Below are 288,358 nucleotides of genomic sequence, written 5' to 3'. Positions count from 1 at the left end.
AGTTTTAGAGTTCCATATAAAGAGTTACATCTTTGTATTTGTTCATAACTACTACAACAATATAACATTTTCATTTTTTTTTTTTTATAAGGAGCTGTTTTTGTTTATACAGTATGCTGCTAAGAAAACACCATAGAATATGGGTAAAGAATAGCTCCATCATTTTTCAATCTAAAAAATAAAAAAACATACTTTGTTAGTTTTAATAAATAAAACATTTTTTAAAAATCAAGGAAATTTATCTGCCAATTTTTTTCTTTTTGCTGTATCTAAAACGTACCGAACCGTACCGAACCGAACCGTGACACCAGTGAATTGTATCGAACCGAACCGTGAATTTTGTGAACCGTTACACCCCTACCTTGTATCTAAATATACGATATGAAAACAGTCCATCAACAGAGTTTCTCTTTTTTTCACTGGCAAATTTTGATTTCCTGAATATTTTTAAACCCAAATTTTTATAATATGCACCTAAATATAGTTTAAGCAGAATCCACCGCAATGCATATGCTAACTATATGTTGTTTTGTAATTATGAGACAGCTACATGTACCAAACTGCTTCTAATTACAAACTCTGAGTACCGGAGTGCTATGTTGGGAGTTCTAATTACATGGTATTTGAAAAGTACATGCATTATATTCTTTACATCAAAACTCAAGCAAACACTTGCATATCAGTGACAGCTGGAGAAAAACCTGGTTATATAACACAAAAATATGAGATTGTCTTATAACAACAATAGTTCCACAAATACATCTACAACCTGAAGATGACTGTGTTTCGGTTTTATATGAAATGATCCAGGCCTGCTGATACATGTGCAGTGCCCTTCACATCAAAAAGTCACCAAACTCGTAATGTGGCTTAACAAAGCATTCAATCAGAAACAACTTTAATCTCTATGGTGTTATATCCCTATAGCTTTATTCCCTAAAAGGTTCATTTCTTATTACTTTAAGCCTGACTACAGCTGTACTACTATTGCATTGATGTGACACTTACCACAAATATCTGTCAACTAGGTACCACTAACAAAAATATATTTTATTTTGTGTGAAAGAAAGTGTTTCTAAATGTTACAGATAATTGGTGTGAGCGATTTTTATTAACTTCTCACATCTGTTATCTGTTGTTCGATATTGAGTCCAACAATAATGACCATAACAATGAGCAAAACAAATAATATAAAACTTAATTATTAGAATAGACTATATATATATATATTATTGTGTCAAAGAGCAAAAGAAAATATTACAATCAGTACTGAATATACTTTTTTTTAGACACTCATAAAAATTATTTGCTTCTTATATGTCATACAAAAAGCAGTCCATCTCTACCAAATGTTGGAGCAAATTACATTACATTGGATGAAACATTAATGCCCATTTTGGGACATTATTGCGTTTTAAAAATTAAACAACTCATTATGATAGCCAGAACTCAAAAGACATCCAACACTGACCATTCAAAGTAAAAGACATGTAGTGGCTATTAACAATGACCAATAACATAACCACAGGCTAGCATGACTACAAGCACAAACCTGATTTCTGGATGTAAGTTAACACCCCAAATGTCAGGTGACACCTAAATCTCCTTTAAAAATGCATATGACTCGGTTTATTCATCACAATCCTTTGCAGATATCATCAGTGCTGACAGCAATAAATGTAGCTATGCAAAATCACTCCTGTCTTGTACACTCGTTGTGAATGATCTACCTGCATGAATGCTGAAGTACAGACTTATCTCACACACGCCACTCCCATTCCTCCTGCTTCAGACAACATGCCGTTTTTGAAGAGTTAAAACTGGATGTATCTGTCATGTATGTTCGACAGCAGCACTGCACCACAACAACCGAAAGTGCAGTGACAACTATGATGCTCATCTGACATAAGACACAAAATGCAAAAGACGAAGCTCGAGTTGCAGATGCACATTTGCTTGTGTTGCATTATAAAAGTAATCAAACCGTGACACTTACTTGCCAATGACCTCGCACAGCTCGTAAACATCTTCAAAGAGCACGTCGTCGTCGGCCATGGTCCAACAAGACCGGGGAATTTACACTCCACCAGAAAAATCCGTCCAAATGGTAAATATATCAGAGGATTACAGCGTAGATACTTCAGAGTACCAGGAACCTGCGGCGCCAAGAAACGCTGACAGCCGACGTTACCGCTCTCCAAATTCCGACAAACAGGAAATTATTGATTCCTGTCGGTTTTAATGAAAGGAAAAATATCCGTTGGTGGTTCGATTGAAGCGGGCGGACAGTAGTGAGCGCAAGGTCCGTTTGACTCACTGTGCCCCACCTTCTCCTCCCTCTCTCCAGGCCCCCTTAACGTTAATCCCGCTTCCACTCGAGGCTGGGGGAATTCAAACGTTAAAAACAACTCCAAAATAATCGCTGTTGAAGTCACAGAACCGAGTGGGTTAAGTCGACTAAACGCTAAACTAACTAACTCGATTCTGTCGAGCCCAAAAAAGAACTACACGCCGTTTCTGGGATAAAAATGTAGGCTGTTATTAAAAGTGCGCAGTTCAGTTGATTCTACTCATTCTACCCACGCGCAGGGCTTCGCTGAGACGCGCGAGGCTTTTCCCTGCTCGCCGCCGTTGCTCTAGTTCCCCGCACAACTCCAGCCAAGGGTTGCCAGGTCCTAGAGAAATTTCCAGCCAACGCTTTCTCAAAACCCGACCAAAAGGAACGAAAACTAGCCCAATTTTTGCCCTGTCCAATCACAGCTGAGAGCTGCTTTATTCCATAAATACCCTTTAAATAAACTTTTAGATTTTATTTATTCTATGTTTTGAATCTTAGCGAGACTTTGACATATAATATGTAGTATGTGCATATTATTTAATTTGTATTGTATTATTATTTTTATTTTAACCTTTCTTTCATTTTAATTCCCAGCACATTCATGATAAAATTTAAAATTAGGGCTGGGTGATATGGCCAGAAATATTATGACAATATTTTTTTTCATATTAAAATTTATTATCACACTATTCATTTACCATTATTATGGAAGGAAATGCTTTGAGAATGCATATAGGCATAACTTTTTTTAAAATAAAATATATAACAATTAATTAATTTACAACAAAAACATTGCAACTTTATTTTCAAATAAGATGCACGAAAAAACGGTAGCCTATGTTTGATATTAAAGCATGGATGAAAACTATTTTGATTGAATTATATTTCTTACAAATAATAGTAATAGTATTAGCCTATTATTTTGAAAAGTACTATATCATGGTAGCATATTTCTGTAAAAAAAATTGCACGTTTGTCGGGAAGATACGGTGAGCAGCTCTCTCGCAGAGGCTTTGGACATGAAGTTCATGAAGTGCGAGGCAAATGCTGAAATAACTGTGAGCTTCACGTGTGTTTAGTTTGTAGACAAAACTATAACTTATAAGCAGACTTATAAGCGACATGTTTTGACTGGTTGTTGTCGTGTTTAATTCTGATGTGTAAAAAAGAAAACTTAACATCTGCTGTGCTCTGGGTGAAACTCAAGTTGTGATATGGCATCCTCTCCATTCTTAAGTTGCCAGGTATATATTCCAAGTATAATACACATTAGTAGGATCTATTTTAATGTTTATTTGTATATAGATACACTTTAGGCAGTCGCGGTAAATGATAAAAGTAGCCCAAAAATACGCAACCTGCGGCTCTGCAATTTTCCCTGCGACTGCATTTTCAAAATAGTCCAAATGTGCGGGAAAACCGCGACCCTGGCAACATTGACTTCAGCGCTGCTGCTCCCAGTTTCCCGAAAACCCAAACTCCTCCCACTCAAGGTTATGAAACTGGATTCCCTCACGCCGTAATGGCTCCTGCAGGACTTTTGTATTCCGGAACTCATGCATAACCCAGCACTACGGCTTGAGCCAAAATGACGAACAGGCGTCTTAGAAATTGTCTGCCAAACTGACCGTTTCTTAATACAGTGTGTGTACATTGATAGATGCGAAGCGTTTATCAAATTAAACCACTTTTGAAAACCTTATATTTACTAGCTATACGTCAATACAGAAAATGTGCAGTATATGAATATAATATAATCTTTAAAAAGTATCTTTAAAAGTAATTGGAAGAGTGAAATTTTATTTTTATCTAAAATAAATTAATTCGAATTTAAAGTAGGCTAGCCTACTAATAACTATTAATAATAATGTTTAGATATATTGGAACCATACTAATCCAAATCTAATCAGTTAGTAGGCTATACTGTGTCATTTTATTTTTAATAATGGCCAAATTAAATAAAATGAATGGTTCTAATACACAGGTGAATAAAGATTACAAATATAAATTCATGGTATACCAAGGTGTATTTGTAGTCCAATTCAAGGAGGCTGACTTAAAGTTGGCAAAGGCAGCAGATTGAAATGCATTACTCTGGGTTTTGTCTGCACTTTTTACATTAGTGCCTTTGAATTATTGCATTGATTTCTGTAGCTGATGATTGGTGGGATACACTTGAGCTAATTGGATTTTCTACATTGAGTCCATTCATTCAGTCTAGAAATCATTCAGTCACTTCTCATTGTAAATTTATAGTCCGAGTCCTTAAAAAAACAGTTGAATCATAGCCTCATTGATGCTGGCATAAAGCTGACTCAGCTGAAGTGATTTTCAAAGATTAAACTACTAACTCACACACAGTCATACACACACGCACACAATGACCACATGACTGCATGTATTTAAAATGCTAAATAGAATACTGATTTATTAAATGTACACTGAGTTTGAGATTAATATACAACACTGAAAAGGCAGCTGATTTTCAAACAATGTGTTTCAGGCACTGAGTGTGATGGACAGAGGAAATTTGGTATCCTCCAGTGCATTTGATATCCTTTTCCTGGCCAATGGTGGCAGGTGAATGGCAGAAATAGCGAAATTGTATGTGTGCGCCAGAGGCTGGTTTTGTCTGAGCTCCTGGATGACTTTGCTCCAGTGGTGCAGGGTCTAAACGACATTGCTTGGGGGGGGGGGGGGGTCTCCCTCTGTAGAATTATATGGTTATTTGGATTTAGCACAATTTTTTAAGGTTTGAGATTTACATGATCCTCTTAAGCCTAAAGACTGCCTATACCTTATAATTCAACTGTCTCTCTGCTCTTGTCTCAGTGTTTCTCTGTTATTTCTCTCTGACAGCTGAACAGATTCGTTCTAGACAATTATCACTTGAAACCACAGTGAATGATCAGCAATTTGTGATGAAAGACATTTTGTGACATGCAAAGATGTCAATAGAAAGACTGACTTAGTTAACTTAATAATTACGTTGATATTGCAATTGGCAGTGAAAAACGCAAACTCTACTAGTCTTCTGTTTGGCACATTTGAGGCTAATTGTATTGTTGTAATTGGGAACACTGAATTGAAATTCAATCCGACTGAAGAAGCAATGGTACTGCGGGCCATGATAGGGTGGCTGATTCTTACAGCAATGGGAATGGCACTCCTGGCGATGGCAAAGATGTTGTTTATCCAACTGAAGAGAGAATGGCAGTCCTGGCCATGTAGGACTCAGATCATTGGGAGGAGTCTGTACTGTACAGTCTGCTTTGGACACCTGTCGGGGGCTTAAGCTGACACTTGACTCTAGTTAGGGACTAACCCTAACGAAAGGAAAATATATTTACCAATATATTTCTTAAAATATATTGTGATATATTGCAATATATTATTTTCCCTTTTTATTTTCTAATATTTTATATATTTGAATACATTTAATAATATATTGATGATACATATATTATATAATATATTGCAAAATATACAAATGATTGCCACTTTCAATATATTGCAATATATTGTAAAAAAAAAAATATATATATATATATATAAGAATATATGCCTAATATATTACATGATATTTTCCAATATACTGCAATATATTTTTCTTTCATAAGGGAAAGCCGACATTAAACCTTGTTCTGAGGCTGAGGCCGACAGTGAACTCTGGTCGAGGGCTGGAGAATGCTCTGATTTCTGGTTAGGGGCATGAGCCTTTACTGAGAACTGATTGGGGCCGGGAGCCCACGCTCGAATCTGGACAGGAGCTCAGGAGCTTGAACTGATCTGGAGCTGCGCACTGAGACGGGTGTATTGTCTGGATGCGATTCTCTTACAGGCTTTTGGACTGAAAGTAAACTTGGCGTTTACTCACTGGTATGAATGGGCTCTGGTGCAGATTCAAGGGTTAGGTTAGAGCGGGCTCTTTACTAAATTCTGGGGTAGGAATGGACTCTAAAATTATTTCTGGGGTAGGAACGGACTCTGAAATTATTTTGACTGTGGTGTTTTCTAGACTGAACTTGATCAAATGAGCGGACTCATGGACTGGAGCTGACACTGTTGCAAATTCATTTCTGGATTCTGGGACTGGAACGAACCCACGGGCTGGACTGGACACTGGAAAGGCTCTAGAATGGTAGCCATTTTGAATTCTGACTTGGTACTAGTGGCCTTAACAGGTAAGGCTAGTCTTCTGTCACACTACAGAAGGAGACCATGGAGAAACAGACAGCTTGGTGCGGACTAGAGGCATACAGTAATGAAGCATTTTTACTCTGCTGTAAAAGTACTTTAAGTTCTTTATCAGAGTGGGTTTTTTTTTTTTTAGAAAACTTTACTTCATAACATTCCAAAAAATAATATTGTACTTTCTACTGCACTACGTTTCATATTAAATATCGTTTAATTCTTAAATCTATTATTCTTACTCAAAAGTAATTCAAAGATTTACTTGAGCACAAGAAAGTACTAAATTTATGTTTTTAAGTATTAAAGGTAAAACTAACAAAAACTTTTATTGTCGCAGACAGCGAAGACAGGCAGGGGAATCAGGTAAGGAGTAGTAACATTTCTTTTCCACTTGACAAGATGTCAAGACATGAGAATGCAGGTGAGTAGGAAAGGAATAAGGCAGTGGCATCCACAGACCTCCAGAGGGACAGGGGCTAAGTAACATCCTGGGAGATCCCCCTTAGTAGAAATCACTGTCCGAGGGCACAGACTGGACCGAAAAAGGCACTGGCAATTAAAGATGCTGTGCACACCACTAGAATAAGGTATGGGTAAACCTTGACAAGACCAGACAATGAGGGTGTGAAAAGTGAATGTTTATATATAGTAGAGGGTGATGAGGTGAATGGTGGCAGGTGTGGTGATTGGGGATCTGATGCAGGTGTGGGTAATGCAGTTCTTAATGAAGTAAGATGACTGACTGAGGTGTGACTCAGTCATCTAACTAACTAACAAACTTTTTATTTCAATTTTATTGACTTTAATAATTTTGTTGTGTCATTTTTATTAATATTTTATATTTCTATTTAGCTTTATTTTATGTTAGTTTTATCAAATTTTTAGTTTTCAGCTTTTAACTGCAAAAAGATTTTTTTAAATAGATCTAAAGTGGGGAAAATATTTATTTGATCCCCTGCTGATTTTGTAAGTTTGCCCAATTGCAAAGAAATGGATAAAAGAATAAAAGGATAAAAGGAGACAAAATACCAACCAAAATATCCAGAAAAAAAACATATTGTTTTACATTACAAACAAATATTGATTTGCATTTCAGAAAGTAAAATAAGTATTTGATCCCCTACCAATCAGCAAGAATTCTGGTTGGTTGGTTATGTGGTTATGTGCCCATGTGGAACACAGATTAGTCCTGTCACTTTAAGAAGTTACTCCTAATGTCAGGTCATAAGGTGTACAAGAGACTTGTCCACACAAACTGTATCTTCCATTTCAACTTCTCCCACCATAATGGGCGAGACCAAAGAGCTGTCAAAGTATATCAGAGACAAGACTGTAGATCCGCGCAAGGCTGGAATGGGCTACAAGACCATCAGCTAGAAACTTGGTGAGAAGGAGAAAACAGTTGGTGATTTTAATCGAAAATGGAAGAAATACAAAATAACCATCAATCGGCCTTGGTCTGGAGCTCTGTGAAAGATCTTGCCTCACAGGGTAAGGATGATCATGAGAAAGTTGAGGGATTAGCCAAGAACTACACAGAAGGAGCTTGTTAATGATCTTAAGGCAGTTGGGACCACAGTCACCAAGCAAATCATTGGTAACACTAAAAAACACTAAAAAAGTGAGAAAAAAAAAGTGACATGACATACAGCCAAGTATGGTGACCCATACTCATTCTGTGCTCTGCATTTAACCCATCCAAAGTGCACACACACAGAGCAGAGAACACACACACACACACACACACACACTGTGAACACACACCCAGAGCAGTGGGCAGCCATTTATGCTGCGGCACCCAGGGAGCAGTTGGGGGTTCAATGCCTTTCTCAAGGGCACCTAAGTCATGGTATTGAGGGTGTAGAGAGCACTGTACCTGCACTCCCCCCGTCAACAATTCCTGCTGGCCCCAAGACTCGAACTCACAACCCTTTGATTGTGAGTCCGATTCTCTAACCACTAGGCCACGACTTCCCCCACTATGCTGCAATGGACTTAAATCCTGCAGTGACCGCAAGGTCCCGCACTGTACAGGCCCGTTTAAAGTTTGCAATGAACATCTTAAGGATTCAGAGAAGGCTTGGGAGAAAGAGCTGTGTTCAGATGAGACCAAAATTGAGCTCTTTGGCATTAACTCAACTCGCCGTGTTTGGAGGGTGAGAAATGCAGGCTATGACCCCAAGAACACCGTCCCTACAGTCAAGCACAGAGGTGGAAACATTATGCTTTACGGCTATTTTTCTGCTAAGGCTACAGGACCACTTCACTGAACTGAAGGGCAGATGTACAGGGCCATGTACTGAAAAATCATGGACGTGAATCTTCTTCCCTCAGCCAGAAAATTTAAGATGGGTCATGGATGGGTCTTTTACTCTAGCCATTCTCCAGACCTCAATTCTTCAGAAAATCTGTGGAAGGAGCTGAAACTTTGAGTTGCCAAACGACCTTAAGAAACCTTAAGGGTTTAGAGAGGATCTGGAACAAGGAGTGGACCAAAATCCCTCCTGAGGTGTGTGCAAACCTGGTGACCAAATACAAGAAACGTCTTAGCTCTGTGCTTGCCAACAAGAGTTTCTGAACCAAGTACTAAATCATGTTTTGCTTGGGGATCAAATACTTATTTCACTCACTGAAATACCAATCAATTCTAACCCTTATGTAATGTGTTTTTTCAGGATTTTTTGGTTGGTATTCCGTCTCTATACATTAAAATAAACCTACCATAAAAATTACAGACCCTTCATTTCTTTGTAAGTGGGCAAACTTGAAAAATCAGCAGAGGATCAAATAAATGTATTCCCCACAGTATTTAACAATTACACTTGTGATGTAATGGTTCATTGCTATTTTAAATATTCACTGGGTAACAGTGTTTTTGAGGCCTAAAAGATTCATCAACAGGGAAAACAGGTCCTCAGTCACCACAGGGAAGATTTACTGACCCCTCTATTGTTGTTACACCTCCCCTGAGAAATGTCCCACAATGGAATCCTCTGAATTAAAACTTAAATCACTCAGACATATTTCAACATGTTCAGCCAACTGTGGCAACAAAAGTGGTCATGTATCCAGCAATTCTCATTACGTGGAAACACCTCTTCAAAAGGCATGTTTGGTCAGTCTAGCTAGAATTACCATAGCAGAAAAAATTTGTTGGTGTTTATAACAGTACGTGTCTACACATACAGAAAGCTCAAATTAGTCTCCAGAGGCAGGGATGACCTCTTTTTCTGGTGCTTTGTATATCACTGGGCGAGTAGCAAGGCCTTGGTAATGTTTTATTGTCACAAGGGATTGTTTCACACTGTGGAGTGCCCTAGGTGTAGTCTTTGTGCTGCTCTCTACTATCACTCAAGGAGATCATTACAATCTGATTAAACCACCTCCAGTCTCAAAAGACAGGGGATTGTGGGAAAAAGCACACCTTCTTAATATGCTCAATTTCAGCTGCCCCGAAGAACAACACTGGGATAGCCAATTTATAAGACAGGCGTTTGGTTTTTTTCAGACTTGATTTTGATGGACCACTGCACACGGTTGAAGGGAGAAAATGGAAAACAAACCCTCAAAGCCCATTATGCCCTCTGGCATGTATAATGAAGACACTGCAACAATTATTAGTAAGCAGAGTATTTCTAATTGCATTGCTATGGAAATTCTGTAGCCTCTTGCCTGATGTGCTCAATAATGTTTCATTCTCATTTAGCCAAATGAACTTGGGGAGAAACATTGCTGCTCATCATCATTCTCTAATCTTTTCAACCCTCACAGCCTTTACCCAAGTGTCTAATGTTAGAAAGCATCAGGGATAAATGTGTCTGAAATCTGTGCCTGCAACATCAGACTTCCTTGAGTTGAATATAGAAAAGACTACCACAAAATATTTAAATTCAGTTAACGTTACAGGCTTGATTATCAGTTTTGATTAAATAGGTTCAGTCTCAAATATATTACCTTGGTTTTCAACATTTTTATCGCAAGGAGAAGACACTGCAGTTGCTAACTTTCATTTGGAACAACCATTCGAGTAACGTCAACTTACCGCAAAAATCGAATTTCAATTGAATTTAAATTTGCCCTTTGTTGGAGAAAACTTTTGCACCAGATACCACCTTGTAAGAGTGCGCTGAAGTGATTTCCAAACACAGCACAAGCCGTGATATCTGATTCACGAAGAAATGATTCTTAAGACCCAGCTCTTTTAGTGTGTCAGTCTAACTGATTCACAAATCAGGCATGATTGTTTTTGTTGTTTTTCAATTATGTCAGATTCCAAATAAACCAACTTTTTACTCTGTTGTGTTAAAGATGTCATTATGTTTACTAATCGGTTGTTTACATGACACTGTGTAAATAAAGATACACGTTCACACGAGTTCTGTGGCAATGACTTTACTAAAAATAATTGGTAGCCTTCCTAATACAAAGTAATAAAAACAGACCTATCACAGCATTTGGTTTAGCCTTTAGAGTGTGGATATGGAGGGGAAAAAAAAATTACAGATAAAAATATATGAATAAGACTCATCCTGTGATGTTTTATTGAATAATAGAGGATAGTTCTTGCATCACGTTACCTTCCTCTGTGATGCAAAGTAGTCCTGTGGCTTGTAACCTAAAGGGTTAATAATAATAAATTCATTAGACTTGCTGTAAAAAGCTTATCACCACTTTTGATGCTCAGGGTCTCAGGAGAGACTGGCCTGACATGTGCTAGCGCCTTCTTGAATATACGGTAGATTAAACAACATATACCCCCCTGAAAATGCAATCGTTTCACTTTACAGGTTATAATGTGGTTCCTGTGGCTCGGTGGCAGAGCACTGTGTTACCAGCACAAAAGATTGAGGGTTCAATTGCCAGAGAACACACAAATTAGTAAGAAAAAAAATCTATAGCCTGAATGCACTGTAAGTTGCTTTGTATAAAAGTGTCTGTTAAATGTAAGTAATATTGTTAAAATCTTGCAGCAGTTGAAAGGCTATGCACAATACAAAACTCTATGGCACAATAAATAGGCCTGAAAAAGTGGGGATTAACTATGAGAACCTAAATCAGTGACCCAAAGGTTGAATTAATGGAGCGTCATATGGGTGCTGCCCCCATGTGGTTATTGCTAAATTACATACTGTATACTATGCTTCCATCACAATATCCTTTACAATTCTTATTCGCATTGAGGAATGCATTGTAATACTTTTTAAAAGTTCCACAAACAGGAGACACTTTTATATAGATTTTTTTTAACTAAGCAATGCATTGAATGAACAACCAATATGAGATTTTAAAGTGTAGATTTAAAAATTCTCAAAAATTAAATCATAAAAATTTGTGTATGTTTGTGTAAATATACACAGCAAGTTTAGGTGGGGAAATTGAATAAATATAACTTCCAGTTCTATACATCAAAAGTGTATTGCATAAATATCACAGATGGTTTCCAAACAATCTGGTGTACAAGACATTAAGAAGATTCTGAACCCCATGGCTCTATATGTATATCTCATAGAAAATGGCTAAAAAATGCTGTGGGAATCATCCAGTGTTTAGACATTAATCTGTGAGGAAAGACTTTGGTAAATTTACATTGTAGCCTTGATCTACTCCAGTGAGAATTTGTACATTATAAGGTATTCATTGCTCCCCAGAATCTGTCAGTAGACTGAAGAGCTCAATCAAATCACATCAATTACAAGAATGTCAGAAAACTACCAGCACATCATTCCTGTTTTAGAAGCACTGGCTGTGGATAATTAAAGTGTAGCATAATCAATGAATCACTGACCTCTATTTCAGTGGCTTAAGAAATAGTACATTAGTAGAATAGCCATTCATGATTTGCCACATTTTTCTTTCAAATATGCTGCTCTGATAATAATGGTGATTAATTTGCCATAAGCTCTATGTGAAGTTACTGAGGGAGTCACACCACAGTCTGAACTCAGACTGAAGGTTTTAACATTAAACTGTTTAAAACAAGTCTTGGTGTCTGGCATGTCTATGTTTGGCCCACAGGTGATACTCCCACTGCAAGAACATCTGGAGCAGTGCGTAACAGATCTCATCTGTAATGCCTCTGTGAAGCTCCAACTCAACAGAAGACCGTCAAAAAAAGAATACATCAGAGGCTGGGAGTTCCTTCAGTACTGCAAACCAATTAAAAATATATTTGACCAGTTACAGCATATCCAACATTGATATTTAACCTACATTGATATTTGAAAGACAGATCTACCAGAGCTGGGGACCTTATGAACAGTGCAGTTGAAAAAAAGAAGAAGAAAAAAGACCTACTTCTACTTCTGGATCAAGAAAAAGAAATATTCTGGATATGACTGAAAGTGTGTTAGTGCTAATGTGTAGTTTTTAGGTTACCATTTAGGGGTATATGTATTAAAAACACAAAATAGTCTAAAGAAACAGATATAAACTCCCTCTATTTAAAGGGGGGGTGAAATGCTCGTTTTCACTCAATATCATGTTAATCTTGAGTACCTATAGAGTAGTACTGCATCCTTCATAACTCCAAAAAGTCTTTAGTTTTATTATATTCATAAGAGAAAGATAGTCTGTACCGATTTTTCCCGGAAAAACACGACCGACTGGAGGCGTGACGTGTGGGCGGAGCTAAAGAATCACGAGCGCCAGTAGGCTTTTGCGTTGAGAGCGTTTGGAAGCTGTGACATTATCGTGAGGACAAAACCATCATCCAAAACAAACCATGGCTAACAGTCAGATTCAGCCATTTATTTATGATCCAGAATCAGATCCCGAGGCTGAAACTGAACAAGAGCAGCAGCAGCAACGACTCGCTCCTCCGAGCGGGGCTCGAACCCGGGTCTCCAGCATTGGAGGGGACGCACTAACAAGGAGGCAGAGATATTTTAAGCAGTTTTACTCACCGCCTGCGGTTCCAACACACGATTGTGACCCTTTTTCGTTGGGATTGCATCATCCTTAAGAAATAAACGATACGCAAATCCGGCGTCAAACTGGGCCTTGTTTGTAAAACAAGCATCTTCGAAATGCAGGGAACAAACACAAACACTTGCACAACTCCGTTGATGCTCTGTAAAAAATAAAATCCGTCCACTGGTCCCTTAATGCTGTTTTTTCTTTGGTAATCTGTGCAGGGTTGTCTTGCCCTGGCAACCAAAAACACACCCCTTTTGTGACATTTCGCGACGCTCTCGCTCTGATCAGTGAACATCTGTTGTGCTCTCAGTGCTCTGCTATACGGGAGCGCACGCTCTTCCGGCAGAAGTGCCCTAGGACCCATATAAGGAAATTCCGCTCCATCTAACGTCACACAGAGCCATACTCAAAAAAAACTTTCCGAAACTTGTGGCAAACCGGAAGGAGTATTTTTGGAACAGAAATACTCCTTCAAACGTACAACTTAATTTTTGAAACTTTGTCCATGTTTAGCATGGGAATCCAACTCTTTAACAGTGTAAAAAACTCATTATGCATGAAATAGCATTTCACCCCCCCCCCCCCTTTAAGTTCTCTTAATATTCAACATCAGACACTGAGTGTAATTCTGTGCATCTTTTTGATATCTCAAAGTCTAAAGACCACATAATGTTTTGCAACAAAACAGTGTAATAGATTAAAATGACAGAGCAGCTTTTGTGCAAAATTATGGTGCAGTGAAGAGCCCATGTCACAATGATGCTTCATTAAATTACACACCTCATATCTCCTCACTATTAAAATACAGTACAGACCCTGTAAGTTATTATATAGGTAAGAGAAATTAGTAAAATGCATATGAGGGAGCATCTAAAAGCAGAAAATATAGTATATACTTGCAGCCATACAAGAATTACACTACTACTTAAAAAAAAAAGTTCCTACATAATTTAAAAGGTTTTAAATAGATAAATAAAATAATGATGAATACATTTTGCACAGGTTAGCTAAGCTACATGCATCCAACTTTTTGCTATTTTTTCTACTGAATTTATATAGAATATTATATTCTATTAAAATTACTAGAACAATGTTTACTCATGAGAGAACCTTTCCAGAACATTCCCTGTTAGAGGGGTATATTGCACATTTATTAAAATCAACTTAAGCTATAGATAAATATTTGTTAAGAGCACAATTTATTATGTGACCCACAGAGAAACATGAGGTCATTTGGACACCAGTCTGAAAGTAACTGAACGTCCAACAAAAAGACACGTTTGGATCAAGTCCTTATTAGGTTGCAAATATTAATATTCTTTTCTTCAGTGTGTTTCAAGAACAAATTAGGAAAAATACAAAAGCTTCATCAACAGCTTAATTCACTCAGCATGATCTAAACCCATAACTGTAAGTTCATGTTTCTTGTTGAGAATTTTTTTTTTTTTTTTGGTTTTGTTTTTGCCATTTTCCTTGAGTTTGTGGTTCAGGAAGTTCAGGTACACTATAATCGTGCTTATTCCCTCAGGTCTGCCTTTAGAGTCAGAGTTTACTTGCTCATCAAGATAAACCTATGCTGCCAAACTGGTCTCAGTCCAAATCTCCTGTGGCCTGACTATCACAGCACATTTCACAGTTGAGTGTTGAGAATCTGTCTATCACAAAACTATAGTGTTTTCAAAACCTGACACTTCCTGCTGAGAAAGGGCAGAAATCAAGATTAGATGAAAAGAGTAATGAAAGACAAGAGGGTGTTTAAATGGACGTCCACTGAACATTTTTTAATTAAATAAGAGGGACTGAGCAGTGAGCGAACAGACAAGCATAAGAAATGATCTCATGGGAAAGCCGGTGATGTTTTAATGAATTCTACTGGGCATCAGTCCAAGCTGTATTTCATGCGTTGGGACTTTGAACAGGTGAACTTTTTGCCTTACCTCACAGATGCCCTAAAAACTGCTTTGCACCCCTCAATTGATTTGGAATATACTCTAAGTGAAATAGTACAAAAGCTGTCCCTGGGCCAGAATTCTTTTAAAAGAATTTGCTACTTTGCTACTTTATTTACACCTAAAGGGGTAAAATATTAGGCCTAAATTAAAGATACATTTTAGTACCTAAATATTTCAGTTCTTTTTATCTTAGGAACTCAACCCAGTCACCATCATTTTTTTAAATGTCCAATAAAAGAACTGACTCCCTGACATGCAATTGCAAAGTTACTACAGTCAACAGAATGTCTAAAGTGGAATGTCTAAATAAGTGTCATTTTTGTTTGTGAATCGGGTCACAGTGCATGTTTCTGATTCACTAAATCTACCTCATAACAGTTATTTGTTCATGAACCAGTCTATGGTGTCATGCTTCATATTTTTGATTTACAAAAAAGAATTCACTCACAACTAATCCAGTTACAACAGTCATCTGTTCATGAAGAGAACATCAGTAAGGGAAACCTTTGAAGGAATAGTTCACCCAAAAATATTAGCTGTTGATTTACTCACCCTCAGGCCATCCAAGATGTAGGTTACTTTCTTTCTTTGGTACAACACTAAAATATGATTTTTAGCTGAACCTGTGGTCCTTGGTGATTCATAATGTGAAAGTCAGCAGGTGCTGTGTCTCTGAGGGAAAAAAGCAGGAACAAGAAATCTCGAGGATATCTGTGGTTTACAGGTAATAATGCTGTAAATAATGTTCAATTATTAATGTTCAATTATTCAATTATTACGATTTGCACACTTTAAAGAAAGTGAAAAGAGTTTTTCATGTTTTTCCACTGATTATGACTATACATCATAAACCACAAACAGTCACATACTATACATTTTACAGACTCTCCCCCAAAGCAGCAGGCTCCTGAGGGAGTAATTAAGGTAGTGTCCTTAATTTAGGACGGTACAAAGTGTTTTTATTCCCACAGCATTGTACATGAACTGTCATTCATCAGATCACTCACAATAAGCTTAAATACATTTGTAAATGTTTTAAGTGTCATTAAAAATCATGCTAAAACAGACTGTTCGAAGAGACATTTATGTATTTATCATGCAGTATGATTTTGTGTTCGATGGTTGAGGCACATGTAAAACAGCCTCAGGTACACCGGCGTATGGTGCACGATTCAACTGAGACTCAATTCCCACTCATGCTTCTTATAATAAAACACTTGGTCGTTCTCATCGTTATAGCTTCATTTTCAAGGAGTGCTAATTAACGGAAATTGCCTGTGTCTGCTTGGCAGTGACTACTGTATACGTTAATGGGGCACTCTGACTGCTTTCTTATTTGGTATAATGTGCTATTAGCATAGATTTGAATATGACAAAGGAACATGTGGGGAATTTACTGCAGAGAGGGAAAAACCCAGTTTTGAAGTCTGAATTGGCAGCTTAACTGATTATAATACAATTAAAACATGAGGCAACAGGCCTTGTGTCGTCCTTCAAAGGAATAATTCTCTGTAGTGTTGGATCATGTTCTATTTGCATAATGTCATGTATAGAGAATGTCCTAATATACAGTAGGGCAAAAAAGTCTTAGATTACCCATAAAATCACAGATTCAAACTCAAATTGAAATCCTGGAAATTATAAGACTGGGGTTTAGAACAACAACTACAACAACAACAAAAACATCAGCTTTTAAACAAATTTGTGGAGTTCATGCAGCTTGAGTACTGCTGTCATTAAACACATCAAATGCAAAGAAATACATTAATAATTAGAACAGTAGCACTATTGATCACAGACTTTTGAATCCCTCTTTAAATAGATTTTCAGTGATTATGAATTATACAATTTTACAATCGTTTTTATATAATGGAATATAAGAAATGAAAGAGAAAATAGTCACATAGAGAGAGAGAGAGAGAGAGAGAGAGAGAATATCCATTGTTATGATAAAGGCAGGTTCATTGCTATCATGAAGTTGACGTCATTCTCTCTTACCTTGAAAAGAAAGTGTGCTTATATATAGGTGTTTCATGACTTGATGTCATATTTCTTTTCTTGAGAAGGAAAAGGCTATATCAAAAAATTTGCATTTAAAGGGGTCATTGGATGTCATTTTTCCACAAGTTGATATGATTCTTTAGGGTCTTTATGAAAAGTCTATAATATACTTAAAATTTCTCAGTGGTAGTGTAGAAACACCCCTTTTACCTTGTCAAAATCAGCTGTGTTCATAGCAAGCCAATTCCTTGCATGTCTCTTTAAATGCTAATGAGCTCTGCTCACCCCTCCCTTCTCTTTTTCATGGGGTGCTGAGCAGACTGTAAACTTTAGCGGCATTTAGCCATGAAACTTGCAAACTAGCACATTAGGAATAGCACATTATTAGGAAAGGCGATTTGCAAAGATTCATAAAAAAACCTTAGAACTTACAGTACATTTTGTATATCTGCGTTTATCTCGGATATCTTTGCTTCAGTTTCTCCTTTCAAATGACGAATATATACTGTTGATAGCTGCTGATATAGACAGTTAATTCCTCTCATGCATGTGCAGAACGCACGTGCTAGTTTGCTGTCGGCTGTAGTTTGTGTTCGAGTGCAGTTTTTTGGTCTGACACTGCCGACGTGAGGCGACAACGCCATCATCTTTCATCACCACTAGTTTTTTGAAGTCGGCTTGGTGAGGGCCTTGTCAATCAACCATCATGGGAGGGGCCTGTGCAGAATTACGTCATTCTGACAGGACTCTCAGAACAGCCCGATTTGAGAAAGGGGATTTGACAATAGGGATAAAAAAAAACACTGGGTGGTTTTTTATCATTATTGGGTGTATGTACACACACCTCCAACACATTTATGTTTAACATGTAAAGTGAATTTACCCCTTTAAAAATGAGATATGACAACATTTGCTTTCTTATTCCATCAAAACAACCTAACAAGTTCACTTTTTCACTAAATACTGCAAATATTTTCAAAGCGAGTGGTGTAACAGATGGTGCTGTGGAACATTATCACACACTACCTTACCACCTTACCCATGAGATCTTATTTCAGTAACAAATCCCCTGTTAATGAAGAAAGATGTTGAAAATGCACAGAGACTATGTCATGCTGTAAAATAAGTAACACATTATTTTATTTACTATAGGTGTATCCCACATGCTGTTAAAGTTCTTAAAATATGAGCAGTAAAAAGAGAAAACTTCTGTACTTCATCATAATATAACCTGCATGATGAATCACTTATACTTCTGCCCTACCACGATTCCATTTTGCTGTAGGTGCGATACATGAAATAACTTATCGTTCTTTACATTAACCTTAAGCAGAAAACCCTTCCTAAACGCTTCAGTTGAACTCAGGACAGGAAAAATCCAATCATAATACAATAAACACACTTGAATTAGATAATCAAGGTCAGGATTACTAGAAATTTCAAGGCAAGTGTGTTTTTGGCAGGTTGGCACCAAAATCTGCCTCACACAGATTTTATGCATAACAAAATGCAAGGTGACAACAGACCACTTGTATTCTGACTCTCTTTGTCATTTTAACTCCCATTGAGAACTGCATCGCTGGGTCTTGTTGAACTGACTTTTGATAGATTATGCAGAACGTAAATACAAAATGTCAAGAGCTTTCCATTGTGTGGGTTTGAAGGGACATTTCCAGCGCTAGAAATGTCAGAGCTCCCCAAGTGGTTTTCACCTCGTCAGTGACAACAACGGCTTCTGGAGAATGGAGACAAGATCAGCTCAGAACAGCCAGGCCAGTGACGTGGCCGTTGGAGCAGGCAGTATAGAGATAGATTCCACTCTTCCTGTTCTGTACACAGCCTGTGCCACCAATCCCACCCAGTTTTCTTGGAAGTGGAAGATGTGGGTAAAAAGAAGGTAAGAGGGATAGAAAAGGGGATAAGAGAGAAGAGCAGTTTCCATAGCAACTCAGAGAGCAGTTGAGTAGGAGAACGGTGCTGGCAGTCGGCCAACAGAAAGTTTCAACTCAAATTTAATTGCTACTCCTGCGATTCAGCCTAATTTGAAAAAAAAGTATAAATAAGTCACATATACAATGTTTTGGCAAACTCACAGTTAATGAACAGCTGGGATGAACTATGTACTCTTTGCTACTTCACACATACAGCACTATACATTTCCCATAATATCTGAATATCTTTTAAGTCAAAAGATGACTAAAAATGCATATGAATAAGTGTATCCATATGCAGTATACATGATGCGGTAAGCAATAATCCCAAATGATGTAATGCTTTTGCTGAGAATCTAAAAGCAGCAGCAGGGATGGCACTTTTCCATCCCATAATGCCAAAGGAGCTAAAGAGCCATCAGATTCTAAAAATGAAAAATTACACACCTTCAAACCTAAAGAAAACAGTTAATCAAAGGCTGTGAAGTGAGATTATCATCACATACACAATTTTGAACTCTTACTTATTTCTTTTTTTTTTCAAACTGCAAAAACTGCTTTTTTCCTCAAACAACAAATGCCTGGGGGGGGGGGGGGGGGGGGGGGAGCTGTCCATACCACTTGTGCTTTCTATTCCAAGTGTTCTCCAGCCATTCAATAGCTTTGTGTGAGGAACAGACTTTTTTGCTTTCAAATGTTATTTGTGATTCTGGATATTCAAATCCAACAAACTTGTTACAACACATGTGAGAACCAAAAGACATTCAATGGAGTGAAGCATCTTAAGTGCCAGTATGAATGTAAGCAAACTGCTTAATTTGAAAATGATTACATTTATAATCTCACTCGGTTAGTAAAGAAACACTGCATATGTATCTCTCTTTATCTGGTCTTAATATTTAGGACATTTAATTAAACATCACTGAGACAGAATGCTCAGTCAACGACAGTCATCCACTGAACACGGCTAACAGATGAACTGTTCAGCAAACCATTCCCCTCCAGTCTGGAAAAACAGGTGTATCCCAGTAAAAGACCTTGTCACAGTAAACAGCATCATGAGTTAAAGGTGAGGATTTAAGACTTTAAGAAGCACTCAGGGATGTGTTTAGAGCTCTTAATAGTCTTCACACAGCAGACCCACACTCATGCATTTCACACCTGCTACTGCACAATGGCACCAGCAAAAAAAACATACTTATACTTATACTCCCCATAATAATCATTCTATACTTAACTGCAAACACTGAAGATCGCTGTATTAGACAGGTGCAGTTTGTCTTCTTATTTTAATTGGCTGGAGCAGTAATGTGTTATTAGTGAATATATTTAAGTAAAGGGAGATTAATTGTTTAAGGTAGAGATTTTATAGTTCTATTGTTCACCTAGTTGGAAACATAAGTAAGATTGATTTTCCTAATGCAGATACAATTATCACAATGCCTCCATTGTGATATGACTGAATCTGACTAGTTATGATCAGCTGTGATTGGTTCATGCGATAAAATTTGCCTATTTTGTTCGTGAGCTTTTGCAAATCAGTCTAAATGAACAATATAATGATGTTAAAGGAAAGATTAATTTTAAAAATAAGGAAACAACTCACACACTTAGATGTACAAATTTTGTTGCTTCAAAATAATACTTTAAATGGCCTGAAAAAAAAAACAGCTTAAAAGTTAACTATTAAAATGAATAGCTGAACATAAGTTCACAAATAGAATTTATTATTCAAGTTGTTAATGCCTTGAGTTATTATATTGGAATAAATGTAAAATGTTTAAAAACAGTAATTGGACGAGATTCATACTTGGCTTTAATAACAAATGGGTGGAATGAATTTCACTTACTCAATCTTTAATGCAGGCAATTATTACAAACTTGCTGACAAATCCATGTAACTTACAATAAGAGTCACTCAATACACAGAGCAAGAAAAAACAATAGCCTATTATGTATTATAAGAATAAAAATAACCAAATGATGAATGAATTGTATAAACTTGTTAAATCATCTAAACTTACAACATGTATGTTAGACCCTATACCATCTAAGCTCTTAAAAGAGGTGCTTCCAGAAGTCATAGGTCCTCTTCTGACTATTATTAATTCCTCATTGTCATTAGGATATGTCCCCAAAACCTTCAAACTGGCTGTTATTAAGCCTCTCATAAAAAAGCCACAACTTGACCCCAGAGAACTAGTTAATTATAGACCAATCTCGAATCTCCCTTTTCTGTCCAAGATACTAGAAAAGGTGGTATCCTCACAATTATATTCCTTCTTAGAGAAAAATGGTATATGTGAGGATTTCCAGTCAGGATTTAGACCGTATCATAGTACTGAAACTGCTCTCCTTAGAGTTACAAATGATCTGCTCTTATCATCTGATCGTGGGTGTATCTCTCTATTAGTTTTATTGGATCTTAGTGCTGCTTTTGACAAAATTGACCACAACATTCTTTTGCATAGACTTGAACACTTTGTTGGCATCAGTGGAAGTGCATTAGCATGGTTTAAATCGTACTTATATGACCGCCATCAGTTCGTAGCAGTGAATGAAGATGTATCATATCGATCACAAGTGCAGTATGGAGTACCTCAAGGCTCAGTTCTAGGGCCGCTACTCTTCACGCTTTATATGTTACCCTTGGGAGATATCATCAGGAAACATGGTGTTAGCTTTCACTGTTATGCTGATGATACGCAGCTCTATATTTCTTCGCGGCCCGGTGAAACACACCAATTTGAAAAACTAATGGAATGCATAGTCGATATAAAAAATTGGATGACGAGTAATTTCTTACTGCTAAATTCAGAAAAAACAGAGGTGTTAATCATAGGGCCTAAAAACTCTACTTGTAATAACCTAGAACACTGTCTAAGACTTGATGGTTGCTCTGTCAATTCTTCGTCATCAGTTAGGAACCTAGGTGTGCTACTTGATCGCAATCTTTCCTTAGAAAGCCACGTTTCTAGCATTTGTAAAACTGCATTTTTCCATCTCAAAAATATATCTAAATTACGGCCTATGCTCTCAATGTCAAATGCAGAAATGTTAATCCATGCATTTATGACTTCAAGGTTAGACTATTGTAATGCTTTATTGGGTGGTTGTTCTGCACGCTTGGTAAACAAACTACAGCTAGTCCAAAATGCAGCAGCAAGAGTTCTTACTAGAACCAGGAAGTATGACCATATTAGCCCGGTCCTGTCCACACTGCACTGGCTCCCTATCAAACATCGTATAGATTTTAAAATATTGCTTATTACTTATAAAGCCCTGAATGGTTTAGCACCTCAGTATTTGAATGAGCTCCTTTTACATTATACTCCTCTACGTCCGCTACGTTCTCAAAACTCAGGCAATTTGATAATACCTAGAATATCAAAATCAACTGCGGGTGGGCAGATCCTTTTCCTATTTGGCGCCTAAACTCTGGAATAACCTACCTAACATTGTTCGGGAGGCAGACACACTCTTGCAGTTTAAATCTAGATTAAAGACCCATCTCTTTAACCTGGCATACACATAACATACTAATATGCTTTTAATATCCAAATCCGTTAAAGGATTTTTAGGCTGCATTAATTAGGTAAACTGGAACCGGAACACTTCACATAACACCGTACTTTCTACATCATTAGAAAAATGGCATCTACGCTAATATTTGTCTGTTTCTCTCTTGTTCCGAGGTCACCGTGGCCACCAGATCCAGTCTGTGTCCAGATCAGAGGGTCACTGCAGTCGCCCGGATCCAGTACGTATCCAGACCAGATGGTGGATCAGCACCTAGAAAGGACCTCTACTGCCCTGAAAGACAGCGGAGACCAGGACAACTAGAGCCCCAGATACAGATCCCCTGTAAAGACCTTGTCTCAGAGGAGCACCAGGACAAGACCACAGGAAACAGATGATTCTTCTGCACAATCTGACTTTGCTGCAGCCTGGAATTGAACTACTGGTTCCGTCTGGTCAGAGGAGAACTGGCCCCCCAACTGAGCCTGGTTTCTCCCAAGGTTTTTTTCTCCATTCTGTCACCGATGGAGTTTCGGTTCCTTGCCGCTGTCGCCTCTGGCTTGCTTAGTTGGGGTCACTTCATCTACAGCGATATCATTGACTTGATTGCAAATTAAAACAGACACTATTTCAACTGAACAGAGATGACATAACTGAATTCAATGATGAACTGCCTTTAACTATCATTTTGCATTATTGAGACACTGTTTTCCAAATGAATGTTGTTCAGTGCTTTGGCGCAATGTATTTTGTTTAAAGCACTATATAAATAAAATAAAAGGTGATCCCATGGGCATTCAAAAATAGTGATGGGGCATAACAATGTTTGTGTGTGTGTGTGTGTGTGTGTATGTGTGTGTGCTCTTGTATTTGTGACATATCAGGACACAACTTTGTATAATGACATGGGTATGACACAGGTATTACAAGGAGAGGGTGACTTATGAGGACATAACCCATGTCCCCATTTTTAAAAATGCTTATAAATCATACAGAATGAGGTTGTTTGAGAAAGTAAAAATGCACAAAGTTTCCTGTGAGGGTTAGGTTTAGGGGTAGGGTTGGTGTAGGGCGATAGAATATACAGTTTCTACAGTCTAAAAACCATTATGCCTATGGGATGTCCCCACTTTTCACAAAAACAAACGTGTGTGTCTGTATCTGCTTCACAAGTACTTGTCTTTTCAAATGTTCATTTTATTTGCACATTCACTTACAACTATAAACCTCAGATCTTTGACTGCAGAGCAGGAGAACAGTTGGTGAGGCTGCAGAGATTTCCTCTAGTCGCTGAGCTGTGACTGAACTCAAGATTCAGAACCCAGCATGAAGACACCAACTGTTCTGGAACTGTGTGAACTGCAGAGCTGTAGTCGACAATCTTTTGGGTTTATTTCATGACATTATAAAACTGCTCTTCTTGGTCATGGTTTTTCAGTATTCATAACAGATACCTTTACATTATTGACAATTATGTGGGAAGAAAACTAAATTAAGTCTTTAATAATACACTCTCTATAGATCATCCTTTTAAAAGTATGTATGTATATATGTGTGTGTGTATGTGCGTGTGTATATATATATATATATATATATATATATATATATATATATATATATACCGTATATAAAGGGTTACATATATGGAATATATATATTCATTCAACCCCCTCACAAAAACTGATTTAGTATTCATTACAATTTATTTTAAAAAATGCAGACTCAGAATATGACGCAATAATAAAATGTTAAATAACACAAATGTAACTAATCCCATCTTATTAACCAATGTCTTTGCTGCCGATGTTTGATGATCCAGTTCAACCATAATAAGCAAAAAATTATTTTAGATAAACTTAATAATTGTGCTTCATTGTTTTTTTTTTATTGCTGATGAATGTTGAACCTTCCTCACTTGCGTTGTATTATACAGACATGAATTTACTTTTCCTTCATCCTGAGGTTTATTCATTAAATTTTTTTTATGTGAAAAGGCTTTTACATCTGCTATAAATAAAACTTCTTATGGAAAGTAATGTAATGCATTACCTTCCATAAAAAGTAACTAAGTAACATAATTAGATACTTTTTTAGGGAGTAACGCAATATTGTAATGCATTATTTCTAAAAGTAACTTTCACCAACACTGGAATGGGGAAGAAATGGGATTTAAGTGACTTTGAACATGGAATGGTTGTTGGTGCCAGACGGGCTGGTCTGAGTATTTCAAAAACTGCTGATCTACTGGGATTTTCATGCACAGCCATCTCTAGGGTTTACAGAGAATGGATCTGAAAAAGAGAAAATATCCAGTGAGCGGCAGTTGTGTGGACAAAAATGCCTTGTTGATTTCAGAGGTCAGAGGAGAATGGGCAGACTGGTAAGAGATGATAGAGAGGCAACAGTAACTCAAATAACCACTCGTTACAATTTATGTAATACACAAGTTTGCTGAATTGAATTGCTGAAATATATGAACTTTTACATTCTAATTTTTTGAGATGCACCTGTATATTTCCTTATATGCATTTTAATTAATTATATTTATTTTGAAGGGGAAAGGTTCAATTTGCACCTTCTTCATGATCCACTTAAAATAAATGAATAAGCTATCACAAACTGTTTCAAGGCTCATCCCACATATGTTTGAATCACATTTGACAGTTTACACACACTTTTCCTCATAAGCCTGGTTTTCTGTGATAAGCTGATGGGCGAGGGAGAAATAGACATGCTACGCTGTTTATGTGGGAGATGGATTTAATAACATGTCCATGTTTATCTTTCTGAGGTAATTATGATATGTTCTGAATCTAAACTTCCATCGGAAACAGGCTGTGATTAGAGTTACTGCTATAGGTGTCAAACATTTACCCACTTGTCCTACTAAATACAAGACAGCTGTAATCATGTTCTCTGGCACTCCAGAGAATGATTTACAATTATAACATATCAACATGAGATGAAGTGCTGGCCTGGGTAATGCAAAGTGATTATTTCTATGTATGTAAATATAGGCCTACATAAATACACAGATGATTCACTAGGATGCAGTAACCATGGACTCATAATGATGTGTTTTCACTGCAGAATGAATATTAAAATAAATGGTTATTGAAACTCTTGATTGTAACCATTTCTTAATACAAAGCATTAAAGGTCTCAACTACCTGACAGACATCACTGAAATAGATAAACTAAGAAATCAGGCCTGTTTCTCTGACAGACGCTTCATCCTAACAAGGTCTGCAACACAACCCATCACAAAGCACAGCCAAACCTCGTATTTTCTTGCCTTTTGTGATCCTTTGCCATGTTTATGTTTTGCCTTATGGAACCTGTGAAAATTTTCATTCAACATACTATTTTTAACGTTTACAATCAGTCCCTTCTCATCCATGTTTTTATGTTTAATCTGCATGAATAGCGCTTTTCGGTACAGTGGGTTTTCTGTGTGGGCGGGGCTAACAGACAAGGGCCAGAAAGCCAGGGCCAGAGTTGACAAAATGTAGTTAGGAGATAAGCAATTAAGTTTTAGTGAAATTTTGTAGTTTTCATGCGAACACTCTACTCTAAACAAAGTTAATAAGAAAAAAATCCCACTTAAAGGGTTACTCCACCCCAAAATGAAAATGTTGTCATTAATCCCTCACCAACCATGTCATTCCAAACCCATAAAAGCTTTGTCCGTCTTTGGAACACAAAGAAAACCAAATAAATGACTTTATTCAACAATTTGTCTCCCCTGTGTCCCTCTGTATCACTGTAGCGCCATTTTGGAGAAAACTTGAAATCACATCATACGACCCCCTTAAGAAATCATTATTTTTCCGACAACAGCCAACTCAATATGAGTAAGAAAAACATGATCTTTGTTGCATTATTTATTGCAGTAAACATTCTTGTCTTTATCTCTTATGTAAATTCAACTAGCTAAACTAGTTGAGACCGCAGCTGGAGCTGACATAGAGACATATCCATAAACTTTTGGTTTTGTTTCATGACAAGCTGCCATTGAGAATAATGCAAATGCTAACAGATGGTGTTCTCCAGGAATTACAAGGCCTCCTTGAAAATCAGTTTCATTGGTTATCGTGCACATCTCTTAATATGAAATGAATTCTTTGACTTGAATGAAGTCAGGACTGCTGTCTCTGCAGTATTTTAATCCCCACTCTGAACATTTTTAAACAATCAGCTATTGATTGCTCTGCAAATATTACTCAAGTATTATTCCCCACTCTAAAATCCAAAACGCTGTTAGACTCTGTAATCTCATATTGCTCAGACATTGTCAGCATGTTCAGCTGGTGAACTATAGGCAGGCATGCTTTTATGCACTCTTGCTCTCTACTGACTTATTTTCATTGCTTATCTCTTACAGAGTTCAGAGTGAGAGTTTGAAAGCTCAGTGCTCTATTTACCAAAGGAATATTCTTTGGAATATTTCACCTGTCATAAATAGATGCAAGCAAACAAGTGTCACAGTTGCTAGAGGGCTTGGAAAAAGTAGGATAAACTGCTGTGGCATAGCAAATCATAACAAATATAAGAAAACCGAATAAGTCAATAACTTAACAAATGAGATAAACCTGATAAGATTACCCTGTGAAAACTGTATTTACATGAAATCAATTATCAGGCATTTAAAATTCCTTTAAAACAGCTCAAATTATTTTAAAAATAGTCAGTCCCCGTATAGTCATTGTATAATTGGTACACTAACAGCACACCTAGAGAATTAGTAACCTGAACTGCTCAAAAAAACTGAAAAATGCATTTTCTTGTGGCATGTTGAAAATGAACATCCCTCTCTAATATCAATGAATTGTACACTTCTGTTTGTCCTTTGACATAAAAACCCATCAACAGAAAACCAATTATCCACCCACTGATATGCTGATGCTAATGACTGAGAAATAAATGAGTCTGACATGTAACTCATCCTGATTGATGTTGATCATTTTTCTCTGATGATCAGGGGGGTCTCACCTACTGCTAGATCTAATTCAGGCTAAAAACATCTAACTAATGGAGCGGGACGTAATTGCTTCCAAATGAAAAGCAGTGCAACCACAGGCCATTCACATTATGAGTCAAAAGACTTGAATGTGTTTATTAAGACATCTTTTATGCCTAAAGATATGCATTTATACAATGTGGTATTTGCATGGTTCTTCCGTTTGCAGCAGTGGATGTTGTTTTAAGTAGGCTTTTCACTGCTCTGCTCTTTTATTTTCAATGTTTTGGCCTGCATTACACTGCTTTATTGTTTGTTTGAGATTGTCGTTGTCCTCGTGAGCAAATCTGTTCCTCCAGCTTCTTTTTTTTCTCTTTGATTACTTCTGTTTCCTTGTGAATCTGCATTGTTCAGACCAATCCAATCCCCAGGGCAATGTCATGCATTGTTAATTTAGATTCACCCACTCTATTTCAGTAATGTTCTTTTGTTCAGGAGGTTTTACCCTTTGAGAGTATTCTATCTGATGTTGCAGCAAACATTTGTTTCAGTTCATCATGTGGATATCCCTAGAATGGTTTTACAGAAAGTACAAATCACTCTTTTTCCTGAGGGTGCACAGCGCATTTACAATGAGATTTGTTCACTTGGGTTACTCTCAAAAAGTCCTCAAACTCCTGATGAAAAACAATCCAACGTTTCTAATGAGAGGAGCATTTAGCATGAAATTGCTACTGTTGTCAGAAAGCAGTGGACAGAAAGTGATGTGCTGGTGCTGTCACTTCTTGTATGAGTCCTGACTGGAGCTTGATGCTTGATGCTTGAAACTAATAATTGTAATGACTGATTAAGAAATAAATGATCAATGTTATGTTTAATGGGAGGGTAAATGGCCAAATATAGGCTAGATATAAATATATATACTGTAGACTAAATATAGTATAGTAAATATAGTATATAGTAATATATTAATGGTATATTAGAATTATACAGAATAATATATTGTTTAAATATATTACAATATATAAAATTGCTGCTTTTCATATATTTAAATATATTTGACAAAATATTTACTTATATATCAATATATATATATATATATATATATATATGAGGATGTGATAAAATATGGAACGTGTATATATGGCATGTGTAAAAATACATTGACCATATATTCATGCAGTATATACACACACATATTGAAATAGATATCGCTTATATTTAACAATCATTTATGGTATTGTAGCGTATCAGACCCGAACCAGACAAATTAAAGAGTCGATCAGGACCGTGGTTGAAACACGAGCCGAATTTCTCAGAAAGGCAACAGGATGTTGTAAATCATTCCTAGTGCCACAAGTCAGAAGCAAGATAACCAACCAACCAACTCTTTCACATAACAGCTTTCAACATTAACACCACTAGAACAATTATTTAAATTCGGGGGAAGAGATTGTCAAATTTGGGGCAAGTAATCAAGATTGGTGGTCAAAGAGACGCACATCAGACCACCACATGTGAACTCATGAGAGTAAACAAGGTCATTGGATTGAGCACCTAGCAGAACCAGACTGAAATTCCTAAGGGGACCTTTTAACCACTGGTCTCCACAGAACATCCTTATGTTGTCAGAGAATGGCACAGGAACTGTCTTTTATAGATGTAGATAGACCAAAATGAACTTAAAATTACCTATAAATGAATATCAGTCCTTTGCTTAACTCCATATTTATTTATATTTAACCCACACATTTGACTTTCATGTTTATAATCACTTATTGTGTATGTCTTTTAATAACTATTGAATAACTTAAAGATTCATATTCATGTTTAGTATGTATGTGTTTGAATCTGGTTGCTTGAAAACGTTTCTGACCATCAGTTATTTGTCAAATGTATCATATTCTTGTTATAGGAATCATGTCCAAAATTATACCGTGCAAGAGCAGGAAAATTCAGCTCATGTGCTTGATAAGATAACATCTGATTTATGATACCCCGAAAAAAGACAATATCTAATTGGTCAAGACAACATTTGAGGTGTGGCCAAAGGCCAGTTTAAATACTCAGGACACCATCAACTTCGGCTTTTAGCTTTTAGCATTTGCTTTTCAGCTGCTGCTTTTAGTCATGACTTTTAGCGTTCTCTGAGCGCGGTTCCAGTGTGCTTCGCCTGCACGCCTGCTGCTACTTAGCCACGATGAATAGAAACACCACCTAGTCTCGTCAAACTTTACTTCTGTTCTTTTACTTTAGTTTCTTTTCTTTTCCATTTGAGAGTTTCGTGTTCTGAGTTAAGTTTTGTATCACCATGTCTCAGAGTCTGATCTCGAGTGCCCGTTCAACTACAACCAGCCCACAGCTCTGAGAGCCCCTGTTACACAGGCAACGCAAGTACCTCCAGACTTTGATCTATACTGGTGTATCTAATATAATTTTAACCTCATTGAGGAACTCAATGCAAGGATAAATTAAAGGTACAGGTTGTATGACCTGCCACTAGAGGGCGCACTACCAAACAATAACAATCGCGTGGTTTGATGAAGCTAAGAAGGAGCGTGGAATAATGGGATTTGTTGTCTTCTACCCAACCGCTGACGGCCATCAATCAGCCGGAAAGATAAATCATGGATTTAACGCGAGTTCAACAATTTGCGCGAGTAGATTACATACAAAGTCAATGCAAAGACAGGATCAGACTATGGATCAGACGCGTCCTCGTGCGGGTCTAGAGATGCGATGCCCCGCGTTTGGCGTCTATGCCCCATAATACTAATCTTGTAGATCGTTATAATAGCATACGTTTTCTGTAAAGATACGAATCAAAACAACTCACCTGTCGAGTAAAACACAAGCGAGATCGGCATCTCTTTCTAGTTGAAGTTTGTCGCAAAGCTACTTCCGCATTAGTCCATAATACAAATATCATGGTGGTCATGTGGTTTCTACGTCAGTAAAGGCGGAAACAAAGGGTAACTAACGTCATTGACAGGCGACTGCACTGCCCCGTGTCACTGTTTAGAATGGGAATTTTCTCATGATTTACAAGTAGTTGAAAACATTAGAGATATTGTTAGTAATCAGCTGGACAAAATATATAACACTAGCCTTGTGATTTTTTGGATATTTTACTTCAAATATCTTACAAAGTGTACATATATAAATGTATATTGAAAAATATAAACTCTAGTTTCCAATATATGGAAATGTATTATGTAATATATTGCATTTTGCAGTATATTACCATATATATTTTTTCATTAGGATGTTTCCGTTGTGTTGCGACTTGTTTCTTTGTGTTGTGCACTGAGCCACCTTAGCAAACACTAAAATCAACTTACTGTGCATAAGTAAAAAACTGAAATACCATTGTTCTACTTGCTAGCTCTAAGCTTTACTCACTAATTCGACATCAAACAAATTATTGCAGATGGCAGACAGGTGCATATGTGACACATTAGCAGCCACAAGAGTTCTGATGCATTTGAGAAAGTTTAAACTGTGGGGACACATGTTTCAATGAAATGCATTCCAATAATGAAAGCTAATCATAGCCTATTGTGCAGTATGTCACGCATAGATGATTACTACTAAATATGAGAATTCACAGATGATACTTTTTTCTATTCTGAGCACAAATGCAGAATGGTTGAAACAGCAAGTAGCTACAGTATGTTTACCCATTTGAAAAAAAAAATGTATGCAGAAAAAAAAAACCTTTGCTCTTTCTTACCATGAAAAGCATTTTTAAAGAACATTATATGTATATATTACATATACATTATATTACTTTCTTCTTTCAGACAATCAGAGTTTTATAAACCCAATTCGAAAAAAGTTGGGACACTGTACAAATTGTGAATAAAAACAATGCAATGATGTGGAAGTTTAAAATTTCAATATTTTATTCAGAATACAACATAGATGAAATAATAAATGTTTAAACTGATGTATTTTTAGAAAGTTTGCATGGTTGAAATTCCCAGCTATGATGAGAAAAGCATCAGGGTGGGCGGTCTGCTGCTCACTGATGTGCTGGTAAAGTTCATTTAGTGCATTGTTCCTGTTGCTGTTGTTGTTGTTCGGGGCAATGTAAACAGAAATGGCTGGTACTTAATAATCATAAACTCCACCAGGGGTGAGCATTGTTTGCAGATCACGACAGCATCGCAGCACCGTGCATCATTGATGTAAACACAAAGCTGCTTTTCCTCCCGCAACGAGAACTCTGTCCGCTCGATAGCATGTCACGCTTACCCCTCTTCTGCTTCCTCTCACACCGCTTGTGGCACCTCTGCTGTGGGCGAGATGCAGTAGTAGGGGTTGGTGATGATGTAGGCCTCTGGAGCAGACCGAGGCCCTGCAGCTCTTCGGCGTGCACAGAGTTTAACTCTAAAAATTTGGTTCTGCTGACATCCAGCAGAAACTCACAGCTGTGTGTGCACTTAAATACAAGTAAACGCGACTCACAAGACAAAAACATGAAAACACCGTTCTGTCAGGAGCGAGAGAAGCCGCCATCGTTTGTAACTGGGGACTGAGGAGACAAGTTGCTCAAGTTTAGGAATAGGAATGTTGTCCCATTCTTATCTAACACAGGCTTCTAGTTGCTCAACTGTCTTATGTCTTCTTTGTCATAACTTGCTTTTTATGATACACCAAATATTTTCTATGGGTGAAAGATCTGGACTGCAGGCTGGCCATTTCAGTACCTGAATCCTTCTTCAACGCAGCCATGATGTTGTAATTGATGCAGTATGTGGTCTGGCGTTGTCATGTTGGAAAATGCAAGGTCTTCCATGAAAGAGACAATGTCTGGATGGGAGCATATGTTGTACTGGAACTTGAATATACCTTTCAGCATTGATGGTGCCTTTACAGATGTGTAAGTTGCCCATGCCACACTCACTCATGCAACCCCATACCATCAGAGATGCAGGCTTCTGAACTGAGCGCTGATAACAACTTGGGTTGTCCTTGTCCTCTTTAGTCCGGATGACATGGCATCCCAGTTTTCCAAAAAGAACTTCAAATTTTGATTTGTCTGACCACAGAACAGTTTTCAACTTTGCCACAGTCCATTTAAAATGAGCCTTGGCCCAGAGAAAATTCCTGCACTTCTGGATCATGTTTAGATATGGCTTCTTTTTTGACATATAGAGTTTAAGCCAGCAACGGCGAATGGCATGGTGGATTGTGTTCACCGACAATGCTCTCTGGAAGTATCCCTGAGCCCATGTTGTGATTTCCATTACAGTAGAATTCATGTACGTGATGCAGTGCCTTCCAAGGGCCTGAAGATCACGGGCATCCAGTATGGTTTACCAGCCTTGACCCTTACACACAGAGATTGTTCCAGGATGATATTATGCACTGTAGATGATAACTTCAAACTCTTTGCAATTTTTGTCTGAGAGACTCCTTTCTGATATTGCTCCACTATTTTTCGCCGCAGCATTGTGGGAATTGGTGATCCTCTGCCCATCTTGACTTCTGAGAGACACTGCCACTCTGAGAGGCTATTTTTATACCCAATCATGTTGCCAATTGACCTAATAAGTTGCAAATTGGTCCTCCATCTGTTCTTTATATGTACATTTAACTTTTCTGGCCTCTTATTGCTACCTGTCCCAACTTTTTGGAATGTGTAGCTCTCATGAAAACCAAAATTAGCCAATATTTGGCATGACATTTCATGTCTCACTTTCAACATTTAATATGTTATCTATATTCTATTCTGAATAACATATAAGTTTATGAGATTTGTAAATTATTCCATTCCTTTTTTACTCACAATTTGTACAGTGTTCCAACTTATTTGGAATCGGGTGTGTATTATAAAGTACCCTTGCTCTTCCAAGCATTAGAATAGGAGTAAGCAGGTGTTTTTTGTTCAACAGTCCAAAAGTATTCAAATAAAGCATGCACATTCATAATAAAATGTGCCTTACATGGTACTTTGGATGCTTTGAGGGTCAGTAAAACTTTTTTTTGGAACTAACCCTTTGTTTTCTCATGTAGATTATAAATATTATTTGATTTCTGTCTTTGCATTCAGTGTTTGTATGTGAACATGATTTCTTGTGTGTATGGTCATGTTGCTATGGCCTGCTGTTCTGACAGATTCTGGCAACATCTCTGTTATATAGATGCAGACTCATGATAGCAAGTCCAGGGAAGAAGTGAGGATCCCCCCTGCAGCCGCTGGCCAATGTTCAGCTGTCTGAACTCACACTGTGCTTGTGATTAACTCCTCACTGGTGCTGCCTTCACACATCTCTATCTGTCTTGTCACTTCTAAACTCCCACTCACTGCTCTCATCTGTCAGTGAGCCGCTTAAGACTTGCTCAGACATATGTGTAACGGATACACAATGAATTGCTGCCCCAGTTTTAACTTGTGGACACATTCAAATCAAGAAACTATAGCGAATTTAATTTGTAAATGACCCAGAACAATAATTTAAAATAAAACTAGAAAACAGTGGGAAAAACAATGACAGAACATTATGAATTAATGTTGTCTATAAGAGTCTTCTGGTTAATATGATAACATATAAGTCATATATATAAAAATGAATGAGCAGGTACCTTCCTAGTGCTAGCTTCTTTTGACACACTTTATTTTAAGCAGCACCTCAGTTTGTCTGTGGAACTGCTGACCCTTTCTCCAGTGGGTTCGTCCAGTGCCTGAGCTTCTGTTTTCTTTATTATAGAACTCACATTTTCATTATGGGCCAAATTATTTGCACGTAACATTCGACCTCCTTTGTTTGCCTCTTTCATTCAGAATCACTCTGGAGACACCAAATATGAAAGACTTAATTAGCCCAGCAATAATGTGACTTAAAGCATGCCTTCAGTGTATCTCCAGCAGAATGGACTGTACAGTATCCAACCATGAACTGTGTTTTCCAAACCAGGGATAAAGCGTATTTGCCGTACGATTTATTTAGTTATTTAATTATTGAATTAATTAAGTATGGCAAAATGTGTTTCATTGAAAAATCCCTATTGATTTATTTATTATAGTATGACAAACAGGTGGTTTGATTTTTCTTTATGTATATACAGTATGTACGCACATACATGATTCTGCATTTTACTGTAAAGATTAAATTAAATCCAAATTTCAGTCAATTTCTAAATGTTGCGGCTTTTACTCCATATCTATGGGTTAAAACCACTGATTGACTAATACTAAGCCCTGTTCCTCAAAAAGTCCTAAAATACTCTTGTTACATTTCAGAACAAAAATTGTACAAGCATAGATCAAGAAGAAAATGGAGCTGAAAGAGAATTTGAAGTCTACCAAATACCTCTTTAAGACTTTTTAGTTTAAAGTTGGATTGGATTTACGACACAAGTTTGATCGTATCGCTTGAACGAATGAAAACAGTGTCAGGCTGTGTGAAGGAAAGGCACAGGAAATTATACTAGATATTTATAGATGACATTTACGGTCTCTTTCACTCCATACTTGATGAAAATAATTCATACTCAGATGGCGTCATATACAGTATGTTGTGGGGCATGTATGGATAATCTAGGAGCCATTGAAATGATGAACTGAAACACAACATTTAGTGTGATATCATCCATTTATCTCGGCAACCAGCACACGATTTGATCCAACAGCAGATGGTAAATGTCCTAATGTTCAGCAGTGGGACATTTAGACAGCACTCTTAAGGCTCTAAATATTCACATGTGCCTAACCCACACATGCATACATACGCACACAAACAAACAGAAGATTCATCCTCAAAGAGACTCACCTAGCTGGGAGATCTTATTCCAGCACAAAAGATTAGTACATCATTTGAATGCTAGAGGGAAGTTTTTCATTCCCCGGTCAATCAGGACATGAGATGCATTAAAAATGAACAGTCTCAATTCAATCAGACGCTGGTTTGTGGTCTCTCACGGTCCTAAATTAAATCCACTGCCTAAATAAAATCAATCCACTGAACATACAATTGAACTTTAATAGACCTTGAATGGCTGACATTTGCCTACTTGGAGCTGAAAGAGAATTTGAAGTCTACCAAATACCTCTTTAAGACTTTTTAGTTTAAAGTTTACTTATTCAGCAAATAAATAATGCATGACTAAATTGTGAATGCTGTTAAAAAGATGGTGGCAGAATTCAGAGCATTTCCACTGATATGAACTCTCGAAGATCACTCTAATTCTAAGGTTTTCAAACTTTAGAAGCCCTCCAAGACATCAAGAGAACAAATCAGCATCTCAGCATCAGTTCATTTAGTACTGATCAAATAGTATGTCAAATAGTTGCATTAATCATTAATAATAATAATAAAAACTGTTATTCCAACAGCAAATAATAAATTAGCTGAACAGTAGGCTTTGCAGTACATCAATTTATACAAAGTCGGTCACAGAACATTTCCCATCCAATCAGAGTCAGAAGAACTATGGTATTTATTTAATTATATATCTATGAGATATAGGCTGCAAGACTCAAAATGCTTCAATGATGCTCGTGCTTTTGTATAACATCCTTTAAAGGGTTAGTTCACCCAAATATTACAATTATGTCATTAATGATTCACCCTCATGTCGTTCAGAGCCCGTGAGACCTCCGTTCATCTTCTGAACACAGTTTAAGATATTTTAGATTTAGTCCGAGAGCTCTCAGTCCCTCCATTAACAATGTATGCACGGTATACTGTCCATGTCCAGAAAGGTAAGAAAAAGATCTTCAAGGTAGTCTGTGTTCAGAAGATTAACGGAGGTCATTAATGACATAATTTTATGTCTTTGTCTGGTCATTTTTTAATGCATCTTGCTTATAATTTCCCACAATCCCGAATAGACACACAATAGTCACAGCTGAAGGGGTTTCAGGCTTTTCTCTGAAGAAATTATACAGCGCCTCGTACCTTATTCCTTAATACAGTGGCACATAACAGTTTAGCATGAAGGCTAAATTCTTATAAGGACCCCAGGTCATCTCTAAATTGTGTCTTCCGGGAAATTTTCTTACTCCTTTTATGTGGGATTTGCTCTCCCCCGTTTGATGATGTTTGGTGTTGCAGCTTCTGTTTCACTCTCTCCTCTCCACTCTGGAGGAGAGACTTATCCAGTGCTTTATCGCACAAATATATTCATCCCCTCCACCCCCCCTCTGCACTTCAACCCATTTTCAGCATTCACAACTTCAAAGTATCATGAGGCGCAGCAGCATCCCTTATCGCTACACAACAACTGATGCTTCGCTCCTTTTGAACTTTCTTAGCTATGATGGTGAGAGACATTGTAGGGAGTGACGACGAAGCGATAACATTTGGCAGATTGGCGAGGCGAATATCTCGTTTCCTAATTTCTCGCTTATCAGTGTTTTCATAGAGCAAATATTATTCGATTTTCTATTCATATGGCCATTGATAATCTGCATTTCCTTGCCGAAACGAGACAAAGGACACACTCGAATGAAGGCAATTTTCAGCACGTGCTCAATAAAGTTTTTTGCCTGAAGAAAACAACAAATATTTTATTTTTAAGCATTTTTAACAAGTCATAATATAAAAGAAAGACAGAAACACACACAGATGGGGGGTAGGTACAATTATAGTTATGACTGTGAGACATTGGCACCCTCTAAGGGTCAAAATAAGTGGTGAAGATTCTATCTATCTATCTATCTGTCTATCTATCTATCTATCTATCTATCTATCTATCTATCTATCGCAAACGTTGTAACAGTTTGTTAGATGTTAAAAAAGGAAGTGCATTGCCTATTAACTTGTATTTCCATGTAACCCAAGGAACTTAAATCAGTGGATAAGTTCATGTCCTGCTGTGGTGGAAATGAGCTCATCTCTGCTGGAAGAGCCTCATCTGCTTTTTTCCTTGAAGGATGACATCACACTAATCAAGAAGCTTGTGACTTTAAAGGGGAGTAATTCAGATGAGAACATAGCAATTATCCCAATAACAAAAGAACGGCATATGCATGGTCTGGTGGTAAATCACACACTTTTATTATCAGTTGTGGAATTTATACAAAGAGATCAAATAATGCAATTACAAGACTGGACCATTGGACATTGTGATACTTACACAGACAAAAGGGGCTTGATCGAAGCAGGGCAGCTATGCAAACTGAAGCAGGCAACGACATATTTTAGGGAAACAGGGCCATGTTATGTGGTTTCGGAAAAGCATTATCAGAACACACACAGAGGCACAATTCACTAGCACACCAGGTGGAGGAGTTACAGCAAATACAACATGTCAGGACAAAAGTGTCACCACATCATTACAAGTTCACAGTGGACCAGATTCTAACCAAAGATGTAGGTCACAGATAGAAAGCTTTCTTATCAAACATTACAGTCAACAGTCAGGAGCCTCTGATTCTGTCAGTCCTGGATCATCTGTGGCTTCTTCAGGAAGCAGTTGTGAAAGCTTTCCATTGTATGCTGATGACTGTGGGTTTTTTGAATGGTGCTTCAATGCAGATTTATCAGTCAAAGAGCTTCACAAAGCTCTGACTTGTGAAAGGAGCTCGTTTTTAGAAAGCATCACCTAAAGCAGCCAGTGACTGACCCAGAGACAATGTTCAAGACTGGAGAAGCTCATCAGCACAGAGGCACTTGAGAAATGAGGAATACTACATCAGATTAAGGCACCACAAACAACAGTTACAATGCATCTTTGGAACAACAAAATGTACACACTTCAGGTTTACACACATAATACATTTTATTTTCTAATCTGTATGGGGCTGCATGACCTTTTCAATTAATTGCAATTATATATATAAGAGTGTAAGAATGGCATATACTTTAATAAATCATCATACATGATGGTATAATTACTCTGTAAATAATATTGCACAGGTTACTGCTATGAAGGTGAGGGACACTTCTCTATCTATCTATCTATCTATCTATCTATCTATCTATCTATCTATCTATCTATCTATCTATCTATCTATCTATCTATCTATCTCAAGATTGATAGATGAGGGGAAAAAAGAAAAAGACAAACCATTGAGATAAACAGGTTTTACATTTCTCTCCAAATTAACATTTAATTACGTTTTATCATTTTTATTTTACTATTAATAATATACTATGGAATTGGAGAACTATTAAACAATGGATGGTTGAAAACAAATTTATATTTCAAGTATACATGAAAAACATTGACGATGTAAAAGTACATTCAAATGCTTTCATATATGATTCAATCACACAGCAGCTTTTAGAAATTATATAAAACACTGGGACAACCTTCAAATCAGGTCTCTACGACTGATAGACTTCACTTTGTACTACCAGACACATAAAGCCAGTATGTACTAATTGTTGTGTAACACTGTATGTTGAGAATCAATAATGAATGTGATATGAACAGCCTCTGCTTCTCTCACAAATGATATAGTGAATTGTGCTGAAGCTAATACAGCTTCTGTGTTGTGTTGTGTAGTGATCTAGAGAAGATATTCTCAAAGTATCTGTTATAGAGTACCATAAAATGCATTGCTAAATGCTAATCTAATCTCTGTAATGTTAACTTCAATATTTCGGAAGGTTAATTAACGAGTTCCTGAGAACAGCACCTGAAATTAGCAGAGGTAATCAATAAGACTGGTGAAAAACACACACGCTCTCACAAACATAATGAATGGTTGTGGAATGTCACACGTTCGGTTCCTTTAATGTGGCTAATGAACTCTTTGACAGGGCAAAAATTCCCACATTAACAATTAGTAGCTACTCATTATTCCATAATAATCACTTGGTTCATTTTTAACTATGACTGAGCAATTGTATGTCAATTCTCATCTAAGTAACCATGCCACACACCCAGGCAGCGTTATGACCGTGATCAGGTGAGTAAACGCCACAATCACAAGGCCAGCTCAGAGAACAGGTGGAGAAAGTGGGAGGAGCCCCTTCTTGTAGGCGACCAATCCTGCTGCTGTGGCCAGACCCAGGAAGGAGGACACGCCCATCAATTTAAAGAATCCCCCAACCGATGGCAAGTTTCTTTCCCAGAATGTGGTGACAAATGGCCGGGCCGGGACATCCTGAGGAAAAGTGTTCAGTGTAGAATTTGTTTGAGATCCAAAACGGAATTATATTTAACTTTCTTAAGTGCATTCAAAAGTGCAATTTTTTTTTACCAATGATTCAGGCTCTGACTGCCAGATCTGACTCGCATGGAGTTTTCCCATTGTACACAAAATCTGGAAAAGAAAAGCATACGGCATTTTGAGTTTTTCCTTTAAGTAACAGATGGCAATATTTAAAATCAGAAATTAACATTTACATGAAAAGCATTTAGAGCAAATGACAAAAAGTGACCCCTACACCTTTGTACAAACAAGAGCTAAATTAGGACAAGCTAATACAGATACAAGAAACACTTGTGGTAATAAAACAATCCAACACAATTATGCATAAGAATCCAAGTACTGACAGATGTGTTGGAAATAGAAAATGAAGCATGAATATATGCAAAAAATGAAGTAGAACTAAACAGATTGTGACACATTGTTAAATAGATGGTTTAGATAGATCCTATTGAACATGCAAATAATGGAATTCAATGACAGATTTTCAAACCCGAGAGCTTTTTGTTTCCTGCATTGATATATTTCCTGTTGAAACAGCAAGTTTGGGCAGAAATTGTTTTTTTCTTGGATCTTAGCATCACCTCTCTACTGGCTCTCTCTCCAGCTTGCACGGCCCCCTCCATGTAACCGCTCCACTCTGTGGCCGTTTCAGTTCCTGCAAAGTACAGCCTGCCCACCGGCTCCCTCAGAACCCTGAAACAGAGACAAACGGTCACTTCTCGTGTCAATCCATCAGGCTAGCATACTGTCGAACCATCTGGAGGTGCACTAACCTGCCATACTGTGTCATGATACCAGGGGGGAAGTAGGCCGTGTAGCAGCCACCAGAGTACTCTTCCTCACACCAATTTTTCTCCTCATAGTGCACAGGCTAAAGAAGACACCACCACAAAAACAAAGCATGAAAAGTTATTAAAATGATAAGACTAGAGGATAACAGAGATCTGTGACTGGTCATGAAGACTCACATTTAATGCTTCTTCTGAGCCAAGCACACGAGCATAAATCTCACAGATCCTTCTCTTTCTGAAATGATTGACAATATTCTGGTAAGAATAATCATTTCAGCACAAAGTGTGCACAGGTGCAGTGACAGTTTACATATATACCTTTCCTCTTTCGTCAGGCCGGCTAATTTCCTGCATTTTCGTGCCAGGATGAAACTGTAAAGAGAAGGATCTCATTTATATTTTTAGTCATTTATGTTCATCCTATGATAGAAAGCTCAGTGCTTTATTTACCCCATTATAGCAGGCACAGACCCATCGGGCTTAGTGTCGTCAAGAGTGAGACCAATAGGTGCTTCCTCCTCCTCAATCACCATGGTGCCACAGTACCCTGAAAAAAACAAAATAGCCTGGGTTAGCAAACACACGTCATAGCCAGTGTTAGCATTGTTTACATACATAGTTTTTAATAATATTTTGAATGAGCTTTTATTTCTATATCTTCAGTTTTCATTTTATTCTTTTCATTTGTATGAATCATTGAATGTTCTTTTATATTATTTTGATATCATATTTGATATCATATTTATCTATTAAGCTTGTTTCAGAATTATTTCAATAGTCAATGCCACTTCAGTCCCAAGATTCTTTTGTAATTGGCTTTCAAGTGATTTATGTAATGGAAAGTGGACAAGTGATACAGACCCTTCTTCCTCCAGAAGTTCTCTTTGTAGTACACCATGCACTTGATGACGGAGCCCATGGGGACTCTGTGAATGAGCTGGTTCCTCAGAGGCGGTAGCTCAGGGTTGAAATGGATTTTTAAGTTCAGGCTTGGTGGTATGGCAAGTATAACATATTTGGCCTACAAGAAGAGAGAAAAAGAAAATCCATAAAAAAGACCTATTTTGCTAATTCATCATCATTTCAGATAGTTAAGTGTTAAAAGGACTCTTTCGGTAAGTTATATGAGGCATGATCAAACCCTAGAAATCATCAGCACTGTGCCCATTAACAACGTATTTAAAGTGATTTTTTTGGGAATGCCACACATTAAAAGGTCCCTTCTATCTGATGGATTTCACTGAAATCACATCAGTCTCTGTTACCTTTGTATATAACAAAAAGAGTTTTAATGGATTCACAAGATCAAAACCTCTCTGAAATTGCATGGAACCAATTTGCTTTGCCATAACAGGAATACATTTCATGGTAAAATATTAATAATACACAGAGTATTGGTCTGTCTAAGCGAATTCTTACAAACCCACAATTTTGAACAGTAGTGTGTATATATATATATATATATATATATATATATATATAAAGTTGAATATAGTGGTTCCAGTGTCGTCCCCACTGTTCCTCCCCAGAGGTTTAAGCAGCTCTACAGCAGCCTTTAATAAGCTTTCAGCACAGGAAAGAGGATGTGGCCAGGACAGTGGGATGAAGAGTGGCTTACTGATTACAATCCACCAAGCTTATACACATATATGGTGATACATACTCCAAAAGTGGGACATTTGTTTTAGCATGAAATAATCTAAAGTGCTACTTACTCAGAAGGAGCTCTGTCACTAGCACACTACCATATTACCATTTATGTGGTATGTATATTGTGTGCATATTATGAATAATTCTGTACTTGCACATAATATGGGGTATGATTTGCTACTTACAGAGTGGAAAAACGTGCAATTTGTTTCTTAGCTTTGCATTCTTTTCCATGCTATGTTTTGATTATTAGTATGCATTATAAACTTTGTAATGTGCTGGAAGCAGTATGTTAATAGTCCATGCCTAATAGGACATAGCTATGGAGAGATTTGTGCACATTCTCACCTTGTATATCTCCTCATTAACGGTCCTGACCTCCACCAGGTCTCCAGTCTGGTCAATGCTGTAGACAGCTCTGCCCAGCTTCACACGGTCACCCAGCTCTCTCGCCATCGCCTCACTGATCTGATTGGCACCTCCGGCAAACTTGCGCTCCTGTCATATTGGACAGTTTTCCAGACTTTAAAATGTAACAGAAATGATCAGTTTAACACAAATGAACACTCACATTTCAACAAGGACTGCAATTCATTAATTCGCCAATAGGGGTCTCTGTCTCTCAGAGGTAGAATCATGACAGAGTTGTATAATGCTGCCCACCGTGCACATTTCTTACCAGACACATTAAGAATATAAAACAGGCTAAAGAGCAGTAACAGGCAGATCAGAACAGTTTATTGACAATGTCATTCCATAGGAAATTAAAGATAAAAGACGTAACATGTTGTTATCAATTTAATAAAACAGAACTCGTATTTGCTTTATTTGTGTCCCATCACATTTGCTAGAAATATCCTGCTATAAATGTGACCCAGATACAGTGGCCACTATTTTGGTTTGTTACATAATCAGTTCAGTGACACAGGAATGAATGGGTATGACACAAGGCAGCCTCTCTTGAGATGTGTATACTATAATTATATACTATAATCAAATAAATTGAAAAAAAAAAGTATCATGGATTAATAAACAAATTGAATATACTCCCCTATAAGGAGTATTGCAGTGGCTTAACTGAAAAATTACAGTGAATACTTTACACATTATGACTGGGAGAAACAGTGATAGTTTGTTTTAAGGTCAATACTGTTTTACCATTATTCTCACTTTTTGTTACTGGTTGTTTAATGTGAGGTCTACCAGTAGATGGCACCAAGTGATATTTTCTTTAATTATAATAAATAGTAATATTAATATACTAAAATATTAAATAAAATCTTGTATAATGATCTAGTTATTGTGTCACAAAGCAAAAAAAAAAAAAAAAAAAAAAAAAAGAAAAATTAAACAAAAATATCATAAACAAACACACACACAAAAAACCTACACTGTATTGTATCTGTCATAAAGTATTGGTTGAGAACAAAAAGCTACAATCTATCACAGACATCAAACCTGGCATGACATGTCTGACATGAATATATATAAATATGCAGTTTGAATATTTCTAAGTGAATGCTTCCTTTAATCCTATGTGACCCTTCCTCTCTACCTGTAACAGCAAAACATTTCTCTTTCTTCCACAGAAAGTCCATTATTTGCCTTTCAACATACCCATTTTGAGAGCTGTGGTTAACTAAATTAGGAGTACAGACTGACAATGACTGTTGGACTTGGCAGGACCACTGGATTGAACATCTACAGCTTGATTTATATCACTATTTCTATCACCTGATTTCCTGGCCTGCCAATATTTCAAAAAAAAGACGCTGTTGAGTGAGGACACTAAACCCCCCCCCCCATCTCTAACTCCCTCGGCCTGCCAATCTCTCACTCTCCCACAGATGTTAATTATACTGTAAACACAAGCACTGGTGCAGTAAAAAAGCCATAGAGATATGCACAAACATGCTGCGAAAACATTAATGTCGTGGAGTTGGCATATAATTAACTCTGGTCTTCGACAGAGAAATAACCAACCGAGATAACAATATACAAACATTACACAACAGGTCTACAGTTTCTTGAAGCTAATCTGTTGTTTAAAGGCTTACCTGGCCCCCATTTGTGGTAGAGAAGATCCTCATGGTGCCTCCACACTGCTTGATGTACCAAAGGAACCACAGAGCAGACACCTCATGGGGCTCGGAGGTCACGTTCACATTGACGAACAGAGTGGCAAAGCGACGAGCAGAGCTGCAAGTAACCCGTGGATGAAGAGCTATGCCATCAACAGCCAATATGCCACAACAATACCTGATATTAATTGGTCCATTCTCTGTACCTGGTCCAACAAATTTTGTCAAAGAGTTGCTGCATGGTCATCTTGTCCCACTCTTCTGCGTGAGGGGCCCTCCATGGAGCTTCTTTAGGAATCTAAAGTGCACATTTGTGATCAGGGACTCAGTCTGTTTATTCACTTGTATTAATTCTGCTTCCAGTTCCAATAACGATTATTTTTAAGAAACAACTAAATTATATTGCCAAAAATAAATATAAAAACAATTCTGGTAAAAGGTGTTCATTTTTTATTTTTTGCCCCTATTGTGGATTTTTAAAAATTACCTTGCTATGCAGTGTGTGTAACACAGCTTAAAGCGAATGAAAACATCCTGCAAATTTTTGCGCCAATATTGCGTCTCGTCAGCCGCGTGACAGCGCCAGACTTTAGATCAGGTTTGAGTAGATCTATGGTGCAGGTCATTTTTAGTTCCTCAAAATAGCAACGTGCCAACACACCTCTTTTTTAGACCAGCAAGCCCATGGGCACACAAATGCATTTGTCATTTAAACAGTGCAGTGCAGGATGGGAAAATGAGAACTGTGAAACTAGCAAAAACACTTGCGCCGCACATTGCGCCATGTATGATAAGACCCATTGTCTCTCAAAAGAAAGAGTCCACTCTGAATCATTGAAATTATTTGTTTTTAAAACTAATCCCAAGCCATTTCATGTTGATGTCAACATGAGACATTAGCATACTTGCCTTCCCACTTGTTGTTTTTTTCTGTCGATATGAATGAAAATGCAAATTTATTTTTTGCCACTAGGTGCTGCTTTTGGAGCAGTAAAAATAGCAGTTTCCCTGGTAACACTGTACACAAAGCAGCACTGCACTCAGAAACTCAGCTTTATCAGGCATTACAGGCATGATGAAATTACAATGAGACCAATCGGACCAATCACTGCAGATTAGTGTCACGCAAAGGGGGATTTTGGAAAAATGTGTCGTTGAAGAAGTATGGTAAAAATAAATGCATATTATAAGAGAATGAAAGTGTTTTTTGACCTTGCATGCATGTCACCCTGTTGTTCAGGGACTCAAATAAACAAAATATGAACATTTCATTACCCATAATAGGGGCACTTTATTAAACAATATAGAACTCAATGTAGTAACATATTTCATCCATAATTTATAAAATACTGCTGACAAAGTGCATACTTGTATTAACAACTTCCCAGATTTACTTCTCAGTTGCTTCTAAGCTGTATGTATTTTATTTACTAGGATGCATTAGAATCATTTATTCATAAATTGGACTACATTGTTTTAATTCAATTAACTAAAGAGCTAACTAACCACAGTATTTCATTCAGAAATCTTGTCGCACTGTATGCATTTGATTCAATAAAAATAAGTGTTGTATTAGGGTATTTCGTTCAGTGATAAAACTACACTGGTTACACAGTATGTTTTTGATTTACTTAAAAAAAAATTGTGGGAAGTCGTGGCCTAGTGGTTAGAGAGTTTGACTCCTAACACTAGGGTTGTGGGTTTGAGTCTCGGGCCAGCAATACTATGACTGAAGTGCCCTTGAGCAAGGCACTGAACCCCCAACTGCTCCCCGGGTGCTGCAGCATAAATGGGGGCCCACTGCTCCGGGTGTGTGATCACTGCTGTGTGTGTGCACTTTGGATGGGTTAAATGCAGAGCAAGAATTACAGATGTTGCACTGCATTTGATTCACAAAAAATACAGACTTTACAGACACTTGTTGTGTTGTCTGTGTTCAATTCACTAGAGAGTCATTTATTCAGGAAATCAGACTATACTGGTAACACTGTATGTGTTTGATTCACTACAATGAATCGACTCATGAGTCATTCATTTGGGAATCAGATTACATGTGTTGCATTGTATGGTTGAGTGTTTGTTTTGTGATGTGCTGTATATATAACAGCAGTGTTATGGCTGCATTCAATAAGTACTGCAAGGTAAGTATCGTGTATACAGGAGAACAGTAAAAGGACTTTTTTAGATTGAGTCTGAATTAAAATGGCCTTTACCTCCATTCCCATCTTGTCCATTGTCCTCCAGAGGTTGTTGTAGTCCAGGTAGGCAAGAGGGTTCCACATTGGAGGGAACGACCCTTTGAATGGATATGATTTGCCCTTGGAAACAAGAAACAGTGTCCGTAAGAAATCGACTACCTTAGCGCCAAATAATGCAAATTGTCATTATTATTTTGTCATTGTTGACGTAATGTCTTTATCATAGCCATCATGACCTCATTATCATTAGAAGTGTAACCAGTCTGGAATGGAAAATGGTTTTTGCTGCCTAAAATATACGTAACTGCATCTCGCCTGGCTTGGTAACAAATCAGTTAATGGAGGGCCTCTGTTCACAGCCTTTACAGTTTACGTTAATACAACCAGAAGATCAGAAACAACTCGACCTTATCAAATCTCAGTAAGATTTTATGAATTTCACATAAAAATTTGACAATCTTCTTCATTAGGACCAGGAAAAATATGTATATGCTCATTAGGGGGTAAATAGACATTAATGATAATGCTAATTCAGTGAAATTCATAATCACAGATAATGACAATATTAGCCTTTGGCAAACAGCAGCTATATGACACAAGCTGTTCACACATCGCTTGTTTCCCACAGTAGTGGAAACGCTTAGTCAGTATGATCATTCTCTGCGGCTGGCCAATGGCGTAACTATATGCAGACATTACTTCATACCTGGATTGCTCTGTAGCTGTGGGGCTCTTAAATAAGCACCACTGGGCTGATTGATTAATGTTTAACTACACATCAAAGAGGAAGCACTGCGTTTCAATATGTTGTTCTTCAACATAAAGCCACTAAAGATTGCTAACCCATAATGATAATAAAAATGAAATCTCTGATAAAGAAGACTTGAGATGGACAGTTGAAAATGTGCTAAAGGTTATTACTTTAGCACTGAATCAGGCAACCTAGTCAAAAACTGCTGACAAAATCAAAAACCTGTCACCTAGAACAGTTCACACGCAACCCTGGGTTTGATGTCCAGCGTTCACTTCCGAGCAATTTGTCATGTCATAGTGATTTGTGCATTTTCAACACAACGTTTCACAAAACCCTGTTATTTTATTGCTCGCAGAAATTGATTTGATGGGAACCAAAGTGGTTTCTGAGTAGGACTAGAATGCACTTAGTAGGACAGATAAATGATTGAAGACTTCAAATGGCAGACCACCGCACAACAACTAAGGGACACCATGCTCCTTTTTGAGTGGGCACTAAGGCAGTTCTGGCTCTCCTGGAGCTCTAAACAAGATGAAACATGATCAAAATCAAAGAAAGACATCGCAACTTAGCAGTCCAGTATTACAAGGTTCAAATCTAGCCTATTATATTAACAATAACAAAAGGAAATTGAACTTGACATATTTATAAACTATAATAACCATGCTTTATTATACATTTACATTTATCCATTAGCTTGCGCTTTTATGCGACGTGCCTTCCATTGCATTCAAGGTTTACATTCATACAGTTCATGCGTTCCCTGGCAATCAAACCCATGAACCCATGACCTTTTCAGTTCAAAATTTACATTACACTTTTGATGGGAAACATGCATGAGATTTCTCCAGAAATGTCAGTTGAACCGGTATATCTTACAGAAATGGTCTCCCTGGCCTAAGTTGGGTTTTCGAAGAAGCATACAGTATGTATAATTCATGTGACTTAGCCATCTGCATCTGCAAACCAACTAACACCAGGAAAACATGTTCAGCTAAATAAGGGACTGTGACATTTCCATATCATTTGGCAGCCTGCCAGACCAATGCAGGAGAGGACACTGGATCGCTCAGCATCTAGCAACAGGTCTGTTCCCATGGCAACAGAATTGAGGTGGAGCTGGGAGTGCATCTCTTATGATATCTTTTCACCCAGAGTAGACCCTAAGCCTCTCTATCACTAACCTCATACTGCTCTAACTGCCCTCCTCGGTTACAAAGCAATGAAATGAGACCACATCCTGTCTAACGCAAATGTATCATCCTCACTTTTTACAGAATGAACATATATTCTTTTGAAGAAATAGAAGTCATTATAAGCAGCTGTGCACAATGTTTTGCATTTTTTTGCACCGATATTAACCGATACACATACAGCTTACAATTGTTTTTTTTGTTATGGTGATAATTTTGGCTGATTTAAAAAATACTACACTACTTTGTCTAAATAATTAAAATAATATATAAATAATATTAAGCACCTTTATATAAGGTATATAAGGCAAAATTTAAGCTAAATCTACCGATAAAATATCTAATACCAACATCCAAAACATTTCCTATATATTGTTCATTTCTAGAAAAATGCCTATTTTTGCAAATTTTTTTAGTATTAGAATTGTTTAGTATTTTTACATTTGAAAATACTAAGGTATTAACAGTAAAACTATACACATATTACATATCATTATAATTAATTGCAATAATGTGGTTTATTAGTATTGCTCAGAAACCACTACTGTAAACGCACAGTAATGCAAACACTGTACAATAGGCTGTATTAATTTTTAACAACACTGCCTTTGCACAACTGTTCAATCATAATCATACTGATATGCTAAGACTGCCAGAAAGAGCAGAGCAGGGGAAACTGGGTCTGGCCTTTAGGATTACAGCTATAGAAAAGCTGATTACACGGGCGCCTTGGCCGCACGCTCACCTTAATTATAAAATGGTCTGCTCATTGTATGGCCCTTACTGGCTAATACTGGCTCAAGGCCAATACGTGATTGCGGAGTAACAGGTGATACTGTAAAAGCAGTTGTAAAACTTTCAACAAAGCGTGCAGGAGCAGATTGGACTGACTACGTGAGGGGCTGATAAAACTACCATATGAGCCTCTTTTATAAAACTATGCAGAAAAATGGACAAAGTTCAGCGAAACAATGATAATATCCAGCACAAACTCAAAAGGTGAATTGCACCTCTGTTGTTAAGTCAACAGACTAGCTCAATAGAGATTCATTCATTCATTCCTCAGTGACAAAACATAATTGTATTAGTGACCTATAACAATTAAAGTGCAAAAATTTCTTTCTGTTGCTCACAACCTTTGCGAAAATCTTTCACACTGACACTTAATTACAGACTGCATGGCTTCCTTATTTAAAATGACTGGATTTCTCCTCTCAAAATTCGCTGAACAATCCGCAGTTTTGATTGGAAATTGTACACTAGCTTTATTAATTAGTGGGTTGTCACCAGACATTGCATGTGTGCCTCTGTGGACTGAAACGATTTGGTTATGAAGGAAACGCCCTTGATAAAAAAGACGAGCCAGACATCATGGTGTGAGAAAACGTGTGAGAGAGAGAGAGACAGAGAGTGTCTATCCCGATAGCGACTGTCTTTTGATGAGGAGTGCTGCCATGGTAACCCACAGGGATGCTCCGATCAGGAGATAATGGTGAGGAGAGAGGGGACCGCTCCTTCAGAACACACACTAACACAAACACACACATCATTAATCATTAGGACAGACACATTCACATTCATTCCATTTAAACCACAACAAGTAGCCTTTAGCAAGACAGACCATTACAGTCTCGGTTGACATGAAGAAGCCAAATGAAAGTGTGATGCTAGCACAACACTCTCCTTTATTTTCAAGCAGTATCCTTGAGCCTCTGAACAGCATATTTCTTACAGATGTCTGAATCCATGCTGATGCATTCTTCCACAAATAAAGCCTTGAAATCAAAGAGATATGCGTACGTGCGTTCATAGCCTCCTACTGGTGTCTACCTCATTCTGCATTACTGCCTTTGTGTTTATTCTGACAAAACCTGAAAAAAAGGAAGTGCTGGTTTGATGTTGACTCTGACAATGACCCTTGTTGAAAAATTAGATATATGTTTTGAAGGATGGCTGCTGCTTTAAGCTGGTCCTTAGCTGATCAAGTGCTGGTCTCGTGCTAGTCCTGAACAGGAGCTACAGTAGTTGCTTAGGACCATTTTAGGACTAGCACTTGACCAGCTTAAACCAGCTCAAAGCAGCAGCTATGCTTCAAAACATATCTAACCAGCATATGCTGTTTTTTTTTCAACAGGGCATTGTGCTGTTAAACTGCACAAACCAAGGAAAGGGAACCAAGGATTGTTTTTCAAAGGGTTTGCATTTTTTCAGAAATGACTCCAGCAGGAATATGAGGCACTGAATTGTAACTCAAAAGATCAAAAACATGCTGGCAAACTAAAATATGTAGCCTATATATACGGTACAATAACATTAGAGGATTAATAAAAAAAAAAATTGCTCATCCTTACGTTGTTCTTTGGAATAGAAAAAGTGAATTTCTGAAACCTACACTACAGTGTAAATTTGGGGTCTGTAAGATTTTTAAAAAGATATGAATACTTTTATTCAAGAAACATGCATTAAACTGATCAAAACTGACAGTAAAGGCACTTATAATCTGAAGTGTTCTGTTTATGAGTTATGATAACAGCTCTGTGTCAAAGTTATTAGCAGGAAATATTGAGCAAAAAACCTATGTCTGATTCATAATTGAATGGTTTACTCATTAGGTTCAAGTACACAAAATCGGTTCAGAAAGTCTATATAACTTATTCACTGATCACAAATTCAACTCACTGACTCAGCGAGGTCACCAAATTTAAAAGACCACTGAAACAACAAGCTATCATGTTTCATTACACAACAGTCATTTGGACCACTTTTATAATATGTTTTTGCAGCTTTTTAAAGCTAGAAAGCACTATTCATTGTAACTGCACAGAAAAGCACAACCAACACATTCTGCAAAATTTCTCTCTTTGTGTTCAAAGGACAAAATAAAGTCATAAAGGTTTGGAACAACTATTTTGTAATTGTTTTGGGTGAACTTTCTCATTAACAAGATTCTAGTACTTTCACATTCATGATTTTAAAATATTCAGACGATTTAGGATATTGATCCGGAAAGCAAAGTTAAAGTTTCAGATCTTATAAATATTTCGCATCAAGCAACTATTTAGATAGATAATGTCCAGATTTGATGGTATGGTGTAACACAGTTGACTATTCTACTGGGAAAAATCGAAAGATCATGGGAAACATGCCAAAGGGTCTTTTCCACGGCAACTGAAATCCAGTTTCATCCTGACACAATCTACAATGAACACTCCAATGAATCTCCACCATGACCTTCCCCTTCGTGCACACCGCCTTCTGGAGTATGAGTCAGCTAGTTGTTTTCCTGGTCTCCATCTCAAGAACCCCTTTGATTTACCATGATAACTTCAAAACAACCTGCATTTTTCTCATGAAATATGACCACAGAAAGCAGTAAAGCCCACGTGATACAGAGCAGTACTAAGAATCCAGTGATTTATACCTGTAATAGCAGGGCCAGAGCGAAGAAGACACTGAGTATACAGCCAAATCTAATAAGGTCATGCAGCGTGCATGTGCTAGGGGCAGCAATGTGTCTACTCAAAGGCAGAATGAAGAGAAGACTGGTTTCTTGAGTTCCGCCCTTCTTACCCACTCCTAACATCTGAAACCATATTACAGACTTCCTTCAGGCAGCGATTAGCATCTCCTGGCTTGAGCGCAGCACACTAATGTGAAGGAGGGACTCTGTATTCAGCCCTGTTCAGCTGAGCAAACCGGGGCTAGCTCTGACTTCCTGTGCATTAAGACATGAGTGTGCTCAAACAAAAGGCCATATTATTAGTCGAAGCTCTTGCTTGAGGCTGTGAAGAGAGCTGGGTTTTAAGGCAGGGGAAAAATCTTGTTTGAATTCCGCAGGTGTTTTGCTTTTGATTCGGTAAGAAGTCTAAGCTGCTACATGTGTAGGCCTTCACTGAGGTTTACCTTCACATAGTGAACCAGAGACTCCTCCTCGTTGACTTTGTATGTTTTCACGCCGTACTGTTTGGCTATCCTCAGGATGCGGTTTTGAGTGGGCCCAATGTACGCTCCTCCCAGATCCACCCATTTGGCCTCCTTATTCTGAAAGCACACAGATTCACAATGACATAGTAACAACAATTTCTACAAGCCACAATGAGACCAAAAACTAAAAAGGAAAAACAAAAAGGAAGTGTTAGAATATGTGTGCAAAGACAGCAGATTCCCTTCCATGTGAAGACAGCCTCCCACTTGGCAACTTGAAACTCAGTTTTGACTTTCCCCTTTCTTTCGACATACTCGCTGTGGTTGTGAACAACTGACTTGAGCCAAATTATTTTAAAAACAGTGTATTTAACTTTAGGGGCATTTTTTCCCCTAATTTCATTAGATGTATACATCACATTTTGTCAAAAATTCTTTCATTTAATCAATAAATATGTTACTAATCCAATATGCCAGATAAACTAGTATTAACTATATACATTTTTGCAGTGCAAAAGTGGCACAGAAACTGCATCTTAAGTGGCATTTACATGTATTTACATAGATTGTTGAATGCAGACGTTGCATAAATGCATTTACACTGCAATTATAATCAGTTAAAGGTGCACTAGGGCTGTCACTTTTTATTTGATATTCGAATATGCATTCGAACATGACGTGAAATATCCGTAATCAAACTATAAATAAACTACCCAGTTTTTAAAATGCCATGTTTAGCGCATTTTTTACAGTCTATGATTAGACCGTTTGTTTTTTATTTTATTCTTTTGCATCTTACCCAGTAGAGGGCACTCTAGACGTATTGTAGCGTAGCCCCATGATCAAATCAAGCGAATAATATCTAGTAGACAGGCACGTCTGTGCGCTCCGAACGTGTGAACATTGTAAATACATTGCATGATATTCGATATCCATTCGATTTAGATTTTTCTCAAAAGTGACAGCCCTAAGGTGCACTGTGTAATTTCTAGCTGCAACCAGTGGTGAGGTTGGGAACTGCAGCCAACGTCTCAGTCCCCCGCTCACCCCTCCCTTCAGAGAAGCTACGGTGGCCGACACAGAACGTGTGTCATGCAATGAAGTAATTTAATTTGCTTCAGATGTTTTCAGATATCTCACCTGAACAGTGTAGGTTCTTCCACCAACACGGTTTCTGGCTTCCAGGAGCACAGGATTCAGGCCGCTCTCCACCAACAGCTTGGCGGCACTCAGACCTGTGAATTGGGAATATAAAAATGCAGACTGTAATATTCTGTAGACATAGTATATGCAAAAATATCTGCTAGACTGGTCTTTGTCAAAACATGTTTATTCAGAAGATGACAGGAAGTGATGAAGAGAGACAGGGAAAAGAATTTGGACTTGTGTCAAAAGCAGCACAGCTCGGTACTTTGGATAACTGCTAAGACAGAGATTTAGAGTACATATGAGATGCCAGCAGTCTGTGGTCTAAAAATAATTTATTTTTCTTTCAAACTGTTCCTGTCCCTGATAATATTAAAGGTTGTTCCTGTCTTGACAACTTACTTCCTGTCTGAATGTGTAGAGTAGTTACCAATGACAGTGCTGTTGTTGGCTTTCTATTGTGTGTGATATCATGACTGACCAGCTAAAAATAACATCAACATATTTAAACCTCTTTTGTGTAAACTATTTGTGGCATATGTCTTCCATTCACCTCAACTTATAAATTAATGATGCAGAATTCTGGCTTGGTAAAATTAGTCAAACTGTATATTCATATTAGGAACTGAAAATATAAATCAAATTAGCCAAAACACGTAATGAACATGCAAGAAGTAGATGATGTATCTAACTTTTTGAATAGTGGGCGTTTCCAATTCTGTGGAAATCTGCAGAGTTAACCAACAAGTTTTTTTTTTTTAATACAAGACCTTGTTTGGCCTGTACTTCTCACTTGCCCTGCAAACTTTTCGCAGGAACTGCCACAAAACAGTTAGGAAAACAAAAACTAAAGTAGTGTGAAGTGTGGCATGATATAGGCTACCTCTGTAAATAAATACAATAAAAATTCACGTCTAGAGCACTTTAATGCTCTTTGAATATCATGTGTATGTTCCCTTGAAACTTGAATCGTGGCAGAATTTCATGTGAAGTCCACATCGCAGGGCATTACGGTCAAATAAGACAACACTTAAATGTTGCCTGAACATAGTATTGACTGGCGACACTATCTCGCAAATGCGCTGTGCAGATCTTCACCAAATTCTGAGGATCCCTTCAGCACGAGAAGCCCTCCTGAATGTCACCCTCTGTGCATTGGTAACCCCCTGAGATCACTAGATCGGTTGGCGCCAGACCCTGAATTTAACCACCCGCAAATCTCGAACCCTGGGGGCTATCAGTGCAGTGGTGGTCTCATTTGTAAGAGAGCCTCAAGACATACAATTGATTGCATTCGAGAGGGGTCCTCGAGCTGAAGGGATCCCCTGAATTTGGTGCGGATTCGCCATGCAGTTACAGAGATATGGTTCAGTTTTAATGGTTTTCCATAGATTTAAGCTTTAAAAGGTTTCATCCAGCTCGCCAGTAGTAAACAATGGAGCGTAATTATTAAATAATTATATGATTTCAAGTATTTTATCTGTCTTATATGCTCTGTAAAAAATAGTGTTTATGCCAATACCGATATATCGTCGACAGGCACTTTTTAATTAATCAAAAATACAGCTAAAATCATAATTTTGTAAAATACTTTTTACAACTTAAAACAGCTATTTTCTATTTGAATGTATTTTAAAATGTCATTTGATGGGAGAGCTACATTTTCATAAGCTATTACTTCAGTCTCATATGATGTTTCCTAAGCTATAGTATCACAAGTCATTCTCGAAATTCAACAACACCTTATCTGACAGCCTGCTAGATGAATACATAATTAGTCCAATATCACAACAGCAAGGTTTAGTCTATCATAGAAAGCCAAATGCTGAAGTTTCAAGACATAAAAACCCATGTACCTGTCTGATCAACACATGTAAAATATTTGTGTGACTACACAGCACTGAACCAATAATACAATGACATCTCCATTAATCAGCCTGAAAGTCTCTCAGAGTCTATTGTTGAAGCCTTGTGTCATTCGTAAAAAAAAAAAAAAAAAAAACTTCTTTTTCATATTTTTCAATAAATCTTTGCATCTTTCAGTGAGATTACATTAAACCCCTGAGGCTGCACAGTGATTATGGTGTCAGAGCAATAAATCAACAGTTTTCTCCAATGCATTGCTCAAAACTACTGTAGAAGCCACAAGTGAGAACTAGGTTCCCTACAAGAAGAAATCGCAAGTCAAACACCAACTCTCAGGAGTTTCCTGTCTGAACACACAAACATAATCACTTCCTCTCCTTACAGAGGAATCAAAACTACTGCTCCTGTGAAGTTTATATGGCATAATGACTTTTCACCATGCTGGAAATATAAACCATATATATATATATATATATATATATATATATATATATATATATATATATATATATATATATATATATATATATATATATATATACACACACACACATCTAATAAACACATCTAATATATATATATATACACACACACATCTAATAAAAAATATATAATAATTTGCCTTTTGCCCTTATGGCAATTAATGTGATTAAAATTTGATCTGAAAAATTGGATAGTGCTGACACTACTGAAAATGGCCTGTCAAACAAAAAAAAAAAAGATAAAACTGTTTTCTGTTACAGCCACAGTGAAGTGACAATGCAGCAAAGAACATCTGAGGTCAAAGCATGACCTTTGAAGCTTATGTAATACTATAAACTGTCTTTGATAAACAGAGAAAGTGGCAGACTCCCAGACAAACAGCTTACCCAAACACACAGGCCGAATATCTGAAATGCTCTCCATCATTTGGGTTCTGTGGCCAACAGTGATCTACATCACACACACACACTTTATTCTCTCAGCAACAGCACAGATACAAAAGAAACTGCAGAGGCTTGCAAACCATGGCCACAGCTATGAAGTCTGATATCTGACAGGTCTGAAGTGATTGTTTTACTAAATGATGTTTTGGCCGAGCCACAGAGCTAGAAAGAAATCCAATGTAAACCGCTAAGGATTTGTACACACTGCGCACAAAGGCAATTTGATTTTCATATCCAATATTTAGGACTGACTGTCCATTTAGCAAGTGATGAAATCGGATCTGTTTGTTCAGACAGCATAGCCAATATTACATGTATAAATCAGTTATTATAGAAATGTGTCAGCACAATGTGGCTGTTAGTGTTGAAATAGAAGATGAAACCTTCCCATTTGGTTTACACATGTCCATTATGGCATTTCACCACAAAGTTTTACACCTTCATGCATATACAGTCTTCAAAAACACCACATAAGAACAAGGTGTGCAAAATGCAAATATTTGGAAAAACACACAAATTTCCACCATTCAGACAGAGACGCATTTCGAAGAATGTACTTTTCATCAGGTTTGTAAATATTGGAAATGAATGTGTTTTTAGTGCTCAGACTAAAAAAATTACTAAAAAACTGATGCCTGTCTGAACAAGGCAGTGAATGATAAATGAGCTCACTGTCGTACACGCTGCAGTGAAACCTGATTATTTAACCCGGTGGCATGAGTAGGAGGTATTCAATCTCACCCCAAAGAGATAAAGAATAGAAATACTCCAAGAACCAATTCAGTACAACCTCATATTTCACACGTGTATGCAATTACCAGCTAATCTGATGCTACCATGTTAAGGACAGTGCAAAGTCCTACTCGCTAACACACATATTTGAGGGTTGTCTATATGATGCCTATAAAATATTATATGATCTATATGATCTATTTGTCACTGCTCAGTTGAATTGAAAATATTTCTTTAAAATAAAAAGCTCTTATGAGAGAAAGTTTGGTCTTACATGTTTGGCTGGCTCAGAAATATATTTTCTTCTTTCCGAGACATTAAATGGTCAGGAAAGGAAGAAAAAAATCTTGAAGTGGGCAGAAACGTAGCTGTGGTCTTTGTCACTCAAGTGCAGCACTGACTGAACTCAGCCAAGTAAACACGCACAAACACATGTGGAACCGAATACAAAAAGCTTGCAGTTTGCTGAAAACAACTTTTACAATAAACTCTTGCGACACAGTAACAGTAAAAGCACAGTAAACATCCCAAAGTGTGGTCAAGCTTAAGAAAGATTTGTGCTTGACTTTTATAAGATCACAGTTATAGACTTGGTGCTGTTCACACAGGTCACACTCTCGTGTTCAGACTGCAAAATATTTTGATTGTTGGTCTAAGTACACATATATCCGGTTACATTCATGTTTTTCTCAGTAGGGACCCTCATCTGTGCATCAGTCATTCAACTGTGTCTCTTAGTTGGACATCCTGCCAGTTGATTCAAGTATTTTAGTATTAAACTTGCTCTGTTTTCAGCCTTTTTGTGCAGAAGATTTCTAAGAATAAAAGTAAATGTACTTTATTGATCTTAGTGTGAACAATTCATCCATACATAAGATTTTTTAAAATAAAAAACTGATGACCTCATAATTTTTCACTTAAATATTATCTCGAACTTCAAGTGAAATTACATACTTCTCCGATCATTTAGTCTGCTTTATGCTTACTTTTTCTTATTTTTACTTGGATGTAGGTCATAATACAGAAAGCTGTTCTGCTGCTGATCTGCTGTTACTTTAATTTTATTGCAACTTTAACCAAAATGAAACACACTGCAAACCTTTTAGATAACACAAATAATTGTTCTATAGTTTCTACAAACACCAGGAAATAACAGACAAGTATAATGCAAAGACATACATGTGAGTAAAAAAATGGCAAAATGCTTTCAGACTAAGAAACAAAGAGGCCATTACTCATGCTCATTCAAGCAAAAAAATTAAGTTTGGTCAAAGATTCGGTGGAGACATTAAAGATGACATTTCAAGAAAATCTGACTTTTTCAATGTTTAAGGTCTGCAGTACATCTACCACCCCAGAAACATGAAAAAGAACAAAACAGTAAATTTTCTTTTGGCAAGCCTTTCTCTACAAGCTTCTGAAAAATTGAATTTCTCAGCTCAGATTTCACTCCCACCATGATGTCGAAAGTTATTATAATATTACCACCCTTTAATCTGCATGTTTCTACCCACGGCAACTGTGTTTTTCGCAAATGACAATTGGTGTACCAGTTCTAACACCATGGGTAAAGTTCATTCAAAGCATGCTAACTGTTCAGTCTTTGGCTGCACAGATGAGAACAGAATACTATTTAAAGTCCCAGCCTCAGAGGACACAAGAGAGCAGTGGATTTATTGATTTATTTACTGTATATTAGTGTTCTCACACAGATCTACTATAATTTATTTCCCATCTGTTTACCTTCACAGACATAACCAACTGTTTTTGTAACTCATGTGTGTTTTTAACATAACCTTGTGTGTATCTAACAGTTTATCTGCACTGTTTGTTTACTTCATTGGTTTTGACTCTATCTGCCATGTGCCTTGTGTGCTGCTTAATTTAACTGTATTTAATTTTTTTAACACACCCTTATTTGTATAGTTGTATTTTACATTTAATCTGTATCTGTCTGTATTTTCTCTTCTGTTAGTGTTATCTGTATGCACCAAGGGTCTGAGAGTAACGCAATTTCAATTATCTGTGTGTATGTGCTGTAGATGTGGAAGAACTGACAATAAAGCAGACTTGACTTGATAAGACATGAAAAAGAACTTAGTTCTTTATTACTAACAAAATGCATAGGCCTATCAGAAGTTATTATAATATGGTTTAAAATGCATGATTTCAGCATGATAGACGTGATAATCAGAACTTTCACAACTTTCCTTTCTTTTTGATCTCCCAGAATCAAAGATAAAGTAACGTTTGACTCTTATTTCTTCATTTAAGGTGTTGAATATGAACTAAACAACACGTTAAGCAGCATGAAACTAAAATAAGAGTGGCATTTATACATGAATAAAATCAAACAAAATACATCTTTTCTAATGATTATATTTCACAAGCAGTGCTTTATTATTATACTATATCTGAGGAGGTAAGGAATAACATGCAATGTGTTGTGCTTTGGTCTAAAAACTTCATCTGATTACATACAATTTTATAGAGACTTAACTGATCATGATAAAACAACATATTTAGGATTCACTCCTTTGGTTGGTGCCGGTTCAGAGGGCCATTTACTGGGAAACACGAGTCTGAGGGTGGATGGGGTTTCCGTAGCAACAGTACATATAAAGATGCAGTCGCTTGGCATGGTAAATCTATACCAATTACCTCTCTGGGAACAAGAATCGGCTGTGCACTCTTGCTCTAATTGACATGACATAACAAGATTAGGCTTTTCAATAAGACATCAAACTAAAGGTAAAGACGGTAAATCCGACAACATACTAGCTTATAGGCCTGAACTGGATCTTACGAAGCATCAGTTTGTCCTGTAAGAACAGGGTTATGCACTTTTCTCTTGTTGCACAAATACTATGTGCTGCAGCTGACCACCAAACCTTCTACATTTAACTAAAATGAGCATTAAAAGTAGTTTTTATAAAGAAAAGTCTACCGTTTGCTTCCATGCTGAAATCCACAACTAATAATGCATGCATATTTTACATATTAATGCATGCAATTGTTGAAAATGCAAACAAGTAATATAAAAAAGACTGATGTTATTTACATTTTTGTTCTCAGGACATTGGCAAAAGCAATGTTATCTTATAACAACTTACCTCAAATCAGGAATATTGATTTATACCAATGCATACACCTTTGCTCTGCATCAGTATGTCTTTCCAAAATAGTCCCGGATTAGTTTACAACTCTGTTCCTTTGAAAGGTCAGGTCTAGAACTCTATCAAATTACAATTTGCCATTTGTATTAATACCACAATCTAAACTTAATTGCTTTGTTTGCACTCTCAAGGACCCTGATAAAACCTACAATTACAGGCCAAGAAGAATCACATTTAAGAGGCTATGTCTGTCAGCTGCAGTGGTAATTGCACAATCACATTATCACAACAGATTATCAGTCAACAAGCCATAGATTAGATGTGACACACGCCACCTTTAGGTCTGTGGTTCATCCCTCAAGGAATTTCTCAATTAAAATACTAATGTCAGCTTTAACAAGCAGCTCATTCATCGTTAAATCGCACAAGCCAGAGTATCCAGAACTTTGAGAGAGTATTGTTGACTAGATAGAAATGGACAGACATAATAATTTACATCAAAACCGAAAAAATTATCTTATTATAATCTTAACATTAATTTAGGTATTATAATGCACAGTATAAAAATGATAGAGATTATGCTAGATTAAACAGAATTATTACAATTATTAGTGTTTTTAAAGATTCACTTTAACATTGGATAACATAAGACATCTAATCTATGTAAGAAATATTGTTAACAATTAAAAATACAATAGCAGCCAATATATAAATTATTAATAAAAAAATACATTATTAAATAAAAACCAATGGTATTAATTTGTAGTGCATTACCATTGTTAAGTGCATTAAAAGCATTAAATATAATGAAAGAATGTACATCTCCATACTTTAGATATCATACACTACATAGTCGCATGTTGACTACACATGGTTGTAACAATATCTAAGTTTTCATAAATCAGGGGAAATAAAACTAGAGAAGCAAAATTTGTGGTTAGTTTTTTTTAGCAGTATTATAATAAAGTTTGCTCTCTAACCTCAGCTGTGCAGCTGCAACATGCTTGGGCCTATGACCTGAAAACACAGCAAACAAGAACTTTAATCCATTTTCCTGTTAACATTAAAGCATGCTTAATTCCTTTACGTGGTTTAAATATGCACCAAGTCAATCTAACACAAAGGAAAGGAAAGCCATTCTTAAACTGAATGCAGCAAATAATCACTTGGAAAAACATGTATGTGACAGAGTGCACAGTTCCTAATGCTTCATGCTCATCTAGAAGCAATTACTTTCTCCAACAGGCTGCAACATCGATGTTTAGATGCATTATTGAAAAGCAATTACAGAGAGATCAGTGAAATGGCATGTTCTCCTGGCAACCCCAAGGACAGCTGTTCGTCTAAGAGAGGAACAGAGCAGTATTATCTTAAGTTGCATAACGAAGCCAGTCTCTGCATGGCTCGGAGAGGGAAAAAAAACAGGCCAATGACATTTGTTTACACAAGCTTAGAGGACACTGCAAAAAGGCATTTGTGTATTTCCCTGGCTCTCTAGGACTATGTAGACATGTTTATACAAGTTCAGATGTTTGGTTTATCACGGTGTATTAAAAAAAGGACCATAAAGAGAGTGACTGGAGATATAAAAAAAATGATTACAAATTCATCAAAATGTTCCGAGCTCTAAAAATCAATGTTTGCAATGTCTGTTTACACCGACTTTCAGAGATCCACAGCTGTATTTATTACTAGAATAAACATTGTTTCCTATATTTTGAAGAGGTGTTGACACACTTTTGAACTGAAAAAGCAACCCGAAGTCTTGTCTAAGAGAGATGGCAGGTTCCAGGAACATGAGTGTCTGCACTCACTTCCAATGTGGCTGGGTCTAAGTAGAGAAAAGTTTAACTTCATGGAAATGAAGCAGCATCAAGTCTGGTTTATTTTACAGCTCATTCTGTGCAATGTCTGACTGTATTTTCATTTTGTACACTATGATTCAAAGGTTGGGGTTTGGTTAGGTTTTAATGTTTTCTAAAGAAGTCTCTTCTGCTTAGAAAGGCTGCATTTATTTGATCAAAAATACATTCAAAACTGTTCAATTGTTCAAAACTTATAACATTGCTGTATAATATTGTGCAATGTTGTTGACAACTGTTTTCTATCTTAAGGTATTGTAAAATGTCATTCATTCCTGTGATGGTCTGAAGACTCCCTGAAAATATCCTAAAACATTTCTTACATTATCAGTGTGTAAAAGAGTTCGCTGCTTAATATTTTTTGTGGAAACTGTGATACATTTTTTTATATTGTGTGATGATGAACAGATTCCCCAAAAAATGATTAGACACTTTTGTAACCTCATGTCCTTACTGTCACTTTTAATCAATGCAATGCATCCTTGCTAAATAAAAGCATGTATTTCTTTCTTTTTTTTTCTAAATAAACAAATAAAAACAAGCTGACCCTAAATATTTGAATGGTAGTATACAGTATGTGACCCTGGACCACAAAACTAGTCTGAAGTGTCTTTTTCGAAATTGAATACATAAGCTTACCATTGTGTATGGTTTATTAGGATCGGACAATATTTGGCCGAGATACAACTATTTGCAAAAAAATCTAAATACTGAGAATATCGCCTTTAAGGTTGTCCAAATGAATTCTAAGCAATGCATATTATTAAACAAAAATTAAGTTTCATATATTTACGGTAGGAAATTTACAAAATATCTTCATGGAACATGATCTTTAATTAATATACTTATGATTTTTGGCATAAAAGAAAAATCTATAATTTTGACCCATACAATGTTTTTTGGCTATTGCTAAAAATATACCTCAGTGACTTAAGACTGGTTTAGTGGACTAGGGTCACATATATCTTTGTAAAGCCATCAATACACAAACACACAATGCACAATAAGCACAAAACCCCAATGTAAAGTCACGCATTCTGACACTCCACGGAAATGGCCTGTGACTATCCATGCTTCCGGCCTTTCCTGGCTGTCTTCCAAAACAGGAATGCCAAAGTTCTTTAGCAAGGGCAGGACACTCTCCAGGAAGTGTCAGCGTCAACAGCCTCCACAATTAGATGTGGAATTCCTGCCCTCCACTTGCACAACTCACGAGAGCTCAACTCCTTCTAGAATTCTGAGCAAAACAACTTCCCAATGCTTATGTTTCTGACAGCTATTTCTACATGTAAGCACAAAGAGACATAAATTAACTTTGTGAAAAAAAATACTTTCCCCATTCCTAGCTTGATATGCACATTCAACTATCATTAAGGTTTATTTTCACATAGTGTTTACCTAAAATGTACCAGAAAGGGAACCAGCTGAAAGTGACCTCAGTCCTTTTTGTGTTCACAATATAGTGGACTCAGAAGAGAACCAGGGGTTTTTCTTTGTTTGTTTGTTTGTAATCTTCAGCAGGGAAGTGATCATTTCAGACCCTTCCTTGTTCACACCACAACTAAATAAGAACTCAGAGCCCAGCTTATACGCAGCAGAGGAATACAAAGTGGACTTGAAGGAGGAAAGCTGGCAATCCCTGATCATGTCCCCGGTAAAGACATTTGCAGAGCTTTAACAATGTCTTTCAGTCAAGTTTCAAATACGTACATTCTGCATTAGGTTAATTCAACTTCCTTTAATTCTCAGACAAGTTTGAAGATAAGTTGTACATTTTGTTGCTTCTTAACTAAAAAAACAAAAAAAAACATTAGCTGTATGTCATAATTGTTGTGTTTTAGTGATTTTCGAAAGAATTATATAATATTACAATATGGTTTATCTGAAAACTTGATTCTAATTGGCTGGCAGGTGTGCATTAAAACTGTACAAGTCAGTTTAATCATCATATTAATACGTCGCTTTTATTGATGCATGCAAACACACACACACACAAACACAGAGTGAGCAAGAGAAATTGCAGATCACACACACAGTAACATACAGGATCATGGACACTTATTGTCAGTGATGCTTGCAACTTTTAAAATAATAGCTTTGATACTGAACTGTTACATTATTTCTTTCATCGATGGGGAGCTAATTGCTGTTTTTGAAGTAACTAAACTCACAGTTTTATTGTTTGCAGAGAGAGACGCACAGATGCAGGTAATTCATAAACACAACATACATCTCTCTCTCTCTCTCTCACTGTGGATAATTAATTCAAATCAAGGCTAGAATTTATGCATTCAAATTATCTTACAACTATTTTATCTGTGTCTGATTTAAAGCGTCTGATCTCCACTGTGCATTAGTTGGTTCTTTGTCATTTAATGCTAGACTTGGTAGATTACATAAATGACAATAGAATTGTTTTATAATGTTAGAGTTAAGAGTTGGTCGATTTATTTATTAATTTTTTTATCTTTAAATATGTTTTAATCTAACAAGAGGAACATATGGAAATTACCTCCATAAAAACCAAAAGTGTATTGGGACATCATTGCACCTCCGGAAGTGGACTGAGTATGGTTCTCTTTTGGGTCCTCTTAGGGGGGGTCTGAGATCACTTGTTTTTTGCAGATATACAAGCTGAACCATAAACAACCCTAAATGATTTGCAGGCTGATTTCTCAGATGGGTTGAAACAGAGAGTGGTTCTGTGGTGCTATCAAGGACCAGTCCAGCACTGGTTCAGTCTATGCCAGGACTATCTGTTTTTCTGACCAGTGACAGCCAAGCAATTTGTGCTATGGACCTTGGATGGTAACTCAAACTGCCTGGCTTACTGAAAATAGGTGTGCTCATTTTTATTTTAAGATGAGCAAAAAAACAAAAAAGAATCACATTATATATAGCTTGAGACTCCTTTAGAAACCAACTGCAAAACAGACTTTTGTTTTGGGCAAGTAAGGCACACCAAACATTGCCCTTGTAACCAGAACATCCAAAAAACTACATTGTAACATGCTGACAACTATATAAAACATCTTAGGATCTTGACAGCAACGTTTGCACAGGAAAGAGCAACTAATATTTCAGAAAATATAGTTCATTTTCCATTTTTGTTTGGTAACACTAGTGGTGCAGAAATGGCTTAAATGTATGACATTTATGTATTAAGCAAACCCTTCTATCCAAAGCAACTAAAACACGGTATTCAAGTTTTATCTGTTCCTAGGAAATAGAACCCATGACCTTGGTGTTGCTAGCACTCTACTGTTTGAATGACACACTTCGACTCTAAACATGGGAATAAAATGTAAACTGCAACAATTTAATTCAGTCAATGACATGAAACAATAAGGTCACAAGAGTAAAGATGTCATTTCCATTGTTTAGCTGAAAGGCTTTGGTTGTCTCTCATCTATGTCAAGCACAACCCCATGTGGCGCTTGACAACAGACACAAATACACATTTGCTGTCAGGTGTTCTTGGATCCCAGAGAGCATAAAAATGAGTTGTCAGTTTTGTTTACCACCTCTGCCAACATGCTGTCTCTCTGAGCACCTCCAGTGGCTTTGCAAAGAGTAAATGGATTTGCTGGGAGTGCCGGGTCTTTATTAAAAGGTCCCTGAAGCAATGTTAAATTTCTTTTCAACCCACTTTATGAGGTTTTGGTTAGAATAAGAAGAAACTGTGATTTTCTTCAAAGGCCAACAGGTGAAAAACCTCCACGTATTCAGTGGGTGTACGATGACAGCCAATTTGTGAAAAAAAAAATAAAAAAAAATATTTCTATCTACTCCATGTGTCAAAGGAAGACAGTCCTGGATCATATTTACTTAAACTGAAACATTTTATTGCATTACTGCACAAATCAGATCATAAGACATAACTTACGGGGAAGTCGTGGCCTAATGGTTAGAGGGTTGGACTCCCAATCGAAGGGTTGTGAGTTCTAGTCTCGGGCCGGATGGAATTGTGGGTGGGGGTAGTACATGAACATCTCTCTCTCCACCTTCAATACCACGACTTAGGTGCCCTTGAGCAAGGCATCGAACCCCCAACTGCTCCCCGGGCGCCGCAGCATAAATGGCTGCCCACTGCTCCGGGTGTGTGCTCACAGTGTGTGTGTGTGTTCACTGCTCTGTGTGTGTGCATTTCGGATGGGTTAAATGCAGAGCACAAATTCTGAGTATGGGTCACCATACTTGGCTGAATGTCACTTCACTTTTTTTTTTTTTTTTTACGTGTCATTGCATTAATTAAACTGCACCTTTGGCCAGAGAGTGAATGTGTAACTAGTTTCACACTACCGATGACAAGCAATATTGCACACATGCATTAAAGTCAAATGTTTTACAGACTCAAAAGTGCAGTCTGTTAAGCACTGACTCCTAGAAACTTGGCAGGGAATCAAAGTTCTGAGGTTGAAAAGGTTCTACATCGATGGATTGGGTCCATGGTGCACCATGTGTGGCCTTGTTACATAACAGTGACTGATTACATTCATTAGCTTTTTTTCAAGCAGAGTAGTATGATTGGTTCAGTGCACAGCAAACACCTTTATTTTCTGAAACAAAGTCTGAGTTTGATTAATCAGTAGCTTATTAAAATGAAGAGTTAATAAACTGTGAGCTACATACATACAGCATATAGTCTAAAACATCTGATTTGATTTTGAGGTCTTCTTGCATATCATATAAAATCAAAACTATCAATTCGGTCTGTATGCATAGAGATAAAGTTTCCATCGGTTATCGGTAGGACATCTTGATACATTTTTTCTCAGTTCTGTTTTCAAGAATGCTGTTCTTACACAAGCAATATTTCATCCGGTGTGCACTTCCTCTGAGCTGGGTTTAAATTGTCATGCCTGTATATAATAATGAATATTCACTGTGGGAACAAGTCAGTTTGCACAAAGTAAATGCAATTTCCTGTCAGGTCATTACCGTAAGGACATTATGCTGCACTTTTATGCTACTCTACACAAAATTGGTCACATTCTAGGACTGACTGAAACAGAATCCTTATAACATAAGAATTTTCTAATGAATACTTCATCCTATTGTAGTGCAATATATTCATAAATCTCTCTGCAATCTATGTAAAATAAACTTCCTAGGGATAACACCAAAATTTCCACCAGGGACAAAGCACACTACTTTTCTCACACTACACTTATTTCATCTTATTTAACTCTGAGTTGCATACACATTCTTCAAAGCAATGTTTCACACTGATTTTGTATGGGTTGAGACTATGAGCACCAGAGCATTGCAAGTATGTGCATGCAAGGACTGCAGCATATGTGTGTAGCTGATGCATGTTCAAGTTATTTTCTTTACGTTAACATTTATATAAATATATAAAGAAAAATTTATATTCTGGGTTACCCACATTCTTAATTTTTAAACATTATTTGGGCATTTTCTAGTTCCTTTTAAACAGTCTTGTTCTACATTTTTTAAAGAAATATCTGAATATAAGGTGATTAAAACTGTTTGTATAACAATTATTAAATAATAAAGGATAAAAAATAGTTAAGAAAAAAAAAATTGAGTATACAACGTCACACATGAAATAACCTTAAACATAGTTTTAGGTGTGAAATGCCCATGTCTTCAGAAAAAGTTGTATATAACAAGATTTTCTAAAGATTTTTTTCAAATAAATAAGTGGACATGAAATATTTGTTGAGCTCAAACGCACAGTTAAAATGATTAGAGACATAAAACAAGATCACAAGGATAAATTATCAGTTATGCAAGATTGCTGGTCATTATGATGAAATATTTGATGAATGCAGTGATTGACCAATCAGAATCAAGTATTGCAGAGCAAGTGTAGTAAGGATGGGTAGTTTACATTAAAATATTAGCAACTAATGATATCTAGATTAACCTATTATAAACAAAAATACATATTTTTTATAATTATTATACATGCAGAGTATGCTAGATGCTAGCCTAACAGTAGAAATTATGAAATAATAGTTCTTTCAAAAAATTATTTGTCATATTGCAGGACTTTTCTAAATGAGCTAGTGAAGGTAAACAAGGGATTTATAAAAATATACACTTGTTCTTACACACATACGTGCATGTTATAGATAACTAGAAGCTTACACTGTTGCATGCCACTTAACTGCCTCTGCCTCTGGCGTTATGAATATGAAATAATCATGTCACGGAAGTGGAAGAGCAAGCTCAGGTGACACCGCGAACTAACCCTGTCCTCTTGACAAACTAACACAGTCCTATTTAAAACGTAAATATACATAATTATTTTAAACGCAGCAATGGTACAGTGTTGTTATAAGGTGTCTAAGCTTCCTAGGAAATGGAATAGTGGTTCTGCACGGGTCTGTCGCGCGCCTCGTTTTACTCAATAACCAAGATCATAACTCAGGATTACTACCAGGAGCCTGTAATATTCAGTGATATAAAGTTACTTGAACAGTGGGTTAATTGCAATGAGATTATCTTAAGTTATATGCGCTATTTTGATGACACTAACCTGAGATGCCTCCGCCAATCACAATCACGTCGTATGCGTTCGCAGTCATGGTTCTGTTCGTCTCACTGGCGCTCCGCTCACAGCAGAAGAGCCGCTCCGCATCTGTGTTCAAAGCATTCTCAGCCCCGCCCCCGCCTCCTATCATGATTGACACTGGGGTAAATGCACCGAGGCTCCCATCTGCGTGCTATGTAAAGAGTGCCAGCAGGAGGAGCTCATATTTCTATTTTAACAGTACAACATTACTGTACAAATAGATATTTAAAAATGTATTTACATTCGATTACACAATTTTAATAAAATATTAAAAATATTAAAACAAATGTTATATATATATATATATATATATATATATATATATATATATATATATATATATATATATATATAATAGTGTTATTTCATGGCCCTCGAATTTGATTGGTCAGCCGGAGTTCCAGAACTCAACATTCGTTTTGCAGCGTCTGAAATTGCTCACTAGTTTAGACTACTCATTGTAGCCCCGCCCCGTTTCAGCAGATAATTTAAGACTGAAGATCATTAATAAAAAAAAATAATAATAAAAAAAAACCTGTGTTGCATTTTTGTACGGTAGATTTATCAGTACAATCATGATCTCCATGGCTGCCATGAGAAAATTCACTGGAGGAAAAAGTTCGCGCGGGCGGCCGTCATCCATGCCGTCATCAGCATTTGGAAGCTCGTTCGCGGTTGTGGCTTCAGTCGAATTCAATGAGGCGCGGTGGTTTATGGGATGAGTAGTTCCTGCGCTCGAAATGAAAATATGTACACAGTCTTGTACCTTTGACTTTTTTTGGGATTTTCTCTTAATTTTTTCACTCGAAATGATATGTTATATGCTTATGAGTTCAGCTGTAGCTGGTTTTCCTCACACATGCTCTAAAACTCTTTAGATACAGATTTTTCCGAAAGTCAATGGGAGAAATGAATGGGAAATTTACTTCCGGCACCAGAGCTCTCTCGGGCTGTGGGTGGGACTGTGATACTCAATAGCTTCACTATTGCTTTAGGATATATCAATCTGAGCCGAATTCAGACCCCGAGAATATTGAACAAGAGGATTGCACAGAACTTATACACATACGGATATTGCAAGACATATTAGAGTGGCAGCATTACTATAATTATTATTATTTGGCTAAATCACGTTTTAGATAGGATGTCAACAACCACTTGAATAACTTCATTTACTATGTATAGATAAGTGTAACGGCAATATGTATTATATTTATTGTGCTTTAATTCTAACATGAATTGCCTTGAAACTGTTATACAGTTGAATTTATTAGTGACCATAGTTCAGTGGTGGCATGTACCGATGTACGTATATATTCAGATTCATTCTCTGCCAGCAGGAGGTGCTGTTGGAGTGGTAGAGATCGAGGTTTTCGCTGCTCACAATCACTGCTTTATATTTTGTTGCAAGATGAATTTACGCAAGAAATAATGCAAGATGAAATTAAAATGACATCCAACATTTTCTGAATACAGCCGGTTTCCTTTAGAAAACAGTGAAATAAAAACACCCGCACAGATTTTGATTTTGTGGCGGTCAGTTTTGATATTGTGGCTGGCGCCACAAATAAATTAATGTATGTGAAAGACTGTAGTCTCATAATTGAAGTGTAAATTCTGCAAATTACATCATTGTCCAGTATTGTACCCAGATAGCAAATGACATGTGGCCCAGTTCTGGCCCACATCTCCCATATTCTTCTGGCCCACATACCGCGCGGAATGACGGCGATGACTCAACCTGAGTCTGGCTGACATATCTCAGCCACAACTGAACCAGATCTGGGCCACATCTCAGAAATGGTGTGGGTGACATCTGGGCCAGATCTGGCCCAGTTTTGTCTGACAGAAGTCAGCCACAACTGTACCAGATCCATGCCGCATCTCCCAAATGGCATGGGCGACACCTGGCCCAGATGTCAACCACGCCATTTCTGGGATGTGGCCCAGATCTGTTCCAGTTGTGGCTGACTTCTGGGTTAGATATGGCCCATATTTACCCTTTCTAGACACAAAAGAATATGTAATTCATCCAGAATAAATAAAACACTCATGTAGTCTAAACTGCTTTATTAAAATATAAAAATTAGACAAATTAATATATATACATGAATACAACTGCATGTATAGATATAAAACACATACATTTACATTATTACAAAATAAAAAATACAGATAAATATTTAAAAATATAGTTAAATACACATTAACATTACATTTACATTTAGCAGACACTTTTATCCAAAGCAACTTACAAATGAGGACAATGGAAGCAATCAAAATCAACAAAAGAGCAATGATATACAGGTGCTGGTCATATAATTAGAATATCATCAAAAAGTTGATTTATTTCACTAATTCCATTCAAAAAGTGAAACTTGTATATTATATTTATTCATTCCACACAGACTGATATATTTCAAATGTTTATTTCTTTTAATTTTGACGTTTATAACTGACAGCTAAGGAAAATCCCAAATTCAGACGCGGCAGAGAGGAGTGAGTATGAGAAACATTCAGATACACAGGCTGATTCAGTCTTCTGAATTGGGAGTAACATGCATTATAAACTTCTTTCAAATTAGAATCTGCTGGGGAGATAAAATGTGCAAGATAACGTATATGTACTAATAAAAACATCAAACAAAAAAACAATGTATCTGTTACTCTCCAGGACTGAAAGCAGAACTGATAAAGGAGCCCTTGATACTGTGACACAGCTCTTTCAAATTAACATTACCTTTTTTGCAGTGGCGGTAGTTTTTATGTCCATCTATAGTTGCCATCATCTAAGGTCTTTTGAGTACTGGTATCATCTGAAGTCCTCACAAGTCCTGCAAGTCCTGTGCTGTGCAGTTTCTAATAACCCTGGGATGGACATTTGCAGAAACAGGAAGGCAAAGGGAGAAAGATTAGCATAGCTGCTGTTCATATCATTTCAGGCAATGTGCACTTTTTACTATTTCATCAATGGAGTACATTGAGTACTATTTTTAATCTAGTAGGTTTAAACTGAAATAATTTTTCTAGATCCCTTAATAAACATATTATTTGTTGTCTGTTTTTGGGGAACAGACACAGTCTCTATAGAATTGACTGCATATGCCAGAGTAACATTTAATACATTTTAATAAAATTTAACTGGGAGGAACATCATAACTGTAATTTACACAACCATTCAAGAGTTTGGGGTCTGTAAGATATTTTATGCCTTTATAAAAAATATCTTATGCTCACCACGGCTCCATTTATTGAATCAAATTACAGTAAAATAGTAACACTGTGACTATTACAATTCAAAACAACTCTTTCATTCCTTTGATCAAAGCTGAATTTTCAGCATCATTACTCCAGTCTTCAGTGTCACATCTTCAGAAATCATTCTAATATGATGATTTACTGCTCAAGAAACATTTCTGATTATGATCAATGTTAAAATACAGACGTGCTGAAATTTTTTTGGATTCGTTGTTACAGACTCCAAACATTTAATGTTAGTGTTACATGCATCAAATTGTTCGAAATCATCTGTTTGAAACAAATGCAGGTCTTTTGAACTTTGTATTCATCTGTGAATCCTGAAAAATAAAATGCATCACGGTTTCCACAAAAAAAAAAAAAATGAAGCAGCACAACTGTTTCAACGCTGATAATAAGTTTCTTGAGCAGCAAATCAGCATTTCTGAGGGATCCATGTGACACTGAAGACTGGAGAAATGATGCTGAAAATACAGCTGCACATCACAGGAATAAATTAGTTTATAATGTATTCACATAGAAAACAGCTATTTTAAATTGTAATAATATTTCACAATATTACTCTTTTTACATATTTTAATCAAATAATTACTACAGAGGTGAGCAGAAGATAATTATTACAAATTGTATCAACTTCAATCTTTTGAACACTAGTGTAGTGTATATTTGAGGTTTGACTTACTGTTAGGGGTGTAACGATACGCGTATTCGTATTGAACCGTTCGGTACGACGCTTTCGGTTCGGTACGCGGTACGCATTATGTATACCGAACGGTTCGTTGGAGTAATTAATTATATTTGAAAAAAAAAAAAAAAGAGAGAGAAAGAAATATAATGATATGCGTTCAACAAGGTAGCCCAATAACCCAAACAACGTAACAGGCAACGCCCCTGACACTCCCGAAGAAGAAAAAAACACCATCTTATATGTTTATGTTAGGCTACTCAGCAGGCGCTCGCTCACTCAGCACGTGCTGAAGGCTCGTTGCAAAATAGCCAATGCGTTTAACAGACTAGAAATGAGAAGATCCTCCAATAACCAACAGGTCTGGTGTTTGGGTGCACTTTGGATTCCCTTTAAGCTATAATGGTGATGGCAAGAGAGTGGTGGATAAAAAAACAACGGTATGTCGCATCTGCAACATGACAGGGTACACCAGCGGGATTACAAAAAAAAAAAAAAAACACCAGCGGGAATATCTGGGATATATGCGTCAGTACTATCTGGGAAAAGACGAAAAAAAGGAGAAACATGCACGCAGCAAACTATCCCTGCAGCATTTAGACACTATAGCTTACAGGGAATCCAACCCAAACACCAGACCTGTTGGTTATTTTAGGATCTTATATTTCTGGTCTGTTAAATGCATTAGACATTTTGCAACAAGCCTTCAGCGCGTGCTGAGTGAGCGAGCGCCTTAGGGGCCGTTCACATATCGTGCCTAAAAACGCATGGAAAACGCTAAGCGCGTCTTTCTCCTGAGGCGTCTGTCTTTGCTAAGCAACAATGACGTGCTCTCTCCATGAGACGCGGAAATTTCAGCGAAGGATAAATGGATTTGCATCTCTAAAAATCGCTTGCAGTAGCTCTGCTACTGAATTTATTTCAAAATTGCAATCCATATACAACTATGATCAGCTGTTCCTTCATCTTGGCTGAGCTCTCAACGTTGTTACGGGAAAGGATGAAGCTCATTGGTTGGTTCTTGTCACATGACCCGCGGTGCGCTTGCGGCATTCTGAAAAGTTGAGATGTTTTTACATTTTGCTGTATCTAAAACGTATCGAACCGAACCGAACCGAACCGTGACATCAGTGTATCGTATCGAACCGAACCGTGAATTTTGTGAACCGTTACACCCCTACTTACTGTACTAGTCTTGTGGTCAATAGCATCTTGGAGATGTTGTCTTACAGTAGGTTCACTCCGACTCTGCTGGATGCAGCAGGCCATCAGCACTGAAGAATCTAGGAACAAAACAAGCAATTTGACACAGAGCCAACAATATTTAGTCTGCAGTTCCAGGTTTATTAGATGGAAACAAGCTAGAGCAGGTGACATGCAAAAAATAAATAAATAAAGTAACAGATTCATTGCGATATATGTTGTGAAAAAAATGCATATTAGGTTACTTAACCTTTTCAGCGCTTCCTACATCTCTGTCAGCAGCTCCCTTCAGAAATATTGAAATCTTGGAAACTCCCTCCTGTTGTAGAAGGTTTATTTTGTCACTCTTGAAATCGCAGAACAGTTTTATGTTTCCCATAGAAGATCAAAACAACTTAAGTTTTTTGCCAATTTTCGCGCTCCTTGATAACGTGACGTCATCGATAAACACTAAAGTGTAAATGTTAAGATTAAATAAATTAAGCAATTTCCAATCATCCATTGAAAGATTACCAACAAAACAGTCAAAAGCTATCATCTACAGATGAAGCTTTGATTAAAAGCCCAAACTTTCATAAATAAGAGCACAATAGAGTTATCATACCTGACCATACGTCGTCTGAAAACGGTAGAAATGCTAACAGACTTTTTCGAAGACATTAAACCATTCCTATAAAGTAAATAAACAACAGAATCGAGTCAAATACAAGTAAGAGAAGTGTCAACAACAGTTATAAGTAATATTTGTGTGATTTTATGGACTTCACTCACCTGAAAACAGTGAAATCAGCGAGAAACGGGGTGTTTCCTCGTGACATTTGCAGTGTTGCGCTCCGTTTCCATGGCAACTCCATCCGGTCCGCGCGCACGCCCATGAAAGCACGTCACGAATTAAAAGTCACACGCTTACTTTACATAAATAAAAATATGAATAAACATATATGCCCCTTATTTTTTTTCTGTAAGAGGGGGCGCGGCCATTTGTAAATTTAATGTGTCTGGCTTTCGGTGTCATTCCAGCTATATTAGCTGTACAAACAGCTTGTTTTGCTGTTTACTGTTGCAAACTGCTGTATCTCACCATGTTATTTTTAATGTATTGTCTTAATTATGAACGTACTGGTTTGTAGTGCAAACAGTTTTACCGTTTACTGCACTTTGTTCTTCATTATTTCCCTATAACCATGACCATAAGTCTCACACATTCACATACAATTGTTTGGTGAATAGAATTAGATCACTACATAATTCAAAATGTCATTCAGTTATGATATTGCTAATTTAAAATTAATTTTGTAGTTCTATAGCCCAGTGCAAAATGCCAGGCCTGCACATAATAGTGGGACAAAGTGGCACTTTTATAGTTTAAGATTTTGTATTGTTGCTTTTACGAACACTCATATATGTATGTATGTGTGTGTGTGTGTGTGTGTGTGTGTGTGTGTGTATAAGGTGCATCTTGAAGAAATGTGAATATCATGAAAAAAGTTAATTTTTTGTAACTTTTTTTATTAAAAAGTGAAATTTTCATATATTTCATATATTCTAAAGATTCATATTTTTTTTGATGATTAGAGCTTAATTTAATGAATGTAATTATTGCATTTAAAAGTATAAAAAAGGAGTTAAACAAATATTATTTAATTATTTAAAATTATTTTTAAATAAACTTTGTCCTGTGGTGTGACAGTACAGGTGTCACAATGGAATTTTTTTTCACACCAAAGGACGTTTCAGCCTTTTCTGTCAATTAATGACCTTGCTATTCCAAGCTAACCTGTCATTAGTGGCAAGCAAGACACATTTGCAAACTTTTCTAGGATTATGTAGCTTAACATGCACTTTTTAATAAAAAATATATATATAATTTAGGGGTGTCATATTAATGCACAAGAGAGCATAAATAATTTGTAGTGGTTCCGAAAAAGTTCAAAGGACATGGTGTCACACCAGAGGACATGGTACAAAAATGTAAAAAAATCGAATAACATTGCAGCTTCATAACAGGTCCGTTTAGGTCAAATAAATGTGTGTATGTATTTATATTACGTGTCCTAAAATATTATGGGCGTCCAGTACTCAAAATAGTTTTAGAACCACTGACCGGTAAAGTAAGGTGATCTGCCAGGACGTGTCTTCAGAAAATGGCACATCTGGTCACTTGGTATTGGCCATATCTGGCCCACATACAACAAGCCAGAACTCAACCTAAAACCGGCTTGTCACACACAGGCCAGATCTGGCCCACACACAGCAAGCCACGACTCAAATTAAAACCGGCTTGTCACACACGGGCCAGATCTGGCCCACACACAGCAAGCCACGACTCAAATTAAACCCGGTTTGTCACACACGGGCCAGATCTGGCCCACACACAGCAAGCCACGACTCAAATTAAAGCCGGTTTGTCACACACGGGCCAGATCTGGCCCAGAAACAGCAAGCCACTACTCAAATTAAAGCCGGTTTGTCGCACACGGGCCAGATCTGGCCCACACACAGCAAGCCACGACTCAAACTAAAACCGGCTTGATGTGTGTGGGCCAGAGATGGCCCATATAACCTCTGCTGCTGCCAGAACTGAGCCAGATGTGCCATAGTTGGCCCAGATGAGGCCCGGATATGTATGCTATCTGGGTACTGTCAGCAATTTATAAAAACGTTTTCATAATTGTGGTGTTTGTTTCACTCATTGGTGCACATGAAACAGAAAATGGAAAATCCGGAGTGGATCTGAAGCTGACTGACAAGAGCAGGCTTTGAACGGGAAACTCCACTTACGGAGATCCAGACCTGCTTTTATTCTGTTCAGTGTTTGCTATCAAGCAAAGTCAACTTTGCGAATAAACTGGCCTTTTTTCACTGAAATGTAAGTTACTCAGTATTATTTAATTTGAAAGAACTGTTGTATGTAATACAAAATAAACAAAATATTTTTTTTTTTTATTGGATACTATAATACAGTACAGTGCAGCATGTGCAAGTATTCCAGATTTTGAGACACTCCATATTTACTCTTTAGGGCATTCTAGGCACCTTTCAAGTGTTCAAGAAAGGGCTTGTTAGTTGCAAGTCTGTTACTTTGTTGTGTACCCTAACTGGATTTTTAGTGTTTTTTGCATCCACTGTTTCTTATAGAATTTGCTGCCATCTGGTGGATGTATTCATGTAGGGTGTGCCTGTAGATTCACACACATTGCTTCAGGCTGAGACATATCATAAACCTCCCTTACTTCTGGATGGGGCTGTCAGGCCATACATGATAATGTCCATGATAAGTATAGATAATCAAAATCCATTGTTGATCTTATTTGAGTAAGCATGTTACCCAGACTCAACACAAGAACATATCTTTGCCCTTAGAAAGATATAAAGATATTCATTTTCATTTAGCTAACGCTTTTTTAATGGTGCCCTATATCGAATTTCTTTTGGCAGATTAATATACCTTTAATAAAATGTTTATCAGAAAATCATTAAAACATGAGAGTCATTTATGGTGTAGGAAAGCTGGCCTTCATTAAGATGAATCTTTTAACAACTTTTTTTTTTTTAACAAGCAAGCAACAAATGTTATACAAAACAAACTTTATACAAACATACATATGCAATATTATGGTAGATAAATCTTTATAATGTAAGAATTTCATATGAAATATTACAATATACAATATCACAATATGCAATAATACCCATATTTAGAGATTAAGTAGCTGTGCATCAGTGAATGTCTACATTTTCAGTTATTTTGCTTGAGAGTGAGATATATTGATGAAGTTTTCATTTGGTTATGACTGGAACGCTGGAATCTGGCTCGGCTCGGTGTTCATCTTCAGTTCTCTCTTCACAGCAGTTCAGTCAGTGTACTGTTTGAGTGCATGCATTACTCCGGGATATTGGTTTGTTTGAACTCAGAGGGAGTGTCAGCCACATTAAACAAGTTAACAGCTCAAGTCATTTGTGGATTAATGCGTATTAGAGACGCGAAGCGTTTCAAATGATTCAGTTCGATTTGGTGAACTGGTTCAAAAAGATCCGGTTACATCGAATGATTTTTTCGCAAACCAGATATGACAAACTGCTTTGTTTTGAACTCTCTCACAACAGACATGGAAGAGAAGACAATGCTGAATAAAGTCATAGTTTTTGTTATTTTTGGACCAAAATGTATTTTCGATGCTTCAAATTTTTTTAAATTACCCTATGATGTCACATGGACTACTTTGAAGATCTTTACCTTTCTGGACATGGACCGTATATCATACACACAGTTTCAATGGAGGGACTGAGAGCTCTCCGACTAAATCTAAAATATCTTAACCTGTGTTCAGAGGTCTCACTGGTTTGGAACGACCTGAGGGTGAGTTATTAATTACATAAATTTGATTATTGGGTGAACAAACCCTTTTAGACTTGGGTTGTGTAGACATTTTTGGAGCTTGATAGCTCTCATATATACTTTCATTGTGGTTAACTTCATGAACATTCTTCAAAGTATCTCTTGTAGTGCTCCCCGGAAGAAGGGATAATATCTTTCTATAGAATGTAAAAAAAGAATAGAGAGCTCAAGCCCAGAACAGGTCAGCAACTATCTCGTCCACAAGAGGGCGTTATTGCTACGTAAGTGTTCAACATGGAAACTCAACTCGCACCTAATATATCAAGACTTTAGCATATCTCTTCATACTCCTTGTTCTATCATTGGTTAAATGTAAAACAACATTTTTAGCGGAATGATGTACGTCCTTTTACAATGTGTAAAACATACAATGTTTTATTTTTTTCTGACAACATATTTTTTTGCAAGTAGCCTAGCTGTGTGTGCAAGCTCAGTAAAGGAGGATTGTTTCAAAGAAGAGCGTGAGTAAATTGGACGAGCGAATAATTTCAGTTTAAGTAATGAAAAATTGCAGCTGATATTGGTTTCAGTTTAATAACGTGAAAGGACAGAATACAACACTGCCTCATGTTGGTATCTTGTGAGAAATTAAAAGGATATTGCAGGCATGTGTCGATTCAATGATCACAATTCCCTTGTCTTTTATACCAGAATCATGGGATCTCTGTACGATTTCTGAGAGAAAATGACTTACCTTTTTTGTTTTAGATGGTGAAACATCATCTTCACTCAAGTGGACATCACAGAAAAAGAAAGAGGCACACTTCTGGGCCAAAATCAGGACTGGCTTCAATTAACAGTAATCAGGTGAAATACTTAACCTCATTCTGTTTAAAACACTTGTCGGTTTTGCTTGAATTATCACTTGTTAGAAAGGGAATAAAGAAGCACATGTGTACAACACCTGGAACGTTCTGTTAGAATTAACGGAAGGTCAGAGAACAATGTGGTATGACATCTAACCGGGTGCCTCGGTTCTGCAGCCGACCGTGTGGCGAGATGTCTTAGGGCAGCCATAAAAATTACAGAGAACTCAACTGACAGCTATTATGTGGACTGTCTGTCATGCTGTCAAATTAGCCATTAAGTTAATTATAGCCCCACTGAAAGTCACATTGTATGGAGGAGCCAAAGTATGTGTAACAAGACAGCTAGCACAAGGCAGCCAGTCAGTCTTTAAAAACAAAAGGGCACTGTTTATTAGATTCATGTGCAGAGCCCAAAAAGCTGTCAGGTATGTAGTGGAGTACAAACCTGTCTAGCAAGCAAACTATCATCATTTCAGCAATTTGTACAGGTACAGCAATTTGTAGAGGGTGAATTTATTTCAACAGACAACAGACATTTGAGGAACAATACATTTTCTTTCATTTTTATAGATATATATGGTAATCATCATTTACTGTACAATACCACATTGCAAACATCATAGTTATCATAACTGTACGTGATTAGCTTGACAGCCTACTGCTATTATGTGTCATGAGCCATTGCGAGACTTTGATGATGAAATAAACAGACTTAACACTGACATTTTCCACATACAGTCTGGCATGGTAGATTGCTCTGAACTCCACAGTAAAAAAGCTGTAGGAGGTTTACAAAGTCTAAAATTGGCAATACGATCGTTACAAGAGTATTTTTCATTGTTTAAATATTAAGCCAGTATAATGAAGCAAAAATGTATGCTGGAACGTTAGCAAATCCAGAGACCATAAACTGTAAATTCACCCCAACATTTTGTCATGTGATTCTAAACCAGGCTTAAGGGGGTGAACTATCAATTTCTATTCTAGACACAACTCAAACTTTTATAGTTCATCACCACTTGCATTGTCTATGCAAACGATTCTGTCCTGTTCTGTGTATCAAGTCACATAGGCTGCCAAAGTGACTCCCCTTCAGCTTCATCAGATTTTCTTCACGATTTTGTTGTCGGCATCCGCTATTTTACACACACAGTGATCAAAACAATGGAATGCAATAAAAGTAAATTGACTGGCTGAGCGCATGCGCAGGTGCGACTGGTGGGGTGACATCTGGAAATCCGAGTGCATGCGCCGCTTTACATGTGACGTGATTCTTCTTGAAGTCTTGATGGGTTGTTGGCAACATTGCGACAGTGCTAATGAATCGTAAAATGCTTGCTCTGAATCATCTGCAATAAAGTGTACCTTCAACTTTTTTTATGTGTTTCAGCCAGAGGGTCTTTCTCCATGACAAATTTATTCAGCTGCACTCCTCGCAGCTGCACGCGAGGATGTAACGGTAAGTCGCGGTTATCCGTGTCCCGCCCGAGCATCGCAGACGCACCGCCTTCAGTTTGGAGGTATGTGGACGACAGCAGAAACACGTGCTTTTGAAAGGTTGCTTCAAGACAGAGCTGAAAGAGATCAGCGGGTCCGAGCGGGACGTGTGGCTGCAGTGACCCTCACATCGAGCCAGGAGAACCATCTGTAGAGCAAAAAAGGTTAATTAGTCCCATGTTTGAGGAGGCTGTCCATCTATCTGTCTGTCTATGTATCAATCAAACTATTTACAAAATCTGAATCTGAGCCCAATTTGTTTAAAGGAATAGTTCAAGGAATATCCCTTATGTTGTTCCATCCAAACCCATAAGACCTTCATTTGTCTTCAGATCACAAATGAAGATATTAACATTACTTTTGTTTTTGAAGGGTATGCGCCAATCCTGATCTTCCTAAATGCGTCTATGTTCGAGGTAATCATTTGTGGTCCAGCTTCATTTACAGAAGGAGTATAAGGGTTTTTTATGAATCTTTGCAAATTGCCTTTCCTAATAACATGCTAGTTAATCAAGTTTACAGTCTGCTCGTCACCTCATGGAAGGGGGGGGGGGGGGGGGGTCAGCAGAGCTCATTATCATTTAAAGCGCATGGACTAAAAACAGCTTGCTAATTATGACAGGGTAAAAAAAGAGTGTTTTTTTACCAAAGTATGCTATAGACTTTTCATTAAGACCCTAAAGAATCATATCAACTTGTGGAAAATGGGCATCCAATGACCCCTTCAACGATGTCTTTTCTACGTTTCTGGGCTTTGAACATGGTAGTTGCGTTGCTGTCTATTCAGGGTCAGAAAGCTCTCGGATTTCATCAAAAATATCATAATTTGTGTTGCAAAGATGAACAAAGGTCTTAAAGGTTTGGAACGACACAAGGGTGAGCGATTAATGCCAGAATTTTCTAGTTTGGGTGAACTATCCCTTTAATTAATTAATTTTTTTAAGAAATGAAGTAAAAAAAAAGAAAGAAAGAAAGAAAGAAAGAAGGAAATGAAGCCATTTTCATTCTTCCTTTTTGTAGTCCTAAATTGGCTATACCACTTTTTGATACATAAATTGTGGAATGTGTATTAAGAAATTATTTTCTTTAGTAGTTTCACCAGTGGAACTTGTACACAAACATGTTTAGCTAATATAAAGCAAGAGTCCCGTGCATCTCTAGTTTTACCCCTGTGTCAGGACTAAATTTGAAGTGCTGAACAATGAAAGTTTGTGTACTTTCTCACCTTGACCTTGCACCTACATGTTGATGGGAGTGTGGTTGATCTCTCCCAGACCTGGATGCTCAAGCAACTTGACTCCCCCAAATACCTCAATCTAATAATTTGCCTCGTTTGCTTTGTGAGGATTGTTGTGTGACAGATGAATGGCTTTGCACTTTGTGGGACCGACTTATGGTGTTCAGTGATCCACCTGGCAACATCGCTGAAGTTACTGGCTGATAAAGAGGGATTCACTCATCAAAAAATGCTCTGTCCTATATAAGAGTGCTCTGGTAATTAAAGCTTAATGAGTGTTGCGCATCTACAATGATAGACACAAACGTGACCCAGTTCAATGGTCTACTGATTCGGAATATGAGGTGCTGGCCAGACCACAGGCCGCCACATTCCTGAACACTCCGTAAATGGACTCCTATGTCATGTTGTCTTTCAGCTGCATAGTGTTAGCGGAGTGTCACCCGCATTATAAGGAACACTAGCCTGACTAAAGCCAAAAAGCACCCGATATGCATCACTCATGGTCCGACGTCCATGAATGAAGCGGCATTTGCTTGCTGCTTTTAGCTGATGTCATTATTTAATGTTACCTGAAACTGTAGGCATACGGCCATGTTCGTAAAACAAACGGTGGAGAGATGTGGGGTATTTCAGAGGGAGGTGCAGTGGAGGTGTGTGGCCAACGGAAGATGGATATCCAAGGTGACAAAAGCTGGGCAGCAGATGTAAGCCATCTTCCCCTCTATATTTATCTCAGAGTGACTGCGCAGGTGGATCCTATTGTGTCGCACTGCTGAAATTTGCATGGAAGCAACAGCCTTCCTCATAACTAATGCAATGTGTAACAAGCTTCTTTAAAGGTGACTGAGTTGAGCTTAATCCATTGTGCTGCTTTTAGACAATGGGCCTGTGTACTTGCCTGTCAATCAGAAATTGTTTTTGAGACAGGAAATTTTAACTGTTAGTTCATTGCATAATTCAAATTGTTTTCCGATTTATTACCAGAGTGGAAAAGTATTTCACATTGTCTATAGTGTCCATTTTGATTACATATCCAAGAAATGATTTGTTAGTTATACGTGTTTGCCACTCCACACATACTCAGGCTTCAGTCTGTGCATTAGTTTGTGAGGATTCTTTCAGAAGATTACATTAAGCCAATTGGTGACAAGTGATTGTCTTCACGAGTGTGTCACTGAACTTTATTATTTTTTTCACAATTTTGATTCATTCAGGAACCCTACCTCTATTTGATGGAACTTAACATTATTCCTTTGTGGTTTTGTTTAGAAATATTAACTTCTTGGTTATTGAACTGTTGTGTAAAATCAATATCATACTTGCAATTGCACCTTCACGAGTTCACCCTTACATCTAATCTGAAGGCAAATGGTAGGCATATTTTGGCGTGCTGTCCTGGGGGAGGGGTCCGGGCCCGGAGCATAGCCCGAACCCAAATAACTCCCCCTATCCCAATTTGGGATAAATAGATTAGAAGTGAGGAGTTGGGGTGGAGGAGGGTTGCCGAAAAACTGTCGTGGGACAGGAGGTAGGAAGACTGGATATATATACGCGTGCGTGCTATAAGATGATTAGCTAAACGAGATGCACCTGTACCAAATTGGATGATTATCTGATCGTGCTTCTCCCGAACTTTGTTAATAAAACCACATTTCACGAGTTCACCCTTACATCTAATCTGAAGGCAAATGGTAGGCATATTTTGGCGTGCTGTCCTGGGGGAGGGGTCCGGGCCCGGAGCATAGCCCGAACCCAAATAACTCCCCAAAAGAAGCTTAAAGCCATAGGACAGCAGCCAGAGAGATAAAATTTAGTTGCCCCCCAAAATATGCGTGTTGGGAAGAAAATGCAGAGCGACCTGGAGAGCCCGTGCAGTGTTCGACGAGAGCTGCGGCTCGCAACGTCTTACCAGCGAGCCCTCCATGCCGCTTATGGGAGGAGCACAATGCCAGATATCAAGAAATGAGGGACTCTTGCTGCCTCCGAAGGGAGCTGCGGCTCTGCTGCACCGGAAGGGAGAGTCCCTCTTGCGGCTGAGTACGAGGCGCGGTTTGTTGCATCTGATGGAGGGCTCTCACTGCGACTGAAGGGAGCCAGCGACTGTATCCCATCGGGAGGGAGATCCCTGGCCGCCATAGAGTATGCAACATAACTCGGACGGGGGGTTCACACTGCGACCGAAGGGAGCCGTGGGTCTGCTGCACCAGAAGGGAGAGCCCCGTCAGATGCTAAATAGGCAATGAGATTGGAGCCGCGGTTTGGCGCGTCGGATGAAGGGCTCCTAATGCAACCGAAGGGAGCCAGCGGCTGTACCCCATCGGGAGGGAGATCCCTAGCCATCGTGGAGCATGCAACATAACTCAGATGGGGGGTTCACACTGCGACCGAAGGGAGCTGTGGGTCTGCTGCACCGGAAGAGGAGCCCTAGTCCGATGCTGAGAAGGCAAAGAGACGCGACTGTTGGAGGGACTCCCGCTGCATCCGAAGGGAGCTGCGGCTCTGCTGCACCGGAAGGGGGAGTCCCCCATTGCGGGTTTATGGAGGCACGGTTTTTTGCCTCTGAGGGTTCTCCCAGCCTCCGTAGGGGGTTCGCAACTCTGCAGCAGGAGTGCTGCCCCGGAGGGGAGAGCCCTGATTGACGCTAACTAGAATACGACTGTTGGAGGGACTTTTGCTGCGTCCGAAGGGAGCTGCGGCTCTGCTGCACCGGAAAGGCGAGTCCCCCTTGCGAAGCGAGGCATGGCTTGATGCGTCTGATGGAGGGCTCTCACTGCGACCGAAGGGAGCCAGCAGCTCTATTCCCCCGGGAGGGAGAACCCTATCCGCCCTTGAGCATGCAACATAACTCAGACGGGGGTTCACCCTGCGACCGAAGGGAGCCGTGGGTCTGCTGCACCGGAAGGGAGAGCCCCATCAGATGCAGAATAGGCAAGAAGATTCGAGGAACGGTTTGATGCATCGGATGGAGGGCTCCTGCTGCGACCGAAGGGAGCCAGCGGCTGTGTTCCCCCGGGAGGGAGATCCCGGTCCGCCCTTGAGCATGCAACATAACTCAGACGGGGGGTTCACCCTGCGACCGAAGGGAGCCGTGGGTCTGCTGCACCGGTAGGGGAGCCCCGTCCGATACGGAGTAGGCAAGAAAACGCGACTGATGGAGGGACTCTCGCTGCGTCCGAAGGGAGCTGCGGCTCTGCTGCACCGGAAGGGAGAGTCCCCCTTGCGACTGTATAAGCGGCTTAATTTGATGCATCGGATGGAGGGCTGTCACAACGACCGAAGGGGGCCTGTGGCTCTGCTGCACCGGGAGGGATACCCCCATCTGCCGCTGAGCGCGCAGCGCAACTCAATGACAGATGAAAGGCTCACACTGCGACCGAAGGGAGCCACTGCCCAGCTGCACCGGAAGGGAGAGCCCTGTCCGATGCTGAAATAGGCAAGGAGATTGTAACGATGGCTGGAGGGCCCTTACTTTGGCCGAAGAAACGATAACTGAGAGGCTTCTATTATTCAAGTACACAACATGATTTAAGGAGGAATATATAAATTTTTTTTTTTTTTTTTTTTTTTTTTTTTTAAATGTCTGATGAACAACAACCGAGGGCATCTATCGGATTATGTGAGAGGCCCCTTTTGAGCTGCTTAAGATTAGGGCTGAAACGATTCCTCGAGTAACGCGATTACAAAAAATGATGTAGGCAAATTCCTCTGCTTCGAAGCCTCTTTTAATTTATTCTAAATCTCACGTCGGGTTCTTTCGCAATGAATTTTTTTTTTTTTTTTTTTTTTTTTTTTTTTTTTTTTTTGAATGAATTAATCAAAATAGGTAATTGCACTTACATCCGATTCACGAATTAATATCTCTAAATATTAAGACGGAACAGTGTTTAAATGTAAATCCTGCATGTTCTGTGTGTCTCTGTTAATGAATGGAGCAGGAGCGCGACTTCCTTTTTCACACACACACTGAAGCGCGCATTACTCTCAAGGTAATTTCTGCGTCTGCTGTCTCACTAAATGAGGACTTGAACACATGAACAACATCTCCAGAACTGCTCTGACAGTCAGTTCATGAGCATTTGACTTTAAGTAAAACTAGCGTCACATCACATACACAGAACTGAAAAGGTACGTCAACCCGACTAAATAAAGGTCCGGGGTCCTGACATTTTATCCTACCCATCAGATTTACTGTGCATGCGCACATCAGTATAATTAAGCAACAACACATTTTGTTACTCGATTAATTTTTTTTTTTTTTTTATACCAGAGTCGTTGATGAAATGAGGGTCCATCGTGAATTTAGATTGGGCGTTCCGGAGTTAGACAAAAGCGAGCCTGATGAGGTTGAATTGGAGAATGGACATAAAATATATATTTTTATTTATTTATTTATTTATTTATTTATTTTTGAGGCTCTTGCGGCAGCGAGAATTGCGGCAGTAGGGAAGGATGGAAAGGGCTCCTGCGGGAGCAGACACTGCTATGGCAGTGGTGAAATATAGGTAGAGGCTCCTGCGGGAGCAGACACTGCTGCGGCAGTGGTGAAATATAGGTAGAGGCTCCTGCGGGAGCAGACACTGCTGCGGCAGTGGTGAAATATAGGTAGAGGCTCCTGCGGGAGCAGACACTGCTGCGGCAGTGGTGAAATATAGGTAGAGGCTCCTGCGGAAGCGGAGACTGCTGCGGCAGTGAGGAAAAAACAGAAAAGGCTCCTGCGGGAGCGGTCAATGCTGCGGCGGTGGGGAGATACAGAGAAAGCTCCTGCGGAAGGATGGCTGAAGTGAGGATTGACCATTACAGATAGATAGGGCATGTTAGGAGAGTTAGCTATGGTAGATTAGGAGTTTTAGTGAAAGGGGATGAGCTGGCGTTAGAGGGGTTGGCTGAAGAGGGTTCGAGATAGATATATAAATAAATAAAATAATCGGCCTGACCAATAATAGGTCTTGGTACCCTCTGCCTTCTGGCAAATCTGGAGCTGGAGGCCACTGAACAGAAAAATGGTTAGTAGCATGAGGGAGCGGAAGAGTTGAGGGCGCGTTTACGAATGGAGGCGGCCTCACGTTTGCTTCAGCTGCTGTAGCTGTGGGTCGTGGGAAGGGGCTGGGGTGTGTGATGTCTTGAAGAACCTGTGTAGCCTGCACTGCTAGCAGAAGTAACAGGATGGAAATACTGAGATGTGCAGGCCCGTGTTGCAAGTAAAAGTAGCTTCATGCTTGCTTTGGCTGCTGTAGTTGTTGGCTGATTTGACAATTGCTCAAACCTTGTCTGAATTAATACAGTCCTGTTGGAAAAGCATCTTTTCCTCTTGTTTTGGCCTTTGGGCCCTTTTAAACAGCCTCCGGAGCAGATAAATTTGGGATGCTGTTTTCCTGTTGTAGTATGGACTGTGAAAATAGAGGCTTTGAAACAATGTAGCATGTTTAGTTTTATAAACCATTGTACCAATAGACATGTCTATAGCAGTAACGTTAATTGCAGTAATTCAAATTCAAGCCGTTTCTAAAGACATTTACTTTGCATGCTTTTCATATAACAGTCCTAAAAAGACGATAGAAAATTTACTCACACTTGTTGTTCTGCAGCCAAACACGAGGCAGTAGCGTGAAAAATTCTGAATAATCATGCCAGTAAATGGTGAAATGTCCTTAAATAATTGATCCTGCCGGAATAATTGCATGAAACTTATGTCTGTATCATCTCAGTGAGGTTTAAACATGCACAGTAAAGCAAATGTAATGTCTTTAGACATTTCGGTGTGGATGACAACTCTGCAAAAAGCCTTTGCTTCGTGGTTAAAAAGTGGCATCGTCATCGGACAAAGTTAAGTCATAACGCCGTTTAACAAATTTTGGCGTCTTCATAAGCGCATTCTATATATAACGTCTATTTAAATTGTTCAGATGAGCAAATCAAGAGGTTTTCTTGCATGATTAGCATTTTAATTGTTTGGTCAGACGGTTCATATATTGATCTATATATTCACGTTCATAAATCGGGGATTAAACGTGGAATTTATCTTTTGTATGCTAAATATGTAAACAATATGTGCACAGTACCTATAACTGCGCTTTACATTTTGCAAGATTGACATGCTAAATGGCTAACTGACCCGGTTTACTCTCATCTTAACAAAATTGATAAGAGTTCCTTGCGTTTACGAACGACATGTATCTGTTTAATCAACTCGACATGTATACCGGTTTAGTCCTTTCGTTCACGAATGAGAGCTCTCGATCTCTGAGACTCATATGAAACTCGCTCATTGTGGATGACAACTCTGAAAAAATTCTTCATGAATGAGTGTAAACCGAGAACGATTCGTTCGCCTAGAAGATTCATTCGAAAAAAACGATTCTTTCACGAACGACATGCCACTACAACAACGCACGGTCTTCGCCGCTAGTGGAGGCAGCATCGAACTGCGCCACGGCTGAAAAAGCGAGAGAGGTTTACTGCGCTGAGAACTGGAGCACGGCTGCGATCCAGCATTATAATAGAGCCCGGTCCTGGCGAGAAAATCGTGTTGCCGAGTGAGGCGAGCTCAAGGATTTGCACGAGCTTTTGGCCACAACGTGTGGCTTGGCGAGAAGAGCAGCTGACGCGATGACGCTTGTTGGTGTTCGGCGGATAGATATCTTCGTCGGAAGGAAGATTGGGCCTGTGATAAGATGACGGACAGCGCGAACCGAATGCTGACAGAGCGAACCGAATGCTGACAGACGGTCTATGCCGAAAAACTGTCGTGGGACAGGAGGTAGGAAGACTGGATATATATACGCGTGCGTGCTATAAGATGATTAGCTAAACGAGATGCACCTGTACCAAATTGGATGATTATCTGATCGTGCTTCTCCCGAACTTTGTTAATAAAACCACATATCGATTGACTTAAAAAGCACCGATTCAAAAGAGTCAGTGCTTTGTCAGTGGTACTACACCAGTTGCACTGAATGTTTTTTTTTATTCACTAAAACAAACCGGTTCATAAGAGTAATTTTTATTTGAATCTGACTACATTGGTTGCATTTGTCAAATGACAAATTAATGAAATACTCAGGACTCTGCAGTTTATTTGTCTTGTAATGTATCTTTGGCTGTATTATAATAATGTTCCTAATTCAGAATAAAAAATTACATATATGTTGGTATGACTGCTTGTTCTGCAAAGTTGCCTGATGAAAATGTTAAAGGGGTCATCGGATGGCCATTTCTCACAATTGATATGATTCTTTAGGGTCTTAATGAAAAGTCTGTAACAGTTTGGTTAAAATTTCTCAGTGATAGTGTAAAAAACACCTTGTTACCCTGTCAAAAACAGCTCTTTTCAGAGCAAGCCGTTTTGTAGCATTTTCCTTTAAATGTTAATGAGCTCTCCTGACCCCGCCCATATCTTCTGGGCCACTCTCTGAGGGACTGTTAACTTTAGGTTATTCATCTTGAAACATTACTAGGAAAGGCGATTTGCAAAGATTGATTAAGACACCTTATACTTACTTTTTCTGTTGGTGAAGTTAGACCAAGAATGAGTCGCGTGAAGATAGACGCATTTAGGTAGATCGGGGCGCATTCCCTTCAGAAACAAACGTAATCCACTAGAGTAAACAATGACTGTTGGGTTCATTATTACATCCAACAACAAAACACCTCAATCACTTAGGAGACATTCTTGTCTACATCTGAAACAATGGTGGGCTGATGACAGCTCACTCAGGGCGGGTCTAAGGTAAGACACAAGTCCAGTCTGTACTGAAACGCTACTGTCAATCAAACTATTGTGGGGGGTTGCATGACTGTGTAACGTCACAAAAACAGGCTTCTGAGATCGGCTCGATTTGAAAAAGGGGTAAATATTTTAATAGATATAGTAGATTTTATCATTATAGGGTGGTTGTGTACACACACTGCCAACACTCATTTCAGTTCAAACAACTTGTAAAAGTGCATGTAGCATCTGATGAACCCTTTAACATTTTATCATAAAATTGAACCTTTTAGCAATTAAATAAATGCTTTGAATAAAGATTAGAACTTTTTGCTGAATGAGACTCAAAGGTCAAGATACAAGATCCAGACCAAGAAGTAGAGATCTTTAAAATGAAAATTATGATTAATTGTTATATCAGTATTTTTTCCCAACCCTATTCACTAACCACTTTCTGGAAGCAACAGTAAAAAAAATCTCAGCTGCCGTGTTTAGATCCTTGAATGGATGTTAAACCAACTACGTTTTCCTTTATTTACCCAATGCTTTTACATTATCGAGGTAGTCTGTCTCATAATTAGAAAATGCAGTGTGTAATGCTTGCAGAATGAATATTTTCAGCTCAAGCACAGGTGGCTGACTAGCTCATCTTTAGTTTATTGGAAGTTGGATATTTGTTGACACAGCCCAGCTGGGTTTGCAAGAACAAGAGCCTAAGAATCTTAATTCACGATATACAGATCATGAGAGGCTGCCCTTCTGAGGGGTACAGGTGAATCAGAGCATCTGGAACTCATCCCAGAGTGTTTATTATCGATGGCTTTGTTTTGAGGGGATGTTTTTGAGGCACTCTTTTGTTTCGATAACCAAAAAATGAGTCAGGCACAGCACTGCGTGGAGCCCTGGAACTGTGCCATCTCCCAGACATTTTATGCACCCCCTGAGAGCTTATTTCTGGCGAGGCTTTGGGCCGCACAGGCAGACTGTGCACAGGCAGTGTTCCTTGCCAAGGTGTCAAAGTACCTAAAGGTAGAGGTCATTAGACAAGCCAGCCATGCTATCTGATTCAATAAATGAAAACAAGGTTTCTTCTCAGCCTTGGGTTCTAATTATGAGCGACATCCCTGGGCTCCGTATTTAAATGTAAAACCTTTTAAACACCAGGAGACTTGATTTGTTTTTAAGCAGCTTGTTAGCAGGAAAGTTGTGGGTGTATAGAGTGTATTGTCTTACAAAAGGATCTGACCTCCAAGACCATTTTTGTAATGGTCTTGGAGGTTGTAATCATGGGAGCTTGATTTTGTGTGACTTTGACTTGGATGCTAATAAGAATTTTTTTTTTTTTTAAACAAGGCCACAAAAATTTCTCCACACTGATAGGCGACAAAAATTAAGTTGACATCGGTGAGATGCAAGAAATTAGTTAATGTTAGTTATTGTATTAATTAACATGAACAAACAATGAATAATACATTTATTACTGTATTTATTCATCTTCGTTAATGTTAGTTAATGAAAATACAGTTATTCATTGTTAGTTCATGGTAATTCACAGTGCATTAACTAATGTTAACAAGCACAACTTTTGATTTAAATAATGCATTAGTAAATGTTGAAATTAACATGAACTAAGACTTATAAATGCTGTAGAAGGATTGTTCTTGCTTAGTTCATGTTAACGAAAGTAGTTAACTAACATTAACTAATGGAACCTTTCAACTTCTACTTCGTTGAAAATTTGTTTCAATTACAAAAATGATTTAGTTTTGCTACTACGGGATACTACTATGATAGTAGTTTTTGTCTTAATTGTTATGATTCTGATTCTTTTTAAGGAGTCAGTCATTCATTTTAACTATTCAGTCAAAAAGATAAACATCCTGTAACTCGTGTGTTAGCTCAGTCAATAAGTTGTTCAGATGCATTTCTGAGTCCTGAATGACTCCCTCGCTAAACTGTATATCATTGTTCAATTAAGTTCATCAACATTTTGGCATCTTACCTTTGAATTGCACTTGTAGATAGGATGTGTAATGGTCTCAACAAAATGATGTCTCATACACCTGTCAGGATCACTGTCCCCTAAGTGTCCACTCTCTGCCTTACAGGTTACACCATGCAGGATTGTCAGCAGGGGACATGTGACCAGAAGAAGAAGAATCCCAGGCTGGCTCAGAGCGACTGAGTTCCTCATATTGTCCGCAACTTCCACAGGTAAAAGAAAAGAAAACTTGACTCGTCTCCTACAGAACACAACAAAGAGCTCTCCACTGTGATGTTGATGCCGCACATGTGAACCGAAACATATAGTGAGTGTTCTCTTTGAACTCAGCCATCCTCTTTAGTGGTCTGGATGTGTCTGTGAAAGGTAAAGAAAGGAACCATGGTTAGTCCAGGACGCAAGCTGCAGTAAAGACACCCACCTGAGAGTGTGATATCAGGTAATGTTTCACACGTTACGGCCAGTTTGCGGAGCTGTTTAAATTGTTAGTGGAGGGACTGCGCAGGTAAGGTAAGGTGCAGAGTAAAGGAGAGTGGGAGTTTGTCTGCATGGGAACCCAGCAGTGACAGATGACCCGAGACAGATGTCTGTTGTGCCTTTGCCAACTGGTTAAGGTGATTGCTGCCATGTCTCCAGCCAGGAAAAAGTGGGCTGTGATGTATGAGGAGTGCTGGCAGACGGCTGTAGTGTTATTCTAACAATCCCAACACTGAACAAAAACATGGTGTTTTTATTACACGGCGAAGAAACCTAATATATTAATAAACAGCCTGCAGTGAATTTCCCCAGAAATGAATTTTTCATAAAACGAAATAAGTCTCCACGCAAGTTCTCTCATGACAGCGAAACAACTGCCAGCATAGGTACATATTTATTTATATATATACTTCTTTTTTCATGAGCTTTGTGCTTTACAGTCCTCATGACAATGCGCGGCAGTTAAATTCACTGAGCCACAACTGCTAAAAGGTTTGGTGTAATGAGAGGGAGAATGAGTAGCAGAGCCCTGAGGGTAACCGACTCTGCAAACCTGGATCAGACAGAGAGGAAATTATCATTCACTAAAACAATGCCTTGCATTATGTCTAAACCTCTTTCCAATTTTATTTCGAAACCCGCAATTGCTCCAAAATCACAAGCACATCAGACTAATTTAAAGCTTTCTCCTTGTGTTTTTCTTACCGGAGCGACTCATTTAACTTTAGCATTCCTCGCATAAGGATTTTAGGTATCAATTTGCCTGTTTAAATAAATACTCCCTGAAATGTTTAACTGCACCGGAGAGCATGTGTTGAGGGGTTTACAAAAGCACATATCACAGTCTGTTCTTAACTCAGATGCTTTAAATACAGGAGGCTCTTGCTTCGTCATTTATTTAGTATTGGGCATACCAGCCGCCATCTTCATCATCATCATTGTGCCCAGACAAGACTGTTGACATTCAAACCTGGTGGAGGACGTCTGCGGCAGTGATCTGTAGGCACCGTAATGGGCATTTACAATGCAGTGTAGACACCCCAGCTCAAAAGATAACTACAGATCCAATTTAGTTCATAAACAATGAGACGGTGACCTCATGCCGCAATCATCTATGGCAGCTTCATCAGTCAAAAGCTTCTAGTGCTGTTAGGACAGTTGTGGGTGTGTTGCTTCTTGCCAGAAGTCAATGTAAGGTAATGTTGACCACCATAGCATCCACACCTGCTTTAGCCTGTAGATTTATAAAGCCCAGTGTGTCTACAAATGGCAGAAGGACTTACAATCACCTCCATCTTAAACGGAATCCACCACATCTGTCCACCTCTGAGCAGAGGAATTGTTTCCCTCTCTGGCTTCGTATCTATTCACTTTTGTACACTTACATTTTGGAGTTTATAGACTAGGAAAATGAGCTTTGACGTGCTGGAATCTTAGCATAACAACTGTCTGATGCAAGATGTAATCAAATTAGTGATTTAATTAGCTCTCACAGTACAATCAGAGACAGAGACAAGAACTTGTTTTTCTCAGCATGGACATTTTCGGGAGTGTCTAAAACAAAGTGTTTCACCAGAATAGTTTTGCCACAGTGTGATACATTGTAAAACACTCTAAAAATTTAAATTCTATCATCATTTAACAAAGTCAGTTCACTCAGTGGCCATATTTGCAACGCCTCTGGGAAGCTATTTCTGGCATGCAAGACCAACTCCTGTTTACTTAAATTGAGGAAATACAGAAATCTCAGAAACTCATAACTTAATAACATTTTTCAAATCAGCAGCAAAATCTGACATGATGGTGTTTTCAATAGGGCTTATGTCTCATTATGTTTTTCTTTTTTTCTTTTTTTTTTTTTACACTCAAATGGTTTATATGGTGTATACTTGAGGGTGGTCCAGTCAGTGTGCAAATACAGTCATCCTAAGGGCAAGCCTATGACTGTTTCTATGGCAACTGAAGCTTCAAACAGTGGTTGCAGTGACACAATTGCTTCACAAATTGGCAATTGACCTTTTAAATTAGAAGGTGGGACTAATTCTGACATATTTTGTCTTGCAGTTTTTCTTCCATGCATAAGTAAAATAAGTAAACCATCTTGGTGTGTGTGTCTCTCTCTATATATATATTTAAATATATATATATATATATATATTATTGTAACACTTTAGAATAGGGAACACATGTTCACCAATAACTAGGCATTTTCCCTCAATAAACTCCTAATTTGCTGCTTATTTATGGTTAGTAATAGTTGATAAAAAGGTCTTGAATAGGGTTATACAGAATAAAGCATTAACATGTGCTTTTTTAGTACTAATTAAACAGCTAATAATATGCATGCTTATAAACAACTAGTTGATAGTGATAACTAATCCTTAAAATAAAGTGCTCCCTATATTATATTATTACTTTAGTATTTTGTGGAGAAGAAATAAAAAAAATTGTTCCATGCGGTGAAGTCATTGTTGTTTAACATGTTTATTGGTTGCATAAAAAGTTGAAACATTCTTGAATATATCATCTTTTGTGTCCCTCGGAAGAAACAAAGTCACTGGAGCGACACGAGGGTGAGTAAAAGTGAGCTATCCCTATAATATTTCCAAATTGCAAGATGCAAAACAGTGTATCTTTTACCTTCACTAACTGCCAAATTTTATCCCACAGTAAACAAATTTAAGAGGAAGGCAGGAGCCAGGGCTGGGTGAGACATGCCAAAACCCTGCTGCACTGAACTCTCAGGACAGACTGCTCTCTTAGGGAGTGCGTCTTAACCTGGAGTCCCGTCAGTAGCTATAACGCGACTCAGGGAGCAGTTCCCTGGAATGAACTGTCCCTAGGCGTGGCACTAGTGGTTGTGGAAATAGAGTATGGATCTTTTGAACATGGCTGATCCTCTCAGGCTGTGGCAAGCCTGAGAGGGGCCTCGCCGTCTGCACCATTAGAACTGTGAAATTCCTGACATTCAAAAGCAGCCACAGTTTAAAGGCCGTATGGCAGAAGTTGTTGCACTCAATTCAGTGCTGCTTCTCACCTCACTCAGGCCTCGGTGTTGTGATATCATTAAAAACCATAGTGTCTATTTGATTAAGGGGGTATAAAATGTGGGAACAACAAGCTTTTCATGTCAGGGCATCTTCACATGGTGGTTTTAAAGAACTCAATGGGATCATGGGTCGGTTCTTGATATCTCAATTCTGTCTCCTGTTCTAACCCTTGCTGCTTTTTCTGCTTAAGATAAAGCTCAGACTGTCATTTTAAGGAGGATTTTCTACTCAAAACCACCTAAGGGGTTGGATTATGTGGATTGAGTCAATTGAATCCACATTATTAGTTATAGTTTCCTCAACATTGCTGTGAGGAAATGGGCTTATTTTAAGTTAGAGCTCAATTTCTGAGGTAATCCATCTCAAAGTCTCTTAATGCCTTCAAACCAAACTACGCTGAGAAAATAATCAGATTGGAAGAACATTTAATCTGGATCATAATGATTGCACAATATTGTATAAAAGGAATCAGAATCATAAACAGTAGTCTTTTCCTGGATGATTCAGTTTTTTGAATGAATCGTTGGAGAAAAGATGATCTGTCCTATTTTTAAAGACATAGCTGGGTGTGCATATTAAGTACTAACCAGTAGCCATATCACCCAGTAGCCCAAGACTGGTTGCCCACTGAAGCTAAGCAGGGTTCAGCCTGGTCAGTACCTGGATGGGAGAGCAGGGGGTGCTCTCCATTTGGTCTGTGTGGTGTCCTAACGCCCCAGTATAGGGGTAAGGACACTATACTGTCAACAAGCACGGTCCTTCGAATGAGATTTTAAACCGAGGTCCTGACCCTCTGTTGTCATTAGATGTCCCAGGATGTCTTTTGAAAAGAGTAGAAATGTGACCCCGGCATCCTGGCCAAACTTGCCTGTTGGCCTCTGACCATCATGGTCTCCTCTCCGTAAATGAGCTGGGTGTGGTGGGCGTTCTGGCACACTATGGCTGCCATCGTGTCATTCAGGTGGATGCTGCACACTGGTGGTGGAGGAGGAGATTCTCCCTTCTATGTAAAGCACTTTGAGTGCTCAGAAAGTGCTATATAAATGTAATGAATTATTAAGTAGGAACTACATTTGAATTAAAGCACACTTTGTAACCATTAAAAAATTACATTCTATATAGATTGAACGTAGTTTGAATGCAATGCAGACATACTTTATCTGCCATATGACTTAGTGTTAATTGCATGGCTTCAATACCATTTGCAACTGCCATGGCCTCATGGGATAGTAAAGGTTTTATCGGATGCGCACATCCGAATCTTTGCGGAAGTAGTAGGTTATCTGGGTACTTTTTGCCTATTGTTTTACGAATACTTAATTGACACCTTGTTGCCACCTACTGTCATAAGGAAAGAGTCACTAAAAATCCCCATAACTGTTGTATAATATAAAATATATTTGTTGATTATACAAGAAAATTTAAAGAATCATGTTTCCAATGAATCCTTCAGATTTCATTTAATCGTTTGAGTAATCTAACAAGGGTATCATCAAAACTTCAAAAGGGCGCTCTTGATGGGTCTGCCAGCAGCTGAGTCCACAGTTGTTGAGTGAGCCGTGTGGTCGCCTAGTATTTGCCAATAAGCAGAATTGTCTTCTCAGTCACATTGACATGCCCAAACCCCCTCCTCCGGTGAAGGGGTTACGTCACTGTTTTCTACTTGTTTAGCACCCTATTGTTTGACCGGCTTTTAATAAACCAAAGGGCAGATTCCTGCTGGGATCACCCCGCAGCCCTCCTCCCATGCCCATCTGCAACCCAAGCAGCATGCCAGGGGCACTGCCACCACACGCCGACGCCAGTAAACCACGTCTCCACACTAAAGCCCACACTAAATATATCTCCTGTGATAAAGATAAGACAAACACAGTGGATTGGAAAATAGCTTGTTGCCAATAGCCAGGGCACCATGAGAGCCAATGCTAAACTAATGTTAGCTTTACATTTAGCTTCTCAGAAAAGTGCCGGTCTGATTGGAATGCTAAAGGATGAAAGGGTCTGCGCACTGTAAATCCGTGGCAGGGTTTACCCTGTTATGTTGTCCCATTAACCTTCCCGCTCTAATGTGACGTGCAAATTGACGGCTGTCGTCATCTTCTGAAAATACCTCAGATTTTAATATCTTTGTAAATAGCTTGAAGAGTCATCAAAGGACTGTTATGTAGTAGCCTACTGATTATGAATGAGTTGCGCACTGGTTGACACTGTCTGCTTTTAAATCTAACATCCTGAGGGAAGTGTGTTCTAGTTCACCTCTTCCTCAAGCTCCATAAACAATCCTCAGAATATCTATGATTTCTCATCTGGTGCGCTCAGCTAACGACCTCTGGCTTAGCATTAAATTGTGTATTCAGTCCCTGTCTGTGCTAGACAAGCAGCTGATGGCTTACCTTAGCAACCGATCTCCCACAGCACACATTATGTGAAGCTCGTCATTTATAATATAGCCATTTTGGAGTCATTTCGGAGCAAAATCATTATGTGTCTGATCTTAATGTTATTAATATGCAGTCTCTCTTAAAATTGGATTCTTAAATTGTGAAGTCAACGATGACCATAATTAGCATGTCACTTTGGGCAATGCATTATATTACGAAAAAATTTAAGATTGAAGAAATGTAATAATAACACACACACATATATATATATATATATATATACACACATACATACACACACACACACACACACATTCTAAAAAAAAAAACATATCTAATTAATATATTTATATTTAGTATTTGTTAAGAAAGGTATGTGCTGCCGAAACAAGGAAACAGTAAAACATAGATATATAGCGATAACCTTGCAGTCAATGAAAAGTAATTCTGATGACCTGATCACCTTTAAAACACTGGTGGTCTTACCTTCTGCCTGGTGCCGTTTAACCTGCAGTATTCAATCCCAGCTGGCTCCTCTAGGACAGAAATGAATTTTTTAAGCAACAATTGCCTTTAGATCTCTCCTTCTCCCTCATCCACTTGCTCTCTCTCCTCTCTCTGTTTCTCTTTTACTCTCTCTCACGCATGCCGATTGTGTGTGAGCTCTGACTCCTTCCCCTCCCTCTCGGCTCCCCTCCCCTCCGCTTTGACATTCACACCCCCTCTTTTATTGAGGAATCACATGGAAAAGGGAAAAGGATGGATGATGTACATCTTGGGATGGTTGTCAGATGTGGAACGTGACACAGCAGTCGTATATCACCTTAGGGACACACACATACTCGCCCCCAGCTGCCACACCGACAAGCAAATGGGGATTCCAGCCAAATCAAGAGGACTGACCAGAAGTCTGGCCCTCTTTTACGAGGTCCAGGTTATAAAACTGTTAGCAGAGTTTACTTAAAAACAATTGGTCTGCTGGGTTTCGTTGCTGTCTTGAATGAGACTTGGGAGGTGTAACTCAATCCAGCTGCAAGCTATTTTGAAGTATGTATGTAGTTATATGTTGTAGAATAATGGGGGAAAAAAGATTTTTTTTCTACCTCTAGAAAAACTACAAAGGGGAATGACAATAGCTGTATTAAATTCACATCTTCATACGCTAGCATGTGTGATGAAATTCTTACAAAATATGAAGAAATTGCAATCAAATGCAAAGCACATAACTGCATTCTTGGAATATAAAATAAAAAACAGATGTGCAATTATAAGTTCCCAATGAACGGATAATTACTATTTCACATCTCCGACATGGAGAGAATCCAGCAAGCATTTGTGTTTTTCTCAAAGTTTGTCCTTCTGTGGCCAAAAATGTCCTTTAAATGTCATGGTCGAAGAGGCAGTTGAAATTAAATTACTGCAAATATTGGCACTAGAGGGAGAAAAATTCGAGATATGGACTTCATCCGAAAGCAGACTGAAGGTTTGTGGCTTGAAAATATCTGATTGTCAGATCTTACCAACTTTATCCAACAGTTTCCATGATGCGAAGTCTGCCAAGAAATTTAAAATGACTTAGTTTGAAGCTTCTCTAAGAAAAGACAAGGCCAAGGTGGACTAACTTAACTGCGTATATTGACTAATGTACAGTTTTACAAAAGAAATGCAGCACAAAACGTGTCAAGTCAGAAGACCCTTGAGGAATAAAGTCTGTGCTAAAAGCGCAGGAGGTCAAATGTTTACTCAGCATAAATTACCTGCAAGACTTGGTGGGTGTGACCTCACAGATGTTCTCACCTTCTATCTCTCGACCCCTTGACCCAACTCCTGTTCACACTTCAAATCTGAATTGAAGTAGATTAGCGCAATGCTAATTCAAAATGGGCTGATAATGACAACTGGGTCATGTTACATGGCCGCTAGCTAGGTATTTAAGCGAGGCATACACATATGCATACGTAAGAATAAAAATAAATAATTTATCGGAATCTTTTCTACAACTGCAAGACAAATGAAGACTGGCGGTGACCTGGTATGTCAGCGAGAGCAAAATAGCCTTAGCAGAGATTTCCTCCAAGAGCTTCCCGTTCTGGAAACGAGCCCTTCTCATGCCTGTCCATTATATTTTTATTATATCCAGGAGCATCTGCAGTCTTTCAACACTCGACTATTCATTCAACTTCCGTTTTGCAATCTGATGTGGCACGAGTATTATATCAAGTGATTTACAGTCTGCATTTGTCCATCCATCTATTATTTGCTTCAGTGCATTCAAACCTTTTTATGAAAGACCCAACATTTTCAAAGAGGATAAAGGGGTGAGAATTGTCAAAAGACATTGCGTTTGCCTTGATGTCTTCTTACATGACAGTATTCATCCATGCATTTTATCCACAGATTCATATCTGTCTCCCCTTCAACTGAATTTGGCTTTTATTTTTAGCCACAACAGACAGACTGAGGGTTTGCAAAGCAGCTTGTCAAGTAAAGAACATGAAGTGAGCCAAAGTTTTCAAACTTGGGATTTGATCATGAAGTCTCATTTCAAGCTACATGACAAAAAAGACTCATAATTTCGGGTGATTTATATTAAAACAATGCATGCTGTCTCCCAGAAATGAGCTCCTCTGGGAACACTGACCTGGATGAAAATAGTCCATAGTCCAAATTTACAGCCGGTGTAGAAAAACATTTCTTCCTCTAGCTATTTAAAATAATACTTGCCAAAGACAACTTTGCATTGATCACTGTACCAGGTCTAGCAGGCAAAAACACATACCTACTAAAACGGGTTCTTAGCGAGGAAATAACAGAAAATACATATATATTATAGAATTTCTGTGTGTATTAGTTGGGAGAGTGGAGTCAATTATGACAGCGCTGTAAAAAACAAAATAAAAAACAAGACCATCTAAAGGCAAAACTGAGGGGAATGTAACTGTTTCCCCAAATGTACCTGAGGCTGTGACTGGCCTCCTTAAATGACTTAATTCTGCCTGTTTACTATCAATGTGCCAACTGCTGTAAGCATTCTCAAGTCTGTAGCTATGAAAAGGACAAGGCAAAATGACCGGCATCCGTTAAGTTCTAGAGCTTTTCCTATTAAATTAAAACTTATAAAATGAGTACATCTTGTTTAATTGTGTTGTATTTAGGCAGTTTCTGTTAGTGGTGTTTGCTATTTTAAATATATGTATTAGATGCTGTTAAAAAGAATATATCTGCTTCCATTCACTGTCAGACTATTGAAAAAGTACTGACGTTTAGGATTGAAGTGTTTTACTAGGGTATAGTTAAAAATGTATCATTTATCAAGAATGTTAACATGATTTGAATATGAAATGGCAAGACATTGTGATGTAAAACTGAAAAAAAGAAAAGGCAGAATTTTATTTTTGTTGAAATCCTTTGAAATTTTATATCGCTCCTAAAGCTGAAGTGTGGAGTTTGTGGATCACTGGTCACCAAATGCTAAATTTATGACTGTTTCAAACAGATTTCTCTCCTGTCTGCCATTGGTTAGCTAAACAGGTAGCCCCACCCAAAAAACATGCCATTGGCTGGCTGATTGAGCAAACAGCAATATTTTGATGGCTCTCCAGAGCTGTTTTTTGAAACCAACCCACAAATTGTTTACCTATAGTTGTCTCTGCATAATAATCTAGACATGTATTTTAAGATTGAAAAATGTCACACTTTACCTTTAAGGGAACAGTTCTCCTCTTACTATTTAAACTCTGTCTACCGTGGTTTAGTGGCGGTGTAGTGGTTAAATACTTTTGGTTCAAAACTTCAGGTATGTTGTGGTAAGTCAGTTTAGCTAAGATATTTCCTAAAGAATGAAAAACTAAAGCAATATGATTGATTTTGACTGTAATTTTAAAATGGACCCTTTACAAAAGACTGTGATGTTTGACTATTTGAGCAAATGGGAATGCAAAAAATATTTTTGCTACTCTCCCATTCATTGCTCTTCAAGTTTACCCAACTATCGCTGCTGAGAATCCCGGAAATGTGAGAAAGGTCCATTGAAATGTTTAGCAACCACCAACAGACCTTTAAAAAATTAATTGGAGATCTTTTGCACCAGAGACTTTTATAACATTTTCCTGTTCAGAAATTTAAGGAGACTCGACTGGAGACTGTATAAACATCAGTTAAACAAGAGCCAGGAAATATTAAAATGAGGATTTCTATTTCTTAATGTTCTGAAAGGCAGTTTCACCTGAGGGAGAAAGAGTCTGTGTATTTGGTGTAATGAAATGTGTCTATGCGGTTTAAGGTAAAAAAAACAACAGCATTATTTTCCATATACTGTAAATTATTGGTTCTCCTCTATGTTGTGCTTTTCTGAAAAGCATCGATTTTTACAAAGCTCATCGGTCTGAAAAACAAAGTGCACAGTGATTGGCCAACTAATCCAGTGCATTGTGATTGGCTGACTACCTCAAGCAAGTGACGAAAATTATTATTGCTAATATAGTGTCTCTTACTTTTAGGATTGCACCTCTGTGCCATTAACGTGCTCCAGACAGAAATGAAAACAGTACTGATAATGTTAAGATAATGTTTACACCTAGGTAGGTTAGGGTCTTTGTTGCATTTTGGAATGATAAAGTGTGTCCTCTTTCCCCATTCACTGGAGACAGGCTAAAAATAGATCCTAGATCCATCAGCCTTTGTGTTTCGGACAGAAGCCTGCTAACTCATGAGGCTAATATTTTAGTAAGTGTGAAGGCTACTTGATAATACCGGTGTGATGTAATGCACTTCTTTTGTCTTGGCCAGGAACTGAGGCCTTGATCACAAAAGCTCTGATTACAGACAAGCTCAACCTGTCTTTTTATATACAGCATCAGCATTTTTCAGTTGCATAATGTTCCAGATCAGCGCGTGAACAGCCAATGCAGGTTATAAAATGATGATGCTGAACCTTTCCTTTTTACCATGGGAAAAAATGCTCATTCCCTTTAACTTAATCATGATAAGACCTTTGGGAAATCTGAGTTTGGGTACTTTATAGCAGGCACTGCAGTTATTTTCTCTTATATGCCTTTGGCATGTTGCTGTATTATATTGACAGCTTTATCCACATAATCATGGCACATGCGCATGTCTGTCTGCCTGTATAAGAAATATGGTTTGATTTAGCGGCTCATATTTTTAACTGCTCCACTCTTAGTCCCAAGGCACATAAGGCACTTCCAAACAGCTCTCTCATTCCAGCATGTTTTTGATTTTATGTCGAATAAAAAATACACATAAACGGTATTATGACATTCATGAAGCACAGCAGAAACAACGATGTGCAACAATGTGAATTTAATCAGCGCAATACACAAAGTCGAGCAGATTTCTTGACTTTCTCATGTTATTGAGGGTCCCATCAGGCTGTTCTCAGCTGTCATTAATGTTTGTGGCGCTGCCAAAGACGTCCTCCAGAAAGAGCGAGTAGTTGATGGTTTTAACTGCAGGGTCTGCAGCGTCTCCTCTCCAGTCTGCGTCAAACTGAAAACAACGGCACGACAGGGTTTGAGAAACAGTTCACAGAGGTTCCTGGAGCACATATGTTTAACTGGCACTCTCATTTCATGTCTCTGTAAATTAAGCTGAAGCGAGACAAAGATTTATCAGGCCGGATTGACTTTAGCACATGGTAAATGTCTTGTACTTGCTATTTAAAAATGTATAACAAATGTTTAACGACTTTGCGTGGTTCAGTAAATCAGACACATAATCATCTTTTTAAAAGAATTGCTACAGATAAGAATTTTTATTGCTCAATATGTTAAGGTGACCAGATTTCTCAAATGAAACTGGGAACATATTTAGTTCAACAGTCTATATATCACTAAAATATCCGATATTATTATCTATGAATTCAAAAAGGGGGACAGTTTTGTGTGATTTGAACATGGCCAATGTAGAACTGCGATGAGTTATTGTATATCATACTCTGACATACTACTATAAATTAGTGTGATCATCTACACACACTTATGAACTGTAAAAAAACGAGTAAAGGTCCTTGCTCACTGAGTCTGAGATTTTTGGTGTGCATTTTTTTGTACTTATCGTCCAAACCTTGCACACAGTCAGATGTGTCAAAACACCTCTTAAAATGCTTGCTATGGACATGAAAAACGCAGAAAATCGAACTCGATCCAAATTTTTTATGACAGACGAACGTTTCTGAGGCAGTGTGTAAACCTAATTGACACATCGTGAGGCTGTATTTATTTTTGTAACGTATGCAAGGACCGTAACGTTTCCTCAAACTAATGTTTGTCAAAAAAGATAACTAAACCTAAAATGATTAAAAATGTTTTGTTAATTAAATAGACACAAACAAAAATTTTTGACTGAAGTACAGAAATACTAAAATGTAAACAAAAAGAAATTTAAGATAAATAGGAATATATATATATAATTTAAATTACATTTAAATATTTGAATTGAATTTAAAATGGCAAAGACACAACAAAATTACTTAAATTCTAAATAAAACTGAAAATACAAAGCTGAAGCTAATTCTAAATTTGAATAAATACTATAATATAAAGAAATCTAATATAACAATGGATATCAATGCATATTGGCTACCAAAGGGAAAAAAAATGTCCCTTGAAATCCAAGGCATCTGGTTATCCTGTCACATGTAATATTTAGCAAATATACATAGTTTTTATGCACAGAGCTTCATGTGGTTTTTATGAAACATGGCTATAGTCACTAGACTAGACCAATTAAACAGAGCGATCGATCCTTACAGATTCAGTGTGGTCTTGTGGTCTTATTCTTCTTTCTTACATACTGAGAAGTACTTGATAAATGCAGGGCAATTCACCATTGTAATGGCTGCTAGATGAGGTTCAGTGAGGGCCACGGGAAATGGCTGGAAACTGGCAAATTTAGCGGTCAATAAACCGAAATGAGCTATGAGAAACGAGCGAGCAAAGCAAAAAACAGAATCACACAGCCTGGCTTGCTTCTTATAGATCCATCTTGGAATCGCTATGAATGGTCCTCCAAGCCTTGATTACATAGAAAAGATTGCAGTGAGAAACTAATCGACCCGTGGCTCCACCTGCTGGTTTGTTAAGACCCAGCACAACTGGAAGGCGTCGCATCGCGCGAGTCAGTAAGCAGATGGTTCTGTTTAGGCTCCAAGGAGACATGCTAAATTACTGCGCTGTAATAAAAGCTCCACTTCAGAGTATTCGTTGAGTGGGTTTTTTCCAAGTTTGATTTACTTGTGATGAGGCTTGGAGGTGCTCAAAGCTTGTGGGGCCCAAAGGTTACCAGGGCCTGCACCCTGACACAAACACTCTCATGTGCATGTGGCCGCTTTAGCAAAAGACAAAGAACGACATCTCAAAATATGTGTCTGATGATAGAACAAATGGACTGCTTTTAAACTCACCTTCACAGTGACATCTGGAAGCACAGCAGGGGCAGGGTTTTCTCTCCAGTTGATACTCGATAGGAAGGCGTGATAGTCAATCTTCTCAGACTCGTCTTGAAACCTGGATGCGAACATGAGAGATGCAGAAAATAAGGATGTGTTGTGGTGAAATGTTTCTTGGATAATAAATGGGAGTTTTGCTCTGCTGACCCTACTTTTCGAGAAGGGCTTGTTGTAGGTCATCAGACAGGGGCAGTCGGAAGGCTTTAAAGATGATCTGTGCCTCTTTAGAAGAGAGGTGTCCCGATCTAGAGCATCACCATTTGAGTAGACAGAAAGAGGAATGAGTAATTCACGTCAACATATTCCATAATATATATAGAACACTAGTATTTTCACCATCTAAAAATGGTTTCAAGTCACTTATTTCTATCTTTTGCTGTCGTGTGTCAGTAGTAAATATCAGTTTACATTTCCAAACATTAATTTTGGTATTATTTGTAATAATCCAATGAGATTTTTGTTAGCACAAAGAGTCTGAAAACAGCAACATTAACATAAATCAACATACGTATAATTTATTTTTTAATTAATTTTTTTTTCCAAAATTTTTCAAAGTATTTCTTTAAATTAGGATTAACAATCTGTAATGCTACAAATGGCTTCACTTTTAAACAATGTAATGCATGCTTCCTGAATAAAAGAATTAATTTCTTTATAAAGTATTGACCCCAAACTTTTGAATGGTACATATTATAAAATACTGTTAATAAAATGTTATCATATTCAATTTTCTTGTGGAGTTCATGACGGACAGCTGCAGGCATTCCTGGTTCATTATTTTCAGAACATCGTAAAATAACGAAACTTTCCACAGGGCCACATAAACAGGACAAGCACGTTGACCTGTCGGCATTCTTCCTCATCTGTTTCTCCTGCCTGCAACATGCCACAGGTCTTCATCTGTTTCCAATGCTTCACTTGAACCGCTGGAACTAATCGCACGCCCTCAATCTAAAGCAGACTGATGGTTATTCTACCTCAGCGTGATTGTTAGTGGTCCACATCAGTGCCTGCGTGACTCTCAATAGCTGAGAACAACGGGGACTGATTTCGTGGTTCTGTATGAATGCATGTTTATATCAATGTTGATTTGATATTATATTCATTTGGTCATGTGCATATACTGCAACAGGGTGCTTACAAGCAACAGACTGAATGGACAGGAGGAAATATATATTGGGACAAAGTTAACATTCATTTATTCAGACCAAAAAAATAATAATATTGGTTTCCAAATGTAATTAAAATCTGGAAACATGTAAACCAAAACAATATTATAAAGTAAAATGTATAGTAAAAAGTAGTAAAATGTTTGATATTATTTTGGTTCTGAGGAACTGAATGCACAAAGTATGCCATTTTGAAACTAAACATAAGCAGCAAATTCTAAATGTGAAATTTGTAACACTACTCACAAATAAATCATACAAATAAATATTTGAAGTGCACAACTAATTAAATACAAGAAAATCTACTTTCAAAAGTTAGATTTGAGTTAGGTTGAGGGCTACCTGTCCCGGTCCTCATGTGTGAAGGCTCGAATCATATCTGTGAAGTTCTCAAAGTTTTTCTTCTTTAGCTGATCCTGAGCCACAGCAAGCGCGAGGTTCAAGTCCACCTCTGATTGTTCCCGCAATGAATAATTGCGACCCAGCGTTATGATCTCGTGTTCAGACAACCGAACGTCCATTTCAGCCAACAGAGTCCTGTGAAGAACACAGCCATTACAGAATGCTTGAGCACTGTCAAACTAAACAGTGTAGTGGGTACGCATATTTTGAAGCTTAGCAGCTGGTCTTTGGTTGGTCATGAGCTGGTTTAAGCTGGTTATGAGCTGGTCCTGAGCAGGAGCTAGTTGCTTAAGAACAGCACATGACCAAAGTCTCTTTAATACAAGTCATGTCACTCGCTGGCCATCTTTGAAACACCTCTTGGGCATTCAAGTGCAGCTCCCATCTCTTTGAATGGGAAAACTTCAAATTCTCCAATGAGCTTAGGATTAAATTTAATATCTGAAATCACCAAAGAAATCTGGCAGATGTTTCATAAATGTTGTCATTTTTGCTCAAATAGCCTTAAAAAAATTCTTATGCTAGATCAGCCATTTTATTTGACAATGTGTTTAATGTCACAACTATGATGTGTATGTTAGAAATCAGAATTTAATACAGTTTGTTTCTTTTACTGTGTTGTACCCAGACACAGACACCAAAAGAACTCTGAGTTTTGTCCCCAATCAGCCACAACAACTGCGAGAGGACATTTTGCAAGTCAGTTCTATTTCTGTAGTTAATTACACCCACAATAAAATCTCAAATTCAGTGAGCCTGAGCCAAAATTGCACTCAAAATAAATTATATGGCAGGCTATAACAAGGTGTTATGTACCTTTTATTTGTATTTCTGGCTGCCTTCTTACCTAAATGACTCATATGGAATGAAGCCAGTGCTGCTTGGGTCACTCGTGGTGAAGAACTGTTTTACTTTCTTCTGCTCTTCCTCACTAATGGATTTTACCTTGCTAATAATGGTGCCAATATTGGCCTTGGGGAACTAAGTAATTGAGAAACATACGTGAAGGGATTTTAATGAAGTTTCTGTGTAAAACAAATTGAATAAATTGAGACTTTGTAGATTTTTGTGCTACCTCCTCTGCATGCTGCTCCATGTAACTGAATGTAAATTCATCAGCATCCAGCAGCTGGAAGGGCTGATTGTTCAGATCCAGCCGAGCTCCCACATACAAATCCTGAGCTGTGAAATACTCAGACATCTCACTCTTAAACAGCTCCTGTCCTGGCTTCTTTACCCGACCTCTCTTTAAAAACTTACCCCCAATCACACCTTAAACACAAGAACAATGGAACAACATTAGGTATAATCTTAATCTTATGTTTTTATCTGATCTGAATGTAAAGGAACAGGAGGACAGTACCTGAGTTTCTCTGAGGAGGTTCAAAGACCGCTATGGTATCATCGCTGAGGTAGACATATATGATAAAAACACGTTCTTTGTCCACAGGACTGTCTGTAAGCATTTTCGCCACAAATCTCAACACATTGCTTACCAGACCTTGCCTAAAGTTGAGGAAAAAAAGTGTCATTTATTATCTGGCTGAGAAATGTTTTGTTACAGGAATGAATAGAATAAAAGTTTTATCATTGATTTGACATTTTAAAATCAAACTAATCATGTAGATGTTTTTGTTTTTGTTTGAGCTTAATATTTATTCTCATTGTAAAAAGTATTTATTCATACTATACCATTGGTACACTGAATAAAACATCCAAACATATAGAGTTTGATGATTTTATTTTTAAAATGGTTATTTTGAAGAGATAGTTAAAAAAATCTATCATTACTTACTCTCAAGATGTTCCCATCATGTATGACTTTATTTCTTCTTCAGAATACAAATTTGTGCACCAAATCAGCACAATAGAATGATTTATATTAAACAAATAACTTGTCCTTTTAGACTCTATTTATTATGCAATTAACAAAAGTCAAAAAGGCTTCTAACACTTGCTTGCTCTATTCTTTTTCTATTCTATCTGATTTCTGTTTTCTTATATATATATATATATATATATATTTATATATATATATATATATATATATATATATATATATATATAAACTTGCTATGTTTACTGCGTTAAGCTGACTAAGACTTATTATAGCACTTGTATATCATTGCTCTTTTGTTGATTTTAATTGCTTTCATTGTTCTAATTTGTAAGTAGCATTGGATAAAAGTGTCTGCTAAATGACTAAAAGTAAATGTAAATTTCTGAAGGATCATGTGACACTGCGGAAAAGTAATGGCTGCTGAAAATTAAGACTTGACACAGCCTCCTAGACTGAACAGACCAAACTGCATGTGACACACTTGTGCCAAGTTTTCTTGTATTCTCACTATACTAATGGACTCCCTGACTTTGCTAGAAAGTTTGAAGACCTGTTCTCTTTCCAGCTTACAGTGACTATTCTTAAAATATATAGTTCACCAGGCTGACAAGATCAGGATGGGTCTTGATTCCTGTCACTTAGCTGCTTTGAGGTTATTAGTATTTATAAAAGAGCCCTTCACTTTGAAGAGCATTCTTTTTCCCTTCAAACTCTAAGCCTGCCAATGTCTGACATTGTATTGTCCAAAGCAAATTGAGCGAGACAGTTATTTGCAGCGTGATACTGGTTCTGGGATTATATTTGGAAGCAAAACACTGCGAAAACAATGTATAATAATAAACTGACTTGAAAAAGTGTTTTACATCGGAAGTATGGTGAGATTGCGGTTGAGCTTCTGATTATTTATAAAGGGCATGTGTTCGTCCATGTGCTGTATTACAAAGAGCTGCACTAAACTGATGAAGGATGACTTTAGTAGGACAGACAAGGGTCTAATGTCTTCTAGCAAAATGATCAGAAAGCCAGTTAGAGCCTGACATGTTGTTTTGATCTAATATTAATCATTTTAATGGAAGGCAACCATATACTCTAGATGTCCTAAGGGAGATTAGCTCCACTGGTTACCTGTCTTTTTCCATAAGCTTCTTGAAATCCTTCTGTGGAGGTTTAGGCAACAAGCCCTGACAGGAGCACAGCGAATCTTCCTCAGATCCAAATCCAGTGTAGGGTGGCACCTGTCTGGGTGCTTTAGGAGGGAGCGAGGCCTGGTATGAGACAGGTGTGAAGTCCTCTGTGAAGCCACACAGGAAGAAAACCTCAAACACACACACATTTAAGCAGACATATGCATGGAAAACCGGAAGTGACGCCAGACTGGTTGCGTTTACTCATATGAATTCAATCAGCAACCTCTTAACCTCTGAGAAACGGACAAGTGCTTCATCAGAGCATGTGTCACCTCGACTCCATTAGACTCATGTGTAACTAATGCAATGATCTGTTCGGCCAGCATAACGCCGCAGCAGACAGATGCACGTGCACCCGTATTGTGTTACCACTGGCATGGAGCTCGTGTGCCTCTCATGTCCGGGCTTTTGAAGATAAAGAGGCCAGGCTGGTCATTGCTCATATCTGCTGTCCAAAAACTGAGTCACCTTGAGGTGTCAATCAGTTCTGCTCCTTTAGTCTTCTGTCGTTCATTGCGTGTTATTCCAACAGTTATTCACAGAGATGAAAGCACACTAGGGAGCATTAGGCTCTCATAGAGATGTGGGATTTACGACAGGAAGACTTTGATAATAATGAACAGCTTGTCAGACCACACAGATGCGATGTGTACAGAGAATGAGGGGTTGGGGTATGTACATTTTCTTTTCAGTTTACTACAAAAAGCAGTAGGGCATAAAGTTGCAAATGCTGTGGAGAGTTTGTCTGGAGCAATCAAAATAAACATGAGTTCACGACATAGTTCTAAAGTCACAGGTGAAACTCAATACTGACATCATGTGGCCATTAAGAGCGGGGCCAAACCCCTCCCTACAATTTTTTATAAAACCGCAAAATAATAAAAGAATCTGTTCTCCTGTTCTATTTTATACTATAAAAATACTAATAATTTAATAATAGTAAAAAACAATGATAAAAACTTTGCTCTCTTTTGCCTGGATTCAAATTGTTTTCATTTATACAAATCTATTTAACCACAAATCACGAATTTGGACATATTAATCAAATATAATGTTATCTCCTTTAAAAGCATAAATACTACTGCCTCCCTTTGAGGCGCGATGTAACTCACCAATACCATATTTAGACCGATAATACTCTTTAGTGAAGTTGTCGCAGTCACAAATTAACATCCTACGACCCCACACATTAATGACGCCTCCAATGGTCAGGTCACAGTCTTTGTAGAATTCTTCTTCTATTGCTCCAGTCTGTAAAATGTTTAGGAGACATTGACATACTAGTCCATTCAAATTTAAACAGCTGGCTACTGAACTGATTAAAAAATGTATTTATAGAAATAAACAATTGTTATGAATTTGTCACGTGTTCATAAGGGCATTGATAATGGACCAATGTTTAGTCTGTACTAACCTTGAGGCTATCCAAAATGTAGCGTCCTCCTTGTCCGACCGGTCCGAATACATTGAGGACTGTGCGGTCTGTTATTTCTCCAGGCTGGCGTTTGGGAATAGGAGCATGCTGTTTGACACAATCAAGAGGAAAATAATTGACATTTTGCAGAACCTGAAGGACAAGTGAAATTTGCCAATGGGTTCATTATTAATTTTTCACTGGGGGACTCCTGCAAAACCTTTTTAGATTACATTTAGTGAGAGGCAACAGAATGAGTGACAAGACTACATGAGAACAGAAAAAAAACTTCTTGCTTCATTATGAATTTAGACTGCAAAACAAGCAGAGAGGAAACTGAAAAGTGCTTTGGGAAGTTGGATATTCTTTCAGCCCTGTCAGTCTGGATAAAAGCTTGGCATGGTGGATGGAGAAATGTGTCCAAGCAAAAGAGTATAGAGGAACTGATAACCACTGAACTGGATTGAACAGTGACCATTTAATTTCATGTTTTTCAAAGACATTCATTGAAGTCATCACCTCTGCATTTATTTGATCAAAATACAGTAAAAACAGTAATATTGTGAAATATCATAACAATATAAAATAACGATTTAATATTTGAATAACTTTTTAAATGTGAGAGCAAAGCTGAAGAAACATTTCTTCTTATTATCAAGATATTTTAATGTAATATTTTATGTAATATTTTTTTTTTTTTTTGCAGTGCTGTCTTTTACAGACCTTGGGAAGCTTTCCCCTGTGCAGAAATTTAGGGACAGCATCTCGACCAGAGTTTGGAAGGACAACTTCGTAAATTTCCATTGTGTCATCTGCCAGGAAGTAATGCAAGATCAGCTCTCTGGGGTCTCCAAACATCCTCTCAGTATCATCCCAGTAGCAGTAGAAGCGCAGGACTTTGCGGTCATGTTCCAAAAACTGCTTCAGGGTATCTATTCTTTCATACGGCCGCAGTGGCTTCATGTTCTCCTCCATCTGTGAGAGGGAAAGAAACAGTATAACATTGAAGTATTGATATTGCTATATAGATACACGATGCTTTCTTACCTCTTGTCGATGTGTGGAATAGGGATCTGCTGGCGTGGAAGCAGGGGGGATTAGGCGCACCCCCATTTTTATCAAGAAGTTGCGTGTGAAGGGGTCACAGTCCGTAATCATAAAGGTTCTGTTATAGAACACTATTTCCTGATTGATGTTAAAATGGTGCACATTGTAGAAGCAATCATCTTTAGGAGCTGGGAGAGGAATGCGGTGCCTCCGAATCAGGGTTCCTACATTGAAGGAGAACAGATGGATTTAAACAGGATGCTTTTACTGGATTGTCGTTAATCAGGATGCTATAGATTTGATTCTGATGGTTCACCCTGTGGGATCCCACTGTTTTTGAGCTCTGGCTCCACTACTTGTATGGTGTCATCCTCCAGATAGAAGTAAATCTTGCACTTTCTAACTCTATATTTTTCTTCCCTCCTCTGAGGTACAGCTTCTTGGAAATAAGCATCAAAACACAGGACCTTTGGGTAGGAAAATAGCATGGAAAATTAGGATAATTTGCACAGCATTATAGGTAAAATGACTATATTATGTTTCCTCATAATAAGGACAAACCTGTTTGTCAAAAGCAACCCATGCAGGAGCATTGCTGCCCTCTCCCTTTGGAAAAAGTGAATACTTGGGTCTTGTGCCCTGCCCCAGGAGAAGTTCTCCTCCAATGCCTGGCTTCTCTGACCCAACCATCATGGCTACTCCATTTGAATAATCAAAATGCTGAGATTTGTGAAATTTGTCTTTTCCAAGCTGGAAAATAATGAAGAGAAAATAAAATGACACTCTAAACTGTTTTCATAATTTTATGACAGAACCTTTGTTTCTATCAATTTAACTTCATTTTATGTGTTTTTTTTGGGGGGGTGGGGGGTGGGGGGGGTTTCTTTGTCAGTAATTAATGGTTAAAAACATAGAATGAACTTCACTGCAGGTTGTGAAATTAGCAATAAATAATTTCAACGTTTTACATTTACATTTATTCATTTAGCAGACGCTTTTATCCAAAGCGACTTACAAATGAGGACAGTGGAAGCAATCAAAAACAACAAAAAGAGCAATGATATATAAGTGCTATGCAGTAAGTCTCAGTTAGGTTAACACAGTACACGTAGCATGGGCTTTTAAATAATATAATAAATAAAAAGAAAACAGATAGAATAGAAAAAGAATAAAGCAAGCTAGTGTTAGAGTGTTATATATATATATATATATATATATATATATATATATATATATATATATATATATATATATTCACACACACAATTGCACAATAAATGAAATTAAAATAGAATACAAAAAGATTAGAAAGGTAGTTAGAATTAGAATAGTGAGTGCAAAAGTTAGAGGGTCAAATAAAGATGGAAGAAATGGGTTTTAAGACGATTCTTGAAGATGGCGAAGGACTCAGCTGCTCGGATTGAGTTGGGAAGGTCATTCCACCAGAAGGGAACATTTAATTTAAAAGTCCGTAAAAGTGACTTTATGCTTCTTTGGGATGGTACAATCAAGCGAAGTCCACTTGCAGAACACAAGCTTCTAGAGGGCACATAAGTCTGAAGTAACAAATTGAGGCAAATGGGTGCAGAGCCAGTGGTAGTTTTGTAGGCAAACATCAATGCCTTGAATTTTATGCGAGCAGCTATTGGAAACCAGTCCAAATTGATAAACAGCGGTGTGACGTGTATTCTTTTTGGCTCATTAAAAATTAATCTTGCTGCCGCGTTCTGGATTAATTGTAAAGATTTGATAGAACTGGTTGGAAGACCTGCCAATAGGGCATTGCACTGTCCATTCTGGACAGAACAAGAGCTTGAACAAGGAGTTGTGCAGTATGTTCCGGAAGAAAGGGCCTGATCTTCTTGATGTTGAATAAAGCAAATCTGCAGGACCGGACAGTTTTAGCAATGTGCTCTGAGAAAGTCAGCTGTTTTAGGCAGCAATGATTAAGTTACATAAATGAACTCGCTAAATAACTAAATAGAATAGTAACGTTTGATACTACAAACACACACACACACACACACACACACACACACACTTTCAATATTTTCAGTTTTATAAGTAAATATTAGCGAACCGCTCTATAGCTAGCAATACTTAAACAGCCTTTATTCACATAAAGTTGTTTTCCCTCAACAAAGACAAAACATTTCTAAAGATCATTTTTGTTATCACTTACATTTCTATTGACTGAATTTCCAGGTAGCATTGGTAAGGCCATTATTGGTAGCAAGTAATGTCGGTTTTCTCAGAGCAGGACGAGCCCAGACTGATGAAAACTGGTCGCCAAGATAACAACTTGTTTGCAAACAGTATTGCTAGGCAACGAAACCCAGATCACGTGACAATACATTCATCGGTCTTCAGTTCAAATATGATTTCGCTTGAAAGACGTAAATCATATTTCAGGTTTATCAAAGTCCTTGCTTAGGCCAGTTTTATCATCTCTCTGTGTTTCATAACGCCTAACATGCACTGACAGACAGACTGATAGATGGATTGTACAGTGAGAAATAAATAATTTTGGACCTAAGTTACATTTGAATCTATTTCACTAATTTCATTCAAAAAGTGAAACTTGAATAATTATATTCATTAATTTCACACAGACTGATATATTTCAAATGTTTATTTCTTTTAATTTGGATGTTTATAACAGACAAATTCAGTATTTCAGAAAATTTGAATATTGTGAAAAGGTTCAATATTGAAGACACCTGGTGCCACACTCTAATCAGCTAATTAACTCAAAACACCTGCAAAGCCTTTAAATGGTCTCTCAGTCTAGTTCTATAGGCTACCCAATCATGGGGAAGACTGCTGACTTAACAGTTGTCCAAAAGACGACCATTGACACCTTGCACAAAGAGGGCAAGACACAAAAGGTCATTGCAAAAGAGGCTGGCTGTTCACAGAGCTCTGTGTCCAAGCACATTAGTAGAGAGGCAAAGGGAAGGAAAAGATGTGGGAGAAAAAATGTGAACAAGCAGTAGGGATAAGCGGACCCTGGAGAGGATTGTGAAACAAACCCCATTAAAAAATGTGGGGGAGATTCACAAAGAGTGGACTGCAGCTGGAGTCAGGGCTTCAAGAACCACTACGCACAGACGTATGCAAGACATGGGTTTCAGCTGTTGCATTCCTTGTGTCAAGCCACTCTTGAACAACAGACAGCGTCAGAAGCATCTCACTTCAAAAAGGACTGGACTGCTGCTGAGTGGTCCAAATTTATGTTCTCTGATTAAAGTACATTTTGCATTTCCTTTGGATTTCAGAGTCCCAGAGTCTGAAGGAAGAAATGAGAGGCACACAATCCAAGTTGCTTGAGGTCCAGTGATGGTTTGTGGTGCCATGTCATTTGCTGGTATTGGTCCACTGTGTTTTCTGAGGTCCAAGGTCAACAAAGCCGTATAGCAGGAAGTTATGGAGATGCAGATTTCATTTTCCAACAGGACTTGGCACCTGCACACAGTGCCACAGCTTCCAGTACCTGCTTTAAGGACCATGGTATCCCTGTTCTTAATTGGCTAGCAAACTTGCCTGACCTTAACCTCATAGAAAATCTATGGGGTATTGTGAAGAGGAAGATGCCAGACCCAACAATGCAGAAGAGCTGAAGGCCGCTATCAGAGCAACCTGGACAACATGTATACGTGTGTATATATCTTTACACGTAGTAAAAAAAAAAAAAAAATTTAAAAAAAAAATATATATATATTTATATATATTACTGCATGTAAAGAAGTCCATGCTTTTGTCTACCACAAATTATCTAAAGTTGTTTTTTTAAACCTTCGTTAAGGTTTTATTTTTTCCCCCTTGTAAAAATCAAAACAACATGAATAAACCATAAACAACCAGAAAGACATACTTTTTTTATTTTCCACAAACATGTTATTGGTGGTTGATTCTGTATATTTAAAAAAAAAGAAAACACAAAGAAAGTAAAACACTCAAAAAAACAATACATGCTTCTGGACAAGTAAATATCACGGACATTATCCAACTAACTCTAATAATGTATTGTCAAAAACAAAGCACAGTAAGAAACACTTTAGTTGTATAACAAACCTCATGTTGATGTCTTATTAAGAGTATACAAAATAAAATAAAAAAATAACAAAACCACACCTACAATTTTCTTTAAAGTTATTGGCACAATATATCTCTTCATCAGGATGATTAAGCTATGTACAGTTAATCAGCATTGTAGAGGAATATATTTAGAACAACAGTTCAGCAAATGTCCATTGCACTGCTTCAGACAATACATCAAGTTCCAGTGTTGTATTGCTGTGACACCGACATAAGGGAAAATATTAATGTGCAAACTACTTGGTAATACAGTAGATCCATGTTTCATTTAGGATGCAAGGCCCAGCAGAAATCCTCCAACAAATCCACCTGAGATAACAATATTCCTCTTCACAAATTCTGTCGACTGGAAGAAAAAGACACCATTTACATTTACATTTAGAATGTAGGATAAGTAACAGCCAGGGGTGGTAAAAGTATTCCAAAGTTATACTCAAGTAAAAGTAGAAAGTCCTCCATTCAAACATCACTTGAGTAAAAGTACAAAAGTATTAAGATTTAAAACATACTTAAGTACCGGAAGTAAAAAGTAAATATTCAAATTAATTATAAATATCAATAATTAAGCAGATCAGTTGTTTTGGGAGTGATATGCAGTGTTTTAATTGAACAAATGATGAGATTAGATACTTTAGAATTTTTTAGATTTACAATCAAAAGAGACAATGAAGAACTTTATCGCAGATTGAACTTTCAATAGACATGTTCCATAACATCATAGCTGCATCAAACAGAAGATGTGCAAGATACAAGGTAAGACTGTTTTAGAAGAACAATGAGGAAGAACCACCTCTTTAAAGAGTTAGTTCTCCCAAAAATGAAAATTCTGTCATTCGCATTTTAGGGGCTAAATATGACGTTATTGGTATTGTCGCTTCGACCTGTGGACATGAAAAACAACCACAACTTAGTGTTGCCACATCCGTGGTTGTTTTCCATGTCCACCGGTCGAAGAAACCCCAATCCCAATAACTTGATATTTCGCGCCTAAAATGTGACTTTTACCAAGGCAACCCTTCCAATAAATGTATATTTTAACCCCGGGAACCAATTTTTATCGGGGAACCTCTTGGAATTGCGTTTTTGGGCTAGTTTTTGACTAGTTTTGAGAAGAAACTGGTCAGGATTTGTTGTGAAAACCTGGCAACCCTGATCTGAACGCATGTGCTGGAAATATATACTACTAATTACAGGAGAGTTACTGATGAGATGAGCATGAGATGAGCATGAAAATCGCATTCGACACAGCCCTACTGAAATTTCATTCACCCGTGGCAGGCAAAGAAGACATTTCAGCCAATAAGAATCTCCCTTGACTTCAGTGAATTTAAACATATCCTTGAGATATGGCCATGGGTGATCCCTGTCGGGAATCTCGGGATCATTGCGGGCAGCAAGAGCTGCACTTTCACCTATTTTAGCGGTCATCTTCCACCTCGAACTAACTGCTGCGTGAGCGTATGTTGGCAAAGAACTCGCGCATTCTTTTTTTCAAAAGAAAACCAAATTTTTAATTGGTTTGTAAAATCAGTGTAATAAATACTTGAAGCGGGCATGGGGAAATGTATCAGAGTAAAAAGTAAACTTTGTCTTTAATAAAGTAGTGGAGTAAAAGTGAAAGTAGATGGAAATAAAACATACTCAAGTAAAGTACAGATCTCCGAAAAAAAATACTTAAGTAATGTAGCAAAGTATTTTTACTTCGTTACTTACCACCACTGGAACAGCTTTCTAAAGTTTTACATGCCCACACTAAATAATAATAGAAAATGCTTTATTGAAATTTGGGAGCTCAAACTAGCTAGTAGATTGGTATACGATGGTTATAACGGATGCAAGAAAGAATACCCACTTCTTCTATAAAGGAACTGAGCTCAGGGGCTGCTTTGTTTGCCTTTTTCTTCAGATGCTTTTTTGCTTTATTGACATCCTTTTCCACTTTCTTCCAGTCAACCTGCACATAGCCACTGTGGTTGGCAATCTGAAATGAGAAAAATAAGATTTGTTTTCCTCTCTTAACATGACATAGAAGCATAACAAACCCTTAAAGGAGTAGTTCACTTAAAAATGAAAATTTCCTGAAAATCTACTTACCCTCAGGCCATCCAATGAATTTGACAAACAATCACTGGAACAGATTTAAATAATTTTAGCATGACATCACTTGCTTACCAGTAGATTCTCTGCAGTGAATGGGTGCCGTCAGAATGAAAAAGCAATATAATGGATAGAGGCCTTGTATTTTAGCCAGAAGGAACTGTTTGAAGTTAAAAATGAATTAATGATGTATTTGTTTATTACAAATGCACAGATTTTTGTTTAAATTCATAAAATGTTTATGATGAGCCAAAGTTGTGTTTTATTGTTATTATTGTGATGTTTTTATCAGCTGTTTGAACTCTCACTCTGATGGCACCCAACAGCAGAGGATCCACTGGTGAGCAACGATGTAATGCTATATTTCACATCTACATGAAACACATGTACAGTACATGAATGAATGACCTGAGAGGGAGTAAACATTTGGCACATTTTCATTTTTGAGTATTGGCTACGACATAAGCATTTTAATAATCCGTACTTGTAGCAAAAGAAATCCTCCTCCAACAGCAGTAGCCACAATTTTTCCAACTCTCTGAAAAAGATAACCAGTACACCTGGAGGACAAAGTAATTTTGGATTTATTAGTATGGATTATTTCATACATGTAGAATAGAATACTGACATTGGGGGGTCAAATATCACAGCACATAGGAAATAGCATTGGTTTCTTAATCTGTATTAAGACTAACCATCCTGTCACTCCACCCATCATGATCTGTGAAGCCACAGAGTACTTTTCTGCAATGGGTCCTGTACTGTTCCCAAAAACAAGACTCCACCACTGATGCCTCCTGGCATAATCTGTGATATTAACCACCTCATATAATTCATCTTCACTCTCTGCATCTACATCTGAAAACAAAAGGAACTGTTATACAATAAGTAAGTTAATAGTATTTCTACACCGTCCAAAATCACAGCATGGACGCAAGTGAAAATACACCCTTATATAATTTATTTGGTTGTTTTGCATGGGTAAACAATTGGCATACATATTATTCGAATATTTCCACCGAATAACCAACTGTAGGTCCAAAACCTGTTTTACATTATTTAATATTTTAGATGAACCCCTTTATGATCTGATTTAAAAACAAAGAAAGTTAAGAAACAGCACGAACCTTATGTATTTTAACACTGATAATGTCACCAACCATCGCACCTTACCCTGAAATATCAAACCTGAGAACAAGGCACTATTTTTAATGTATTCAGCGACATGCAGCTACTAAGACATGATTTAGAATTAAAACTGTATGAGTGGATTTTCAGAGAGATTTATCCAAATGATATCTGTACAGTCTGCATAATAATAATCGATCACTTGCAGCTCTACTATATTGCAAACTCTTGGAATCTCGTTGCATATAAGCTATAGAGATAAATAAACAGGTTGTCAATCATTAAAGGCTCTTCAAATGTTTAGTTGGACAATTTATTTACCTTCACCGCGATCCGCCATTTTATGAGGCTCCATTCACACAGTGCTCCAAGCCGCTGCAGCGCTACGCACAATCCTGCGTAATTTACGTGCGATCACTGTCCACGGACCGCTACGGTCGCTTATATGCGTTATTCACAAAATACTCTGCTAATTATTTCGAGTGTACTTTTACATTTTAATATATGGTTTACTTACAGTATCAGAGATCTTTTAAACCTACTGTCTGAAGCTGGCTTAATTTAAGAAACACTGTATTATTTGTATAATAATAACACTCAAGCAAGGGAGTAAAAATAAGATAAATAATTAGTTCTTTCTTTTCTTTTTTTACTTTCTTGCTTAGTATATTGAAGGATGCTGAGATATATCTTAATAACTCTTAAGAGAATAGTGAAAGAAAGAAAGAAAAGATAGGATAATATAAAATAGGGTAGAGCATGATAGGATAGGATTATTTTGTATGTGATATGATAGAATAGTAGGATATTTATTATCTGAAATTTAGGAATTACACCATTGGACAAATACAAAACTGATAACTAACAATAACATAAAATACAGTACGGAACAGTGCAACTCACTAACATACAATAATAAAAAATTACAGAACCCTGAGTGGAATTGTATGTACATTAGAAGGAAAGAAAGAAAAAATAATGCAACCAAATATTCCACATTTGGAACATAATCTGGAGTAATGAAAATCATACTAGCTCATGTAACAAACTGCCTAATAACTGTAGAATTCAGGCACCGTTTTCCTCAAATCCTCAAAACCCTGAGTTCTCAAACAGACAGATGCTTGAGCCACTAATGCGTTTTATGTTGGTGTTACGTAATCATAATAAATCCAGGTGAGCCAATGGCAACGGGCGAAGATGCGGCGTAAAGTTGAGGGGTTTGTTATTTACCCTCCCCCTTGAAAGTTTATACGAAAAAAGGGATCCCGAGACAAGGCCGATCACGTGGTCTCCACCGAGAGCAGCCATTGGCCAGAACCTCAGAGGAGGCGGTCCGACGGCGGCGGCGTGGGCTCGCTTGAGTGACACAATTATAACAAGTTTGAGCTGGCGACTAGGGGGAAGTTTGAGATATTACTAAATAACAATTTGCTGTTAAATCCCGCATTGCTCGTTCTGCATGCATTTTGGTGTACCTGCGACTCGTTCATGTCGAGGACAATGTGAAAAAGGGGGAAATTATTTTCCGTCTATTCTTTTTTTGCGTTCAGATCTACGCAAAAAGGTGCTCGGCTTGCGGTGCGTAAATATTTTCGCTGGTGTTTTTGTCTATGAAATCGTGCGGAGTGTCAGTGGCCGCTGTAGCTAGCGCTGCTGCTGCTGCTGCTGGTGATGAGGAAAAGAAAATGGCGGCGGGAAAAGCGAGTGAAACCGAGGAGGACTTTCCGAAGCTTACGCCGCAAGAGAAGGAGCGCTTAGCCAGCGTGGACAGGTCAGTTAAAGCCCCTTTACCTGCACCGAGAACCCTCCGTGCATTTTTACGAGCCTTCCCCGCATGTTAAAGCGGTGCAAATGAAAGTAACACGGAACCGCCTGTGTTGTCTTCTGTTTGCAGCACACTGTTTGGATTTCAGAGGCTTCATGAAGATGGCGCCAGAACGAAGGCCTTGCTGTTAAAGGTATGAGTATATGACAGTGATGGAGGTCTGGAGACAGATAGACAAATAACTGCAAATCATATAACATGCGTGATACAACATAGTATGCAATGACACTCAAGTAACGTTAGGTCTGTGTAGACATAAATATATACTTTATTAATCAGCTGCAATACAGTCAGTATAATGCACAGAGACAACTATTGCATTGTACAGAATAATGTAGTGTGCGTGACACTTTTATAATGCTGTAAACAGATGCATACTTTCTATAAAATGCAAAAAGACGCACAGTATTAAATTCAGATTGTACTATACTTCAAATGATATATTAAAAGTTGCATATAGTCCGTCCAACTTCATCCGCATACACAAATCACTCACGTAAAGCAATAAATAGGTCATCTGAGTGATTGTTTATCGTTGTATATTTAAATTTATATTGTCGCCCAGCTCTAATATGCTAAATGCGACTGCACGGATATATTAGTTAAATCTTCATGATTTTAACTGCTTTCTGCCTTGAGTTTCGTGAAAAGTGCTACGCAATTGAAACTGGCACAATGCATGTCAATGATGGGGATCTGTAGATGCTCTGCAGTGATTATTTTAAATATTAATCGGTTTTGAAAACAGCATGTAAACAGCAGTCATTTTTGTTAAGTAAAGCTATTTTGTATAAAGCCATGTTCGCCTGTTATGACCCCATCGTCAGTGCGGCTCTGTAATGAAGAGTTGAGGGTGTTGTTTTTATTCCTTTGCCACCGTTTGAGTATCAGTTTAGCAGTCTAAGGTTGCTTGTTTTAATGAATTATCTTAAATCTAAAGAAACGTGTTTTATCTTTTAATTGAGCCAGAAGGTGCATCTGTCGTATGATGGTGATAAACAATCTCAGTAGTGTTTAAGTTTAGCTAAGTTAGCCGAGCTGTTCATACTCGGTTAGGCCAAAGTTGTGAATTATTGAACTTATTTTGCTGATCTTAGACCAGACTGTAGGCTGTTTTCGGTTTTCAAGATGAACTGGGAAGGTTAAAGCTCTGATCTCAGTGGTTTACAAGGCAGAAAGGCTACATATTAGCTGGGTAGCATGATGCTAACCAATGTAATTGCATGTGAGGAGTCATTTGAACGCAACTGGGCTCTTTTCATTCTTCTCAACACCTAGGCGTTCAGTAAATCAGTAATCAAGTTATTTACGAGAACTCGTGTGAGGTTTAACATTTAATTTAGCAGATTCGAGTACTTCTGAAGGGGTTTGTCATTATGGCCGAGCAAGTTGACTTTGTCAGGTTGCCTTTGCAAGCAGCATTTGTTGCAGTACGTCAGCGCTGGATATTTTGTCACTTGATTATTTTTTTTAAGGTACATTTGTTTTTATTAATACTTATGTTGTTTATAGGAAAAGCATATAATTGTGTTTTTCAAAAAATTAATTGTTCTTTTGTAGGACCCATGAAATAAATACATTTGAACTGTAGTAAAGTGAACAAAAAAAAAAGATTAAGAAGTTCATGTACCTGGGGAAGTGTTTTTTTTTTTTTTTAATCTAAAGAATAAATGTAAGCTTGTAGACAAAACTATCCTGAAAAACAATTATATGAATAGCTTAGAATTATTGTTCATAGACATCAATTTGCCACAAGAAATGCCATAAATAATTGATGCGTCTTAAAAATAGTGAATGTTCATACAAAAAATGCTAACTATAATAGTAATTATAGGCAGTAGAGATAGACAGGTGGAATGCTTAATGAGCCAGACATTGTGAAGCTGTGGTGGCTCTTACAAGAAAGGGATGATTCATTTAGAAATAGACCTGCGCATCCCTCAGCGGAGCGCTCATTGCTGTTGTGCTGCGCTGCTTGCTGTCTGTCTGCCGCTGTGCTACTCTTCCCACAAGCTAGCCATGTCTGTCAAAATGTTCAGTGTCCCAGATACAGCCAGCACCTCTTTAAAGACCTTTGAACACTGCGGTTAAATGAGCATTTCATTTTAGTTTAACTATAACGTGTATTCATGGGTTTAGCACTGACTGTACTGAAGTTATTTTGGTTCCTAGATATGGTCTAAAGAGAAAATGTTCATGCAAGATATTTTGCAGTATGTTTTATTTAAATGAAAAGGCACTTATTTAAAAAGTTCTCACATAGATTTTTTTTTTTCTAAACAAGGATCAGTTATTCAATATGTGAAAGTTTGCATTGGTCAGTCTGAATGTTTAACTTTTTCAATTTCATATTCTGTTGCCTAATGCATGTTTTAGCAGTTTAAAACACCAAGTTAAATATTCCAAAACGCATAGACAACAAAACCGAATGAAAACCTCAGTGTTCTGAACTTCTTGTGTCAAGGGACATAACCAGTGTTGTTTAACCTTTTTTTATGACCTTCAGTTCTGTTCAACTCGGGTGACCTTGTAGGTGTATCAGAGCTTTAAAGGGTACTGACGGGACAAGTAAAGAAGTCTACTGGTTGTATATTGGGTGCTGCATTTAGTATAGTTACAGTGATGGGTCCTGAAGTACTTGAGTGTTGCTTCAGTGTCTCTAACATTCTACTAAAGCAGTTAAAAAGATCTTTAATTGTGCATTAGTGTGGCATTTGCCACATTTAATTTGTGGTTAACATAGATGGTCTATCTTGTGTTAGATGTAAATGTAACATGCAACATGTTTTATAAAGCAAGTAAGTGAACTTTAATGTTGAAGTTTCAAAATGCACTCATTTCCCACATATAGACTACAGTATAGGATTTATTTAATGCGTATATTTTATGTCTGTTATTTTCAGAAGGGCTGAATTTATTTGATGGAAAATACATTTGTTATAACAATCAGTGCTCGAAACCGTTGAGCTTCTCAGTATTATTGTGGAAAAACTATTTTTTTCCCCAGGATTTTCTGATGCATAGATAGTTTAAAACAACAACATTTATTTGAAATAAAAATTGTTCGTGATGTTGTACTAGTCCTTGCTGTCACTTTTTGTCAATTGAATGTGTCCTTGCTAAATGAAAGTATTAATTTCAAGGAAATTTGACCTCCAAACTTTTAGCATGTGGCTGCTGTTTAATTAGGCAAAAAGTTTTAGAATTCAGACTTTAGGGTAATATTTCATAATGCTTGGTGAGTGCTGAGATGCATGATTTCTATACATTAGAAAAACGAATATCTCTTTGCATTATCTATCTTCACCTCTGTATTTTATGGTAAATATGACAATAGTAATTAATTGATTGAATTAAATGGTAGTTGATTGAGAAAATTATAAAACAGTTACAATTGGTTTGTCCTGGAAAATGTTTTACCAAGTTCAAGACAAACTGGTTTATTTCTCCAGGTGGTCTTACTGACTTTTGTTCACATTTACTGTTTGCTTCTCAGGCTGTTCGCTGCTATGACGTCTACATCTTAAAAGCTGAAGGGAAAGTGGAGCCAGAGGTGTTTTGCCAGTTAGGTCACTTCAACCTTTTACTGGAAGATTATCCTAAAGGTGAGTTCTGACTAAAGGAATATTTCTTTTATTGTCATTGAAAATATCACAATTAGTCTTAACACGTTTCTTTTGTTTTCTTTTCAGCATTATCTGCATACCAGAAATACTACAGTTTACAGTCAGACTACTGGAAGGTGAGCAGGGCCGGAGTGGGACTCATTTGCAGCCCTGGAGCTTCATACCTTAGACTGGCCCACTTTAGTTCACGACTGACTATAGGCTTATTTAAATAATGTAATTATAGGCCTACATCTGCAATAGTGAACTGTTGTTCCTTACAGCCTTAAATCATTGTATTTTTGCTTGCATATCTTCATCAACCGACAATTATTATTATTTTTTTTAGAAAGGTGCCTTTGTCGGAGTAGTCAGAAGATAATAACGTCATCATTAGGGTTGCCAATTAACTTCAGAAATGGAAAATAAGGGACAGTTTTGATTATTTATTAGAAAATAAGGGAAGCTCAAAATATTTTGTAGTATACCATAATGTGTGCCTAAAAAGTTCTCAGAAATAATCACATTTTTTTTGTTTAAACTTTTTACATACAATTATTCTAAAAATAATTTTGTCAAAAAAAGTAATCGGCCTGAGTAAATTGTGCCATTACAGAATAGTCTCTGCATACTGCAAATACTGTGAAAGTGCATACATACAAATGGCATTGAAATGTTAAAATCATAACTAAACATCAGTCAATAAAGCATTTTTTTGAATGACACTTACATTTTTTAACAACAATTTTATTTCAACCATATAGCCTATGAATGAATTAAAATTTATATTTTTCACTCAAAGAAAACTTGTGGAATGTGGGCTACTTCTGGTCCTTGGATTTGTACTTTTCCAATTGGCTAGAAGTTGATTTAGCCTATTTTGTTTTCTCCATTCAACAGAATTGACTTACAAAAGTGAGAGGCATCTTCCCTCTGGTAGATTGAGTGTTTTGATTGGATATTGGCCCATGATCAATAAGTTTTTTGCATTCCCAAACTGATTTGGCTAATTCAAAACGCGTATAGTGAAATGGAATTGCCGTTAGCATGAGTCCCGCTCGCTGTGAAGCGGGAGCAGACGACAGAGGATTGATTGCTTGCAAATATGGGACAGACTGCATTCTGTAGGCTACAGCTTTTATACGAGACGATACCGTATTATACGGAATGGCTGGCAACCCTGTGAGTGTGCCTGTGAGAATATAATAAACAAAAAGAGCAGGGTCGGGACTGCTGTCAGTGTAGGCAGTCTAGGACAACAGACCGCCCCTACAGGAATTCTCCTGGTCCTCCCGATTAGCCAATCCAGGCCTGAAGGTGAGGGATGCTTGATTCTCAGTGGTTGTGCACTTGCACAGTTTACACTACCAATGTGTAGGAAGTGTTAAATACAGATGTTAACAGTGTCCGGTGTGTTTTGGGAATTCATTGTGACAGGATCAGGCCCACTTTTGGAGGTATTTGTAGATGCATGTGGTAACATTTCATTTGTCTAATGCAGTGGTGCCCAATCTAGTTCCTAGAGATCAGCTCCACCCTGATCAAACACAACTGAACCAGCCGATTAACATCTTCAGGAATACTTTGATCGTTTGGAACTGAGATCTCCAGGAACAGGATTGGGCACCACTGCTCTAATGCATCACAGACAGTATCAAAAGGGGGCGTAATCATTCCGTCAAAACAAGGGTTTTAAACTTAAAGTTTGCTAAGCAATAATGATTACAATAAGAACTGAACAAATGTACGCACAAGACTCCGTAGACTATTTGTAGTATGGCTACTTGCATTTGGATCACCTGTAACAGATGTAATTCCAGGTGTCTGTTGTTCGTGAAAACAGTTCAGTTTGATGTGTCTTGCTAGGTGTAGCTGTCTGTAAGAATGTTTTTGTACGTGAAATGAGATTCTGTAGGAGTGTCAGTAATGTCCTCTGACAGTTCTGGGTTCTCTCCTAGAGCAAGAGTGACGCTTTTGGCTTTTCCATAGCAGAGTAAACTTTCAACGTGATTTGACTTTAGATACAGCTGTCAACTGTAGAATTGTCATCTCTTACCTACCAGGCGCTAAGCCTCCACATACGGCTAATAGAAACTGATTTCTAGCACAGATGGACTAAACATTCTTATGTGAGATATTAGGTAGTTTCTAACCGTTCGTACTATAAATTACAGTTTTGCATTGGCACTGTTTAGTTTGGACGTCTGAATGGAAAATTTGCCAGTGGAAACATTGCAGACCGCAGCTGTGGAAGTTGCAGATTTCATACCTTTTTCAAAGCTTAGTTGTATTTTTCCTTCCCCCGATTTAAGTTTTTGTTCTCAGAGTCAGGGCATGTTCTAAATGTGTGCCTGCGTTGAAGGGGTTAAAAAGGGTGCTGTCTCAGCACTCAGACAGCTGTGTGTGATTTGTGCAGGTGTGATGAGCAGTCCGTGTGCAGTAGCATCAACCTGTCAGAGTGATGCACCATATGCTTTGCATTCAGTTCTTTTTTGGCATGTTTTATTCTACGCCTGTCCTGACTTCACACTGCTGTCCGAGGTCTTGTGAGACAGTCATCCTTTCTAGATTGTAAATAAGTAGCGTGCACTGTCATGCCAGTCGTTGAAAGCCCCTGTCATTGTTGACTTCCTGATTGCATTGGAATAGAGAAAGATGATGAAACTGTCACATTCATCTAAATTGTGACAGGCTTGTCATTTCAGTGCATTGGAATGCATGAACTGATAAAATGTACTTTGAATGCAATGTCTGTCCCATAAATGCAAAACTTTCTTAGCTTTATCTATACTTTTTCCTGTAGGTTTACTCTGATTAAATTGCAACAGCCTTTAAATATATATTGTTATTCACGGATAATCCTGCCTTCTTGCCCTTTTTGCATTTTATGATTGACTACTTAAATGATTTTTTATAATTTTAGCATGTAATAATATTTTGATTGTCTAGCTTAAGCTATTTTACTTTTCTTCCAGTGCTTTAAAGTAGAAAACTCACAAAAAATACAAATTGGTTGCAAGTTTTGGGGTTTGCGCTGCATATACTGGCTTTCATGAAGCTCACCCTGTCTATATGTAAATGGTGACTGGGGTTAGTATTTGTTTGACCTTGTAGCCCAGTTCTAGTTTAATTCTTAAGTTATTCACTTTGCCATCTTACCATATAGTTTCATCATCTAACGAAAGTGCATTTGTGGGGAAGACAAGCCGCAGTGGCTTTCAGTTTTAGTCACGCTTGGCCTCTGTGAGCACAGATAAGAGGTTCAGACATGATAATGTTTCATTGATCCATATTGTCTTGCACATTCCGTTGTGGAAATATAACCTTTTATGGTTGCGGGAGAGGAAAACTTTTGCCACCTTTTTAGTTTAACACATGCTCATTAGCCGCAGGTGTTTCTGTCCCCTGCTGAGCGCAGATGTGTCAGACCCGCTGAGAGGGAAAACTATCCTTAATCATGCTTACGATGCCATCCTTTATTAGAAAGCCATTTTGCTGATTAATTAAACTATGATGAATTAATGAATAGTTTTTTCTTATTATGTTTCTAACTCAGCTTTATTTTTTTCCAGAATGCTGCCTTTTTATATGGCCTTGGTTTGGTTTACTTCCATTACAATGCTTTTCACTGGTAAGTTCACAATTACTGTGTTCTATAGTGCATTTGTTTTCTCATGCATTCCATCTATTATCTTTTTCTTTTTTTCATCTGTAACATAACATTGTTGAAATATCATCCCTAATAGCATTTTTCATGACGTGAAGTGTGATGTTGATGCTTTCTCAATTTACAGACTAATTAGAAATTCTGATTTTATTCTCCTCTTGTTCGTATTTTTTGTTATGTCATTTTTTACGTTCCGTCTTTGCTGTTGTTGTTAAAGACTGCAGAAAGTATGTGCTTTATTTTTGTCCACTTTCTGTCAATGAATAACTGAAGTGTTTCGGAGAACGTATCTCTTGGTGGCTTTGGCTAAGCAATTAATTGAATTAAAATTATTGTTGCAAGATGCTATTAAACCACAAAATGGAGGCAGTTAAATATATGTCTGCATGCACTGTGTGGTTCAGAGTAAAGGGGCTCTTCATTCTCTTTTTGTCTGTAGTCTAAGGTTGTGTGTGGGCTGATGTAAGAGTGCCTTTCAAGTTGTACATGATCCACAAACTTTCGCTCCGGAGGTGATTTGAATTTAGTTCACTGGGTCCGTTATAATTTACCCAGATCATGGTTATTTGTGTTCCTGGTTCTGCATTGGTCTCTCTGCATCGTTCTACAAGTACACAGCCAAAATGCTATTTGGCAGTGCTGCCGACAGCAGCAAAGTGCAAGCAGAAAACATTGCTGGGGAACTGGCAACTACAGCTGCGTCTCAATAAATTAGAATGTCGTGGAAAAGTTAATTTATTTCAGTACTTCAACTCAAAAACAAATTAGTTCAGGATAAAATGAACGAACTATAACCAATGTTGGGTCTCTCATTCGACACAAAATCATGTTTCCTATTTGCGATGTATTTGAATGCCAATTTATTTATTATAGTCTACTTCACTCGCGTTCCAATATCCACTTGAAACAAAATGTTTTGCATAACATCATGGCGGTATAGTGATAACACTTAACACCACAGATTTTATTATATATTTAAACAGAACAGTGTGTCCCCCCCCCATATGTTTGACTGACTGTACTTTATTATGATAATGAACAGGCTGCATTGTCAAAGTAAAGCTTAACTTTGTGCTTGCATGTGGCGCTAGGGCAATCTCTTGATTTTTAAAAATTTTTTTATTTATTTTTTGTTTTCTAACAGTGGAAGCAACTTCTCCTTTTAGTCATAAAGTTAATCGAAATTGTACACTGTTTGCCTTCTGTGTACATTCACAATAAAAACAGATATTTGAGCGTAAAAAAAGCCTAAAGAAAAATAGGATGCTGCTTTCTGCCGTCTGTTTCTTTTCGCGCAGCACAAAAATGAATCAAAATGTTGCGTTTTTCGTTCATTTTTGTAATTTATTCACGAAAAAATATATTTCTCGTATAGGCCTATTTTTTCGGTATATATAACCAGGGGTGCACATAAGTGGTCAGCGGGTCCGCATGCATGACCAAAATAAAAATGAGTTATATAAATATGTACTGACAGTGCATTTGCGTACCGGTATGGTTGACAGCTGTTAATGCACAATTACCATTTTAGATCACAAACTGTACATTATAAGTTTTATTTTCAACCTGAAAGCATAAATTTAGGCTATGCTTCCCATTTCAAAGCACAATACAAAACTGTGACATTCATCCACTGACGCTCTTTAATCAGCAGCGCTAAATCCGGAAGCGCGTATATTTACTTGCCGGCAACCCGCCGGAATAAAAGCCTGCTGATTTAAAGTTTGAATATGATGAAAACGCTTTTGTTTATTTTTAGATGTTTTTTCCAAATTGGGGAATACATAAAGCGATTCTTCTTAAAGAGGCAAACAAACAAAGTAGTAGTAAATATTAGCATTTTATTTTTAAGTTTATTTACTATAAAATAAATGCATTTGTATTTAATACTAAGACTGCTTTTTATTTTTTATAATATTATCTCACACTATTATTTAGTTTATTTACTATTATAAATTTTTTTAAATGAATTAAATAGTGTAATAATATTATAACTATTATATATTCATTTTTTTTATAGTTGCATTTAATGGGTCACGCTATATGCAGTGTGAGGACCAAACCAAATCTCCAGGTTCTCTTATGAGAACTAGGCTGAAAAAAATTATGTGCACCCCTGTATATAACCTAGCTTTATTATGTTTTTCTCCACTCGCAGAAGCACTGCAGGTGCGTGATGTGATATGAAAAGCGTGTGAATCCTCATATTCTGTTGTTTGTTGCTTTTTGCACATATAAAATTATCAAATGTTAGTATTTTTAAAGGCTCACGGAAACTTATGTTTTATAATTTGATTATTGAATGAGTTGTTTTACATCTCATGTTTTTGGCCAGTTTAGTTATCTTTACTAGTTTATATAGGTCCCCCCCCAAAAATATTGATGATCCATAAGGATTCACTTAAATGTATATGATTATACTGTCTCTAGTCAGGTTACATTAGATTACATTTAACATTCTGCCAAAATCTGCCAAAGACCAATATTGTTGTCAGTTGGTAATTTTGTACCATCACAGAATGGCGGTCAGGTATTAAAGAATTATGGGAAAAGCATCACATTCCCTCATTCATGAATCAGTCAACTTTTTTTCCCCCTCCCCTATAGTATTTTAAGGTCAATTTTATATATTAATCTATAGCGTATAAATTTTATAGGATATTGGTATTGATTTGGCAATTGTGATATTTACTACTGGAGGTCCACTCTTTCCTTGTCTTAGGGCAGTACAGCGCACCCCCTCAGATGCCCATTCTGGACAGAGAAGGTAGGCATACCATGTTGGTTTTGTAAGGGTATGCCTCAGACATGCTCTGTTAGATGTGTTTATCAGTAAAAAAGGAATGACATGTTGATAGCTGTTAGAAATATCTGCATCGTTAAACAGTTGGTATGGGAATGTATGCTGCATTTGTCAGTAGATGGGGTTGAAAGCACAAATGAAAAGCTAGTACTAGTATTAGCTAGTACTAGTACAAGCTAGTAAGAGTACTAGTACTCTTATTATATGAAATGTTTTTTCTTTTTAAATAAATTCTTCGTAAATGGTCCTTTTAGTGTTTAAGTGGATGAAATGGCTATTCCTCTAATGCCTGTAGGCAGTTTGTACCTTGTAAAAAGTGTCTAATGGATAATTTATCATTGCACAGGCAAGGTTAAGGTTGGTTAGCAATTCTATCACATAGTGTCATGCTGAAGCATATGATTTTTAGTTTTGTGAAGTTAAGTTTTGTACTTTTGAAACTGTAAATTAGATTTTTTTTTCTTGGAAATTGTCTTTCCTTGTTAAAAATTATAGTAAAGGCATTTTAAGTGTCATTTTTTTACCTGTGGGGATGTACAATGTCACAGATGCTGTTGATACAGTGTGCACACCGAAAGCAGATTTAATTATTTGCATGTGTAGATTACATACAATGTCAATGCAAAGTAGGGATGTGCATCTTCATAACTGAGGCTGATGCAATATGCATCTTGATGCATAGCCAATGATACGATACATTAAAGATACGTATGAAGCAGCAACTGATGCGTTGCGATGGTGCGATCCAATTCACCCCATTACGATGCAGTGCGATCCGATTTCAATTGGATACAACACAATACATTTCAATGCAATTGGAAAAAATATGATGCTATGCAATTCAATATGTGACAGATACAGATAGTTCACTTTTATTTCTTTGGTTAAGACAGACATTTTAATCTATATTATGCTTCTCTCAGGACATGCCATGGTCTCCTTTAGTGATGTGATACGTTATATTCATGTAGCAGCAGTGGAGATGAGAGAACACACTTAAGAACCTGTTTAGAGAGGAGAATGTTATTGGTCACTTTAGCTGCGTTTTCTACTGCTGGAACTTTACTCAGGAACTAGGGACTAGAGCTGAAGATCTTTGCCCGAACCCGACGTGTTCGGTCTGGTTCGGGCTTAATTTATATCATTTTACACGGGATCGGGTTTGCGCTCCGTTAGGGCTGGGCGATATATCTAACGATATGATCATGCGCATCTAATCAGTAAAGCTGCTTCCGTGATCACCGCTAAAATCGCCATCACCTGCTTATAATTGGAGTGGCATTTAATAGACTGAGCCGTAGATCGCTGACAAGCTACGCCATATCGCTTATCGTTCTTGCAAGGTAAACGAGCGGTCATGTGATGTGTTTCGATTAGCGCAAGAAAAATGCGAAAATGGATGTTAAGTAGGTGTAACGGAGGCTTGCCTCTGGAGATTATGCACACTTTTTTTAAACCGATGTATTGCGTTGTTAACTTTTATGCCTATGCACCAATGCGAACCAGTGAATCTTACCATCCCTGATGCATAGACATGAATTTGCGGCAAGGATCGCAGTTTCCACAAATGTGCAATATGCACCTTATGCGTCTTCCTCGTAAGTTAAAACATTTCAGCTTGAGCAGAAAATTCATGTGACACGTTGTCATGCAAGCCAATCAGGGAAGAGCTTATTGACGTGTCCGGTTATATCAGAAAATGGAGGAGAGCATTATGTAATGTTTATATTTACACAAGTGACATGAAAAACATTCTGTGAGTAATCTAGAGTAATCAATGCAAATATTAATTTTGCTTTGCACACACCATAACTATTTTTGAATCTGGAGCATTATGTTCAGGTGTGTGTTTTTTTTTTCTTTTTTTTGGTCACATGTAGCTTTCAGGTCCTTGACTCAATTACTCATTGAAAGTCTAAACCACTTTTGTCTTGTAGGTCAAGTTATCCTGTTGATCGTAACTAGGGAATCATCAATTCAATACTTCATATCAGTATCAGCTTCGATACTGGAATTTTCTGTCGAATCGGGTATTGGTCAGATGAGACCGATCCAAATACGATATTGTGCTTTATTGTATGTTATTGTTAAGTCCCACAAAAGCACAAAAACATTATAAAGCACCATAAAGTCAAAGTCCAGGTGTTTTTAAGCCATTCCAATGTTTAATGTGAGTTACAGATGATTATTTAAGTTGTTAAATTCAAGTTCACTTAAACTCTTCTCCCCGCTGCGTCTGTCTGTCATCATTCAGCATTCAAACTGTGGGTCACATTCGGTTACGACAGTCAACACGATGATACTCTCTTCAAGAGCGCACTATAACTGAAATTTAAAACTGTTAAAAGAAAAGGCTCAATAAACTATCACACAGGTTTAATAAACTCTGCATAAATATATGTTCCCTTTGTGCTTTGAATTTCTCTATGCATAGCGCTGCATGCTGTAACATGACTGTGATTGAAATATTGCTTCAAGCGCATCATTCTGCACATAGGATGCACAGAAGTGCTTTGTGCTGCTCTGGATAGGAGCTTTTTATATTATAATACTTTTGCGCAATGAAAGATTATTTATAGCATTTCTTGTTCTGTCCTATGATAGGACAGATAAAGACAATAAATAATCTAATGTATTGCACCCTAATGGAGGCAGCAACATATGATAGTCCTTTCTATGTTGCTGCCTCCATTACTGTGCTAACTACACATTAAAAAGAAATGTCTTTTAATTGTGTGTGTGTGTGTGTGTATATATATATACACACATACTATATTTGTTTTAATTATTTTAAAACAATACAAAGAGCAATGTGTAAAATGTAAAAAATGTAAAGTTTATGAAATTAAGTCCCATACTTATTCGCTTTTATTTGTTCCCCAGTCCCCACTAAATAGTTATTTCACTAAATGTTTAGATTTTATAAAAAATTATGCACTTATAGATTTTCTAGTATAACTTTTTTTGCTAAATTATCCACTAACCTAGTTTATAACAGTATTTTTGTCATAGATAGATTTTTCTTTTTATTGTCTATATTTAGTTGTGTTAAACACACAAAAGAGTGAGATTATAGAAATTCTACATTGATAAAAAAAAAAAAAAATTAAGAGTATCAGCCTATACTAAGACTTTTCTGGACTTCGATCATTAATTTCAGTGTGCAGAGACTAGTGACTAGAGCATGTGACCCAGTCATGGATTCTTGCTTGCTAGTAAATGATGAGGTAATCTTTCTCTGCCTTTCAGTTCCCAAAAAGGAAACTGAGATGAGCTGCTTCCCGTTTTTTTCTCTCTCATTTTCATTCTGGTTTTTTTTTTTTTTTTTTTCTGTTCTTGTTCACTCACTTGCTAATCGCTGTAATTCAGGGATCTTCAATGCCAGCAAGGTTGACAGACTAAAAGATGTAGCCTATAGCCAGGCAGTTATGTCAATTATTTGTGGTACTTGGTACAAGAAGATAATCTAGCCAGATTTTGTTTATAAACCTAAAGTTTGTGGTTAAAGTAATCTTATTTGCCTTTCAATTTTCTATTTGTGGAGTCTTGAAATGGAGAAAACAACTGTTTTATGATTAGCTATGTGGTTACATGCTGGGTTGGTTGTGGTATGGGATTTGGACTACATGTAAATTATGATATTTAGTTTACTGGCTTCCAGTCTTTTTAGCAGATCAGTTGTCCTGCTTGCCTAGATTTTTGGTTTGTGTTGTGTAAGTGGTAGTGGAAGAACAAGTGAGTGGGATGTTGATGCAGTATAATGAATATTTACAAGCATTGGGTCTATGGAAATTAAGAATGCTAACGAATCGACAATAGATTAATTGTTGATGATAATCGAATTGCTAAAACCAGGGCTCGACATTAAATCTTTTCCGGGACAAGTAGGTGTTGTGAGGGTGTAAGTGAAAGAGAGTTTTAGTTGCCCGAACGGACAAGCAAACTGATGAAAATTTTAATAACACAAAATAACCAGGGCACCACCGAAACTTTGGTGAGAATGATTCTGATTTCATTACTTTCAGTGTAAACGGTGACTAATAATGGATAATGTGCTGAAAGTATCAAGGTTGCGTCAGTTGAGGCTTGTGCAGCCTGCCTGACTTGCGGAGAAATCAAAACTATAAGTGTAACAGCACACACAAAGAAACCTGAACAAACATACGGGTAGAAAAAAAGATAAATATTCTATATATTATATGCAAAATCACACAAACAAGAGTGATGTTTTCCTGACTTTCAGTACGATTGCAAATGTGATACTGATTTTATACAACTTCAATAATTTATATTCAGATTTTTATTTTATTACATTTAGATTTTATATAAGTTCAATAGACAAGTAATATTATCTGACTTACATTTTAGACACGTTATTGTTCGTTTTAGCTCCATTTTGCTTAAGAAAATAAGCAAAGCCACAGAAGAACAAACGCGCATCTCGGAGCAACACACAAGTCTTTCGTTACTGAATGATTCAGCATATTTGAATGAGTCAATGATTCACTGAGCCAGTCATAAAAACCGTTTGAATGAATCAGTTAAATCGGATCTGCCGTAGAGTCAATTGGTTGTTCTTGGAGATAGCGGGTTAACTCCGTGTCAGCGCGCGCGCGCTCTGATCGGTAAAGGGGCAGAGATTTTTCTGAGATCTGTCACAAAACTCATCATCCGCGCCAACGTTTTTTGAGCAAATTTCAAAGCCGCACCCGCCCGTCATCCGCGGATTTTTGCAGTCTATGGCGATGCAATGCTTTGCTGATGCGAGCCGCAAAAAAAAGCCATTGTCTGTTCTAGAAAGGATGCAGCAAAGATATTTAATGCTAATGTATGAGGCATAAGCCTACGCTGAGTTTCATTTACGATGAGATGCGCTCTAGTTCACAGTGCAGTGCAAGTGAACGCGGCGTGCTGGTGCTTCCATGTCACGGTTATCATTGTCTGCTATATTTGCTATTTATTTATTAAAATACATGCAATTGGTTGATGAAACATTAATTAAAATTAAGATAAAATTTGTACAAAACGAAATTCTTTTTTAAGAAAGGTTTTCTACAAAGCAAAACTTCATTAAGTGGTAAAAACCATGTCTCCCGATATATTGCGCATCTTATGATCCTATCTAAAAAATGAAAATAATTTTTGATAAAAAATGTTTGTAAAAAATATTTTAATGACACGGTTTTGGCGGTTATAGAGTTTTAATGACGGTGTTCAACTATAACCGCCGGTCTCACGGTTATATACTAACCGTCACACCCCTACTCATACAGCGCTCGCTGTTCCAGTCAGAGTTCAGTGAGTTTATTATAGTGTTGTCACGATACCAAAATTATTGTTTCGATACCGATACCTAGTCAAGAATTGCGATTTCGATACTTTTTCGATACTTTTCCTGTAAAGGGAAAATACATTCTCAAATATCATTGATGTGCTTTATTTTAAAACTGGGACAACATTCTAATCATATAACACACTAATAAATGAACCTATGACCAGCAGATATATTAAACATTTTAACAAAATATGAAATATCAAAATATAAAAAATAAAATGGAGCAATGACATTCAAGGTAAAGAAAAAATACATTTAGCAGCATTATCTCAGTTATCATAAGAAACATATGAGTAATAAATTTATCTTGATTCTGAACTTTGAATAAAAAATATGAATAGCAATTATATTAAACAATGTTTCTGAACTCAGAAGATTAAATGTCAAAAGATAAATAATATAAATTTAAGCAATGGCATTCAAGTAAAAAAAAAAAAAAGCAAATAAAATTTAGCAGCAATATCTCAGATATTGTAACTTATTCTGTCAGTTGTGCAACATTTTCTTTCAGAGGAGAAAACTCAGCCAGTGAGCTTTAATGAGCGTCTTATTTATTGAGCGTCATCTTTTTCTACCAGTCATGGACCGGCGGCCACAGTATCACTTGTGCTCGCACGTGCAGCCTAGTGATGTGCGGGTCGGTTTTTTTGTTTAACCCGCGGGTCCCGCGTTTATGAAATAATTTGGCCCGCCCCAGCCCACAAATAAAGTAACATTTCTTTACCCAGCCCGACCCGCGCATCGGGGACATCACGTAAGATACGTTGCTACTAGACTCATATTTCTCGTTCACTGAAGCTCCTCCCTCCACAGCAGCGTGAGAGCGCGGCGCTATTAGCAGCGCATGTGCAGCTCGTGAACAGCTCTTTGAACTGTTTCATACTGTCAAAGAGTTACTCAAGATGTGACGGAGCATGTGATTTGATGAATGTAGTGAACGAATCCGCCCTTCACTGAACGAGATCGAGAGATCTTCTCATGCGTGAATGAGTTGAATGAACTGATGAATGAGTATACAGGGTCAGTGAGCCAAGCATGTAAATCTCGATCAGCAATCAGCAGATACAAAGCGCAGTTATAGGTGCTGTGCAGATACGCTCGTTTTCATATTTATCATACAGAACATAACTCCACGTTTAATCCCTGATTAATGTGAATATTATATATGAACTGTCTTGACCAAACAATTAAAATGTTAATTATGCAAGAAAACCCTGTGCTTTGTTCATATGAACAACTTATTTTAACTATTTAATGCGATTATGCACACGTTAGTAAAGCCAAATCAGTTTAGTAAAGCCACTAATACAGGCAGTAGTGCTTTTTTGCTTGCGTGAGGAGAAAAAACACAGACGTACATAAGGAGGCACTGGAAGCGTGCGTTGCACACACCAACATGAAATACGTCTCTAACAAATCTGGAACGCAGTCATTCTTTGAAGTATCGATACTAATAAATTTAGGTATCGTGACGTTTTTAATTTCCAAGAATCGCGATATTTTTGAAGTATCGGTGCACCGTGCAACACTAGTTTATAGGGGTGCTCCGATCACGATCGGCCGATCCTTATGCGCATCTCGTCAGTAAAGTCGGTTCTCTAATCGGCGGTTAATTCCATCAGGTGCGTGATTTCACATAGAGCAGCTGTTACTACACAGAGCCGTTGTTAATAGAGAAGATGCGCAAATCCACGTTCATTTTCAGCGTTTTTTGGCGCATCTTCTCAGTTAACAACGGCTCTGTGTAGTAACAGCTGCTCTATGTGAAATCACGCACCTGATGGAATTAACCGCTGATTAGAGAACCGGCTTTACTGACGAGATGCGCATGGAGTCTTCGTCTTTCTTCTTCTGTGGTTTTCCTAGTTCGTGATTGGTCAACTTCAGACAGATCAACAAATCGGCTCGTTCAACAGCGCACGTCACTAATTCAAACCGATAGCTCACATACTTTTTAGACATGTTTAAAAATGATCGGGAGGTCGGGAAGTGCTCGTAAGGCACTCTGCTCGGCTCGTAATTCCTCGCACATGATACGAGCTACGAGCATACACCATTTCCACACGATTGAAAAAAATCGCATGTGAACTCGAACGACACCAAAAATAAGAAAATAATGTTCTTCATAAAGTTAAAGTTTAATAGCAATCAATTAAAGGCAAATATCACAAATATGCTGAATAAAGTAATCCCCGATAGAGCACTGATGAGACTATAGCTTCAGAATAAATATCATTTCCGCCGGACAAGTGACTTTTTTTACTCTGACAAGTGAATAACTGATTTAATTGTCCAAAGCACAAGCACATTTCAAAGCTTAATGTCGAGCCTTGGCTAAAACTAATTGAAGATCTATTAAGCAAGGTGCATAGTTTTGGGGTTGTGGCTTATGTGCAAAATGCATGCAGCAGACGCAAAGCAAGCAAGTCATTAGGGCTGTGAGAAACTGTGAGGGGGCTGGATCTTTTGTACAAATAATTCACAATGTACAAATTATGCTTTTAATGGGATCTAAACTTTAAACGTACATTAAAATAGAAACAATACAAAGTCCTTGAACATCAAATATTGGGAACAGGTTGGAGCCCATCTCTTGTCTCATATCTTCACGTTTTCTCCTAATATTCCACAGCAACTCACACACCATTTAAAAATGGGCAGAAAAGCAAATAATATTTTCAGCACGAGTGAAACATTTATTGGATGTTGAGCTTCCGGGAAAGAGAAACTGAATACTGGCACATGTGAAATACTCCTGTGTCCTGCTGAAAAAATAGAGATAAAAAAATGTATTAGTTCAATCAGCTTGTTAATTCAATACTATGATAATAAGTTTGTGGCTAAGGTTCATGTTTAATTTTTTCCCTTGTTAACCTATGATTTAACTAAAATGAGGGAACAAATTAAGTCATGAGAACAAACTCACAGTTCGTGGTCACAATATCTTTTGTGTTTCCCTTCAAAATTCACAAGAAAGATTTAATTATAATGCCAGTCACCATGCTAATTGATTGTGTACATTTGCCTATTTATTGATCTTTTCAATTTCCTTTTATAAAATCTCATATAGCGTTAGCTCTTGTGAGAGTGATGTGATTTACAGGGAATGAAGAAATGATTCTAAAGCATTACGTTCTGTCATGCAGAGCTCTCACACACTGCAGTGCTCTGCAGAAAAGCAGAAAAGACTGTTTGGAAGGGAGGGGATAGGAGGGGGATCGGGGTCATTGAGTTCAGTGGGCTGTGACTCAGCAAAAACACCCTCTGTTTGTCTGAGTGAACATTGTATAAGCAAGCAAAACCCACTGCTGTGAGCCGACCATGTGTTGCAATCTCCGTTAGAGGTGGAGATCAAGTGTAATAGTCCACTGTGTGTGTGGCACTCTGTTATCGGTTATAAATTTGAATGTCATGCATATATGGAATATAAATAGATGGGTTACAACAGAGTCAACCATGCAGCACGAGTTTCATTAGTATTTCCATTGCAATAATGCTTCTGCTTTTCCTTTTGAAGCACATGTGCCACAGGAAGCACATGATATTTATTTATTAATCACATTGTATCTATAAATGAGTATGTCTCTTCCTTAAGATTTGTTGTTGTTTCTTTTCTTCCACAGGGCGATTAAAGCATTTCAGGAGGTGCTTTACATTGACCCTAGTTTCTCAAGAGCCAAGGAGATCCATCTGCGACTTGGCCTGATGTTTAAAGTCAACACAGACTATGAGTCGAGCCTCAAGGTATGTCTTTTAATGGCTAAGTCTCCTTCTCTACATTACATTTAAAAATTTGTGCTTGTGGCATGTGACTAGCATTTCATTCTAGCATTACGTTTTTTAATTGTGCATTCCCTGGGAATCAAACCCTTGAACTAAAAACCTTGGCATTGCTAGTGCCATTCTCTACTGTTGGAGTTACAGTAGCTGCATGCTCTGTAATGTATTTACTAACAAGCTTGTTGGTTAAATAAGCCTTAATACAAGACATTGGTCTTCTGAATGTGTTTTAGGGCCCACACATCGATGGTGTCCTCAGACCATCGATGCGTGGGCCCTAAAACACATTCACTTTTGAAATGTGTTAATTATTAAATATTGTGATGCTGGTGTCAGTAGGTTAGTCCAGACTGCTGGCATTGTCATCAGGTCATTTGTCAAGGATAGTATTGGAGAAGTTTTCCATTTGAAACAGCAGGCCGCATTATATGTCTTATTTGAAGCACACTTTTTACAGTTTGCCTTTTTAGCAATTGATACCTCTAAATTAACCTGGTTATACATTAAAGGTGTCTTTTCTGTGGGCAGATTTTTCGGCAAATAGTGGTAATACTTATAATTTGGCTTGCACAATTAATTGAATGCGGTTGTCATGGACGTTTTTTAGTTAAGCCACTTCTGTGATTAGTAGTAAATCTCCATCACATGCTTTCAGATAAAGCAGCATTTACTACATGGAGCTGTAGTTCACCGACAAGTTACGCAAAAATCGCGTTCATAATGAAACTTTTTTTTTCAAATGGAATCTATAATGACATGGTTATTACAATGTAAACATGGTTTATGAGGACATGTTATGTGCCCTCGTAACCAAAAAGCTTAAAAAAAAAAAAACTAAACAGTGTTTCACTGAAATTTTAAACATGCATTTTTTCCGTGATGGATAGAGGTAGTGTATGGGGATAGAATATACAGTTTGTACAGTATAGAAAACCATTACGCCTATGGAGAGTCCCTGTAAACTACATATGAGTGTGTGTGTGTGTGTGTGTGAGAGAGAGAGGGAGAATTAAAAAGCATGGTACACGCTGTTAGATTAATCAGTCCCTGCAGAAAAACGCAGATTTTTTTTTGTGATTGTTGCGGGCAAAAATTCTTGATTTTGCAGCACGTTTTCTTAAAAAATGCTATGGAATATGCAGGATATTTTTGCAATTTTATGCGATGAAATTGCATGAACGTGCAAAAACTGCGGTTTGATGAAAAAAGAAAAAAAAGGTGATTTCCCCCAAAGCGAGCATACTTAATCACAGAATATTTAAGTTGCAATCTCTTACTGCAACGTAAATTATTTTACATACTGTTCTGTAACAAAAAAGTGCAATCTTACAACTGTAAAGTTGCATCAACTTCTGAATGAAACTACATACAACAGTGTTAGTAGCCTAGTGAGAAGGGGGTGTTGGGGGAATCACCTTTTTTTCTCTATTTCATCAAACCGCAGTTTTCGCAAGTTCTCGCAATATAGTTTGGCTCCACTGTCATGTAACAAATCGGGAAACTGCTTTGCGCGGTTTTTTGCGCTTATTTTTGTTGGCAAATAAGAATGATTTGCACGTTTCAAGTTTCACCCTGGTTTCACCGCGGGGTTTGCAGATGATGTTCACGTCACTTAATTATGTCACTTCATAAGGTTCCCATGGCAATAAGGGGATAATGGTGCTTTACTTGTGTGAAGTAAACGCAACATTTTTCAACTTTCTGCTAATATATATATGAGTTTTTTACAACAAAAATACAGGAATTATGAAATCATGCTAGCCCCACATATTTTGCTTTCTGAAATCGACAATTTATGCGGCAAAAGAGCGGCGTATTTAAAAAAAAAAAAGCAACCCTGCATAAATATGCGGCCTTGGGCTGATTATGCATTAAATCAGGCGATCGCATAATCGCGTTTTTCTGGAGGGACTGATTAATTGTGACATAATCCAAATGCAATTGCAAATCTTGCATTACCGTTTGCATTTTCTCTTTTGCGAATGCACAGTGAGTGTCAAATTTCAAATGAAAAAGTAAAGTCCATTTGCAAATGCATTTCTCATGTCTAACGAGCTATGAGCATGTCATATTTACATGGCAATATTAATTACCACATTTGCTTTTTCACTCTGCACAGCGCATGTAAACTGCCCAAAATCAAATGGAATCGCAATTCCTTTTGCATTTGAATTTCCGACGTCTACATGGAAACCTGTCAATCAAGTGACAGGGGTGGGGCCATTTTATTGGGGGTGTTTGCATTGGGAAGTGACGTCACTCACAGTCGACGGTAATAAGCAATTATTAATAGACAATTTTGCGGAATGTTTTGAAAAATGAAGGTAATCTGTGAAATTGTGGAGGACATTTTAACACTCACGCAGCAAGTTGACGACAGTTCATACGGTACAGATTTCCTTTTACTCATTTGGTTTTGGACAGGTTAAATGAGTTTGTGGGATTGATGTACAGCATCATCAGTAATGTTTGAAATAAATCTTTCTGTGAGATGATGTGGCTTCTTACACAGAATAAAGCATGCAACACATTTCATATTATTTTAAGCAGTGTAAAAGATTATGTCGATTAGCATTGCATTATTATATACTCCGATAAACCATATTGTTGTTAGGGCTGTGCAGTTAATCACATTAGATTGTCATTGTTAGATCTCCTCAGTAAAGCCGGTCCTGTGATTTGTAGTAAATCTTCATCACCTGCTTTCAGATTGAGTGGCATTCACTTCACAGAGCTGTAGTTCACTGACAAACTAGGTGATATCGCGTTCATAATCAAATGCGATTTAATCTGTGATCATGAACACGATTTTACCTATTTGTCAGTGAACTACAGCTCTGTGTAGTGAATGCTGCTTAAACTGAAAGCAGGTGATGGTGATTTACTACTAATCATGACTGGCTTTACTGACGAGATGTGCATGACAGTCGAATGCGTTTAATTGCACAGCCCTGATTGTCATAATCGTGTGTTTATTAGTCACGGTGAATCATTGAAAGCAGTAATATCTTTTTTTTTATTCAGCTGAAGCCATAGGCATTTCCTGGATTTATTTCTTTGGGGTATATTTTCGTGTTTCTGCACAAGTGTCCTCTGGCCGATTTACTACTGATTACAGAACCGGGCTTCTCTGAAAAACACACATGACCATCGCAGCTTCTGACTAATTGCCATTTATTGCCTTTGCAATTTAATTTCGATTTAGCATGCAGCCCTACTTATGCAAATGTTTGAGTTTATAAGCTTTTACATGTTCGTGACAGCAGTTTAAATATGACTTTAAACTGAAGGGCCATTCGTTTTTTACAAACTAAGGAACAAGTTGATCTGATTTCCTTCTAATTGTTAACATGCCATGATGCTATGTTTAATTTAGCTTGTTGATAAGTGTATTCATTTAACATTTATTTGTGCATTTCAGTATTGTAGAAAAGTGTTTTTTGTTTGTATGTAGTAGGTTGATTAGCAGGCTTAGAATTAGCTCCTCCATACTTTTTTTTTTTTTCTTCTACTCTGGTCAGGGATTACAGTGCTGCAGGATGTTTTTGGCTAATGGTAACTGTTTTGTAGGTCAGTGATTCTTGACCTCTGTCAAGTGATTTTGCTCAGCTTTAAAGTATTGTCAGTAAATACACTGGTATAGTCTTTTTACTCGCTTATATTTTATTGCTTTTTGAGTGTTTTTTTTTTTGGATCTACTTTACTGTTCTTTTATGAATCTCTCTCTCCTATTGTTGAGGGCAGGGGAGACTGTGATTTTTAACATCTCTACATGCTCTTCTAATGTGAGTGTGTGCATGCTGAGTAGCCATCTGGGCTAAAGGAAAGACAACCTCTGAGCAGATAATTAAATTTTTGAGCTTATTTTCTTCCCCTTCTTTTTGAAAATGTTTCCCTTATTCCAAACCTCTCTCATCTATTCTTGTTCACTGGTCTTGAGCACCAGTGTGCTTACTGATTTTATGTTCATGATGTGTATAGCATCAGATCCTCAGCTGTACATAAACTACGTAAAATAGTCTGTGAATGGTCGTTTTATTCGTCAGTCAGATAGTCTATTCTTGAGTGGGTGGTTCTTATGAAACGGCAGAGGTTGAATGTGTGTAAATGCAGTGCATTTGACATCCTCAACCATCCTTTACTGTTCAGTATATTGTCAGCCTTAGGGAGTGAGTGAGTGTTAATAAGTCCCAAGAACTGCACGTGCAGCACGTCCTCCCTCTGCTTTGGGGAAGTGCTGGCTGGGGCTCGTTGTCAGCCAGCTGAATGCTCACCGGCAACTCTGAGGGCAGGCAGCACTGCTCTCTGGTAATTGTCTGCAATAGGAAACAACAAGAGGTGATCTTGCTATTACATCTGCATTCTAAAGCAACGTATCTGTTGCGTTACATGTCATAAATGTTGTAAAAACACCATACTTTGTTTATTTGCAGTGACATTCTTTAAGAAAATTGGATTGTGTATTATATTTATGCATATTCATTTTTGGGATTTAAATTTTTTGCTCTGACACAGTTGCATTAAGAGATATGTGATATACCTGTGTTCTTGTTTTAGTGTTTGTTTCAAGCTATTAATTAATGCCAGTTGATATTAAGCTTAATATATTTTTTTATATATTTCCACCTTTCCAGCTGATAGGAGCTGTACTATTATGTCCATTATCCATATAAAAACTGTGGTATTCACTACGGTTCAAATTTTATGTTTTTGTTTTTAGAAAGTCTCTTATACTCAGACATTCTTGGCTAAATCTGCTCTGGTGTTGAAACGATTCAAACTTATGACCGTTCACTCAGGGTGGGTCTAAGATAAGACACCAATCCAGTCTGCTGAAACGCTACTGTCAATCAACTGGTGGGAGGGCCTGGGTCTGTGTGACGTCACACAGACAAGAAGCTTTGTTTTGATTTGATTTCGATTTTAGTAGATTAAAAACAAAAAAGACTAGGTGAACTTATATCATTATAGGGTGGTTATTTACACACACTGCCAACACACATTTTATGTATAAAAGTGCATTTTGCATCCGATGTAAGGCTGGGTAATATGACTATTATCACATATCGATGATATCTCATAAGTATCGCGATATTAATGTCAGCAGTCAGGTAACAGAAGATTATCAACATTATTGGGGAAAAAAATGACGAATGATAAACCTAGTAAGTCGCAAAAAATATTTAACATAGCACCATAGTCACCATACAGGTGTTTTTGCATGCAAGAATGAAACAATTTAGTAGGAGGGCTGGGAATCTAAAAGCTATTCCAATTTTGCAAATCAGATCAGATGCGTAAGGTCTGGAATCAAATTACTTGTTACAAAATTAAATATCTAAGATTCTGCTTCTTGATTCCTGTATGTGCATTTATTGTGATTTCAAAAGACTCAACTGCAAGAAGATGAAATAGAACTCACGTCTGCATGCACAAAAGCCGCCTCTACACACGAACACTGGACTGAACTCACTTTCTCGCATTCTTAAACATTCGAATGGACAAAGAAACACAGAATTATATCAAATTATCCCATAAATACAATCTGATATGCCGTAAGTGGATGTAAAAAGCTGAGAAAGTTATCAAGGGGATATTGGATCACTGCATCGACAGCAGCCGTTGCTGCCAGTCATTATAATGTTAATCAATGAACTAGAGATGTTCTGATACCCTTTTTCTCTTCCCGATACCGATTCCAATACCTGTGCTCAGGGTATCGGCCGATACAGAGTACTGATCCGATACCTTGGTGTGTATCATTATATACAGCTGTATATACTAGTCCTGTGTAAATTGCTAGAATAAATTTATGGTGTGCTTCAGACTTATCCCTTAAAACATGAACAAATACATGGTGAACTACTGTATTTATTACAGTATTTTTATTATCTGACATGAATTTGACAGTAATATTATTTATTTTCATAAGCGAAAAAGAACTTCTAATGTAGCCAAAAATCTAACACTGAAACTAAAAAAAGGTATTTTAGTTTTACAATATAACTGTATAAAAAACTGCAACAAATAAGTCTAGGAATATAAAAAAATGATATATTAATCAGATAATCTCTTTACAACAAAAGTAAAAAAACAAGCAACATCTAGGCATAATTATTGTTATTAATAGAGACGTATTATTATTACTACATAGAGACATAGCTAAATCTACTGAAGGCTACAACAGTAGCTTAATATATTGTCAATTTACTCGTTAAACCGAACATTTATTTTGATGGGTTGCCATGAAGATCTTTGAGTGTCTGTGTTTATGAAATGACCGTTTTCTCAAATGAAACGGTAAATTCTTATGAAGTGATGGTTTATGCGTTCGTGTCCTCATATAGTGACACACGGCAGAGACTACAAAACAGCGAGCTCCCACACATCTGTGCCCGTCACCCACAGAGATGTAGAATTTGCAGGAGTAATATTTAAATAGTGTTTTGCAGTTTAATATTCACAGACACTAGTATATATTCAGCTACAGTCTGGAGCCCTGCACTTAGACTAACACGGAAGCGACTGAACGCAGCTGCGGGTACCGAATACACTCGTAAGTCGGTAACTTACTACCGGTTTACTACGCTGGTATCATCACATTTTTACATTTTCAGCACCGACTTGGTAGTGAAGTGCCAGTACTTGTGGCATCCCTAGTCGCCGTTTTACTGTCTGGTTGGTCCAGTCTGAAATACTGCTAAACAGCGGACATACTGCCAACCACTGATCTATAATATAGAAGTGGCTTCACTGTCTGTTGGAAGTTTAGAACGTGATGAGCGATCCAGTCATATATAGATCAGTGCTGCTAACGCGTTTTCATTTCTTCTTCGCTGCTCTAAACAGGGGTTGCTTGTGGCAACACAGCACAACTTCCTGTGTTTGCAATGCATTCTGAGCAGTAAATAAGAACCATGCAGCAGTTAGGCAAAGCTAGCGGACATAACTAGGTCTTGTTAAGAAAATGGTATTGGATCGGTATATGAGTTCATGTACTCGCCGATGCCAGAATTTGTTGTGGTATCGGTGACATTTCCGATACTAGTATCGGAATCGGAACAACTCTACAAAGAACAAAAGAAAATCCCTCACTGGTCTTGACTGAATCCCTTTTGTAACTTCAGTTTATATTTTACTTTTCTGTTGTTCGGCTCTGTGACTACTGTAATGGCAGCGTGCATTGGTTTATGTGATTATTTTGTAGATGTGTTCCAATGTCATTTATCCTTATTTGAGGTATAGGCCGAATCTTTTTTTGATCTGCAGTTTAGTAAAAGTTAAAAAGAAAAAAGACATAGTAGCACCGCATGGGTTTCTGAATATTAATTTAAACAGCATTTAATGATGAAAAACCAGCCTTCACAGCCTATTTATACAGCTCACATAGTGCCCTTTTTTTTTTCTTTTTTTTTTTTTACAGATTTTTAAAACAGTGTATACCGTATATTGTTTAAGCTAAGATATAGCACTATAAAGTTTTGTATAACACTATAAAGTTTTGTCATAAATGAAGACATTATAATAGACCTAGCCTATATCTCTATAGCCTATATGAAATTAAAATTACCCTGCTTCTAAATAAAGCAGTTATTTTTATTTCATTATAAAAACCTACCAGAAAGGAAAAAATTCCCTGCATGATTTTAGTTGTGTATAATAAATATAACATACCCTAAGTTATAGCTTGACTACAAGTTTAAAAACAACACTACAATTGTTATAATAAAGAAAATTAAACTTACCGTCATGAAATGTGTCTACATGCGTGATAATGCCAAAAAGAAAAAGAAACAACAGAAAATAGGCATATTTTATTCAAGACATTACTATATGGCAGCAACATGCAGTTTTCATTCTTACAATCTCAGCCAGAATGTCCAACTTGACCATGAGGAACTTAAAATTGGGTTTTATTATTTTTCCCTAATAGTTCTCATCACAAAATGAAATTAATTTCAAACACAGATTATCAGAAATGATCAGAAACACCAACATAACAGCAAAGCTAATGTTTTCTGTTAGCATAAGCATGAACTATGAAAATGATTATTTTCAGCAGCCATTACTGCCTTCAGTGTCACATGATTCTTGAGAAATCATTCAAGTAACATCAAGAGTCTTTTATCTCGAGATCAGTTTTGCTGCTTATATTATTTTTTTAATGGAAATTAGGAAACATTTTCTTTCAGAATTCTTTGAGGTTGCGCCAATGGCCTCATGGTTAGTGTCCCAATGTACAGCGCAACTGCGCTCACGGCGACCCAAGTTCAATTCCCTCCTCAAGGTCCTTTGCTGATCTCAACCCCCTTTCTCTCCACCCAATGCTTTCCTTTCAGCTCTCTACTGTCCTGTCCCAATAAAGGCAGAAAACGCTATAAAGGCTTTAAAAAAAAGAATTATTTGATGAAAAGCAAGCTCAAAAGAACAGCATTTGTTTGAAACATTATCTTTTGTAAGAAAAGTTTTTACTTTCACTTGATTAATGCACCCTTTGGTCATTTTAATGTATCCTCATGCAACCAAAACTGGCTGACCCCAGGTTTTTTTTTTTTTTTTAATACAGTTAGCCTATGTATTTGAAATCGTGTATGTGTGTCTAGATGTATATATTTTTTAAAAACTGTATGTCTAATGTAGGCCACTGTAGTATAGGTTGCAATTATTTAGTTGTAAAGATGCAACAGTTAAAAATGGCTAAAATGAAACCATTTCTATTATGTTCCATCTAGTTATTTATTCATTCTTTTTATTTATTTATTTATTTATATTTAAGAAAATCTTCCTCAAATTTGTGTTGGTTCCATTGTTAGAACTGTTGTATTGCCTGTTGCCCCCTGCTTTTCTCATCTTGTTTTTTCCTTGTTCTCTCCTGTCCCTCTGTCCTGATTTCCTGCAGAGCGCGAGCGAGTGAAAGCTTACGGCAGCCGTATGTTGTGTGCTTGATAAAATGCCTGGAAGTGTGGAGAGAGCATCTCTCAGCTGCTGCCGCTGCTCTCTCTTGAATAGTAATCAGTATTAGAGAGAGAGAGCGAGAGAGAGAAAGAGAGACACTGGTAATCCTGCTGCATTATCTACTTGCCAGTCGAGAGTCATAGAGAGCGAGCGAGCATGTAGGAAGCAGTTGATCAGTGGCGATCAGCTCTGCACAAAGAGCTTTCTGTGGTCAGTAATCCATGTTTCTGTTTGTTGGATGATGCCTGTATGAAGCAGATAGATGTGTTTTTGTATGTTTTCTTGATTTTGACAGAAGGTAGCAATGATTTGTAGGCAAGTAAGTGCTGAGATTGTTAAAATGTCATATTTTCATTATTCTAAAATACTTGAATTTGGTATCCATTTTGGGTATTGTCTGTTGATTTGTCTCCAGTGATTGTATTATATTGAAAGCCGTATCTTTGAGTTCTGTATGCTGGTCATCAGTACATTCTAATGCATGGCCATGTTCCTCAGTTGTTGCTATGCAAGTAGATGGGTTTTTCTTCTAGGTACCTCTATGCTGGGTCAGGTTCAGTGCTTTATTAAAAGCTTTGCTTTGGGGCTGGTTTCTTAGTAACCTGAGCAGCTGGTGGTTCTTTATGTCTGGGGTTGTTGAAAGGTTTGTGATTAGTGTTGTGGTCATGCTGCTCAGAGAGAGTGTTTCTATGCTCTGCACACAACATAATGTACAATACTAGCTGTGTCTGACTGCAGGATCACATCCTCATGATGTTGCTGTGTTTCATCTCTCAAGTCAGAATCAGTTAGTAGCTATATATGTGTAGACATTTACTAATGGCAATTACAGAAGTAATGAATGAAGCAAGAATTGTTTTACTGATTTTGTCTTTCTGCGTGTAAGTTATTGAAAAGTGTACACTGGGATTTGATTGGATCTTGATTGGAAGAATTTAGGGATGCACCGATATGAAAATGTTGTCCGATACAGATAACTGATAACTCTTTAAATATGAAAGCTGATAACTGATATGATGGCAGATAAATTTAAATCCACATTTTTACATAATTTTTGAGAGCCTGATTACCAAAAAAGTATCATCAAAAGACATTAACCACTTCAACATAAATCAAACGTAAAGCAGCCTTACAGATAAATAACGCTTTAATAATGGAAACAAGTTACTGGACAACATTACTTGCATTTAAAAAAAAAAAAAAAAAAGGCTAATATTCAATAGAGTGTGTTGAAAGAGGTCTAGTGTGTAAGGACTATAGCCAGAGATATTGTCAAAATCATTAAATATTGTCATTATTTAGAGTATTTGGCATTTCCAATGAATTTAGACCTGTTATTATTAGGTTACCTTTATACTTTTATATTATAAAATTAATATCACAATTAATTTGCATTCGCAACAATTTCATAGTGCATCTCTGCATAACTGACACGTTGTGACTCACAGCCTGTGAGGAAAATAAAACATTAGATTATTACCTTAGACTACTCAATGAAAATGTTTTGTCTTTTTAAAACAGGTTTATTATAGCCTACAATGAATTATAGGCCTATAGCCTAAATAACATTGTTATACTTCTGTAACACTTTATACATTTTATTAGGGATGCACCGATCATGATTTTTCATGGGCGATACTGATTTTTTACAAACAAACTGGCCGATTCCGATCCCGATTTCCGATTTTTTTTTTTTTTTTTTTTTTTTTTTTTTTTTTTTTTTTTTTTTTTTATATCTTTAAGCAACAAACAAGAAAGAAGGAAAGTGTGCATAAACAAGATGATTATTTGGTATTTAATAGGCCAAACCGGCTTTTGGCTATTGAAAACAATAACTGCAACCATCTGAAATTAACAGCAGTAACTGCACAATAAGTAGCCTACATTGAATACAAACATAGATGTTACAGACATCAGCATTTAGCTTTTGTTTTTGAATTTGGTTGAAACTACAGAGAACTGGCCTTAAATTTAAAGATGAACTGTAACCATGTGAAATTAAAGGCAATAACTGCATAGTTCTACAATCCAAACACAGTCAACACACATTCAATAAGATGTTTCTTGATCAGCATTCAGTATTTTTGTTTTTAAATTTGTTTTTAAATAAAAGGTCTTTACCAATGTCTTTATTTACAGACTAAATAAAAGTATGCTTTATAAATAGATTATTCCAAAATGTTAAAATCAAATCATGTTGGTGCGAATAAAACAAAGATGCAAAGTGTTTTCATTCATCCAAAAAAAAAAAAAATTAGGGTAATGATTCACATCTATATATTTTTTAATTTGAGCCAATGAAAAATAAATAACTATTCTCTCAAGTAAAAAAAATATAGATGTGAATCATTACCCTAAAATGTTTTAATTGGATGAATGAAACACTTTTTCTCTGTGTGCTACAGCAGGTGATTTTTTAAATCAAGTCGATGTAATTTTAAGGTAAAATAAAAATAATCATCCAGAACTGACATTTACTTCTGGCTTTTCAAACGAGTATGCAAGTTCCACTTTACAAAAAAAAAAAAAAAAGTTTCGTCACAGTTTAGTCCGTTTCGTTTCTCATCCAACACGTGAGAAGTTGATCTGAACATCTCTTCACTGTCTACCCGTGTTCAGGGCTCGGACCGATAACAGTAAGCTCGCGCAGCTTTAGTGTGCACAGAAAAGGGACTCTTATTTGTGCGCCAGTACACCAACGGCTGATCGCTTCCTGCTATCTGTGCCTCAGACATAAAGCTCTGCACTTCCAGTGCTGAACGGCTGCCCGTGTCCTGCGCACATATTTCAAAATACTTCCACACAAAATGACATAGCGAACGATTACAATGTAGTCTGTGCACGCGGCCGCACTTCCGGAAAAATCGACCTAAAGAATACCAAAAACTGGCCGATTGCAGATCGCGTATTTTAAGCAAAAACCGGTCGGTTCCGATTTTTGGCCGGTCAACCGGTGCATCCCTACATTTTATGCACCAAGTTTCAAAAACAACCTGTTCAACAAGAATAATGTTTCTTCTCATTGTTCTCACTATGTTTGGGGCACAAGAGAAACATAAAAACAAAAATTCTAACCGTTATACCACATGTTAGGAGATTTGTCTCTTGTCATCTCTGAACTCGGTCAGTTTTTACTTTCACTATCATTGTGAAAGACGTTCATCGGCATAAGTTTTACTTGCTCAAAGTTTGCACGTCACTTGTATGATATCCACTGGCTCGCCTTCACAGTTTAAAACAGAACACGGTGAACAAAGATTCCATTACATTATTTTACAGTAGCTAATAATCTCATTATAATATGACAGACTTGCCGTGCTCATGTTGCAGTTCACTGTATTTTCATTTTCAATGTTTTTCCAGTGATATTTCTAGCAACTAAAAACCATCATGGTGAACAATGCGCATCTGAAGTGTCTCTGCAGGAAATAATGCGTTATTTAACGCGACTCTTATCGGTTCGACAACGATAACAGAAAAATTACAATTTATCGTCCAATATCGATATGGTGGCAGATATATTGTGCATGCCTACAAGAACTAATGACTGCATGATTGTTTTGTCCGTTATTGCACAACATCATATCTTATAGCCTGTAGAAATATGACAGGCTTCATTAGATTAACTTTGACCGCTGGTAAATGCATAGTACTTGCGCTCATTTTCTGAATGGTTTAATAAAAGTCTGTGGCCAACATCCAAATGTCCAGTGATCAGTGTCTCAACAGATGTGAAGTCATGGGATAGTTTGATGAATGGAATTGTGGTTGAGGATGTTTCGGGAAAACAGTGATCAATTAATTTACTACATTTGTCTCCATTTCATAATTACATTTTATGATATAGTTGCGAATTTAGTTGGATCTGTTTTTAATGGCATTGTAACAATGGAATTTTGTGTTATTAGTCGCATATGGCTCGTTGCATATTATTAGAGGAAGCAGATTTATGTTTGGACATATGCATTGGTGGGAGAAGAAATCATGCTTTTGCTGTAGCCAATTTCTTTTGATGGATGATTATGTTGGGATTGTTATTTGATGCCAAAATCATTTGGGCAGATCTAATTTCAGAATGGCAATTTAGATAAATAAAGAATACCCTGTTTTTGTTATTAACTATATCCTGTCTAATCAAACTTCACTCGTTTTCTTGCAGCATTTTCAGCTGGCATTGATTGACTCCACACCCTGCACTTTGTCAAAAGCTGAAAGTAAGTACCTCCAATGCGTGTTCATTTTTATTACATATCTTTTATTATTATGAAAACTGCATTGTCACATTATGCATGAGTTTTTTTTGTTTTGTTTTTTTGCCACAAACAGCGATGTTTGTTTGTCTCCTTGAGAGAGTTTTTTTTTTATAGGAAAAAAGTATTTCTTCAATTAGATTTTTCCTCTTACCATTTCCATCCTGCCTGAGACTCCAGTTTCCAGGGAAACTGCATGACTGTATTCAGCCTTGTGTTGCCTGCATACGGGCAGTTATGACATGCTTGAAGTGCACAAAGGTGCAAGCTAATATTCTTCCTTCCCAGTGTCTGTACACCCATAAGCTTATTCACACTCAAGCTGAAACAGTGAAGACAAAGAAGGCTGGTTTTGAATGCAAAGTTTCCATTAGAATAGGATTTCCGGTATTGATCAGTTCCTCTTTTTGTCCCTACAGTTCAGTTCCACATCGCTCATGTATATGAAATTCAGGTGAGTGTTCCCCTTTTTTGTAACGTTTTATCAGAGTAAGCAGTGTTTCGTTGATACTCATATTTTAGGGTATAATGTTCTGGATAATATAGAAGGCAACAGTGACTGTTTGCTTTTACACAGACCTTGGTTCTTAAAGTAAATTGCAATCTATAGACATAGTCATCATATATATTGTTTAATTAGAAGCAACTGAAGATAAGGCTATGTGGGATAGACAAAAAATGTTGAATCTGTGATGTCAAGAATTTAGATGATAAATCTGTAAGATAAATTTATTTTCAAACTTTTTTTTATTAGTAGAAATGGTGTATTGATATTAACTTAAACGTAACATGATTCCATAATTTTCAAGAACCATACATTCAGGTTTTTGAGTGTATTGAAGAAGTGGGGGAGAAATGGGGAAGAAATGCAGAAGTATGTTGTTCCAAACCTGTACGCATTTCTTCTGTTGAACACAAAAGAAGATCTTGAAGAATGTTCCAGCAACTGTTTGGTTCCCATCATTCTTCATATTCTTTTGTGTTCAACAGAAGAAAGAAAAAGTCCTGGAGGTGCAACATGAGGGTGAATAAAGTCATTTTAGATTAACTGTCCCTTTAATAAGGCATTCATCTTAAATAGTTTTAGGTGTTTCACAGTATTCACACTTTTCCCCCAAAAAAGTTTCCCAAATTTCCCAGAAACTGCAGCTGCTAGTAGCCATGATCACAATTTTCATGATACCGTCAGCTTTTCTGATGGTGAATCTTGTAATTTCACTAGTACTTCATACATAATTACCAGATTTAAAGTTATTTTAGAAACAGCCAAAACCTTACTGTTGTGTTCAATTGGCATTGTAAATGACTGTTTGTAAAGGAAGCAGTTTCTAGAGGTTATATGGCAGTGTTGTTGGTCCCTGGGTTTTCTTTTGCTCCGTTTACTGCTTTTACAAACATACACTCTTGATTAATTGGATTTGTTTCTTGGGCACCTCCTTGACGCTGTATGTGTTCAACCAACCGATCCCCACCTTGCCCTCGTGGTTTTGCTTCAACTTACCTTTAGTTATTCTTTATGATGAGTGATAGACTCTTGTTACAGTCTTTTCTGTTCAACAAACATCCACCTCGCCTTATGTTAAATTAAAATGTAATGCAATTGTATTAAATCTCATAGAAATGTACATACAAAACGTTGCTGTAAGGAATGATGACTGCACTAATCAGCCAACCAATGCTTAAGATTTATAATAGGTTAATTTTATTGTCCACCACACACAGATGAGATTGCTTTTAAGTGTGTTTGGAGTCGTTTTGGTCAGCTATGATGGTCAGCCATCGGCTCCAACAAAGATCTGTGTCAAGGTCACTAAGAAAAACAAACACTTTTTCCTGAGAGGGCTTCTCAAGTTACACTGATTCAGAGCATGTCTCTGTTTGTCTGACATGTTAAGTCTAGTCTGGTCTGGACTGACCCTCCCCCTTCGTCTGTGTGTTTGTCCCTGTGTCTGGCCTGGTCAGTGTCCAGTCTGTTTCCTCTCTTCCTGACACCGTACATTGTAGTCTGTCTGACGAGGCCCTTTGTGTCCACCCAGAGTGGCCGTAAAAGTGCTGACCCTTTTGTCTGTTCAAACATCTCTTTCCTTCTCTGACTGTCTGCAGAAGAAATACCGTATCGCAAAGGAAGCTTACGAGAGTCTTTTACAAACAGAAAATCTCCCTGCACAGGTGAAGGCAACTACGCTCCAACAATTAGGTGAGTGTGTGTTTTACTTGCTTGTTTTGCTGCTTCCCACAGTCATATAAAACCTGGAAATATCAGAATTTGTGATTTGTCTGCCTGGAAAAGTCATGGAAGTTAGTAAAATGTCATAGTAGTCATGGAAAAGTCCTGATTTCTGTCATCAGATATGTTCCTAGTTATGCTCAGCCATTAAATATTTCATCAACTGCAGTGCAGTGTTCACAAAATGATCCTAATCCATCCAGTAATCACAACCAGCTGGGGAAAGTTATGAAAATTCATTGGTCAAAATGTGTGGGAAACCAGGTTTTATTTTAAATAGTGGGTTTCCTATTTAGATGGATGTTTGCTGTGTGATTTCTGTCTTGATTAGTCAAAAGAATGCAATCTGCAATTTTCTGCACAGATTTAGCATACAAGATCAGGATCATTCTCAGTGCTTTAAAAAAAGAATGTATGTGGCAAACCGTGGCAAATATCACAGTCTTGTTGGGTGGAAAAATAAAGAGCATTCAAGAGGGTGGTGAGGTTATTGTTAACTTGCATTTACATTTTTGAAATTCTGCACAGCTGTTTGTGGAATTATGAAGCTACAATTTCCACAGATTTGTACTGATGTGGATTTTTAAAAACATTGTAAGGAGAGGATATTTCATTTAGGTTTTTCAGCCATGTTTTAATTTTCAGATTAGGTAATTTTTTGTCATAATAACAGACCGTCCTCACTAATGTATTGCATCATGCCATCTCCCCAAATAACATAAGTGGGATTCTCAATAACAGCATCCCCAAATGTGCAGTCCAGGTTTTCTAAGATATTTTTCAGTTCTCTAGGGTGTGCTATTTTGCCAGACATAATTGCTAATAATAAATGTGCAGATTGCTTTTGGGATACCATGGTGTGGTTAGAAATCTGAATTAAGGGCAATCTATCAACTAGGAAAGCGGCACCAATGAGCATAGGACACCAGGATGGAGCTGTCTGCAATGTACTTTGGGTTAAAAGCATCAATAAGTAATTAAATCATTTTAATAATTAGCACAGTTGCGTGTTGTGAATCCTCAAACCCCAGCTCTTCATCACACCAAGCTTATTTCTTTTGCTAGTCCAAAAAGAAAGTCAAAAAAAAAAAATTCAGCTACCATAAAACCATTTCCACATTGCCTCTGCAGTTGTTGGCAATGGTCTGGTTGCTGTAGTAACGTTTCCCGGGTGCAGGCGCTTGCCACAGGTGTTAAGAGCTCGGCTGGGATCAGTACATTGGAGAAGCCTGGCCACATGGGGGAAGTTCTTTGTCTGTACTGCCTTTGTCTATCTCGTTCTCTTTAACAACTTCTGGCTGGCTGGGAATGGATAGGAGAAGGGCTGTTTGGACAGTCATCTCTGCTGAAACCTTTTGAAGCTGCTGGTGGTGGTAGAAACCACCACACCCCCCTCGATCCTGCTCCACCTCATCTCCCCACCCTACCCTGAAGATAACTAAGGGGGAACCATTTGTTCCCTTTACGAGTACCAGTGTAACAGCCTCCACAGTGCACACCAGGGCTTAGTGTTGTGGCAGAGTGTTCTAGTCGTTTTGTTGAGAATCCTGTTTGTTATTTAATCCTCATATTTCCCATCGCTCACTCAGGCTGGATGCATCACACGGTCGAACAGTTGGGAGATAAAGCCAACAAGAGCAGCTATGCTATTCAATGTCTGCAGAAGTCCCTAGAAGCAGACCCCAATTCGGGACAGTCTTGGTATTTCTTGGGCAGGTAAGCAAACATTTTACCAGATTTAAATGAAATTCCTATTCCATGTATATTATATGATATATTTTTAATTGTTTATATTTTTAATTTGTTTTACAAAACTGAGTTTGTGTATATCATGAATCCACTGTAATTTGCTGAAAGTGTCTGTCAAATCCAAATCCAATACAATTGTCACATTTAATCTCTACAACTCATATGCCTGAAAGTGTCTAGTTTTGATGTGTTTTCGCTTGTTTTGCAGGTGCTACTCAAGTATTGGGAAGGTCCAAGATGCTTTCATATCTTATCGACAGTCTATTGATAAGTCTGAGGCCAGTGCAGATACATGGTGCTCAATTGGGTAAGCTCTTTAATGGTTGATGTTTGTGAGGTTAAGCTGGTTCTATTTATTATTTACAGGCATTTCTTGCACATTAAAATGAGACATTCTTGTTGTTTGTTTTTCTGGTAGCTGGGTGTAAATGGGGTCATTTGGGGCTGATGTTGCCTCAGGTTTGGTTTATGTTGCAGACAGAAATGCTGAAGACATTTAAGCTAAAGCATTGACCTCATCAGAGCTGTGTAATCACTTTATCAAAATCTTAACACTGAAAGCAACCATGAAAAAAATAAAATAAAAACTTTTGTCCTATCACAAGTTGTGGAAACCCTTTTTACCTAATTAGACCACAATGAAACCTCCCAAAATGTCAGTAAAGCCAATCAGAAAATGAAAATTGTACATTTGTATATAGTTGTTAGAAAATGATTTGAAAGGTTTATCATCCATCGGTTGTCATGGCAAAATTTTATGTTGAAGATATTAAATGTTTCTTGAACCTGCATTAACCTGTGGCATCTGGTTATGAATGATCTGTCTGTTTATTTAGCTTGCCCTTTTTAACCACCCCTCTCTGCTGTGCTTGCATCTCCAGTGTGTTGTATCAGCAGCAGAACCAGCCGATGGATGCACTACAGGCATATATCTGTGCAGTGCAACTGGACCACAGCCATGCGGCTGCCTGGATGGACCTGGGCACACTCTACGAGTCCTGCAACCAGCCGCAGGATGCCATCAAGTGCTACATCAATGCCACGTGCAGCAAGTCCTGCAGTAACATCCCAGCTCTGACTGCTCGCATTAAATGCCTCCAGGTAGAAAGAGTGTTTGCGCATTAAATTATCAGGAGAGGAAGTGTACATGTTTCATTTTAATGTGCCTATCATAGTGTTTTTCTTTCTTGATTGTTAACATTGTTTGCTTTTGAGTTCCTTTCTGTTTTGTTGAATCACGTCCCCTTGTCTGACATATTATTCACTGAGGATGATATATGAGTGTCATTTTCATCTGTGATTTGATGCATACCACCATTGCATTGACTCAAGCTTAGCTGAATCCGCCACTGAACATGTTTTCTGCGCCATCTTTTTCTAGGCTCAGTTGTGTAATCTTCAGCAAGGTAGTTTACCAAGTAAAAGTAAAATGCTCCCTAGTATTGAGGAGGCATGGAGCCTACCAATCCCAGCAGAGCTCACCTCCAGACAGGGAGCGCTCAACACAACACAACAGGTGAGAACAGATCAGCTAGACAAGCCAGTAGAAACTCTTATACCTTCTAATGGTTTAGACTCATTAAAATGATTTGTTAGTGGTAGCTTGGACATTGTGACTTTTTAAAGAAATGTTTTGGGTTCAGTACAGGTTAAGCTTGACGCTGTTAATGGCATTATGGTTAATATATAATAATAATAATAATAATATATAAAATATTAATTATAATTATTAACTAATTGGTGGGCATAGATAATTTTTTTTTATCTAGATTAAAATGGCTCATTTACTTGCCTTGTAGCGGACTGCAAACGCGTCCTGTGTGAAAGCACACTGAGTCCGTGCTGCTTCTGCACCACATACTGCAGACGGAGTTTGTGTGAAACAGGCGTGCGTCTTATCGAGATTTCCATTGGAAAGCTTCTTAAAAAAAAATAAAAAATTCCCTGAAGCAAACCCGGTGGCATCTTAGCTGCATCCATGTTAGCACGTCACATTTGATGTGGTAATTTCACAGTAGGCATACACACAGGTTTAAAGACTTGTTCTCGCCCCCTACAGATTCAGCTAGGTATACATCCACGCTAATATATCAAGGTGAAAGTCATTATAGCTTGCTTTAGACCCAGCTCTCAACCCAAACTTGAAAATAGATTAACGGCGATGTTTTAGCACATTAACGGATATATCACATCACTGTATCTTGCAGTATGGCCGTATGTTGAATCAGCAGAAGCCCCTTAACCACAGATCTTGTATAACACATGCTGTCGAGTGAGCTTAGCCTGTATTGAACCCATGACATTTCTTATTCCCTAATGAAACATCAAAGTGTGTGGTAAGGCTTGACTTCATGATTAAGTACCACTAAATGGTCCTTAATTTTCAGTCATATAGAACAATGTTGTTGTTAACATTGATTCTGGAGAATAATCTTAAACTGCTAAGGTTTAAAGTTATTTCCTCCTAGATCATTAGACCATAACACCCATCAGAACACATCATCCTTTGTTTCAACATATTGGTCACAAATTTTGGGGAATGATTTAAATCTGCAATTTACTGTGTATATATATTTTTTTCCTTCATATATTTAACTGACATAATTAAGAGTGAGAAAGTTGGCATAAACATAATCCTTATGCTTATTGTATAAGGGAGCTGTATGTCACTGAAACATCAGTATTGATTTTTATGCAATAAATGCAGTTTTGGTTACCGTACTTTAGTGAAATGTTCATGCCACTGTCCTAGCTGCTATTTTGTTTTTGTTGCCAATAGCAGACCACCTGCAAAGCTCATCAGAGCAGTGAAGCCCAGTCCCAAATCCCAGGCCAGTCTCTTCCCCCTCATATGGTGTCTGGCCAGACTGATGACCAGTCCAGCCCAGCCAAAAGGAAGAGGACTGCAAGTCCAGCCAGGGTACTAGAGGACAGCATTTTAGTTTGTTACATCTGTTACAACTATCAAGCAGTGTTTGATTATTTACTGGTTTCTCGTCTCATCATCAGAATTCACCAGATTCCTGGGAAAAAGATCCAGGTCATCATCAGGTCCCCAACTGGAGTTTAGCCCCACAGAAGCTTCAGGTTGGTAGATTCAATTTATATGGTTGTTTCTATATCTGTAAATTGTTGAATATTATTGATTTATGGTAGGGATGCACCGGAATAAATTCTGGACCGAAACTGAAAATTCTGGATGCACTTGCCTGAAAATACTTTGTAATGATTATTTATTATTTTATTAAATAATAGAAAGTAATTTTGTAAGACTTTTTAATTTAACTAAATTTTATAATACTGAATTTAAAAAACACAAGCCACTAAAATAACAACACTTTTACTGAGAGTAACGATAAAACTGGACAGAATTGATATTAATATTGGTAACACTTGGTAACACTACTTTAGTTAACATGAACGAAGAATGAACAATAGTTCTTTAGCATTTATTAATCTTGGTTAATGTTAATTTCAGCATTTACGAATGCATTATTAAAATCAACAGGTGTGCTTGTTAACAGTTAATGCACTCTGAATTAACATGAACAAACAGTGAACAACTGTATTCTCATTAACTGACGTTAAGAAAGATTAATTAACTACCATATTAACTGATGAAGCCTTATTGTAAAGTGTTACCTTAATATTAAATGGCAGTATATTATTTTTATTCATTTCCTTGCAATAGAATCAGATATAACTTTTTTTAAACTAATTGTCCAAATAATGTATAAACCTACAAAGCTATTATTATCAGAGCATGTGAGCAGAGGGTAGTGTTAGGTTGCCCAGTACAGCTGTACTACACCATGTTACAGCACAGCAGCGCTATTGCGAACAGGAACAAGTATACTACATTGAAATTTCATGTCGGCGCATTATTTGAGCGGACTTTGATTTTTGAGCTTTGTTATTTAGAGCAGATTTTGAGCATGAGCAGTAGTCTTCTACACGAGCGGAACGCGCATTCATAGAGTGGAATGTGGAGTGTGCAATAAATTATTTTAAGTATAATTTCGGCTCATGTTTTTGGCTGTTTTTCTGTTTCTACTGACAAATCAGTGCATCCCTAATTTATAAACACTAACAGGCAAATTTTTCCTTTTGTTTTTGAGTAAAGTTTCTTAATTTCACCAAGGCTGCATTTATTTGAGCAAAAAGTATAATAAAAAACACTTAATATTGTGAAATATTATTATAATTAATAACATTTTCTATTAAAATAATTTGTAAAACATGTATCCCTGTAATGACAGCTGAATTTTCAGCACTCATTGTCATTTGTCAGTGTCTAATGATTTTCAGAAATAATTGCCATTCTGAATTCAAATTTCAATTTATTTGATTAATTCTTTAATGCATTTCTATCCAGATATTATACTAGAGCTGGTTTAAAGCAAACTATTATGGTTTTGTTGTTTTTCTCTCAGCTTCTGGAACAGTTACGGACCAACAGAGCTAATCTGAAGCCAGTGCAGCTGCAGATGCTGGAACAGTTGGAAAAGCAGCTCAGTCTAATGCAACAGAATCAGCAGGTGTGTGTCATGTGTGGATGTGCATAGAAGACTGCAAATTTTTAGACAGGCTAGAGGTAGCTTAAATTAACTTGCTGAGTTTTTAATACTGATAGTCTTTCTCTCCCCAACAGATGAGGCTGAATGCTATGGGTCAGATACGACCCAGTGTGTCCAACGGTCCTATAGTCGACCCCTCATTGCCTGTGAACTCTAATTCCACATCCTCCTCTCAACATCCACACATTGCTCTTTTCCGCACACCCTCCACCCTCTCAAAATGTGCTGCTCAGCCAATAGCCAACGGACCTGTCCCTGCAAGCCCCGCCCCATGCACGGCTGGAACCATGGGTAACACAGATGCCATCTCTGTGGGCAATAATCACCTCCCAGGATCGGGGAGCAACGGAAATGTGCCTTACTTGCGGCAAAATGCACTACCTCATAACTGCACAACCCCCACCAGCAGCAGCATGGATGATGAACCGTGGAAAAGCCAACACATCAACTCCACTCAGGTGAGATTAAATGTCCTGGTCAATATGGTAAGATCATAATGATCATGTTATGTATGACAAGAAAGTTCTATAGGGTCGTTCTGTGTCAAATCAACCACATTTCAGAAACTTCTCCAGCTCAGAATTTTAAGATAAACAGTGTGATGAATGCCAAAATCGTAAATGTCATGGATAAATATTTCCTGAGTAGTCCATTGTTTTGTAGAACGGGTTCAAAATTACAATCTAAACTTGAAATTTGGAGCCAAATTACAGCGGTGTACAAAGGAGTTTAGAAGGATGCATTCGGCATGAAAAATGGACATTCATCTTGATTTTCTGCTTGTCTATTGAGTTTCTCTAGTTTTCAATTCTTAAGGTAGCAATTTCACTGCTTAACATTGCATTATTTACACTATCTTTATTGCAGGGGCTTCAAAAGAGTCTAGGTTCATATTCGGCAGGTCCAAATGGCGAGCAGGCTTCCTCTTCCGCTGGGACGTCCCAGCTTACCCCGGCAGCCAGCACTGGCGTTCCAAATCAGGTCGAACCTTCGACCTCAGCCAGTGACACGTTAGCGCAGGAGGCCAGTCACAATCACCTCCCCTCCCCAAGCTCCCATCACTCTGCTACCTCAGGTGGACAGCAAGGCATGGTGCACACCAAAGAGAGCAAGCTTTCAGGAAACGGGCATTCCACAGGGACGCCTAACAGCACTGCCACTGCAGAAGGACTGCCTAATCACGTCCATCAGGGCCAGGCAGACGCTGCTGGGGCGAAACCCTGCTCACCAGGTGTACTTAGTTCAGACAATCCTCAGCTCTCTGCCTTGTTGATTGGAAAAGCCAATGATAGTAATAATAGTAATGGTGGTGGGTTGACGGCTGCCAGCACAAAGGTTAATAACGTTCACCCAAGTCTGCACCAGGGACTAAAGGCACAGGAGAACTCCGTGGCCTCCTCCCCTTGTTCTGCCATGTCCACGGCCACACCCTCACCCAAATCAGCTGACCATCACAGCACTCAGAACAGTGTCAACTGCCTTAACAGCCCCACGCTCAATGGCCAAGGTCCGGAGGACTCTCAGAGCCACTTGAAGGTGGCATCTCCGCTGGTTTGTCATAACCCCAAGCCTCCCTCGTTCGCCCCGTGGTCTTCTGTCTCCATCTACCCCAGCTCCAGTGACGTGCTCAAAGCATGCAGGTGAGTTTCCCATTCCTGTATCCATTTGGGCATAGATGTGCAGAATATCAAACAGAATTCTTGATTGGTTTTGTGCAGATTTTTTGGTTATGGTTATATCGAGCCACCTTATAAGCTTTATAAGCTTACAGTATAAGATTCTAAGCTTTTTTGTGTCTGTGAATATAAATAACATAGCTAGACCTAGGGCTGGGCGATATGGCCAAAATTTAATATCCCAATATAGCTCATTTGATATCCCGATAACGATATACATAACGATATAGCAATTTTTCTGTTAATTCAGTTTATGAATAGTCTATATAAAATTGCAATGTGGAAATGCAGTTTGAAATGATATACAAAACAAATAAAGGTAGTATGGACTAAATATTTATTTTATTTAGAACCTTTTTTTCAAGCAAGACTGTTGGTCATGTGTTAACACCTGCCATTAAAATATTTCAACCCGCTATTATCGACCGTGTAGATATGATTGGCAACAGCAGAAGTGATCTCCTTCCATCTGTGGGAGCTATGGCTATATGGTGTGCCACGGGAGCCGTTCACATATTGCGTATTTTGCGCACTCAAGTTCGTTATTTCCGATGTAGGCGCACGGTATGTGCAGCCATAATGGAAGCGTGGTGCGACGCGCCCGTTTTTTCCAGGCGCTTCGGCATCGAGTTAAAAACATTTCAACCTTTTCATCCATTTTAGGCGTCCATGCAACAGAAGTCACCCCTCTTTTAGGTACAAGCTCCTCGGTTTGGGTTGGCTGGTCATCTTGTTGAGAATTACCCTGGTCTGAACCGCGTCTACTACCGTCTTCCTCCATGTTTGTTTATGTATTGCAGCGTGCATGGGCATGCCGTTGCGTGAGGTGCATCTTGACGTAAAATTCTGCCGTAAACGCCTTATCGTGGCGTAAACGATAGAGCCTTATATAAAACAATAGACATTTTCTATCGTCCAGACGATATATTTCGTCATATCGCCCAGCCCTAGCTAGACCTTATTTTCACCTTTTCTGCTATAATACAAATCCATCCTAGTTGATTTTGTTTAAATCTGCAGTAAAATGGTTTAGGCTGATGATTTGATGTATTGTTCTCACTGAAAGAGATTTGCATTGGTGAGCTGTTGAGTTGTTAATTTTTTGGAAGGTAGTTACTTGTTGATGTCGGAAGGTAAATACTTTGTTGATTAATGTTATATTTTTTACAATGTAATTTGCATTGATTGGAAACGTGGATGTGTCTACTAACTATGTTAGGGGTGTGTCTGTAAAATATACAGCTGTGTGTTGTTCTTTTCAAGATGGACTTTGATTGCTTTCAATACACTGCCAATATAGTGGTTATATATGCACACTACTGTTCCAAAAATTTGGATGGTCAGTATGTTTTTTGGTTTGCAAAAATTAATACTTTTATTTAGAGAGGATGTACTAAATTGAGCAAAAGTAACCATAAAGACATTTTATAATTTTTCTAACTTTTCTATTTGAACGTTCTTTTGAACTTTCTATTCAAAGAATCTTTGATAAAAAAAAAAAAGTGTATCAAGAAATATTATTTAGGACAAGTTTTCAAAATGTATAATTAAAAATGTCTTGTGACACTAAATGCATTCAAACAACAGTATTTCACAATATTAATGCTTTTATTTGTATTTTTGATTAAATGTTGCCTTGGTGAGCATAAGAGGCATTAAACAATGGTAATGCCTTACAGACCCCAAACTTGTTAACCGCAGTGTATGCACAGGTTTATTTATTATATTGCTAATTTTATATGTACAGGTTTGTCATTTGTTAACCCATCTAGAGCCTATTAGTGAGCAAAACTGATAAATCCCTGCTTGCTATTTTTTTTTTTTTTTTTTTTTTTTTTAACGCTGCAGCATGTTAAAAAAAAAAGCTATTCCATCATTAAAAATGACAGTGAATGTGCCACACTACCCAACAGCACAGAGACTAAGCTGCTGAAGATGTCAGGCAGTGTCAAACTTAGTCAGTTTTCACAATCACCAAGGTTCCGATTCCGAAAAAATACCAGCATGACTACGCTCCAGCCTCACAGCTGTAATTATTTAGAGACATTTTAGTTACTGAACTTTTGACCCTCTGCCATGTTGTTTAATGTGAGTCATTTTCTCAGTGCTTCCAGACTTATTACACGGTTTGTTTTGACTGGAAGGGCTGTTGATGGGGAAGGACATTGCCTGTATGTCTCTAGTGATCTGGTTTATGGCTCCACCTGTTTCTAGACAGCAACAGCACATGTACTGACCCTCAATGTTCCTGTCATGTTGACAAGAATATAGCAGAGTCACAGTCTTCACTGTAGCACGCAATCAATTAAAATGAGATTTGGATAAAAGATTACATTACATACAGCCATTTGGACATGTGCTAATAAATATCTTGAATTATTTTGCAGAAACCTGGGGAAGAATGGTGTCTCCAGTAATAGCATCTTGCTTGACAAGTGTCCCCCTCCACGGTTACCACCTGCACCCCTCCCAACTCTGCCAAAGGACAAGCTCAATCCTCCCACCCCTAGTATTTATGTGAGTAAAACATCACTATCATCTGACACTGTGCAACCTGGTGGTTCTTTATCTGCTCTCTCAAGTATTCCTGCTGTCATGAAATTTACAAGTCAAAATACAATGCAAAAGGGTCCAGTTGCACTGATTAAAGGCATTTGTTGCCATGAAAAAGTCAACTTTGTCTGACCTCAATTTATGCTTGCACAATTACACCCTTTTTTTTTTTAGATTCCAAGGTTTTATTTTCTCCAGTCAAATAAATCTACTTTTTAAATCCTTGGCAGTTGGAGAACAAGAGGGACGTTTTCTTTCCGCCGCTACACCAGTTCTGCACAAACGCAGCCAACCCCGTTACAGTAATCCGTGGCCTGGCTGGAGCACTCAAGCTGGGTGAGAGTGTGTTTCTGGGCACTTGTGTGCATTTGAGTTCTTGCCAAAGCACCATGTATGTGTGAGCGCTGATCTGTGGTCTGTATTATTTTAATTTACCCTTTCATTAGTTTTGCTGCATATTAGCACCTTTGTTTAAATGATTTTGTTGTTGTTTTTGTGTCTGAGCATTAAGTCGGGAGACATTTAACTAGCAAAAAGTGAGTTTTGGCAAAGGATGGTTTCAGGATGACTTGGGCGTAAATGACAACAGCACCATCTGCATGTTGAAAGTGGCATTACATGGGAGCCTCTTAAAAGGGTTTAAAGGGTTCCTCTTAAATGAAGTTTTTATGTACCTGCTGCCCAAACCTCATAAATGACTTGAGGAATGTATACTTTTGCTTTCAGATGGGCTCTAATGGTCTAATTTGGGAAAGTGACATTATAGTTTAAATGTAGATTCTGACTGATATTGAATGCTTGTTATTGTGTTGTCATGAACTATCAATGTTAGACATTATATATTTCATCATTACTGTGTGGCAAGTTGCTGTTTTGGACAATTTCTATACTGCTTGTCAAGTCAAATGGCAAAAAAAGTGTTTGTCCATACTTTTCTACATATGGCCTCAATCTATGTGCAAGGTTTTGAAATCTAAACCTCATATTCATGTTCGAGTTGTAGAAAAGGTATGGTAGTTTCGTTGTATTCTTCAGTTTAATGATGGTTTATATGCAGGTGGCCTAAGTTTGAATCCAGCATTTAGTTTTTTTCCCGATGTCACTAGTTGCTACTTTAAATTGAAAATGATGAAAAATTAAATCACACATTCTCTTCATACCTTAAACATGCAAAAAATAATCCCCTTCTGAAATTATTATTATTTATATTATTTAATAATTAACTAAATATGTAATATTGGTTTCAGTTTTACCCATTGTTTTCATCAGTTGACATTGTGGTGTCTGTCTTTGCATGTCAGACCTAGGATTGTTCTCTACCAAGACTCTGGTGGATGCCAACCCAGAGCACCTGGTGGAGGTGAGGACTCAGTTATCTCAGCCCACTGACGAGAACTGGGATGTGACAGGAAGCAGGAAGATGTGGCGTTTTGAGAGCAGCCGTTCTCACACCACCATCGCCAGATACGCTCAGTACCAGGCCTCGTCTTTCCAGGAATCGTTGCGGGTGAGTCGTCATAATTCCCACATTAGGAAAAAGACATGCAATCCAGAGATGTCTGGAGATTAGCTTAATATTTTATTAGTGGATTCAGTTTAATGTGGATATTTTGTTTGGAACAAACATTTTTTCAACTCTCTACTTAAAAAATAATTGCCACAATTTCCCAAACTTAATTGTCCATTGGCTCTGTACTGGGGTCAGTATGTCAGCAATCTACATTTCCTCCTCATGCCAAGAGTTTGGATGTGTATGTTCTGTGTGACTATTATGCTGTTTGGAAGCTGTAGGTTTTTTTTTTTTTTTTTTGATTACATTTTTGCACTGGTGGACGAAGTACATAAATCAAGTACTTGAGTAAAAGTATAGATACTTATAATAAAATATTACTCCAGTAAAAGTACTCCTTTTTCAATTTTTTTTCAAAGTACAAAAGTAATAGATTTTTGATGTACTTAAGTAAAAAAAAAAAAAAAAAAAAAAAGTACCTATAGATGAATTTAATTTGGAAGTTTATATAGGCTTAACCTGTTAAATGTCACCCCGTCCCGTATACGGGACGCCTACGTTGACTATACTATATTATAATCAAATCTAATCTAATCTTGACAAACTATATATCGTTGGAAAGGTCTAAGACTCCCAAATATATATTTTACCAATATTTTTTGTTAAAAATTATGTAGGAAAAGTAATAGATGAATTTATGACAAGAGTGCACCCTCAGAAATCTACATTACAAAAGGAGCTTTGACCTTTGTTTAAAAAAAAGACTTCCTCGTTGCCTTTTTCTCTATCACATTTTTAGAAGTCATCAGAAGTTATATATCACTTGAAAACATAAAATCTCAAAATTCATCCTTCAAAACCCATTTAAAATCAGACATTGCATTACCATGTATTATTTTTTAATTAAATAATAATTTATTTATTTTACTTTTTTTTTTTACCTAAAGCAGAGACACTGATTGATGTGTCTGCATCGTCTGCAGTCAAGCATTTCAGTGGGCTTAAATAGATCACCCTTTACAGCAGATTAGGTCACTAACAACTGACAATTTCTGCCTAAATATGATTTTCAGTTACAATAATTAATCGTAAAATTCAAGATTAGTAACTTAGTTTTAGCAGCATCAGTTGCACGTGTGCTCACAAGATCCCCCGGTTCTTGTTTATTCAGTTCACTAGGGACACACACTGAACGGTTCATTTGAATCAGTGAGTTGTCGACTCATTCTAATCAGATCATTCTAATTTGCAAACGGATTTAAAAGGTTCATTGAAAATAATCCATCCGTTCTTGAATCAGACACTGCTTTTGCGTCTCTGAGCACATGATATATTATGGAATAATTGTATGTTTTATGAAATGTAGTTAAGCAAAAAGTATGATCTTATGCTTTGGAATGTCATGTAAAAGTAATATTTACTCAAAACAAAACTACTCCAGTGAAGTATTTGCAAAATTTAATTAAGTATAGTAACAAAGTAAAACTACTGTTACTGTTCACCACTGAATTTTGACAGTGGTGCATTAGAAATTTCTGTAGCAATCCAAAAAACTTGGAAGTGTTTGCTCTCAGCCAGCTGTGTTGGAGATTTAGACAGACACTGAATGATGTTGATACTGTGAAATGCTTCATGATTGGTGCTTGGATTCTAATGGATGCTTTTTCACGTTTTTTTTATCTAACAGGAGGAAATGAAAAGAAAGGGCAGAAAGACCACTCAGATGCAGAATCTGCTCTGTCAGAAAAGTAAGTCCATGTTCAAATAAAGTCTAACTGTTTGAAACACGTTTGACAGAACAATAGTCTGTAACTGGAGCCTATGTTTGTTTCAGTGCGGTCCGCAGAAGAAGAGGTCCTTTTAAGAACATCAAGTTTGGGACCAACATTGACTTGTCAGATGAGAAAAAGTAAGTGCTCACTGGCTTTTGTCCCCTTTTAAGCATCCATGCATAAACCATCTATATGCAATACAACGTTGCAGATCTGTTGTGCATTTAAGGTTATTAGTTAACTTCAGAATTAAAAATTTCCTGAGATTTTACTCACCCCCATGTCTTCCAAGATGTTAAAGTCTTTTGTTCTTCAGTCAAAAAGAAATTAAAGTTTTTTGAGTAATATTCCAGGATTCTTATTCTTTTAGAAATACTTATCCTTCTTTGTAACAAATGTCTTTACAGTAATTCTTGAACAATTTAATGAATTCTAGGATGATAGTCACCCTGCAGAATCTGAAGTAATTGTAATCTTTTAATCACTTGTTTCTTTAAGGGTCAAATGTCTTAAATAAAATGCAGTAAGCCACTTGAGTTCATGAAGTGTTTTTTTTTTGCCTTGGTAAAAAGGAACTCAGCTTCTTGTTATGCTTAATAACCTTTAACAGTAATAAAATCACTTTAATGCATGCCTCATGTGGTTTAGTGCTGCATCAAGATGCTCTAGAGAGTTTAATTGAAGTCTGAAGGAGGTTTTGAGTGTCAAACGGGCCTCTTCAGACCACTTGCAGTGTTCAGACAGACTCCTAGAGTTATGATTGAACAGGGGACATGTTAGGTCACCACACCTGACCTCTTTGCCCTGTGGCCTTGCAGGTGGAAGCTGCAGCTGGCTGAGTTGAGTAAGCTGCCTGCCTTCGTGCGGGTGGTGTCTGCAGGGAACCTGCTCAGTCATGTAGGCCACACAATTCTCGCATGAACACAGTCCAGCTCTTGACAGAACAATAGTCTGTAACTGGAGCCTATGTTTGTTTCAGTACGGTCCGCAGAAGAAGAGGTCCTTTTAAGAACATCAAGTTTGGGACCAAACATTGACATGTCAGATGAGAAAAAGTAAGTGCTCACTGGCTTTGTTCCCCTTTTAAGCATTCATGCATAAACCATCTTATATGCAATACAACGTTGCAGATCTGTTGGTGCATTTAAGGTTATTAGTTAACTTCAGAATTCAAATTTCCTGATATTTTACTCACCCCCATGTCTTCCAAGATGTTAAGTCTTTTGTTCTTCAGTCAAAAAGAAATTAAAGTTTTTGAGTAAAATATTCCAGGATTCTTCTTCTTTTAGAAATACTTATCCTTCTTTGTAACGAATATCTTTACAGTAATTCTTGAACAATTTGATGAATTCTAGGATGATGGTCACCTTGCAGAATCTGAAGTAATTGTAATCTTTTAATCACTTGTTTCTTTAAGGGTCAAATGTCTTAAATAAATGCAGTAAGCCACTTGAGTTCATGAAGTGTTTTTTGCCTTGGTAAAAAGGAACTCCGCTTCTTGTTGTGCTTAATAACCTTTAACAGTAATAAAATCACTTTAATGCATGCCTCATGTGGTTTAGTGCTGCATCAAGATGCTCTAGAGAGTTTAATTGAAGTCTGAAGGAGGGTTTTGAGTGTCAAACGGGCCTCTTCAGACCAGTGTTCAGACAGACTCCTAGAGTTATGATTGAACAGGGGACATGTTAGGTCACCACACCTGACCTCTTTGCCCTGTGGGCTTGCAGGTGGAAGCTGCAGCTGGCTGAGTTGAGTAAGCTGCCTGCCTTCGTGCGGGTGGTGTCTGCAGGGAACCTGCTCAGTCATGTGGGCCACACAATTCTCGGCATGAACACAGTCCAGCTCTATATGAAGGTCCCAGGCAGCAGAACACCAGGTCAGCTCATTGGCACGCGAGCACATGCACATCTCGCCATGCTATACCAAAACATTTCTCAAATACAGACGTTACGGAGTTGAAAGTCGGGATGTTATTAAAAACCATTTATTTTTCCATTCAGGTCATCAAGAAAATAACAACTTCTGCTCTGTGAACATTAACATCGGCCCTGGAGATTGTGAATGGTTTGCTGTTCCTGAGTCGTACTGGGGTGTCATGAATGACTTCTGTGAAAAGTAAGCACAATCACAAATGTTTAATTCTGCTAAAACACCTTGCCATAAGTTTAATGTAAATATGAATATAAGCTTGTTTGTAAGTCTGTGTCTTACTGACTGACATATTCTTTATGCAGGAATAATATAAATTACCTAATGGGCTCATGGTGGCCAAATCTAGAGGACTTGTATGAGGCCAATGTTCCAGTGTATCGCTTTGTTCAGCGACCAGGTGATCTGGTCTGGCTTAACACAGGCACTGTGCATTGGGTTCAGGCTATTGGCTGGTGCAACAACATTGCTTGGAATGTAGGACCACTCACTGGTAAATATGTCAAGTTGCTTATTACTGATATTGGACCACCAGGGCCAAATGGGCATAGAATTGAAAATAGACGAAAATATGTGCACACCATACAGACACTCTAGACCAAGGGTCTTCAACTAAAACCCCTCGAGGGCCAGTAATGAACTCTCTTCACCAGACGATTTTATATAAAAACAGTTGATAGTTTTTGCCAGACCAGGGTATCTGCAGTATATTTAAGCTTTAAATTCAAGACTTTTTTAAAGACCTTTTCAAAACCTGCACAAAATAAATAAATGAAATAAATTTAAATGCATGATTTACAGTTCAGATGCATGTTTTCATAAAAACAAAAGGTTTTATAAAATGATAAACTTCATTTCAACCTTTAAGAGTCAAAGGTATCAATTCTTATAATTTAAACCATTATTAACCAAGTAATATTAAGTAACATATTTTACAATCTTAATTGTTTAATATTTTATAATACGTTATCTTGTTGATCCACCAGTTCACAATTACAACCTTGATGCTTAAAAACAGGTTGGTTTTAATATTGGTCTTTGACAACAGAAGACAGGCTGATTGAAAGGGAAAATCATTCTCTTCCAGCAGGTGGCGCTTTCGGAACGGCATTACACAAAGCAGCGCAGCAGCTGACTTGGAAACCCGCAATGCTCATATTTATTCGATGTATAGTCTTATGAAGTTTAATCACAATTCTTGTCTTTCCATCTCTCTTGAGAAATCAAAATTTCTCTTTCTTGTACCAATTAAGACTTTCCAAAGGACCCGCCAACTTTCCAAAGTGTTGAAAATGCCATTTATTTAATTATGACAAAAGCCTTCACAGTCCATATGGACGCATTTCGCAGTCTGGATTCGGACCAGAGTTTGCTAGTTAATTTAATTATTTCGTATTTTGAGTTCATTTTATCAAAGAAGGATATATGTATTTAGTATTAAAAGGCCACGATTAAAACAACAAAATGCTGTCTTGGTAGGCAGCTCACTTGGTTTTAAACGGTTATGCATATCAGTTTTGAAGAAGGTGATATTTTACGGTCTTATAAAATATAATCATAAAAGTGAAATGTAATATCAGTATATTTGATAAAGCCTTAAACCTTAAGTTAAAATGTAGTTCATCTACTGTATTTGTTAACTGTTCAAAGGGTTTAACTCTTATTTATTTTTCTTCAGTGCATCAGTACAAGTCTGCTGTGGAACGCTATGAGTGGAACAAACTCCAGAGTGTCAAATCCATCGTTCCCATGATTCACCTCTCTTGGAACATGGCCAGGAACATCAAAGTGTCAGACCACAAACTCTTTGAGATGATCAAGTGAGTTTACTGCACCACATTTATGAATCTGGTTCTTTGAGAGGACAAAATGAAGTCTAGCGTGACTGAAATTTTAAGCAGATTAATGGAAGTGTTAAATAAGGTCTGTTCCTCCTCCTCAGGTATTGCTTGTTGAGGACACTAAAGCAGTGTCAGACGTTGAGGGAGGCGCTTATAACGGCTGGAAAAGAGCTAGTTTGGCACGGAAGGAGCAAGGACGAACCTGCTCACTACTGTAGCATCTGTGAGGTGTGTATTCTTAGATTTACATTTAAACATTTAGCTGACGCTTTTATCCAAAGCAACTTACAAATGAGAACAATAGAAGCAATCAGAACAACAAGAGAACAACAACAGCATACGAGTGCCATGACAAGTCTCAGTTAGTCTAGTACAGAACACACAGCCAGGTTGGTGTTTTTTTCTTACCAAAGGTTCTTTATATTTTAATTGCCCGTAAGTTGTAAATGATAGACAATAGTTTACACTCAAGAATTAAATGTTTGCTTTGGCACATTTGTTTGAAATTACATAATCATCACATGAGGCGAAGACTTCAGTCATATCAGTGGTCTAAAAAAAAGCTCTATTACATGTATCATAATGGATATATCAGGAAATGTTTAAAATGGACTTTGTCAACGCTAAAAAGATATATTTAAAATAATGCTGTCAAATGATTAATCACATCCAAAATAAGTTTTTGTTTACATAATGTATGTGCACTGTGTATATTTATGTATATACAAAATAAACACACATGCAGTATATATTTTGAAAATATTTACATGTATTTATATATTTATATTCTTGTATATGTATATATGTGTATATATATCTATATGTGTGTGTATGTATGTGTGTGTGTGTGTGTGTGTATATATATATATATATATATATATATATATATATATATATATATATATATATATATATATATATATATATATATATATATATATATATATATATATAACATTTTCTGATGTTATGTACAAGTGTACGCTATGTAAACAAACTAATTTTGGATGTGATTAATCATTTGACACACTAATTAAAAATAAATTCTTTAAATACCTAGAAAAATCATGAAAATGTCAACAAGCATTTAAGTATATTATTTAAAATATTTCTAGTTATGCTCAGCTTTGAAATAGGTCTTGGGCTTGAAATTTCGCTTTGCAAATGTGATCTCTGTTTAAAGTGATTTCATTCATTCTAACATTCTTATCATTTAATCACAACAATTGAAAGCATCATAAAAAAAGAGGTTGGAATCATGTTGAAATCACATTGACCATGGATGAAATATGCCTGTTGAATGTTGAAATATATTAATTTTAAGATTCTAGCATTTCTTTTTACTAGTAATTTCATACAAGGCTTTATTTTTAGATCCTAGAATTTCTATCCCTAGAAAATTTTATACAGGGCTTTGTGAAGTCAAAAATTTTTCTTGACACTTTGTTTAACATTAGGCAATTATTATTATAAATATTAATTTATAATGAAAGTGTAAATATTTGTACACTTTCATCAGTTTTGTCGTTTTGTTTGTTTTTGCCTTAAAACCTTTTTTATTTATGCACATAAAAAATACTAATAATTGTTATTTTTTTTATTTTATTGCAGGTGGAGGTCTTTGATCTGCTGTTTGTCACCAGTGAGAGTAACTCACGTAAGACATACGTGGTGCACTGCCAGGACTGTGCTCGGAGATGCAGCCCTAACCTTGACAACTTTGTGGTTTTAGAGCAGTACAGAATAGAGGACCTCATGCACGTGTGTGACCAGTTCACATTAGTAAGTCTCAAAGCCCTTACTCTGACCTTCTCTAGATCCAGTGGTGGACAGTAACGGAGTAGCTTTACTTCGTTACTGTACTTAAGTACATTTTTCAAGTATCTGTACTTTACTGGAGTAGTTTTATTTTGAGTAACTTTTACTTTTACTTCACTACATTCCAAAGCATAAAATCATACTTTTTACTTCACTACATTTCATAAAACATGTCGTTACTCCCTATAATATATCACGTGCTCCGACACGCAGAAGCAGTGTCTCTGATTCATCATGAACGAACTGATCTTTTCAAAATAAACTTTTAAATCGGATCGCGAATCGCACCAAACGATTCGTTTACGAATTAGAATGATCCGATTGCAGCTGTTCTGGAGTCAACCACTCACTGATTCAAATGAACCGTTTAGTGCGAGTCAGTAAGAAGATCTTGTGAGCGCGCATGCGTCTGATGTTGTTAAATTATTAATGTCGAAATTTAGGATTAATTATTGTAACTGAAAATCATATTTAGGTCAAAATTGTCAGTTGTTTGGGAACTAAATCCGCTGTAAAGAGTGATCTATTTAACCCCACTTAAATGCTCGAGTGCAGACGATGCAGACACATCAAGCGTATGCGTTTTAGGTAAAAACAAAACCAAAACAAAAAACATTAAACTAACACAGATTAAATAAAATAACTCGTGCATGTTCAAATTCCCCGCTGCCGTGATATTAACAGTTTTATTAAAATGCTAGCATGTCCTATTGTGACTTCTGTTTTTATATTGTTTATCAACAGTAACGTTATATTGTTTGGATTAACTAGACGAGTAGACAGACATGAATGTTAATTCATAACCGTAATGAAAATAAGTAAATATTGTTAGCTGTCTAGCTAACAAGCTTGCTGGTGCTAACTTGAGGTAATTTTTATAAATAATGCCCAAATATTTTTATTCAACAACCTATATATATATATATATATATATATATATATTACATCTAGGGACAAAAGAAAGGATGTGATGTTCAGAACTACAGTAATTATCAAAGAGGGGAAGAGATGCACCCCATCTGGCCAGGGGTGTTTTTACACCACAGACAAGATTTGAGAAGGAAAAAATCATTATGAAAATATAATTATATTTTCCTTAAAATGTTCTTCCTAACTTCAGGCCTTATTATCATGTCATATATAACTGTGATGTTCTGTAAAACAACAAACTTTAAAATACTTTTTTCTTACTGGTGAAAATCAGATGGTCAACTCTGCTTTCTCTCAGGTAAATCACTGTGTAAGCTTTCACAGTGAACATTACTCTCATCAACGTAGTCCATATAGTGGTTATTTTGGAAAAAATCCCAGGTATTTTGAGCAGTAGGATTATACAAAAATATGTGCTAATATAAAATTAAATTAAGTAACGTTAGCCTATATAAAATTGCAAACATTATCTTTCAGTACTTTTTTACTTAAGTACATAAAAAATTGAGTACTTTTGTACTTTCACTTGAGTAAAATTGAAAAAGGAGTACTTTTACTTTTACTGGAGTAATATTTTACTATACGTATCTGTACTTTTACTCAAGTACTTGATTTGTGTACTTCGTCCACCACTGTCTAGATCTGATTAATGGTCTCAGGTAGCAAGAAATGGGCATGCTTAAAATATGCTATGGCTGTTTCCACAGGCCCCACCCCTGCCCTCCTCCTCAACTTGACATTGACATTAACGGTTCTTTGGATAACACCCTGGAACGCAACACATCTCTTTCTGATATTCAGGAGACCTGACCCAGTTCCACACCACTGGTTTCTGTAGCAAACCCCACAAGGCTGCTGGTTCGAAGCTGTTTGTCTATGCAACCTTGCCAAGTTTGGAGTTTCGGCCCACTGGAGTGAAGTGGTTTCGTCTCCATCTTCAATACTGTCTCAGCTTGTTCAGCACCACTTCTCTTTGAAACACAAACTACAAATAGACTAATTGCTGAAGAAAATTGGTTTTGTGTATATACCACAAATGGCAAAATCACTCAAAACTACTGACTCTTCCTTTTTATTTTACTGTTGCTTTAATCCTCTTTTTTTCTTTTTTTTTGTCTTCTGTACTTCATGTAAAAGCTAATACATGATTTTCTTTCAATCTTATTTCCTTTAAGTAGGGCTTTTTTTTGTTCAACATTTTCTTTAGGTAACAAAAAATAAATTTGTAATGTGAACTTTTTTTTTCTTTTTTCGTAAATATTTTTCTCTTTTTCTTAAGGAAAAAGCAAGATTGGGGTTGGGGGGTAGTAGCCAAGTCACAAAGAAAAATGGGTTGCACATAGACTAAGGAATAAACTTAAATTTTTCTTTTTATATATATATATATATATTTCTAATCTTGTTGTAAATTTACACTATTTATAAATATTTATTGCTTGAAAATATTTGTTGATGGAATGCATTTTTTTTTTTTTTTTTTTCCAAGAGTACCTGCCATTAAAATTTATGGAGTAATGTCATTTTGAACATTTCTCTTTTTACATTTTCTATACCTGAATAAAACTGCTTAGCAAGCATTGTACAGAAACATGAAGATTGATATGGTTTATGGGTTACTAATCAGAGTTGTCTTTGTAATTAAAATATTCTTCTTTTGTGATGAAGTTCCTGGTCTTGTCTCTGACTTATATTTTTGCAATTTGAACAGACTGGTTTCCTTTTCTTTTTTCTCCCTAATGTCACAATGTTTGTTTGCCAGCTATGCTATGATCACCGAAACACTTGATATTTACTGATGAGATTTCACAGTCCCGTTTCATGCTTTGGTCTAGAACCTGTCACTACTGAGGCATGCAGGATACCTATGAGAGCGCTGCATGGCCTTAATGTCTGTATAATGGCTTTAAAGGTTTGGACGGTAGTAATTCTTCTTTGCTCAGACTGAGATTGGTGTGCACAGATAGCAAGCACACTGAACACTTCTTGATGACCTGACTGCACATCATTAGGCACAAATAGATTGTTAATGACATGTTTGCAAAGTAAGATAAAAACTCTGTGCGGCTCGAACAGTTTCACACGAGACATCCGAGACAGGAGATGATGTTCTGGTAGCAAGTCTTCATCGGGGGGTATCCTACAAGGAAGGAGGAGTTTAATGAATTAGGTATAACACATAGCACTCGTATCCAGTAAAGCTAAATCATAATTACACACACATACACACACACACACACACACACACACACACACAAAAAGCTGATATTATTTGATGAATAAAGACTTGAATTACACTTGATACATGGATAAAGCAGGTTTGTCTCTTTATAATATTTTACCATTAAAAAAACAGTTTACATGTTGCTGCATATGTGACTGACCCAAAACTGACCTTCATGCAAGTCAAAAAATCCTATGGTACTGGCATCCACAATAAAGACCCTGCTATCATCCAAGGTACCAAACATGTCCTCTGAGGCTTTGGTGTAGAACAGTGGTTCTCAAACCTGTCCTGGAGTACCCCCAGCCCTGCACGATTTGTACATCTCCCTCATCTATCACACCTGATACAGATCATTAGTGGAGACCGAAAGACCTGAAGCTGGTGTGTCAGACATAGGGAGAAACACAAAATGTGCAAACTATTGGTGTAGAAGAGGCTGAACTGGAGGCTGTTAGAGCTCAGGATCTGGGTAATGTGAAGAAGTTGATAGGTAATGTCTGCACGGCGCTCCAGCGGAGAGAAAAACAGACTCCTGAAAGCTTTTCTTCCTGCCCAGACCATCATCTTTCCTCAGGGGCCCTGGTAGCGGAGGAAGGGTCTGGAAACATTCTGTAGGCAGAAAAGTCAAAAGTAGGGCTGAGGACAGGAAGCAGACCATGCCAAGTGTGTACATTTTCATGTTTTTATATAGCTAGTATTGATGTGGAAGGTTGTTTCCTCCACGGAATAGCCTATAAAAAATAATTGCGACTTTTTAGAGTTTAGCCTATGTCTCACATCCCTGACCTTTTCAAAAATCGCAGTTTTGCAATTCTAACTTTATTTCTGATTTTTTATGCGATTTACATTGCATTTATATTTTGATCAATGATGCCAAGGTTTAAAAGCGCTGGTCAATGTCAAAATGACTGAGGTAGCTACTTATCAAATGAGAGTAGACGGGGTTTACGGCACAGAAGCAGAGCGCCAATTCTGGCCCGATCCGACCGCCAGGTTTAACAGAACAGAAAGCAAGGTAAGATTGTAGGCAAACGTTTCATATTTGACGACTGTTTTAAAATAGAAACGTGAAACTACTTGAATTTTTCTCTCGCATATGACCGTTCTAAATTGAAAATTTAAATAGTTTGCTTAGGTCGGTGTCATTTCCGTGATTTGTGTAATTCCTAACTGAACGCGGATGAGGCAAGAAGTGTACGTTTTTGACATACAAATAAGAGTTAATGTGTGCATATTTTACAATATTATTTGTAAACTTCCTAACAAGGATTACACCTAAAATTTCCTTTACCATTCGGTTTGGTTTTTCTTCGACATGGTTATGGATGAGTTCATGCTTTGGGAGTGCCCTGGGAATCGAACCTATGACCTTGACGTTGCTAGCTATGCTCAATTTCGCTTATATTAGAAGGCTAGAAGGGAGACATACAGCTGCAGCTACTGGGCATGCGCACATCAATATAGCATAATTTCTGTCACACTGTACAACAATATTACTGTTTTTGCATTATTGTAAGGGGTAGGTATAGGGTCAGTGTAGATGTAGATGTTAAAAAAAAACAATCTTATAGGTAGACAATTTAATTTATTGTTTGTTTCCAGCCGTAGCTGTATCCCTTCTAGCCACAGCCACTTATTGTTATATGTGCAGTATGAGAGGTTGTTAATTGACAGTCAGGGTATAAAGAAGCCTGAGTTTGTCTTTTTCACTGAAGTGCTTCATCTGCACACTTCCCACATCAGCCACACAATGTGGTCCAGCAGCCTCTGAGATGGACAGCGCAGCATCGGGTTTACCGGACCCTAAAAGGACTTTTGATTGAAGTTTTCAAATGTGATGTATAGTGTTTCTTCAACTGTGGGTTCGTTCATTTTGAACTTTATTTAAAGCACATTGGTTTGTTGTGGGAGAAAATTACAGCTGTAATTTATAAATTGAACATAAGATGAAGAAACATCCGTAAAATATAATCTGTTTAAGTTTGGCTGCAAAGGAAGAAATACACTCGGTACCTTCATCTTCACCAAAGCTTTGCTTTAAGAACCATTGATAATTGACAAATAATTTGCCACATTATAAGTGCTAAATTGGCACCTTCTAGTTTTCAAATAAATAACCCTTTGAAATCTAATTGTTCAGACCTTAAATCCTGAGCCACTGCTGCTAGACATCAGAACACAGAGACCGACTGCAGACCTTCATCATGCTGGGAAGCAGTAGGTTGGAGCGGACCCAACTCTGGAAGCGTGAAGTGGCCCTGAGGACAGCTTCAATGCTGCAGGATTTCCCTTTACCTACTGAGGTGCAAATGCTATTGTCTGATATCTGGTGCAGGTGATGAGACATCACGTAGGACAGCACCACAGGTCTCCAGCCTGCTGTGCTGTCTGTAAAGTTTCCCTCATACAAGCGCACATCTGCTGAGGAGAGATTAGACTGAGCAGTCAGCCATCTTTCAAACCTGTGGTGAAATAATCAGCGTCCACGTTAGCTTCCTGTTTTTGCTTTCATTGCACATGCTCACTCAGATCAATGATTAGATATTGTGAGCTGCACGATTTGAAGACAATTTTGATGAAGAAAAGGGCAGCTTTCTATTGATGCTTTATTTCCCGATGGCATGCGGTGCTCTTATTTGAATAGATTTATACATACAAGCAGAAAATTATTTAACCCTGAATGTAGTATTTTAGGTCAGTGAAGATAAAACTGAACATATTTACTTCAATATTTGGACATTTGGATACCTTGTTCCAGAGATCCTAGTATAAATTTCTCCATAAGGACAAAGAGAAAATATTTTTCTATATTAATAGTAAATATCCTGTTTCATCCTAGAAGCATCCCCCAAGAAGACTCTTCTGAAGTCAAGGAGTTTCTCTTGGGGTGCTGGTAAGGGGTGTGGAGTACCAAATGCTAATATGAGGTACAATGTCCAGATTTCTGACCATATCCCAGCCAGCACTGTATCCTAAAACCCCAGAATCACAGCACCATAGTGGCAGCTCCACACATAACATGAGCACATTAAACAATGAAGTGGCACCTCTTGAGAGTTAGCTTTAGTAGACCTGTTATATTCCCTGAACTGAACACCTCACCTAGACAGGAAACACATGGTGAACAAAGATAACCCTTGTCGTCATGGTGATACTTCCTCCTGCTTACAGCCTCATTTCAAAGCTGCACATGCAAAGGCTGGAAACCCTGTTGTTCCCATTGAGTTCTTCTGAATTGGTGATTTTTGTAAATTGTTGATTCCACATGCACAACTTAAATAATGCAATATTAAATTTTTTAAATGGAATTTTTAATTTTGTCTAAATTGATTTGTGAAAAACAAATAATGTCAAAAATATTGCAAAAAAAAAAAAAAATATATATATATATCTAAAAACCAAAGCACAACTGTCAACAATATGGAAGATGAATGACACATCGAAGAAATTATGAAAAAATACATTAAAATATATAGTTTATCAAATTGTAATTGTTATTATATCATTGCTTAAGGTAGTTTTATGTACTAACAAACTATGCATCATTCTTATTATCATCCAGACAATAAAAGACAATTAATTTAAGCATCCATATTCATCATGACTATTGTTCAGAATAATGTACTACTATATTACACTTACCCTGTCTGCATGCTGTCCACAGTATGACAGTGTTTTGTAAACTAATATTTCAAACAGGCTTCCAACAATAATAAAAAAAAACGTCTAATGATCTAGATCATTATACATGGTATTACCAAGTAAACATTTAATGTCTAAAGTGTAGAAAAGCAATCATATTTTTTATATTTAAAATAATGCTTGCTGAATTAAATATGTAATGTAATAAGAGTATGTGACATAATAGGTATATAATAATAGGCATATCATTTTAATAAATAGTAGGCTGTGCAGTAAGCAGTATTCGCCTCTGAAAATTGTGTTGTCTAATACTGAATTTTTTTATTAGACAAGCTGTGCAATACACAAAACGGGCAATAGATGTAAGTCGTGAGGCTTGTAAGACTGAATTCAGCTGCTTTTGAAACTGAAAAGTGTATTCCTGTCGCGTTAGTCACGCGCGTGATTCATAGTGCATGTTAAACATGCTTGTGTTTTTACTCGCGCTGATTCACAACTGTATGGAGAACACAGGAGATTATTTAAGATAAAAGGAAAATATCAATATGTGGGAGTGAATTCTGGAAGTTTTCTTTGGTCTAGTCATCCGACCACAGGAAAACATCGTTCAAGTATTGTAGGAAGTGGAGTAAATTTAACACAGTCTTCTATTCAAGGCTGTGTGTCAACGATGAATCATTTTCTGAAAAACATGAATGGCGGTGAATATTGTTTGACTTTGCCCCATCAATATAAACAATGTCTTAGACAGACGTTGTTAAATATTTAAGCTGTTGGATATAATAATGTGTACTTTTAGGGTTTTCCTTCTCCATTTTCGGGATTTTTTTGTATTGGATGCTATTCATTACAGTCATTTAACTGACATTTTTACCCAAACTGATTTGGCTACAGCAACCTCCTGTTAGTTCATGATATCGATACTTGTGGCGTTGAACTTGCCATCTTTATGTACCAGCCCAGATCAATTACCATTAAGCGTTATTGTAAGGCATAGTTTAAAAATAAAATACAATTGAAATGAAATAAATGGAATGAATAAACACAATGTCTGTTTGTGCATAGAGGTGAAGTAAACCTGCACACTGCACTGAGAGTGAACGGATCGGGACTATATATAGGGGACATAAATAGTCCAGTGCGCGTTTGACTCACCGTGGATTAATCATCAGTGTTTCAGTCGAGTCCCGGGACGAGCGGAAACAGAGTTTATTGACTAAGTGACTAACCCAAATCTCACTAAATGAAACGGCTGCGCCTGCAAGCTTTCCTATCACAAACAAAGACCTCATGGTTGCATAAAACTGTGCCCATTTTATTGTAGACAATCTAATATTCATTAAAGACAATCGTTTCTTAATTATAATTTATTAGGCTATAGGCTATTTAATCTACTTTTGCAAGCCATTGTATCAGTTCTCGTCATTATTATGTAGCCAGCTCACTACGGTTATTATAATATATATACTATGTTGCAGCTTAGTAGCTATATTATCAGCACTAAGCCAACAAAATGTCAAAAATACTCCAAATTAGATTCATTATATAGCAATGGCATGCTTAATAAATCTATGCAAAGTTAAATTTTACTGTGTAGATTTGCATCCTTAAAGCAGAATGACCTACATCCCTGACTTCGGAGATGCAGTTGTCCGTTATTATGGTCCTAAGCACAAAATTCCCCCAAATACCAGTTGCGTTAGTGTTCATGCTGATGATCTTACTCATGTGTGGCATCGGATTATATTTCCGCTATTATGTTCAAGTGCACGTATTATCCATATTATCATAAACCAAAACGGATTGTAATGTAAATCTTTGCCGCTAGCTAGGAATACGGGTTATGCATTACTGATTTAAACTAATGTCTAACATTTAAATATGTGTTTTAATAAGTTTTAAGGTTTGAAACACCTTCAAGATCAAACTAAATGCAAAATAATTAGACTTATACCAAATAAGCGTTTCTTTACGTAAATACCTGTGTTTACAAGATGTTTGTATGTTTGATTTCGTTGTCATGACACTCGTAATCACGCTTTCTTTTATCTGGGCTTTTGTCAATCAACACAACCCGGCTTCCGTATTTAATATGGAAAAAGTTTGAATGGATGTAATTAAACGGGTTGTATTGGACTAAAGGCAGAATTCTCTAGAGAAGTAGAAAAGAAGAAAAAGTTAAAAGGTATTTCACTTTAGTAGGTTATTTGCCTTTCAGACACTAAAGAGCACATTATGGTTTGTCGACATTAAAACCACGCGATGGCGGTGTTTACAACTCCAACTGAATTTAGACAGCTGTACAAACAACTAGCAACGTGCGAATTAGTCTTGAGGAAATTTGGATGCGTATTCATCGCAATGATATTGAAATTTAATTGTTTGGATCAAAATAAGAATGATGCATCGTGCTTTAGTTCATTACATATAATGTTTATTACACTAAACAATGTTATAATAATATTTTAAGTGATATAAACTATATATATTTGAATGTATTTATTTATCATTTCTTCGATTAATCATCCATGAGTAAACCGACAGGGAGTTTGTGCGGATGGTCAAGTTAACTAGAAGGAATATTTTCAAGCAGCTCACACTTAAAGTGTTGTAAAATATGGATGTTTGTTTATGACAGCTGATTACTGTTCTTAGTAGCCTCCTTTGACTCTCTGGTAATCGATGCTCCATACTTGTGTAGTAACGTTCCTCGTATTCGGAGAATAATAAAGGGAAACCGGGGTTCGTTTTCTCTCATTTTGATCGATGCACTGAAAACATTTCACGGTTTGTTCATTTTTTAAAAGTGAATTTGTGTATAAAGGCATGTCTTTAAACAGTCCATTAGTTATTTGTTTGTTTGTTTTTTAAAATATAAAAAATCTAACTGAAATATAATGTAGAAATATCAGACAATTATTTCCCCCAACAAATAGCATATTATTGTAATTGATAAACTGTACAAATATAACACTTAAAACACGTGTCACAGCTTTCCCATCCTGACATTTAGAAAAACTCCCTTGTACTGAGAACACAGTACAACATTTCTTATGTTAAAAAATATATATTTTTTAATATACCCAAACAGCTAGTAAAATATGATAACATTGACATTTTAGTTTGAAGGACATAATTCACAAAGATATTCTAGTTAAATAAGGACATGAGAACTAACCACACTCTTATAAATAAAGGTTCCATGAAGAACCTTAAAAATCAATGGAACATATACATTTCACATTAAATTGGAATAAGGTTCTTTAGATTATTAGCATGTCCTTCAGACTTATATATATATAAATATTCTGACAGCTGTTTGACAGCTCTGAAAGTTATTTGAGAAACCCAAAATGGTTCTTCTATGGCATTCTCTTGTGAAAGTCCTTTTGGAACATTGTTTTTATTCGAGAGCAACTTACTAAACAACTGATGGAGAAAAGAAGTGTAATTTCAACTCCTATTCATTCTGTAAGTATAAGTAGATGTTTAGGAACAGTTTTGAGATCTGTTGTTTGTCTGGGTTGATGTGTCAGCTGTGAGGAATCGGATCTGCAGGGTGACTGCTGGCGCGACGAGTTAAATACTGGGGCTTGTAGGAGGGTTTGGGTTGCGGTACATGGTGTATGAATCAGCATGGCAATGTTGGCATGCTGACAGAACACCTTCAGGGTCCCTGTGGGTTTCAGTGCGGTCTCCACCGCTCTCGATCCTGTCCACACGCGTACGTCCAGCCCTGGCGGATATGTCTTCAGTGAAGTAGAGTGTAGAGCCCATATTTGTCCACTCTCTTCCTACCATTTGCTCCCTCTATGAGTCACATCTTTTGCACTCCGTTTAGAATACCCCCTGAATAGAGTTCAAGGAAAACGAAAGCTTTAGGTTTTTCACTGAAAAGACTGAATTCCTTTATGACTTTAGTTAGTGCAGTTCATGATGGTCCCAGTACCTGTTACCCTTTGTGCTTGTGTCAGTGGGAAACTAAATGTTTTTGATCTACATCATTTATTAAGTAATCAGTTTGTGTCAATGTCGGCGTCACTCATCTAACGATTGTCGTTGTCTTTTATGGCTGTGCTGTTATGTGTCAACAAAGCAGAGAGGAAAGATCCTGCTTCTAACAAGAGACACCTGTAGAAATGACGTACCATTTGACCAGGGTGTGTGTTTGTTAGGTGTGTGGGGACTGTGTTTGTTTGCTTGTGTGACATACGTGTTGCTAGCAAATGTTTCCTTCTTTTTTTATATTAGGTTTAAGCAATTACTCAAATCACCTAAATGATCATTCATAGTTCAGCAGCCATGCTTGATGCTGTGTTTGCAGAAGTGCAACAGTTTCTTTTTGTTTTATCAGTCTCTGGAATTTCCCTTGCACTGGGGATCACATATGGACAGAAGTGTTATTTATTGTTATATCTTTATTTTATGTATTATGTATATATATGATTTATGTATTTATAATATAAAAAAATAAATGTAATATATTTTAATATAAATTTATAATTGTATAATAATAATAATAATAATAATGAAGTAGAAAATGTAGAAATGATTTTTATAAAATGTGTATAATATATTATTCTCTTTTTCTCAGATTTATGCATGATTTGAGCAAAATGTCTTCTGCTCACCAATATATATGTGTGTGTGTGTGTGTGTACTTCATAGTATAATCTATTCTTATAATGGCAAAGCTAAAAAAATTTTTTTTAGCAGCCATTACTCCAGTCTTCAGATCCTTCAGAAATCTCAATAAGTATTTATTATTGTCACGGTTGAAAACACTTGTGCTGCTTTATATTTTTTTGGAGAAAAGAAAGCTCAAAATAAATAAAAAAAATTAAGCCAGAAAATGTGAATTTTTGGTAATGCAAATGTTTTTACTGTTTCTTTTGATCAGAACCATACACTCTGTTGAATAAAATTATGAATTTTCTTTAAAAAAAAATGAGAGAAAGAAAATGCTGTATAATATATAAACAGATTTAAATCAAGGCCATATATACAGTATCACATGCATTCTGAGTCATTTATTTTGAGCTTGCCTGTCTTATATTTCCATGTAGGTTTATTACATTTGAGACCAGAGTGGACTCATTGCCTTCTCACTTCTTCCATGTTCCGTCCCTTTAACGTTTTTTAAAATGTGGGGAGGGGAGCGGAGCGAGGACAGATCAGTTAGTGGAGGAAGCGCTGTCATATCCAAGAGGAAGTATGACTCAGTCGTTTTGCATTTTTCAAAGCTGATTCAGATTTGCCAATGAAATGGGGTCTTCAAAGTAGTTTGAGCACCAAGAAAGTGACACCAACCCCTTTTGTGGTCACATTGTGCCGGGTGGCGTAAAGCAGCCATTGCAGTGTCAGTCCAGCAATGCTGTTAATGGCTGCTGAGAAACAGAGCTGTCACTTCTATGGAGTTCAGCATCTGAAAGTCTGTGTTGAGATGAGAGAAATGGAGAAAGACTGTTCTCCGACTGTTCACCCTGGTTCCCTGAATTTCCTCCAATGCCCTCTCTCGCTTTCCTCTTCCTCATCAGCTCTCGTATTTCAATGCTTTAGCATTGCATTTAACTCTTTAGAGCTCAAAGTCTTGCACTTAAACCAGAACTTTGTGACAAGAAGCATAAGAAATCTTATTGGTGAGAAAGTAAGGAAATAGCTTGAAAATTTATATTTGAATAATTGTATATATACTATTATGGCAAGTTTGAGGTAAGATTTTGTTAGAAAGAAATTAACTTTTATTCAGGAAGGATGCATTTTCTTCTTTTTTTTATAGAAACAGTAAAGACATTACTGTTTTTTTTTACTTTCTATTCAACAAAGAATCCTGGACTTTTTTTTTTTATCATGGTTTACACAAAAAAATATTAGGCAGCACAACTGTCTTCAACATTGATAATAATAAGAAATGTTTATTGAGCACCAAATCAACATATTAAAATAATTTATTAAGTATCTTGTGAAGTCTAAAGTAATGGCTTTTCCATCACAGGAATAAATTATATTTTTAAAATGTAACAAAAACATGATGACATTAACAATAAAATTCACAATATTACTGTAGATAAATACAATTTTAGTAAGAGACTTAATTCAAAAACAATAAAATCTTGCTGACCCCAGAGTTGTGTGTAGATAGATAGATAGATAGATAGATAGATAGATTTTGTATGTGCAGAAAATTCATATTGCATTCAGTACATTTTTTTATTAATGGGCAGAGTTTACAGCCAATACTTGATCCCAAAGGCACCTGCTACAGGGTGTGTATGTCATTCAATGCGTTTAATCTCACACAGCCAAAACCTCTAACAAATCATTTTAGCAATGGACTAGTGCTTCCCTTTGGGATGTGTTTTACTGTCCCAGAGCCTGGCATCCATAAATGTGTTGAGGTGGGAGATGTTTTCTCTAGAGATCAACCCTTAGGATATCCCCTGCACTGGAAAACAGGCTCTCAGCTGATTCACACACAGAAAACATGCACACACTTACCCTGAAGTATGTGTTGTAATGCTGTAATGCAGGGTAGTCGCTAGGCAACAGTCTTACTCTTAAGCTACTCGAAACAAAAGGACACACTCAAAATCTTGCTGTGTGCCGAGTTGTAGAGGGTCTTCAAATAAAGGAGAGTGAGAGGCTCGAAATCACAGATTCAGCTTTTGTAAAGCTGTCACTGGAGCAGCCATTAAAGGGATAGTTCATCCAAAAATGAAAATTCTCTAAAACACTTTAGATTAGGGAACACTGTTCACTATTAACTAGCATATTGGCTGTTTATTAGTTCTCATGAAGCAGATATTAATGCATTCTGGATACTATTTTCTTTTATCTTACTCAATACCTAAACCAAACTATTACAACAAACCTTCCTTACAATCAGTTAGCAGCAAATTAGGAGTTTATTGAGGTGAGTATAGTGAATATGTGTTCTCTAATCTAAAAAGATACTGAAAATTCTGTCATGTACTTGCCCTTATGATGTTCTGAACCCCCCTGACTGTGTTATTCCCCCTCCAAACAGATCGAGTTCTGTGATACCCTTGCTAAATCACACACCGGGGGGTCCCTCTCAGTAAAAATTGCGATTGCATTCCCCTTGGTTGCGTTTCCCCCTTGGGGGACCCCCTCTATCATGGGCCCTATCTATCAAATATGTACGTGTGTGAACATTCAGATGTAACCCCCTTTGTAATCATTAACATTTTCGTAAGTAACTGATTTAATTACACATTTTTTCTCAGTAACTGTAACAGATTACTTTACTTTTTTAATTTTATTTTACACGTTTATTTAAGGTGACCTTGTTACACGTTACATCTACTTACTTTTGTAATAACAATCCATTATGCATAATTACATGCAAGTACCCCAATCCAAACCCTAATCCTAACCCTAAAATATAGTAAATACATGTAGTTCATTAATATTACTCAGTACTTAAATATATAATTACACTGTAACAAGGACATCTTAAAATAAAGTGTAACCTTATTGTTTTGTCTGTAACATGTAACTAGTTACTCCCCATCATTGCTGTTAAACACAAAAAAAGACATCACAATGTTCATAGTACTTCTGTTTCTAATACAGTGAATGTGGAAAAAGTGATTCATTGTATGGAAAAAGTACACCGTGTTGAATATCTCTTCATACAGGTCATATCAAATCATACAGGTTTGGAACGACATGAGGGTTAGTAAACGATGATAGAATTTCATTTTTGGATGAACCATATAATGTTTTGTGAACTTTCTTAGTTAATTCTGCCATCAGCTGCTTTTTAGTATAATTAAGCGAGTGCATCAACAAGGAAAGACTTACCAGATGAACTCTATAGATGGTAAAAAGACTTCCAGAGAGAGAGAGAGAGAGAAAAAAAAATTGTAATCCCTGTACGGTGGCCTCCTGTCATGTGGTGTTCATTTCTGTCATGCCTTTTTCCTCTTTTTCATCCATCAATGATGGCTTCTCTCCCCTCCTCCTCATATTGCACAACAGCTTCCTTTCTACAGGGCTCAGGGAATGAATGAAAATCTAACCCGTGTCACATGCCACTGGCTGGGGTCAGATGCTCCCTGACTGCTGAGCTGTGCTGCCTCGCCAGATCTTGTGCGGGACAGCCAGACTTTGTGCGCTACTGTCCCGCTCTGTAGGGCATCAGGGATCGTACCAGGGTCATGTGGTCAGATACAGTAATGAGCAACAGCAGTGTCACAATTGACAGCCAGACATTACCTTATTTTAATAGTGCCACTCTTATGCTGCTGTGGAACCCTGGCACAAAAATGGCAGTAATATAAAGAAATAGCTCCATCAAAAAAAAAAAAAAAAAAAAAAAAAAAATGTTTTGTTTACTGTTTTAGACTCTAATTATCCAAATCAGCACAAGTTGTTTTTGTTGTACATTATTCAAAATTACTTTGTTGGAACAACATGAGAGTCAGTAAATGTAGATTTGGTTGCACTGTTCCTTTAAGAGCAGTGGATCTGATGAAAGAACATTGCAATGACAATGGTTTCCTCCTACATCAGGGTCAAATGTAACATGATGTCAAAGACAAGACATCCACAGTGACTCTTGTTACGTAGTCAAATTTGACTTTACAATGACATTATTATTAGTCATCAAACCTAATGCCTGCATGGTGCCATATTTGATTTGAAAAGCAAGGCGAGATTTAAAAAAAACTAAAAATATAATATATATATATATTCAAGTGGTCATATGGATGACGTTTCTTCTTCATTTTTAGAGCTTGACAAACATAGTCATGAACTGTTGATATAGAAACAAGAAAATGTGTGATTATACAAATGATTATACAAATTCACCATTTCATGTTATACAGAAAAACAACATTTGAGGGTGAGGACATTGATCACAGAATTACATTTTTTTTAATGTACTAACCGATTAGTAAGGAACTTGCAGTTTCCTCTCATTGGTTTTTAATATTGGCTGACATCACCTTTTTATCTTCCTTTCTTTTTTCTTCTTTTTTGTAACTATTATATATCATTTTTTTGTAAAGACATATTTTCAAAAATGTTGTAGTGTGATTTTAGTTTAGTAAGATATTTCTGTTTTGTAGGGAATCTCAGGAATGCATTTTGGGGAAACACTTATAAAATATGGGAAAAGATAATAAATAAAACATTCTATGAAATACCTGATATTGAAAATCAAATTAGTTAATATCCTAATCACTGTATTTTTAATGAGTTGTCCAAAAATCTATATTAATGTAAAAATTCACACACTATGTAAATGTTGCAAACACCCAATTTTTTCACAATTGAACTTTGGCTATTGCATGCAGTCACTGCTTATCCATATAAACAATAGCATGCAAATCTTATATATAATCTTTTATAAACATAAAAAGTAATAATATAATATATGGATTAAAAATCTCCAACACAAAAGGATAAGTCAGCTATCAAACTGTATGCTTTTTATTGTTTCGTTCACAATCAACTGATACACCATGTTTAGCATCAGCATAGCAAGGCAGTGATGTCACAGTTGAGAAGGGTAAAGAGACACGAGGACATGCTGCTATATTAAAAAGACAGTTAACCCTTGACCGTTGACCTCTCCTCAGATGTCTAGCAGCTAGTCCTGTCTGTACACATATTCACTTCAATCACCCCTAACCTGCCGGGTCGAGGATTACTGCTTGTGGAAACATTTGTATTTTTAGTAATCCATTTCGGAAATGTTCACAAGAAAGATGATTGCCATCATCATCACGCATGGGCACCTATTCCACTATTGGATGTAAAATGAATGTATGAACATATTGGAGTCGTCTATGCCAACAAAGAGAATAAGGATGCCCAGAACTGTCTGCAGGCCAAATATTTGAATGCATGCTGTGATCATGTCTCATGTGATTTGTATTTGTCTGTTTAACCTCCTCTCGTTCCAGTGGCAGGATGCAGTGTGGAATGTGCACACCTTGGATCATGAGTCACGACAGAGAGAGAGAAGGAAGGAAGGGAGGGAAAGAGGAAGTGAAGCACATCCGCCGCATGCATCTGGGCTTAGAGGGATCCTCTTCCTTGGCTGGAAAGGACCAGGATGCTCAATTAAAATGCTATGATTCTGACTTCACAGGTAGGACACATTGTTCATCTTTCATCTAATGTAAATGATAATATCAATAGCTAGAATGTTAACAGTATGGTTAATAAAGTGAAGTAAATTTTTGTCTGATACATTTTTGGACATTTCAAGTTTATAAAGGAACAAATTAATAGTCAGTGTTTTATGAATAAACATGAATTAACAATGAACAATAGTGTATACTGTATACTGTACACTACTGTTCAAAAAAATGGGTCTGTAAGTGTTTATATAATGTTTTGTTTTATTAATTTAATTGTTATTGTTTTTATTCAGCAAAGAGTATGGACATTTAAAATGTGATATATATATATATATATATATATATTTAAATAAATGGTTTCTTTTAACGTTTTTATTAATTAAATAATTAATTAAATAGAAGAATTAAAGAATTCTGAAAACAAAAGAATTCATAGTTTACACAATTTTTTTTAAATGAGCATATTGGTTTACATTACAACATAATAACAGTAATAAATTAATTATTTTACTATCCAAATCATCCACCACAGGAATAAATGTATTTTTTTAATCTATTAAAATAATAGATTTATTTTTAAATTGACACATTTTTGACCCTTTAAAATAAGTATACACTAATAAAGTGATTACAAATCATTAGCAAACTATTAGTTACAGATATTTCATAGTTTATAAACTGTATTTAATACATCATTAGACTTTTATTTAAACAATAATAATTTTGTTATTTACAGCGCTAATGACTAAATAACTGAGTCTATTAATGTATTAACTACAGTTATGAATTAACTATAAACTAATAGTTTGCAAATGATTTGTAAGTACTTTATTAGTGTATACATATTATAAAGTGTTACTGACTTTTATATTTAATTCAATTTTAGTTATTTTTATGGTACATAATTTTATTGGTTATTTAGGTCGATTTGATCAGATTAGCTCAGTTTGGGAGATTAATTGCTAAATTTAAAAAAGTCATTTTTGGACATCTGTACTCCTAATAAGTTTTTATTAATTTTGTAGTGCACATTTAAATTTCAGACTCATATTTTTATGTCGATTGAAGATTACTTTACTGTTAGTTTTTGTCTTTGTGATAGTTTTGATATCAATATCCTTGGAAGCAACAAACAAAATGTTCGTTTAATCTGCTAGTTGAGGTGGCTCCTGGTCCACGTCATGTCACACAGATACCGTTATGACCCTGAACTTGCACTCAGTGTGGTCTCTGTGTATACACTTAACACATTCCCACCCTCCACTGTCTTCCCGCCCAGTCTGCTGTGGTCATGAGACCAGCACATGTGTGTACTGTACACCCTGCGTGAGGTAGCCAGTGTTACCTACAGGATAAACGGATAACCCCCTACAGCAGGACAAGACTTGCAGCATGTTGATGGAGTGTATTATGTTGTTAAAGCTTCACAGGTACTTAGTACTGAGTAATGCAGACAGAATGCATTCCCACCCACACAGGGGGCTGCCAGAGATGCCAAACGGTCACACCAAACCCATAGCACAGGCGTTAGGCGCAGCTCTGAGTCATATCAGTATTCGGATGTAAGACAGAGATTTGGTGCTGGATAGGCAGCTTCTGGCTCCCACGAGACTCATTTATCATTCACAGCAAATGATCCGATTCAGATGACAGAAGCTTTGTTAAATGGACTTTACAATTATGCAGTTCTGTCCACTTACAAACCCTCTTATAGTTCCAAACCTGACTCTTTTTCTTTTGCACACCACACAATTACTTCAACTCTTTTTGTTCATACAATAAAACGGACTTTCGCTGTATAAAAAACAGACACTTTTCCAAAATATCCTGAACCATCAAAGAAAACACAGTATTAATTAGGCAAGGTTAATGCTCTACATATAACAATAATAACATTTTTCTTATTTTTATTTATCATCTCTTATTAAAAAACAAAAACAAATACCAAAGGTAACACTTTAGTATAGGAACAAATTCTCACTAACTATTTACTTATCACTTTAATATACTGGCTGTTTATTAGTACTTATAAAGCAAATGTGCATGACCATATTCTACATCCCTAATCCTACCAAATACCTAAATTAACAACTACCTTACTATTAATATGCAGCAATTTAAGAGTTTACTGAGGCAAAAGTCGTAATTAATGGTTTGTTAATAGTGAGAATTTGACCTCATACCGAAAGCACCTGGAGAAAATTAATAAATAAATACTGATTACTACTACCAATAATGCTAATAATGTTAATAGTATCAATAAAATGCATAAAATAAATTGTTTACATTTTAAGTTGTATAAAATGCATTAACCTAGATTAATAAATGCTGTAAAAATGTTGTCTTTTATTAGTTCATGTTACTTTATGCATTAATTATTGTTAAAAAATGGAACCTTATTTAAAAGTTTTACTGATGAAATTTCTGTAATGCGCATTATGCAAAATACCAATCGTTTCTCTTAGACTGTTTAGTGGTGTCTTAAGGGAACTTGTTTGCTTTTGAACAACAACCTTTGGGACTATTAACACAGTTTTTAATAAAAAGGATTTATTTGCCTATATAATTATTGGCTCATCTTTCAGAGCATTTGGAGAGAGGCAGTTTTCGCACTAAGCGCTCTCCGTCCAGAAATCTTCACAGTCGAGACAAGGCCTCGTCTCCATGGCACCCGAGCGAGCAGATGGATTGGAGTCTATGCAGCTAAGTGAAATGCTGAAACTTTCGTCAGTTTCTAATCTGCCCTTGGCACTGAGGTCCACGTGAGCTGCGCTGATATTAAGAGATTCTCTATGAGTCACTCAGGTATTAAGAGAAAATACAATGCTCCTGCGAGCACTCTTTTAATGTGGGGTTTTATTGTCGAATCCATTTGTGCGCCAAAGAAAATTTCCACAGTGCCTTTTAATGCAAAGACACATCCAAGCGCGCAAACTAATAGCCCCATATAAAAGACATGTAAAGTGCATGCTCGGGATCCCCTGCTTTGCCTAATGTTTAATATGCAGCGTTTCCTTATTGTTTCGCATCACAGCCCAATATTATAATGTGCTACATGGACTGTGGGAGGTAGAAAGAATATCTATAATATATTTGAATAGATCTACTCTTGTGCGGGGTGTGAAAAGGTCAGGGCTGACTGAGATTAACGTCGCTATATAAGCTTTTCAGGTTATCTGGGTATTACACCAAATTCAAACCAACTACACTAAAGTGTGTGTTTGTGTTTTGTGCGTCCATGACTTCGTTCGTATCTGATTTATATAAAATAAAACAAGTGGTGGAAAACTGCATGTGGTGTTGACGACATTGCAGTTCACCATGCAGATATTCTGAACAAATGACGTCAGTGCCGTCGGTCAGCTCTCGGCCCACACTGCACGGTTAATCTGCCTCTATCAGTCCTCTCAGATACCCAAGGGAAGCCCTGACAGAGCATCAATTAGCATTCCACACAAGCCCAACCATGGCCCCGGAGGACCCCCGCTGATGTCATCACACAGCTCTTGCCGCACAAGATATCAAAGGAGCGATTTACTTCCATTACACGCTATTCAGAGGTTTACATTACTGGAATACTTTCACCCTGGACACTTTCCCCTCTGGAAATGTTAGTGCGGCAAAAACATGTTGCCGAAGACCGTGTTTTAGCTCACAAAGAACAGAAATGTTCTTGTTTGAAAAGAAAGTGTGGCGCCCATTTATGATTTGTGATTTAGTGTGCAGATACACAACTTCCTGTAGAGCAACAGGTGTTAGCAATGCAGCATCGTGTTTGATTCAGAAAATGTAAAGATAACACTTGAGTATAGGGACCAATTCTCACTATTAACTAGTTTCTTATTTTTAACATATTTGCTGTTTTTTTGGTACTTATTAAGCACATATTCTGCTTGACCATATTCTACATCCCTAATCCTACCCAATACCTAAACGTGATAACTACATTACTAGAAATAAGTAACAAATTAGGAGTTAATTGAGGCAAATTCTTAGTTAATGGTCTGTTAATAGTAAGAATTCAATGTAAAACAAGTTTAAGCGAAAACAAGTTCATATCATTAGTCATATTTTGCATTTCAATTAAAATGTAACAGTTGTCAGACATTTTAATCACTGTGAAATGGTTACGTCCCTCGTCTGAGGGGTGTGAATTTAGTGCTTCACGAAGGAATACATGACGGCTGTGTCTGTTGGGGTGAGCGGAGTAGACAGATGGGAAGTGGCTGTTCCTGGAGCAGCCCGAGTGTGTTTTCCCTGTCCCTGTTGTTTTATTGAAGTGGTTCCAGTATCCGCTGGCTAAGCAGTGGCTCGCAGTATAGAGCGCATAGAGGCTCATGACCACCTGCCTCCATATTCCTGTTGTACAAACAGTAGTGCAGAAGGGAAATGGCATCATTGGAAACACCTGTGCCCGACTGCCACTGCATTCAAACCCCCCCTCCATTTTCAATTCTCTGTTCAGTTTGGCTTTGAGCATGTGTCGTTACATCGTGACGAATATCACGATAGCAATGCTGCACTTTTAAAATAAAAATATTTATTAAATTTTTTTTTTTTTTTTTTTACTTGTACCATTTTCTTGGCAATTTTCAAACGGTATGCAGCTCTGAGATTTTGACCCAAGAGGTCAGTCTGTGACTTTTAGCTCTGCTATTGGTCAAACAACTTTATGTAAATATCTAGGTCAGAGGTTACCAAATTTGAACTTTGGTACAAGTTTGCAAAACTTCTTTACATGTGCTTGCATTTCTGCTTTCCCACTCACATGCATATGGATGAAAGTGAATGGCGTTCAAAGTCTAAGTGTGATTGCATCTTAACACTGTGACCTAAACAGATATGAAAATTTTGTTGAATGTGACCTGATTGGTCATCTCATCAAAATCTCACTCCTTATATTTGCTTACTGTGGAAATTTGGCATTATGAATAAACTAAGTTCTTCTATGACAAAATGTTTCTCAAGTTGTTTTGATAAAAGCATTTACTAAATGATTAAGTGTCAATGTCATAAATATGTTAAACATCAAATATGTTCTGATTGGGGATATTTGCAACAGTGTAAACAAACTAATTGCTTGTTGCAGGAAACACCCAGGCACTGCAAAAGGAATTTCAAATGGTCAGGAACTTTTGGAATGTGGTTCTCTTAAAAACTCACATGAACCTAATCATAGCAAACAACAAGTGCTCTTTGGAGAGGAACAGGTGTTTTGTTTTATAAAATTGCATTATCTTGCAGTGTCATAAATTCTGTGTACTGCTTTTATATTATGCAGTTATTTAGAATATGGTCGCATGCGCTGCTGTATGAATGCATTACAAAAAGACACATAACACAAAGTGAGGACTGTGAGAGATGTGCTACAGCGTTCCTGCAAGGCATTTCTGTCAATATCATAGTCAGATTGTGTGAGGACTTAATGAACCGAGTTCTCTGGAGGCTTCAGGCTTTCTTCAGTTCTTCATTAGTTTTTTTATGCATCGAATCCCTAAAGACATAACGGTACGCAATATAGGAAGATTTAGGAATGTGATTTTATATTGCATGATTGCTGAATTTTTCTTCTAACTTTCATTGTGTGTGTGTGTGTGTGTGTGTTGTTGGTGGGTGTATTCAAACGCAGATGGGTAATAGTGATAAGAAGCTCTTCTGGGTGTACGGCTGAAATATCTTGGATGCCTTTTTAATCCCTGGTGAAATTTGTCAGTCTGTCATTGGATAGACTCTGTGCAGCTCTACAAATATTAAGCTGAACCCACGGTAAGACTAAACACGAAGAGAAATAATTGGACACATCACAGTTTTTATACTCTCAGTACTTTTATTGTATATTATTCTCATAGTAGGATAAGTCTTTTTCAAGCATGCATGACGATTTAACGACTCACCTTTTCAATTTCTGAGCTGAGCAGGCTTTTTCTGCTGGCCTGAAACCCAGCAGACAATGTAGCTGTAGATTGTACCACACAGAAATCTACATTGTATGCCAGGTTCACGACAGCACAAAAGACTTCATCCTTCGCTCCCCGAAACCAATGGGATTCAGCACGTCTGCGCGTTTAACTCTCATTATTTGTCAGCCTTCAACAACTCAAAAACATTTGCACAAAGACAGCCCCTTGTGACAGGCAAATCACAAAGAGAATGTGACATGTCGCCTTGTCCTTTGTTACCTAATCACTTAAACTGAAACTTCAGCAGTCAAACAAGAAACAATGTCTCAATCCTTTCTTTCAAAGACATCTGAAATGGGTTCCCGAGACTTTTAGCTACACGTTGACAGTTCACTCACCTTGATCAAATTTTTTGAGGATAAAAAAAAAAACAGCTAAAAATGTGTAAAAGCACCACCAAATTGCTCTGGTCGAAGAGACAGTCTGTTGTGATGAGCCCTCTTTAACGTCCATGAAAAAGCGAGTCCTATTCTGACAGGATGAGGCACACATTGTGATAACATACCACACAATCTGAAAGGAATGTGCCAACAGGAAGCAGAAAATGCCATCAGAGACCCAGTAGCCAGATGTAGCTGCTGATTGCAACACAGGATCTACACTGACTACTGAGCACCTCATGAGCACCCTAACAAGCCGCCTGCAGTGCTCGTCCACTTGAGCCGTCTTCAGCGCCTGAGAAAGACAGAGACAAAGAAGCGAATGGTTAGACAACCCCAAATCAAAGTGTCTGCAGCTCCGGAGGACGACAACAGTCCTCTTTTTTGCTCGCAGCACACAGACAGGCAGCACTGGGGAGGGGCAGCTAATCTCCCGATGGGCATTTTTAAGCATGGCGTTAGCACAAAATATTTCTCATTCTTTCCCATTAGCCTGGAGGCAGGACGGCAGGCAGGCAGATGGGCCACGGCTCCAGCACGTTTTAAAGGTGCTCATCACACCCTTTTAACCTAACCAGACCTGCGTTGTGCATTTTTCTCATAACAGGCACCATAAACCCTTTTCTTTGACCTGAGCATTATGTTAAGGCTGTTAGATATCATGAAAATGTAAGCCTGGTTTTGCAACTATTATTTCCCGAATCCACTTAGTGGTTTGGCATGCATTAGGCTACATCAGTCAGAGCGCTCAATTCAAGTCTTATTAATTAGAAGTGGGTGCTTGTTAGCCACCAAAGGTGCACTTTGATTGGGTCATCAACTAATTAAATCACCCTCAGCTAGACAAACAAAAGAGAGTGACTCACATAGTGCTAAATACTTCCTGTTGGCAAAGATGCTGAGAGTGTAAGGCCATTTATGTACTGGTTAACAATAAAGCCATTTGACTAACAGGAGCAGGCAGAAATTGCCCCCTTGTGTAAAGGCTCCAGCTCTGCATACCTGAGACCTTGTGACTGTATTGATCAAACATACTTCGACCAGCTGATGGTCACTTGACTCCGATTTTTCTCCATTAGGGAGTTCATTCCTAACCTGAATTCCAATGCTCTGTCGCTGCTCGTTGTCAACATTCGGCCCTCTATAAGCAGTCAGATTTAGAACATGGGACAGTGAACTACCAGTGAACTACCAATGGTTTTTAGTGAAAAAGAGAAGATGGATTGACTAATCGTGTCTGGTTGATCCTAGAATGGTAAAAGGATGGACATTTAGGGGTAAAGTTGATTAATGAGAACCTTGCCTTCAAATAATTATCAATCAAGTATGGCATTCATTCAGTATCAAGGTATGTGGGTCAATGAATACCAGTAATTGTGCCCACAGGAAAAAAAAATGGTGGTGTAATCATAAATTAAGATTTAATAACCCTAAAAATAAGTTATTCGGTGACACTTTTAAATTCTCAATATTAACTAGCTTATGAGCATGCATATTACTTGCACATTGGCTGTTTAGTTGTACTTATTAGGCATATATAAATGCCTTATGCTGCATGACCATATTCTAGATCCCTTAACGCGACTCAATACCTAAACTTAACCACTACCTTACTTACGTTGTTACAAAAGATTTCTGTTCCAAATTAATGAATGAAATAAATGCACCCCAGTGTCCACAAAAATATTAAGCAGCACAGCTGTTTTCAATGTAAGCAGAGTTTCTTCAGCACCACATTTAGCATATTACAATCATTTCTGAAGGATTATTTGGCACTAAATACTGGCGTAATAGCTGCTAAAAATTCAGCTTTTCCATCACAGGAATGAATTGTTTTAAAATATATTTAAATATTTAACTATTATTTCACTAATATATTCATATTACTGTTTTACTCTATTTTTTGATCATATAAATGTAGCCTTGATTAACATATAACAGACCTCTTTTTAAAAAATATTACCAACCCAGACTTTTGAATAGCAGTGTAGACAAATTAAAGCTAAAATATAATTTTAAATATACATTTTAAATATAATATAAATATAATTTAAATAAACTAAAGATAAAAAGAAAAAAGAGTGTCACACCATTGACCCATATATCAAAGTACAACAAGATACTATCACTGTACCATGGTACAGACACAGTACTCTTTTGTAAGAGAGTGTATATAAAACAGTTAAGGCCATTTAGTGAGCAGTGAACTGTCATGTGAGAGTGGTCTTAATAGAATGGTGCTTGTAGAATGGATCTCTGTGTTGTTCTGTATTGTGAACGTGGGCTTTTAGTTTATTCTATGCTACAGTTATGATTATGCGGTTTAAATGAAAAAAACTGATTGTCTGCCTTGTTGACCGTAAAGTGCTTTGGATTCTAGGGTTTAAAAATTCTGTCAAAATTTGCTGTTTCATTTCCAGAGTGACAGCTGATGTTGACAGCTATATTGTTTCATTCTGTTCCATTTACATTCCTATTGTATTTTTTCTGGCAGCACCGACAACAGGCTCTGAAAATTAAATGCACGAACAGACGCTTTGTGAAGACATGAATCACAAAAGCCATGCTTTAAGTAAACAAAGCAATTCATATGATGAAGTTACAAATATACACGCATCTACCGGCCCATTAAGCCTTCCTAATTTGCTGCGTTTTTTATTTTCTTGTGTGTGGCGATACAACAGGGTGGGGGAGCGTGCCGTGAGGCTCTCGAGGGAAGTATGTGCTTCCTGCTGCAACACTATTGTCTGCCCCTAAGGAGAAGCCCCAGCCCAGGACTTAACATGAATGACCTGTAAACATTATAAGAATTCTTTCACATTCCATTCATAACCTTCCACAGTCACTGCTCAGCCCAGGGCCCTGCTAATCAGCACATAAGACATGGCTTCTATTGTAAATACTAAAGTTCTGAGCTAAGGTTCTTTTCAAAGTGCTGCAGCAGACATTTCTGCACATTTCAGATTACCAGTTAAAGTGTAATAGCTTTGCAGCATGTGGAAGCTGACAGCCTATGAACAATTTCTATTCAATTCAAACACTCTGAATTAGATTTTTTATTTCATTTTTTTTATTATACATTTATCCACAAGACTGAAGATACTGAAGAAGTTGGCAAATTCAGTGAGGCAGGAAATTAGCTGCAATATTAAATGATATATAAAATAAATATAAGCATGTGCTCACCTAAACTGAAATGAAGACATGGAGCATCACGCGATCTGAATATATTCAGCCTGTCTGAATAACACTGTAAGAAAAAAGAGAGAAGCAATAAATTATTTGAATTAAAAACCCACATAGCTAATCATATCACAAATGTCATGTGTTGAAGTCCTCTGACATCAATAAGACTAAGAAATGTAAAAAATTGATCTTTAGAGGGACCCAAACCAACATTCCACTGAAAGAATATGGCCCACTTTTTACCCCACACAAACAAAAGTCTTTTCCAAAGCACTAAAGGATGAGATGCTACCCCCTTCCTTGTCACTGCACTTAACGTAAAAACGTCCCTCAAAACCCATCTGTAGATTGAGCCGAAGACCTCTTGCTTACGACTCCTACACGGTACCTTCTAACAGCATTGGAATAATTTTTTCTTATGATCAAAGAGAGAAATGCACAAAGCATGACAGGTAAATTCATGATGTTTCTTGAAAAGTGAGGGCCTTTAGGTGGCCTTATGAACAGGCATCAAAGTTACAACTCGTCAAAGCCTCGAGGAGAACTCCAAAGCAATATTTCAAGGAGAGTGATGTCTCTCTCGGCTCCATAATGAAAACTGAATCAAAAAGTGAATGTGATTTATATAGCGCCGCTTTTGATGAAAAATGTTCAGCAACATTAATGATAATGATCAATCATCTCTAATGAAGACGTTCACTGCAGGCAGAGCCCAGATCACAGCAGGCTTTGTGTTTATTGATGCAGATCCAGATACTGGGGCAGGTCCAAAACCAGAACTGATGAGCCTCTACTTGTACTACTCACTATTTACAAGACGTTTGCCAGGGCTGTCTTTTTAGGGGGAGGCTGAAGATTGGAGGGGAGGAGAAAGGGCAGAGAGGAAGCTGCCAGGGTAACCTCCCTGAGCTGGGCTATTCCTGGAGCCCCAGCTAGTTTCAGTTGATGTGGGTTTCCTCCTGGCTGCCTGGGAGATGACTGGCCTGACCACATCCAGATTTTGAGAGGAGCAGCAGCCGAGCCCCTGACCAGAATGCTGTCAACGTGGTCGGCAACCAAACAGGAACTGAATCATTACCCGCAGCAGCCCTGAGCACAGGAGGAAGGAGGGGAACCCAAGCAAGTGTTTGAGAGGGTGTGTGTGTGTGCTTCTATTTGTACATGCCAGTCTGTTTTTTTAGGAGAGCACAAGAGAATCAATAAGTGAAGAATGATTCAAAACTTTTAGAATCATCCCTGTAACATTTCAGTATCACTTAAAAGGCTGCCTAGTTTACTAGCAGAACTATTTTGGATCTTTAAGGTGATCTGTCTAACAGCCGGCTTACAGCAAAAATCAATTTTCTTCTAAAGGCTCTGGCTGTGTTTAGTCCTTGCCGCCTTTGACCTCCAACCGACACAGGGCAATGCTTCTAAAGAAGTCTGGACTGCTTTCTGTCAATACCGGCTGTTTGCTATAAATGTGGTGGTATTGAAAACAAGCGGTGAGCGGGTCTCGGCTTCATTCAAAACAAAAAAGATATCACTTTCACGAAGAGGTGGTCTCCTGTCATTGAGAAAGCGGGAGGGCTGGTTTTAAAAGTCTAATTCGATTTAGAGTAAGTAACCATGCTGTATCATGGGATTGCGTCTGGGTAGCCTAGTGTTGATAATCAACCTCAGTAGGGTTTCGGTGATATGATCGTACATGGAGAGTTTGGCCCTGGCTCTGTGATAGGTGTAAGAGAGATTCATTTCATTTCCCCTAAGCCCACTTGCCCCTTACTGTGGGAGGGAAGAGTCAGCTCTCCACTTTCTACCAACTTTCTACGAATCAATGTGTAATTCCATTAGCTTGAGGGATAGATCAGATAAGGGCGCTCAGTCTGCCATCGGGAGGGTGAGCGTAATTGGTTCTGACCGGCTTCTAAAACATCACTAACCATTGAGAGACTGGATCAGTGAAAGAGGCTCCATTTCCCCGAAGAGTTCAGGGAAGGTGAGAGGTTTCTGCCATGCTGCCATTGCACTAGGAGTTCCCCTTTTTGCCAAGACCTGACCAACTCCAGAGGCGGGAAGTCCATTTGTTTTATGGCTTGTAATGCAGGTCCCATTAGAGTGAAGCCCTACAGATGGGTCAGGTTTGAAGTGAAAGGCGATCCCTAAGCACTCTGAGGAGGATGGTGAAGTCTCACGCAAGACTACCATACGCACGAAAAGCCGCACGCATACGCTTTCCTGCCATTCGGAGACCACTGGAAGCTCTGCACTGGACTCTCGGTAAAGAGAAGCGAGAGACTCTTTCCAGAGGGCTGTATTGATGGGAAAGAGCTGGCACACAACAGAGCCTACAGTCCCTTTACAAGGCCTTGGCAGAAGTGCAAGGCTCGAGTGAGAAGGGAGAGAAAGATCAAGAGAGAAAGAAGGAGTCTGGTCCACAGCACACCCACTCACACGCTGGCCTGGAGAGCAAAAGCCTTCTATTCCCTAACTCGAACTACTCCCAGCACTGCCCTTGGCCCGGTCCCGCTCTCGAAACAGTGAAGTGTATAGCATTACACCTAAATGAGGGCCGATAAATTCTTCTCTATTAAGGCAACACAACGCTCTTAAAATAGCTATAATACTCGCTCTGTTTGAGAGTGCACTAACCCTGCTGCTGAGATGCGAACCAGCTCAACTCCGGAGCATAGATCTCAGAGGCCATAAAGAGTTTGGATGCAAGTCTTCCAGGGCATGAAGCTGGGCTGCTCTGCTTCTCTGCTATACATGCTGTCAGTAGACCTATTTTTCTACAAATTGTTATTAAAACAATATAGGATCAGACAGGAAGTTCAATACTGCCAAAAAGAGTAACATTGCAATGCAGCAACACAAAATGTCCACCATGTGAAAAAAAAAATTTTATAAAAAAAAATGATAAAAATAAAAATTAATATAAGAATGTATTTGAAATATAATGTATTAAGTAAATTAAATTGTTTCATTTCAAAGATGAGTTATTAGTGTGTGTAACTATGGGTAATTTATAAAAAAAAAAATGAAATTAGTTATACAATTCATTATACAATATTTACAGAAATGAAAGAATGTGCAGTGTGGTGCTGCATGGCTATATTTATGTATTTAGGATTTAACTGACATTTTCAATGCTGCTTTAATGGTGTAGAACCTTGCTAACAGAATGGTTTGCATTTAGCTGTGGACAGACTGATACCTGCTTCATAATTTACCTTGATTGGACACTGGAAACACTGAACAAAAAAGAGAAAGAGAGGAAGCGGCGTGATCGCCATTGATTCTCATTTTCCATGACGTGTTGCTACACGTACTACACTCATCGCTTATTGGAATTCAGTGCTCTGCCTGCACTCTGCCCAGGTGGGGAAACACTGCCCATATATGGGCACGGATACACGAAGCGCTGGGTGTGGGTGTTTTGCCGTTACCTGAGTGTGTACGTCACTCACACACCTTCTATCTGTCTGCCTCCCTCTATTACGTCTATTTGCAGCTTTCATTACATCAGGAGCAGGGAGGCATGGAGACAGAGCTGGGAACAAAAGCAAGTCTCTTACAGGAAGTCTGACTTATGAAGACCAGATTTTGAGTTTGAGAGAGAATTGTGCTGTTGCTTAAATAGATAAGCACAAGATAGTATAGTAAGAATGCTTACGTAAGCTGACAAAACTGACTCTGTAGCACATTTATGACAGGTATCTCAAGGTTGTGTCGTGCAGTGACATAAATGGTGCCGGTACACACCCATGGATGCGAAAGCACTCGACATGGGTGGAACGTGTCAGTGGCTCCCCACACTAGTCACTCCCACCACTCCCTTTTACAGGGAGTGAAAGTCTGTCAATTCTTCCTCTAAAAAGCCACCTGATGATTCACAACTGCCACTGAAACTCTAACTGTTTGAAAAAGCATGACCTAGAAATCAGAGAAGCATCCTCACATTCATTTCAGCCTTGAGATGGCATTTATGCAAAAGCTGGCAAGACGTCTTGATAAACTAACACTTTATCATCTCATCTTAATACCTTGTGCGCATTGCAATACACTATCATGCACAATTTAGAGACAACGGAAGCACTGTGATACGATAAACCCAGATCGTTCACCAGGATTATGCTGGTGAATACAAGGACAAATTCTTACCTCGCAAGGAATTAAAAAAAGTAATAATAAAGCTTAAAGGCATAGTTCACCCTAAACATAAATTTCTGCCATCATTTACGTTCAACTAATTGCAAACAAAAGAACATATTTTGAACATACTGACCCCACTGACTTTCATTATATTGACAAAAAATTATTCAAAGCATCTTCTTTTGTTTTCTGCAGAAAAAAAGAAAGTCATACAGGGTTGTAAGGACATGATAGTTAGTAAATGATGGCATAATTTTCATTTTTAGGTGAACAATCCCTTTAAGCCAGACTTCCTTGGGTGGGCATGAGAACTGGAGGGAGTGGTATTTTTCGTATAGTTTTAGAAACACAAAGACACGGAGGATGCATGAGCATGTTGGTGGGCGTAGATTCTACCGCTGCACCCTTCTGCAAGCACAGGGGTCAATGTGTGACCAGCACATTCACTTCGGCTGTTTGAGGCGTCAGTCTCGAATGCACACACACACACACACACACACCCTCTCCACACCCAACGCCCAACATCCTTCGACTTCACTTCCTGTCAGGGCCTTACATGATGGCAGGTAGCCTTGAAATCTAATTTTAGGGTAGCTATTGTTTGCAGTAGTTTACCGGAAGTTTCCGCCTGTGTATAGTCGGCAATAAAATAATTAGGTTAGTGTGTGAGGTGACTGTTTAAGGGACTTTAACTACACTTCCTGTGTCTGCAGCAACCTAGATAGACTGGGAGAAAGAGTTAGTGGCATGCTACGGAAATCAAGAGAACAAATCTTTATTTCTCCTACCTGAAAACTTTTAGATTACTGATAGAAAATAATATCTGAAATATTTTAGATATTACAAAATATTATTATATAAGTTAAAATAACTGTTTTATATTTTAAAATGTGATTTATTCCTATGATTCCAAAGCTACATTTTCAGCAGCCATTACTCCAGTCTTCAGGGTCACATGATCCCTCAGAAATCTTTCTAACATGCAGAAACTATTCATTATTATCAATGTTGAAAACAGAGGTGCTGCTAAATATTTTCAGGATTATTTGATGAATAGAAATGTTAAAAGAATAGCATTTATTCGAAACGGAAATCTTTTGTAACATAAATAACTTTACTGTTATTTTTTATCAATTGAATGCATCTAAATATATAAATGTATTTTTTTTTTTTTTATTAAAATCAAGGTTTCATTTCCTTTCATTTATTTTGAACTAGATGATTAAACATTACATGCTAATTTTGTACATTTACATTCAACAACAAATAGTTCTGACTCATAATCAATAATTCAACTCAACTCCTTTGAAGGTCATTTCTCGTACAGTAGATCCTGAAGGACAACAGCTGGGCATAGGGCTGAATGTAGTGTCTCTCTCACATTCTGATTGGCCATTGACTAAGATAAACATCTGCAGTCCCTGAGCAGTTTTTTTTTGTTCTATGTACTGACACACAGCCTCAAAAATATGACTACAAATATATCTACACGGTACGAACAAACACTCTGCCTTCATTGCCCAATATTGCAACAACAGCTGGTTGAGAAGACATAGAAGGTAAATCTAAACACCGGTGATTCTACCCACAAGCTGACCACTAGTGGGCCGGCCGGCAAACCAGAGAATGTGTCCTCTGATTACCCAAGAGCAGCCGGCCAATCAGAAGTGATACTCACACGCTCCATTCATAAGAAGCAGCATTGTGTAGGGTACTCTCTATAAATTCTTCTTCCTTCTGTGCTCGCTAGCCATAGCTGCAACAGAGCGCTCTCTCATTGGTGGAACGCAACAACCGCTCTCCCAGGGGAAACCCCCAAAATATGTTCTCAGGCTCCAACAGGCACATTGACAACTCTTTCTCAAAAAGGACCCACATGTGGTATTTGGAGAACAGCTACTAGAATTAGCCAAAAACAGCGTTTCAACACATTAGCGACACTGATAAAAATGAGATATTTTCCATATCAGCTCGGTAATTAGTTTCGGTTAGGTTTAAACACGTCAATTTTCCTCAGTTAAGTTCCATCATGTGACACAGATGAAAATGAAAGCACGTGGAATGAATGGCAGTCCTATCCATATGAAGTTAACACGCACACACCACACACACACACACACACAAATATATATATATATATATATATATATATATATATATATATATATATATATATATATATATATATAAACACACACACACATCGTATATTTCACTTTCAAACGGTTCCTAATTTCTCAGTTTAGTTATCGAAAACCTGCAAACAATTTCTCAGTTTTAAAGCACACCATATGATATCCATTAGTAGCAAGAGCTCTCTGTCTTTTTTCCCCTCTCATTGACTTACTCTGTCTGGGTGAAAAGAGTATTTCCTGATGGCTGAGCGCTGGGGTCCCCGACTTCCCCCTTCGTCTTCAGGAGCCGCAGACACACACACACGCACAGAGAGAGAGTGAGAGCTCCATTAACGTCTCCGAACTGCTGGAAAATAAAACAAAACTCTACTCAGCTCAGTATTATCAGTCTTCTCCATATGAGTTCCAGGCTCGAACGCTCTCAGTCTGTCTCTCCCTTCTGCCTCTGTCCCTTTTTCTCTCTTTTTTTCCACTCGCATTCTTTAGCGACTAATCAGTAACACTCTTAAAGTGATAGAGACAGAGGAAGTGTGCCACATAGTCTGATAGTGCTTCCCTGTTTCAGCGGAGAACGAATAATATAATTGTTATCACTGTCACTGAATTTAAACTCTCTACCGCCCCCTCCTTCTCTCTCTCTCTCTCTCTCTCTCTCACTCTCTAAACAGTCAGTCATACACTGGAGACGGACTGCCAGTGTACTTATAGTGTTGGGTTGAGGGGCTGAGCGATTTTCCCGCAGCCTATCAGTGTTCAGGGTAGTGTCCTGTTTCAATGCTGCTGTGAATTGAGAGGTTAGAGAGAGGACACCCATTCAGAAAAAAAAGAAGGGGGAGAGCGAAAGGGAGGAAGGGCGAGAGAGAAAAGCCGGCAGTCGTGAAAAACGCCTAGGAGCAGGAGCAGGAAACTCCCCTACTTATGTGACTGAGGAACATTAGTTAGTGTCTTTCAGTGAAGAATTCGCTCACGTACCAACCAGTCTAAACGCTTTTCTAAACGGGTCCACCAATGTCAAACAAGCACGCCGTTTGTGACAACGTAAAACAAGCCTTTAGAAAGTCTCATAAAACTGATATTATGCAGACTCACATTTATAACTGAGACAACTGGATAAAACAGTTTTGTAAATAAGAAGTTTTTAGGGAAACTAACTTCTTTTTCACTCCAAGAGTTTATTTTTTAAAAGCTTATATTTCTTATATACTAACATAAGTTCAACTGAGTACAAATTCAGCGTTTAATTTATGAAAACGTGCTAAGAATGAAATGACTGCTTTTTGATCCAGTTCCAGCATATCAGAAACACTGCTTTGACTCATCCCGGCTCATCGTCTTCATAAACCCCTAATTCTCCATCTTGGAGAAAGTACCTGAATTCTCATCAGCTGTGGGAAACCCAACACCATAGAGGGACACTCGGCTGTTTAATATTTCAGAGCATCACCTTTCCAGTGAAATAAAAGAAAGAACCAAATAAAGTGATATGGAGAGAGTTGGAAGAAATGACAACTGTACCTGCCCATCTCCCTCTCTCCACAGCTCTATGGAACTGGAGCACCACTGAAACGTCTTTTAAACTGCCATATTTTAGTTGTTAGTCACCAAGAGAATAGTGAGTCATCTCCGTGTGCCGTGAACCACGCCGCGTGGAAGCTTGCACAAGTCCTGTATTTTACCCCCGCTGCCTGAGTAACACAGCACAGCTCTGTGCTTCCCTACTGCCCATTTACAAAACACAGAGGACAGTCGGCCAGTGCTGCCGCCCCTCTGACGACCCACCGGCTCTTCAACCGCCCCTGATTTTACAGGATGCTCAAATGAGGATCAGTCATAAGAAGCGAAAAGGGGGAATATAGGTCTCCTATGTGACTCGGAGAAAGAGTTTTTAGTCAAGCTATTCAATGAGAAAGATTAGCTAATGGTTTGATCATTTCCAAACATTTTGATTTCCAAGCTATCAAATTATTCTTACTATTATTCTTACTACTTCTTACTCCTGAATTTTGTCATTATATAAACCTGGAAATAAACAGCAAGTTTTAGGATTTAGTTTTTGACAAAATAATTTTATATTTAAAAAGTCACTAAGCAAACTTTTGACACTGGTTACAAAAGTTCAGATTGTAAAAATAATTGTAAATAAATATATTGAATCAGAAAAGTGTCAAATAGAAAAAATCAGTTATTAGCAGTTTCATATTTGCAAGCGCCACTTTATGTTACTTATACAGTACATAGTTTATAGATTTTACATGAATCTCTTGGAATTACAAATATCTGTGATTTGAGACATGAAGACATGATGTAGGTCAGTGAAGTTGTATGCATAAATTGCCTTTAGTCTACGTATCTTCCTCCTGCGTTCCCCATCTCTTTACAGCAATCTGTACACAACACTGGTAAAGTGTTCAAGCTCCTGCTGTGTCAGTCTGCATGGTGAAACTGAGCTTGACCACAGTACAGACAGCGTGTGTTCCAATAGAAGGGAGGAGGTTACGATGAATCACACATCGTAACGCGTCAACATGCTGCTTTGCCTTTTTTTACTTTTTTTTTGCGAACAATTTAACTTGTTCTCGCTCATTTTGTTGTCAGTGGGTTGAGAGATTATGAGTCAGTGACATTACAATGTAATCACAGGGCAAGCAGGGGCGATTGTTGTTGCAACCATGTGCTTCCCAGTCCTTTCATTTGGAAAAGGAATTTAAAAACGGTGTTCCTACTTAAAGAAATTATCTTAAGTGCTACCTTAGATATCAACTCAACTGAACAACTTTAAATAAGGGGGGAAAACTTCCTGCGAATACATAGAAGAAATGGCACAAAAATATATTTAAATTGACATTATATTTATTTATATGTTTCATCAAAATGTATGTATAATTGTTGTTTTCAAATATTGCAGAGAATGAATTTAAACATTATCCAACTCATCCTAAACTGTAACATGCTGTCATTTCACTATTTCAATTTAAACCTACCATGTGCCTTGAAACTTTGAAAACCCAGTCACTTTAGCATTAAATCATTTTCTGTTTCTTTACCCTACTGTAGACATCAAAAACAAAACAAAAAAAGATACTAATTCGGAATCAACCATGCCAACCATGTTTTAAACCATTTACTTGTTTGTTTTATTGGAATCCCAGTCATATATTACATGCAGTATATTTGAGCTGGGGGGCTTGTGTCTATAAGCACATAATGATGACAACAACCATACCGAACACAGAAATAGCCTTACATTTTTCACATTGCTGTGGTGTAAAAGGTGTGAGCTATGACTGCCAACACCACCATAAATGTAAAGATGAAAGACTCGTCCAGCCTACCAATACCGTCCTCCGCAACCTCACTGGAACCTGATAAACCACGACCTGACGCAAGACAGGGGTCAAGACCGATTTAGAAGGAACACAAGACTGCCACTATTCAATAGATTAAATCAATTTGGCAAGTAATTGCTCCTATTATTACTACTTTAAATGACATTGAAACTGACTTAAACTAAAAAAAAAACATGTCTTACTGCAAACAAAAGCAAATTTTTCATCATTTTATATGCATTGAGCATCACCTGCAAAACAAAAGGCTCTATCTCAGTAGGTTAAAAGTGACCCATGCTGTAATCAGACTCATCCAGAGTGGTTTGCACAATGGGTACAGCAGCTGCCAACATCAGGTGACCACATCAATCCTAAGGCACACTGAGGATTCATGGTGACAGAGGCAACAAATTGCCCTCATTTGTGTCAATGGGCCAAAATCACATGAGTGTTCTCGGCTCGCTTGAGCCACACTGGAATTCGTTTGAGAGACGTCAGGGTGACGTGCTGCCACCTCACGCTCCCTCCTCCCAGAGCGCAGTTTCGTGGCTCGTGTGCATGCCTGCCGGGTCCCGCCACACGGGTCTCTGCCAGTCTGGCCCCAGGCACTGGATGCCTATATTAGGTGGCTGCTGGCGGGCAGGGGAAAAAAATGCAGGGACGCAGCTGTGATGTCATTGTCATGCCACAAAGGCATGACTTCATGCATCTTATCGGCTGCAGATAGCCCTGCGTGCTTTTGATATATTCCGCTACATGCATTCACGCGCTCTTCCTCCATCACTTCACCAGCATGCAGACGCAGCTTTTAAAAAGGCACAAGACTGTGCACCCAGATACCTTGTAACCATGCCAACCATCTGTTTGACATACTGTAGCTGACAAGACAATGAGGGATTGAGCCGGTGAGTGGAGGCGAATCTGACCCTGATCCAGGAATGTGAAACATTCCTATTGAGGAAACGAACAGTCTATTAATGATTAGCCTTACAACTGTGGTTATAATTGTCTGACACTTTGTGACTGTTGGAGATGGCTCATAGAACAATGGGACTCTTCTGCATACACGGAGGCAATCTTCATTTTTCACTTCGGTCTGACTGAGTGGCTAATATGAAACACGATGGTTGAGGAACTCTATCATGTGACTGATTTATTTCAGTATGTGACGGAAGTGCTTGTAAACTTCTGTGCTCGGACTGAATCGTGAAACTGGTACTAAATGTGATGCAATAAAAAGAGTGTGTGCTGTAAAATAATGGCAAGAAATGTCTTTACAAATAACATGGAACGAGTATAGTATAAAAGATACAGCGTGAATAGTGTAGTCTGATTCCCCCAAAAAAGATCAGTCACCAGATTGAATCTGTCTGAAGAATCATGCTGATCTGAATTGAGGAATCAACTGAAACAACATCTGATTCATTTACTGTACTGTGAATCATTATTTTAAGCAGAATTTTTTTTGTTTTTGAAAAGAAATCTTACACTCATTAAGGCTGCATTTAAATGGTTAAAAACACTGTAAAAACAGCAATATTGTGAAATATTATATATAAAAGAAATGTTTCTATTTAAATAAATTTTTAAGTGTACCTCTGTGATGGCGAAGCTGTTGTTTTTATTTTAATTTTTTTATTTTTTTTGCAGACATTACTCCAATCTTCAGTGCTACATTCTTCAGATATGATTCTAATTTGGAGCAGTAGAAACATGTTTTATTTTAATCACATTTCAAGAACAGCATTTACTTGAAATATTTATAACAATGTTAAAGTCTTTTTCACTTTTGACCAATTTAATGCGTTCTTACTAAATAAAGGTAGTAATTTCTTAAAAATATATATATCTTACTGATCCTAGAGAGTAGTGTATATATTAGCAATACTTCTTTGTTTATTGCACACAAAACTCTATGTTAGTAACACATGCTATACACTGTTTCTGTGTACTTGTTTTAATAAATGAACATAAAGATATAATAAAATAAAGATGCCTGACTTCGAAGGAACAATAACGAAGCGTTTCCTTTTGTGAGCAATAAATCAGTCTTCTAATAAGTACGATGTTATGCCTTTCCTGTCCCATTTGCAGGGGTCTGGGTGGATGCTGGGTGGGAAACCGTGAGATACGGTAAAAGGAGCCCGACTGGCTCCTTCTCCACCCCTTGGCTGGCCCTTTAAAAGGTGTCAGATGAAAAGCAGCGGAGATTGTTGCTTTCCCTCATTCTCTCTCTCTCGCTCTCTCAAGCATTCTTCTGTCCTCGCCCCCTCAACACCCACGTCTTTTCTCTTCCTCCTCAGCTGCCCACACACTAACTGCTCACGCTCACACTGACACACACCCAGGAGCCCTCGTCCCCTTAGCCTGCCGCCTCTGGATGTCCCTATAAATTCAGGATGCTGGACCCCCGCCTTGCGCCACGGTGACCCCATCCGCTCTGGTCCACGTTTCCCCCTTGCGTATATCCTGTGAGTGGGCTGGCCCACCAGTGAGAGAGAGAGTACGAAAGGAGAGGAGAGCCACTGCTTCCCTTTTCCGCCCCCCTCTCCAGAGCCAGCGCTCCAGCGAAGGAGAGTGACCAGCAGTGCAGCGGCAGACGCCCTCGTCCTGGAAGTTCCGAACACGTTCTTTTGAAACATTCCATTCTATGCCAAGAAGGGTTTCCTGCTCTCACACCCAGCCCCCCACCCTCCTGCGCCCACCCTCTGCGCCCGGCCTCCCCCGGCCCAGACAAGGGCTCTTTCAGGGCTTCCTGGAGTACCACCTTCAATTATCTCAGGGCCGGAGAGAAACTGCTGATGTTATACAATGCTGATAAAGTTTCCCTCAATACATTCCTCGCTAAGGCAGAGTGGCGTAATCAAAGGCGGGACTGATTACTCTGGCCCGGGATCGTGCTGGACAACGGCGAGGGTGATGGAGAAAGGGAGACTCTGAGAGAGAGATCAAGAGATTTGGGGAAAGAGAGTAACCTTGGACTGGAAGATCGAGCAGAACGAGAGCCAATTTGGGAGTGAGTGCGGGAGGGAAGACATGACATAAAAAAGTGAGAGAGAGAGAGAGAGAGAGAATCTGGGGCTCTTCTCCAGCTGTTTAAAGGGCTACGGGTCAGCAGGGTTCATTTCCTCCGGAGCACACACGTCTTTATCTGGCTCATTTGCCGCCGACGGAGCTGATACGAGCCTGGAGGACGCTAGGGGTGTCTACCACAGTCCCAGCCTATGTTCCTTTGTCTTAAATTTAAGAGGGGTGCACAGTCCGCCGTCACACATCCCCTGCAGACTTCCTGGTGCTCCTGTATTGTCCGCCTTTGCCCTCGCGTGTGATTCATGGTAAAAAAAAAAAAAAAAGGACTTCTCTGATCCACAGTGATTCTCTGCCGATGTTTTGTCTGCCGTCACACAATGGTTTTTAAGCATACGTTAGGTTAACTGTAATTATATCAAAGAATTCACTGTCTGTAGTCTTTTTAGAAGATAGTCTTGACTTATTTAAGAGGAGTAGAACTATTTAATCCCCATGCTACATTCAAAATATCATTTCTGATAAATGACAACTTTAACTGGATCAAAGATTACCAACCGGGGTACCTGAGACTTTTAGTCCACGTCTATGAGTACGGACTGCATGCATAATAAAAAAGATTAAATACTGACCATCCTGATATTTTTGTTAAGAAATATTAAGCCCTAATAAAAATATCAGGTCATTAATAATTAATGTTATTACTTTCATGTTATTTATTTCTTTATTTTTATTTTTTCAGTTAGTTTCACTTCAGGTAAAAATAAATAAATAAATATGTGCAGGCCGTGTCAATTTGTGGGGAAGAGACAATAGCACAAATAGCCTCTGAAAACACCAGATGTTGATTTCTTCAACACCGATGAGTCAAAAGCAACACATTTTGGTGTCACTGAAGGGCTACTTGAGCCTCAGTGGTGGTGAAGCTGACAAAATAAGTTTTGAGTTGGTCTTTAGTTGATTAGTGTAGAGATGGTAACCGTGCGCACTTTATGAAGGAAATATAGAGACTTCACAGCTTTGTCAGGGAAACAAAAGTCTTCTGTCTGAAAAACGATGTATAAATAAGGACTAAAAGAGAGTGAACACAATAATCTTTGACATATGACTCACGGCACTGCATCATTCATGTGTAATACTACTCTCTTGAAAGAGCACAAAAAAAAGATACTAGTCACAGGTTGAGCAGAGGCGATGATGTGTCATCGGTTAGATGAAAATAAATAAGTGTATCGATTATTCAGCTCCACATTATTAACATCAAAAGCCAGTCTTACAACACATGTGAGTTAGAGGAGAGGAGAGGAGAGGAGGAGAGAAGAGAAGAGAAGAGAAGAGAAGAGAAGAGAAGAGAAGAGAAGAGAAGAGAAGAGAAGAGAAGAGAAGAGAAGAGAAGAGAAGAGAAGAGAAGAGAAGAGAAGAGAAGAGAAGAGAAGAGAGGAGTTGCCCCTGTGTGGGTCTGAACAAGTATGAGTCACAAGTTTGCTGCCCACTCAGACACCCACACAAACCAGAGAGTGGGTGTGAAAATGCTGGGCTTGGAGCCTACGGGCTTTACAGAAAGGAAGAGATGATCATTCTGTCTCTTATTTTTTCACTTTCTCTACTCCTCTGCACACATACACCTCTTCTACCCACGAGCTGAGCCCACATCGAGGGAGCATTTTATGATGTCATCTCCTCAGATCTAAAGAACCACGGCACTCAGGATAATGTGTGGGCTATTATCCTCTATACGTAGGTGCCGCGCCGCGTGCATGTAAATTACTGAATCTTTTTGGAGTATACACTGCATCCCTTTCTTTCAAACTTTTTTTCTTTTGAAACAATTGACCACATTTCTTTTCAGCACAGCATCCTGCCGTGCATTGATCTCACTCTTCTCACAGACCCAGGATCAAGTCTGGCACCTGCCAATCATCACCTAAACTTTCTAAAGCACACCATCAGAGTCTGTCGATTTCAAAAAATGCCCACTGCAGCTCACTCACCATTAAGAAAGACACTAAAGAGAAAGCGTTGAACCTACCGGTGCAGGATGAGTGCGTGATTTGGTTTTAGCAAGTCCATCCTGTTCAGTTTCAGGAATATTCATCTGAGGCCCTACAGAAAAATCAGAAAGAGAAGGAAGTGTTTTATAATGCCACATCATAATGCTAAAACTAAAAATTGATAAATCACTCCCAAAACCGTTCCAGCCATCATAGACCAATATTATGTTGTATAACATGTCCAATTCAAATGAAACCCTTCAGGACTGTGAAGGAACATTTTGTTGAAACGGACCAGCTAGATGACACTCAAGTGAGACAGATTGCTCATTAGAATATTTCACATTTGCGTGTGGGCGATCACCAACAGCCATTCTTCATCACAACTCAAATAATCTCCAGAGATGAGCGCTTCAACTTGCAAAACAATCTCAAATCACATAAATAATCACGTCATTTCTTCCTTTTAATAATCACACATTTTATATTAATTATAACCCCTGTAACAGTGAAATGTACACTATGGATAAAAGGTTTAAAATACTATTGTTTAATAGAAGACGAAAATGTGGCAATTATACAGCCGTTGCTATAAAAGGAAAGCCCTTTTAAGACACTTTGGGGTACTTAACTGAAATATACAGCGGTATGAATCATTCACATCCTTATCATTATGCCAATTGAGGTGCTGGATCCATTAACAGCACTTTTGAGGGCGAAAAGAAAATTCTCTGGCATGTCTGACAGCACAAAGACGACTCTGTTAATGCACTACTTTGTAACTGATCAGACGAACCATTTGCCGAAAATTTTAATTATATTTTTACTTGGGTTTACTGAGAAATAATCTATATCAGTCGGAGACAATATCTGGTGCTAAAAATGCTGCCTGTCAGCATTCAGACAGCAGCTATTGTTACACATAAGCTGGTGGCCATATTTTACAATATCAAATGTACATATGACCAACAGGATTGGAATTTTTTTTTTTTTTAATACTGCTTCCATATAATTTTTTCTTATCACCCTCTGTACACTTATATCACGGTATGTCTCGTGTGTGCCCCCTGATGGAAAATATTTGAAACAAAAAGTACAAATTCACACTAATCAGGTATTTTAAGGCTATTAGATTAATGATTTGTGGGTGCATGACATCATTTGGCTGACACAGATAAAAAAAAATGTTGGACAGTTAAAAGTAGACTAATTAAAAGTAGTTACAGATGCACAAATCATTTTAATTGTATACTTAGAGCATTACATCTCATTTGTTTCAGTAGTACTATTAGCACTAGTTTAGTAATTAATAATGAACACAGAGATTCCAATCCCTTCGGTTTAGGGGTGCGTAACAGGGGCGATGAAGGGTGCTGGGGTGAGCGGGTTCATTGAATCCATGTACATAATGTGTCCGTTCATTCCACTCGCAGGCGTCCGGCCACTGCACTTCTTCTTCTTAGGCAGTGGTGTTATCCTTGTCATTTGGGGGGAAAAAAAGGAAAGGGGAAATGTGTCCCCCCTTGTTTCCCCCTCTCTAAACTCGCCCCTCTCTTATTCCCCAACTCAATTCTTTCAGTCCCCCGGGGCAACAGCATTCCAAAACACACACAAGAATTTCCTTTTCTTCAGTTCACAAGCCCTCCCCTCCTACCTCACTTCAAGAAGAGGAAAAAAGAATACATCACCCTCAACCAAATGGCCCTTACACCAAATAACAAAAATATAGAAATAAAACGTCTGTGTAACTTATGACAAGTCATTAAACCACTTTTTCAGTCTTTCTTTCTCTCGCTCTCTCTATAAAATGCATTTGTCAGATACCACACACACTGTAGCTACAGCATTCTCTCTCTCTTTCTGTGTGTGTGTGTGTGTGTGTGTGTGTGTGTCGTGGATGCGGCATTGTAAGTTCGAGGTTTTAAACACAAAGCAAAATAAATGCATAAAGCAGCAAAAACAAGTATTCTTTTCAAATTAATTATCACATATGGTATCATATTTGTGGCATTGAAGTTATAGTTTGACCATATGCTATTCAAAATGAAATAAAAATTAAGCAAATGCCAAATAATGCTTATTAAGGATGCACAATATGCAGCTTATGGCACAATATAATAAAATAGACACAGGACGCACCTTTTGTTTGACTTCGCTGCATGCTCGCGTTTTTCCTCCGCGCACCATCACCGCTGATAGCGGACAATCTGTTTCTCTGCGTCCAGGAGAAAAAGAAAGAAAGGCATAAAAAAAATGAGCTCGGTCGACAAAATGAAAGTACGGCTCCGTAGCGAATGCAGAAACACTTCATGTTCATCATCGCATGTTTCATTCATCTACTTGTCATTTCCATTTTCCTTGCGCCGGCCGACTTTTCACGTTGTGCATTAACATGCCGAATGACTTGGAAATGCCACTGCTGCCCCATTCACATGAATGCTGCTGACTTCACTAACCAGCACTCAGTTCAGAAATCCCCCTCTGCTGGGGCCGTCCCTTCGCACGGGGATATAACGGGGATATAACGCACTGCAGGCAGGCCTATAATATATATGCACACGATTTGAGGAAACTCTAAATCAGAAAAAGACTTTTATGCAGAAAAGGCGAAAGTCCTATGCTGAGATGACATCATTTTTCTACGTTGAACTTGTATGTTTCTGAGAACAGAAAGGGGTAAAACAGCTGCGTCCTCATAACTCTCATTTGTAGGCAGATGATAAAGATTTCAACAGTAGATTCAAAGGGGATTTTGTCAGTACATTTTGTTGTTCTTCATGTCGAAATAACTGTACATTTTAAAAAAATAAGCCCGAAGCCACTAGACAACTTTTTAAAATTCCACAGAGGTTTAAAAAAAAGAATTCTGGTTATGTGGACAACATATGTGTACTTTAAACTGTGTGTGAATTATTCACTGACTTTCGGGGATTAAAAGGACTTCCTGTGAGTAATTTTTGCTGTTCGTCTCGCGCCTATCTAGACTACAGTTAGTAAAATGTCAGCTTTCTTAAGTTGTCTACTTCTTAAAACAACATATTTGTCTCATATACTCGTGACATGTAAATATATAACAGAATAATAAAAATAGCCTACTTTTTTGTTGAAGTATAAACCGATTACGAATCCAAATAGAACACTGTCGAGCTCTGCTGCTGCTTCTTTATTTATTTATTTATTTATTTTTTATGTTGGGATTCCCAATATTTTTTTTTTTTTTTTTTTTTTGTCTAAATAGTCCTAGCAATTGTGCTTAAATGAGATGGTTGGGAATCACCGTTTTACAAATTCCATTAACCAATACGCTATTCTGAAGAACCTGTTATCTGACGTCAAGTTGTTCTCCAAATAACCCTACAGACAACACAACATTTATAGTGAAAATTGAATATAAATAAGTATGTGCCACTTTATTAGAGTATAGGCTATATATCATCAGGAACTTTAAGATGTTTTTTTTAAATGCCAGATTGGCATAAACCGAAGAGTGTTTATGTCAGTACTTGGTTTCCTCTAAAATTAGTTTAGGGACTTTAATCCAATTGAGGAGGAAGTTAACACTAAAGGCGTTTCATTGATTGATTCTCATTTGGTAAAATTGATTTGAAACAAGCCTTTCATGTGTATTAAGATGTTTTATAATGAGCTTACGATCCCCAGATGTGGTTTCTGAAATTCACTCATTGAAGATTATTGTTTTTAATTGAGTTAACACTATATATTAGTTCAGAAATCTGTTCCTCATCTGGACATCATAATCTTTTTGAAGTCAAAAAAATTGTGTTGTAACTTCAATGCACTCGAAATATCCTAAAGGATAAAAGAAAGTTTAAGACCTAATCTATGGCAGTGGAAACATAGAAAACCTTTAACCATTTCCTAAGACTCAATTTCAAGTGCAGTGCATGCCAGATGCATGTCGACAAAACAGTGATTTGCATGCGTTCACTCATTTAAGTAGTTTTGTTAGTGTACATTGATATGGGAAACCACTGAGCTTTGTGTACAATCTGGTTCCCCCTTTGCTTTCCCTCCCTCTCTCAACAGCAGAATTGTTTTTACAGTAGACACAAGGGGTTTCACCAGAGAGTAAGACTAGCAGGAAAGAAGTACAATGGGAGTTCACCTAACTGACCACATCGTCTCATTCACAAGAGACCATGAACACTCTTCTTCAGTCCTTGTCCCGAATGCAAAAAGGATGCATGGGGGAAATACAACAGCTGTGGGAGGTGCCCAGTGATTTACATAAAATTTCCAAAGTGCCAGATTGGCTTATGATGAAATGTCTCGTTTTTTCCATTCTCTCTCACACTTTCACAGAGAACATCTCAGAGAAGGCTTTCAAGGGAAGGATGAGCAGATGATGAACTTGGGGAAATTTGCACAACTGATCATTCTGACAGGGTTAAAGAAAAACATTTCTACCATTCCATCAATGGATTCTTGTTTAATATATGTCCAAATAGCTAACAAAATGTGCACATGAATTAAAGTTTAAATTAGGAAAACAGAATTGAACGCGCTATACGAATCGAACGCCCATTTCAGTGTAAACCAACAAAACTACTTAAATTAATCAAGCTTCAATAAATCAATCGGTTTTGAACTGAGAAATGTGCCATATTATTAATAAAGAGAAATATTATGACTGTTAATGATTTTACTCTGAAAAACCTCATTTGCAGCTTACATATATTGTTCCGATCTAATCAGTGTGAGCACATCTGCACAAAGAAAAATATGAAAACATAACCTGCGCAGCATGTCTCTTCAGCCCTGCTCACACACACAGCACAGTGTGAACCTTTACTGGTATGGAAACATTTTAAATATCAGTTTCACAGCTGCTTCAACCAAAAGAAGACACTAGCATCAGACAAAGAGTGAGAACAAAATTGTTGATAATTTAGTTGCTGCATTTAAAAATGGATGAATACACTTTTAAATAATAGTGCAATTTCTTTTAAAGATCTGTACCTAAAAAAAAGGACTAAATAAGGTTAATTCTGCTTTTCTAACACATAACAGGAATTTTGGAGCTAAAACACATATTTTTTTTGTTTAAAACTGATAGAAATTCCATTAACTATTGAGAAAAATCCAAATTCCTAACAAATTTGCACTATTTCAACTCAATATTTCTTTAAGGGTAAAATGATATGATTCTTCAGTTATATCATGATCAGTAATGACTTGGCAACATTTATGCATTCATCAGTTCCAAGACTAACCTCTTCAAATATCGGTCGCAAGCGATTCAATAACATATACAGCAACCAGAATGCAAAAATAAACAGTTGAATGTTTTAAAGTGATCTATTCTCAATGCACCTATTATTCTAAAACAATCTTTACTTGTCCAGCTGAAGTATGTCTATTAAATATTTGGAAAAGCCTTTCTAGTTAATGAGAAGTAAAATCTGTACACAGAATTTTGCCAGCTGTAGTATTTGGCAGTGAGTACACTTGTGGATCAAGTGAAATCCACTGGCAAATACAGTTTTCCCCCACTTGCAGCTCATGATTCATTTACTGTTTATGAATAGCATGTTACGATATGGGAGAATGCAGACATAAAATCAGAGAGGTGCTCATACTTTTCAAGGTACTGTATATGGTTACACTTGGCTTAAGATGCAGACAATAGCGCACAATACCTAAATGCATTCTTTGAGTCTCATCTTGACAAGTACCTTCAATCATCTGCGATTTCAGTCAGCTGTGGCTGGAATTTGTTTATCCATAGTCTAAAGGACATGTTGCCTTTGTTTAGTTAGACCAGACATATTGTAATGAATAACCACTCCTGTTATATCCCGTTCATGTGTAACTATTCCTTATCATATTTTCTACAACATGTTGCATGTGGTTTCTGCATTCTTTGATCTTGGATTCTGAGGTACATTTAAAAGCCTGCTCTGGATGAATTACCTATACATGTGCTATAAAATTCTCAGTGCAAAGTATTGAAAAAAAAATCCTGGTGCATGTACAAGGACCTCAAATTCCTAAACGCAATGTCATCTTAAAGGAATTCAGATGAACTCTCACCTCTTTCCTCGTTCAGAGAGCGAACTATAGAATTGATTTTCATTGAAGACAAACATACTCTTCCTTAATGAATTTTTAGGTCGAGCAATCTTTACAAAGGGATATGAAATGTTTAGATAGGAAATTTTGTGTGGAAAAACGATGAATACATAACATCAAATAATTCTTTATTTCTTTCTTTAATTCTTTAGTCTGGCATTTCAGCCACAGAGAGTAAATCAGTTCAGAAAGACTGAATCACTTCGAACCAATCAGGTCTTATTGCTAACTGAATCGATATAGAGTCAGCGTACACAGTTATAAAAAAAAACGAATATGTCAGTACTTCTCTCACTGTTTAAAACCCATCTAAAATATATATATACTAAACTAATAATTATGTTTTATTGCATTTAAAACTGATATTTGTATGTTTTTGCTAAGATGACGCAGCCTGCAGAGATTTTTCTGGTGAAGTATGCAAGTTAACGAGTGAGTCGGTCCTCACTAAATCTTATACTCCTCTGTGCAAGAGTGAACTTAAACACCACTTGTAAATGGCACATCTATAGAAACATCCCTCATTGTTTGTCATTTGTAAGAATGGAATCAGACCACCTCCCAGACCACACACCATTTAAATACATCGGCACATTATTCAGTGAACTGGAAATGAAAAATATCGCCAACCCCGCGGGGGAAACGACAGCAAGACACTTCACCCTCCCAGCAGACAGTGTGATTCTAACAGCACCACAGGTGGGTCTCTTTGTATCCCCTCCCAGTTGTGCCCCATTTTGGGAAAGACCCTCGGCGGCAGACAGCAACCGTCTCCAGCTGAACCTGAAATACAAGCCCGAGCGCTGGATTTTTCCCACTGAAGCGAGGGGGATTGATTCGTAGGGATCCGTCTGAGCTAAACCCTCTTAAATGTGAGATTCGCAGTTCATCGAGCGCCGCTTCAGAAGCACTGGAATGCTCCTGGTTTGACAAGCAACCCTTGCCTTCTGCAAATGGGTGGAATATTTCACATATACACACACTTCACTTGTGCACACACACACTTGGTCACCCACACACACTGAGCTACACCCTCCCACACAAATACCTATATCCAAACACCCACACACACTCATGTGCTCCTGAGTGCACATGCACAGGGCACACACACACACACACACATATCCACCCACACACACACGCGCTCCAACACAATAAGTTTCTCATGATAGCTCTGATCTGGTTTTGTACAGAATGGAATACAACACAAACAAATATGGCAGATAATGGCATTAGCCGAGATCCCGCAGGCAAGTTTAAGCACTTTGGGAAAGAAGCAGATAGGTGTGTGTGTGTGTGTGTGCCATTTATCCCTCTTTAACTGCGGAGAACAAAGAGCAAAGCTGCATTTCAGTCTCTTGCATTCCATTCGGGCAGAGACACTCTTTCAGCACAGAGAAAACAATTACAGATCCCAGTCTGTCAACAGCCTTGCACAGCACAGAGGATCTACTCTCACTGCAGTGCACTGCAAACAGTGAGGCGCCTCTTTCCTATTCATGAGGAGTTGAAATTGACCACATTTTTAGCATGAGAGAGACTGAGCCAAAACTTTACATCATTGCAGAAACTCTCATTCCATCTGAAATTTCAAGTCGTGTAGATCAACTCCGGTCATTTGCTTTCGCTCAAAAAGTTTGTTAATCTTCAAAAGAATCTTACCTGCACACATGGCACAGTGTGATTTGTGTCTTCCTTTCTCTTGTCACTCCATTTCCTCCCGTGTTCATGTGCCTGTGACTGACTGCAGTATCCTGTTGAGATCTGCTGTTATATGTGTGTGAGTGTGAGTGTGTGTGTGTGTGTGTGTGTGAGGCTGAGCTTTTGCCGTTCTCTACGAGTGTCACGCTGGAAGTGTTGTATCCACAAGCTTCCTTGGGTTTAACTACATAGCATCTCTCCACCCCCATGGCTGCTTGGTAAGCGTGTGTGAGCAGGGAAGGTTTTCTGCCTACACGGCTCTGTAAGTCGGCCCCCCACCACACACACACACACACACACACACACACACATTCACTGCCTACTTTAAAATGCCGTCACCTGACCAACCTACCACAGTCAGCCCACACATAGTTCAGTTTTTCCTTTTTTCCCAGTTTTTTTTTTCATGTCTCAGTTATGGTTAAGTAGAAAAAGTAATGAAAATAACCCAAATAATCAATGAGAAAGCACAAAAAGTTGGCATACTGTTGCTCTAAGAATTTATTCTCGCCAACAAGAGGCGTTTAAGTGAAACTCTTCATCAGTCACAATCATACTGATTAATAAAAAAAAAAGAAAAGAAAAAAGCGCCAACCTTTTGTGCTTTTTTTAATGTGAGAAACAGTTACAATGTACACTGTAATGACTTGAAACTGTTCAGAGAAAACGTTTTAATTCTTAACTATATATCTATTAAAATTTCTATTCATTTTAAATTCCATTAACGCATAATTAAAAAACTTGATTTAAATTAAATTTTTAAGTGAAAACAAATTAATAGATTTCTGTTTATGGTCTGCAAATATTTGTAATGTTATCAGTGAATATAGTTTTTTTGTGTGTGTATGTGTGATACTGTTTATGCAATATAGCTTTTGGCTTTTTTCACAAGCTGGTCTTACAGAAGAATAATCTGTTCTGAGACTTGATCGGGTTAGGATTTGTCATCTGAGGGAAAAAAGGAAATTGGATGTGAAATTATAATTTATGACTTCACAATGCTCACCCTGTTATTGGATTGATTACTCACTCCATTAAATCATAAATAGGTCACCTCAAAATGTGTACTGTTTTCCATGTGCATCTCATCAAGCCAGTCCTTTAACACTCATAGACAGTGCATGCTTTTAAAAGTGTGAGGACTCAATGAAATGTCAGTGTATGGAAAACATATGCCTTTGTTTGCAATCAGTGATCAAACAGTGTTTGAGGCAACATCACAAAAAAAAACTCTGAATGAATATGAATATGTGGCCCCGAACATATCAATCAGTATTTCCATCAACTCTGAAATATCACAATGGAGCAGTTTATTACTCTATGTAGAGGGAAGAAACTGTATGTTGTGTTTTTAATTCCCATTTCTGGGAAGATGTGTTGGAGTCAAACTCTCCATGTCCTTACCCTTTTAAAACTAACCAGCCGCAAAGAGGTCATAAAATACGAACTTGTCTATCTGAGAGTCCATTTAGACAACAAGTGCTCTATTAGAACCAACCACCACATTTATACAGCTTTACCTTCAGTGCTGTGCATTAAGCAGAGGTGGGTGGGTGCGCTTCAATTTGTGATTACTTTTCCAAGCTGGTAATTGGACTATTTTAGAGAGCGAGTCTGAAAGAATATTCATATATATTCAGGTAATATGGCTACAGAAAAGAGGAAGGAATTATGCGTGGGCAGAGCACAAGCTCTCAGACAGGTTTTATAGACTCTAATGGAAACAAACGAGGTTTATCTGGAAAAAAAATAATTTTGCTGGTACCTAAACATTCAACTTCAGCTGTGAAAATCATTTAGTTGATTAGTGTTTAGCCTTTTTAGTTAAAATAACTAAGCATTCTTAAAACTGGCATTAGTTTTAAAAAATGGCATAATATTGTATAGTGGCATAGTGTACTCTCTTAATAATTAAGGCTGCACAAGTTTTTTTTTTAAGCAATGCAATAAAATGTTGACTTCCACTACATAAAAAAAAAACAACCTTTGTTAACAATTCTTAAAAGAACCCTTTTTTCCCCCTAGTATAACCTTTTCCCATCATACATTCTTAAAAACAAAGGTTCTATATTGGAATTGGTGAAGTACCCTTAACATCCATGGAGCCTATCCACTTTTACAAAAGTTCTTCACAGTAGAAAAAGGGTTCTTCAGATTATTAAAATGCCCTTAATGTTAAGAAGAAGAAAAAAACTGTTCTATACGGAGCCCTGCACATGACATGCAGGAAAAAATATTAGGCTAAATCGTGTGCACGATTTACTAATTCGTTCCCTCAATGTACTAAAATGTGCTCACGATTACTATTCTGTTCCCTCGATTTACTATTGAGTTCAATTGATTTATAAATTGTGTGCACGATTTAGCAAATCGAGGCAACGCAATAGAAAATTGAGGGAGCGCAATAGTAATCATGTGCACGTTTTAGTACAGTGAGGGAACGAATAAGTAAATCATGTGCACAATTTATTTATTTTTTTCTTGTATGTCATGTGCAGAGCTCCGTAATTCTAAAAGGTTCTTCGCAGAACCAAAAATGGTTCTTCTATGGCAACTTTTAACCTCTATTATTTTAAAGGGGACATCAGATGACCATTTCCCACAAGTTGATATGATTCTTTAGGGCATTTATGAAATGTCTGCAACATACTTTGTTACAATTTCTCAATGGTAGTGTAAAAGAACAACCTTTTTTTTTACTTTGTCAAAAACACCTCTGTTCACAGCGATCTGTTTTGGTGCATGTCTCTATAAATGATAATGAGTTACTGCTCACCTCACCCCTCACCCCTTTTTTGTGTATTCGGCGTCGCTTTACCAATTAAAACAAAACTAATCCACTGCGTCTTCATTGGGAGAATGATGTTGGGAGAAAATTAAGACTCTTATGTTGACTTCTACAACCAAGTACCATGGGTTGTGGGCGGGGCCTGAGCTGTATGACGTCATATTAAAAAATCTAAATTAAAATGGCTTGATAATTGAGACTGTTTAGGTTTTTGGGGGATTATATAAAAAGTGTATACTGAACCAGATATCAGTCAATTCTCTCAATTTCTCCTTTTCAGATATGCCTGACTTCTATGGAACTTATAATATGACAAAACAAGTTGAATTTGTATTGTGTAAATTTTAATTATTAACAAGTGTCATTTAACTCCCACAGTATAAGATTTCAAAACAAAAAAATTGCTGTTTGAAAATACTCTGCCATAACAATATTCAGTTGTTAAATTTCCAAATGTTTAACATTCAAGTTTAAAAAAAAAATCTTATTCAAAACTATGTTAAATGCCTCATAATATACATATTTGTTAAATGACATTTGTCCAAAATTCAAATATACACAATAAAAATTCAATTAGTTTTGTCATATTATAAGATCCACAGATTTCTCTGATTTCTCATTGACTTGAAACAAAGCATTTAAAGGTCTAAATTTATGATCTACAAATTACCAATATTAACAACTAAGATCTGTGACAAAAAAAAGGTTTACTGAGCTGCTAAAAGAATCCAATCATTTTGGGAAGTTTTTTGTCCTATGCAAGCAAACAACAAATGCTGACATATCTGATTTGTTTCCTTGAGTTCCTGTTCATTTTTGTCAAAAAACTTACATTCCATTAAATAATTTACAGTCATATTAAACTGTCAACAATTCATGTGTTGCTTGCAAATCGTCCATTCTATTTTACATTAACGTAATTCTTAAAGAAAAAAAAAAACTGACCGTGAGATTTGAACCCTTGTTATTATTCATAATGAACAGGTGTGGCTTCTAAGAAACAAAAACACTCATGTATTTGGTTGAGTAAGTTCTCATCACATATGCAACACAAGACCCCACCCCCTACACCCTCACCACAGTTTCCCGACAATCCTCTCCCACCTTAACTCAGATTTTACCCACAGAGAGTTCAACAGCCAAACCTGTTCTCACAGACACTTGAGTCACTGGGTTCTTTCTCAGATTCAGGGTGTCCACTGTTGAAATTTCTATCCTGCTGTTTAAAGCGAATTTACCCAAGAACAACCCAGAATCATGCTGTGGAAACCTGAGATACCTGCAAGCGCCTATATGCACTTCATAAAATATGAGGGGGACCCATGGAATGATAATGACAGGAGAGTAATTGATGCAATTATTGCTTAGCACTGAAGATCAAGAGTCATTCATAATCAAGAACTTTCCATGCATAAAGTTTTTTTTAGCTCATGTTGCCCTTGTGCTGGTTTGGAGTTTTAAGAAAACATACAATGCAAGTAACATTGTTAGCTTTTTTTCTGTTCTTTTTTCTTCTTCTTCTTCTTTCTTGAAAAAGACGATTGCCAGGAAGATGAATCCGTTTTCTACGCAACACTTTGCAGATATCTTCAAGTTAGGTACTTTTTCATAGGTGGGATGTGTGTGGACAGACACAGTGGGAAAACCCTCTGGACTCTCTGCTCAGACAATGATTACTGGAACAAGGCAGCATTATCTTTATTTTCAAAACATTTTTTACTGATTATGAACTTTAAATATAAAGGGACAGTTCACCCGAAAAAAAAAATCAAATTCCGTCATCATTTACATTTCCTCATGTCTCAACCTTACGTATTACTTATGAGAAACAATTCAAAAACCAATTCAATTCAGAAACAAAACCAGGTAAAAGGCAGAAGGCAGACTTGGAATGCGAGCCATTTTGTTCAGGCATCTGACTTATTTTCCCAGAGGACTGATGAGCTATTTCAAGATAATTCTAACTCACATGTTCTATTTTTAGCTATTATTTTTTTATCTTATCTTGTCTGTACCATTAGAGGAAATAAGTGTTATTCCTGCATCTGGAGCCAGTTAGAATTTCTTTGACACAAGTTAAATAATAATTATATATATATATATATATATATATATATATATATATATATATATATATATATATATATATATATATATATATATATATATATATAAACAGTGCATATTTTCCCTTTAAATTAAAGCATGAAAAGATGAATAAAAAGATGTATGGTATGTTAGGTGGAGGAGGACATGCTGGTAAAATACTGTTCTCGTTTTGATGTAGAAGGGAGTTCCCCTTGTAATTTCACAGCAATGAAAACAAAAAGAGACACTGGTAATTCATAACAGGGTTCTTATTCTTGCATGGAAATTATTCAAATTAGACCTAAAACACCAGGGATGTGCCGATTTAGGTTTGAAGTTGCTTTACGATCTGATTATTTATGGAAGGCTACACCCCAATGAGCATGAATTTCCATTCAAAGCATGTTTGCCTGGTACCAGTAACCTTAATTCATTCATTAAAGAGTATAAGTAAGCTGATGTTGTGAATGTGATTTTTTAAAAGAAAGATCAGACCTAAAACTTTTGTTAGCACATCAGTGATCGGGTAAATTCTGCCGTTGTCACTACTGAGGAATTACAGTATGAGCAGTGACGCCTCGATTGCTTCAAGGGATGTTGGGGAAGAACAACTTCCAACTGACAACTGGACAGGAAGAGGAAATGAAATCATTTAAAAAGAAGTTCAACACAGGTAATGCATTCTGGGAAATGAAGTGTTCTTCCACACAGTTAATTGATTAGATCTATCTATCTAAACCTGTTTTTCAAAATGTTTAAACAAGACTACATTCTTTTAATTCTACTTCATTATTCTGAAATTTTAAATGCAATTGTGCATCTTGTTTGCTACTTCATTTCAAAATCAGAAACTGAATTCAAATGCAATCACAAGTCTGAATGGCCATCATGTGTTCTGAAGGCCACTGCTGCAGTGGCATCACTGACAGCCAGCTCAGATCCTTTTCCTTTTCTCCCAAAGGCTGGTTTGAAGTTGAGACATCAATAACAAAAATTAAAGAAAACACTCTGTTATTACTGTAAAACGTAATATTCTGTATTTCTAAGAATATGCAAATCTGAAATTCAGATAGCTGACTAATTATGACTATAACTGCTATCTGATTATGAGTGCTGTAGTGAACCTCCATACCTGGAACGGCTTGAAACTAAATGACTGCTAAATTTAGCCTGTGGACAAGAGATGTCAACAAGACACTAATAAGTTGGTTTTGCTAAAATTATGAAGTGTACAATTATAAAGTGTTTGAGCTGTAATAATCCTTTAGCAATATGCATTTCACTAATATTAAATGGTTTTGAGGTATGGGGCAATAAATGCAAAGCTACAGTATTTAATGTCATTTTTGTAATGCACAGTACACCTGTAAAAATAAAAGGTCCAAAAACATTTTGGGATCCTTTCTGTTTACCATTCTTAAAATGTTGTTGTTTCTTAGTGTAAAAAACATTTTGATAATATGAAGAGCCTTTTCGCAATGCAAAGAACCTTTTGATCCATGGATGTTCTTCAATGAACTATCACTAGGGAACCTTTATTTTTAAGAGTGCACTAGCATTAAACCAAGTTATCATGGGAGGTATCATTCTATTGAAGGCAAAGTGACTGTTGTTTTACACTTGTTTGCTTAAGTTATTGTTTGTAGCTGTTGGCATCTGGTGGAAGGACTGCACCAAAGCCACTTCCTGAAATGTTTAACGTCTGGCAAAACCAATGCGAGAATCGTAGATAAGGAACAAATAAACCCACCTCACCTGTTTGAGCAAGGAGCCACTCCAGGTACAAAAGCTATGCAACAGGGGTGGGCTTAGCTGTTCAGGCACACCCCACGTAAACGTCCTGTTCCCCCCATTCAAATCCAGTTCCTCTTGTTAAACAGTCATTTACTCACAAAAGAATTTCTCTGTGAAACATGCAGAAATACTTGGGGATTCTCTTTTATGGAGCTTTACCAAACAGCCCATGAGTGCTCTCTTTAAAAGCTTGCTGGACATGCCGACAGGTAATTAAGATCAAGACGTTAAGGAATGTGAGAAGGAGTCGCCCTCCAGCAGGGCAATATTCACAAAGTGACAATTATGTGCATACCTACATAGTCAAATCTCTCATTCTGAAAGCTTGGCTGCATTACTTCGACTTCCATTCCTCTACTGCACTTGTTACAACAAGTAAGAACAGGACACCCTGCTAGAGAAACAGTTCCTATTCTTTCAGGTAAGGGTGAGTCAGGTGTGGAGGATGGCCATAAGTTTACATACCTTTCATAGCAAGTGACAAAGGTCATTCCCACATACCTAAAACACAAATTCTAGCTTTTTTTTTAAATAATTTAATGAAATACAGAGTACTGTTCAAAGGTTTGGGGTTGGCAAAATTAAAAAAATAATAATAATGACAGCAAAAACAGTAATATTATGAAATAATATTACGATTCAAATACATTTTAAAATGTAATTTATTCCTGTGATGCAAAACTGAATTATGCAGCCATTACTCCTGTCTTCTTTGTCACTTGGTGACCAAGAAGTATTTATTATTATTATCAATTTTGAAAACAGTTGTGCTACTTAACCTTTTTTTGTGGAAACCAACATTTTTGTTTAAGATTCTTTAATGAATCAAAAGTTTTAAAAACACTATCAATTAAATGCATTCTTACCTGTTGCTTCAATGATAATACAGTACGAACTAATCAAAGCAGTACAATAATCATTAACTACAATAATACAGTAAAAAGATTCTTGTGTGTACCTTTTGTTAATACTAACTGTCTTTCAGCTTTTATTAACAGCCACAGTTGGTCAAATCCTCAATCATTACAAGTGTTAATTGTGGTTGCAAGATTTGTAGCTTTAATTTCACAGAGCTGAGATATCACTTTAATTTCACACTGATATCAATTTGGACTTGGATAAAAGGTATTATACACTGGTGTTGCTGTTGGACACTGTCATTTTATTCAAAACTTGAGCTTTACACACCACTTGATCTGTTATTTTGTAATATTGCTCAAGTACAACTGTAAAATATTAAATTCCCAAATCTTCATCAGAACAGCAGAAACCATTGCAGTATTCAAGAAATAACAGAAAACACGTTTCTACTCTACTTGTATTGCATTTTTCGTTGGATTGAAGTGTGTCTGCTAAATGAATAAGTATGGCCATGCTGGTCTTAGTAATTTGATTTAGTCTTTCTTTTATTTGGGATAAGGATGAGGTTACAGATCAAAGATGGTTCTTTGGAATGCTGTTCTCCCACATGAGGACTCGTGATTGTGTGCTCATGGCCGTTATCTGCCATCCTCTGGATCTCCCTCTTAAAACACAATCTATGACTGTGCCAGTTCCTCGTTTCTCCTTTGGGTATCGTTGACGTGGGATTCCCTGTATCTGCAGGGAAACATCCCACTGCTGCTATGTGCATCTCCCCATGTCGCCTCTTCCCAGGGCTGAGTCAGTGCAGATGAAGCTTCCGCTGCCGTGACTCACTGAACATAGCGATCTACACTACTCAAAACACAAGCTTGGCTGCTCCTTCAGCTGAGAAGACCAGGACGGAATTAAAAACTTGTGGAGACCTTTTAATGTGACCATATGACATGAATGTACTGTATGTGGCTGCCAGTGCTTAGAGTATAAACCGATATGGTTCCTCATGGGGGATCTTGTTCCAAAATTAATTGAAGAAGAGCTTTGACATTATCCCCTGTCAGTTTAGAAATACATGGACAATTAAGAAACTTAGTAATGTCTTTAAACGGAACAGTGGTAATTGTGTAGATGTCTATACTGTAGTTTGGTTATGAGGATGAATGACTCTCAGAAGTGAGCTCCATGCTAGCCGGTACTTGAAAGCCTTAGTGATCTGAAACAAAAGAAGACATCAACCAGAAGGTGCACAGTAATATGCTTATAATGGGGAGGGAGGGAGGGTTGCGAGCAGTTTTAGCATACTTACCAAGCAGTTATGCCATATATATATGTCCCGTGTCTAATAGGAGAATAGTAGTGATTGGAGCGATTTGACAGCTGACTGTGTCAGCTGGTCACGACACTATGCCTCCGTGGCCTGACTGAACTAACGCTGCACTCAATTTGTTCCATCATGCTTGTTATGGTGTCATTTTGTTTTGATAGCAGAGACATCAAGGCTATATCAAGGACATTCCTAGGGAGGCATTCTAGGGATAATTAAGAAGTGTTTCAACACATCTAAAAACATAATGGCATCGATAATGAGAAATGGGATATCAGGTTTCATGCCATGAGATTTCATAGTCATAAAAAAAAATTGCCATTCATATTCTGCAGCCAATGACTGAGGAAATGTGTAAACCAAAGGACATGGGATTAAATGGGAACAAATTAATGTGAGAAAATGGTGATTCTGACGATTCTCACGTTTTACACATTCATCCATACTCTGAATCCAGCATGTACAGTATGGTGTGAGACACTGGGAGCATCCAAGTGTCTTGTGCACTGTGGAGTGGACTTCACAAGGTGTTCAGCCATCTTAAGTGAGATTCAGATCACATAGAGCATGTCCGCTCAGTACAATAGACATTATGTTTATTTCGCCTCCAGAATATCAGAGTTATCAAATTTACACAGAAAAAAAATTGATACAATTCACAATATGGTTCATTAATATTAGTTAAAGCATAAGGTGGCATAAAATACTAATTAACATTTTTTGAAACATTACTAATGTAAGTTAACTCATGTTCTAATACTTATTCAAATTTTTCATGCAAACATTAAACAAGATTAAATAATGCTCTAAAATGTTTGTTGTTAATTTATGATACCTAATACATTCATCTTAATTTTAAAGGAGTCATATGATGTTGATAAAAAGAACATTATTTTGTGTATTTGATGTAATGAAACACATTATTTTCCACAAACTGTACATTATTGATTCTCCTCTATGCGCTGCCTTTCTGAAACTTGTCGATTTTTTACAATGCTCATCGTTCTGAAAAGCGAGGTGTGCTCTGATTGGCCAGCTATCCAGTGCATTGTGATTGGCTGAATGCCTCAAGATGGAAATGTCATGCCCCTTTACATACTGTGATGTGTGTCCTGGTAAGAACACCAGGGCTACGAGACAAAATAATAAAAACCCATTACAAACGAGGCATTTGTTGCAGCCAGTGGGAAAATAATTACTGATTATAATGACTTATACTGACTTTTTACGCATTGCGTTGCATCACGCTGCGTAAACATAAAACCATGTCCGGATTTGTGATCAGAGAAACAACAAACAACAAGCGCTGATTATCTTTGTTAACAGACCTGATTCAGATAATCAGCTCATTAGAAGTGAGCTCTGAGCTTGAAGTGTGTTCCGACTGACATGGTCTTTACACAGTGTTCATTGCTCCCTACTTCCTGAGCAGGGGAAATCTGTTGAAGTTTACCTCATTTTGGAACATTTATTGACAGATTTGCACTGCGCAACGTCTCCACACACGGACAAGTGTGACATCATATACCCCTGTAACTAAATACAATTTAAATTCACGTCTCTCACACTTTAGTGCACTATACTGTATGTACAGTACACATCTTCATATTTGAAACCCTTTCAACTAAGGTGAACTTCTGCAGGTATTTCCTACTCAGTGTAAGAGCAGTGAACACTATGTAGGGACCATGTGAATTTCATTTGCAGCTACTTTCAACATACAATCCTCCCTCCCTCTCTCCCTCCGTCTGCGGCTGAGCAATCTGTGTCAGCCCTCGTGCCTGATTATGAACATGTGCCATTGTTTCTGAGGAGAGGTTGAACCGGGGGTGATCTTTCCCTTCGATGTGCATATGTATTTGTGAGTGGGGGTTTGCATGGTTGTTAGGTGGGATGTCAGTCACTGAGGGGAAGTGAAGGGTGGAGAGGGACGTGGGTGGTTGGAGGCGGGTAAGTAGGTGGTGGCTGCAGGAAGCCATTGAAAATGTGTGTGTTTACGCTTCAACGCCTGTATGTTTGTTTGGGGTCAAAGTGAATCCGTGATAGACATGTGGAAAACTTAATGCAAGTATTGCCCATGATGAAGCAGGCATGGCTTGCATTTACACCCACAGAAGACCACTTATAGCCACAGAGTTGTGCTTTAAATGTGCAAGAGGTTCTGCAAATCTGCACGTGAACTTATCAGTTACATTATGGAGGTTATTAATTATATACCAAAACAAAATTATGGCCTACATAAGCAGCTATTTTCAAAGGCAACATCTAAACTTTAATCTCATAAGTTACTGATATGGAACATTATTCATATGCAGCAGCTCTGAATTTAATATAAATAGCAATCCTTATATGAAGTGCATAAGACTTGCATTTGCTATTAGAATGGTGCTTAAATCAGAATGCAATTAAATGAGAATACATGACATTCATATATATAAAATACTTTCGTTTAGCAAGAATGCATTAAATTGATCAAAAGTGGCAGTAAAGATATTTATAATGTAACAACATTTCTATTTTAAAACAAATGCTATTCTATTGAACTTGCTTTTTGCCAAAAAAGGCAGAAATAAAGTGTATGACGGCTTCCACAGATGTATTAAGGAAGCAGACCACTTTCAATATTGATAATAATAATAAATGTTCCTTGGGCACCAAATCAGCATCATTTCTGAAGGATCGTGTGACACTGAAGACTGGAGTAATGATGCAGAAAATGTATCATTTCCATCCCAGGAATAAATTAAATTTTAAAATATATTAAAATTGAAAATATTTTCTCACAATATTACTCATTCAATATTACATTTAAAAATGTTGCAGACTCCAAATATTTAAACAGTAATATATAAATTCTATCAATGTATCAATGTATATATACCAACTGATACATGCTTATACTGAAATATAAAAAACACAGGTATGGCACATCACTAATATAAATATATGTCCACCTTTTCCAGTAACTTAAAAAAAAGGCTTAAACCAGAAAAATATTTTAGTGATAGACAAAAGAATGGACATCACATATCTGCCTGGCCCAGAGTATCATGGAGTTTCTCAACTGCAGCTTGCTCTCCCCAATACTCCACCCAGAATTCACCCCGTGAAGCAGATGACAGACCACAGGCTGACAGCGCCTCATCTCCTCAGTGGGAGTGCTGGTGGTAAGTAAATGACAGAGGAGGAGGTGGCACTGACGGAGGCCACCCCACACAGCCCAGCCTATACCCCCCACACTAGCACAGGGCCATGGCCTTTCAGCCGTGGCTCCAGAGCTGCTGCAAACCTCACAGCACAGCTCAACGCTCAGTAGGATGAAAGTCAGTGGAACTTCTTGTACACACCGATGTGACACCCACATGCACACTGGAAACCACAACTTTATTAAACAGAAAAACTGAAAAGAGATATAAAACCAGAAATGCTTTTGACGTGGGGTAGCCGGAAAAGTAAAAAAGGCTGTAGACCGAGAAGACAGTCCTGCCTTTATTTTGAGAGAAATGTTAGTTTGTGTTGTCAGCATTTTAGATGATACATTTTTGCGCTGGATTTCTATAAGGTGCTATAAAACAAGCAGGTGGCTGACAAATGTCCCGCACTAATGAGGCAAGGCTCTCTGGTGCTCTCAATCTTAGATTGCTGCAGCGTCACAATGGCACAGTAGGACAACTGAACAAGCTGGCAAAACTCACCTGACAAGCTGCAGCACGTTGCTAGCTCTGTCATTGAGAGGTCACCAAATGCTAGAGAATGCCAAAGGACACCGTGTGAGTCTGGCCCCATTGCTTGTGGCTTTTAATGTCTCCTGGTGAAAAAAAAATACTGATGTCAGTGAAAATTTAGCCTACCAAGTTGTGCCAAGGAAGTATTTACAAAAAAGACAAATTCAGCCAGTATGATGATGGACATGAGCTCAAATATAAAATCAGACAACTTATTCTTCATAAATTTAATTTTCTGTGTAATGTAAGCACACGTAAAATTAAGAGAATTGAAGCAAAAGTAGTCAGAACGTTCCACAAATTTGGTACAAAATACAGCCCAGATCAACTTTTATAAGCCTTTTAATTTTCTATGAATTTTCTGTGGCTATACGCTCCCCAAAATAGAAGACTGTTTGAATGTAAATTCATTAGCAATTAATATTAAACATGTAGTTCACCCCCCAAATTAAAAAACTGCTCAAAAATGTTAACTTTTTAATTTACTCACCCCCTGGCCTTTCAAAATGTAACTTTTTACTTCAGTAGAACACTAATGATGTTTTTAGCTAAACGCATGATCCTTGGTAAATTATAATGTGCAAGTCAATGGGTGCCAGCACTCTAAGTGTCAAAAAGTAGGTACAAAAAATGATCCAGCCCTCAAAAAAAAAAAAAGAAGATTTTTAATGATTGTTCAAATTACTTGGTTTAAATGAACAGAAAAAACAAAATTCTTGATTTTTTTCCCTAAATAACTTATTTACATTATATTCTCTCCACTTAAATTGGCAAAACCATTTTGTGTTGGGACTATATGAATAATTTTTGAACAGTGGATGTGTAGTTGCCAGCATGCTTTGCAGAATCAGTATCAGTTGCATGTGGATTGGAACTCAGACATCAGTAAGTTTCAGCACCATAGAGAAACATTGGAAGATCTGAAGTGCTCATCGGCTTGATGGTGTTTTTTCTACGAAAATGGAAAAACGATGTGCCTATGGTACTTCTAACACTGATTCCAGGTCTCCTGAGAGGATGGGCAATATATTTTATTTTATTACATTTCCTAAACCCAAACATAACAGAGCAAAATATCCCTAGCATTCAACCCCACTCCTAATGAAGACAAAAACTTTCATTTTCTGGTTGTCATAATCTAATTAAGTTTTCATTTGCTTAAGCAGAACATTAATGACATGCATTTCAGCAAGGTATCTCTGGCTTAAACCAGCTAACATTAAAGTTAGTGAGTCAATGCTATTACAAACCTAGCGAACTGTTCTCACATCATGTACAATGTAAGTCAAAAACACATAAATGAAGGTCTACATTTCACTGTCTCTTCATATTAAACTGGTTAAATGTACAGTAAATGAATTTAACAGTACTCTGCTGTACATGAACAGTGTTGATCCGGGGTGTTGTCATTCATGATCGTGACAGTAATAATATGCGACCTCTCCTGCTTGCATTGTGATCTGTAAACCCTCGCTTTGAGTTGCCCAACATTTTTTTATTTATTTTAATTTATTTTACCAATTTATTTTAAAATCTTTTATATATCTCTCCATGGAATATTTAATTCCCACTTGAATGGTAGCCCTTATGTGTCTTAAATCATGTGGGACAAGGTTTTCACACTGACAGCTGTCATTGTGAGACAGTGAGCAGCTAAATTAGTTTTTCCTAAGGAGTAACAGTAACAAAGGGGGGCGGGGCTTACCGATAGGTCAATTTCCATTAACATGCAAAAATTGTCATTAACATGTCAATGTGTGTCTTTGACTAAAGACTAAAACAAGTCCATTTAAACAAACAATGTTTTGTTGAACCAACCAACACAATTCTTCTTTTAGTTTTGTTGTATGGACCTGAACTAACTGCATGGAAAAGTTTTATTTTATTTAATCAAGTTCAAGTTTTAATTAACTGAGGAGCTTATGCTTTCTATTGTGAGTATTTTATGTTCTTGCACTTTATTTTGATTGTCCACTTCAGGCATTTGATCAACTATAACTTTGCAGCTACACATCAACTAACTTTTAATTAATTTGCAATTACATGTCAACTAACTCTCATTAGAGACTGTTATGTAAGGGTTAACGTTATTAGAATAAACTGACATACTCTAATGACTTGTTGATATATTTGCAAAGATACTTGTAGTTAGTAGATTGTTCAAAGCGTACTATCAAAATAAAGTGTTAGCTTCTGTACCTGCTTTTTTGACTCTCCAAAATATTAAGAATCATCAAGGACCAGGTGGTTTCTTTGCTGTTCTACTGAAGGAACAAAGTCACCAACATCTTGGATAGCCTGATTAGGGTGAGTCAGGTAACTGCATATTTTCATTTTTGGGTGAACCACTGCAAACAATCAATCAATCAGTCTGCACAACAGAGCACTGGTATAGTGTTGGAAATTTATCAAATCAGTAGGGTTTGTATTATCAATACTCTTATTTAAAAAAAAAAAAAAAAAACCTTAGATAATAGACTTGCAAAAACTGAAGAAAAAAAATGAATATGGGATTATTTACTTTTCCTAAATGAAGGTACTCCATGTGCCATAATTGTAAAGAATTTAAGGAATTTTTGTTGCTTTGAAATTGAATTTCTGAATGCTTTAACAAGCCATGGGATACTAAAATGTATGCCAAATTGAGGAATGTGACACATAATGCCAAAAAAACTATGGAAAGAAACCTTCAATCTGGTGTGTTCAATTATATTTCAAGGTGGTGAAGTCATGTGGACACAAAGGATGTTTTAACACAATTAGGTAGTAATAGGTCACTCTCATTTTCAAGGGAAAAGAGTTTTATAGAATAGATGCATTCTACTTGCTCGAGTTCTAGTTCTAATTTTATTTTTGTTCTCGCACTGGCCTTCTGTTGCTACAGCACAAAGCACAAGTACAAATCTCTTATCATTACCTCATTGCTTTTACTGCAAATCATGGCAGATAGCATGGAATAAAAACGATGTATTTACGTTCCACATTTCCCCTGATTTCCCTCTCTGAAACAGTGAAATTCCACAGCTTTGGTGGAATGTTCTCAGTGCCCCTTTGGAGCAGGGGCTTGTGTGGGAAGGAGGAGAGGAGGGACTCTAATAGCTAACAGTGGATTTACATTCTTTGTTGAACATAATGGTGGAGCCAGAGGGGCCGTGAGCCAGGAGGGAGCTGCCCCACTGTGATTCCTCCTGTGAAAACTGCAACCCCGTCACTCACCGTACAAGTACCTCATTATCATCCACAGCCAGTTGTAAGTAAATCACTCCAATGCACTGTAGCAGATGTAAGCGCCCCGACTGACATGATCAATGCAAATCATACATACAAAAATTTCAACAGGCGAGGCTTCAGAGCGGGTAGGACATAATACAAAACATAAGACAAACACGTCTGGTTTCCAAGCAACAAAGCCACTCTGAACGGACCCTGAGGGAGGTTTTTCAATGTTTTGGGGTTCATCTCGAGGAGATTTCCTTGTGGTATTTGACTCCTCTGACCTCTCCTTTAAAAGGTCTGGATTTGCATACCTTGGGAAAGCAGGAATTTAAGCCCGAGGTTGGTTTAAAGTACCATCAAACTTGTTATCTGTTGTAATGATTTATTGCGGCATCTGTCTCTGTCATAGTACCGTGAGTATTGACCTAATGGCTCATTCATAAACATGGCTCTCATTTGATGTGAGCCGTTGGCGTGATTTATTCATCTCACGGGCACCGCAAGTAAGTTTGTTTACTGCTGCGCTGCTGTGCTACTGACCGAGTTTATAATAAACATCTCAAACATACGCTGCTTAATATTTTACAGGAGGGAGACAGTTTGAGTACGTTGTGCAGAAGAACAGGATGTCATCGTCTAATAGCTTCGAGTCGCCACTTTTGGATTGGGCTGTTAGGATTGCCACTGTGAGAAACAAATCTAGAGAAAAGATTACTTAAACTTGTTACATGAGTCATTTGGTTTATTAAACTGTTCAAGATTTGAATTCAGTGAATATGAGTCAAACAATTTCCATATACTGACAAATTTGATTTATAAAAGGAGGTAAAACTTTTATTACCTTTCATGCTTGAAAAATGTCCTCTGTATCTCCTACTGTGGTTCTGATTGAAAACCGATGTAAAAATTGATTTTTGGGTCACCTCAAATAAGACTAATATTGGAGATCAAATCGTATACTTTTTTTCTTTTTACATTAAGATGACATACAAATACATAAATGGACTCATTTGTGAAAACTACGGAGCCCCACACATGACGTGCAAAGAAAAATAAATATGCACGATTTTTAAGTGCTAATAAATTGCATTGTGCCTCAAGAAATATTATAACAATAATAATAATTATATGTCTGAACTTGTGAGAGTAGTGGAATTTGACACATTGAGATGTCACACAACTACATAACTTTTACTTGTTATCAAAAGTTATGGCAGCCTGTAATTTACATTTAGTAATATGACTTTTTTATTCATCAGAAAGTGACAGTGCGGATATGTAAGGCTTAATATTCACATACACGAGAAATGTTTCATTTTGAAATAAAATACTAAGGCTTGCTAAACATTTAGTAGCATATTGTTAGATGTGTATAAATGCTTGAGGCTCCTTTATCTCCCACTTTGCCTTTAGAAGAAATATTTCTTTAATGAATTTAAATTAACTAAAGTATTGTTCAACTCAATGCCACAGCCAGACTAACAGCCACTCTGCTTTTGAAAGACTAAGAGATTAATTTGATGGATCTTTCAGCAGAGCACTTTAGTCTATAGCACCCTGACATAAGTCTCCTCCCTCTAGCCAAGTGTGCTTCACACATTTCCTTTCCTTTGCTGATTGAGGCCTTCTGCCTGCACTCAGTCGCACTACCTGTCACACGTTCAATTATTGCCAGCCACCCCGAACATTAGATCTGCTCTTTGCCTTAAATATGAAAAAAAGGAACTAATTTGTGTCACATTTTCTTTTGCTCGAACATCAGAGGGTGGCTGCACGCAGAGAGCAAATGCAAGCTTTGGAAGGAAGCACCAAGCACATCGAGCAATTTGTCAAACGACGCTTGGAAATTTGCTTTTTTCTTATCTAACATAAAATTTCAGTTTCAAAAGTATATGCAACATAACCAGCTTGTGGCAATTTCGCTCCTGATTTTCTGTGAGTGTGTGATACACTCGCGCTCATACACATACACACGCGCACTGCGGGGGTGTTCGCTGAATCGCTGAGTACCGAATTGAAATGCACTCAGTGGATTAGTGCTATTTGAGAGAGGAGTGCCTCTCCGAGGGGCTGAATATGCCGCAGGAAAACTGACCTGCGCCCATCACGATTAAAGCCGCCCAGTTTGTTATGCAACAGCACTACAAGTGCAGTCAGACAACTCCTACAGCTGTTTCATGCAAGAGTCACGACTCAAATGAGTAGGCTCTCCATTACCTTTTGTCCGCAACCAGCGCTGATTTTTCACAGACTGCCGCTGCGACCCATTGTAGCCCTTCTCCACCCCCACATGCTGGATTGTGAGCCCCTGTTTCTGAGTGTTTCAAATGGAGATGGAGGTGGTGGGGTGACCCCTCGACAAAGTGTGGGAAGCCCGTTTGGGCACCGAAGGGCTGATTAAACCTTCAGCATCCCCTGTTGTGCTCCACTATGATGTAACACCTTCTACTAGACGAATGCGGTGCACAAAAGATTCAGCAACCCTGATGGATATAATAGGAGAAACATTCAGTATGTGCGTGTTTGAGACGAGAAACCGAGGGTGATGATGAATAAATATGAAGCCAGCCTCTGTCGCTCAATTCATCCCCATCTGGATGGACCAGGAAAGCCACGTACGAAGGCTCTCTAGTTCCATTCGTCTCTTTGTCTTTGTGTTCTGTGCCGATGGTCGAGTGTATGCTGGCACCTATGTATGCATGCATGTGTGGGTGTTTGGTAATGTGATTCTGCGGCACCATTATCCTAACACTTCCTCTCACAGAGCCGAGCGAGACTACGACGACACCTGTCTAATGAGCGAAAGGTTCAGTGGCATACATAAGTTGTCCTTGACGGTACCTCAAATTCTTATTAAAGTGAGAATTGAGAGAAGAAGAATTCAGCCTGAAAAAGCACTTCCTTTTGTAACCTTTATTCCAGAAATGTTATCGCATTCCAGAATATTATTCCTGGTTCTTTCATCTATGGACGCCGTTCAAGTCTCTTTATTTGGCCTGCATAGAAAATGCATTTGAAAAAAAGTCACGCGTTGTGAAAGGATAGTAATGCGGTCCTCAGAAATCAGGACAAAAACCACAAAAACTCAAATGCAGAATATTTAAATGTAGGGATGCAGCGATGTTAAAATTCAATACAGATTTTAATATAACAGACTCATAAATGGCAAATATCAAAATTAAATTCAATCACTGTAAATGCTACAAGTGAATTTAGTCATCACAATGTTATAGTTTAAACTGTCAAAATGGATGTTCTTTTTTAAACTTGCTAAAGATAATACATTTGTGATAATACATTTAAAGTTCAGCTGAGAGTTAGAAAATGACAAAGCTAATGTAAAAGAATAGGAGTGTAACAAACAAATCTCCATATTCATCGGGAAGAAGGAGGCGGGAACCGGCGCACAATCAAAAAGCACTTTAATAATCAAAAGTAAATACAAAACGGCGCACCAGCCCCTCACGGACGACTGGTGCGCATAAATAAAAGCCAAACACATAAACTAATGTCCCAGGCCTGGTCCTCTCTCGTCCTTCACGGTCGTCACTCCACTTTTATATCCTTCCATCTCCTACGTGGGACTCGATACTAGCGGTGGGGCTCAGGTGTAGCTCATCTCCAATCACTACACCTGGCCTCACTCCTCGTTCCCACGCCTCTCGGCCCCGCCCCACTCGCCACAAGGAGAAATTAGTATGCACAATTAAATATCCGATACATTTAAAAATCCGTAATTTAGGCTCATAATACCTGATGTTATACATACGGTTCAACCCTATTTAGACAGTTTGCTAATAGTGGTAGAACTATTTTCCCTACCTTTTATCAAATTGTTTTGTTTACTAGTTTCTTCAATTTCCAGCTGGTGCAGGGAACTCATGAATGGGATATGTCTGACATATTAGTCTCACAGTGAATTGCTCTCTTGAAGTCAGCAGGCCAGGAAACTGCAACAAGATGCCCAAGTTCCTCTTAATTATTTTTAATGCTCCGTTTCATACCCCTTCTAAGGAAGCTGCGTGCTTTTTTGTGCAACCCACTAGCAACACACTTCCACACTCAATGCATGTCTTATTATCAGAGAACAATATACTCAGAACAATAGCATCTTACTGATTACCTCACAAAATAGTTTTGACTCATCCCTCACTTAATAAAAATGTATAGATGATCAGTTTACAGTAATACGGTAAAATTGCAGCTTTCTGGCTACAAGGGCATTTGGTTAAAGCCTTTCTGTTAAAGCACATACATTTGTTTTTAAAAATGCTTTGTTATTTGAGCTCTAGAAACCGTCCGTACATACTAACTGTGCTTACCATATATTTATAGTCATCTCCCATGTCTCTCCTTGGTACATATTAACAAATACTAAATAACAGACCATGTTGCCAAGGAATTCCTGCACACACGTTTCATGACAACACGTTTTATGATTATACTTGCAAAATAGTCTTATAGTTGAACATTAAATATTTATGTGACGTGCTGCCCACTTCCCTGCAAGGATTCTATTGTAAGACATATTACTGTGAACATCCATTGTTTTACAAAATGAGGGACAAGACTAAATTACTGTAATCAACAGTAACCACAGATGCCTTCTAAAGAGATTCAATTATAAATAATCCTGAATATCTCTTTAAATACACTGAGCTACCACCAGGAAGTGTCTCATGACTTTACAAAAAAAAAAAAAAAAACATACAAACAAACAAAATCAATCAGTCAATCAATCAGTGTTTATTTATGGTTCTTTTTTATGGTTCCAGGGTCAACTATGGATCATGTGAAGGCATAAAATCCTAAAATAGAATGATTAAAAATACAATTATAACCAGCACATTAATTATTGTAAAAACCAATGGCCATTACCATTCTCTCTGCATACGCATAACGCAATGCATTTCTGTTTATAAATTTGGTTCTAAATACTAACATGGCAACACTAATTCTTAAAACAATCATGCTAATCAGATTTACTTAACTTCATGTTCATGTTTTTAATAAATTACATTAATGGCTGCTTCCCCACTGAGCCAACAGTAGCAGTATTTAAGAGATAATGCAAAGGAATTAAGTTAGAGAACAGTATCAGCGTCTCTGTTAATCATCAGTTTTATCAGGCTTTCTGACCAGCATCCTTACAGCATCTCTATTCAACCCAGGTCTATTAAATCTAGAAAAGATGTGTCTGCCTGTAAATCACTTGTATGTAACCGTGAACATATACTAAGACAGGAGCATGAACCAACAGGATTGTTATCATTTTTGTACTGTTTGCCTTGAATGAACTTGTGGGTTGGTATGTCTTAGTCACACATCCTTAAGGCGCTGGAAGATTCACTGAGTGACAGTGAAAGGGAACAATAAGACCATAAGAAAGCAAGACTAAATCTAAACCAAATATACATGTGCATACACTTATATGTAACGGATTCTACAAAAAAGGAATAATTCATTTAAAGGAATAATTCACCCAAAAATAAAAATGTTGTACTTACCCTTAGGCCAACCAATATGGATGGATCCAATGTATCCTCTGCAGTGAATGGGTGCCATCAGAATGTGAGATTGAACATCTGATAAAAACATAACAGTAATCCACAAATAATCCACACAACTCTAGTCCATCAGTTATCGTCTTGTGAAGTGAAAGCTGCGTGTTTGTGTTAAACAAATCCATGTTTTCAAATTTAAACCATTGCTTCCGTTTAAAATATGATTCCTCCATCCATAATATTGCTTTCTCCACTGAAAAAGCAGTGTCATCTGAAACAGGAGAGAAATATGCACAGATCCAGCAACATTTACAAGCTGTTTTTCCATTTTTCAAGATGTTAATTGATGGAATGGTGTGGATTACTTGCGGATTATTGAGATGTTTTTAATCAGCTGTTTGGACTCTCATTCTGACGGCACCCATTCACTGCAGAAGATCTGTTGGTGAGCAAATGATGTAATGCTAAATTTCTCCAAACATGACGAAGAAACAAACTCATCTGCTTATTGGATGGCCTTAGGGTGATTACTTTTTCAGCAAAGTACATTTTTGGGTGAACCATTTCTTTAAATGAATTGTAATGTTGTACAAATATTTTTGCTTTACAATGAGACTTCTTTATTGCCTTAATTTATATTCTCAGCTCATCTTCACACACAGATCACCAAGTTTGAACAAGATCAAGCTGGGGGCCAGTCTGGACACAGCACCTTTAGATCAGGTGCTTCTGAGGTGATTCACTATGGGTCAAGTAGAACCTTTAATAAATCATTCTGGAGCCTAACGTAGACATCTCTGCCCTGCACGCAGTTGTACACACATCGCTTCCCACATTAATTACACAAAGGCACGATCACCCTCTCACTTCCTCTGTTTACTCAGTGCTTAGTGCTGAATGACCATTAGTCTGCTTCCTTTCAAAGGCCCTGCGGGGAACTTTGCCGATCAGGGTCAGAAGATTTTGACACATTATCGGATCAGTGCTCCCGAGTCCTGAAAGTGACGATCTTCATTCACTCTTCACACAGACACTGAATCCATGCAACACAAAGCATTCATGCAATATAATGTGCATTTACAATTTTTTTTTTCAGTTGTATATATTGAGCACTAACTACAAATGGATCTGTAATGGAAGATAAAGACATACTAGGTTCATTTTAGGTTACGATTATAGCTTATTATCCAACAGTTCTCTCAATAATAATCATGTCACTTGTGCCTCCAAAACTTGTATTCCTTGAAAGTACCACATATACTGTATTTACATTAAAATATGAATTTTTAAATCCAGGTGCATTAGTCCATCAGTGAATTTAGTTGCCTGGACTATGGGCATTTGGATGTAACTTGGCAAAGAATGAGAGAGAATATGAGAGCAAGATAGAGAGGCATCATCTCTCTGCCTCTTCACCAGCTGCTCGGTGGAGCCCGGCTCTCCTCTCCAGGACTTGGAGAAGTGGGATGCATTGGCGCAGATAGGCTGAGGAGGGTCAGGGGGGTCCTCTCCAGGGACAGCTGTGGGGGGCGGGGGCTGTGGAGTGGGCTAGAGTGCTTGAAGCAGGGTGGGAAGTTCAACCGCAGAAAAGTAATTCCACCGAGACAAGCAGAAAAAACAAAGAGACAATAGATTTGTCTTTTTTTTTTTTTTTTGCACTTTCTCACTATATATCTTTCTCTCACTCTGAGTTTTTTTTTTTCTTTTTCTTCAGGAGTTAACATGTTAATATAAACCTTAAGTGCAATGACAGTAAACAGATTTGGCTTGCAATAGATGAGACTCAACTCAAGAGCTAAATTCGCCCAGGACTTCTAAATTAATTAGTGGAAGATGATAATCTTAGACTTAAAGGTGGAGTGTGAATGGTGTAGGGGTCACAGAAGTGAGGAAAACGACTGCTTGTATATCTTCAAAAAGTGATTCACAAAATTAAATAAACAGCCACCAAAATGTTCATGAAAACCTTAATTTTTCACATTTTTACTCAAATGAGTAGTTTAAGACAGGCAATGATAAGTAGATGAGTGGAGAACAGGATCAGAAAATGTTGCGAGCCAAATTAGAACACACACTGCACACATAAAACCATTATGTTAAAGCTCCAACCATTCTCACTGTCAGAGGTTTTTGTAACTTCAGCTAATGTTTCTAGTGCAGCTCTTGCCACTACTCTTATTCAAACATACAGTACCATTCAAAAATAAACACATTATTTCATTTGATCAACAGTAAAAACATTTACATTTCTTTTAAATAAATGCTATTCTTTTGCTATTATCAGTCATATTCATCAAAACAAAACAAAACAAATCCAAAAAAAAAAAAACATGTATGACAGTTTTCACAAAAATGATAAGCAGAAATGTTTCTTAAAAACAAAATCAGCATATTAGAATGATTTCTGATGTTTTAAGTTAAACTGAAGAATGTAGTAATGGCTGCTGAAAATTCAGCTTTGCAACCACAGAAATAAAACTTATTCAAATAGAAAGATGTTTTTTTTTTATACAATATCAGAGTTTGTTTTGAATTTTTGATTAAATAAATGCAGCTTTGTTAAATAGACTTATAAAATATCTAATAATACTAATAATGAAAAAATAAGAAGAAGAAAAGCTGGCACATATCTTGTTAAAGGGAACATTGGATTAATTGAAAGCGGGTCGCAGTGAACAGAGATGTTTTTGACCAGGTAAAACGATGTTGTTTTATAAGACCACTGAGCAATTTTTACATTTATGTTACAGATGATTCCTGAAGACCCTAAAGAATCCTATCAACTTTTGGAAAATGGGCATCTGATCTCCCTTTTAAGAGACACATCGGAAACAAGCTCTGACATACTCATAAAATGACATTTAGACCTCAAATGCCGCATAAATTATGGATTATATGATAATGGCTCTCAGGGTTATTTGAGCTGTGTATTTAATTCGGATGAGAATTCTTGAGACTCATACAGTGGGACACAAATTAGTTGACTACAAGGTCTTTCTCTGGTGAACCCCGGTGGTCCTGTGAAGTCTGTGGAGGGTCAAGTCATTTCACGACCCATGTCATCCCGACACCTGTATGTTTTTTTTTTTAAGTTTAAGACAATTTAAATAATTGAAATCTTGAAAAAGACAGACTGAACTCAAATGCTGAAGGAACATCATATCATATGTTTGCTATGAAACTGGAAAACATTTGACGGTTGGGGAAAAAAACAATCATCTCCAAAGTAACAGCTGAAACTCAGCATGAAAAACCAGAAAGAAAGAAACGATCCCCCATAAGGAGAAACGGTTTGCACTTCCTACAGTGGGTAAAAAGGGCTTTCCTTTTTCTGAAAGATCCTGCTAATTTGTCTTGGAGGATTATATAGACATGGCAGAGTGCTGACAGACGTTTTTCGCCTGCATCCCGCTTGCTTTCTCCTCACTCTTGGCCTTGATGACGGGAGGTCTGTCGGCGGGAGGTTACCAGGCAGTGACAAATGTGGCCCCCTGTTAATTCAGTCATTCAATAACAGCAAATCCAGAGCACATGTACACCTGCGCAACCTGAGACAAGGAATCAAACTCAGCCGCATGCTCTGTCTTATTGCATTCCAGTGGGAATGAGAGGCTTTGTCCGGCTAAGGAGGGACACTCGTTTACAACGTAGCTGAAGGCAGCAGCTGGTGAGGAGATAAAGCGCTTTCTCAGGCATCACAGACGCAGGTTGCTTCAATCCAGTAGAACTGGACCTTGAATGTCTAATTCAGCAACGTTAAAGTGCCACTGGTTGTGGACATTAATGTTTTAAATGACATGCAAGCATCAGTCAAGTTTCTCCCGGCATGTTAAAATACATCAATGCCGTTGACATATTCTAAATTCTGGGGGCAACATGTAGCAACAAAGAACACCTGGGTGAATCGTACAGACAGAAATTGGTCTGACATTTCACAATGATGAGCTAACAGCTCTTGATAAGTGAACAGCTTTTGCATACATTAGCGCTCGTGTCAACCCTTCCTACTTCAGACACCGAACAGGGCGATGAGTCACATCGAGACCCTTATGAGAGTCTGCTTCAATAATGTTTGGAGGTCAGACCATCATGACCAATTCCTACTGTTTACTAAAGGCCACCAACTTCTGTCTGGCATTGCAGCCTGCATCAAAATCACTTTTCGAGCTTTGGATGTATTGTTGTTCTTAAAAAAAAAAAGTTAAAAAGCAGATATGTATTTCTCTTAACTAAAAAAAAGAGAGAGAGAGAAAGAGAATAAAGATAAATAAAAATCGACCCCATTTATTTTATGCACTTTCCTGGCGAAAAATTCATTGGTGCACATTAAAAAAAAATTGTCTTCATAACATTTAAACAAAATTTAATAATTTTCTTTTTCTCTGAGACAACTTTCGTTTTCTGTTGACGTCAATTTAGCTGCTGTAGCCTTTTTATCTTAAAGTGATAATAAACTCCTTTAAAATTTTACAAAATGGTTTTATATTTCAGAAAAATTCAGTTTTTTCTTCTATGAATCATAAAAGAAATATCATGGTTTCCACAAAAATCCTGAGTAGCACTGTGACACTAAAGAGTGGATGAACGTCTGCTAGAAATTTGAAAGTTTGTCTTAAAGGGAAATAATTACATTTTAAAATGTAATCATAGTTGCAAAAATGTTATGTCAAATTGTAATAACACTTCACAAAGTTTTTTTTTAACTCAAATAATACAGCCTTAAATATAACACTATTCAAAAACACCCAAAATGCCTTTTTTTTTTTTTTTTTTTTTACAATCAAATCAACTACAGATGGATAAAATCAAGCTGGTCCTACTGTACATTTTCTTTCATTGAACATCCTGTTCAGAAACAAAACAGGTTATGGGGCAAACAAGGTTGCAAATGAGTCTTTATACTCACTGTAATACCAGTATATGTGTCATAAGGATTTGATCAAGGTATGCAATGTTTAGATTGGCATGAGCATTTCCTGGGACTCAAACCTCAGCTACCTGTTGAGCTACAACCACTGTGTTCAACTGATGTATTTAACATACATTGTTTATATCAGAGAAATATTCTTCTGCATGTTACAAAATTTTGCTGAAGACTACCAAACACAGGAAAAAAAAACAATTAACCTAAAAATCCCCATTTTATGGAAAATATGATTAAACAAACTGAGTGACAGACACAGTAGGCATGTTTCCTTTCAGCATTGTCCTCAGCGGTCAGACATCACATCAGTTCAGCCTCAGTCATTTTTGCCATCACTCACTCAATTAAAAAAACGAAAGAGCTCATCTCTGGACATCCCATAGTGGCCCCGGAGAAGTAGTTCATCATGTCTCATCTGCACCATGTGGGTGAAGGGACAGAACAGACAATATCTCTTTCCTGGAAACTAAGACTCTATTGATGTCACACTTCTGTGGCAAGTGTGCTTATCCTCAACACAAACCTATGACACATGCTGGGTTTCTCAGACAAAACAAATTAACATTCTTTGTCACACACAAAAAAGTACCATGGATTTTAGATAATACCATGGTACTCTGTCAAGTACTTCAGAGTGGCAAGGACTATAAATCCTCAAACCTTTGGAAAAAGTACAGAAAAAGAATGCTTAAGCGAAGAATTGGTACACTTTGTTCCCTAAGTGGTCACAAAAGCCTTAGTGTATGTGTGTTTATGCGTATACATACATATAATGTAATATACATACATATACATATATATATATATATATATATATATATATATATATATATATATATGTATATATATGTGTGTGTGTGTGTGTGTGTGTATTACATTATATGTATGTGTACGCATAAACACACATGCACTAAGGCTTTTGTGACCACTTAGGGAACAAATTGTACCAATGCTTTACTTAAGCATCCTGTTCTAAGAAGTATTTCTGTACTTTTTCCAAAGGTTTGAGGCCTGTGAGGGCCTACACATTGAGATTTTAAAAAAGGTCAGAGTGATCTGAGGTTTAACCTTTGCTGGTGTTTTGATGCGATTGCAGTTTAAGTTGCATGTGGGATTGGGAAATTCTGAATGTGGATTTTACACAAACACTTGTCCTCTCACTTTCTCTCTCTCTCGATTCAAAAACAGTCAAACGCAGTGAAAGCCCATTGGGAGACAAGACACCCTAGTAACCATAGCCGTTGCTAGGGTAACAGCGAAGAGCGGGAGGGTGTCGAGTAGGTGTCCAAACTGAGTCTTCTAACAGAAACATGAAGGACTCAGTAAGACAGATAATTTCATCTTTTCAACAACAAAATCAACAAAAATATGGCATTGTTTTTAATATTTTATTGTTTTATTATTGCATAAAAACAATACTTAAAGCAATATCATATTTAAAAATCATGGTTCAGCTGTAGAAAAAAAGTTTGGACTCAATTTATAAAAGATAATGTACAGTGAACAGTTTTGACTGCTAAATGCAAGTATCCATGAGAGCCAATTAATTATGACTGCACAATTTTTATATATTATAATATAATACAATATAATGAATATTATATAACATAAAAAACTGTAAATTTCCTGTAAATGCAGAGCAAGATAAATTTACCAGAGTGAAAAAATATATATATTTTAGGTATATGTTTGTTTATTTTTTCTTAGCACATTTTTTTTTACTAGTTAAACCTTTCTAAATGTACCACTATATCTCTATATTTTCACACAGACATTTCTGCCAGCACATAATCACGTTTACATATAGGTTTGGTGTACATTTATCTCACCCCGCAGCGCACGGCTATGAAAGAACTCCATCATGCGAGTGTGAAAAGATCTGAGGACCCGAGTATAGTCTGTGCTTTTCACATGATGAATATTGAAAGGCTGTAGGACTCCTCTAAGCCAGGGAGAGTGAGAGTGACAGGGAGGTGAGGGGCAAAACTACATGTGTCGGTGTGTCTAAGTGTGTCACTCTTTAATAGCGGTTGTGTGGGCTGCCATACATTCTTCGAGCCTTATTCACAGGACTCGTGTGGGCGGTTAATTCGTGTTTGTATTCCGCAGGTTTACCTTAGGGGGGAAACGTTTTATTATACACTCTCTTTGAAATCGATGACTAATTGCTTTCTTTTTTTCCCCCTCTCCTTCTCTCAGCCATAGTCCATTTCTAGATGGCACATTTTCTTGGCTGTGGGGTGAGAAAGGTGGGGGGGTGGATGTCTCGAGGTGAGTGGAGCAGAAGCTGAATTTTGCCTGAGCAGATCTTTGTTTCCTTGCGTGGATTCTTCCAGTTTTTTGCTTTTGGAGAGAAGACAGGCAAGAGGCAAGAGCTCCGAAGTGATGTGCAAACACGGGGGTTGAGTCATTGCGAATGATGCTGAGCATTTGCATTCAAGTGCATGTAAATAAACCGACCATAAACCGGCCAAATATGTGGCAATGACAAATATAGGTCCACATATGTTAACATTACATGAATGGATTTGGTGAAAGCAAGATCAACTGTAAACAAAATCTGCAACGCTTGCCCAGCCTCTGGGATCTTCTGATTGATCCGCTGTTTTAGGACATTGATGAGTGGCATTTGCATGTAAAAGTGAAAAATTATTTTAACTTGACACGGCACCTTAAAAACGTGACGCTCTCGTGAGAGACGAGTGTAATGCTCTTACACATCCATCTAGCGCATGTTTACATAGAAAACAAATGAAAAGTATCACATTGGAATGGAAAAGCACATTCTGTGTGAATGGCCCCTTACTCCTACTCTTAATGGAATAGCTAGTTCAACCAAAAACGCATTTGCATCTCGTAATAAAACCTGTAGTACTTTTTCTGTATAGAATACACATTTTTGAAGAATATCCTTGTCACTCTTTTCAGTATAATGAAACTAGATGCTGACTTGGACTATGAGAAATCTCAGAAGTATAAATTAAGTGCCATAAAAGTATCATAAAAGTGCTTCATACTATTTGTTGCATGTCCTTGGTATATTCACAAAAGTTATACTGAATAAAACAGTCACCGAACTGAAAAGAGCGGAGTCAAAAGACCAATATATTTCACATTTGTGAAAGACTTAGTCTTTCAAGATATATATCTTCAATGAATCGGTGATTTGTTAAATGATTTGTCTCAATGATCTGGTTGCAACAGCTAACTGAAAATTATCAGTCAAGTGTAAGAAACATATGCATAGATAACTGACTGTATGTAGTGCTTGTTTTGCTTGAGCTTAACAGTCCAAGGCATCATATTCCTTCTGTAAAACACAAACGATTATTATTATTTATGTATTTATTTATTTTATTTATTTTTTTGAGAAGAAAGAAAATCAGATCACATGAGGGTTAGTAAATGATTATTAAATAATTACATTTTTTGACTGAACTATTTCTTTCTCGACACATCTGTGCCTCACTTACTAATTGGATATAAACATTTCTGGTAAAAATACACCTGGTTTCTTATATGAGATGCAAAGAACATCATCTTTCTGGAACACTTTATAAACAAACAAACAATGAGAATCCATACATATTGTAAGAGCTCTTCTTATGAGAAACACCAAACAAAATCAACCTTAACATGCTGCAGTAAATTACAAGACGCCTCCATCCAAAGCAAGTAATCTGGCATCATTCGAAATGCATTTTCAAAGTCCAAATAAATCGTGCATATCAAAGTTGTCAAAATGTATGAACGATTATGCCTATAATTATGCTCTTACGGCATGATTTTCCCTGCTTCTTATTTCAAATGATTGCACTGGCAAAATAAAAACATGTTAAATGTGACAGAGGAAAAGCTGAATTTGGCACATTCCAGAGAAATGTGTCTATCATAACCCAAGCATGTATTGGTTAAATATTTTCCTCTTATACCTATATATATATATATATATATATATATATATATATATATATATATATATATATATATATAACAATCACATCTATTTTTTATAATAAGTGTCTTTAACATACAAGAAAAAATAACCTTCCTTAGACAAACAGTCAGTGCTGTTGCTACCTGAAGATGCAGTTGGCTTATTTTTACTTACATGTTTTAATATAAAAGATAAGAATTATTGCATCACAATTCATAGCATGTTAAAAATAGATTGTTTAAGGTGTGTAGTGTATCCATTCATGCTCTTTGAACTAATTTGCTCACTGTCCTTTGCACTTTAAAAGAAGTGGAAGAACTTGACTTTTTAAGATGTAGCAAAATGGAGTGGAATGTGCGGCCAAAGCAGTTTTTAAGCAGTTTTTACCTTAAGGTTATTATGTAAATGCTAACGCATGCATGTAAGTGGTAGGTGAAAAGTTGGAATTCAAGAAAGCATGAAAGAAGAATAGTACATTCATAACTTAACTTATGTACATTCATGCATTCTGTAAAATTGTTATTCATTAATAGCTGCAGTCACCTAAACCATACTGAAAAGTGCTGCCTAATCAACAAACATCATATACTGGCGGTTTCAGTGACAACAAATGAAAGTACAAATTTTGACTACTGTTTTTGTTGTGAGTAAACAGCACCACAACACCTTATTTTAAATTGGAATTAGTTAACTGTGTTATTGTTAACCATAATTAGTTAATTGGTTAACCTGTACAGACCACATATCGTATACTTAATCTGACTTTCTGAATACTTGTTTGGAAGTCATTATTGGGGTACAAACAAGGCCAGGAAGTGTCAGACAGCATAAAGACACAGACACACATCACATTTAAAAGAGTTCTTAATGCTTAAAAACATATCTTGATAGGATATATGACAGACTCACAAATAAACAAATAAGCTCAAAGTCTGTGCCGAAGGCGAGAGGCCAAAACTATACCCACGTGTTTTGGTCTTTGATGGCAGGCCGGCATGTGAATGACTTGGAAGTTTCAAAGGTGACGGTGATGTATGACGTACATTTGTCACTGACCTAGAGGTCAGCAGATCAGCCTGTGTGTTTGTTTATTTGAAGGGACAGGGGGATACCACACAGAGACTGAACGATTGCTCTCAAATGACAAAAGTCTCTCTCAGCAGCGTCGTAGGCTCCCATAACCAACAGCAATGAACAAACAACACAGAGTTGTGAGGATCTGCTGAATAATAGTGAGGTTTAGCACACCACAAATAAAGAAGCAAAGCGAGGTGGTGTATGAAAGAGAGAGACGGCCAAATGAAAGAGGGAGGAAACCTTTTTTTCATAGCGGTTCAACCACAGTCCGTCCGAGCTGAAGATAATATGACCTACGCTGCAAGAGGGACGTCAAAGGCCTTTGACAAGTTCAGATCTGTTTGCTTTAGTGTGGGCTGAGTGACGTCCAGCTTTATCAAGCCTTTTTTTTTTACGTCAATTAAACCATTTCATCTGCCTCATTGTACGCCTTCCGTAAAGGTCTCGCATTGCCTCAGAAAAGCTCCTTCCCCAGGCCGGTTTTTGTATCACAAACGGTACGAACTATTTTCAAAAATGCCACAACATTTGGGTAGTTTTACAAGGCAAAAATAAATGTCTTCATGACATAGTTGTGGTGGCTTTTTCCTGAGACACGGCATGCTAAACACATGCAGAGGGGAGAACATTGGGTGTGCAGACCACAGAATAGACGACAGAAAACTCGGCTGGCGAGTCATGAAACACACTATTATGCACACTTTATTTTTCAATACAAAGGCTAAAAGATAATGGAGGGCCAGGTCACATTTTGTAGTTTATTACTGGGTCACTGCTAAACAATGCACAAAATTAATTGAAAGGCTGAATGCAGATAAAAAGGACTTTAAACAGGATATTAGATTTAATAACCACTGTGGTCTCTGGAACCATATCTGGTAAACAAACAGAACAAAGTCAATTCCACTCATTTCAGGCTGCCAGACTGTCAGAATATCGTTGAGAAGTAGCTAGTAGCATCCAGCTAATGAGCGGAAGGCTTAAGATGCATCCACGGCAGACTTTGAGCTCAGTGCACTTACAATATGCGTGCAAATGTTGGAGAGCGGAAACGCAAGCACGTGAAGTTTCATCTTCCACTGTGTACCAAAGTTCAAGTTCGGTGATCTCTGACCTAATGAAAAGACATTTGACAAACAGAGCACATAAACATGACATCTCTTGGCTCAAAAGAGTACGAGTTTTGAAGCAACATGATTTGCAATGTTGTTGTTTTTAAAAAAATAAATATATGCTACAGTTCATAACTCACTGGGGTCAGTATTTTTGTTTTTGTGAAAGAAAATAATGCTTTTATTCAGCAAAGATGCATTAAATTGAGCCAAAGTTATTATAGTTTTCTATTTTTAAAAATACTGCTCTTTCTAACTTTCCATTCATCAAATAATCCTGGAAAAATAAATGACCCGTTTCCTAATATTAAGCAGCCTTTTAAACATTGATAATAATAAGAAATGTTTCTGGAGTACCAAATCAACATATTAGAATGATTTCTGAAGCATCATGGGACACTGAAGACTAGAATATTGCTGCTGAACATTCAGCTTTGCCAAAACAGGAAAAAAAAAACTGACATTTTAAAGGGAAATAAACATTATTGTTTGTTGTTTAGAGGGTGACATTATATCCTGTTGCCCATATTCGTTGCAGTTTCTGAAGGAATTCAGCTTGTTCAAAGCAAAGTTTATGTCAGTTTCTGTATACGTTTCTAATAGATCAATATGGATCTGTTCTGTAAAACTGACAACTTCTACACATGTGTGTATCTAACTAGGGAAAGTCAAAACATCAGAATTGTTTTATTTGTTTATACCTGAACTGACACCAATTCTATTATTTTAATAAGTGATTAGATTTGTTTTTAATCAATAACATTATTTAAACTAATGGTTGATCACAGAATTCCAAAGGCTCTCAGTACGTTATATTCACAATTGTAGCTATAGAAGACAATGGCTTCCTGACCTAATTTGAGAAGATAAGATAATGGTTAATAGAACATTGTCATCTGTAGTACAGATACCATCAACATGAGACAAGACAGAAAGAATATTGGTCAAACATCATCTAATTGCAAAAATGGGGGGAAACAGCCTCATTGTTTCAGTTAGTAATTTATAAAAAGTGCTTATCATAGTCAGAAGTGGGTTTATTTGCACTTATTGCATCATGTTAAAATGTATTATTATTAATTTCATTACCGAAAAACACAAAAAATCTGTACAATAAGTTATTCCTCCTCGAATTAAATGATGTTATATTATCTGTGACACAAAAGCAAAAATCGACTTAGAATCACACACTGAGCAAAATGTGTGAAGATGCAAAATTAAAGAAATAATAAAGAAATAAATAAATCACTGCCAGCATCACACCTGCCATGTTGGCCATGGTTTTATTCTCTGCCTACAGTCAGCAAGAATTCTTTCTAAACACCAACTGAGGCCTTCAGTGGTAAAGAGTTACTTGTATAACATGTAATGTTGAAGTTTCCAGGCTATTCTGTGTACAGTATTGTGATCTCACCACCCCACCAATGGCGTGTAAGGGCTGATGGGATCCCAATAAAACCACGCCACGTTTAGTAAGAAAACGAGAAATGATTTTGCCGCAAGCGTTTCAAGTGCCCCTAATCAAATGCTTTCCAAGGTTACAAAAGAAAACATAACTCAGATAAGATTGTCCCATGCCCTTTTATTTTGCTAGTCAGGAGGTCGGTTTATCAGTTCGGTCCACTTTGAAACATTTTATAAGGCCATAAATGTGTGAAAATGTATCTGAATATTGAACAGGCCTGCCCACGCACTAACACCTTAGTGAATATGTATGCAGTCCATTTGTATTGATTTTGCATTCTTTGACTCATTTACATTTAGGCCTACATTTACATTTAGTCATTTTGCAGAAGCTTTTATTCATATCGACTTACAACTGGGGATACATAAAGAGATTCTCCTTAAAGAGGCAAACAGACACAGGAAGTGCTCGTAATACCAAGTTTTAGGCATTGTTCAAATAAGTACAAGCTAGAAAGGGAAGGAATAAATAAAGAGAAAGACAAAGTTCTCAGAAGTTTATGAGATTTAAAAAGTGCATTGAATAAAGTCTGGTTTAAAAAAGTAAATAAAGCGTATAGGGACTGAATCATTGTTTTTTGAGTGAAATAAACAACAGCTGACACAGGTTATTTTTGCATGGTGAACTTATAAGAACTCCAGCTATTTACTGTTAAAAAAGTGAAAGAGAGAAAAAATCTTTTTGTTTGTAAAACCCATGATTTCACAGATTATAAAAGAGATCAAATGAGGCAAGGTTACTCGAGTGCCTAGCAACAATGTTCCTTTAGAGTACACAATTAAAAGATTTCAGAGAAGCGAGCTGTTTTGTTACCGCACCACTGACATCAGTGGGCTTTCACAAGCTGATGTGACATAATCAGACTGTAAACTGGAAAGGGCACAGAATGTCATCGACCCTTTTAGAAAAACCACTGCATGGAGCCAAAACAAAGAAAATGCCAACAGCGCAAAGCACAGTTCAAACCAACGTGATAAGAGCATTGTATGTAAAAGATCATTTTCAAGGGCTCATTTCATTTGATCCGTTTCATAATGCATTTTCCCCCCATACAGTAGGCCTAATTTTCTTATTACTTAATGTAGGTCTAAATACAGTAGGCCTAAATTTCCAGCAGGCCTTAAAGCTACAGAAAAATGTGCGGAGAGTAAACCAAATGCTTTTCAGACATGAAAATTAGTCTACTGGAAAACTGTTTTTTGAAATCGCGGGCCTTCTTAGCATGGCTGTCCTGTGCTCTTCTCCTCTCACCTGGCCTACTCATCATCACTAAAGTGGAGGGCTTTACGTGAGATGCTCTGACATCTTAACGACATCAATCAGCCAGGGGAACGGAGAGGGTGGCTACAGTAGATGCGCTTGACCCGAGGTAGGCAGTGTGTGTGGGCTTGTCTAATGAGCACACACTCCTGGCTCCCCAAAGGATGTCATCCACACAGGTCTGAGTTGAGGATACGGCAGGTTAATGAGGACTGGCTGAGAGCTGCATGCGGCACTCTGCTGGATTATGCACTGGTTTTGAGTGTTCTGGCTGATGCCCGCTTGTAGCCGCAGTCGCACAGTCTGAGTTTAGGTTCCTCACGTGGGTTTGACAAGACGACAGAAAGCATCACGTGGATCTATCAAAATTATTCTCAGACGATGCACCCACAGGCCACCCACAGTTCAATGGCCATCTGATGTATACTGCAGTGGACACTGAAGTAGCTGAAATTGGCAGCTCTGATTGGCTAGTCCTTGCCATATATGTCATGTGATGAATTAATTGGGAGCAAAAAAGCAACTACCTGACTACTGTGACTGGGTGATCACAAAAACACCACAAGGCTTTTGCTAGCGACTATTGTTCATGATCGATTTTGAGTTATTGAAATTAACTGAATCAACACTGAACTGACTGAACTTTATAGCTGAATTAAAATTATTTTTATAAGTTATGAACTTTACACAGCTATTGAATGGTATCAACATTGACTGGAATTAAATAATGACACTGTTGTCTTCGTAGCAGAATTTTACATTTGCCTCAGATAGAGCTGCTCGAAACAATCTCTATTGTAGCACTATAAAAAACTTGACTTGACTCCTGAGCTGTGACGTTTAAGCCAGATGATAAGCATTTTCACACTTTTAAGAGCCATAAATAAATAAATATTTAAACTATTAAATAAATAAAGCAGACATTAGTACAACATCTAATATAGTGCGATTTACTTTTGAATGGTCATCAATGGAGAAAGATGCGTTTTGGATACTTAGCAGCAATCTACATAAAGTATATAAACAATATATATTTTGAGTTGACTATAAAATAATAAAAAATATATTTTCCATATTTTACTTAAATATAATTTAATTTACCTAAAAACTGATATAAATTTTTTTACATGACATGAACTACAGACATTTTTTTCAGTATTCATGAATTTGTTTAGATATAATAACCGGAAATTTATAAGAACATAGACTTTAAGAAAAGCCAGTTTTGTTTGTTTATTCCTTTCTTAATGCAAATCCAGCGTCTATGGCTATATTCATGGCGAGAACCAGTTCATCCATATACAAGTCTTGTCTTTACGCAGACGTTTATAATGTTCAGATAACCCAACCTGCATGTCTTTGTGCTGTAAGAAGAAACCAGAGCACCTAGCTTAAACCCACGCAGACACAGGGAGAGCATGCAAAGAAAAGTCTGTTAAACTTTATGTTTGTTTATGTTCAAATGGTCCAAGAAACAGATGAGTTAATATTTAAATAGCACTAGACAGGGGATCTTCTGTGTACAGGTGCATTCTAAAGTCACTTTTTTATTTATTTATTTGGCAAAGGAGGGCGCATGCTGTATACTGTATGTGAACAGATATGTGCGTGCATGCGTGTTTCAGTATGTGAGAGGACTGGGCACGAAGTTACGCCCCATAGTCCTGTTCCCACAGCTGGGTTGGGCCAGGCAGGGAGGATAAAACAAGAACCACAAAAGCCCTCAGGAATGCATTTCCACTAGGACTGGGAAACAAATCTGTTTCATTCAGACATCAGAGTGAAATATGCATTTATTTGAATGCATGCATTTCTGAATGTAAAAAAGAAATACACTGAGGGTGCCAATCATCCTAGAAAAATATTAACAAAAAAAATCAAGCAATGTTTCAATGCAACATATTTTACAACATAACAATAAGACTAAAAATTATTTATTTTTTTGAGTCTTCTGCAATACCCAAACACAAGGTACTGAATGTTAAAAAAACAGAGCATTTTGAGGCAGCAGCAGCAAATAGAAATCATATAAAGCTGTTTGCCAGTGGTGTCTGAAAAAAATCTAAAATCTAAAAGAAATCTAAGCATATCCTGGCAACCACAGAACACAGAATGAAGAGAAGACCTTGGCATTTCTCTTCAAATACCTCATTTCATTCAAAGCTGTCCATCTCCATCCCCTATCTGGGAAGGAATTAGCTTCCAAGACAGTTTCATTGTTTCCCACACAAGCATTGTGAGCTTAATAACGCGTGGGTGTAGTTTCGATCAGTCAGGTAGGTCAGGTTTCTGTTAACGTGACTGCATACCTTTGAGCCATATCGGCACACACAGTGATCTGTGGAATTCTTGGCATACCCGACATAGTCGCAAAGACAGCAGTTTAGAGAGCAAACAGCACTGACCCCCTTGTTTCAATCTGGTTTCTGCATTTGAGCAGCAAGTCACAGGTCAAAGCATTCAGAAGTCACACACTGCTAAAGCATTCAATATCAGGGCAGTTTTATTTTTCATTATCTCTTGAATGTACAAATGTGGATGCAAGAATGTATGGAGTGAGTATATGACGTGACTGATCTAATGTGTTCTAGTTTGATTGTGTGTAAGTATGAGACCACCTGGAATTCTACACATTTTTAATAAGACAGTGGAAGCAGTTCTGCAGATGCCCAGTGATGTTAAACAATTATAAATAATGTCTGCCATACAAAATTTGGTTAGTAATAATGCTACTGCCATTGCTTTCTACAACTATTTCTGAAATTTCAAATGATCCCATTTAACTAAATCATAATTGCATCATCTGTAAAAGTTACTTGCATCGTCCTTAATGACCAAAACTGTAATCAGCTTATCTGATTGATGCCACTATGACTTATATTTCATATTTCACCATATTTCACTTCTTACGAAAAACTATAGACCCAAAGTCATTTGTTTCCAAAAGTGAGTCAAATATGGACTGCAGGTGCAGATATATATATATATATTCGATAGTTTCAGATGGGTTTGAAATATTTCAACCTGTGTGACAACACAATATGTGAATCAGAATGTGATGTATTCTGATCATAATTATGTTCGAAGAGAGGTCTTTCCTTTTATATGAAAACACACTACTTAATTCTGTAGAGTCTAACTTTATAAATATTTAAGCTGTTTAACACTGCAGCCTTAGGCAAAAGTATTGGCGGTCGAAAATGCTCTGCTCTGTCCTGTTTCTGTACTGGAGATTAAAAGAGAAACATCAGAGGTCTGTTCGGATAAAACATCAGCTTCACAAACAAATTAAATGTGAATCAAAATGCCACTAGGCATCGAATTGCAACAGAGACATTCTGAGTTAACGTTAATTTGGAAATAACTGATAATGAAGTAGCGGAAACTGACTTCTCCAGCAATGGCTGCCATTACCTCTTCTTTTGCTTGCTTTCAGTTCCTGTGTTGTAGTGTTCGTCTGCACAAATAAACTGATTTTACAAAAGCTAATTCATCCAAACAGGTTTTTTTTTTTTTTTTTTTTTTTTGGAATGGCTCTGCTATTACCAGAGGCCAAAGAAAATAAAAGCCAAGTGAAATCTAATCAACTGCCATTGAAGCAGAATCAGTCTGAATGTGTGCAGAGCTTTTCTACAGCTGCTGATGTCCCTGACAGAGAGGAATAGATAGAATGCCCTTCATGCTAACAATGCACACCATCTGCCTGTTCTCTTCCACTGCGAGCGTGAAGATGTCAGACACTTCTCCTAAAGACACAGCTGAGGGAGATGGTCAGCATCCAGCAGCTCTCATTTCATGCCACACTCTTGCAGCAATGCTCACTTTCACCGTCATGCTGTCATCCACCTGGAGTAGGAAGATCTCTCACAGAGGGAAGAAATAAATAGAAGTTTGGAAAATAATATGCAGAGAATAATGCCAAAATGTCCTGAGCTCTCTTGTACAGCATGAATTGAAATGAGAAGGCATAAAATAAGATGGGAAGGGTTGCATGCAGTGAAAAAAATTGCAAATACAAAAATATAATGACAAAATAATGAACTCTATTTTCAATGTTTTTAAGAATAATACCTAGGTTTCAAATAATCCAGTCAGTCAATAATGATAGGGACTGACATTAGACTTCATTAACACTATTTTACAATAATGTACTCATTACTAGCACTGGATTTTGACACAGGATTCGATTAAATTCAGATTCACAATTTTATTCGATTATTTTGGATATATATCAGGTACAGTGCATGCCAAATTCTATCAAAGAAAAAAAACTAAACTATGTTGTAAAATATACAAAAGAGTAATTACTACATTGCTATAATGATGGTTAACATAAGCTGATTTGTATACAAATGCTTAAATTACATTCAATTAAGCTTTTATAATAAGAAAAATACAATTACATAATTGTTTCAGTATTGTAATAGAATTGAAAGTGTCAAAGCACAAAACTCATTGCGATTTATGAGATGGAAGACATGTTACAATTTTCCTTCATTAAATGAAAAGTGAAAATAGGCTAAACTAATCACTTCTTGGAAGGTAAAAAATGAGAATCGATTAAAATCAACAAATCTATATTTTTACCCAGCCCTATTATATAATGTTTTTGTTTAATGATTATGCTTTCATAACATTTTATGTTTAAATGGTTAAAGCTGGTTTTCAGACTAATATAAGCTAATAACAGTAAAATTCACTTTCTTTCTCAATTATGATATTTTTCTCATTGTTTTAGAGGAAAAAAAAACGGTGTAAAAATGACGCTGCTTTTGCATTTGATGGGTAAAGGGATGGATTTAGTATAATCCATTCTTCCAAATTCCTCCTGCATCTGCAGTGCTCAAAATGATTATGTTTCCATTAATTAGCCATTGATTGCACAGAGAGGGTTCATTTCCCATCGTGCCCTTTCACTTGACTCTGAAGATGTTCATTATTAACCCTCTTTACAGGTGGCTCACATCCCTAACTGTGAAATCTTGAAGCAATGCTAACTTCAATTGTCACACCATCACGCTAATTTAGTTTACAGGCTTAATTATTACGTTTAATAACACTAACATTGATATTCCTGAATTATGTAGGTACCCCAATATCAGATGGTGCTTTGAGATATCCAGAGAGTGTTTTCAGACAGAAACTCTTTTACATTTATGTTTCTTTGAGTGGGTTCATCAAGAAACCACACAAAGACAGCAAGCTCGGTGTCTCGGTAAAGCAATCTCACCATTGTTCGCTGCACAAAAAGCTTCCAGACCCAAGTCGCCTCTTCTCTCCCTCTCCCACTCTCACGTTCTGTCTAACTATCTGTGACAGTGATTGAATCTCTCTGTCCTTTGCTGCGAGGGCCCTACCTTATTAATCCTTTACGTGGCAGGTCACTCTGGGAGCGGATGCTGTGTAAACAGTGCGGGCCCTTGATGTGGGGGCTCTGGGGTAAGAGAGCAGGGGCCGAGGGTTATGGAGTCTCCCGGCTTTTGGGAACAATGAGTCTTTAGAATGTAAGGGCAATGGTGCACTGACCCTTAGCAAATAAGAATCATGTTCTGGCATTCCAGCCTTGATTGGCATTTTGAGCTTGAAAAAAAATCTCAAAGGAACACAGGAAATGCTACTTGTGTAATTGGTTATATATATATTAGCGCTGCATTCACCTAGTTTAAAGGATGGGAAATTCCTGGGTGACACATGGGGCTGTTGCATTCCTGAAGTTTGCTGGAGAATAAGCCAAGATCAAACCTGGCGGCCATGGCAAGGATATGTCTACATTAACACCACTTGCAGATAAATGATTCAGTGTCTAAAAAACAGGCAGAATTTTTAATTTAGCAATTTGTTATGGTAGTACCTTACTTTAAAACAGCTAGATGGATCCTAAATATGCATTTACATTTGCAATTTGGACAACAAAAGAAACATCCCAAAATATTCTGCCATTTAGCAAATGAAACAACCCTAAACAACTGCTTTCCAAACAGCCTTATTTTATTGTATTGTAAAATAGTTATACAAAACTGGCAAAGGTCTAGGATAATCACATGCTATTGATCAGCACTGCAAATTTGTGTGTCAAAGCTCACCTTTCTTGAACCTGATGCAAAATTTACAAAGGGAAATTGCTTCAGCACCAAGTCATGTGACATTATTCATTTCCCACTTAAATAACTGGATTTCACTACGGGAATTTCAATGGTAAATGTAACTGTCCCTTAAGGGGTTAGTTCACCCAAAAAAGAAAATTAGCCCATAAATTACTCACCTTGAAGTCATCCTAGGTGTATATGACTTTCTTCTTCCATACGAATCCAGTCAAGTTATTTAAAAAATTGTCTTTGATCTTAGCTGTTTAATACCACTCAGCATGTGTTGCACTGCATCGTTTCATGAGAAGTTTCATAAAAACTATCTATGTCAGTTCTGAGCAGCACATGCGCAAAGCTGAACTCATACATCATTCCCCCGAAACTGCTTAGTTTACAACATGTGAGCGCAAGCTAGATTAAAGTGATTATTACATTTTGAATATGGATATTTTTCTAACAAAAACACATTGATTTGCTACAGGAGGCCTTTGTTCACCCCTCGGAGCTGTGAGAGACACTTTATTTTAATGGATGAGCTTTTTATGAAACTTCTCAAGAACCGATGGAGTACAACACACACTGAGTGGCATCAAACAGCTTGAAAGATCAAAGCCAATTTTTTAAATACCTCCAACTGGATTTGTGTGAAAGAAGAAAGTCATATACACCTAGGATGACCAGGGTGAGTAATTTATGGCTTAAATTTCATTTATTATTTATTTCTTTAACTAAAGGTAATATTTATCTTTATATATATGTATTTTAAAATAAAGCAATAAATATTTAAATCAATGGTTTGAAATCCTACAAGTGAATTTACACACCACAGCATATTAATGTAACAATGTAAAGAAAAATGTATATTTAGATTTTTTGGTAAATTACATTTAATACTGTTACTTTTTAAAAACTCTAAGTGTGTGTTATATGGCAGCAAAGGTCATCTAAATGTAGAGGAAAAGAGTATATAAAATATTGGTTATCGTCTAAAATTATACATGTATAAAAAAAAAAATAAAAAAAAAATCTATATCTAATGTTAGCCAATAACATATATAATAATATCATATAAATATTGTACATCCCAATGGTAAATAATGGTAGTATGGATTCACCAAGCTAATTTAGAATTTTTTTTAATGAAACATATGACGTAGATGGGAATGTACAAATCATAGACGTGAGCAGGCAGTTAGCACATACGTGAGTGAGACCTATCCAACTAAATTCCATATCAGAGGCAAGTCACCATGCAATTTCTTTCAAGATACCATCTTTTCAAACACAAACATCAGGATAGGTAGGGCAGATAACACATGACGCCAAGCCAGCTTAACAACAGTGACACCATTGCTAGGCAATAGAAACGTGAAACCATTCTATGCATGCACAAACACACTCTCTCTCTCTCTCTCTCTCTCTCTCTCTCTCTCTCTCTCACACACACACACACACACACACACACACACACACACACACACAATCTTTGGTATGTGACCTGGAGAGAAACTACAAAAAGGCCCATCTTCTCGTAAATTAAACAAAACTTGTCAGATTCCCACTGTCTCAGTCCATTAAATTCTAAACAAGACATGGGAACCGACTCGGAGGAGACCAACCGCCAGCCATCCCTCCTTCACTCCTCATTCCTGTTTTTCCAGTAGAGAGCTGGTCAGCCGGGAAGAGTTCGCCTATCACCTGCTCCATGTTCTACACCCTAGTGTAGGCCCAAAAATGAGTCACAGAGGAGGGATTGGAATGAGGGCAATGTAAACCATGTGAAATCAGCTCTGGAATTTCAAAAGCACCACGCCATACCGCCACCCCCCCCCCCCCATCAGCACCCCACCCCACCCACAGCCAGAGGGAAATCTGATCAAGATAAAGTGTAGAGGTTAAGGAGACGACCCGCTTCCACTGTAACAACCTGGTTCTGCACTTGGGTGGGAAACCTAGAACACATTCGGAAGAAGCATGAAAGGCTGAAAAGAAAATTCTGGACAATAAAATAAACTACCAGTTAGGTTGTTTATTGCTCACAGGTTGATGAGCAATAAATGGCAAATATTAAAATTTTATATGTCTAAATAAACTTGAAATAAAACACAACTTGATATATACTGGTGGTGCACTGATCAAATACATGTTCATGTTTTTGGTTGCATTTGTGAGTTAATAAAAATACATCTGGTTGTATATAATCATAATATTGATGTATCAATCAAGGGTCCCTGAATTGAATCTAATTAAACCATAATTGCATTGCAGCATTTTTAAGCAACATTATCAGCAAATATTGTATTGCTCAGATTGTCAAATCAGATCATTACATCTAGATTCCTAATTTCAAAGGACAGCATTCAAGTGTTTATTTGGTTGATTGGGAAATACATAAAAAAAAAAAAAAAAAAAAAAACAGGGAGAAAAAAAAGTCATCCATTTTAAAAAGACAGTGTTATAATTTAAATATAGGGATGCACCAATATTCAAATCTGACATAGATAAGCAGATGTTATAGGCTGATAACCAGCACATGGCAGAGGCAGATGTTGGAAATGTATACTATTTTGCCTAAATACATATATATTGTCACGGGGTGAAGAACCACTCGACAAGAGGTACGTGAAATCAAAAGCCCCGGAGGGTGGGTTTATTGAAAAGTGAAGGGTGCCTGGTGAAGTGTCCTGATCTGCTTTCCGCTGGTTGGTGCTCCCCGTGTGCTCTCCGTGCTCCTCTGTGCCAATCAAGGGGAAAGTGGGTGTCCAGACGTGCTCCAAAGGGTGTGGGCTGTCGGTCACTCGCTGCTTTCTGTGGGGATAGGAGAGAGGGGTTAGTCCAGCTTTGCGTTCTGTTTGAGAACCTCTTCTCAGTGCAACATGTGCTGCTTTTCAATGTGCTGGCTGATGGGGAGCAGCTGTGACCGATCAGCCGGTGACGAGGACGTGCAGGTGTTTTGGTTTGGTTTCCAGGGCGACGCTGATTCCTCTGGGAGTGCTCGTCACATCCCCCCCCCTAAGCGTCGTTCTGGTCCTGCGAAGACATGTAGAAAGTAGGGGTGAGATTAGGGGAGGGTGGGGAATGACCCCTGACAGACCTGCATAAGCTGTCCAGATCCGGGAGAGGCCATCGGCGTTCGCGTTGGCGGCCCCAGCTCGATGGCGGACTTCGAAGTGGAAGTCCTGGAGCGCTAGGAACCAGCGAGTCACCCTGGCGTTGGTGTCCTTGGCGCGGGCCATCCACTGTAGGGGCGCGTGGTCGGTTACCAGGGTGAACTTGCGGCCCAGGAGGTAGTACCGGAGCTCCAGGACTGCCCACCTGATGGCCAGGGCTTCCTTCTCCACAGCGGCGTATTTCCTCTCGGCGGGGGACAGCTTCCTGCTGATGTAGATGATCGGATGCTCCTCACCTTCCTGAATTTGGGAGAGGACCGCTCCTAGTCCTGTGTCGGAAGCATCCGTCTGCAGCAGGAAGGGGCAGCTAAAGTCCGGGGCGCGGAGTACCGGCGAGGACGTGAGTGCTGCTTTCACCTGGGAGAAGGCTTCTTCCGCCGACGGGGTCCAGCATACTTTCTCCGGCTGCCCCTTCCTGGTCAGGTCTGTCAGGGGGGCGGCTAAAGAGGAGAAGTTGGGGATAAAACAACGATAATAACCCGCCAACCCCAAGAAGGCTCGTACCTGGGTCTTTGTCTCCGGTCTTGGTGCGGCGTGGATGGCCTCAACTTTCTTGTCTTGCGGCCGGATGAGTCCTCGGCCGACTTGATAGCCCAGGTACTTGGCCTCAGAGAGGGCTAGGTGGCATTTTCGGGGGTTGGCGGTAAGTCCAGCCCGCCGGAGCTCCGAGAGCACCCTCCGCAGACGATCCAGATGTTCGTCCCACGCCTCGGAGTGGACCACGACGTCATCCAGGTAGGCGGCCGCGTAAGCTTGGTGAGGCCGCAGGAGGATGTCCATCATCCGCTGGAACGTCGCGGGGGCCCCATGTAGGCCGAAGGGAAGGGTCCGGTACTGCCAGTGGCCACTGGGGGTGGAGAAGGCGGTTTTCGGCTTGGCGGCCTCGGAGAGCGGTACCTGCCAATAGCCCTTGGTTAGGTCTAGGGTGCTGATATACCGGGCCCTTCCTAGCCGGTCCAGCAGTTCGTCCACCCGAGGCATGGGGTACCCGTCGAATTCGGAGACTTCGTTCAGGCGGCGGAAGTCGTTACAAAAGCGGAGGGTGCCATCCGGCTTTGGGACCATCACAATGGGGCTGGACCACGGACTCCGGGATGGTTCTATTACCCCCAACTTTAGCATCTGTTGGACCTCTTCCTCAATAGCCTGCCGACGAGCCTCCGGGACTCGGTAGGGCCGTTGCCTAACGACGACTCCTGGGGGCGTCCGGATATGGTGTTGAAGCACGTTGGTCTGCCCGGGCTGAGAGGAGAACACATTCTGGAACTGACTGACCAGGTGCTGCAGCTCCGTCTTCTGGGCAGCCGAAAGGTGGGGGTTGATATCCACAACCACGGGCTCGGTGAGGCTTAGGGCAGCTACTTGGTCCCGGGTCCCCACCCATTTCTTTAGGAGGTTGACGTGGTAGAGTTGCTCCGCCTGCCGTCGTCCCGGCTGTCTCAGGCGGTAAGTGACCGGTCCAACCCTCTCGACGACCGAGTAGGGCCCCTTCCAGGAGGCCAGAAATTTGCAGGCGGAGCTGGGGACCAGGACCATGACGCGGTCTCCCGGTTGGAACTCCCGTGGCTGGGCTGTCCGGTCATAATGACGTTGCTGCGCTTGTTGGGCCCTGGTGAGGTGTTCCCGGACTAACGGCATCACTCGGTCGATCCGTTCCCTCATTTGCCGGACATGTTCGATGACGGTACGATGCGGGGCCGGCTGCTGCTCCCACGCTTCCCGGGCCACGTCCAAGAGGCCCCGGGGTTGACGGCCAAACAGGAGCTCGAAGGGGGTGAAGCCAGTTGAGGCCTGGGGAACTTCGCGGATCCCGAAGAGCACGTAGGGGATCATGAGGTCCCAATCCCGCTTGTCCTCCGCCGCCACACATCTGAGCATTTGCTTGAGGGTCTGGTTAAATCTCTCTACGAGGCCATCAGTCTGGGGGTGATAAACAGTGGTCCTCAACTGCTTCACCCGCAGCAGCCGGCAGAGGTCAGCCATTAGCCGGGACATAAAGGGGGTTCCCTGGTCAGTCAGGATCTCTGAGGGGAGGCCGACTCGGCTGGCCAGCAGAAACAGCTCCTGGGCGATGGACTTTGCGGTGGCCTTCCGCAGGGGGACTGCTTCTGGGTACCGGGTGGCATAGTCGACGATGACCAGGATGTGCTCATGCCCTCGGGCAGACTTCGGCAACGGCCCCACTATGTCCATTCCAATCCGCTCGAAGGGCACCTCGATGATAGGCAGCGGGATGAGCGGGCTGGGGGGAGGAGTCCGGGGCAACGTGGCCTGACAGGTCGGGCAGGCCTGGCAGAACCGCTTTACCTCGGCGTCCAGGCCCGGCCAATGGAAACGGTCGCGGATGCGTTGGGCAGTATTGGCTGCCGCGAGGTGTCCTGCCATGGGGTGGGAATGGGCCAGCTCCAGAATGGTCTCGGTCTTGGCACGAGGCACAACTAGTAACTTTTTCTCCCCCCCCTACGCTGGGCGACACAATACAGCAGGCCATTCTCTACGACAAAATGTGGGAGAGGGTGGGGCCGGGGGAGGACGTCCTCTCCATCCACGACTCGCACCTGGCTCCAACAGTGCTTGAGTCGGTCGTCCTCCCGCTGTTCCTTGGCGAAAGAGCCCCCTCCAGCGGCCTGTTGGTAGACATCATAAAACAGATTAGTAGATTGGGAGGGGGCCTCACCTTCTCTCCCACTGTCGGAGACGAGCAGGGCCGGTCGGCGGCGGGGGCCAGGTGGCCGCCTCGGTCTTCGACGGTTCCCCTTGGGGCTGGCAGGCTGGGTAGCGGCGGACAGCAGCTTCTCGAAGCCGGGCCAATCCCTTCCAAGCAGTACGGCCACCGGCAGGTCCTTCACCAGGCCTACCTCCACTGGCCAGGTGCCTTGGGGGGACGAAATGACCATTTCACGGGCCGGTACTTGACGAGTGTCTCCGTGCACACAGGTAATCGGTAGGAAGTTTTTCCGGTCGCTTCGCGGGGCGCACAGCCGCGCCTGGATGAGGGTGACCGCACTGCCTGAGTCCAACAGGGCCCGGAACCGTCTTCCATCCACCTTCACATCTGCTTCGGGGGCTCCTGCCGGCACCCGTTGGTGAAGGATGCAGCCTGCCAGCCAGGCTCGCGGAGGCGACGGTGGTTCGGCACTTGGCATGGGCTCATCTCGCGGTGGGGGAACCGTCGGCCTGCTGACGGGTCGCGCGGTGCCTTCGAGCGGGCGTCGCTCCTGGACCACCCTCCGGGGGAATGGCGGCAGCCGGTCCCCTGCCCCGCTGGGATGAACGGCATCCGCCAGCTCGATCGCCTCCACTAGTTCCCGGACGTCACGTGGGTCCCTCATGCCGACGGCCTGTCGGTGGGCGCGAGGTAGTGCGCGCAGGAGGCGATCGACCACTACTCGTTCCGCTACCTGTGTTGGTGTGGGGTTTCCTGCCAACAGCCAGTGCTGGGCGAGGCGGCTGAGTTCGGCTGCCTGGGCACGGGCTGGCACCCGGGGCTTGTATTCCCACTCGTGGAACTGCTGGGCGGCACTTACAGGGGAGAGGCCCAGCCTCGCCAGGATCTCTCGCTTCACTTCGACATAACTGTCGGCACTCGTCAGGGGGAGCGAGAAGTAAGCCCTCTGTGCTTCACCGGTGAGTAGGGGTGCCAGCGCCCGTGCCCACTCGTCCTCTGGCCATCCCTCTCGGTGGGCAGTGTTTTCGAAGACCTGAAGGAAGGCTTCCACATCGTCATTGGCCGTCATCTTGGGCAACAGACGGGTGGCTTGTGCCCGAGGCTCAGGTAGCGGAACGCGCTGGGCCGCGGCCGCCCGGACGGCGGCGAGTTCATCCTCCGTCCTGCCCAGGCGAGTGGCGAGGTGTTCCGCTATTTGCTGCTGGCGGATGCTAACCTCAGCGAGGCGTTGTAAGACGTCCTCCATCGCGGGGCCGCGCGTGCCGCCTTCCGTGGTGCTGCTGACAGAAAGCAAAAAAAAAATTAGGAGTTGGGGCGGTGACCTTGTCGGTGATTCCTCACTGTTCTGCCCGCATTCTCCACCACTGTCACGGGGTGAAGAGCCACTCGACAAGAGGTACGTGAAATCAAAAGCCCCGGAGGGTGGGTTTATTGAAAAGTGAAGGGTGCCTGGTGAAGTGTCCTGATCTGCTTTCCGCTGGTTGGTGCTCCCCGTGTGCTCTCCGTGCTCCTCTGTGCCAATCAAGGGGAAAGTGGGTGTCCAGACGTGCTCCAAAGGGTGTGGGCTGTCGGTCACTCGCTGCTTTCTGTGGGGATAGGAGAGAGGGGTTAGTCCAGCTTTGCGTTCTGTTTGAGAACCTCTTTTCTCAGTGCAACATGTGCTGCTTTTCAATGTGCTGGCTGATGGGGAGCAGCTGTGACCGATCAGCCGGTGACGAGGACGTGCAGGTGTTTTGGTTTGGTTTCCAGGGCGACGCTGATTCCTCTGGGAGTGCTCGTCACAATATATATAACTAAGATCATTCATTTTAAATACTACAACTGAATTTAGGCATCACAACATTATATGAACCATTCTCTCCTTAGTATTGGTCATAATATTATACTATATGGGTATCATGCAGGTACTATCTCTTTTCACAGGCTGATCTGATCTTGTCTGCTTGACGGGTGCTAATACCTTTCACAGGGGAACAGGATGTACACTATGAAGATCACGGGTAAAATGAGATGTTTAACATCACAGCTTCACAGAAACATGTTCCAGACATGACCTATATTCCCAAGCCTCACTGAAAGGCAATCTGACTGATGTCCATTGTATTATAAATAAACATAACATTCCCTCTGATATCTTTTGGACAAGCCATCCTCGACTCTGCTGCACACATGCAGTGAGAAAGAAAGAACTGTGATTTTTATTTCTGCTCGTCACATCTGATGTTCTCCCATCTAAAGAATAGGATCAGGAGGGTTCGTTCCTGGCATTCCCAACTGGGGCAGATTTTGCCAGTTTCTCTCCAGAGTTATAGACTCTTTAAAGGGCCACAAGTGAACTCTTGACATCCTGTGAGAGCTTTTAAAATGCCTCTGTAATCCCTTGTTTGAGCAGTCTGGAAACGTCTTGTCAATGCCTATCAGTGCACCATGACTGATGGCATGGGCAATAGCTATAAAACATGCGTATGGGTGGCGTACGGTTTTGAGCGACTTCAAAATGAAGGCGTTATGAACATATCCCTTTTATGAATGATCGTTGAGGTGGTGCCAGTAAGCCTGCATGATATTTCAAATGTACGCTAAAGGCATTCCCTCTTAAAACAAACCGAGCTGCCCTGCAGTCTCCAGTCACATGAACCTGGGAATGATCTGTTAAACATGGCTGATGGAAGACAGACCAATCCACTCTAGCTCCCCCAGATCACCACTATGCCTGTATCTAAGTGCCTTTACTTGACCCTTATGTTCATCTTTGAAGGAAACGCCAAGGAATGCATGGGTTTGAGGAGAAAAAAACGAGATAACTGGGGATGTGAATCGACACGTCCTGTTTACACCACAATAACAGTCGGAGCGAACGCTGCGGAAAACAAGCTTCAGGCATGCCGGTTATGCACTGCGCCACACTAGAGGTGTGTGGGCAGATCTGGAGGAAAAATATGAACACAATAGAATGAAAATATGTTTATGTAAGTGAGTGTGCAAAGTTTTTAAACGCTGGAAGGTGCAACCATATTGTTTGAGCTTCTGGCGCCTTGAATTTGTTTATGCTGCATCTGTGTGAGAACAATTAACTTTTTGCTTGGTAAATAGACTATTAGTAATAAGATAAGAGGGTCTATTAAAACTGAATCTTTGCATGAATATTTTGTATAGGGACTAAAACATATGAAAAGATAAATATGGCTACTAAAGACTCAAGTAAGAGGCTGAACATTGACCACACACATACTGCTAACATACCATCCATCCACTAAGTGACTTTTCCGGCAGGGTAGACCATTCAGTGAGCAATATCGCCATCATCTGGTGGTGTTTCGTTTAACTGTGCATTAAAATCAACTTGTATGTTACAAATGTTTTCTCTCTCATCCAAGCAGAAGACCATTTCCTATTGCTCTGTCCAACCCTTCACCTAAATAGCAAGATGTTGAGTCGGAGCGCTGTAAGAGTAGGCAAGTTTAAACAGGGAGGAGACAATCTGCGGTTTTGGGAGACCATTAAAAAGATGATAGGTGGGGTGTTCAAAGCATAGAATTTACTTAATCATCACCACAAACTCATGTGATCGTTATGAAAACAGACTCAGGCATTTAAGCAATATCACATGGGTAAGTGGAATCACAAAATGTTGATTTTCATACTGAAAGCGTTTAACATTGTTTTGATACAGTAGTTCTAGAAACAAAATCTCAGTTTTATCACTTAGCTTTTATATTTTTCTGACCCTAACAAACAATAGATCTAAAAGAAGTCAAAGCACTCTACCATCTTCCATTTAGTTTTGTATTGTACTTATGCAGTTGTATTTTGGGTGGTGTGAGACACAAATTCATAAATAAAAATGTTCAGTGTTCAGTGTTCAAGACCTCCCACTTTTGGGTGGTGTGAGACACAAATTCATAAATAAAAATGTTCAGTGTTCAGTGTTCAAGACCTCCCACTTTTGTTGGAAATTTATTTTTAATTTATAATGTATATATGGTTTTCTACTCCCCTCTAAGCATGAGAGGCTCGACAGTAACTTCTTCTCAGTGTTCACTCATCATCAGTCCACTTGAGCTCCACTCCAGGTTTTCCATTTCCTGCATTTCACTTTAAATTGAACATGAAGTGAACACCAACGCTCAGAAACTCTTCCTAACTCCAGGCACCGCTCACACACTCTGGTCTCTAGTTATACATGCAGTAAAACATCCCATGTTGTTTACACAAGATACCAGAAACAAAATGACTGGAACTGCACTATTATTTGTGGTTAAATAGGCATCCACTTCTGTAGTACAAAAGTGGGTAAACAGTGACATCTAACGGAGTTATTAGTCTATTGCAACTTATTAACAGTTCTCCTCACAATTTTGATAATAATCATCTTACAAAGTGAATGTAAAATTATGCATATATATATATATATATATATATATATATATATATATATATATATATATACTATATTAAATAGGGGATGCATTCCGTGTACAATCCAAAACGTATAAAATCAAACCAATTGTGGATCATTTATAGTGTGATAAGATTAAGAAGCAAATACCTTTACCTGTTCAATCTTGCGACCGCTGATAAAGTTCATGCCAACCAAGTATTTCCGTAGGACCTTTAGACCTCAAGTGTGACTGTTTAGAAAAATGTATCATATTTCTTTATACAATAATATCAATCACATCCATACTTGGCTACCAAACAATCCCGATCAGCCTTCACCGGAGGGCTGTCTAGTGTAGGCTATATTTTATTCATACGCAGCGCTAGAGGTCGCTCTTGCGCTGTTATGACCAGCGAAGAAGAGCGGTAACTTTTAGATATGAACAAAATTATAAACGAAACACTTTTGTTTTTGCCCCATTTTTTATGAGATGATCTCAAAGATCTAAGATTTTTTTTATGTACACAAAAGGCCTATATATCTAAAATATTGTTCACAAATCTGTCTAAATCTGTGTTAGTAAGCACTTCTCCTTTGCCGAGATAATCCATCCACCTCACAGGTGTGGCATATCAAGATGCTGATTAGACAGCATGATTATTGCACAGATGTGCCTTAGGCTGGCCACGATAAAAGGCCACTCTAAAATGTGCAGTTTTATCACACAGATGTCAATGCCACAGATGTCGCAAGTTTTGAGGGAGCGTGTAATTGGCATGCTGACTGCAGGAATGTCCACCAGAGCTATTGCCCGTGAATTGAATCTTCATTTCTCTAACATAAGCCATCTCCAAAGGCGTTTCAGAGAACTTTTCAGTACATCCAACCGGCCTCACAACTGCAGACCATGTGTAACCACACCAGCCCAGGACCTCCACATCCAGCATCTTCACCTCTAAGATTGTCTGAGACCAGCCGGACAGCTGCCTACAACAATTTATTTGCACAACCAAAGAATGTCTGCACAAACTGTCAGAAACCATCTCAGGGAAGCTCATCTGCATCCTTGTTGTCCTAGTTGAAGTCTCGACCTGACTGCAGTTTGTCGTTCGTAACCGACTTGTGTGGGCTAATGCTCACATTCGATGGCGTCTGGCACTTTGGAGAGGTATTCTGTTCATGGATGAATCTTGGTTTTCACTGTACAGGGCAGATGGCAGACAGTATGAATGGCATCATGTGGGTGAGCGGTTTGCTGATGTCAACATTGTTGATCGAGTGGCCCATGGTGGCAGTGGGGTTATGGTATGGGCAGGCATATGTAATGGACAATGAACACAGGTGCATTTTATTGATGGCATTTTGAATGCACAGAGATACCGTGACGAGATCCTGAGGCCCAATGTTGTGCCATTCTTCCACAACCATCACCTCATGTTGCAGCATGATAATGCACGGCCCCATGTTGCAAGGATCTGTACAGAATTCCTGAAAGCTGAAAACATCCCAGTTATTGCATGGCCAGCATATTCACTGGACATGTCATCCATTGAGCATGTTTGGGATGCTCTGGATCGGTGTATACGACAGGCACGTCCTGATTTTGCCAAGTCCGATGTGTTCCTAGGTCAACATATTTTGTTGACCCTGGAACAACATTTTACTCCAAAAATATATTCTTAACCATATCCCTACACCTAAACCTAACCTTAACCATGAGTAATCCCTAAAATCAGAGGAAATGATAGATGAATGACACTGATGTACAAGCACCAAACACTGATTTTAAGCATAAACTTCACAAAATCTATAAACTGGTTCTTCAAATCTGATTGGTTAATCACAATGTTGTTCCAGGGTCAACAACGATGTTGTCCCAGGAACATGTCTCACTTGGTAAAATCAGGTTAGGCATACGACAGAGTGTACCAGTTCCTGGAGAAGGAGAAGTGCTCACTAACACAAGATTTAGTCAGATTTGTGATCAATTTTTGAGATAAACAGGCCTTTTGTGTACATAGAAAAACTTTTTGATCTTTGAGTTCAGCTCATTAAAAATGGGGGCAAAAACAAAAATGTTGCGTTTATCATTTTGTTCAGTGTAAATGTACATAAATCCTTCTTTGCACCTCACAGTGCCATATGTGGACAGACAGAGGGGCTGTTTCTATTTGGCCAAACATGAAGTAGCTATGTTACTGTCTTGTTTTTATTTTATTTTATTTTGTATGTTTTTGATCACAGATAAGAGAGAAGACATGTTAAAGGATGCAGATTGGAGAAAAGAATATTTATATATATTTTATGCAAATAAATAACTGATTAAATTCTGATAAGTTAAAGCTATTTAAAACCCCTGTTTGAATTAAATTAATTATAACTCCTTGGTTAAAAATGTCTGTTGTTGACATAGCTTCTTTTAGGCTACCTAAATCCAGCAGAGGGTATTATCAATCGTGTGTGTGTGTGTGTGTGCGTGCATGCATGCGGGCATGTCTTACTGTCAAAAAATATAGATATACTGTAGCAATAAACCATCATTCTTTGATGCTTTATGTTTTAGATTCTACTTTGTCTACATGATGGTGAATATTAAAGGATTTAATTGGACAGTTGGAATAATCAAGGTGATGCTTGCCATACTTGACATGAATTTGCAGTAGGTGGCATAAATTACACTTCTAATTACATAATCTAATCGAAACACTTTGAAAAAAAAGTGCAGACCTTCCCCATCTGCCATACAGCTTTTCCTGTCAAACATTTGCTTGCCAGATCTTCTACTTTCTCCAGCATAAAAGCTCATCATCAGTTCGTTGTTCAGATACAAACTGTTTTCAGTCTGTCAGCAGAAATAGAATAGCCTACATTGTTTTGCTATAAAAGACAAATAGATAACACAATTCAAAAGCTCAGTTTTATTAGGTTCCTATTTTTTGAAATATTGTTCAACGCAAAGTTTTGAGAGCAAACACACCTAATTCCAGTTTTCCCACACTGGTCCTGTTTCTCTGGCAGAGGAAGCAGGCCTTCCTGGTGTTGGTATTTAAAGTATAATTCTGTGTAAAGTTATTTAGCATCAGGGCACACAATACAAGAGTGCCAACTATGATTCCAAGTATGTGTTTTATGAGCTGCCAGCCAAACAGTCCAGTGTGAGGCAAGAGGACATATTTTAAAGGCTTCCTTGAGTGTGTGACAAACAGTAATAAACAGCACTCAGTTAACAAACTAGTGGGACACATTTCAGTGTCACCATTTAATTTTTTTGTTACATATTGCCTGCATAGTGTCTGCATATATAGTACATATATATTTATCCACCACCAGATCAGTACAGCCATTTAATAAAATATAATGTATTGACCACAGAAAAAGTCCATTTGAATTAGCTTTCCAATGGCTGGGAGATGTCATAGCATTTTATATTAGTAAATACTTGTACTTGTGGTGTCAAGTAATACAAATTCTATTAAATTCTATTAAGTAAATATAAGCTTTTTTACATTTTTTAATTATTTAAATATTTTTTCGTTTATTGCTCTCTGGATTTTATGAAAAAGCTTGTTGCGTGTTTTAAATTCTTCAAAAGAAGAAATGTGTGGGACATTTTGGAATGTAAATCTTAACACACTTGATTTTGTGAAACAGTTGCACAAAATTAAAATCAACAAACATTTTGGCAGATATACTTGAATATGGGATCAATTTACTGATGTTTTTGCATTAATTATCCAATGGCAAGAGCACAAATTTATCAGCAGTTGAGTGTGTCTGTATATGTGAGAATTGGTTTGTGTGTGCATTTTTCTCCAGAAGACAGTGGACTCCTCAAGCACTCTTAAGGGAGCAGTAGAAACTTCTGACACCTGTGCATGGGATTGATTGTAACTTATTTTTATGTCTTCCTGCATTCTTCAATTTAATATTATTTACCTAAGGGCATCTGCATTAATTTACGTGTGATAAAATATGTCCCTCTTGCTGAAACCTTATTATAATCATTCCCACCACATTCCTCTCTTTTTAATAACCACATCTCCATCTGTGTTAGAGACCTCTATATATCATTTAAAGTGGAAATATTCATACTTTCCCAGATTCACAAAAAAAAAAAAAAAGTGTGATAGTCTAAGTGAATCACACAGTCTTTTCTTTGCTTCAGTATTTAGTTATTGGAAAGAATGTTCTATAGTTGGATGATTGAGTTCCCTTTTTGCCAGTGCTGGCCTTTATTGCTAGTAGCTGACCTTATGAAGTTTCCACAGAAGAGGTCTGTTAGATCATTTAGCCTTTGTCATCCTGTCATTATTCAATCATGCAAGGTTTGTTTAAGCTCTTCTACAGTTCCGACAAATTTCTGTTCAGATAAAAAGTGAGTTTTACAAATTATTGTAACAAATCCAATTCTTGAATACCAGAATGTAGGAACTGCTACAACTTATATTTATGGATAGTTTAAAACAATGATGTAAATTTTGTAAAGAGGTTTTGCTGAATTAAAAGCTGTAGGAGACACATTAGTCAGCAGTAAACTATATTACATAGATCCCAGCTGTGTTCCAATTCAAAGGCTGAATGCATCAAAAGCTGCATTAGAAGACTGAATGAGTCCCCTGAGACAGTTTGTGAACCCTGATTTGTTTTCAGACTATTGAATGTAACTTTTAAATAGTCCATCATAAAAAAAGTCCCATTTAACAACGCCAGGCTCGGTGCAATGATATTATCATTCATTAGCGGTCACATTACTGAAATCTCACTGACAAAAAGGTCCATTGTCTATTCTCAATAGTGTAGTTATGTATGGAGCACAGCACACACAAAAAAAGTCACTTTCAAAGCAAGCAGATTTTTACTGCATACTGTAAAATACTGCAAATTTGCGCAAGCAACTTGAATCAGGACCAGAATTGAGTGGGGAAATCTTTTGACCTTCCAGATAGAATGGATTCCAACTGAAATTATTGACAAACTGGTCAAACAACAGTAAATGTGACCATACTTGTACTGAGAGTGAACAAATCTGACATTCTATGACATGCATGACAAATTATTTGTAAGGTTCTCTTTGACATGCCCAGTGCAGACACAACCTCTCTCATTTTGAAATATTCAGATTTGCATTGTGTGAACACCCTTGAAGTGTTCTTTTACTTTGCAAACCATCTCCTATTATCGCAGAGCAAGATGTTCAGTAATTGCAGTCAAGAGGTTTTCAAAAAAATGTGAACTTTAACACGCTCCATCTGCTGCAGAACCATTTAAACATGTCCTGACTCCATGTACAAGAAGAGGTTATGGAAAAGTACTGAAGGATTTTTGGACACAAGCCCATCCAAATTTACAAGAGCAAAGAATATGTCTCTCACGTTTGAACTGTGTTGATTCAACACATATAGCATATGCCTTATTTACTCTGGCACAAAACAAAGTCAAATTTAGCCTGAGCATACTTCGTTGTTTTTATTGTATTTGTATTTTGGCCAAGTGCCTTAAGTGTACGTTAGCACATTTCAAAACTCATCCATTTTCAGATACTTTTGCGTACTAGGGAATCATGTTAATAAGAAAAAACAACAACTGACAAAACACTCCTGTTAGTCCTGAGTTAGTTATGCAATCATTGGTAATATCCCACTGCATGGTAGCATAGAAACTCAGCATCATACAGTTATTCTTATGGTCGTGGGAAATAGCACCCACTGACAAAACCAGCAGAGCTGGCAATGTGGTATGTAATTTGGTTTGAGCACTTGGAGAGAAACCTCATACTGTAATTGTAACACTGAGACACTGTTCATTTACCGAGGTGTTTCATGGTTATTTTTTTCTGCATAAATCAAAGGAAAACCGAAATATTGCAAACTAGGGGGGGAACAAAACGAAAGTGTATGTTTATAAAAAAATTTATTGTGTCAAGAAAGTTCTTTTATCCATTTATTCTGATATCCAGTTGTTTTTAGATTCACTTCGTCTTGAACATCAAGTTGAATTCAAATCTGCACTCCAGATATCACACACAATTCACCATCATTCCAAGTCTGAGGAAATGCAGAACAGATGTTCCTCAAGAATCCGTCCATAAGAAATCACTTACACTGGCTCTCAATAATGTTTTTATTGTCTCACAAATCCATAGATGTCTAACCCGCAACATGACTAACCTTTAACATTAGCCTCAGTAATCAATCGTTTGTTTTAATCTAAATAAAAGTTAATCAATATATGACCTAATGAGTCTCTAACTGCCTAAATTGACTTGCTACATTCATAATTGGCTGAAAACTTCCTGTTCTGAAGTCCCTCTCAGTGATATCTAAAAGACCACCATCATAAACACAGTTTTCTCAGTGTTAAAGTAGTTTTCAAAATATTTAAGCTAAACAGCAAGAACAACAATGTCACATGACATATTTTTGCTATAGCTCAATAACAGTCGTGTTTGTAACCCACCAGATCTGCTTGTGTTGATGGGTGTGTCACCACAAACCTGGGACACAAGCTGTGGTCCGCTGCACTCATGGAACAAACACCCACAGGTCTGTCTGAAGCCCAAAACCACCACTGATGGTTCTTATTAGAGAACTACAACAGACCGTCCCTAACACTAACGTGTCTGACAGTGTTCTTCTCATAAAGGAATTTCTCGGAAAAGTAAATTGCACTTTTAAAGTGTGATCATTAGGCAACTGTATAGTGGGGTCGGTTGTTTTAAATTTCCATCACAATTAAAAAAACAAACAAACAAAGAAAAGGAAAAGTTGATAATTGTTTTAGGCCTAAAACCAGGATTAGGTGCTTCTACACCCTTGTTAATCAGATATAATTTCCTTCAGATTTTAGGAATAAATTATGGGTAGGGTTACGTTTAAGGGTAGGGACTGGTAGTCTGAATTCACGAGTAGACATACACACAAAATAACCCTTTATTCCACTATGATAACCTAAGTTTGCTGAATTAAAAATGCAACTTGATGAGGTTACAATACGAGGTGACAATATGAAGACTTTGCCTTCAAAACTCGATAAATGACATAAAAAAAAAGTGTTTCTGCCAAAATCAGTATTGTTTCTGGTCGGTATTGAAAAGTAATTTTTTTGCAAAAGGCAATATTCTAAGAGTTATTGGGTCATGTTTTCTCCCTTTTTATCCAAACTGCGACAAACCCCATTCTCGCTTTTTTGCAGGATGCAATATATACACAGCAGTGAACACACACACACCGTGAACACACACCCGGAGTAGGGGGCAGGCATTTATGCTGCAGCACCCGGGGTGCAGTCGGAGGTTCGGTGCCTTGCGGTTTTCGGCCAATCACATTCCACTGGGTCAATTGGCCAATCAGAGCAGACTGTGCTTGTCAGAAGGAGGGACTTTGTAAAAAAACGGTGTGTTTGAGAGAGGCGGGGCATAGAGGTTCTACAATAATGTACAGTATTTGAAACATAAATGTGTTTTTCTAACATTAAACCATGTCTACATATTCTGTTACACCAAAGACACCAAATAATGATCTTAAAAAAGCATCATACTGTATGACTCCTTTAATCAAAATGGATTTATTGCGTTTTGGAACCAAACTCTTCATTTGTAGCATAGTACCATTTTGTAGCATGTTGCATTTTTTTAAGCATTGAAAGTGATCACATTTGTTTTAAAAACAGCTCTAAATAGCAAGCTGAAAGTCTGCTAACATACCTACTCCAAGTTGTCAAGAAAGAACAGAAAGTACACCTAACAGGTAAGTACAAATGTGCAGACACAGCCGATTAAATGCTACCATTACAACTCTGGACTGACTGGACCTTTTCTGCTGTGTACACAAGTAATCTTGGCCTTTTCTGTGTATGTGTGGGTGCATGTGTGTGTTGCGAGAAGCGAATGGAAACTGGGAGAGAGGTGAATGTGTGGGGGCGAGGAGTGGGAGAGGTGGGTCAGTCCTGCCTGGAGCTGCACACAGAATGTTGTTCTAATGCCTGAATGTGGAATGCCTTATTCAAACACTGAAGTCAGAGCTGGCTCCTTAAGGGTTTAATATAAAATAGCTGACTACCCTTCTTCAAACAGCATTCTGGGGGATGCATTTGATGCTGAAAGGTACATCAAATAAACAACAAATAATAAGGTCTTTGAATTATATATATTTTTAAGTGAGTGTGAGAGAAGTAAACGCTTTCTGAAAGCATAAGAAGATCTTCAACCCCAGTAAGTTGAAACTCACAACCCTTAATGAATGACACAAAATAACATGCATTTATAATTTTTCTGTTTAAACAAAGTAGGTTAGTTTGATTGTAAAGGATTTTTGACAAGCTGTCTGTGAGGTGTTCATTTAAAACACTCCACTGTTAAAACAACCTCTGTTCTTATATAAGCAATAACAGGTGCTTTATCTGGTAAAATTCAAGATGGTCTGGATCATATTATGAATAAACCCAAGACTATGGACTTACCCAGAGAATGAAAACTGGCAACTGTCAGGAGCTGGAATACAGTATAATATTTCTTGAGTTTGTGGTCTGTAGCAACAGTGCCAGACCCTGAAAGCAGATTCTCAATCAAATATTAAACCATGGGCGTCCAATATCTAACTAAAATGTATGAATTTGCCAGACACATTTTTCCAAAGTGAACAGTATATGTTTTCATGAGAATCAAACCAATAATTTTGGCATTGATTTTGCCAGGTTTGTGTAGCTGAGCTACAGTAGAAACATCAAGCAGCTTGTTAAAGTAATCAGCACTATTACTATTTAATATGATTAACAACATACTGCAATAAAATGAACAATCTGTCATTACCAGAACTATAGTGCAATGGACTGTACACATGACATATGAGAGCTGTGGCCCATGGAAACCCTGGTCTGGGTCTGATCTGGTTCAAGAAGGGATCATGCTCCACTATCCACTCCTCGACTATAATAAAAACAATGAAAGTCAGTGGGACCAAAAACAGAAGAAAAAAAGCCATACAACTTTGGAATGACATAAGTGAGTGAGAAATATATGTTTTGTTTTTTTCATTTTTGAGTAAACCCGATATATTATTGTTAACCAAAACTAACTAAAACTAAATACACTGAATTGAATTTACAAAAAAAAATTTAAAAAAAATATTAAGGTAAGTGGTTGCAATTAATTTATTTTAGCTACATTTAAATACATTTAGTTGACTAACCTTCGAAAAAAATATTTAAATGTAGCTAAAATAAATTGTTTGCAACCACTTAACATAAAACATTTTGTGTAACTTTTTTCAGTGAAAAACAATAATAATGATAATAATACACTTATTTCAGCTTGTTCAACATGTCTTATTTTCATTCCACATTAGAATCCACATTTCCCATTTTCATTTAAGTATATAGACATAAAGAGACTATTAAAAATGACAAAAATATACACAACAAAACTTTAATAAAATTAAAAATAGCAATACAATTTAATTCAAAATACAAACAAAAATATAATAGTCTATAAAATTATATTAAAATTACACTCTTATGGGTGAACAATCCCTTTATATACATAAATGTATAATGTCCATTTACACTATGACTCTGGGTCATTACATGGTCAAACTGTATGACAAAGAGTGATGACACTCTGCTGTAATGTTTGCAAGGTCGAGTGTGCACACTGTTGCAAGCGTTCCAGGTACACAAACAGTGCGAGGAAAATTAATGGCTTGTCCTAAGGGTTTAATTTCACATGGAGAACAGATTACACTCTGCTCTTCCCGTTCTTTGCTTTTCCCGTACAGTCTGTTTGACAGAACTCAAGCTATAGTGGAGCAATCCTTGGAGAGATTACAGGTTTTACCTGGATTTTACGGGCTGTTGAGGTGACTGCAACTGGAAACAGGATGGAACAACAAATGCTTGAGATGCCTTCATATGATCTGTGTAAAACGGACAGGAACAACAGTGGATTCATTATGAAAATATTAACACAAATCATTGCTAACAGGCTAAGCAACAGCATATGAAAACCAGAGCATGTATAACTTCAATTCATTTTATCATAAGTTAAAATTTTGCTCTGGTACAATAAACTTAAATAAAACACTTTCTTTTACTTTTTATGGTGTGTTGTCTTAGTGTGGGTGGATTTCAGACATTCATTTTAAATATACAGGTAGCTACTCATTCTGTGTGTAAGTGATGCAGTAGTGTGCCAAAAAACTAATGGCACATTGGATCTGAAGCATTGCTCAGGCCATTTATTTTTATAAAGACGAACTAAATGGCTAGTTTTAATGCTGTTCTCGGCTATTCAACACGTGCCAAGACACTGGGCTGTTTCATGGCTCATTTACCAGTAGCTTTTGCTTTTTACTTGGTAGCAGGGCCAATCATATTATCAAGCCTTTTACTAGCAAGCGGTTCCATAAAAATAAAGCTTGCAGTGTTGTGTATTAAATGCTCCTAACATTATTAAGAATTAAAATATGGCTCCTTATAGAAAGTAGAAGAGATTGCTAATCAAATCAGTCTATATTTGGATCTAGTCTGGGTCATTTTTATTGCTTGTTTAATGCTTCTGTACTTAATAAATTTAAATTTGATGACATATATTACCTTTCCCCTTCATGTTTACAATAAAGACTCCACATTCGGGAACAAGAGCGGCTGTGTATTAGACTGAAAGAGGACTGTGAGTTCATGGGTGAGGTTTGAGCAAAACGCATTAGGCATTCTGTAGAGGTCTGTGTCCACACATACACTTTCATTGTTGGCATATATAGACTGAGAGCATATTTCTTAACTTCTGTGACATTAATATTGTACTTTATATGTTACTGAGCAGTTGGTGTGTTGAACTAAACTGAGCTCAGTAGCCTATGCAGTGTTCTACACCAAGGAAAAAGGTCATTTTAATATTCTTAATCATTTTAGTTATTAATGCAGTATGGCAGAGAGCTTTATGGCTATGTACGCATGGCTGTGTGATTCAGCTTTAAGCAGGTGTGTTGTTTTTTCCCTGAATGTTTTTGTGATTGATCAAATCGGTGGAATAAAAGATTTAGTGATTCATTCAGACAAGTCAACTCAGCCAGTTGTTTTGTTCTTTAATAAATAGGTACTGCTGAATCAATCAGATGAGTTTAAAGTTAAATGAATCACTCATAAAGACAGTTCTGTTGAACTGCTAAATGCTGCTAGACCAATCGTATTCAATGACCAGAAATTATAATACAATATAAGTTCAATCTTTAAAAAAAAAAAGTTCAAAACATCTGCAAATGCTAGTGGACACCACTCTTCACATGGTTAATTTAATGGCTTTTGTCCATTCTATTTTCAACTTCATCTACTCTCATCTATCAAACCTAATAACAGGGGACTGTGGGTTTTGGACTCCATTACTGCAATTTCCAATTACAGTTCTGTAGAACTGGAGGAACATTGCCAGTGTATCCTTGTATCAGGATCTGGATGTTGGATGAATTTTAGCTTCCAATTATCATATCCTTCATTTTTGTTGCCTGCTTTTTAGTTATTTTGATTTCGATGTCTTAAAAGAAATATGATTCTTCAGTGTCTGGTTTAATTGTTTTAATCTATGCCTCAGCTCAATCTGTGTCTGTAGAAATCCTCAAAATATTCCAAAACTTTGTATGGTTATCATTTACAAAGTTGCACACATCCTCCACCCCATTGCATGTTCGTTAATCCCTTTGAATGTTCAGTTTTAGGTTTTTATCCATTTCTCAGAGTTCCACACCACAGACTTTCCTCCATTATCAGTGCAGAAAATGTGTGAAAACTCTGCTGATTCCATCTGAGCCTGCTAAATGTCTAATACTGGCATAAAGATGTCAAGTGTTATAGTTTAATTACATGTTTCTGAGATTCTCATCACTTAAAGGGGTTTGTTTATATGATGTGATGATCTTTCATAGCTGTTTACGCGAATGGATTTAATTACAGACTTATGTACTGTGTTAAGACCCACATGTGTCAGGAAGCGAGCATGAAGGGGAATAGAGGATTGTGGGCTGGGGAAAAGCCTTAAGCGATCTGTTAACAAAGTAAAAAACAAAAGTAACAGGTAAGAAAGACCCTGGGCTTTTAAGCTGAAAATTTCAGTAAAAAGAGCCAGATGTGGATAATTCCATATATTCAGATGTTACCAAATCAGTTAAGACTAGAAAGTAACTTTGCCTTTGGAATGGAATGTGTGCACTAGTCCTACTTTTAAACTTTTAGACCAACTAATGCACTAAAATAATTGAGTTTCACTTTTACAAGGCATAATAATCAGAGATGTAATGTAACTAGATAAACAACTGCTGAGAAGAATTTGGGGGTTTAATATTTTAACCTGTATCAGGTATATGATTGTATATACACTATATTATCTTTCAGGCTGAGCTATTCCACAGTCACACACCCCCTGGATTCTGCTCAGCAGCTGTTATCCAGTTGCATCATCTGAGTTTGATGATGTTTTAAGGACCAGAGCCAAACATGTGCTGAGTATACATATCAGGGGCCTACGTGTGATGTTGATTTCACATTACACAGTTCCATTATTGAAGTCCATCTGAATTGTTTATTTCAAGTGTTTTACCTATTATTCTCAATGCTTAAAAATAAACATTATGTTACTAATTTAGTTATTATTAACTAATTAAGTTCTATGACTGGTTAGTCAAAAATATGTGATGTTTTATTCAAATGTGATGACAAAAGTGTCTTTAATTAGTCTGAACAGGCTGAACAAAAACTATGAAAGTAAAAACTTAGAATGTTATAAAATATTCAAAAATAAATAGATGATGAAGTGATCCTAATTCTGTTTAGATTTGCATTAAATCTATTTTCTTTTTTCTGAATGAAATATGACCCCCTTCACTGGTTACCAGAGTCCTACTGCTTTTCATGATATTTCTGTGGGTTGCCAGTCGTTGTATATTTGTGTCATCTCTCAGTCCATAAAATAAATTAAAATTCTTATGTTCAGCAATTTAAGAGACTGTCTA

General features: G+C 37.8%; 5 protein-coding genes, 1 long non-coding RNA gene and 1 pseudogene across 6 annotated transcripts; 1 reads left to right on the top strand and 6 right to left on the bottom strand.

Moving 5' to 3' along the window:
- Positions 1–38,479: 38,479 nt before the first annotated feature.
- LOC113108170 (amine oxidase [flavin-containing]) lies at positions 38,480–68,846 on the bottom strand. The gene is made up of 15 exons (XM_026271018.1): positions 68,670–68,846; positions 53,654–53,748; positions 52,493–52,630; positions 46,658–46,762; positions 44,651–44,742; positions 44,421–44,562; positions 42,712–42,861; positions 41,575–41,734; positions 41,164–41,260; positions 41,032–41,085; positions 40,891–40,948; positions 40,696–40,793; positions 40,504–40,615; positions 39,971–40,033; positions 38,480–39,874 (listed from the first exon to the last, which is right to left on the bottom strand). The coding sequence occupies exons 1-15, from the start codon at positions 68,812–68,814 to the stop codon at positions 39,707–39,709; spliced, it is 1,677 nt and encodes a 558-aa protein (XP_026126803.1). The 5' UTR covers positions 68,815–68,846; the 3' UTR covers positions 38,480–39,706.
- A 10,613-nt stretch (positions 68,847–79,459) lies between these two features.
- Positions 79,460–98,060, bottom strand: LOC113108169 (norrin). Its single transcript, XM_026271017.1, has 3 exons — positions 97,898–98,060; positions 91,504–91,860; positions 79,460–80,704 (listed from the first exon to the last, which is right to left on the bottom strand). Exons 2-3 carry the CDS (start codon positions 91,693–91,695, stop codon positions 80,480–80,482), a joined length of 417 nt encoding a protein of 138 aa, XP_026126802.1. The 5' UTR covers positions 91,696–91,860; positions 97,898–98,060; the 3' UTR covers positions 79,460–80,479.
- Positions 98,061–102,718: 4,658 nt separating this feature from the next.
- Positions 102,719–114,237, bottom strand: efhc2 (EF-hand domain (C-terminal) containing 2). Its single transcript, XM_026271016.1, has 15 exons — positions 114,121–114,237; positions 112,500–112,688; positions 112,255–112,405; positions 111,939–112,162; positions 111,615–111,866; positions 110,892–110,999; positions 110,590–110,728; positions 109,416–109,581; positions 107,814–107,956; positions 107,526–107,722; positions 107,298–107,431; positions 106,391–106,585; positions 105,032–105,124; positions 104,835–104,937; positions 102,719–102,919 (listed from the first exon to the last, which is right to left on the bottom strand). The coding sequence occupies exons 1-15, from the start codon at positions 114,160–114,162 to the stop codon at positions 102,809–102,811; spliced, it is 2,247 nt and encodes a 748-aa protein (XP_026126801.1). The 5' UTR covers positions 114,163–114,237; the 3' UTR covers positions 102,719–102,808.
- Positions 114,238–115,793: 1,556 nt separating this feature from the next.
- LOC113109278 (FUN14 domain-containing protein 1) lies at positions 115,794–119,601 on the bottom strand. The gene is made up of 5 exons (XM_026272904.1): positions 119,583–119,601; positions 118,829–118,991; positions 118,618–118,693; positions 117,889–118,017; positions 115,794–116,382 (listed from the first exon to the last, which is right to left on the bottom strand). Exons 1-5 carry the CDS (start codon positions 119,599–119,601, stop codon positions 116,305–116,307), a joined length of 465 nt encoding a protein of 154 aa, XP_026128689.1. The 3' UTR covers positions 115,794–116,304.
- Positions 119,602–120,604: 1,003 nt separating this feature from the next.
- On the top strand, positions 120,605–177,730 carry LOC113108167 (lysine-specific demethylase 6A-like). The gene is made up of 31 exons (XM_026271015.1): positions 120,605–121,035; positions 121,159–121,222; positions 124,586–124,694; positions 124,782–124,831; positions 128,267–128,325; positions 131,084–131,128; positions 140,123–140,243; positions 153,394–153,448; positions 153,904–153,938; positions 155,588–155,681; positions 157,301–157,427; positions 157,669–157,767; positions 158,342–158,561; positions 158,842–158,976; positions 160,240–160,380; positions 160,470–160,547; positions 161,894–161,998; positions 162,112–162,495; positions 162,905–163,677; positions 166,101–166,230; positions 166,497–166,602; positions 167,568–167,777; positions 169,467–169,524; positions 169,611–169,685; positions 171,276–171,424; positions 171,549–171,663; positions 171,783–171,970; positions 173,156–173,297; positions 173,420–173,546; positions 174,930–175,100; positions 176,774–177,730. Exons 1-31 carry the CDS (start codon positions 120,875–120,877, stop codon positions 176,801–176,803), a joined length of 4,356 nt encoding a protein of 1,451 aa, XP_026126800.1. The 5' UTR covers positions 120,605–120,874; the 3' UTR covers positions 176,804–177,730.
- Positions 177,731–177,838: 108 nt separating this feature from the next.
- Positions 177,839–181,437, bottom strand: LOC113109277 (deleted in autism-related protein 1 homolog; annotated as a pseudogene).
- A 16,440-nt stretch (positions 181,438–197,877) lies between these two features.
- On the bottom strand, positions 197,878–209,733 carry LOC113108166 (uncharacterized). The gene is made up of 3 exons (XR_003292748.1): positions 208,058–209,733; positions 201,577–201,640; positions 197,878–198,685 (listed from the first exon to the last, which is right to left on the bottom strand). It is a non-coding gene; the product is annotated as an uncharacterized LOC113108166 (long non-coding RNA).
- Between the last annotated feature and the right edge of the window lie 78,625 nt (positions 209,734–288,358).

The sequence above is a fragment of the Carassius auratus genome, chromosome 9 (genome assembly GCF_003368295.1).
Source record: "Carassius auratus strain Wakin chromosome 9, ASM336829v1, whole genome shotgun sequence".
NCBI lineage: Eukaryota > Metazoa > Chordata > Actinopteri > Cypriniformes > Cyprinidae > Carassius > Carassius auratus.
Note: the sequence above shows the minus strand (reverse complement) of the source record. Positions and strands in the feature narration are given on the sequence as shown.

Excerpts from the sequence above, each read along its gene's own strand:
- LOC113108170 (XM_026271018.1), bottom strand. The coding sequence starts at position 68,814 with ATGATAGGAGGCGGGGGCGGGGCTGAGAATGCTTTGAACACAGATGCG. Across the intron at positions 53,749-68,669 it reads GATTGGCGGAGGCATCTCAG|GTCTGAGTGCCGCCAAGCTG; the intron begins GTTAGTGTCATC and ends CCCAATTCACAG. Across the intron at positions 52,631-53,653 it reads GAAGAACCTACACTGTTCAG|AATAAGGAGGCCAAATGGGT; the intron begins GTGAGATATCTG and ends GTGTGCTTTCAG.
- LOC113108169 (XM_026271017.1), bottom strand. The coding sequence starts at position 91,695 with ATGAGGAACTCAGTCGCTCTGAGCCAGCCTGGGATTCTTCTTCTTCTG. Across the intron at positions 80,705-91,503 it reads TCTACAAGTGCAATTCAAAG|ATGGTTCTCCTGGCTCGATG; the intron begins GTAAGATGCCAA and ends TTTGCTCTACAG.
- efhc2 (XM_026271016.1), bottom strand. The coding sequence starts at position 114,162 with ATGGCCTTACCAATGCTACCTGGAAATTCAGTCAATAGAAAT. Across the intron at positions 112,406-112,499 it reads GGGTTGCTTTTGACAAACAG|GTCCTGTGTTTTGATGCTTA; the intron begins GTTTGTCCTTAT and ends TCCTACCCAAAG. Across the intron at positions 107,723-107,813 it reads ACCTCCTCAGAGAAACTCAG|GTGTGATTGGGGGTAAGTTT; the intron begins GTACTGTCCTCC and ends CTTGTGTTTAAG.
- LOC113109278 (XM_026272904.1), bottom strand. Across the intron at positions 118,694-118,828 it reads ATGGGTGGAGTGACAGGATG|GTGTACTGGTTATCTTTTTC; the intron begins GTTAGTCTTAAT and ends TTTGTCCTCCAG. Across the intron at positions 116,383-117,888 it reads TCAGTTCCTTTATAGAAGAA|TCGACAGAATTTGTGAAGAG; the intron begins GTGGGTATTCTT and ends TTTTTCTTCCAG.
- LOC113108167 (XM_026271015.1), top strand. The coding sequence starts at position 120,875 with ATGAAATCGTGCGGAGTGTCAGTGGCCGCTGTAGCTAGCGCTGCTGCT. Across the intron at positions 128,326-131,083 it reads CATTACAATGCTTTTCACTG|GGCAGTACAGCGCACCCCCT; the intron begins GTAAGTTCACAA and ends TCCTTGTCTTAG. Across the intron at positions 166,231-166,496 it reads CTCCCACCCCTAGTATTTAT|TTGGAGAACAAGAGGGACGT; the intron begins GTGAGTAAAACA and ends AATCCTTGGCAG.